The sequence below is a fragment of the Phocoena sinus genome, chromosome 12, assembly GCF_008692025.1.
Source record: "Phocoena sinus isolate mPhoSin1 chromosome 12, mPhoSin1.pri, whole genome shotgun sequence".
Taxonomy (NCBI): domain Eukaryota; kingdom Metazoa; phylum Chordata; class Mammalia; order Artiodactyla; family Phocoenidae; genus Phocoena; species Phocoena sinus.
Genome location: NC_045774.1, coordinates 71,062,837 through 71,351,194, shown reverse-complemented (window position 1 = coordinate 71,351,194; position 288,358 = coordinate 71,062,837). Strand labels below are relative to the sequence as shown.

Here is a 288,358-nt window from a genome sequence, read left to right as displayed (position 1 = left end):
CCATAAAAAAGAATGAAATAATGTCATTTGCAGCAACATGGATGGACCTAGTGATTATCATACTAAGTGAAGTAAGCCAGACAGAGAAAGACGAATATCATATGATATCACTTATATGTGGAACCTAAAAAAATGGTACAAATGAACTTATTTACAAAACAGAAATAGAGTCACAGACATAGAAAACAATCTTATAGTTATGAGGGGAAAGGGTGGGGAGGGATAAATTGGGAGTTTGGGATTGACATAAACTCACTACTATATTTAAAGTAGGTAACTAATGAGAATCTACTGTATAACACAGGGAACTCTACTCAACACTCTGTAATGACCTATATGGGAAAAAAATCTAAAAAAGAGCGAATGCACGAATATGTATAACTGATTCATTTTGCTGTACACCTGAAACTCACACAACATTGTAAATCAACTATACTCCAATACAAATCTTAAAAAATAAATAAATAAAAAATAAAAATTATTATAAGTGCTCTACAAATTTTATCTCATGCAAGGTCAAAACAATCCTGCACTTGTAGGTATTGTTTTGTCTCTGTCTTACAGACAGGAAACTAAGGCCCAGATGCTCAATATCTACTTATTTATATGCTTTTTAAAAAAAAAAAAGAAATACAGTTCACATTGATGTACAATACTATGTTCCTTTCAGGTGCACTACATAATAATTTGACATTTGCATACATTGTGAAATGATCACCATGATAAAGCTAGTAACTGTCTTCCCTGTACCAAGTTATTACTATTCCTTATGCTGTATATTACATCCTTGTGACTTAATTATTATATAACTCGACATTTATACCTCTTAATCTCCTTCATCTATTTTGCCCACCCCTTCACTCTCTCCCTTCTGGCAACCACCTGTTTGTTCTTTGTATCTACAAGTTGCTTTTGCTTGTTTATTTGTTTTGCTTTTATATTCCACATACAAGTGAGATAATCTGGCATCTGTTTGTCTCTGTCTGACTTATTTCACTTGGCATAATACCCTCTATATCCATTGATGTCATTGCAAATTGCAAGATTTCATGTTTCCATGGCTGAGTAACATTCCATCGTGTGTGTGTGTGTGTGTGTGTGTGTGTGTGTGTGTGTAAAACATTTTCTTTATCCATACTTCTATCAGTGGAAACTTAGGTGGCTTCCATATAGCGGCTATTGTAAAGAATGTTGCAATGAACACTGGAGTGCATATTAGTGTTTTGTTTTCTTTGGATAAATACCCACAAGTGAAATTCCTGGCTTATATGCCAGTTCTATTTTTAATTTTTTGAGGAAACTCCATACTGTCTTCCATAGTGGCTGCACCAATTTACATCCCACCGACAGTGCACAAGGACTCCCTTTCTCCACATCCTAGTCAATGTTTGTTAGTTGTTATCTTTTTGATATCCCAGATACACGTAACTCTTCTTTGAAAAAATATCTATTCATATCCTTTGCCTATTCTTTAATTGAGTTGTTTGTTTTTTCGATGTTGAGTTGTATGAGTTCTTTGCATATTTTGGATATTAATCCCTTATTGGATATATCATTTGCAAAAATCTTCTTCCATTCAGCAAGGTGCCTCTTCATTTTGTTGATAGTTTCCTTCACTATACAAAATCTTTTTAGTTTGATGCCGTCCAACTTGTTTATCTTTGCTTTTGTTTCTCGTGCCTGAGAAGACATATCCAAAAAATATTGCTAAGACCAGTGTTGAAAAGCATACTGCCTGTCTTTTCTTCTGGGAGTTTTATGGTTTCAGGTCTTACATTTAAGTCTTTGATCCATTTTGAGTTTATCTTTCTATATGTTGTGAGAAAGTTGTCGAATATGATTCTTTTGCATGTAGCCGTCCAGTTTTCCCAACATCATTTATTGAAGAGTCTGTCTTTTCCCCATTGTATAGTCTTACCTCCTTTGTCATAGATCAATTGACCATATAAGTGTGGGTTCAATTCTGTGCTATCTATTCTGTTACATTGACATATGTGTCTATTTTGGTGCTAGTACCATACTGTTTTGATAACTGTAACTTTGTATAGTTTAAAACCAGGGAGTGTGATACATCAGGCATTGTCCTTCCTACTCAAGATTGCTTTTTGCTATTAGGGGGTCTTTTGTGTTTCCAAACAAATTTTAGAGTTATTTGTTCTAGTTCTCTGAAAAGGCCATTGATATTTCAATTAGGACTGCATTAAATCTGTAGATTGCCTTGGTACTATGGTCATTTTAACACTATTAATTCTTTCAGTCCACAAGCACAATATATCTTTCCATTTATGTGTGTCATCTTCAATTTCTTTCATCGATGTCTTATAGTTTTCTGAGTACAAGTCTTTTACCTTCTTGGTTACATTTATTCCTTGGTATATTATTTTTGATGCAATTGTAAATGGGATTGCTTTCTTAATTTCTCTTTCTGCTGGTTCATTATTAGTGTATAGAAACACAACATACTTCTATATTTTAAGTTTGTATGCTGCAACTTTACTAAATTCATTTATTAGTTCTAATAGCTTTTTGGTGGCATCTATAGAATTTTCTATATATAGTATCACATCATCTGCAAACAGTGACAGTTTTGCTTCTTCCCTTCCAAAGTGTATTCTTTTTATTTCTTTTGCTTTGTCTAATTGCTGTGGCTAAGACTTCTAACACTATGTTGAATAAAATTGAGCATCCTTGTCTTGTTCCGGATCTTAGAGGAAAAGATTTTAGCTTTTCTCTGTTGAGTATGATGTTGGCTGTGGTTTTGTCATTATGGCCTTTACTATGTAGAGGTATAGTCTCTCTATACTCACTTTGTGGAAAGTTTTTATCATAAGTGGATTTTAAATTTTGTCAAAATGTTTTTCTGCATTTATTGTGATACTCATAGGATTTTTATTCTTCAGCCTGTTAGTGTGGTATGTCACATTGATTGATTTTCAGATACTGAACCATCCTTGCCTCCCTGGGATAAATCCCACTTCATTATGGTATATGATACTTTTAATGTATTGTTTAATTTGGTTTGCTAGCATTTTGTCGAGGATTTTTTCATCTGTGTTCATCAGTAATAGTGGCCTGTAATTTTCTTTTTCTGTGATACCTTGTCTGGTTTTGGTATCAGGGTGACGCTGGCTATAGTGCTCATCTCCACTTCACTTCATTCTTCTTCTAGGGGTTTGTCTTTTTCCTTCATTTGGAACATATTCCTCTGTCTCCTCATTTTGCCAAATTCTTTGTGTTTATTTCTATGTATTATGTAGGTCAGTTATATCTCCTGATCTTGGAGAAGCGGCCTTTACAGGAGATGTCCTATGGATCTTGGCAGTACACACCCCCCTTTTTGCCAGAGCTCTATGTCTAGGGGTGCAGCCTATGTGGGCTGCATGGGTCCTTCTGTGGTGATGGGATGGCTACTGTGGGTGTGCTTGTCAGCAGGGCTGACCCGTGGTCCCGTTGGTTGCCAGGCCTTTTCTCACGGAGTGGCTGCTAGCCTGCTGTGCGGTGCGGCAGTGTGCCGGTGCGGCTGGCTGTGGGGCCTGGCTTGCCGTGGGGTTGCTTTCAGCCCTGTGGTAGGGTGGGTAAGCCCCCAGCACTAGTAGGCTAGAGGGAGGACTCCAAAATGGCTCCTGCCAGCACCAGTGTCCTTGTGGTACGCGAGCTTCTACAAACTGCTGCTGTCTGCTTCTCTGTGCCCAGGAGGAGTCCTGGTTGCCTCCTGCTTCTCCAGGAGGCTCCCCAAGATCAGCAAGTGCAGCTGACCCAAGGTCTTTTCAGATTACTGTCTCTGTGTGAGGCCTTGGAGTATGTGAAGTCTGGGGCACACCCTTTAAGAGCGGAGCCTCTGTTTCCTGCAGCTCTCTGGCTCTCCCATATGCAAGCCCTTCTGGTGTACACAAAGGCAGACATGCCTTAAGCCAGATGCTCTGGGTACTTGTCTTTGCAGTGCAGGACTCCTGGGCTGGGGAGGCCAGTGTAGGTCTTGGAACACTTGCTCCTTGAGGAGAATATCTGCAGTTGTGGTTATATGTTTGTGAGTCATCTGTCTGTGCATGTGGGTCTTGACTATATTGTGTCTCTGTCCCTCTTACCCATCTCATAGTGGTTCCTTCTTTTCATCATGAGTTGTGGGAAATGTTTTCTGCCAGCTTTCAGATAGTTCTCATAGATGGTTGTTCTGTAAATAGTCGTAATTTTGGTGGACCCGTGGGAGGAGGTGAACCTGAGTTCTTCCTACTCTGCTACTTGGCCATATCCTACTCAATATTTATTTGTTGTAGGAATTAAGAAACTATGAAAGTAGTCTATAAAATGTAAAATGATTGGAATCTGTAAAATGATTGATGATTAGACTATAATGTAGTTTATTTTAAGAGAAAATCATGCTTGGGAGGTTTGAGTTTGTTTTATTTTTACATAATGGAGGGTAGTATATGTTTAACAAATAATAGCAAATCAAGAAGACTATGCAACATACATCTTTTAATAATAAAGTGAGGTTGAATAAATAATCAATGGAACAAATCCCAAATACTCTTGTGTGGATTTCAGATTATATCCATTATGACAAGCTACCCTCCCAAGGCTAACAAAGAGACTGAATCTTAGTTATGTTCGGCAGAAATGTAGAGTTGTAATCGCTCCCTGTTTCACTGTAATCTTCATTTTACCAAGTTCCTAATCCTTTGCCCTATGGAGATATGTAGAGATTTTTTGTTTCTGTTGCTGTTGTCATTGTTGGTGTTGATGGTGGAGGTGGTGGTATCTACTTTATCTCAAAAACCACTGCAAAGCTGTAAGAAAAGCCCCTGTGGACATTGATGTTCCGGAAGAAAAGTCAGCCCACTCCAAAGCTAAGACTTTTCATGCAAGGACTCACAAGAGCTTCACACAAGTTATGTTAATACTAGTGAGTCTTCCCAAATGCATGTCTGAAACAACCATTGTCCGCAACAATTAAGGAACTAGCACAAAATATACAAAATCCAACTTCTGGCTCCTTGAATAATGTTTACATTGTTGCCATCAACCAGGTGATAATTCTCAGCTCAGACCTCTTTGTCAGTTATCTTGCACTTTTAAATGATTTATTCACACTGAGATTAATTTATAAGCTCCATCTAGCTCATCAGGCGATAATAAAAATAGACTGTCTCAAAAGCAGTTTAAGTAAAGGTCAAGGAAATCTTAGAAATTTAGCTTTACTGAATCAAAGCAGCTGTACAAGCTTTTCCAATCAGGATGACAAAAGTGTTATCTGCAGTCCCGGGCCCCTCCCGGACCCTTTCTATTCTTATCTCCTGTGCCATTCACCACTGGGAGAAGCACAGGACCTGGTATAAATTCTATGGTGGAACATTGTTTTCAATTAAAGATAAACAAAAACATATTCCTTCCAGATGGGGATACTTGATTCTTCCTATTTTTCCATGTGAGAAATGCGGCAGAAAGATCCCGTAGTTCTTCTGAAATGTCATGAGTGTTTTACTGGGATTGGCAGGCCTCCACTCTAAAACAAGGACTGCCAGGGCCAGTGGCAATTCGCTGCCCTCCCTCTTTTCTGGCATCTAACTCACCAGCAGTCACATAAGGACACATTGATCTTTCTACAGCTTTCTGGGCAAGGTACGGCAGCGGCCTTACGAAGATAAAAGAGATTATCAACTTGCCAACATAGAATCTTCTGCCAACTTTTAAAGAGACATGGAGAGGAGGAAGAAAGAATAACAAATTATGAACTAATGGGAACCCACTTAATATAAAAAACATAGTGAACCCTCTTCCTCCACACAGATAGATGGTTTTGCCTTGGGGGCAGATTTAATATTCTGTGGTGCGTAAGACCTAATCGATTTGGATACTGTGGCTTCTCGGTGAACCCACTGTTTAGTGCTTGAAGTTGAGTGTCACAAATTGGCCAGCCTGAATTCATCTATATTTTGGCTTTAGCCAGTTTTTTTCAATAATTTCGCTGCTCTATGTATTTCCTTTGTGATGGAGACCCTTAGTGAAAACAGACAAAATGCACTTTAGATCAAATGTGACCCTCAGTCTTCATGTTAGCCTACATCCGAAACAGATCCCAGAACTTGGAATATTGGCACAACATTTCCTTCAGCTGCATAAAAGTGTAGTGGAGAGGAACAATCAAAAGACCAGCCTAGGTAATAGTGTGCAACAAGGGAGAAGATGGAAAAGGCTAGCAGAGGTTTGAGATATAAAAGCCCACATTGTCAGCAGAACACATTGAGACATATTTTCTGTCTGAAACAATAACAATCATAAATGAACTATTGTTAACACAAAAATACCAAATACTGGTAAGAGCTGTCATTTTGGTTTTCTTTACACATGATAAATTACATTTGCAAATTAGTGTCTGATCTGAGATGACATGGAACAAATGGTAATATTTACATTCTGCACATTATCCTTGTCAGATTAAGCTGCAGTTGGCCAGTGTGAATATAAAGAGGCCTTGGGAGGCTTGTCTGCTAAACCAGCATGTAAATTGTCTCTAAGCCATCCACCGTCTACATGTATTATCTCCTCAAACCAGTAACAGCCGTCCCATTTGCATGTCAGTTTTGCCAAGTTAGGGTAACTTTACCAGGTGAAGAGAAATCTCTCCAAGAAAGTACTTCAAAGCAGATTAAGGGCCACACGACACATTTTGTAAGAAGTTGTCAAAGGCTTCCTATTTCTTTAGTAGTTTAAGAGGAAAGGAGGCAGAGGAAGGAAGTCGCATTTAAGTGCCCACAATGCACTTATGCCTCAAGGTGAGTCAGGCTACCCCATTTTATCCTCACAAATTCACCTCTAATATAGGCATCATTATACCCATTTTACAGATATGAACATTGAAGTTCGAAGACATTTAGTTATTTGCTGGTACAGTTAGTGAGGACAGAGTATTTGAATCAGGGGTAGCTGATGCTGAAATCTTGTACCGTGTCATTCTGACGCTGGCCTTAACTAGAAATGTCTGAACAGGGTGGCAGGTCCCAAGGGGTTCGGGAGAGTGTAGCCTTAAAAAAAAGAACATCGGGTTCCTATTGCCCCATCGCTTTATATTGCAGAAATGTGGTTCAGGGGGAGGGGTATATAGAAACACTGCTAAGCTCCTTCACAGGATACAGAACTGACAACAAACTTCCCACCTATTTTCATCATAAATAACCGCAAGGGAGGCTCAGGGAGTCTGAAGGTAGTTTAATGTGACTTCATATTAATCCTGTCTTAAAGTTAAGCCTCACAGACAGGAAATGCAAGATGGCATGAGACAAGAGGTTGCGTTTCTTGATCCTAAAGTTTCTGGAGGAAAGAGGGTAGCAGAAAGAACCAATGCAGTATCTTGTGCTTGTTTCAGAAAAAAAACAAAACCAAAAGAAAGAAAGGAAAAAAACACATTATGATTAGATTGGCTGATTTCATAAACCCAACTCTAAAATGAAGTCATTAAAAGGTAGATCTCATTATGAAACCGATTTTAACCAACCAATTGCAAAAAGACATTTTGAGACATTTCGGGAATTTTAATTATGGATCAGGTACCAGATGATATCAATGAATTATTGTTGTTAAAAGAGATAATGGGGCTTCCCTGGTGGCGCAGTGGTTGAGAGTCCGCCTGCCGATGCAGGGGACGCGGGTTCGTGCCCCGGTCTGGGAGGATCCCACATGCCGCGGAGCGGCTGGGCCCGTGAGCCATGGCCGCTGAGCCTGCGCGTCCGGAGCCTGTCCTCCGCAACGGGAGAGGCCACAACAGTGAGAGGCCCGCGTAACGCATAAAAAAAAAAAAAAAAAAAAAAAAAAAAAAAAAAAAAAAGAGATAATGGCACTGTAGTTAGATAAGAAAATGCCCATTTTTAAAGAAATATGTTCAACATATGTAAGGATGAAGAAACACTGGATGGGATTTGTTTTCAAATATTTCAGTTTAAAAAAAAAAAGTAAGCCAAAAAACAGAAGTAAGATGGAAAAATCAGGATATTCCTTGATTTGGGGTGATGGAGCTCAGAGGGTCTATTATGTAATTCTCATTACATACATGCGTGTTTTAAAAAGGTCATAAAAAATAAAAAAAATAAAGTCTCTTGAAATACAGATCTGATTCATTCAAAACACATTTAAAATGCAGTATGTTTTAAAGTGTGTTTGAATTTTAGGCTTCACCAAGTTTACTCAGCCAGGCTAATTAGCGGACAGCCCTGGGAAGGCCCGCAGCGAGATTCTACAGTCTGTCAATAACTTCTGCTGGTTCCCGAACAAGAAACCTTAGAGAAGTTACTATTACGACATGAGGAAGGAAGTGCTAAAATTGCCAGTGTTAATAAGACATGTTTAACTCCCTGCTCAGGGAAAGAGGTCTGTAAACTACAGAAGAGAGTGGCGTAACTATAAATCATACTTTAGGGTCTACCCTTGCTGTGGGGAGCTACTGCTTCATAGTACGCCTTCCATTGCTCCAGTTTTCAATCAAAGCCAGGATGCTAGCCTACTTTGCTTACAGAGAGAGTTTCACATGCTCCGGAGGGGTCACAGAAGGTACTGGGGAAGAGGGGATATGAGCTGAGAAATAGACTCCTTGGGACAAAGGTCACATTTTCTATCCTGCCGATAGCATCCACGTTACCCAGCGAGCAGCTCACATCTGGGCTCCACGGAACCTGGTGTCTAGACCCTGCTCCCCAAGGACAGGAAAAGGCAGCAAAGACAGAGAGGGGTGTTAGCAGAGCTTCAGTCACCAATGCATCATGTTTCCAAAATGTTGAAGACTTTTTAAAAGAAAGCATCTTTTTAGAAGAAATTTACAAAATACCTGTTCACTTGAGTGCCAAGAAAGATGTGTAAATGTGATCACGGGGAAGATCCAGGTGAAGTGGGAAAGCAGAGGAGACCATATTGTGATGGGGACTTTTAACAACACAAGGTATTTTTCAAAGTGAGGTCAGAAGCCACCACCTGAATCAGAATCATTTGGGATGCTTCTTAGAAATGCAGCTTCGTTGGCATTGCCCCAAACCTACTGTATCAGAATTTGGGAGAGTAGGATCCAGGAAGCTGCATTTTAAGTGAGCTCCCCAGATTCTCCCGTGTAGTAAAGCTTGAGAACTGCCATTTCTCTTCTTTGTCTTCACCTATTTCTTCATCTTCAACGTCCATCCATTGTCTCCCTCCCTGGGCGTTCCCCTTGAGGCTTGGTCCCCGACCTTCATTTTTTTTTTTTAGCTTTGTAGTGCCCAATTCCTTCATTTTCCCATAAACTGGGCTCAGAAAGCCACTACTTGATGGCGTCTTTCATATCTTAGTTATGAGCACCTAGTCCCGCCCCTTCTCTGAGCCCCCATAGCACCTGTTTCTCCCCTAGTACAACTTACTATGTTGTACTGTAGCTGTCCATTTACTTCTTACACATCAGTTCCGCCCTGGATGAACTGCTTGGTACAGGGTAGGCATTCAATAATTGTTTGTGGAATGAGTAAATGGATGATTGTTTCAGACTCATAATTCTTACTACTTAACGTTAATTAAGTAAATTTTCTTTCTAATTGTCCAAAATGAATTTATGCATTCCAGCCATCTTACCTACCACCTTCCTACCCGGTCATCTTTGTAACTTGGCTAGTGTTTGAGCATACAGGGAAAACGTGTGATTGGTCTAGCTTGGACCTGTGACTACCTCTTGGTTGTGAGAGGATAGAGTATCTTGCTTTACTTCTGAACCGAGAGGACCCAGAGTGGGAGAGAAGTTATTCCTCAGAATGAAATCATCATGCTACTGGAAGGGCAGTAAATGTTTGGAGGCAAAAATACCAGTTAATGTTAATAAAATGTCTAATGAGTTCTTAACCTGGACTTCATGACTAAACTCATCTGGAAATTTCTGTAAATGTTTACATGGCTACAATTTTCTTTAGATTTTAAATAAAGTCCAAGACACAAAATAGTTAGAAGTACTACAAAGCCCTGTAGTACTTCTACAAGTACTACAAAGCCTTTTCACTGAAAAGTGAAAACACTTTTCTCCAAAATCCAAGTGTTTTGGAAATTAGTATTTTAAAACTCAGCAGTAAATCTTGGCTAAATTTACTTGTCCATTCCTCTGTATTTAGGAAAGAACATTTAAATTTTGTCCAGTGGTTAGAGAAAAAAGATGCTTCATTTTGAATTCAGTGTTTGTTGAGATATGAAGTCCTCAGAGCTGGGCAGATAAAGTTTATCTGGGATGTGGAGCAGGGCATACAACGATTCTTCATCCCCTTGTACCTGCTTGCCGGGCAGAGCTCAATCCTGCGTGAATCCAAACACCTGCCTTCTCCGGGCACCTGTGGACAGACATGGATTAGTTCCTAAGGAAGATGGATAAGTTTAAGACCACTGCCCTCCCCAGCCATCTTCCCATCACTATCCCTGGTCAGTTCACTCTCTCTTCTCCATAATGACTATTTCAAAACTTCTCTGCTCTCTTCAAACTTCCACAACTTCCTCCTGCTTCTCTGATAAAAATTTCTTCATATTCAGTTTATTGTTACATACTAGAGCCTGCAAGCAGGATAGAACCCTATCACCATTCCTGGACGAATTGATAAGCCCGCACACAGCACAATTTTCTTCTGTGATTCCCAGTTGAAGAGAGAGGTTGCGGGGAAAGGGCAGGGGGGAAGTCTGTTTCAAATGGCCCATCACATTTTTTAGATAAAAACAAATGCTTCTACAGTAAAGAAGTGTAATCCATCAATCTTGATACAAATATCTCTAAAGAATGTCCAACTACATTACTCTCATTTGAAGATCATTAAGAACCTTTAGATTTATAACTTAATATTGGGTTTATGAATCAATCTTTTATGTCTTTGGGACATAAATCAATTCCTTAGAGCCTGATCATTGGGATAGAAATAGCAAAACCAAGACTTTCAAATTGCAGTGCTGGGGACCAGATTCAGAATCCGAGATGGTCCCCAAATATTGCAACACCCTGTGAGTCTTGGCCTAAAAGGTTCAACCTGTCTTACCTATTTTTATTATCACCATTAGGCAATTTTTCTGTTTTTCACTTTTAGGAATGATCTGACTCAGAACACCAAGTTTGTTTTTTTTCTGCGGTACATGGGCCTCTCACTGCTGTGGCCTCTCCCGTTGCAGAGCGCAGGCTCCGGACGCGCAGGCTCAGGGGCCATGGCTCACGGGCCCAGCCGCTCCGCGGCATGTGGGATCTTCCTAGACCGGGCACGAACCTGTGTCCCCTGCATCGGCAGGCAGACTCAAAACCACTGCGCCACCAGGGAAGCCCCAGAACACCAAGTTTGACTTTCTAAAGGGTGATACATCAACCTCCTTTCTTTTCTAGTGATTAGTGACTGTAGAAAGCACAATGCTTTTCTTTTATTTTCTTTGCTGTTTCCAGTGGAGGAGATGAATGGCTCCCCTTCCTGAAAGTCATTCTGAGGTCAGGAAGAAGAGGTTAAAATGAGTGGGCGTTTCAAGTTTATTCACATTCACTGACTCGTCTTTCAGGTTCCTCTCAAAATAAAAATTCTGTTTCTCAACCAAGGCTGGATTTAAGTTCAGATTTGTCTCTCCAGAGAAGCTTTCCCAGACACCCCTATATCACCTGGTACTGCCCTTCAGGTTGAGGACATCTCAACCAGTGTTGTAATGACTAGCTGACCTGAGTCAGCTGTATTTTGATCTGTATTTTGACTGTATTTTGATCATCTTTTTAGCCTCAGAATGTGGATCAATGGTAGATCAATATGTGTTTGCTGAATAAATGAATGCAGTGTAATCTAGCTCAGTGCAGGTAATAAATGAGTGGCCAAGATGAATTTCTGAAGCCTCTTTAATAATTTGATTCTGAGAAAAAAATTGTGAATCTAAGGAACATTAGCTCTGGCTCATTTTGGAAGTGAATAGAATAGCGGTTTTTAAAATAAAATTATACCGTTAATATATGTCTACTCAAATCAGTTATTGTTTCACTGCGACTGACTCATTTAGTGAGAACAGCAAGTTAACATATTTATATGTGTGCCACCTAGCTTTGCCCTCTCTACCAAAAAATATAAAGTGAGTCACTGTGTCTTCCACACATCTGCTATGTTGGTTTTATATTAGGTCAACTTAGCCGAGTTGGAACAACATTTCCCCAAATTCCCATCCTCTACGGCCCCTAGTTAAGGAAGGGCCACAGGAAAAATTTGCACAAGATTTAGAAGACAAAAGTGATGTTGGTATTGTACCCTGAAGATTGGTACAAAGCATCAGGTGCTGATATCATATGGTATTTGTCTTTCTCTTTCTGACTTACTTCCCTTAGTATGATAATCTCTAGTTGCATCCATGTTGCTGCAAATGGCCTTATTTTGTTCTTTTCTATGGTTGAGTAGTATTTTATTGTATATATGTACCACATCTTCTTTATCCATTCATCCGTCGATGGACATTTAGGTCATTTCTATGTTTGGTCTGCAAGCAGAGATTGGTGCAACATTGTAAATCAACTATACTTCAATTAAAAAACAAACAAAAAAAGCACCAGGTTCTGTGGTAGTTTACACCTCTTGTCACCGGGGTGCTTGCTCATGGAGCAGCAGCCAGGTCCACAGCGCCTCCTGCTGGATCTCTTCCTCCAGTTTCTCCAAGCCCTGGGCCCATTGCATATACAGCTTCATGGCAAAGGTACTTACTTCTTCAAGTCTCCAAGGCATTGAGGTTGGAGATGGTGAGAGACAGAGGCAGGTTCCAATTTGCCTAGGTAGGTTCTGGTTTGTCCTCACAGGTTCCAGTATGACCATGCTCTCCTCCACTTCATGTCTAGTTTACTATCTTAACAGCTGTTCCTGCTGGCCTGCAATGACTTCAGGTCCACACCAGATATAGAGGCAATAGATTTCCATAGATTTCTTCACCACCTCCCATCCTTGTGTGAGATCTAATCTCTATAGCAGATCCCTTACTCTGTATCATTCAGAGTTGTCCTACTTCCCTGATCAAATCCTAACTGATATACCTGTACAGGGCATCACCTTGTCCTGCCTCAGTCATTCTGTATAACACAAATAGGTTAAAGCAGAAGAGAATCAGGAGTTAGACAATCTGGGAAGACCACACTACAGTTTATCATGATGTGTTTGCTAATTAGGAGTCAATAGAGCCATTTCAATTTCATGAATCACTTACAGGGCTGCAACATTGCACAATCCCCAGTGACGCTTGCGGAGCTGCCCAGTCTGTACCTTGTTGAGCTGTAGATGGCAACCCTGGCAGAGAAGAATATTGCAAAAGGTTCCTCTTTATAGAAAATAGTCATTTTCAATTTGTAACAAATAACTGATCCATTCATGTGGAACCATCCTTGACTCAGGCCAGATGGGATTTAAAGCAATCCAGTGTAGTATAGCATGTCACTGGGAAAACAAATAGAAAATACAGTGCATTTGAAGGATTTTTAAGCCATTAAAAGCAGAAGAAATTAATTGCATCAGCCAATTAACTTGAATATTCTAATAATATATTTGCTGCAAATTGTCAGGTGATTTGAGCTCTGTTCTATTTTCCTGTTCTAAAGCCACTCAACTGTGAATTGGCAAACCCAAAGAGTTACCAAGTAAATGGATCAATAAGCACCCTCTCTATCATCAGAGCCTACAGAGGAAATTTTTCTTAAAATTAAAGGCAAGACTAAAACAAATATCCAACACCATAAAACTTTTGTGGACACATTTAAACTCAAGTGCCCACTCTGTGCTTGAGAGAAACATATCTTCACATATTAAGAGGTCACTGATTCTCCTGCCTTGTCCAAACCCATCTTCCCTTCAAACTCCCACTGTTATTAGCCATCACCTTCTAGTCCTTCTTGCTGAGACCTGGGACTGGTTCTTGCAACTTTCTGTTAACAATGTGCCTTGCATATGGTAAGCACCTAATAAACAATTTCTGTGATGATGGAGATCTCATGTCTACCCAGGTCATAGTTCTACTCTCCACCCATGATAAAGATAATATGGATACTAGACCAAGAGCGCTGGAATTGGAGTTCCTTGTAGAACTAGGTCTTCCATTTGCATAAACTTCCACTTTCTCAGGACCTCTGTTTGTCCTTCCTCTGTAGATAATGCTTAATATTCTTTACATCACACAGAACAGAGTTCTCCTACGAAGAAATCTGCTACAGTAGACTTCTCAGCATGCAGCGCCAAAGAGAGCTGGCCCTGGGGTTTGTCTTGCCTGAGTGGATTAACAACCTGCCAGGACTGATCAGCTGAGATCTTCAAAGCAGTGCAACGGAGGTCAGATGCTCATCTGCTTCCTGCCGTCTTTTTCGGCCAATTAGCAGGTCTGATTCTGTCTCCAGTTAGAGACATAAAACCACAGCAATTGGCTTCTGAGAAGTATCTGGCTATGTCAACCAGGCACCTGCTAGCACTGATTTACTCACCCCTCTAGTATGTTTGATGAGATTTGTAAAGTTCATCACAAGACATTCTACTATTGGGCCTAAATTCTTAGGAAGAGTTGAAATAGTTTCAGAGAGAAGAATCGTTGTTTGTAGATCAGAACAACCAACAGATGGACCCCCGCTGGTCCAAGGGCCCCAAAGCAATCTTAGCCTAAGTGCCTGCCAAAGAGAAACCCTGAGAAAAATCATTTGCAGAAAGAGAAGAAGAATATCCAGTGTTTTGGAATAGTCCCAGGTAATTTCACACTCATATGAAGCCCTGAAATATTATTGTTAATCAGGCAAAACCCTTCCAGCTTGGAATTTGCTTATTTTCATACACAGTGATAACTCAGGGGATATTGTAGCAATAGAAGGTTTTGTATGTGAGTGGCAGCTGTCATCTCATCTCTGAAGATGTAAGACCATTAAAGTTGCTTGTTCGTCTCATCTTGGGTGGTGAAAGTCATTGTCAGTTGTGTCCAAAAGAGCTTTGAATACCAGAGTTTTATGAAAGAGATTAGTTCATTTTTCCCCTGATACTTTTTTTCCACATACAAAAAATACCTTAGTACGTAAGTTACAAGGACCTCTGACTGATAAGTGATTTATACTAAAAACACTGAACATAGTCAGGAGAAAGCAATCCCTGCTATTTCCCCAGCTTGGAATTTGGACCCATTCCAGGCATTTCTCTCTGAATCAGGCCCAAGGATCCCCATCTGGGGTACTTGCAAACTGATGAGATCTTCTGCTTCATAAAAATCTTATAACTTTACTGAAGCAGAAGTAGGCTGACCTTATTGTAAAGGTCTCTGAACAAATTACTCATCTTTTTTTCTAATTTAGTTGAAAATTTAAGGTTCCTTTTCCACTTTTACACATTTTGAAAGTGGTGGAGAATGTGTTTTCATATAACCTCTAGCATTAAACCTCACACATCACATCTACTTCTGCCAGAATCTAACTGGACTTTCTGAAATAGGCTGGTACCGTCTGATTAGATTCATGACTCTTTCGAGCCAGGCTGGCTGATGCAATCAGCAATCTATCCAGGATTGCTTACACATAGAAGCTGCTTTGTTAAACACTGTGCAGGAATCTGTCCATGAGTGGGAATCCACCCCAGCTCCAGATGCTCACGCACTTCCTTGAATAATCAGGAGTCACTATGGGTAACTTGAAACAAATGGAGAACATTTACTTGCGAAAACTCACATTCCTGGTTTATTTTCACAAAATCGCAAGGTTGGAGAGTTCAATAGGGCATTTTATCCGCCCCTCTGTCTCTGGCAGGCTCTTCATCTCAACAGTACCAAGTGGATGGTAGTCTAATCTAGGTTGAAAGGGATGCAGAAAAGGACATTTTTCAGTCCTACCTTGGCAATGCTCTTGAATCTGCCCTTCCCTCCCCCATTAAATGTTCTTTGCTATGACCCTTCTATCCCCAGGAAAACTCATTTCCCCTTTTTCCATTTTCATAAGAACTGGAGAACGCTACCAACCAGTGGACATATTTTCTTCTCACTTTCTCGCTGGGGTGGGTCTCATTCACTTCCACAGATAATTGCCAAATCGGAGAAGCTGTCCTTTGCAGTGTCTTCTCTGGTGAAATTAACTTGGACTGTGCATTTCATGTCTCAAATTAGACCTCCTCCAACCACACCCTAAGTTCAATAAATAGTAAGTAGTAAAGATAAAACCCAAAGGCATTAGTCATTTAAAATTATATATGCAATATTTTGGAACACACTACACAACTGAATCTAAGTTCAAAAAAAAAAACAAGTGAATAATATCTGTTGTGAGGGACAAAGGGTAGTCCCACTTTTAATATAATATGTATTCATGATTTTTTAATGGGAAAACAAAGGAAAGTGCACACATACAAAAGTTAAAAAGCATAAATAATCCTACTAAACACACATAACTACTGACATCTATTTCTTTCCAGATTTTATTTTTTTAATAACTTCATTCATTTGTGCAAACCCTGCTGCTAAGTGAAAAGTCATTAAATTACAAAACTGTTTCCATTAATTTTAATGGCAAAAATGACATGTTCCACCCCAATGTAAAGTATCAAACGATTTGTACAGATAGAAAAATATATCAAATTAATGATGAAATCAGTTTCTATAAATAGCAATCATTTAAAAGTAAATAAATACAATCTGATCATAAAATTTAATGTAATGAAGGTTTATTGTACTCACCAAAGGGAAAAAAAAAAAAGAAAAGAAAAGCCTTGATTATAGGTGGGTAGCCTGGAGCCAAAGTGTAAGCAAGTCATTTTCTGGAAAAGGTGGTGAGTCAGTGATCGACTTTCACACAGGCAACCTTTTTGAGCTCCTGGTTATCTTGCATATTTTAATGCAAGCTAAAACACTCTAAACTTGAATGGCTTAGAATAACAAACATTTATTATTTCTCATTATTCTGTGGGTTAACGGGGCCGTTTTTTTGGTCCCAGCCAGCTTGGCCGATCCCTGTTGTTAGCTAATGACTCAGCTGGAACTGGTTGGTTTAGGACAGCAGTGGACAAACTTGTTCTGTAAATATTTTTAGGCTTTGCAGGCTCTGTTGTCTCAGTTGTAACTACTCAACTCTGCTATTGTAGTGTGAAAACAGCCAGAACAGCATGTAAACAAATGGGTGTGGCTGTGTCCCTTGCTTACCCCTGGTGTAGGATGGCCTCATTCATGTGTTTGGCAGTTAGCAAGTTGGTTGGTCTAGGGGATGGTCCTCAAACTTGAGCATGTCTTAGGATAACGTACAGCATGAAAACACAAATCACTGGACCCCACCTCCAGAGTTTCTGAGTTAGTAGAACTGGGGTAAAGCTGGAGAACTTGCATTTATAACAAGTTCACAGGTGATGCTACTACTGTTGGCCTGGGGACCACATCTTGGGAACCACTGATCTACAACATCTTAGCTAGGATGGCTCATCTCTGCTCCATGTATCTTTCACTCTCCAGGAGGCTACCCGGGGCTTTTTCTGTGTGGTTTCAGGGTCCAAAGAGCAGCAGGAAAGGGCAAACACTAATGCACAGGTGCTTTCCAAATCTCTTGTTACATTACACTTGCCATTGTCCCATTGGCTAAAGCAAGTCATATGGCTGGGTTCTGTCATCGTGAAAGAAGAAAACCTAATGGTGGAAAGAAGTTTGAACAAATTGGATGTCGTTGCTGCAACAAACTACCACACAGTATAAAGTTAGAGAACAGAAACACATCTTTAGAACAAAATAAATGCTGAGCACAAGAGAGCTTTGAAGCACATGGAAAGAGCTCACATGCCCAATAGAAAGGAGAACCATAGAAGACACTACCTTTTTATCCCTTTCATTTGATATATATTTGTAAAGCAAAGCATCTTGGGTTCATCCACTCAGGGCACACAATTCAAATTTGTTCCATATGATATTCTCCAATTAGAAACTGCTGTTGTCAAGTAGTGGGTCTTTGCCTGAAATCACAATGTCAATACATGACTTCTGCTAGCATGTTTATTTAGTGGGCTTTGGGGTAAAAGAGTTGTTATATTGAGATAAAAAATGTGACTGCAAAGTAGAAAAGTAGTATAACCTTTCAGAAATTGTTTTAGCGAAAGGTTAACTAGCAGTTGTAATATGAGATGAGTTTGGGTATGTTAAATATTTTCATGATTTCTAATAAAGAAAAATGTAAGAAATTAGTTCTATTTCAATTAAACTCACACAAAATGCATGTTTTATGGATGACAAATGAAATTAATGGGTTCCACTTTGGTCCTAAAGCATTTTTCTGGTGGGGCCCCTGGTAGGGACACGGAATGGAACCCTAGGTACCCTCATTATGTTATGAAAGTCGGCATATGGCTCACCCCTTCCCATTGACCTCATAGTTTCGTGACAACATGGCTTTGATTTATAAAAGGTGTCTCGTCACGGTTCTATTTTTCAGGAATCTGTCTCTAAATGAAACACTAATGCTAAAATGAGTGATGCCAAATCCAAATGGCTTACAATATGTCTAGTGTTGTTTTTTTATGAGATGCAGAAGTATTTATATATTTCATTATAAACTGAAGCACATTGAACTTTTTTGTACTTCCCTTTATTGGAGATTAGAAACATTAGTTTTGTTTACATGACAGTGTGGCTCCAAAATTGATGACAGACCAAATGATTCTATGAAGAGTATTCTCTCTTAAACTAGGCATAGAATTAAAATACAAGTTGAAGAATAAAATATGCTACCTATATAGAAACCCTGAAAAGAGCTGTGAGATAAACTGATAGTAAGCCAATAATTATGGCTCTGAGCACTTGGTTAAATCCAGAACAGAAAAGACATTAACCCTAGCCTCAAGGGACTGGCATTATAGGTGAGGGTCAGACAGGCAAACATCATGTGGGCCAATAAACAAAATATTTACGAGACCAGAAGAGTAGCAGGTTGAGGGCTGTGCTGCAGATTGGAAAGTGAAAGGGATGAATTAGAAGTCTCCCCGTTTTCCCCCCTGGCTACAGATATGATATGTAGATGATCCCATCAAATGTGTGTGGTTACTGTAGTAGGTCTTATGAAAGCTACTACCTGGAGGTGCTAGCTGGTATAATGAAAAAGAAAAAAAGCAATTTAATCTTGTCCCTGGACCATAAGTCCTCTTCCTCCGTAATTTCCACCTTCAAATTCTCTCAGTTGTAGGTATGGCTATCATCTAGACTGTTTGGAGGTCCCCAGAGAGACTGCTGAAAAAGGGGTCCCAGCTGAGGAGCTTTGGATTCAGCTTCTGAGTCAAGGGCCAGAAAACAGCCTTGGTTTACCCAGTTTTCCTCCACCTACCAAGTGGCATAAATGAACTGTTAAAAGATAAACTGAGGCACATTAAAATTCTGAAGAGTTTACTTCATTCAAAAGTGATTCATAGGACTTCCCTGGTGGCGCAGTGGTTGAGAGTCCTCCTGCCGATTCAGGGGACACGGGTTCGTGCCCCGGTCCGGGAAGATCCCACATGTCCCGGACTGGCTGGGCCCGAGAGCCATGGCCGCTGGGCCTGCGCGGCCGGAGCCTGTGCTCCGCAACGGGAGAGGCCACAACAGTGAGAGGCCCATATACAGCAAAAAAGAAAAAAAAAAAAGTGATTCATAGGGCTTCCCTGGTGGCGCAGTGGTTAAGAATCCACCTGCCAATGCAGGGGACACAGGTTCAAGCCCTGATCCGGGAAGATCCCAAATGCTGCAGAGCAACTAAGCCCTGTGCGCCACAACTACTGAGCCTGTGCTCTAGAGTCTGCGAGCCACAACTACTGAGCCTGCGTACCAAACTACTGAAGCCCACCTGCCTAGAGCCCGTGCTCTGCAACAAGAGAAGGCGCCACCCGCCGCAACTAGAGAAAGCCCGCGCACAGCAACAAAGACCCAACGCAGCCAAAAATAAATAAATAAATAATTTTTTTTTTAAGTGATTCATATAAGGCAGCCCCAAACCGGAAGCGGCTAGGTGTGCTCCTCCTACAGAGACTATGGGGAAGATAAGGAAGCACAGCCTAGAAATTATTTGATTGGCTACAACTTAAACAGTTGCCTTATTTGGGAAAGCCTAGTTGGTTGTTTCTTATTGGTTGTTTTTAAGTTTCATTTTCTAAGGTTCCAGTGCACTGACTCGGGCTTAGGTTTTTGGTTTGCTTGCTAGGTTACCAAGGTATCCTCATAGATAACAAAAGCCACCGCAGCCTAATGGTCTCCTTGTTTAATTATATTAACAAAACTCATCCAAGCCATCAGTACTGTAACCCTACATCTTCTCCAAGCTACTACCTCTCTGTAATAACTGAGGACATCATGCAGAGTCATGACCCATTGTGGCTCAGCTTTTTGACAATCACATTTAAGAACAAGAACACTGACTTGCTGACACACTAAAATGCATGCTGGTGAGAGGGGTGTTACTTTATGAAACCCCCCATGCATTCTCTTAAAAATGGATTATGTTATAGGATTTAAAACAAAATGGTATCCCTTCACAGTCATAGATAAAAGGTATTGTCCCAATATTTCATTTTGTTATGCTGTGACCTTTCAATATTTGGCTTCTATGCTATCTTCTTGCAAAGTATTTCCTAACAGAGAGGGTATTTGTTGTACAAGGATAAATTAGGACATGGAACCCCACAATGGGAATTTCTGGGAGATTGAATCTTGCAACTTGTTTTTTCACAAAGTTCTAGAGACTTGTTAACTGCTTTGGGTGTCTCCAGGGTGTCATCAGTTAATTGAACTCTGGCCTTGTAGGAGTTGATTGATATGCAGGTGATTGAAGCAGTGGCAGTGTCTCTTCCTGAAAAACACCAGTTTTTCTCAGCTCCTCCAGAGAAACGTGCTGGTGAGAGAAATGAGTCTGCTCGTTCATAGATCATGTATTACCTACTCATCACTTGGGAGGCGGTGCTTGTCAGGGCCAAAATGCAAAAAGATGTAGGAAGAAAGACATTTTAACGCTACAGCACTGTTAGAACACTTGTCATTAACCCATTTCCCCCAAGACATTGCTTGCTTTTTTTTTTTTAAGGAAAACAAGCCGCATGGGGTTTAGCTGGAGCCTGCATATGTGGAGGTGTTGAGGTTTAAATGTGCTTTGGCCCCTAACTTCCTTAAAATAATGGACCATCATTCATTAAGTACTTTCTCTGTGCAGGGCCCACACATGTATAGGCTTTCTGTACATTTTCTTAAATTATTCCTCACCTCAGCCCCATTTAGCAAATAAGCAAAATGAGGTTCAGAAAATTTCCCATGATCTCAGAGCTAGGAAGGGCAGAGCTAGGATTCAAACTGATGTCTGCCTCACTTCAAAGCCAATGAGAAATTCTTGGGAGTTTATTTTATTGCTTCACTTCCTTACCTTTAAAATATATATATGGAAAGGGATAAGAGGAAGCAGTAGAAAAATGGGGGTAGGGTTAATATGTTAATATTCCTGACAAGATTGTCCTGAGCAAGAATTTTATAAGAAAGGTTAAACGTGGATTTGTGAGTGTGTATATACAGTCTCCGCACTTACAAACTGCAAAAATCCCTCAGGGTAAAGGGAAGATGTGTCTCGAAGCAAGAGTCTTTTATCATTTTTGACCAACTCTATGGAAAATACACAGCTATATTATGATCCAAACAAGGGGGGGGGGGTCCTAAGAAGCTAGGAAAAGTCTGCAGTTGCCTCTTTATTTAAATGAGAAATTTTAATTCTATGGCTTCAAGATTGCTAAAGTACTGTTTTTTATTAAAAAAGAATTTGCATCGCTTGAGATCTTATGTCTTTTCCACATGCCACGTGGCCTCTGTCCTTGGGGGGTGACACACGTATTTCTTTTGAGAGCTTTGGAGGTTATAGGCAACAACCACTCCACCCTTCTGATAGCCACTTTCAGAAGCAGAGATACTAGCTGTCCATCCAGAAGCCATCCTTTGTCCTACCCTGAGACATTAGGTGTAGCCCGAGAAGAGTGATTTTTGGATTTACCCCATATGTGGTATAAATGATCCTACTCAAGCAGCTGAGGAGTACTTCGCTAGTAGAGCATTTCTTTTAAGGAAGTTGACTTTCCTCTAAGGAATATTAGAGGAAGGTGGTGTCATGTAGTTGAGGGTGGAACCTCCATTGTTCAACCATGTCCATCCCCCATCTCCATCACTTGCTGGCTATGGAGCTGAGTCATGTAATGTCCTTATGCATTTTTATAAGAGATGATAATTAAAGAATTGTTGTGAGGATTAAATAAAATATCACTTGCAAAGCATTTAAACCAGTACCTGACCCTCAATAAATCTTATGTATTGTTAATATTGATAAAGAATTCAAGCCATGTGTAGTTTTCCTTTCCAATATTTTCCACTTAATTTCTCACGGTTGTTTTTTCTGTGTACTCTTCAATAATCACCCCCTAACTCTCCATTCACCTTCACATTCTGGATGGATATTTTTTGACTGTCATGATTTTTACTTATTCTTGGTCCCAAAAGAAGAATTCCCCAATATTAAATCCACACCAAACCAAATCATGTAAAGTATCACAATTCTTTAACCCAAATCAGAGCCAATATTTCTTTTTTTTTCCTGTTTCAAAAAAATAATCACATCATATTCCTCCTCTAAATCTGTACATTTGTCAAGAGTTTGACATATTAAAGTAACCAGATTATTTAAAGTGAATTGTCAAATGCCACCTTATACAAAACCTTTGTTATCTATTTTCCCCCAGCTCCACACCATATTCCAGAGTCTGGCAGTGCTCTGAAGGAGATGATACTGTGAAACACAACTGCTTACCCCCGTGATGGATGGGTAGGTGGTGGGAAACTTACTGAAGAGTTTACTTTTCCAAGTTTGAAATGTTCAAAGTAGACATGTGTTAAGTCATCCATCAGAAATGTGGAATGCAATGACAGAAATAACCAGATGCCCTGTAACAAGATGCCACAGGGCAAACATGGAAAAATGAAATAACTATACTTTTCTCTCTTTGTGTAATAAAATACTGCTTGTAACCTGAAGTTTTACTCACACTTGTGTACAATTATTACTTTCCAAAAGACATGGCAAGAATCCTAGGAAAAAATTCCATAACAACCTCAATGTTGACAAAGGAACTTAATAGTATTCTAGTTATTTTTTACTTTTTAGGCATTGATAAAAAGGAAGGGAAAAGGACTGCTTGGTAAGTCCACAAATATACTTTTGAAAGAAGAGTGGTTCTTTGTTGCCATGGTAACAAATAATGTTTTCTTGCTTATGGTGTTGCCCGGTGGATTTGTGGTGAAAAATTATTTTTTTAACACATAACTTTATATGAACACATACTGTTGGGCAAGGAGGAGAGTTACCAGAAGAACACAACATGGTGAAATCATAACACACAAGGGAGGATAGAAAGTTGAACAATAATTAAAATGAAAAAAAAAGCAACTTTTAAAATGACAAACTTTTTACAAATATAATGTACTTTTTGAAACTTCATAGCCATTGTCCCTATCATTAATACTTGTTGAGTAGCTAATATTTGTGAAAGTTCGCTGTAAAAGTGAGGTGATGCTGGGGGTCAGCAGTTAGTAGAAGGAGTTGTGTTGCCTGCTGGCCACACAACACTCCACCAGGATCCTTTTAGAACTTACGAGGCCCTGCATTTCAAAATTTAGTGGAACGAACACCTAAAATCCCTGAACCCTCAGGAAGAGCGACTTGAGTCTTGGAGAAAGACGAGTGGCTGAGAGGCCCACTGTTTGGGGTTGAGTAAGAATCCACAATTTCCTTCTTTTTGTGTTGGGAATAAAATCTTCTCTCCCTAACCTTCCCATCATAAACCCTCTGTGAGTTAAAAGCCCGTCTTCCCATATGCTCATGTTGTTTTTGACCGGAATACCCTACCCCTGCCTCATCTTCTTTTAGCTATTATGTGATTACTTAGTCATTCAGCAAACTGTTCCCATCCTCCTATTTATCAGCACTTACTCCTGAAAGCTATATGGAAGTGTGGTTCAAATTCCGTCTTTTCCCCAAACTTGAGATAGTTAATGACTCTACAGCAAAAGCTTCTGTTTCCTAATAATTAAAAGGGGATAAAAAGAGTGTCCATAGAGGAATATTATGGGAATTAAATGAAATCAGGCACGTTAAGGGCTTGATACAGTGTCTGGCACAAAATATGTTTTCAGTAAATGTTAGCTGCTAGTATTATTACTGTGTGCCATGTTCTATCCTGCAAGGTCAAGCCCATGTCCTGTCTCTTCCATGAAGCCTCTCCCATCATGGCAGCCCTCATAGAGCTTCTCTCCCCAAATCCCAAGCATAGGCATTACCACCCAGTTTTAATCACACATGATAACACTAATGATGGTGAAACAAAGATATAATTCTATACTGCCTCATGTTTTAGGATTTTCTCCTCCACTAGAAGGTAGAGTTCTTGAGGTTAAACACTAACTTTAGCTATTTATTCATCTTTAATTTTAAAAACATGTTCTCTGCACATTAATATGTTCCTGGAACTACAGAGGGTGATATAGGACATATGAAGATGATCGTGCCAAGGTGCCCATCACTGAGAGCTCTCAGTCTAGTAGAATTTAAGACAAGTCTGAGCAGACTGATGGGATAAGACCGTATAGAGAAATAGAAAGTGGCTTAGGTGATGCAAAGAGAGAGAAGTCAACCCTGGGCTTAAGGAAAGCTGGAAGGAGGAGGAAACTTCTCTCTTTCTATTTAAACTGAATAGGAGAAGATGTGCAGGGAGAAAGTTGGAAGATCTGACATGGAGAAGCAGTGAGTAAGGAAGAACTCCATACAGTAATGGGAACAACATGAGCTTGGTGAAGTGGGAGCTATCTAATTTTCCTGGGGTCCCCAACCCAGAAAAAAAGCAGTAAGAGAGGTGAATGGAAAGAAAGACTGAGATAAAACATACCTGTAGGCCTATTTTAAACGATGGTCTAGGGGGCTTCCCTGGTGGCGCAGTGGTTGAGAGTCCACCTGCTAATGCAGGGGACACGGGTTCGAGCCCTGGTCTGGGAGGATCCCACATGCCGTGGAGCAACTAAGCCCGTGAGCCACAACTACTGAGCCTGCGCGTCTGGAGCCTGTGCTCCGCAACAAGAGAGGCCGCGACGGTGAGAGGCCCGCGCACCGCGATGAAGAGTGGCCCCCGCTCGCCACAACTAGAGAAAGCCCTCGCGTAGAAACGAAGACCCAACACAGCCAAAAATAAATAAATAAATTTATAAAAAAAAAAAAAAAAAAAAAAACGATGGTCTAAAAGAGACCTCTGGAAAAAGATCTACAGAGGTCTTTCCATGTCTGATATGTTTATTCTAAGTAGCACAGCAAATCCAGTAGTTGACAAAGTTACAGAGTAGTATTACATTTGTCTCTGCATATCCATATCTTCTCTCTGTATCTTTTACCAAGACTTTGTAATACAGCCCCACCCCTTCCATTAAAAGTCACTCTCTCAGGGCTTTCCTGGTGGCGCAGTGGTTGGAAGTCCGCCTGCCGAAGCAGGGGACGCAGGTTCGTGCCCCAGTCCGGGAAGATCTCACATGTCGTGGAGCGGCTGGGCCCGTGAGGCATGGCCGCTGAGCCTGCACGTCCGGAGCCTGTGCTCCGCAACAGGAGAGGCCGCAACAGTGAGAGGCCCACATACAGCAAAAAAAAAAAAAAAAAAAAAAAAAAGTCACTCTCTCAAATCTGCCATTCATATTATAGTATAAATTAACTCCACAAAGTCTAAGACTTCCATGTCACTATGAAGGTGTACTTGTCAAGGTAGGAGGACAGAATATATTGTGCATTGGTTTCTTAGCTTTATATGTAAATATTTAGACCTCTATTTGTAGTCTTGCTAGGACCTCAGAAACATTAGGGGCAAGCGTAACACTGTGAACAGGTTTGCAAGTACTGATCCCAGGATCATGGCTCCCTGCCTTTTGCCTCAGTTTGGTGGCTGACCACTGTGTTTCAGCAAAGGAGAAGACAGCTTCACAGTGGCTGGTCACTTTGAGTTAGAGCAGAAATTACTGTTCATTCTTAGCTTCATCAGCTCAATATACACCAGGACTTCCATAAACCAAAAGTGAGTTGTAATTTTCACAGTCAAGCTGTGGTCCCAACAAGCATGACAACCATAATGGTTTTCTAGCAAATGTTGGCATTGCTGGTGCCTGTAACAGGGTAGAAAGGGAAGGAAAAGTTCCTGTGAGCCTGTTATCCACATATTTGCTGTTCTTAGTATGTCTTGCCTTACCACATATCTTTATTTTTATAGGAAAAGAATTATGTCGAAGCCTTGAGTTTTATGGTACCCAATAAGTGAAGTTTCTGGGATATCTCCTAAACAGCTACAAGGTGAAGTATAAGAATGCTGGTTCCTGGAAAATACTCAAATGGATTTGGCAGCTTACTGTCTGAAAAATGGTCCCAAAATAAAGAAATCACCTCCTCCTCCTTCCTACAAGACAGCCAGTTTCATGGGAAAAAAACAAAAAAAAAAGAAAGCACTGTTCCACTACAGAGCAGGAAATGAAGAATACTTTATAACAGAAATGATGTGGGAAATTCTTTATGTTGGCAACGTGCAATTTCCCAAAATAGAATCTGGCCAAAACCAGTTTAACTATTTGGGAATAAATATTGTGGCATTTTTACTTACCCAGAGTGGTCAGCGAAGACTCTTCAAGGCTGCAGAAGACAAATGCCATAGAGGTCTTGTCCAGGCTGTGGAGTCTGTTCTCACTGTGATGCCCCAGAGACAATGGAATTGCCATAGAATTACCGAAAGTTATTTGAAAAATTATTTTTTCAGATTACTAGAGAACTGAAAAGTATGTCTTCACAGGTGTTCAGAGTTTTACTTGAATGATTTGATTATCTCAATTATGTTGAAGTCTTTGTTAATATTCCAGATATCTGTAGAAACCTGATATATTTCATTTACTCCCTTTTATTTCTTTAAAACAATCCTTTTCTTAATGCTGACAGTGTCAACATTAACTCAGATTCTATATATGAAACAGAGAAACTATGGTAGTAATCAATCTCTCCTTTCCATTTTCAGTCTTATGTGAACTAATTCATTTAAAAAAGTAATATGCTGTCACTTTCTCTCAAAATAAGGCACATACTGAGTTCACAAAAAAAAACTGCTAATTTAATTTATAAAGTTTCATACACACACACACATACACACACACACACACACACACACCCCTTTCTGGGTTCTTTTGTGTCTAGGAGGGTATATTTGTGAGACTAGAGGGCCTGTCCTAGCAGTTTATGGACAAGCTAATTGCCTGAGGGAGCATCTAATACGTGGCCTGGTCTCCCAGACTCCTTGCTGGAACCACAGACCTCACTTGTCATTTATGCTGACATCAAGATGTTTATTCATTCATTACAAAGTGAGTGCTGGTGAACACCCAGTGGACGTTGATGATATAAGAAGCAAAACTCCTTACCTGAGGAGAAAATGAGCTCCGGACTCAAGGCATAAATCAGTACTGAGAATGAAAGGTGAGAATATGTCTTGAACGTTCACCCTGAAGATGGTTGTTTAATAAGGACTCTGTAAAGCAAAATAATACGTAAAAATATACGAAGCCAAAATGGTAGGACAAGTCACCTACTCTTCTGGCCTTTATCAAAAAATACCATTCTTGTCATTTCTAAAAGAAGCTTAAATTCAATTATCTTTGAGAATCTCTAACTGATATTGCTAGCAAACAAAGACAATACGAGGTGCCCATGTACATCTTTTTAATGGCAAGAGACAAAAAGTAACGACCTTGAGTTTGAACATTAAGGACAATCCCACTCCTGATATGCCAGCTTTTACCAGTTAATTTGGAAGTTTGGGAAGAAATCACCCTTTGATTTTTGGTGAAATGTTCACTCCCCAGCTTGTCAACAAACTCCTCTTGAGATAGTGTATTTTTTACTCACGCATTCAGCCCAGCTTGGTCTCAGCATGGAACATCTTGCACGGCCCAGGGTTTTGCAAGGAATCCAGGGAGCTGTGAATGTCAGGCATGTTTAAGTATGATCTTGAGCATAGGGGCTTTCAGCTTAGTCTTTTGTGCAGAGATAATGGTTTACGTTAGATTGATTATATGCAGACTGAGAAGTGTATCTTGTGCAACAACTCTGAGGCGTGCTGAAAGATAAAAATCCCATTTGCTGCATTTTATATTGGTGGTCTCTGACGTGGGTAACACAGGCCTGCATAGTCCTTGTAAATCACAGATATAATGAGGGCCAGATAGCAGCTCACTTAACTGTTGAATGAAGTAAGTGTTTCTTTACTTCAGACTGAAGGATGGCATATTTGCTATCTAAAGCCCTATGATATCACGTTGAAAGAAGTCTTTTATTTATATCTCTGAATGCAGACTAGATAGCTGGTTAGTTATGTGAACATTCCTGGTGTTGCACAGCAAGGTTTGAAAGGAAGTTGTATTTACTCAGTTTTATTTAAATTTTATAATGCTCTCCCTGGAGAGCCTTTAGTACTAGTGATGAGCTGCTTTCCAACTTCTTCCTCTTTCCTTTTTGCCACCAGCCCTCTGGGCAAAGAACAAAGGCAACCCTGTGGTTGCTCATCAACATTCGTCTTTAACTGGCTACTGGATTCTCAGACGAAAAGCAGTATAATTCCAGGAAGCAAGAACAATTCCAGACCCAATAGTCCTGCGTGAGTGGAACATAAACCTTGTGTGTGAAAACACCTTTGCTTCTAATGTTTCATTAATCCCAGTTTTATAGGCAGCAGTTTATTTTATGTCTAATAGAGCTATTTCCAAGTGTTTAATAATATGATGTATTTCTATATCTATGAGATGAATGGTAATTCCAGTGTTTCAAGTGGAGAAACAGGAGCACAGAAGGATTACAAGGACCTTGGTGCTAGAGTCACCAGCAGAGTTGTTTTCTATCTGTGCCATAAACACACACACACGTATATACACACAGATATACTCTCACACAGTCACAAACACACACATTGGCACACACATATGCTCACAGACATACACATACACTTTCACATGGAAATATCCATACTCACACTCACACACTCTCACACACATATATACACTCACACACTACACATTCACTCACACACATACATATACTTGCACACATACATGTACAATCACAAGCATGAAGACCTAAAGGGGAAGGCTCTCTGTATTACACTAGTTGGAAGAAAAATGACCTGATTTATGCCAGTTTTATAACATAATACCATTTAACTTTTTTATTTTCAAACACATTTAGTAACTTCAACAGTCCAAAAGAAGTCATTTGTTTAATATATCGATTGTTCAGCAGAAATACTTAGGGGATTTGTTTTAATGAAGACTGAAACATAGTGTAAACACTAAAAGTCCAAGAGGCAGCTCCCAAAGAAGAGTTTGGCACATAGTAGGCATTTAGTAAAAGTCCTGAATTTTAAAAAAATGTTTATTAAAAAGTATTGTAGACTTCAGGTTAAACATGACAGACCGAACAACTCTGTTTATCCTATTTCCTCCTGAAACTCCATTAAATGAGAATACAGCAAAAAAATAAATAAATAAAATAAGATATAGACCACAGGGACAAAGACACATCAGAGAAAATGAAAGCAAACAAATACATCAAAAGAAATTGAAGAAAGAAATCTAAAGAAAGACTGAAGGGCTTCCCTGGTGGCGCAGTGGTTGGGAGTCCGCCTGCCGATGCAGGGGACATGGGTTCGTGTCCCGGTCCGGGAGGATCCCACATGCCGCGGCAGCGGCTGGGCCCATGAGCCATGGCCGCTGGGCCTGCGCGTCCGGAGCCTGTGCTCCACAGCGGGAGAGGCCACAGCAGTGAGAGGCCCGCATATCGCAAAAAAAAAAAAAAAAAAAAAAAAAAAAAAAAAAAAAGAAAGACTGAAAATTGATTTCACAGTAGAGAACTCAGAATCATACATGCTTATAGGGGAGGAAGCCATCAAGTCATAAACAATTCACGCTACTGAACAGAGCCAGGCCCAGGAGTTGGGGGTTCAAGGTATTTATGGAAGCCAAGGTGGGGTGCAAAAATGAAAGCAGGACGATTGGTTGAAAGTCTGTATTGAGGCCCTCCCAAGTCCTCTCCCTGGTCCAGGAAAGTGGAAGTATACTCTCTGGAGAAGGCTTTCATTTGGAAGACAGAGATCTAAACAAACAAAAGTAAATGAAATTGGAGGAGACATAGCAATGGACAGAGCTGAGATGGTTGTAAAAGACCAATATTTGTTGATAAGATAAAATATTGCAGCCATGAAACAACAGAATGTTACTGAAAAATGATAATGGCTATTCAGGGAAGAATAAACTCACTGAAATCTAAAACATATTAAAATAAAGATTTCAATAGATGAGTTGGAGAGCAAAGTGGAGGAAATACCCTAAATTTAAAACAGAAGGACAAAGAGATGGAAAGAAGGGAGCAAAAGATATGAAAATTAGATGTTTTATTCCGGGGAGGGGTCAATATGTAACTAGTAAGAGTTCCAGGAAGAACAAACAGAACAACTAGAGGAAAGTAAATAATAAAAAAATAATACAAGAAAACTTCTCCAAACTGAATGATGTGATGTCCAGATTTAAAAAGATCCAACATATATCCCAAACAATTATGAGAAAGATCCATAATCAAGCATGTCATCATGAAATATTGCATCATCTAGGTATTGGGAGAGGTCACTAAAAATCCCAGAGAAACAAAACAAAGCAAAACTAACCAGTGAAAACAAACAAACAAATATAAACAAACATACCCAAAAAAGACATGAAATAACATTAGAATTCATAAAAAAAAGAGACTCCACTCATGAGAAGGCAATAGGGAAATGCTTTCAAATTCTGAGGGGGGAAAATGATTTTCAACCTAGTTCCTATACACAGGACTGTTAATCAAGTGAGGGTATAGAATAAAGACACAAGGTTGAGAAAATGACCTCACTTATGTCCTTTCTTGGGAGACTGTAATGACAAAAATAACAAACCTTACATAATATTCAGTGTGTGCCAGGCAGTGTTCTAAGAATTTGTTATATAGTAACTCACTCACTCCTTGTAGAATTCCTGTGAAGTCATAACTCTTATGAAGAAGTTGAGGCACAAAGAGGTTGAAAATCTTGCCCATGGTCACCCCAGTTAGTAAATGGCCAAGAAGGGGTATGGATTTCAGCAGCCTGGTCTCAAAGTTGCTGTTCTTACTGTCCTGCTACACTTTCCCTCAGGAACACTGGGGAGAGAAATTAGAGGCAATCGAAGTATACCGTGTAGCTCAGCTGTGAATAAAGTCACATGGTCATAATAATGAAAAACTTGAATACTGGTTTAACAAAAGCTACATAACTATTTTGAGATGTATGAAGAAGTGTGAGTCTGTGTGTGTGTGTGTGTGTGTGTGTGTGTGGTGTGGGTATATGGTGTGCATTGGGAGTAACTAGAGAGTTACTCTAGTTCTCATATTTCACATCTTTCATAGTACAAACTTCTCATCTTTCACAGTACAAAGTGAATGGATAATCTCGCAAACTGAAAAACTCGCAAACTGAAAAACAAACCTGGTTCATCTCTGCCTAGAATATATTAAAGACTCCATAAATGTTTGTAAGTGAATAAATGAATGTTCCAGTATACATTCATTTGTACCTTTATATAGTACTGTAATTGAAAGACGGGACGAATAGCTTTTATCTATCTCTGACATATTATGTGTGTCATGGACAAATTTTTCTGACAAATTTAAGTAAAAAATTGCAATTTTAAAAAGAATATGTATATGTGTATGTGTATAATTACAAATATATAGAATTATATACATAGAATAAAATCTTTGCCAGGATAAACTCTAAGGTTCTAGCAGTCGATTGGGAAGAAGAGAATTTTTTATTTTACATGCTGCTGTATTTTCTAAAACTTTGCAATGAGTATTTGTTATTTTATAATTAAAAATTAAAGATTTTAAATGTATTTAAATTGTCACCAACAATTAATTTTTTAAAAATTGAGTCTAAATTCTTAGGTTTTGTGTTTCAACACCTTGAGTGTTAACACCTTAGATAAAAAACACTGCTTCAGTCAAGTATAAAAGTAAGTCAATTTTGGCTGAGAATAGATTAAGGGACATCACTGTCATCAGAGACACCAATCACTTAGAGACTCTGACAGTTGTGGGTTGTGGCTAAACTACTGGAACTCTGGGCACAAAACCTGGAAAGCTGGGAAGCTGCTTTATGGACAGCTATGGACCCAATAAAATTTTGACAGCTCAACGTTTCCCCAGCTTCCAAGCCAATGGCAGTCATGTGAGAGCATGCCAACCTTAAAGGGCCATAAAACCTGAATAGATATCTTTGTATGTCATCTTCTGTTATCAGTGTCCAACACATAAGGCAACTGAAAAGTAGCAAACAGACTTTTTTATTCCCATCCAGAACCTTTCACAGAGACTCCTAGACACACACTCCCACTATATTGTCTGAAGTTCTGGGTGGGCTCCTTCATGAAAGAAACATATCACAGGGAAGGGTGAAGACTTGCCAAGACTCTAAAACTTTCACTTCCTGTATTTGTTTTTTAATGTATTTATTCCAGTTTCAAGGTAAGGTTTTGCTCATTTCTTCCCTATCCCCCAAAAATTTATGAAGGAAGAAAGGTAAAGCCAAGGAGACTTGCTCTTCATACAGACCTCATATTCGGGTGCGGGTGGAGGGTTGTTTGGGGTTTTGTTTAGGTAGTGTCTTGGACTAGGCATATGGTTGGTTATGTACACACAGAGTAGGGAAGTGAAGCATCACTGATCCTTTAATGGGAAAGCTTAAAGTAAACAGAGTTTTTCATCTACGTTATGCCAAGAGCTGGAATAATAAATACAGATAGGAGGTAGCCTCATACTCAGCCTGTTTCTATTTGTGCAGTTGTTAACCATAAGGACGGTCGTAACCCTTGCTGGGATTTGGAGCAAGTGCCTTGCCAGTCACCGCTCACATCATTCCAGCCTTGGAGACTAAAATTAGTTGACACTGCTCAAGTGTCCAAACTATGATCGATTGTCTCAACTTTCAAGGCAGACACTTGAGTTTGACTGGCAGATCAAAATGGCAACTATCTGGTTGGAGGGCCAAAGATCATGCTGTGTCTGTATCTTATTATATAAACAATGTTTCCAAGAAAAGAGCAGAGAAACCAGAATAAAGATAAACTGGAAAAGAATATCAGAATGACCAAAAAGTTCATCGCTTAAGTTTAAGTTTGAGACATATTTAATAAAACTGTTTTTCTAAAGTTTATGTACTAATAAGTCCTCATGTATTGTTCTGAGCAGAATAATTAAGAATGTCTTATAATTATGTTTGTGTCTTAAGCTTTTGTTGTCAGTTCTTTTGGAAAGGATCTAAGATGTGTAATCTACAAGGCTGGATCTGCCAACATCCAAGTTTTGTAGAAGTAAAATACTGAGTAAATCATGTTTGAAATAAATAATGACAAACTCTTACATACAGATTTGTGTGAATAGAAATGTTTTGACAGTAGATGGGACAGAGTTTATGAATGTGTTTTATACTTACTTAGTATTTTTCAAAAAACAAAAAGTTCTTTTTCTTTTCTCAGCAAAGCCCAGCTTCCTCATCTCCTGTCTTTTCCTTAACCCACTCCATTTGGACTTTTATTCCTAACTTGTCACTGAACATGCATTGATCAAGGTCACAAATATACTACACCATGCCAAAGTCAACATCACTTATCTTTCTTTAGCCTCTAGATAGTATTGACTATAGTCATGGCTCCATCCTACTTGAACTATTTTGTGCTATAGTCTTCCATAACACCGCAATTGCTGGCTTTTCCTTCTACCTCACTGGCCCTCCTTTTGGGACTTTTTTGCAGGATTTTTCTCCATTCTTATAACTCTTAATCTGGGAATGCCTCAGGGATCTACTCTCTTTCTCCTTCTCTGTAATTTTCCCTGGGTGTTCTCACCTAATCCATGCCTTTTAATAGTATCTCTACATGCATTCCAATGTTCTTGGCAGCACTATTTATAAATACCCAGGACAGGGAAGCAACCTAAGTGTCCATCAACAGATGAATGCATAAAGAAGATGTGTATATGGAGACCTTCAAGAAGGCGGAGAAGACATGGAGATCACCTTCCTCCCCACAAATACACCAGAAATACATCTACATGTGGAACAACTCCTACAGAACACCTACTGAACACTGGCAGAAGACCTCAGACTTCCCCAAATCCAGGAAACTCCCCCACGTACCTTGGTAGGGCAAAAGAAAAAAGAAAACACAGAGACAAAAGGATAGGGATGGGACCTGCACCAGTGGGAGGGAGCTGTGAAGGAGGAAAGGTTTCCACACACTAGAAGCCCCTTCGCGGGCCGAGATGGGGAGTGGCGGAGGGGGAAAGCTTTGGAGCCACGGAGGAGAGCACAGCAACAGGGATGCGGAGGGCAAAGCGGAGAGATTCCCGCACAAAGGATCGGTGCCGACCAGCACTCACCAGCCCGAGAGGTTTGTCTGCGGGTCGGGACGGGAGGGGCTGGGAGCTGAGGCTCGGGCTTCGGTCGGATCCCAGGGACAGGACTGGGGTTGGCTGCGTGAACACAGCCTGAAGGGGCCAGTGCACCACAGCTAGCTGGGAGGGAGTCCGGGAAAAAGTCTGGACCTGCTGAAGAGGCAAGAGACCATTGTTTCAGGATCCGCGAGGAGAGGAGATTCAGAGCACCACCTAAACGAGCTTCAGAGAAGGGCAGAAGCCCCAGCTATCAGTGCAGACACCAGAGAAAGGCATGAAATGCTAAGGATGCTGCTGCAGCCACCAAGAAGCCTCTGTGCAAGCACAGGTCACTATCCACACCTCCCCTCCAGGGAGCGTGTGCAGCCTGCCACTGCCAGGGTCCCGTGATCCAGGGAAAACTTCCCCAGGAGAACACACAGAGCACCTCAGGCTGGTGCAATGTCACGCCGCCCTCTGCCGCAGGTTCGCCCCACATTCCATACCCCTCCCTTCCCCTGGCCTGAGTGAGCCAGACTCAACAAGGAAAAAAGGGAGAAGACTCAAATCAATAGAATTAGAAATGAAAAAGGAGAAGTAACAACTGACACTGCAGAAATACAAAGGATCATGAGATTACTACAAGCAACTATATTCCATAAAACGGACAATCTGGAAGAAATCGACAAATTCTTAGAAAAGCACAACATTCTGAGACTGGACCAGGAAGAAATAGAAAATATAAACAGACCAATCACAAGCACTGAAATTGAGACTGTGATTAAAAATCTTCCAACCAAATAAAGCCCAGGACCAGATGGCTTCACAGGCGAATACTATCAAAAATTTAGAGAAGAACTAAAACCTATCTTTCTCAAACTCTTCCCAAAATATAGCAGAGGGAGGAACACTCCATAACTTATTCTACAAGGCCACCATCACCCTGCTACCAAAATCAGTCAAAAAGAAAACTACAGTCCAATATCACTGATGAACATAGATGCAAAAATCCTCAACAAAATACTAGCAAACCGAATCCAACAGCACATTAAAAGGAACATACACCATGATCAAGTGGGGTTTATCCCAGGAATGCAAGGATTCTTCAATATATGCAAATCAATCAATATGATACACCATATTAACAAACTGAAGGAGAAAAACCATATGATCATCCCAATAGATGCAGAAAAAGCTTTTGATGAAATTCAACACCCATTTATGATTAAAAAAAAAACTCTAGAAAGTAGGCATAGAGGGAACTTACTTCAACATAAAAATGGCCGTATATGACAAACCCACAGCCAACATCGTTCTCAATGGTGAAAAACTGAAACCATTTCCTCTAAGATCAGGAACAAAACAAGGTTGTACACTCTCACCACTATTTTTCAACATAGTTTTGGAATATTTAGACACAACAGTCAGAGAAGAAAAAGAAATAAAAGGAATCCAAATCAGAAAAGAAGAAGTGAAGCTGTCACTGTTTGCAGATGACATGATACTATACATACAGAATCCTAAAGATGCTACCAGAAAACTACTAGAGCTAATCAATGAATTTGGTAAAGTTGCAGGATACAAAATTAATGCACAGAAATCTCTGGCATTCCTATACACTAATGATGAAAAATCTGAAAAAGAAATTAAGGAACCATTCCCATTTACCATTGCAACAAAAAGAACAAAACACCTAGGAATAAACCTACCTAAGGAGACAAAAGACCTGTATGCAGAAAACTATAAGACACTGATGAAAGAAATTAAAGATGATACAAACAGATGGAGAGGTATACCATGTTCTTGGATTGGAAGAATCAACATTGTGAAAATGACTCTACTACCCAAAGCAATCTACAGATTCAATGCAATCCCTATCAAACTACCAATGGCATTTTTCACAGAACTAGAACAAAAACTTCCACAATTTGTATGGAAACACAAAAGACCCCGAATAGCCAAAGCAATCTGGAGAAAGAAAAACGGAGCTGGAGGAATCAGGCTCCCTTACTTTAGACTATACAACAAAGCTACAGTAATCAAGACAGTATGGTACTTGCACAAAAACAGAAATATAGATCAATGGAACAGGATAGAAAGCCCAGAGCTAAACCCGTGCACAAAAGGTCACCTTATTTTTGATAAAGGAGGCAGGAATATACAATGGAGAAAAGGCACCCTCTTCAATAAGTGGTGCTGGGAAAACTGGACAGCTACATGTAAAAGAATGAAATTAGAACACTCCCTAACACCATACACAAAAATAAACTCAAAATGGATTAAAGACCTAAATGTAAGGCCAGACACTCTTAAACTCTTAGAGGAAAACATAGGCAGAACACCCTATGTCATAAATCACAGCAAGATCCTTTTTGACCTACCTCCTAGGGAAGTGGAAATAAAAACAAAAATAAACAAATAGGACCTAATGAAACTTAAAAGCTTTTGCACAGCAAAGGAAACCATAAACAAGACAACCCTCAGAATGGGCGAAAATATTTGCAAATTAAACAGTTGACAAAGGATTAATCTCCAAAATTTACAAGCAGCTCATGCAGCTCAATATCAAAAAAACAAAAAACCCTGTCCAAAAATGGGCAGAAGACCTAAATAGACTTTTCTCCAAAGAAGATATACAGATTGCCAACAAACACATGAAAGGATGCTCAACGTTGCTAGTCATTAGAGAAATGCAAATCAAAACTACTATGAGGTATCACCTCACACCGGTCAAAATGGCCATCACCAAAAAATCTACAAACAATAAATGCTGGAGAGGGTGTGGAGAAAAGGGAACCCTCTTGCACTGTTGGTGGGAAGGTAAACTGATACAGCCACTATGGAGAACAGTATGGAGGTTCCTTACAAAACTAAGAATAGAACTACCATACATCCTAGCAATCCCCCTACTGGGTGTGTACCCTGAGAAAACCATAATTCATAAAGAGTCATGTACCACAATATTCATTGCAGCTCTCTTTACAATAGCCAGGACCCGGAAGCTACCTAAGTGTCCATCGACAGATGAATGGATAAAGAAGATGTGTCACATATATACAATGGAATATTACTCAGCCATAAAAAGAAATGCAATTGATTTATTTGTAGTGAGGTGGATGGACCTAGAGTCTGTCATACAGAGTGAAGTAAGTCAGAAAGAGAAAAACAAATACTGTATGCTAACACATATATATGGAATCTAAAAAAAAAGAAATGGTTCTGAAGATCCTAGGGGCAGGACAGGAAAGATGCAGACATAGAGAATGGACTTGAGGACATGGCGAGGGGGAAGGGTAAGCTGGGACGAAGTGAGAGAGTGGCATGGACATATATACACTACCAAATGTAAAGTAGATAGCTAGTGGGAAGCAGCTGCATAGCACAGGGAGATCAGCTCAGTGCTTTGTGACCACTTAGAGGGGTGGGATAGGGAGGGTGGGAGGGAGATGCAAGAGGGAGGAAATATGGGGATATATGTTATGTATAGCTGGTTCACTTTGTTATAAAGCAGAAACTAACACACCACTGTAAAGCAATTATACTCCAATAAAGATATTTAAAAAAAGATGTGTGTGTGTATATATATATATATATATATATACATATACATATATATATATGTATATATATATATATATATATATATACACACACAATGGAATATTACTCAGCTATAAAGAAAGAATGAAACATTGCCATTTGCAGTAACATGAATGGACCTATAAAATATCATACTAGGGCTTCGCTGGTGGCGCAGTGGTTGGGAGTCTGCCTGCCGATGCAGGGGACACGGGTTCGTGACCCAGTCCGGGAAGATCCCACATGCCGCGGAGCGGCTAGGCCTGTGAGCCATGGCCGCTGAGCCTGCACGTCCGGAGCCTGTGCTCCGCAACGGGAGAGGCCACAACAGTGAGAGGCCCGTGTACCGCAAAAAAAAAAAAAAAAAAAAAATCATATTAAGTGAAATAAGTCAGACCAAGACAAATGTTGTATGATACCACTTACATGTGGAATCTAAAAAATAATACAAATGAATTTATTGACAAAATGGAAACAGACTCACAGACATAGAAAACAAACTTATGGTTACCAAAGGGGAAAGGGGTCAGGGGAGGAATAAATTAAGAGTATGGAATTAACAGGTACATACTACTATATGTAAACTAGATAAACAACAAGGATTTACTGTATAGCACAGGGAACTATATTCAATACTTCATAATAACCTATAATGGAAAAGAATCTGAAAATATATATGTATATATAGCTGAAAAAAATAGTGTATCTAAACTGGTGATTTTGAAAATCTTATTTTTCAACTTGACCAATGTCTTAAGCTCTATGTTTATGTATCCAACTGCTCCTTCACAACTCTAGTTGTCTAATTTTCACTGCATACTTAACACAGACCAAACAGAATTATTAAATCTCATCCTCCTTCCCTAATTCACTGTCCCCAAGTCTTCTCCATCTTGATAAGTGGTACCACTATCCATCTAGTTGCTCAGACCAAAATCCCAGGAGTCATCCCTGATTCCCCTTTTCTTCTCACATCCTGTCTCCAATCCATCAGCCAATTGTTGGGTCTACTTCTAACATATAGTTTGAATCTGACCACTCTTGCCCTTTTCATTGCTACCACCTTTGCCCAAATTACTCCTATCTGTCACCACAAATCTTTGTACCCAGTCTTGTGTCTCCATCCTTGCCCCCTATAGTCCATCCTTCACCTAGAGGCCAAGAGAACTCTTAGAGTATAAGCCAGACCTTGAAACTCTCCAGTATTTCTTTGCTGATTATCATATGTCAAGCATTGTGCTAGAATCTGTGAAGAGGGGAATGTCACAATTCAATACAGGAAATATAGGCACACTGTACCTCTAACCATGATCAGAGTGACAGGTGCAAAACTACTGGTATAAACAAACATGAAGAAACTAATTTTGACTAGAGTGGTAATGGTTGCTATGGAGCAGGCTTAGAGAAGTTATTAGCTGGTCATTCACTCAACAATGATTTTTTGAGTGCATACTATACCCTACATTTCATAGGGGAAATTATATTTCAGTTTTGCAGCATAAGCAGAACTTGAGAGATATTCCCTGCTAAAGGACCAACATCCAAAAAGAAGTTACACATTCTTCTGAGACTCATGAGTGGTTCCGTATGCTGAAACTAAGGCTATGGTTAAGGAAACCACAGGGACACAGCCTAGGAAGGTTGGAAGGGTCCACATCATGTTGGACCTGGAAGGTCCAGCCAGGTCAGAGAGTCTAGGATTAGCCTGAGGGCCACGGCAATCATCAAACATGCTTTGTTCTGTTTTGTCTTTTTAACAGTGGAGTAATATGATCAACTGTGTGTTTTTAAATCTTCACTCAAGAGCCAGGATGAAGCATGATTAGTGGGAACATGACAGAAGTCAAGAACAGTGAGGACACTGCTGACAGAAGATGGTACAGGAGCAGTGAGAATGGAGAACAAGAATAGGGTTAGAGTATAGCTCCCTGTGCTACAGTAGGTCCTTGTTGTTTACCTATTTTATATATAGTAGTGTGTATCTCTTAATCCCCAACTCCTAATTTATCTCTGTATAGCATAGGGAACTATACACAATATCTTGTAATAACCTATAATGGAAAAGAATCTGAAAAAGTATATATATATACATATATATATGTAACTGAATCACTATGTTCTACATTTAAAACTAACACAACATTGCTAATTAACTATACTTCGATTTAAAAAAAAACTAAAAAAAAAGAATAGGGTTAGAAAAAACATCACAAACAGCTTGCAAATTCAACCTTGTCATAATGTTTTGTTTGAACTACATGCAATGTAAGCTTGTTTTGCCTGAATTCGTTGCCAAGATTTTAAAATCCAGAGACTGGTTTCACATAAAAATCGAAATTTCCAACTCCTCCTTAGAAATTCAAAATCTGTAGAGAGACAGAAAAAAAAAAAAGAAATTCAAATCTGCAGTACTGAGTCACATCCACACCACAGCACTCCACCTGGCAGTAAAGAGCCCTTGCTCTCTTCCTTAGACAGAGTCCCATCCCCATGGGGCCACATCCCCCTCAGGCAACATTTGACATTTAAGAGACATTTGAGATAATCCAAGAAAATCAACAGGTCCCAGTGGTTGGTGGGTGAGAGAGTGATGGGGGAGGGCAGAGTCACCTTCAGGGCAACTGAAGATGCAGAGATCTGAGACAGGGTGCACAGGAGCCAGAACAGGTTTGAGGAGTAAAGATAGTTCAGTTTGGGGCATGCTGCGTGAATATATTGTTAAATTACTCTGTCTTCCAGTGACGTGTTATTAAAGGAAAAACCATCTCCTGTTATAAGCTTTTAAAAACAGAGGACTAGGGGCTTCCCTGGTGGCGCAGTGGTTGAGAGTCTGCCTGCCGATGCAGGGAACATGGGTTCGTGCCCCGGTCCGGGAGGATCCCACATGCCGCAGAGCGTCTGGGCCTGTGAGCCGTGGCCGCTGAGCCTGCGCGTCCGGAGCCTGTGCTCAGCAACGGGAGAGGCCACACAGTGATGAGGCCCGCGTACCGAAAAAAAAAAAAAAAAAAAATCTTCAAACAACAACAAGAGGCAGCGGTAAAAGAAAAGAAAAAAATCTTAGGTTAGAAAGGACATTTCAAGGAAAACATGAAATACAGGGAACTGAAAGAAAAGAAAGCACTGCATATCAAAATTTGTGATAAACAGAAAATTTAAACATTCAAATGTTTTCATCCTAAAATAAGCTTGAAAACAGTAAGCTCAAGCTTCAACACAAAAGCTAGGAAAAGAATAGAGGCAACCGCCCCCCCCCAAAAGCCATTATCTCCCCAGCAAAAAACTAGAAGGAAGAACATGAAAAGGAAATAATACAAATCACTGACATAAGCAACAACAACAAAATATTAATCAAACTAAAACTGGTTCTCACAAAGATCAGTATGATAAACATCTGATAAGACTGACCAATAAAAGCACTAAAAAGTGTTTTAAAAATTAAATAAACCAATGCATAATAAAAATGGGAGATAACTATAAATAGAGTTTTGTTTACCATCACAAAAGAATGTTATAAATGGCCATATGTTAATAAATATGAGAGCCCAGGCAAAATGGGACACATTTATGAAAAAATATAAAATGTCATAATTTGCACAAGAAGAAATTTTAAAAATTGAATAGATCAATAAACAATCTCTACAGACATAAAATGGTTAAAAACTAATTTCCATTGCCATGTCCTATAGAGCCAAGCCCAGTTAGTTTAAAATGTGAGTTCTATTAAACTTTTAAGAAACAGAAAATCCCTATTTTATGCAAGTTGTTGTGGGGGGGAAAAAAAGGAAATCTGCCTGATTTGTCTTATGAAACTAGTATGAAATGTATTCCAAAACTAAATCTTTAATCCGAAACAAGATGAAAAGAAATGAAGAAGAGAAAACATAGGCCAAAGTTCCTTTTTGAACTTAGGCGTAAGGATTCTAAATAGAATATTAGGTAACTAAACCTAATAGGATGTTAAAAATAATTTTAAGAATTCAAGGCTTAACATGAGAAAATTTATCAAGATAGTTGGCACATTACTGGAAAAAATGAGGAAGTCATATTATTTTAATAGAGAAAAATATTCAATAAAGCTTAGCATACATTTATAGTTTTTTTTAAAAAATAAAAATAGGAATAGAAAGGAATATTTTTAACAAGACAAAGCCAATCTACCCAAAAAAGTAGATCAAACAACATAAGTAATAAGGAAGTTTTAGAAATATTTTCATTAAAGTTAAGAATAAGATAAGGATAGCCATTATTATTTTCTATAAAACATAGAAACAACAGAAGTCCTCACATAATATAATCAGAAAAGGAATAGTAGTTATTTGCAGATGTGTAGATATTAACTCTACACAGGGCTCCAAATAAAATCAACAGACATTAGATTTCAGTAATGTTGTCAGTTATAAGATCAATTTACAAAAATTTACTTTTATATCTAGGGAATTTAAAATGCTTTATTTATAGTAAAAAGTGTTACGTCTATTCAGGACGTAAAAGAAATCCAAGAGTAAAGAATTCAAAGTCACTCTCATACACTGCTGATATCATTGTAAAATGGTGCAACCCCTTTTCCATTAGTTTGGCAGTTTCAAAAAGTTACACATACATCTACCATATGACCTGGCCACTCCACTTCTAGTTATTTACCCAAGAGAAATAAAACATATGTCTATACAAAGACTTTATTTGTAAAAACCAAAAACTGAAACAACTCAGGTGTCTTTCAACAGGTGCTTGTTTTTAATCTACACAAATGAATACTACCCAGCAATAAAAAAGGAATGAGCTACTGATACACACAACAAAATGAAGGAATCCCAAAATATGCTCAGTGATTGAACACTTCAAAAAAAAAGAGTAGATATTGGATTTCTTTTCCATTTTTATAAAACTCTAGAAAACACAAACTAACCAATAGTGATAGAAGACAAATCAATTATCACATGGGAGTTGGAGGGGTAGCAGGAAGCAGTGGGAGAGAGTGATTATAATGGGGTGCAAGGAAACTTGGGGGAATGATGGATGCATTTATTTTGATTGGGATGATGATTTATAAAAATGACAAAATTATCAAATTGTGTACTTAAAATATGTGCAGATATTGTAGATCAATAATATCTCAATAAATCTGTAAAATAAGACATCATAGCTGGTTGTTTTTTATTTTTTCCCAGGGGAACATGACAAACTGATTCTAAAATTCATGGGAAATTTTTGAAGAAAAAGAAGAGATTCATTCAGCCAGATTATTAAGACACCTTCTGAAGTCATGGTAATAAATACAATATACTACTGGCACAAGAACAGATTAATACAAAATTAAACTCAATAAACAACTTATAAATATGTAATTCAACTTGTGGAATAATGGATGTAGCATCACAAAAAGTGGATGACTCAGTATAGATACTCTTATGAAAGCTAGATGAAGGAAAGTAAAATCAAATCTCTAGTTATTAATGGTGAGCTCAAACCAAATCAAAAAATAAATGTAAAATTTAAAAGCTATGAAGGTAATGGAAAAAACATAGAAAAATGCTTACTTTGGTAAGAAGAAGGTCTCTTAAGACAAAACCTTTGAAAACATGTCATTAGAGGAAAAATCAATGTAGTTTACATCAAATTTAAAACAAAGGTAACAAATCTTTAACAGACTGAGAGAATATACTTGTACCTTCTAAAATCCACTAGGATTGATTTTTAATATACAAGAAACATCTACCAGTTATTAAGAAAGCAAGAAATTATTTTAAAATGGCAGAAGTCTAATCTAACTGGCTAACAAATATAAGAACCTCATATTCAATCAGAGAAATTCACATCAGAAACAACAAAATTTATTTCTTCATACCCAACAGATTTGCAAAAGTCCGAAAGTCAATACCTATTGTTGGCAAGAGTATGGGGTACCAAGAAACCTTACGTTATGGTGAAATATAAACTAGAACAGCCATTCAGTTCTCAATGAAATTATTTCTGCAAATGTCCAGTGACTCAACAATCTCATTCCTGGATATACTCCTAAGAAACTCTCACAGATTCATAAGAAGACATTTATGAGGATGTACATATTATACTGTTGTTTGTGGTAACAAGTCAGTGGGAACAACCTCCACATTCATCAGTAGGTGAATTAATAAATAAAATGCATACTATGAAATACGATGTAGTGGTTAGGAGCACTGAATTCCATATATATACAACAACATGGGTAGATATTAAAAACATAGCCTTGATTATGAAAAGGAGAGGAAAAATATGTAGAATAACATCATGTATTAATTAAAATGATATACTCCCAGAAAACAGCATTATATATTTTTCAAGGATGCTTGCATGTCCAAGGATATATATGCTAAGGCATCTGTCAAGTAGAAAGATGGGACTAAGAGTGGATTTCATGAATGATGGGGGAAAGCTAAGATAATAAAATTAAACAAGAGAAAAGCTGTACACAGACCAATAGCAACAGTGTGCCATGAACTAAGGAGTAAGGTTAGCTCAGTTTTCTCTGCATCTGAAGTCCAAATAAATAAAATCTTTTCTATTCTGCACTGGTGAACATCATATGATGAGTAGAGCAACTAAAAATAATAGTCCTCACTATTTTTCTTCAGTTAATGTGTTAATTTGGGAAAGCAATATCTAGAAAATAGTCTTTTAAAAAATATTGATGATTCAGAAAGTCGTTCTTAAGAAGTCCCATGAAAGCAGGGACCATGGCTATTTTCTATGACTCTTTTTAACTGCTACCAGCACAATGACTGACACATAATAGGTCATCTATAAATATTTGGGAATGAGTAAACAGAACCAAAAGAAATGCACCTGAAGTGCTTTATGGGATATGTCATTATAGACACTGAAAGAACTCAGTCTGTTGAACATTGGAACTTGTGATGTTTGGATCACTTTTCTGTCCCCTGGGAGATTTAGGGAATAGGAGACAGTGTGGATCAAATTCTCTTTGAGATATCTCCTTACTAGACATAGTGGGATAAACTACATGCACACACACACACACACACACACACGCCCTTCTATGCCCCACTGCCCTATTTTTTGTTTGCTTGTTATTACTGTTGCTTTGGCATTTGTTTGTTTTCTCGAAAGGAGCTTAATCTAGATCATAATGTGAATGGTGTCATGCAAGTCCCACTTGAGTCTGGAGCGTGGTCTAACCAGGATAAATGGTGAGAAGTTGTTCTCTGTGACACTTCACTGCATGGAGCCTGGGAAGACCCTGCCTATGTGCTCTTTGAAACACAGGCCCAGCCTTATCATTTATTTTGTATCCTCTATTAAAGCACTTAACCCAGAGTTCTACACACAGCAGATACTCCGAAACCCTCTTTAACATTTTGAAGCATGAAGAACTGCAGCTGATTTTTACTACATGAACCTGATTCGGACTACAGAACTATTGTATCCACTTGACAAACTGCACACTGAAGATCCAATGAGCACAGACAGAGTCCAGCCTGCTTCTGGAAGATGGTGCCTGGAAGGACTGCTTTGTCAATTCAACAATGTATATGGATGTAAATAAGAAAGGAATACATGCATACTTTAATGAACCAGCAAAGATAAACAGAATGGGCTAGAGAGTCCTAAATGTTTAGAGAATGAAAATAGGAGTTGGAACACCTAGGCTCAAACCAACGGTACGACTTCAAACAGTGTGACCTGGAGCAGGCCACATCATGTGTCACAAGTTCAGTTTCATCTTTAAAATACATGTATAATACGCACATTTACACTAGTCATTCACTAGTGAATCATTCACTAGGGATTTTTTAAAAAACATAAAGCAATTTAGCACAATGTATAATGTTTAATTAAATCATAGAGCTTATGACCTGATCTGAAGTAAGCCACGTCTTTTCTCTAAGGCTGTTTCATCTTTAAAATAAGCATATAATATAAATATTCATATTCCCTCTCACTGGATTCTTAAAAGTACCATGCAATTTAATATATCTAGTACTTAATTTATGTTATAGAGCTTACAGAGCAGTTTCATATAAATTATTTCATTTTAACCCCAAAAACTTCACTGTGAGGTTCATATTATTATTTCCATTTTTCTGTTATTCACTTTCCACTAGATTGTAAGTTCCTTGGGAGCCTGGACTTTGTCCTGTGTATCACTGTACCCCCGTAATCTACTGTTCTACCTGAAGCATTGTGGGCACTTCCATTAAACAAAAATAAGTAAAAATTAAGGCTCAGAGATATCATGACTTGCTCAACCTGGGACCTACGGGAAGAGCTTTTTTATTGACATATCATAGTACAGAATAATATTATGGTCTAAAGCCTTTACTTCCTAAAGAAAGTAAAACCATCTTATTTATTCCATCCAAAACTGATTTGGATAATCAAACAGCAAGTAGATAATGCTAGAGGCTCTATTGATATTCTTTAATGAAATCACTTTGGGAATTATACAAGGAAACAGTAATGTTTATTCAGAGATTTCTTTTTCCTCTTTAAAATGTATTTGGAACACATAGTTCCCAGGCTTAACAAATGAAGGATATCATTTTTAACAGTGTTTTGAAAGTTTAGAGTATTATTGAAAACAAAAACTCTGGTGTTTCCCTTAGGAAAGAATGAACAGAGAGAAAGTAACAAAATCTGAAAACAGAGGCTGAGTCGGGGAATTTCCTTAAATAAGTAATTGGGAAGCAATAGATCTCATAACAAGCAGGGGAAAATTGCTGAGGGAATTTTAATTTTAAAGCTTGCAAAATAGCTTATGAATAATCTAAGAGTAACCTGTTTGTAGATAAGCCAAAGTTCGTACTTGTTTTGTAAGATGTCTTGCGAATAAAGGAGGAAACCAGAAAAAAGTTAGTGGTTATTGTGCAAACTGAGTAAGAGTGAACACACTATGCCTAAATACTATATCTAAAAAAAAATCTTGCTGTACACTTCCTTTGTTTATTTCATCTCTTACCAACTTATCTAATTTGTAAGAACATAGAAACGAGCAGTTAATTTTTCTAAAAAATAACAGGGTTCATTCATATTTTTATTTCCCTTCTTAGTTGCCTTAACCAAACTGCAGCAGCTCCTTTGTCCACCTGGTGGAAATGCCTGAAATTGCAGGAATAGTTTTCAGAAATGCAAACCTCTCCAGTACATAAAGGAAACCCGGATGTCCTTTCCTGTGTTCAACAAACAATTATTAGATACTAAAAAAAAATGAGATATTAGAGCATAATGATGAATGTCAGTGGCAACAAAGTTTTTAAAAGTTTAAAACTACATCATATACTGGTTAGCAAAGTTTAAATGCAACTGTGAAGTACCCAGCATATATAGCACTCAGTTATTGAATTTAAAATGCTACAGTCTAATGAATGTTTACTCTGGTTGCACATCTATCAGCATTCTAATTAAAACCATATGTCTTACAACAGGATTCCAGTTCCTGTGAGACAAATTCAGCCCAATATACATCTCACGAAGATCACTTGTCTACCTCCGATGGTATTGGGCCAGTTTGAGTACCTGTTGCAACTGAAAGTTGCCAAAAAAAAAAAAAGTAAAACTAAGAGAAAAGCAATTATGTGTTCTGATGAGTAATTTAATATAGGATGAGTATTATTCATTTTTCTTGGATGCTGCTCAATTTTCCCACTCCTCAGGGGGAAAGAAAAGCCTAAATTTGCTTTATTTTGCAACAAAATAATCTAAAACACTATGACCTGTGAGCTGAAGTGCCTCTTTAAAACATGTTGAAAACTATGACTTTGCTGACTAGTTCAAAACAGTTGCAAATACACAGTCTATAATTTAGGGCGCTGAGCAAATTAAAACTATTTTCTAGCCTGCCTAAGGCCACAGAACTTGCTGTAATAGGCTCTGGAGCCAGTTTGCAAGGGAACTAGTAGATACATGAAAGCCTTTAAAAAATACCCATTTTCTTTTGTTTCTCTCTATATCACTCAGGGATACAGAATGAGCCAAGAGCCCATACACTCCATCTCTTGATTAGGAGGCAAACACTTGATTCAGAGATGTTTTTCTGTCTTTGGACCCAACTCTGGTCTTGAAATAGGACATGCATGTCTAGGTGTAGACTGCCTCCTGACTAAAGTGATGAAATGACCACACTGGAAATTCATTTCTAAGCCGTCTGTTTGAACAGCTCCAGATAAACCCATCCATTATCCATATCAATTCAAAGGTTTTCATTTTTTATTCAAACATTTATTTACCAGGTACCGTATACTTTGTCGGTTTTGGGGATACAAGGAAGATGAAAATTGAGCTCAAAGAACTTACTGTCTAGTGGCCAAAAGCCTAAATTTTATTCTTGCTGAGCTTGTGAAAAATGTCCTCACTTCCCTCCAGGACTGCCCTCTGAAGCACACTTTTTAGTTAATAATTTGCTTGGTTTCCAAAGGGTATATAAAACTTAAACCTTTCAATCAGTGAGAGAAGCTTGCTCAGGGGAAGGATTTCATTCATTCCATCCTATTCCCTGTCCACCTTTATAGAATTAGAATAGAGGGGAGGTTTTATAAGGGAAGCGTGTTGACACCAGAATTGGGAATAGCATAGAGAAAACTCTATTCAACAAGTCATAAAGGGGAAGAATGGCTTTGCTGAATTTTTCTCCTCTCAGGGCAAAATGATCACACTTTAAGAGACAAATCTCTGGGCATCCATGCTCCAAGGTATCTCAGTACTCAGCAAACTTTTTAACTCTATAAACCACTTCCTTGGAGCTGAAGTAGGTCTCTGGGTAAAAATGATGGGTCTTAGCCAGTGGATGAGAAAGAAGGAGAAAAATCAAGAGAAAGGAAGTAGAAAGTAATGAAGTTAAAGAGGAAATGAGGAGCAGGGGTAAAGAAAAGGAAAAAAGAGCTCAAGACAAAAGACAATAGAGAGAATTCCAGTTTGGACAAAAAGAAAGAGCTTACATGTGAAAAAAATGTAAATATACTATTATATTAACAGTGACTGCCTTGGATGCACCACTCTGACACCCACATTCAGACCACTACCCTGTGATTTATTCTTTTCATAGTGTTGGCTTGCTCTTATTGAGATAGTCTAAACGTAATAGCAATTGTGATGCAAGTAGGGACTTTTGCCCAAAAGGCAAAAGGGTTTGCCTTTTCTTCTCGCTCTTAGAACCCATAAGAAGAAGCCTGAGCTAGCCTGCTGGATGATTAGGAAAACATGATCCAATCACTACTGTTGCCTCAACCAACAAAGAGCCAAGTGTCACACATGGGCAGGAGACCGTCCTATATCTACCAGCTGACTTCAGAGGCAGGAGTGAGTTGAGCCGAGATTAGTTAAGCTACCCAGATCAGAAAAGCTGTCAAGCTGACCCACAGAAAATTTTTAAAAATCCATTTGGGGCTTCCCTGGTGGCGCAGTGGTTGAGAGTCCGCCTGCCGATGCAGGGGACACGGGTTCGTGCCCCGGTCCGGGAAGATCCCACATGCCGTGGAGCGGCTGGGCCTGTGAGCCATGGCCGCTGAGCCTGCGCATCCAGAGCCTGTGCTCTGCATGGGGAGAGGCCACAACAGTGAGAGGCCCGCGTACCGCAAAAAAAAAAAAAAAAAAAAAAAAATACATTTGGAAGCATTTATGTATCTTCCCTAAAGTATTCATTGCTGAGGCAATAGGAGTTGGGAAGTGTTATATGGACACAGAAGGCCAATTGTTTTCTGTTATGTCCACAGAGGAAGATCTCTCTTTCAATGGAATATGCAGGAATTTGTCACCTTGGATGAATTCCGGATTCACTCCACCCTAGTTTTTGATTCCACTAAATAAATATATTTTGAAAGGGTAACAAAAACTTTAATAGCTATTTTTAGGAATCTCCTCTCTTTTTTGTGTGCATTTGGCTCTCAACTTCCTTTGGAACTGCCTTCTACACAATATACTTCCTATTTGTTACTTAAATGTTCTTGTTTCTTCAAACAAAATGTAAAAGTAAAGGAGTTTGATCAGCAGGGCAAAGTTGCTCTCTGCAAAAGGGCCCAAAACACACAGTCTTGAAATTGGAAACTTCCAAGTCTTTTCCTCCACTGGCCCTGGAGTTAACCATTTTTTGGACCCAGCTGCTTCGGGAGGAATGAGGACTTAAGGAGTCAGAGTTGGCAAGAAAAAATGTCTCTTCTCTGCTACTTACAGCTGCACATTCACTAAAGATGGGACATTTGAAGTAAGAGCATAATCTACCTGTCAGAAACACTTTGATTTTGCTTAAACACCAGGCAAACCGACAACCACTTTTCCCATAACTGAGAAGAATCTCCTAACATGAGAGGCACTTGAAGATGTGTTAAAAATTTTGCAGCTATTAACACATTCCTAAGAAAAATACTGCTGGAGACACAAGAAAGCCAAGGATAACAACCTCCTCTTTCCCATGAAAATGTTCTGTCTGTTTGATTAAGGGAGGATAAATGATGAAGGGGCTAGGCAAGCTCACCTCACGTTTTGTACTACAGTTTGGTTCGCCTTGAGACCAAGTGGCCTAGATTAGGAAACATACAGTCTGTCCTCACGTCCCTGCATTCCTGGAGTGGAGGATCTCACAAGGAGCCACTTACCTTCAGCAGAAGAGCCCAACATTCCCTGGCAACCTCTGCCAGGGGAGGCGGGAGAGAGAAGGCAGAGCAGAGCCGTAAGTGTATGTGTCCTTACATTCATCCCTGTTTCAAGGGATTCAAAGTGAGCCGCAAATTGTCCTAAGAGAACATGACCCTCTGGACCAAGAGAGCTGAGCTCTGACCCCAGCTCTGCAATAACAGTGACTTCGGACAACTCTTTTCTTGTCTCTGAGCTTCAGTGTTCTCTTCTAGTAAACAGAGGGGTTGTTCTAAAATAGTATTTTTCAAGCTGTGAGTTGTAGCCATTAGTGGGACATGAAATCAGTTTAGTGGATTGCAACAGGCAATTTTTAGGAAGAAAGGGATAGGATAGGATAGGATGGGATAAAAAAATTATACTGTATCACATATTGTTTCATTAGACTTTTGTTTCAGTTATTTGGTTGTGTGTGTTGTTAAATATAGTTCTCACTATGTATTGTGTTCTTTAAAAAGTTTTGACTGTTTTTTGTTGTATGCTCATCTTTATAATTGCTTCCTTTTTAAAAAAAAAAACATTTAAAGTTTAGTATTCCATGGAGGTCCAAATCTATTATTTGTTCTTTCTACCACCTCTGCTTCATCGTGGTCTTCCTTCTAGTGTGTTTGGTAATCCTTGCATGTGACTTTATGGCTTGATTGTATTCTGTGGAACTCCTACAGCCCTAATTTGGGGAAACATTCCTTCAGAGAAAGTTTGGTTCTGCCTCAACTGGTCATCAATGAGCACCTATGGCCTGGAACTACTTCAGCCTTTCTAAACAGTTTTAGCTCAGAGCCAGAGATCCAGTTCAACTTCTCCTCACTCCTATTCCAGTGTTCCTCATTACAGAGCTGCTGTAGTAACACAGCCTCAAAGGTATAGGGATTCTTCCCTCCAAGCTACTTGCAGGATCTGGTATACTCCCTACTATTCTGACACCCTGTTGTTCCAATGCCCCTATTGCTTTGGCCCAAGTCCCCACCTCTGCAGTGTTGGTCTTAGTCACCCGTGCTCAGCCCAGCTCACCAAGTCTTCTGGCTGCCTTGAGCCTAGATCAGGAATGCTCATGCCACATGTTTCAGGGAAGGCAGAGAAAGTAGCATACAAATAAAATGCACTCAATCGGGCAAAGGGCAACTCCCTCTGCCTGCAATGGTCTCCTGCCCCAGCTCCATGCCTGACTCTCATCTACTTGGAAGCTTTCAAAACTCAGCTTAAACTTCACTTTTAGAAAGACTTTGATGACCATATTCTATTTGTTCCCCTACCTACCCCAGTAGGATTTAGGATCGAATCCTTCCTTGCTCCCAGGTGGTATCCTTTCTGTTTTTGTTTGTCTGTTTGTTTAATTTTTAATTTGTTTTAGAAGAGGAAATGCTCACAAAATTATGGGCAACTATGCCTAAGATTAATAACAAATTTGAAAAACTGCTCCCATATGCAACAAAATTACCAATAACATAAAAAGAAGTAATTGGGAATCTTAACTTCTGACCAATTCATTATTTTACTAAATACACCCTTAATTTATTTCCTACCAAATTGTTTTGGATAGAATCATCACCTACTCTCTCGTGACTCTACTGGATCCCACATGTATTTTAATCATAGCACCTTCAACCTTTAATTTCTGTATTTGTTTCCTAAAATACGAAATTATAAATTTCTTGGAGGCAGTCACCATTTACCTCTATTCCCAACACATAGTAGAATGTTTAGTATTTATTTCTCACTTAATATGATTAAAGTAATGAATGAATTATGTCCAGAATGATCCCTTTCTCTCTAAATAAAGTATACTAACTCTGTAAGAAAATAGTATATACATTTTGTACACTCTGTTTATGACATAAATTTGGGTGCATGTATTAATGTTAAGTAATTGCTTATGTATAAAAGGTCTTTGGACTATTGTGAAATGATGATCTTGAAGCTTAGAATCGTGATCCTGTGTATAGTTCATAGATTTTACAAAACAGAGCATCCAAGGAAGAGAAAGCTGGTTTCCCTTCACCCAGATTTGCCCTCTTGAGGATCACAATTCTCTTAATTATTTATTATAAAAGTATCTATACCCTGCCAACTATCAGAACTTGTGAGATGAACCTAACAGTGACTGGTCAAGTTCCAAAAAGATGAAAATGAATTCTAAAGCTCAGAATTTATAGTATTTCACTTGCTTTGCTAAATCCTCCTTTAATTTATTTGTTGCCAATTTTCTTAATTGAATGCTTTTTTCAGATGGAGGGAATAGGGAAGGCTGTCATTTTTCCCAGAATGTACCTCAATAAATGTTTACTGAATTAATTATTATTCATCTTATTCATCTTCTTTCATATTGATTTTTTTTGAGCAACTGAATGGAACAATTTAACCTATGCATTCTATTAAAAGCCATTAAAAGCTGAACCTAATATACAGGACTCTCCAAGTATTGTCTATCACATTCTATAGTGATGGATTTCGACTTGTGATACTGCAAAGACTCTGTATTTGATTTCAACATCTTGATAAGCATGGTTCATGACTTTGTCTGGGTGTATTTCTTTAAAATATGTGTAACCCTTTCTACACTGAAATGTCCAACTCATTGAGCAGAGGAAACTTAATTTCATTATTATTGATCCCATTTTTAAAAATAAGTACGGTGGTCAAATAAATTTTGAAATAAAAACTGAAGCCGTCTTAGACTGTATACTAATGTTAGCAAACACGACAGAACATTCAGATACAAATCCATTTGGGAAGCAACTGCCAAACATTTTTTCAATTCATTGATTTTCTATTTTGAAAACACAGTTTCCATTTTGATGTTATATAGTGGGGAGCAGAGTGATAAATGGTGACAGGTCACCTTTCCTGGGGATTCTCAACTGGATTCAAGGGGAAGGGGTAGGAGATGATGAGGGAGGGGCTTATCAGGTTGATCTGTGGAGGATTTTTTCACAATATACCTGTTGGACCCCAGGAAAATCTGACTATGGGACATGTAAGAGAGATGGCTACCTGTGTGTTTATCTCCACCTCCCAAGTTTGAGAGCTGCCTATGTTCAAAATCTAAGCTATCCTGGGTAATATTTATGCACACTCCATATTTTAAAGGCCCTTTGGGAGATTGAGATTGACATATACACACTACTATATGTAAAATAGATAACTAATAAGGACCTACTGTATAGCACAGGGAACTCTACTCAATACTCTGTAATGACCTATATGAGAAAGGAATCTAAAAAAGAGTGGATATATGTATAACTGATTCACTTTGCTGTACAGCAGAAATTAACACAACATTGTAAATCAACTATACTACAAAAAAATTTTTAATATAAATAAAGGCCCAAAAGAAAATTTATATGCAAAGGAATACCCCTTTACAATGAAGATACAATGGTCTCAAACATAATAGTTTCCATACTGTATACTGTATAGTTGATATAATGTCAACTTTTCCCCCGACCAACTCTAGTTGGTCAAAAACAGCCTAGACACAGCAGAAACTAACACAACATTGTAAAGCAACCATACTCTAGTAAAAATTAATTTAAAAAATAGCCTAGGGCTTCCCTGGTGGCACAGTGGTTGAGAGTCCGCCTGCCGATGCAGGGGACACGGGTTCGTGCCCCGGTCCGGGAAGATCCCATATGCTGCGGAGTGGCTAGGCCCGTGAGCCATGGCCGCTGAGCCTGAGCGTCCGGAGCCTGTGCTCCGCAGCGGGAGAGGCCACAATAGTGAGAGGCCCGCGTACCGCAAAAAAAAAAAAAAAAAAAAAAAAAAATAGCCTAGAAAACTTGGTAGTCATTTTTCATGTCTAATGGCAACCAAACTTCTTTATAGAAATTCTGTTAGTTGGTAAATATACTTAAGTTAGTGATGCTGTGTTTACATAATGCTGATTTCGTACAGGCACTGTTCTAACTGCTTTACATATATGAGATGATTTTACCTCACAACATCTCAGTGAAGTAGACACTATTATTATCCTCTTTTTTTAAATAAATTTATTTATTTATGTATTTAGTTTTGGTTGCGTTGGGTCTTCGTTGTTGCGTGCGGGCTTTCTCTAGTTGTGGTGAGCAGGGGCTACTCTTTGTTGCCGTGCACGGGCTTCTCATTGTGGTGGCTTCTCTTGTTATGGAGCACAGGCACTAGGCACATGGGCTTCAGTAGTTGTGGCACTCGGGCTCAGTAGTTGTGGCTCATGGGCTCTAGAGCACAGGTTCAGTAGTTGTGGAGCACGGGCTTAGTTGCCCCACGGCATGTGGGATCTTCCTGGACCGGGGATGGAACCCGTGTCCTCTGCATTGGCAGGCGGATTCTCAACCACTACAACCAGGGAAGTCCCTATCTCCTTTTTTACAGATAAAGAAACTCAGAGGAGTTATGGAACCTGTGCAAGGTCTCAAAGGTAGAAAGTGTAAGGATCTGAACATGCACTTGCAAATTTAGCACAAAGTCCCTTTCATAAGAATGTGATACAGAAACCAAATGATTTTTTCTGTACCTATAGAACCCAAAGAACTATCCAAGAATGTCAGATGAAAAACATGATAATTGAGGTCATTTTAAAAACAGGTTAAGGAAGTCAAAGCTCAGGAGAATTTAAGTTATGTGGACTATCAACTTTCCTTGATTTTCTTTCTCTTACGGGGTCTTCCATTCTCTATTTATAAGAATAGGAAAGCTGAAAGTATCCATACAAAATTAAAAACAAAATACACATTCCTTGTTGAAAGTTGGGGTGAAATCAGGTATCTTATATCATCATTATTCTTCCCACAGAGCTATTTCAGGATGGGTCCTGAATAATTGCATGTGAATAGCATAGAGTAGTTCAGGAGCCATTAACCTAATTGTAGGTATACTTTAGGATTTTCAGAGATGAAACAATGTATCTCCATACAATTGGACAATAGCTTCCACATACCAGGTAAACCTCTGTCCCACAATAGTTTTATGCAAGAGGAAAGAGGCAGGGAGGGGATGCTTAAGAACAATTCAAATACCATCAAAATATGTTTTATATATATATATATATATATATATATATATATATATATATACATATACATATTTTTTAGCCAAATATTATCATTATTATTGCTAATGTTATATTGTCTTGCCCCCTTCTTTCCTCACCCAATGTGAACATGAAATCCTTGCCACCAAGAGGATTGGCTGGAAAGGAAAGCCTAGACTGATGACACAAAATCACTCATCTTCACAAGTGTGGACCTATTCTATAGAAGCATCATTGTTGGAATATGAGTACAAAAATCACCTTAGCGGCAACATGGGTGACAATGTCTGGTAAACAGCCTGCGATGCTGAATTTCTGTATCAGTCAAAGTGTATATTCAAGATGCCAAAGCTATAAAAGAAAACATGTTTTTGGATCTCAGCCACAGATTGATCATGAGGGAGAGAGGAAGGGCAAACACTCTTTAGACAAGACAAAAAGTAATGAAAAAGTATTTCTAGCTTAACAATATTTTGAGGGAATTGAGGTGGGAACTGGATTTCTGATGGACAAGCATTTGGGTCAGCCAAACAATCAACAAGACGTAATCCGGGGAGGCCACTTTGTCCTTCATTCCATTGGAGGCAAAACTGTGTTGATGTATAAATGTGTCTCCTGGCTTCCAACTGTTGTTCTCACTCAGCAGTGAGGCATGAAGCCTGGGAAACCACACATATTTGGATCTAAGAAGGTATTTTATTTCCCTTCTCCAGGGCTGTAGAGTGGAAAATACACAAGGGTACTTTATCTTAGTCCTGCGAGTTCTCATAGACCTATAGCTCTCTTCCTCTGAGCTTCAAGGTTATTAACTTGACCTGTATGTAATTTCATTATCAAGTGGGCTCCCTCATACACACATCCTGGGCCAGGAAGAAGATGAGTGAATTTCTTCCCTCGTCAAAGGCCACACACCTTATCCTTCTAGCTTTTCAGGTGCCAGAAACAAACCACCGTAAAGCAAAGCAGGAACAATCTCTTTGCCTAGTAATTTACCCTCCATAGGCTTTGTTTGAGTAAGCTTCTCACTGAAAAGGAGAAAAATGGTCCTCAGCCCTCCCAACACACACACACACACACACACACACACACACACACACACGTGCACACACGCACACTTCTTTTCCTGAAATCTCCATATCATCTTAATCCCTTCAGAACCTAGTCAATCCCAGTGTCTTCTATGGGGGAGTTGTGGGGGGTGGGCGGAGGGGAGACAGAGCAGTGGATTCAGGGCTTCCCAGCATAGTTTTTGTTTTCCTGAATCCATAGAGACTTCCCTCCACAACTTTTTCCCAGCTGTACTTGGAAGCAGTAACAGATCCAGAGACCATTTTAGAACCTCATTTGTATTATCCTGACACTTAGGAATCCAGTTTCTCTTACAGGGATGTCATCAAAGTTGGTGGGCTCAAAACATGACCTACTTTTTAAAGCCCATCTGTTAGGAGCCTATAGATTTTCTTGGTTTGTTTGTTTCTGACTGTCTACAGAAAGGGCAACAAAAATGTTCTCACTTTCCAAGCCCACCCCCAAATAGCAATCAACTAAATGCTCACCATGAAGGGGATGAATGCCTTCCAAATATGCAGCAGGCCAAAAAAAAATCCAGGAAACAGTGATTTTCCTTAATCTGGAGGGAAAAGGGTGAGGGCAGGAAGTAGTATTCAGTTTAATTTATGCACATGTAGGCTACTTCCCGTCAAAAATTCACTCCAGACCAAAGACCAGTATTTGAAAGTAGAGCACGAGATCTACCAGTTAGCTTGCCAAGCTTTCACCACCGTGGTGTCATGAGGTTATGGTTCCAGTTAACAGTGAAGTTCCGAACATCGTGGTGCCAAAGAAGGAAGATTTGGGGACTGTAAATTGATGTTAATGAATGTAACATAACATAAACCACTAATGGCCTTGGATAGTATCTCTTTGGTGTGTCCTATCAATCGATTTTTACCCTAGTTTGATGGCTAAATGTACGCATGTGTGAATACACACACACACATACACACACACACACACGCACGTGCATGCAATGAAATCTCTAAGTTCCCCAAAGTGATCATTCCTGGATTCAAATAAAGCTACAAATAAGGAGGGTAAAGAGGAAGTAGGGAGGGAGACAGAGAAGGAGAGGGAACACAAGAAGGAAAAACAGGACTTTCATATATAGTGACTATTCAGCTAAATTGTTCATCTCTACCTAAAAGTCAGGTTCCAGATTCTATTAATAATCAATTTTACATCAAGGGCACCCCAACCCAGTTTTAGTTAGTGATTCAGGCGTTCACCGTAATATGGTTCAGGATCCTAGTTTAGAGTCTTTTGATTAAAGCCCAGCCTCCTCACGTTCCTACCTCCGACCTGCAATTCTGTAGCATCTCGCCTCTCTACAGCTGACCGTACACGCCACTTTACCCTTACGACTCTTATGCTTAAAGCTGTCAGTTGTTCTGTCTGGCCCCCTGGGAAATGTCTGCAGTTCATGGTCTGACATACAAGACCTCTGCATCTTGCTCAGATCTTCCATTTTAAACTTATTTTTAGTATGCCTTGATTTTGATGTTCACAAAATGTCTCTTCCACCTCTGTGATTATATCTGTGTTTTAAGTGAGCAGAAGAATAAAAGTGGAAGGGAATAAGAAATCAAAGGTGGTACTTGTGGCACAAAGGAAAGCAAAACTTTTTCAAGTTTTTTCAAGCACATCAATTTATATCTTACTGGCTTAAAGTCTTCACATAGTCAGTAACAGCTGCAAAGGAGTCTGGCAAAGCAAATAATTCCCAAAAGAAAACTGAAGTTCTGATAGTGAGGAAGAAAGACAGAATGGTTACTGGGTAGGCAACTTGCAGTGTCTCCCAAAGAGCCCAAAGCCAATAGTGCAAAGAGGTTACAATATATTTTGGTAACAGAAATTAGACAAATACATCAATCGAGCAGGGATAAGCTCTGCATAGCAGCCTGCGAAGTGACATAGGATTTTGTTATAACCAGTCAACTCTAGACAGATGGGATGTAAAAAAAATTTTTACATCCAGATACAAATATTTTTACAATCTTTTTGTCCTCTTTTCTGAATTCTGAGACCAAATCATGAATTGCTAAGAAACAGAACGTGATATACCCAATGAGCTAAGTTACCAGAACATTGACTACTCAACTATTCTTTCTAATTAAAAGAAATTAGAATAAAATAAAAATGAATATCAAAATCACTCAGCATTGTAGCAAACTGCTTGAGCTCAGGCACATTGAGGTGATGGATATTTTTGCATTGAGCCAAGCAAAAATTGTATATTTACATAGCATCAGTCTGAAGGAAAAGAATCAGAACGACAATAAATCAGTTTCTATATGAGAATTTGCATTAAAATGGAAAATAAATGCAAGTGTGGTATTAAAAAAAAGTATCCTCCATCACTTTCAGGTAGGTCAACCCTAGATGTGACGATGGGCAGAAGCAATTGTTTTTGTGATCTGGCCTGCAAGCTCAAGTGAGTCACATTCTCTAAGAACTCTGGTAGACGATGCTGAAATGTGACCTGGAGGGAAAAAAAAAATGGAGTTTTTTCATGACCACCTTGAACGATGCGTAAGCATTTCTTAAAGGAACTCTGGAGAAGTCTTTCCTGGGTGTGGCAACAGCAGGAAACCTTCCCATCCTTCTTCCATTCTGTCACCAGTATCTGCTAATTTGGGCTGGGCTTTCTTGCTGGTACTCTTATTTTGGCCTCTGCACTATCTTCTCTTTAAAATATAAGCGCCCAGATGTCAGGGTTTTTTGCTTTGTTTTCATTTCAGCAAGCTTCTAAACCAACCCCAAAGATAAGTGTTCAATGCTCAGATCTGAAGAAACGCAGGCACAGCCCAGGGACTAAGCTTCCAAGCTGCACTTTGCGACTGACTCACCGTGTGGGCTTCAGGCAATTCATCTCTTTCCTTCCATTCACTCATCTTTGCAGTGGGAATAATAGCAGCCGTCCTCACTTACAGTGCTGTTTCCTTTGTCATTAAATATTTATTAAGCATCCACATGCGTGACACAAAGTTGGAGCTGTACAGGCTATACCAGACAGACCCCGTCCCTGGCTTTAAAGAGCTTTCGTGATGCAAAACACAGGCGGAATCTGAGCATTTAAGTACAGGGCAGGAGTGTGCAGATCTGTGTGTGTGTGTGTGTGTGCGTGCGCACGCGTACATGCTTGTGCACTAAAGAACAGTACCTTTAGCTATGTCTCATTGGCCATCTTTCTAAATCCATGTGCTTGCCTTGATTTTAGGTTATCTTTGACCATTAATATATGGAAATATATTTGAATTTCCAAAGCCCTGGAGTTCACAGGAGAGCATAACCAGATTCTGCTTCCTTTTCTATTTGCCCAAAGGGCATTCCCAAAGATGTTCCCAGAAGGTATTCACATAACAAGTTCGCAAGGTGACCCTCACAGAAGAATAAGGACAGACATTCACAGCACCAACGAGATTTCTCACGTGTTGGTGGCACCTAAGTGCCTATGACCACAAGGGCATTATTCTGTATGATAGATGTCAACATGAGACTGAACTATAACAGCTGTTTCTGCTAAGAAAATACTGTCTCTGGGCAGAAGTGGGCATTTAGGGGAGTGGAAACCAAGAGGGTGCAGAATGGTTGTTGCTATGTTAATATGTCTCTAGCTACGAAGCTCCAGTCCTTCCCATTAACCTTGGGTCCATCTGTGTTAGCAAGAGACAGTCAATTACACGAGGTGCGCTATCATTCTTTTTCTAAGCGAGTAGTTGGAAGTCTTCATCCGGGCCCTAGCTGCGTTTCCCCTGTTTGCTTAATCTAGGCTTCCGCTCTTCCCGAAAGATGAAAGCCTGCCATTTTAGCCTCCATGCCTCCTAATATGTGCGTTAAACCCAGCACCGCCTCATTATTTATTAATGTCAAGTTATGATACTTGAATGGAGGATGGGAGCTGAAGCCGCAATGGTGACAGATGTTCCAACAGATCAGCTTATATAATGAGAAGTTGGGCCAAATCTGAGGAAAGGGGTGTTTTTTAAAAAAACACACTGACTTCAAAGAAATGAGTTGTGGCATCTGTAACATCTAGGGCGCAGCGCCAGCGGAGGCGAACGGGGCTGCAGCCGGGGGGAGCAACTAGTGCGCTGATTGGAGCTTGCGGCGGGGTTGGAACAACATCTGGGCTGCAGCACGCCGGCCAGGACGTTTTAAAAGAGCTCCTGTGGTGCCTCAAACTTTGATTTTACAGAGCTGCCAGGAAAGAAACAGGCTGCGTTCAAGAGCTCGTGTGTTTTGGCTCACACGTTTGTCCTCGGACACTGGGACAGGCCAGTCCGCTGGGGAATCAGGGACGGGCTTGGACCGTCGTTCTCTGTCCACTCTGCTTGCTCTGCGGGTCTATGCCTGGGCCTGGGCAAGTGATCCCTGCAAAGGGTATAAAATAAGGACTACCTCTTGCCAATCCATGAAAATTACACTTATTCTTTCACAGCAAGAAACTGCTCAAGGGATGCATTTGTGCAGGAACTTGACACCTATAGCTGGTTTTGGGTAGTGCGCCAGTTGGCAACGAAATAGGGTATTGTCTGCTTGTGTGTGTAGTGAGGGAATGAGGACCGTGTCCTACAGCTGGGAATTAAGAATATCCATCCATTCCCACAGTATACCTGTATCTATTCCCAGCATCACAATGTTCAAAAAAACCTTTTTCCCTGCCTCCTTTCTAGAATATTCATTTATTCAACACATATTACTGTGAAAACAACCCAGTGTGACATAAAGTACTCAGAGTCCTGGACAGGGACAAGACCTGGGACTGAATCGCAGCCTTGCAGCACCCCCTGCTCTGTGAGCCTCAATCACTGCTCAGATGCTTTGGAAACCCTGACGTTCTCTAACACAGCACAGGTGGTGGGATAGCACGGTGATGAAAAGCATCATTTCTGGGCTTCCCTGGTGGCGCAGTGGTTGAGAGTCCGCCTGCCGATGCAGGGGACGTGGGTTCGTGCCCCGGTCCGGGAAGATCCCACATGCCGCGGAGCGGCTGGGTCCGTGAGCCATGGCCGCTGAGCCTGCACATCCGGAGCCTGTGCTCCGCAACGGGAGAGGCCACAACAGTGAGAGGCCCGCGTAACGCAAAAAAAAAAAAAAAAGCATCATTTCTGGAGCCAGAGTCCTTGGGTGCAAAACCTACAGGTTGTGTGACCTTGGGCACATTATTTGATCTCTCCTTGATACTCAGTGCACATCTATAAGATGAGGGTCATAGTGATAGTAATAGTAATAACAGTAACCTATTACAGAGGTTTATTCTTATGACCAAATGTGTTAATACATATGATGCATTTTACTTGGCACGTAGAAAGCCTTATATAAGTGATTGCTCCTTTAAAACACACATCTGCACGCTCCTGTGCGCACACACACATACATACACACGCAAAAGAGAGGTGTTATTTCAGAGCTGAAGCCATCAGTTGAGAACATCAAAACTTCCCTTTCTTGTTTCTGCATACTTCTCTTTTCACCCCTCACTTGGCCCAATTCTGTCCTGGATTTCCTGATTCCCTTGTTTTTACAACTTTGTGTGTGTGTCTTTTAATCAATAAGTTTCCTTTGCCAACTTTTTATGCATTATAAATTTTGGAAGCTTTCCATTCCCAAAACACAAGCAGGATCAGAACCCAAAGGGCAGGTTGTACGTATAAATTAGAGATGGAAAAGGAAGCACAGGAGCCTGGAGACAAGGCAGTAGGTAGAGGAAGGGGCTGGGGCCAAGGAGACTGAAGTTTAAGACTCTCACTTACTATTCCCTCCTACATTTAAGAACCCTTGATAAAGTGGGCTTTGGAAAGAATCAGACCTGGTATGAGTCTTGTCTTGAATAGTCACTAGCTATGTAAACTTGGTAAATTTTTTAATCTGGTTGAGTCTTAGTTTCCTCATCTGTAAAATGAGGGTAATGATATTTCCTCCCTCCTAGCACAGTTACATAGGTTATATGATATAAAGTAGTGGAAGGACTTAAGAGAGTATCTGAAACATAGAAAGTATACAATTAAGAGCAGCTATGACTATTGCCCCTGGCTACCCCTTAGTAAGGGAGGAGCTTAGGGTAGGAATTGCCTCCACCAGGAAGAAGAAAGAGAAAGGAAACCTCCCAGGTCTCTGCCTTTCTTCCTTTCAGATACTGTTAAGCATCTGAAAAAGCCTTCTCCTCATGCTTGATAGAAAAGAAATGGGCTAAGGAGAAACCCCAGGCTGTTTGCTCAGGAAAAGAGACTTACACGTTTAATAGAATCAACATGAAGACCAAATTTCAAAGAACTTAGGAAGAAAATCTTGTTTTGTAAAGGCCAGTGACCTCAGTTCTTTGTGCCTGAAACAAACAAGCAAGCAAAAAACCCAAGCCAAATAGCCAATAGAGCGGCAGAGCAGGGGGAATTAAAGAATGCCTTTAATAGGATCATAATCTTCACAAGCTATTGCATTTGTTCCATTCTCAAAAAGTGACACTCATCAGGGTTGAATGGTTCAGCTTCACATGCTTCAAGGACTTACAGAATCATCCCACTGTGGAAGCCCATACATGAGTCACTTTGGGAACAGCACATTTTTCTCTTCTTCCTACAAATTCAGCAACAGCAGAAAGAGATCATAGTCTCTAGAAGCTACAATGATAATCGTCCTTATCCAACCTATTTTCACTTCAGGAGGAAAGATGGTGTTGAGACCCAGCAGATTTTTCTTGAAGTTTATAATGGTTCAGCTAAACAGACATAAAGTCCAGCTTCCTCTATGATAGCTGCCTTTCCCCCCTTATCTAATGCCAACTCTACTTTTTATTGGATTTCCATTACTTCAGTGATCTTCATGGAGACTCAGCTCCTGTAACTGTTACAGCTGAGGGTATTTTAGGACTTTAAACATCATTAATTAACTCACTGCATCGTGCAGGCTGGACACATTTCCATCAAAAGTTATCATCTTGTCCTCCAGCCTTGTCTTGGCATGGTGCCCTCTCAGAAAGCCTGGATTACATCTAAAACCATGTGGCAGAGAGAGAAGCCAAAGATGGGCTATCCTGGGAAGATTCAGGCTGGGAACAAACCTCTACTGTCCAAACAATAGGGAATCAGAATCAACCACACTCAAAACAGCTCCACTGGCCAGCCCACAAATTTCCACATTTCTCTGAGCAATTTTACTTGCTTCCATACCAACTGCCCCATCGTGACCCCCTCCACTTCTATTATAGTGGCAAATAAATCCAAAATCCAGTTTCAACTATGTCTTCTTTCCAAAATACATACCACTTTAGCATACCAGGTATACCTAACACTTGTCATAAGCCAATAATCATTTTCATGGAGTATAAAAGAAATTCCTTTTTTCTGCAACAATCTTCCAATGGTTGTCTTTATGAGAATCTATCCTGAGTCACAGCCATTAGCCACCCATTGGGATAAATAAGCTTGTTTCTATCCTTTTACTGATTAAGTTATGCATGGCTACTACAATGGATATGAGAAAAGAAGTAAAGGGTATTAACACTTAGTAAGTACCTATTATGTGTCAGTCCCATTCTGTGACTTTAAGGATCTTACATTCATACTATTTATATAAGGCTAACAAATTCACAGCAATGGCTACTGCCTTTTTTTTTTTTTTTTTGCGGTACGCGGGCCTCTCACTGTTGTGGCCTCTCCCGTTGCGGAGCACAGGCTCCGGATGCGCAGGCTCAGCGGCCATGGCTCACGGGCCCAGCCGCTCCGCGGCATGTGGGATCTTCCTTGACCCGGGCACGAACCCGTGTCCCCTGCATCTACAGGCGGACTCTCAACCACTGCGCCACCAGGGAAGCCCGGCTACTGCTTTTTAAGCCATCACTTGCAGTGATCCTGTTGTCTGCTTCTATGAGTTTCTCTTTTCAGCCTTTATTTCCTAAGGAAAAGATGCCCTTTTAGCTCCAAGTCCCATTCAAGCCCTCCTGGGGATCACAATGCTCATACTTCTCATTTTTCCAATAACTTGGGTATAAGACTGCATATGTTCAAGTGTTTAACAGAATGAAATTAAATTCCCAAATCACAGAGATCTGGCTCTCACTGAAGCTTGAGGATTATGCTGTCCAATATGGTAGCCACTAAACGCTTGTGACTATTGAGCTCTTGAAATACTGCTCATGTAATTACAGAACTAGATTTTAAATTTTACTCAATCTTAATTAATTTAAGCTTCAATTTCAAAACAGAAGCAATGTAAAATATTTTTCCATTAAACAAAAATTTAGTTTTGGAAGGGCTACCCTGAAAATTTAGCATCCAAATTGAGATACACTGTTAGTGTAAAATAGATACTGGTGTTCAAAGACTTAGTCCAAAAAAAACAGAATGTAAAATATCCCATTAATTGTTTTTATATTAATTCCATTTTAAATGATAATATTTAGAATATATTGGGCTAAATAGAATACTTAATTAAAATTAATTTCACCTGTTGATTTTTTAATGTGTTCGCTAGAAAATTTAAATATACACATGTGGCTCGTTTTATATTTCTATTGGGTAGTGGTGCTCTGGAAAAGAATTATAAAGAGAATTGAAAGAGTAGTTTCTACACTGAAATGTAGGGGGAGAAAGATAGAGGAGGGAAAACTGAGTAACTATTAATTTAGCCCATCTAACTTTATGAAAGGAAAGTAATTTTATTTGAGACAACACCACTGGCTCATAATTCCCTGTAGGGTTAATTTTCCATTCCATGTTCCTAACCAAAACCCTTCACTGGCCACTTCTGAGTGGTGAGATTGTTCTGTGTGACACTGACTAAATGCCTGGACATGACATGTCCCCTCCTCTTATCAAAGTGCTTCAAATGGTATAATAAACACACAGCTTACAGTAATGGCATGAAATGTTTCCCTACAGGGTATCTGTGTGGAGCTTGATTAGATGGAAGGATTACAGGAAAAGTTTGTGTCATAACGATTCTTTAAAGTGAAACCGTAGATCAAAGTTCACCACTGCCAAATATACAACTTGAGAACAAACTCAAGAGCTGCTATTAATCATGGTTTCTGGGGATTTGATGACACAGATTAAACTGCTGTAAAGAATACTGCTGTGCATCACGTTCTTGCAACTGTCATCAACGCTTCTGCCAAGTGTTCACAGAGCAGGAAGATAAGCTGTTCAGCCTTTGCTGTAGGGGCCTCTCTCACTGAGATTAGTCAAAAATCGGCAGCAGGTTTAAGTTCATGACAACACCTCAAGGGTATCTGCAAAGCCTCTGCTTTCCTAGAAGGAGAGAAAAGTCTTGGACAGATTGAGAGACAAAGTGGAGGTGGAACATAGGGGGACAAGTCAACTGAGATCAGATAACACAGTTAATTTCACTTCCATTGAACTTCCAGTCGGATATAAGACTTTCCATAGAGATTCTATAACATGTTTTAAGTAACTTATAGTAGATCATATTTCAAAGATCTGAGGATATGTAACTTTTTTCCCCACATTTTGAACATCTTCCAAACAGAAATACTTCTTCGAATTGATGGCATCTTATAGTCGCTGTAGTCAGGCAGCAGCTACGATGAAATCATTGTTGCCTGCACGCTGTGGGCCCATTCAGTCATACTGGTCTTATTTTAATCACTTTCTTTGAGTTCTTTTTTTTTAAGAATTATTTTTTAAAATATTTATTTATTTATTTGGCTGCACCAGGTCTTTGTTGCGGCATGTGAGATGCTTCGTTGTGGCACACGGGATCTTGCAGTTGCGGCATGCAGGCTGTTAGTTCTAGCATGTGGGATCTAGTCCCCTGTCCAGGGATCGAACCCAGGCCCCCGGCATTGGGAGCACAGAGTCTTAACCACTGGACCACCAGGGAAGTCCCCCTTTGAGTTCTTTGCACTGTTGGTACAACAAGGGCTGAGTTTAACTGCAAAATAAAATGTCTCTAAGAAGACTACGTAAGGATACTGTGTTGAAACAAAAGGCTCTTGCCTTTTTGTTGCCTCGCATTATGTTTTGTAACACGGGGATTACTGCGAAAACAAATCTGGGATCAGATGAATTTGAGTTCAAATCCTGATTTTGTTCCTTTCCAGCTGGGTGGCCCTGACTAGGTGAGACCCTTATTTTGCTTCAGTTTGCTTATTTATAAAATTGTACTAAATAATACTTGTTATGATTTTAAAAATTAAAACACGTAAAGGAGCTTTGGGATCACAACTCATGTTAAAAGATTTTCAGGCAATGACACCAACCATCATAATATTTAAATTTGAAGCTGGTGCAGTTTTCCTTGAGCCAATACAGCAAGATCAGTGAACTTTGGCATGAGGTCAACTTTTCCATCAAGAAACAAATTGATACAATTCTCCTCCACTCTATCTTCACTATCTCCACATATTTGCTCCCTTTTTTAAGAGGCGTAGAAAAAAGACTTTTCTCAGATGAAGGCTTGACTTCAGAAATAATTTCCCATAGCATTTTGACATTTTGTACACATATTTCCAGGGGGATCATAAGAGGAAAAGCTGACCATTTCAGTTTTCCTCTTTTCAATCCCTTAAATTGAAGTAAACTTAAATTAATTACACGATGAGGCCATTAGACTGCTGTGGCTCTAAGTTCACCTATGTAAGCAAACCCAAATCTAAGCCTGCAAATGCTTCAAGGTTCCAAAATCAAATTCCTAGGGACAGCCAATCAAACAGCTGACTAGGCTAGGCTGTGAGCTAATAGTCAAGCCATAATTCCCTCCCTTTGCTTTGCTTTGGAGTTTATAAAAGTCTGACCCCAAGGTCCTGTCTGTGGAGTTCTCCTAACCACTTCGGTTTAGCACTGCCAGGTTAGAACTGATTTTCGCTCAGATAAACTCTTAAAACACTTAATATGCCTCAGTTTATCCTTTAACAACTCTAAATTTAACCAAGACTTTCCCACTGGCTTCGAGCCAGCTCTGAATCCCTTAGCTACCCATCCAAGGTAGGGGCTGTTCCCGGGAAGCTGGTGAAAAGAGGGAGGAAAGCTGTGGTGAAGGGTTTGTTTTGGGGATTATTCCTACCAACCAATTGCTTCCCCTGGCAGGAGTTTCCGTCATGAGGAATCAGCAAGGAGCACTTTCTTTCCCTTTTTTCTCTTCCCTTCCCTCCCAGTCAGGCTTTCCCCTCAGTCATTATTTTTGCCCCAATCTCCTTCCTTCCACACTGTCAGACGCTCTTTAGGCAACAGCAAACAGGCTGAACCCCAGTTTGTCACCTGATGGCCTAGTGATTGTGGGCAAGTCCTTAACTTTTGTGAGCTCCAGTTTCCTCACTTATAAATTGCGGATCGAAACATCTCACAGGAGTGTTGTAAAGACTAAATGGAATAATGTATGTGATTATGCAGTATGTTCTATAAAACGCTATGCAAACGCTAGTCATTTTTTAATATCTCCTATGAGGAACATTTTGCATTAATTTTTCCCCATCTTCCGCTAGGAGGAATTGTCTTCTTAATTCATTTAATGGGGGTAAGGCGAGAGAAAGTATCACATTCACTAATAAATGATTATCTGGGCTTTAATCAAGGGAAGAGGATGACAACCTTTCATCCTGTAATTCACCAGTGGGTACTGCACAGAGAGAGTAAAGAGCAGAGCAAGGAGAAAGGGGCCAGGGCATCCAAGTCTCCTCAGCCAGGAAGAGAACCACCGATACCAGAAACTGTCTTTCCTGCTTCAGAATTAATAACCGCTCTTCCCAAAACAAGCCTTGTCAAAGAGAATTACAATGTGTAAATGCCCCCAAAAGGACTCTCTTGGCTTCTTCCTGATAGAAGGGAAATGACCTGAGGCCTGGGTTGTCACCAAATGACTGTGCAACCAGTCCAGCCATGTGGAGGACAGAGAAGAACTGTATAGGTGCTCAATAAACATGTACATCATGGATGGGTTGCCAGGCAGAGTCTTGTAGCCTACTCAGTTTTCAGTGATCGTACAGTCACCACCTACTGGTAGTAACCCTCCAGAAGTATCATCCACACAGTGGGGTGAACTGCGTATTGAGGAAGATTTACTCTCTCCGTTGTCCAATATCCACACTTCTCTTAGGACATGCATTGCTTTCTGTTTCACAGAGTTTTCTAGAGCTTCGCTGTTCAATGTGGTAGCCACTAGCCACGTGTGGTTTTTTTTTAAATTTAAAATAACTAATATTCAATAAAGTTAAAAATTCATTCCTTGAATCACACTAACCTCATTTTGAAGTACTCAGTAGCCACAGGAGGCTACTGTATTGGTTGGTGCAGCCAGAGAATATTGTCACTGTTGCAGAAAGTTCTTTTGGACTATTGGAGTATTCTGTTCCAGAATACTCACTCCTCACTTCCACCACCCTTCCCTGGCCTTTATCAAATAGTGCCTCACCTTCACAGCTTTTCTTGATCACTTCCTTGTGCCCCGTATAACCTTAGCCAATGTTCCCACAGCTCTTGGTACTACCTCTATTTTAGCATTTACCACATTGTGTCAGGACTCTGTGTTTAACACGTGGGACCCTCTGATGAGGCTCTGAGCATTCCCCCAAAGAGCAAATTCTTCTTGCTAATCACATCTCCAGCAACAGAATCTGGCATGTGGCAAGTGTTCAACAAACACTAAATGCAGGGATGAATTAATGATTGAACCACATGTAAATAAGCAAACACATGTATTAGGAGGGCAGGGTGTCATTCACAGCCTTCTCCCTGGGGTTCTGACAGATGCATCACACACACAGGAAATTAGAAAAAACACAGAAACAAAGTACAATTTTATCAATCTGGGCAGATAGCTGGTACCCCCAAAGCACAGCTATGGTAGAAGTTACTTTGTGGACACAGTGGGGCTGCCTGCTTTATGGATGCTCCCTTCCCCTAGTCTCTGCTTATGTCACCCCCAACCTCTTAGATAGATCTTACTACTAGAATCAGAAGAAATACTAAGCCAAGTTCTCTCCTGTATACCAGAGAAAAAGGAACGGGCAGAGAGCAAGAAGGGGCATGTGTGCCCCGATATGCAGTGCCTCGCTCATCTAAGCTGTTCACCCCGAAGATGGCACCAGCTATTAGGTCAACAGTCATTGTTACAGGTTTCCTCACAGCAAAGAAGTTTTTCTCCAAGGTATCTTGGGTCTCCACCAACAGAGAAAACATTTTTATCCTGACAGAGCACCCCCTAATCCACGTGAGTTGGAGAGATCTCTAGGTACTCTTCTGTAATTTTATTTTTTAATCTTACAAAATAGGTGTTTTTCTAGATGAAATGATATTTATTGTAATACCAACTCACTTGCACAGATGTACAATTAATGACCTACAAGTAACTATGTTAATAACCTCATATGGCAATCCCTTTAGAGCCACTGGGCCTATAGCTCCCAGGATACAATACATCCATCACCTGTGAAGCTTGGACTTCTCTACCCATCTCACTTCAATCAACAACACATCTGTGTCCAGCTGGGTGTCCTAGGATGTAGAAAGCCCCACTTTCCTCCTCTTATTGCTAGACTAGACTCTAGGGATGCCTGCAACAGAAACAGTCAATTCCTGAAACTATAGCTTTGCCTGCTGAAGCTCCCTAGAATGAATGATCTCCATGCTGCATATAATACATTCTCCCCTTAGGAGTATTTCCCCTTTGAATTCATATAGTATCCTAATAGCTTTTGAAGACAGTCATGATAAAATACGTAGAATATGGGGAGGAGTATCTTATGTAGGTGTCAGCCACAATGCTAACAGGAAGGAAGGAACAAAGGAACGAAGAAACGAAGGAACAAAGGAAGGAACGAAGAAACGAAGGAATGAAGGAAGGAAAGAAGAGAGAAAGTCTTTCCTTTCCTGTCCTTTTGTGAGGAACTACTGACCTCTGTGTCTCTGCTGATAATGGCAAATTGGCAGCTCACTAAGCAAAACCTGCAGACCTATCAAATTTTAGGTTCCTTTGTAGGCCTACAAAATTTATTCAATTTTTTATTAATTTATTCACACATTTACTCATGTATCCACTCCTTCATTAATCACTTTTTTATCTTCACTGTACGCTGTGGCAAAAACAAACAAGATACAGCTCTCTCCCTTATGGATCTCCCATTGTAGCTGGGCTGGTTGGCCTACATGAAGAGCAGATACTGAGTTATTTTCTTTTAAGAGAGGTATGCATGGAGTGCTGTGGTAACATTCTAGAGGGCGAGTTTATTTCTCCTGGGGAAAGGAATATGGAAAGAATGGTAATTGGGAAAGGCTTCACTGAAGAAAGAGTAAGTAATTCCTTAAAAAATGAGCATGTAGGCTTGAAGGACATTCAGGGCTGAGGGAAAACCATGAAGAAAGACAAGGAAGCTTGAAAGTGTTTAATGTCATTGATGGAGGTTATCACTGAAATTTTATGAATATCTTGTCTGAAGCTTGTAGATGGTCAACATTGTTACCTCTGAAGGTCAGTTGCTTCTCCACATACAACTCTCTTACTTGACCACTCAGGCTCCCCATCGTGCCCTCCCAAGGTAAAATTGAGTGAACAGCAGACATTTAAACATAGGCAATTGCTATTTCCTCTCTTCTCCACACACCAAGGTCATCAAATTCAGAAAAAAAAAAAATGAGCAGAAGCTACAAGGGACCTGCCATGATGTTCATTCATTCCTTAGTCCCTAAAGCCAGGGACTACTGGAACTTTGTAACATTCCTTGGTAGAAATGACTTTTGAAACTGTCTTTATCATTGATGAGTAAGAGCGTCTATTCTCTTTGAAAAACATACGGTTCAACTAATTTTCCCTTGAAATTCATTTAGGCAAATTAAGAAAAAGAAATCTGCAAATCTCTGCAATCCATTTCACCAAACACCTTTAAGAACAATATGCAGGAGTTTTCCAAAATGCTAAACAAGTAAGGTTTCCCCTTCCTGTTATTAATAGGGAAATATTTACTACAGTTCTGTAAACAGAGCCAAACTGAAACAATTACATTTAAATGATGTTAGGGTTTCCAAAGAAAACCACGGAACAAACTCAGAATTAAGGCGATAATGCATCCCTGTTGTACCTTGGCATAGAAGCAAGCATTTTGCAGTGACCATCTGGGATATGTAATATCATGATAAGGGCGAGGGCACCAGCTCACAGAGAAGCCAAGAGGCAACATTTTTTTCCTGCCAACTGTGATATGTTACAGTATGAAGTTTTCTTCCATAGGAAACCAGCATTTCAACTTTTACAGGGCATTTGAAGACACCAAAATTTTTTTTCACTGCAATACCTCAAATGTCTAAAATAATGCCAATGTAGATGCTCAATAAATATTTATTGATTGAATAAATACTGAAAGTGCCAGTCTTTTTCTATGGTAATAAAAACTTCATGATGCTTTGGGATCTTTTCACTCTCCTTTTAAGGCACTTAAGGATGTAAAATTATTTACCCAACGACAACATTTCAGGTGTGTTGGGAGGAGGTGTAATTTATCGAGTACTATTAAGTTTATACACCCAAAAAGCACGCTAAAATGCACTTCTGTTACTACTACTTCTACTAAGAATGTGAAAAGGCAGATCTTAAAAGTTCATCAAAATGTCTTGGCCCACATAACAAAAGTACAAGCAACAAAAGAAAGGAATAGATAAATTGAGTCTCTTCAAAATTAACAACTTTTGTGAGGCAAAGGACATGAACAATAAAGTTAAAACACAGCCCACCAAATGGGAGAAAATATTTGCAAGAAATATATCTGATGAGACTTGTATCCAGAATATATAAAGAACTCTTACACCTCAATAATTAGAGGACAACCCAATTAAAGACGGGTGACGGATCTGAACAGACATTTCTGTAAGAAGATATACAGGAAAAGATGCTCAACATCTTCAGTCATCAGGGAAATGAAAATCAAAACCACAATGAGATATCACTCACACCCACAAGGATGGCTATACCCAAAAAGACTGATAATAACAACTGTTAGTAAGGATATGGAAAAATCAGAACCTTCACACATTGCTGGTAAAAATGTGCAATGGTGCAATGACTTGGGAAGACAGTCTGGAAGTTCCACAAAATATTACGACAGGATCCAGTAATTTCGTTCCTAGGCATATACTCAACAGAAATGAAAACATATGTCCACACAAAAACATGTACGCCAGTGTTTTTACCAACATTATTCCTAACAACCAAAAAATGAAAACAATCCAAATGTCCATCGATGAGTGGATAAATAAAATGTAGTGTATACCTACAATGGACTATTATTCAGAAAGAAAATGAAATTAAATACCGATACGTGCTACAACATGAATGAACCTTGAAAGCATTATGCTAAGTGAAAGAAGCCAGTCACAAATGACCACATATTGTATGATTCCACTTACATGAGAAACACAAATTAGGCAAATCTATAGACAGAAAGTAGATTAGTGGTTGCCTAGCACTTTGGGTTAAAGAAAGAGTAGAGGGAAAAGGGGTGACTTAATGGGCATGGAGTTTTCTGCAGGGTGATGAAAATACTCTAAAATTGATTGTGGTGATGGTTACACAACTCTTATTACACTAAAAGCCACTCAATTGTTCACCTTAAACAGGTGCATTGTATGGTTTGTGAATTATATCTCAATAAAGCTGTTATTTAGAAAAATGTTTTTGCTTTATTATTAAGTTATTCTAGTGACCTGATTCATATAATTTTAAAATTATCAAATATTTTAAAATTAATATAGTTTTAAAATATTATTTTAAAATTAATATAATTTTTTAAATGAACAAAGGATTGGTATGTTGATCCAGTCTTGTGCAAACTCAATGAATTGCAGAGGAATCAACTTTTTAATATTTTGTACCTGAGTCTCAGCATGAATCAAACCCTTCAAAAAGACAAATTCATGTTTTTTTCTCAGTGAAGATTTAAGTGAATTTTGAACGGCTTGGAATGATCTCTAAATATTTTACTAGATTCCATAATTATTTCACGTATTTCCAAAGTGAGACAATTTTATGCCATGCCACTAAGAGCATCATGAAAAGGAAATTTTATTAACATCTTTTTCTGTTCGCTATAAAGTAGCAAATACATAATTAAGCGCGGCTTCCTTCAAATACTAATATACAAAAGTATGTCTTATATATTTTAACTAAATAAAGCACAGTTCCATTTTTTAAAAACTCTAAGTAATCCAATAAATTTTAAATAATCCTGGTGATGTAATGTTCTTTATAAAGATAGATATATATCTAAAATAGTTTTATAAAAACATACCTTTTGGAAATATATATATCCAAATATATGTACATATCTCCCAAAGATATATTTTTATATAGCTATTTTCCTACTATCAAGCTGAATATTATTTATGCACTAAGGTCATATGAATTTGAAACTGAAAGGAATAGTACAGATTCTCATCCCAGACACTTCCTTCACATATAAAAAAACTGAGATCTAAAGTGGTTAACTTTTGTCCAAAATCATGATTGGGAAACCCACTGTTTGAAACCAAGTTCCCTATTCTCAAGGAAGTGATGATCTCACCATAGCAAAATTCCAAAAACAGAAAATTCACCATTTGAAAATCTATCAGCATGCAGATGGATACTAAGGTTATAAACATCTGTTGGACGTTTCTATACTTGAAAAATATATATACATACATATATTTGTCCATTTCCATCACTGATACTGTTTTCAAGTTTTAAGCTCCTAGAAGGCTGTAATCACATATGTCTACTTAACTGTTCACATGTTCAACCTCACCTACTGTTTATCTGAGCACATATTTTAAGGAATGATGATCAATGAAATTAAAACATAATATGGTAATAATTTAATAAAATGACTTAATTACCAATGGAAGGCTTAAGAAAATCTCCATGCAGATGAGTCAATAGACTCCCCATGAGGAAACCCAGCAGAGTTACACTTTGAAATAAAGGATTCTTTACAAACCTGTCTAATTAAAGACAGCATTGGCATAGCATCCACCAACTCTACCATGACCCCTGAAAGAAACTCATGAAATTAAATAATGGCTGGTACAATGGCTTTGCACCAGGCTTGGTTAGTGATCACTTTTCTTGCACCTTCTTCTTCACATTCATATTTTCCCAGAACTTCCCTACTCCAAAAATTACTCCTTTCTCTTAATCAAACCTCCAGCTATCTCTAAAACGTCTGTTTATCTATTTCATACTAAGGTGTGAGTTGCTAATAGGTTTAAATCTAGGGAGTGAGGTCTCAAGAGGAATTCACATTTTAAAAGTGAGGTGCATTTTGCTCAAAATTCCACTAATATAAAGAGTGAGTGTGATCCTTTGCTATATCAGCAACACTGTGCCCCAACCTCCTCTGGGGGCCACCAAAGTCTCCTGACCCCCTACATTCCAGAAATCAGGGGTCAGCAAGTGGGTGCCCTGCTTGTGAAAAGCTGGTGACCTCTGGGAGGGAGCTTGTATGGAAGCAAGTGTTAATTTTCAAAATGTGACTGGTTGTGATAGCAGCAACCTCACCTCATCACAATGTCCCTTGGAATGTTTTCTGAGTAAGGGGTCTAAAAGTGATCTGTCATCACTGGTCAGTGGTACAAGCAGCTCATTCTTATATCCTTGCCCTTCCCCCCCACCCCGGACCCGAAACAAAACATCCCACTCTGCCCTCCTCTTCTCACATGTGAATTTTCATGTGTTCAACATTTGTCAGGTCTTCACCTTCAATGAAATGGTCAAGGCACCAAGAAATTATATTGAACACATCAAAAATGAATACCAGGCCCATTTCCCCATGCTTTGTAATCATAAGCCACAAAATTTGTGTTTGGAGCATGCATGTGTGGGCCTGTTCTTGGAACAACATTTATAGACACTTCAAATGATTCCCCTCCAAAGCCATAAAAGGGTTTAGTAACACAATTTAATATATAATTTCTTAAGCATTTTTTAATAAAATACAGATATATAATTATAATTATCAATGCCTGTATGTCATTTAATATAATGATAAAAGGCTAGTCTTTGAAGTGACATGATGATTAATATTTACAGTAAAGCCTAAAGGAAACAGCATTTGTACAATATTGCTAAATCGAAAAGATTAATTAAAAATGCTACTTGTATTGTGGTGTCATCTCAAATCACAAAGAGCAAAAAGGAAAATTTTCATCTTATTAATGCATATAGGTATAGATCATTACTTTCTATGTTTTCTCCAGGTGGAAAACTCTCTTTTTCTCCTTAAATTATACCAAGCACTGAGGCTGGGATGTACTCATGATAAGGACGTTTCCCAAATCTTTGTCAAGTTATTAATACCATACACAAACATCTTATGTAGATCTACCTATTGGATATATGTCATGTGCTTTCATGCTAATTTTAAATTTAAAGATCAATACTAATTGGACAAACTGTTAGAGAACCCATGAGGAAATTTATCAGTATATATAAACAGAGTCACATTCTGTGCAAATACTGTTTAAATAGTAATCTCCCTTAATATGTAACAGCCATGCTGTTTTAAAGTAAAGAAGCAAACCAGGAGCTTCGCCCTAGCCCCATCTAACCTAGGGATCAGGTAAAGCCATTCTGTTTAGCACTGAAACACACTGCTTTTGCTTGGCAAATATATGAAATGTAGTGAGTCAATGAACAGACACATGATTTTATCCTCAATAGACATACGGTAATCCTCTTCACCGTGCATTCTTAGCCTTTCCTATTCATCTCATTATGTGCTATCAAAGTTACTACATGCTTCGAAACCCTGTATACATTGTTTTAGGGGTTTTTAAAAAATAATACTGCTTTCATTTTCTTTTTTTCAGTTTTGAGGTTAAAAATGATGCTGAGGTTAAAAGTTTTACAGCTCCTTTATCATAATTGGTATCTTCCTCCTTAGTCTTCCAAGAGGAACTTTATAGCAATGGGCTTTGGCCTTTGCACTGCAACCCCCAAAAGACAGATTGCTGGAGATAACCCCCTGAAATTCCTTACAGCGTTATTTAACACCATGAAGGCCTAGAATCTATCTGTTTTGAGAAAGACTTCAGACAAAGGGACAAGGTTCAGGAGGGGGGAAGGTTTCAATTTGTAGGAGTTATGAGATATAAATAAGTAGCATAAATGCCTTTTTCCCTTACTTATAGACCACGGGTCAGGAATCTCAAAGCAAGGTGGAAAAAAATCCTGAATTAAAAAAAAAACAAAACACTATAAAAACCTAAGGGATAGCTAACAATATTATTCTTCTTGATTTAAAAAGCTAGACATTTCTCATTGGAATCAAAGAATTTGAGGTGGATTTATTTTCTTTTTGCCATTCCAGTCATATCATATATTCCTTCCCTGGTGAAAACTGGAATTTAAAAATGTCTATAGGACATTCTTTAATAGTCTACTTGATACTAAATAAAATGAGCAAAAAATCCAAAATACTGGAAATTTATTCTCTGCAGATGAATAAATACCTCTTACATGTCCAACAGAAAGTGAAAAAAATCACAAGCCTTTCCATTTTCCTTAAGAAAGTAATTATTATGGATTATGAATTTTTATAGGACCAAAGTCACCTAATACCTGTGATAAATAAGAGCAAGTAGGAACACAAAAGCTAATCCTTCATGATTACAGATACCTCAGTACTATTACTAAGACTTCTACTGACTTAGGTTCTCACATTGTGCCCAAGAATAACAGAAATCACAAGACTCTGTGTGCTGGTTATCAACCCTCAAGTAGGAAACTGTGTAGAGCATTTTCCTGATAAATTAAGTTATATGTCTTAGTCTGGTTAGTGTCATTGCCAACTTTTAAGTTTGCTGTTTGGTTTTTTAAAAAGTATGAGAACTTTGGTTAAACATACTACATTTATGCCAATACTCTGTGTAACTGGGGGGAAAATAGAGGGAGGATGTGGTTTTGTAGGCTGCAAAACCCCACATGCCATATACAGTATACATATGTACCAAAGATAATTACAATCTCACCATGAGAAAGTCAAAAAAACTCAGTGAGCCTTCATTTTCTATTATATGTACATTTTACAAGCTACTGATAAGTTTCTTTTCATATTGCTTTCCAAAAAGAAAAGACAAGGAAAACGAAGAAAGAATATACATTAGCCAGATTCCAATGTAGTTTAACTTAAAGGCTTCATCAGACCATATGTGCAGACACTTGAGATGATGAGAGAGTTAAGCTTCCTAGGGTCCTAGAATCAAAGAAACTCTGCTGACCCCCACTGCTAAGCAGGTGCACTCCTTCCACGGGGGGCAACATCTGCCGATCCGTCATGGTCCCACTCGGTGAGGACCCCAAGAAACTTCCTTGGGAAGAAACAATTTTCTCAGGACTGGCAGCCAGTTTGGGGGATGTGGAGAAGTTATATCCGTACAAGGCACAGGGGCTGTGTAACCTGAACGTGTTATAGGAACCCTGGTGTGTCTGGTTAGCAGCAAAGGCGTTGCTGGGGGGTGAAGGCATGATGTACTGGAGCTGGGGGGACATCCCGGAAATCTGCATGGACAAGCTGGTCTGTGGGCAGCTGAAGGTGTCCCCATCCGTGCCGCCCATGGACATGTTCACCGAAGCGCTGCCGCTCACGCCCACGTAGGAAGGAGTCCTGGGCGGGGCGAAGGTCTCGCCCGTCTGATTGGTGAGCCTGTTGTAGGTCTCGGCCAAGGACGTGCTGTATCGGTTGAGGGTTAGGCTAGAGCGGGCGCATGCGGAGTAGTCAGCCGGGGCCAGACTACACAGCTGGCTGGTGTTGGGTCCCAGGTGGAAGGCTGGAGACGAGCAAGGGGAGCCGGACAGAAGATGAGGGTGGGTGGCCGCAACGCCATTCCCAGAACCTTGGAGTAAGGTGGAGGAACCTGCATTTCCTACAAAAGAAATTGAAATGTAAAGAGCATCTTTTCCTTTCAACTGTGTACACATGAGCTAGACGGACTTGTTACAAGGGGCGGGTACAAAGACGAAAAGGAGATGGTCTCCGCTCTCAGGAATTGTAATTTAATTGAATTCAGACTGAAATATTTTAAACATAGATCCTCTCAATATTTTCAAGGAAATTATCTCCCCAAGGAGTGACTTTTTTTTTCCCCAAAAGATATTAGGACACTATCATATAGAATTTTCACATTTTCTCCCTCAATTAGCTTTCTCAAACTTTTCTCATTTTTTAATAATAAACACTACAAATACTGACTTTCCTGGCAACTTTAGAAAATATAAATTTCATCTTACTCTGTATCTTGTTCCAAAAGTTCCATCACCTCACTTCTACCCAACCTTTTTTTTTTTCTTTTTTTGCTGTACGCGGGCCTCTCACCGTTGTGGCATCTCCCGTGGCGGAGCACAGGCTCTAGACATGCAGGCTCAGCGGCCATGGCTCACGGGCCCAGCCGCTCCGTGGCATGTGGGATCTTCCCGGACCGGGGCACGAACCCGTGTCCCCCGCATCGGCAGGCGGACTCTCAACCACTGCGCCACCAGGGAAGCCCCTATCCAACTTTTACTCTTTCTTTCAGCAGAGCTTCCTCTGGAGCAATATATTTTCTTGCCAAAAAAGAAGGAATTCAAAGAAAAGAGCCAAATTGGTCAAAGATACATCCTGCCTCAAACAAACTTGCAACTTCCCACTGCAAGCTTGTGTGCATCAAGGACTGTACCACTCAGGGCTACTGAAATAAGGCAACCGTCTAGAACTTTATTTTCTTTTTAATTGGAGTATAGTTGCTTTACAATGTTGTGTTAGTTTCTGCTGTACAACGAAGTGAATCAGCTACATGTATACATATCTCATTTCCAAACAGAAAATGGTTTGGTGAATCACATGCTAACACAAGAGCAGAGGTCCAGCAAGTAAACAGCCCTGTGAAATAGAGAGGGGGGTTAACCCTGCATCCAATCAATAACAGTGGTGGCGGCTGACTCCCCCCTCTGGATTTGCTGACAGATTGATGTTTGCAACTTGACGGAACTTAGGGAGAGAAGAGAATTCCAATGGGCTGGATAGGTTGTAAAACCTTCATTGCTCTAGTGACAGTGTTTTATACAGCTTCTTAAAATAATCTAAAAGCCCAATCTGCCCAATGATAATTATCTAAAACCCAGCAATGCTAAATTCTCAACGGGGTGCTGGGCAGGATCAGACGTAAAATGCCTGAGTGCAGGAGTGAGCCGTGAGTCCTACCTACCAAGTAGAGAAGGAAGTGTCATCCCTCTCCATGCGGCTCCCTCTGAGGAGACACCAGCCCTGGGCTCGTAGGAAATACTCAAAGGGGAGCTCAGGGAAGGTTGCCTCCGTGTGCCTGACCTTCTCATCATAAATACAAGAGAACCCTGCCTAGAGGCAATTCTGCTGAAGGAAGAGGAAGCTGGCAAGAAAGGGTAAACCGGGACCAGCATCGGCAGTTATCTGTGAAGTACCAACTAGAGTTGTACCACTCTACCAATTAGAGGCCAACTAGTCTACCTCTAATTTTAAGAAGAGATTTAGGGTAAAGTAAAGGTTATGAAATATATAAAGAGCCTAAAATATCCAAGACTTAACCTTTGACCACAACGGCCATTTTCCTGGCCCATCCCCATACCAGACAGAAAAGAGAGGGATCCTGTAATGGGAGGATGTTGGTAATGAGGTCGCCATTATAGCGGACAAGCAATGACTTGTGCAGTTTTCAGTGCCTGAGCATCTAGGCAGGACCTGGCTGTATACATGACCCAGGAGACTTTTGTTTTGTTTTTTGTTTTTAAGTCTTTTTTTTTGATGTGGACCATTTTTAAAGTCTTTATTGAATTTGTTACACTATTGCTTCTGTTTTATGTTTTGGTTTGTTGGCCGGGAGGCATGTGGGATCTTAGCTCCCAGACCAGGGATCGAACCTGCACCCCCTGCATTGGAAGGTGAAGTCTTAACCACTGGACCACCAGGGAAGTCCCTGACCCGGGACACTTTGTGATTTACCTTGCTTGGGAATTCCAGGGATATCTTCAAAGGTGAGGGTCCGTAGTGAAGGTCTCCAGAATGCATATGACTCCACAAGGGCTTCCAAACCCATTCTAAATGGAAGGGTCAGGATGGGGGTGAACACAAGAAGCTCGGTTAGGAGCAGTTGGAGTTTGCAGCCATAATAAGCAGCTCAGAAAACACGGCTGGTGTTGACAGTGGCCCCCCACATTGGCAGGTGAGGAGCTTGGCACGAACAGAAAAAGAGATGGTTCAGAGATGAGCTACCATTCTGTCACCAGGAGCACAAGAGGATGGAATCCACCCAGGTTGTCCTGTTAATGTTCTCAGAAAACTTAGCTGATCTCAGGGGATAAAAAGCTGTACCCTTGTACCAGGAAGTTGGGGTGGAGAGAGTCCATACTAGCTGCTGTGAGTCCAAGGCTTTGCTGTGATCTGGAGCTCATCCTCTCTCCCTGTTACACCACTCTCCCTCTGATGCGGAGAGCTCTGCCACAAAAGCACGCCCTGTAAAGAGGCATTCGGTGCCTCGGCAGCCAGCTGAGAAGAGCGCTCATCCTAAGAAAACTGACTTCTCTCTCAGAGGCATGATCACCACACGCAGGGCAGCCAGGGTGGGCTCTGGGGAAGAGGGGGCAGCCCTGGCTTCTCAGCCCAGCCTGTAGGATGATCACAGGAAGGTGATCTCACAGGGCACTACGGTATATGGAGCTAGTATCAGCACCAGACATTATTTTAAAGCCCCTACATACACTTAATGAATGGACACTTAGAGAGACAGGATAACTTCATTATGGGCTACTTACATGGATATATGTATGTTTTAAAACAAGGGTGACTACTCTAAATACATAATAAATGTATGTATCTCCTACCGTAAGTGATTCAGATATCACTTCCATACATCAGATAACTAAGTCCTCCAGGTTATAGAAATGAGGCCCTTCACTCAACTAGCACATTCTCAAGGCCTCACCACCATTTCCTCAACCATCTCAGTGCTAAGCAATTTGTCAATCTAGGTAACATTGTGCTTTTCATGAAATATATAGCTCCACTGTAGGAAATGTCTGATTCCTGAGTGTCAAACAGCACACGAACACCTCTTGTGATTGTCAGATACAGTTTTATTTAATACAGATAATCTGTATTTAATGCTTATATTAAAGACAGGGTCTATCTTTAATAGCTTAGACTCCACGTGCTACTTTCCCTCCATCCCCAGGTCATGAGCTATGAACTAAGACTACAGAAAACCCCCTCACAGAGTCACACCCCCTATACAACATGGCGAGAGCTCTCTAAAGACCCATGATAAGTGACCTGTGCATGCAGCTAAAACCATCTTTCGCTGCTTGCCCTGGGCTGCCCTGAGCATGAAGGACAGAGTCTGGCTTCGGATGGAATCGGTGTGCCCCAGAGAGAGGACTATTTTGTGGTAAGGACAGTGGATTGGAGATCAGGAGAACTGGGTTGTGACTACAACCCACTAACCTTGAGTAAATGTTTGAAGCTCCCTGGACTGCAGTTTCCCACAAAGTGAGGATTGGAATACAAAGCTTTAAACCCTCTCCTAGCTCTAAAGTTGTTTACCACGAAGTGATTTTTTTCCAAACGAGACATGCTATCTGTGGCTTACTACAAACCAGATCCAAGACCACTCTACTCAGCAATATTTTATGTACATTAAAGTATTGACTGGGGAGAAGGTTGGCAGCCTGGTCAGTCCCAAAGCCCCACATAACCTGCAGGTTTCATTTAATACTCAACTTATGAACGCTGGGTGCTGTTTAGCTGATTACTCTATTTTCAGCTTGTACTAATACTCAATTTTTATGACTTTCTAGAAACAAGCTTTTTTAAGCTAAAGAAGTTAGGACACAGCTTTGTATAAACTGCTTTGTTAAACCGCATAGATAAGTTTTCATAATTGTGGTTTTAAATATTCAGGATACCAAAGTAGTCCTGGAGTGATCTCAAGGGGAATTTACAAAGAGGTAAGTCCTGAGCATCTATGGGACCTAGAAATTTATTAGCTGTGGAGATGACCATCAGTGCATTATTTGCTTTAGCAGTGTAAACTGTATGATGCTTCAAATACAAACCCACAGACCAAATTTTTAGGGAGAAGTTATTGATCCTCACAAATATATAACCCTAAGCTTTAAAGGGATGCTCTGAAGGTGACAGATCTACATGTGATCTGATTTGGACCTATTGATATTTTTCTTGAAGCTGTTGTTTCACACTGCAAGTTCTAGAAAGGATTTCAGATATTTTGCAGGAAACAGTTATAAAATATTTATGAGCTGAATCTGGACTTTTTTTAAAAAAAGCCTTCATTTTCTCCAGTAATGGAGACTTTTTCCCATCTAGTTAAAGATAAAAGACACCTCCTGCAGGAGTGTAGCCAAGATGGTAATTTATACAAGATGCTTTTGAACAATTTCCACATTTTATCACCTCGCTAATTTATGCTATCAAATGGCCAAGTTTATTTAGTAAAATGGTTATGTTTTTCCTGAAGTATTTAAAGAGAAGAAATTTTTGTACCTTCCTGAGTAAAACATTTTATAGGGTCAACCGTAAGGCCTAACTGAAGAATGAAACTATTCTCAGCACATAAATTCTCCTTCACGTAACAAATGTCTTGCAGGAGAGCTTTTAAGGGCTGAAGCTACTGATTCCTATAAAATAGGCTGCAGAACCATAAATAGCCAGGAAGGTACAATTTTTAATTCAATTGTTTTATAAAGTTTAAAAAAATCACAAGTCCAAGTTTCTTTCTTGTCCTGCATAATTTGTTTATTTCATGTCTAGGGAAAAATAAAAACAGAATGTGTATTAAAAAGCAGTAACAACAGTGCAAGAAAACTGGGGGTATTAAAGAAATATTTTGAATTTTTTCTCATGGGATCTTTTCTCTATGAAAACATATCACCCCTCACCCAAGTCCTCAGCACCAACGCACCTTCCTGGTCTTACAGATAACTTTTTTTTTAAAGGAAAATAATACATAAGTTAGAAATCTTTAAAGCTGACCAAATTCTCTCTTTTCATTATAAGTGTCTTTTGCATTTATCAGTGGAAAATGTTAAAATCAGATTTTTTTAAAACTGGGAATACTGATTCATAGATATTTAACATTCCAAACTGGGCACTGAAGAGCTTTTCTATGATAAGCAGAAGTCATTTAAATGAGAAAAAAAGTGAAACTATTCATTTCACTAACAAGAAAGCTATGTATAAGTTCAACATGTTTTTCCTATACTAAGATATTGTTTAAACATTTGGAGTAAAATAAAAATTTAAAATTTTAACAACCTTTAAAAAGTGTTAAAACATAATTTATTATTTTTTGCATGTCCATTAAAAATTTTAAAAGGTTTAGAGTCAGGCAATAAACAGTAGCAAGCACCATGGATGCCATGCTTATATACTCCTGAAACAGCCAAAGGGAAGAAAAAATTTCTATCAAACCTAGCATTTGACCTCACGGTACCAAACAAGAGACTTAGTGGTTTATTTTCACCAATGCCTCTGAGTTTTTTTCACTGATCAAATTTTTAAAAACTAATGTCTTTTCATTGTGCTGACTTATCTAGAATTCTTCCTGAAACCTTGTAATATGTATCTTATCATCTCACTTCTACTTATAGGCTTATCCGCTATGACTACTACCCAAAATACACCTTTAAAAATATGTTTAAAGTTATTGCTTCAAAAATGAACTGACAGTAATGTGTAACATGATAAGTATAATGAACACTGCTGTATGTTATAGAGGAAAGCTATTAAGAGAGGAAATCTTAAGTGTTCTCACCACAAGGAAAAAAATTGTTTTTCTATTTCTTTAATTTTGTATCTATACGAGATGATGGATGTTCACTAAACTTATTGAGGTCATCATTTCATGAAGTTAAATCATTATGCAGTACACCTTAAACTTAGGCATGCTGTATGTCAATTTCATCTCAATAAAAGTGGAAGAAAAAAAAAGACGGCCATGTGAACCCCCAATGTCAACAGCAGTGAGGTCTTTGCTAGAGCCATCCTACAGGAGAGCCTGGACTTAGTTCCTGGATGTATGGCCTCAAGCCTAAATGCTGCCCTCCTGGAGTTTCAGTGAGTTTTAATAAATTTATTCTCTGCTTTAAAAAAAAAAATAAGAACTGAAAGAAATGCAAGAGTCATAAATAGATAAATACTCTTCGGCTATAGCCAAAACCACAAGAAGATTCCATCAAAATATTTGGCAAGGTAGAAGAGGAGTCATCCCAGGGGCTTCCTTCAGTCACCTTACCAGTGACCACCCCAGTTACTAGATTATTCAACTTTCAGAAACTCCTTTGAAAAGCAAAGTTAACCACAAGCTAATGCAGCATAACAAAAGCCAAGCAAAGTTTTTCTGCACATGGAAAGAGACATCTAAAATGACAGAATAATCTCAATACAGCAGATAATGTATAGTAGGAATACCTGCAAATCTTCCTACAGAGTGAAGCCCTGTTATTAGTCAGTCTTGTTGATCTGCCTGTGCTAAGTTTAAGGCTTAGGGCAGGTGTTTAAATGAATCATTGCATATGAAGATGAAATCAAGTCTTTCTGCAAGCATTTGAGTTTATTCTGAGAAAAGGTCTCTGTCTACACTACATTGCCCAGCTAATCAGCTGAAAGAACTAAAAGTCTGCACTACTGCTTGATTGTTTTCTCTCTACAATTTTAAGTGGAATTGTTCCTAAAATAAGATAATCGGGGATTCTGACCTCATGTAGACACTGCCTATCAATACCAAGTTTTCAAGAAGTATTTCTGGAGTAAAGTGATAAAAAATGTCTCAAATATTTTTTAAAAACAAAGTGCTTTTAAAAACATTTAAGTCAAAGTCTTACCCTGAAAGGGCATCTGGAGAACGTTAGTCTATTATTACTATCAACAGTTATTTTAGAAAACGTTGCACCGAACTGTATTGGGATAGAATCATATCAATAAATTCAAAAACTCTTGGCACACAGACTAGGGTGGTCTGCTTTTTGATAAAAAGTAATAGAGTGGAATTCATTATTGTAGCTCTCCCACTTAGTACAAACACCATAAAACACGAAACAGAAAAAATAAACAAGTGTGTGGCTGTCAGTAGAGCCAAGACAAATTTGGAAACCAAAGAACATCAGCTGTCTTGGCAGTGAGGAGTAGTCTCATATTCTAGTTGGAAATCTGAGTGAACAAGAGTCTCTGTCCTATTTTGAAGACAGATCAATACATAATTGTGACATCACTAAGCAAATTCTAAAACAAGAGCAGATGCAGAGAGTATTTTGATTTGGGATATTAAAGCCCCTGGATCTTGAGGGGCAGGTTTCCACAAGGCCCCTTCAGAGGCAGCATGCACTGTACACCCTGAGAACTTCCGTTTTCACCCCAGCATTTCACATCAACATTAACCTTAGAAATGGGCAAAATGCCACACCCAAAATAAGTTACATCCAAGGCTCAATGATATTAGTAAATTTAAATCCTCATCAGAAGTGATTTCAAAACCATGTCAGTAAATTTAACTGTTTACTTTGTAATGGAAAATTCACAATAAAAAATCAAATATATTTATCACAGTCAGAATGTTTTTCACTAAGGCTCACCTGTTACGCCCAGAGTCTCGGAAGCCTTTGGCAAAGGGATTCCTATCTATCTTCAGGCGAGTAATCTGCAGAGCAGAAAAAAAAAATCACATCAAGTCTTATTATAAATGACAAGGAAGGTTATTAAAAATGGAAATGATGGAAGAACTATAAGTAACTCCAAAATTAACTGCCAGAGGATGTACTGTGTTCTTCTTCCCTGTTTCTCAGGTATTTTATTATATTAGTAACAAAGCTACATGAAAATTTCAGAAATCATCTAGACATTCATTTGCTATGAAAAGGACATTCCCCCGCCTCTGTTCAAGCTCTGTAATAGATAAAGTTTGCTTTGCTTTTAATATCCCTGGAGAAGGAGATTCTGAATCATCTGTTGATAATTTGCCCTTTGTTTGACAATCTCTCTAAACTAAAGTTCTTCCCTTTATTAACGCTGTGACATGTGTCTGTTTCTCTTGCAGTAGTGGTGATGCGCAGCAGCTAATATCCAGCTTCTATTTAACAGCCATTTATACGCTCGAATGTTGTTAACCTTCTTCAGAAATAGGCAATATACATTCCTTTAATTTTGCCTCTCCTTGAATCATCTTTATGGCTCTCATCTCCTCTTTTATCTATGGATTCGTGACCTGGTCAGAGCACTACAGTGAATGTCTAACCAGAGGTAACCATGACTTGAAGGTTCTAATGGGATTCAATCTTATATATGTAAGAGAAATAAATAATGGCTTCATTTTAACTACAGTTGTAATTTGTTGACTCACAACCAGATTTTTGCCCAGGAAGACCCCAAGATTTGAGGGAAACATTTTTGCAAGTGGTCTAATCGTCTCCATTAAAAACAACTTTTTGTAGTCATACCATCCTGAAATTGACACTAATAAACAGTCCCATTTGTTTCTTACCAGATCTCCACTTTGCCCAAAGGAGTTAACAGCCTATTTTCTAAGCAGCACATCGTGCTTTGTTTTCTGTGTTCCCTGGTTTAGTGGAATCTCCAAAGTTAATGAACATCCTTCTTTCTTATTGTGCCATTTTGGCCAAGGACAAATGAACACTGCTGGACGACACTAAGGCAAAGAAAGGCACCCTTGGAAAGTCGTCTGCAATCCCCCTATATTATGCTGTGCATGCTCTCAACCATCTGCCAATCAGCCATGCAACACCTGAGGTAGGTGTACTCCATATGCTACTGTCTTAGTTTGTGGATAAAACTACATTATAAATGAGATAATGTAAGAGTCTGCTAAGTAATTCACCATGTCTGCCACTCTGCCATTGAAAGAATTCTTTATAATTCATTATAGCTCAATTATCTGTTCATTTAAATCATTTTTAAAGAACATTTAATAACTTAAGTGTTCATTTAAAATAGTATTTTAAAAAGGAGTACATATTTATATAATGGTGCCTTGTCTAAATATAGGTTTTTCACAATTACTATTATAATGATTTTTATTGCTGACATCACATCTGTTGAGTGCATACCATGTATGCTGTAATATGAGTTTTGTGCATATTATTTTATTGAATTCTCATAGCAACTTAGATGTAGTTATTATCCCAATTTTATGTTTCTTTTATACTGGGTTAAGTTTCCTATGATCATAAGGTTAACTGGCCGTAGAACTGGGCTATCACCCCAGGCTTTAGAGCCCACGCTGGTAGCCACCAAGCATGGGCTGCTTACCAATTTTCCAAAAGTTCTTCAAAATAGCAGCCAGGAAGTTTAAACAAATGAACATGGTTTTTCATCATCAATTTTCTTTCCTTCTAATTTTTCCATCCTCTTAATTGATTTGTCAACATTTGTGAATTGGTGTTAGTCACCAACATGTACCAAAAGCCCACTGCAGCTCGTTTATTGTATCACAGAGGCTAGTAGAAAATACACTTTTAACACAGTTAATTGGGTGCGTTGGAGAGAGACTGACAGAGAAAAAAGATGAACTGGGTAACAAATGCCTCTGCTCTTTTCTCCCCATGCATTATATTTTTCCTTTAATAAAAAACATTTTCTACACCTGACATATTTTAAGAATATCTTCCTAATTACCTCCAGCCCTTGCGGGCCTCTCACTGTTGCGGCCTCTCCTGTTGCGGAGCACAGGCTCCGGACGCACAGGCTCAGCGGCCATGGCTCACGGGCCCAGCTGCTCTGCGGCATGTGGGATCTTCCCGGACCGGGGCACGAACCCGTGTCCCCTGCATCGGCAGGCAGACTCTCAACCACTGCGCCACCAGGGAAGCCCTCTCCAGCCCTTTTAAAGGTTAATTTCATGTTCCCTCCCAAAAACCTGTATAGAAGTGTGACAACGTGAATATGAGAGGACAGGACAGCCTGGGCTGTGGGACAGGTGTCGCCACATGGACGAGAACAGATGAGCCTCTCAGCCCTAAAGGAGGACGCACAGGACAGGGTCCAAATCTCCTAAGAAGCTTTAAAACAACAGAAAACAGAACAGAGAGTTTATAAAGCCTAAAATTGTTAACTGAGATGTATATAAATGTAAAGAGAAGTGGAAACCTAAAATAATTCTGCTGACCATTGAAATTTTTAAAAAAATCTACCACAGACCACATCAGCCTCAACTCCATCGCTATTTCTTATGAAAACTGGCCAGAATTGCATGGATCAAATAATTGCCTCAATTCAGTTATCCACCTGCTTGACACAGCCTTAAAGAAGTACATATACTTACTCATATAGAAAAGAAGTATTTCACTTTTCAGATTATTTCCAATTTTATGAAAGGATTACTCCACAATCGCTCATCTCTCAGACTATATAAACATATGTATCACCCTCTATCACAATTAAAGCATATCTTGAAAGAAATAGCCCTTTTGTATATATATACTAAAATGACTGCATAGGATAAATGCTTCTGAAATATTTCCCATAATATATGGATGGTAGCTTTAAAATAAAGTGAGCTGTCAAATCCCATGCCCTGTGACGCAACTCACTTTCATATCCTACATGTCTATTTCCTAGTCAATACACATGCTTTCTAATTTTAATTATGACATCAGGATTCAATGTCTCAAAATGGAAAGTAAACCTACACTGCCAGTCATGAGACACACTCTGGTCTAAAGAAATCCTCACTAGAGTAGCTTTACATGGGGAATAATGGATAAATAATTGTTATTACAATACATATATATTCTGGATGGCAAATGCTTTATGACAATTCATAACATTTAGATACAGTGAAAAGAAGAGCTAGCTTTCAATCTGCACATGAAATTAAATGGGTAGAAAGATCCCAATTCTGAGAACAGTACCTGCTGGTTCTGATAGGCGGTGACAGTGGTGAAAACAGTTTCTGGAAAGGAGAATGCCTTCACTCCCTCCCCAGATGGAACAGGCTTGATGGGAGAAAGATCATCCCCACAGTCTTTACGGATGACATGGACTCGTGGTTGGTATTTGTGCATAGAATGAAGAATAATCTATGTCAAGGAAAGAGAAGCCAAATTTGTCAGCAACTTCTGCCTTGACTAAATATTTAACGTGCAAAACGAATCCCAGTTGGAAATAAAAATATCCAAGGCTCTGAAAGTGCCAATTTAATAAAGTATATCAAAATTGGACTGAGACTACTAGGAAGCTGTTTGCAAAGTGTGCATAAAAATACAAACGAATAAAAGTAATCACTATTTTGGCAGAACCCTGAGTATAACCATACGAATGTAACATCAAATTTTCTGTTTCTGAAAACACAAGAATAAATTCATAAGCCTTTTATTTATAATGAGCCTAATGGAACACAGAGTCCAAAACAATAAAACTAAGAGTGAGACTGAAATGATTATTTGAATTCTACCACACTCATCCCCTAAAAATAAGTATTTGCACACCAAGGTTTTCTTCAGAAACATTTTTTCCCTTGTTGGTGACCACAACATGTCTATTCAAGGGCAAAGGGATTTTAAGGATACCCCAGGGTGTGACTTATGCATGGCTCACAAAGTCTCTGGTTTGCCTGGAGAGCCCAGCGTCCGTGCTCCCATCATAACAAGGCTTCCAAAACCCAGATGCCTGGCGATGCAAAAGCTCTCAGACTCAGCTAGGGGAATCTGATGATATGGTTCAACTGCCTTCTGCCCAAAGACTCCACTTCTGAGAATTTATCCTAAGGAAATATTCCAAATCCAGAAAAGCGTTTCATATACAAAGATGTGCAGCACACCATTTGTAACAGTGGAAAAACTATAAACCACTGACATGAGTAGACTGGTTAGGTAAATGAAAGTCCACACAGTGGGATACAACATTATTCAGCCATTACTAACGCTTTTAGGACATTTTTAACCACATAATGAAACGCTTCTTTTTAAATCTTAAATTAGAATAAAGGATCCAAGTTGTTTTTCAACTTATCATAACTACATAAAAGTAGACAGTAAAAAGGACCCATACAAAGATATGAAGAGTGGTCACAGCTCTGGATGATGGAATTGTGTGTGAATGTTTTCTTCTTCTTTATACGTTTTATACTGTCAAGGTTGAGGAGGTGGGGTAAAGAAATAGCCCTAACCCTCTATGCCTACTTTCTGGAGATCAGCTTGGTGCTTTGTGACCACCTAGAGGGGTGTGATAGGGAGAGTGGGAGGGAGACACAAGAGGGAGGGGATATGGGTATATATGTATACATTTAGCTGATTCACTTTGTTATACAGCAGAAAGTAACACAACATTGTAAAGCAATTATACTCCAATAAAGACATTAATAAATAAATAAATAAATAAATGCAATGTGTGATTCTGGATTGGAACCCAGACAGGAAAAAACAGAGCAGACTAAAAATTGGGAAAAGCCACTTTACATTAAACAAACAAAAATACAGTGCATAGCCAAGAAGACGAGAGTGAACTGGCTTGTAGTGAAGGAAAAAAAATTCATTTGGGTTTCTGTTTACTAGTCAATGAAAAGTGGGTTCTTGTTTTATGAAGTCTTTGTTCTCTCAAGCAGATTTCTCTATATAGCTATATACATTTTAATTTCATTTATTTGTTTATATCCTTATGGAATCTCCAAAATGACTTAAGGTGGGGTATACTGGGGTAGGGTACAGAAATAGATGAGGCATGGCTATGTTTGCACATTAAAGGGTAACTGCCAATAGTAACCTGAAAATTATTCAAGAAAAATAATATACTTTCAATACGATTTATAGGAGTGTAGTATATCGCTGGAAATTTTAAGAGAATGCTAAACAAGCCTTAGTTATTCTCATAAAATAGCATTATTTGCTTTTTTTATCCATTATTTGCTTTTTAATGAACTATCAAAGTTATAATGACAAGTGTTCAAGAATATTTTTTTAACATCTTTATTGGAATATAATTGCTTTACAATGGTGTGTTAGTTTCTGCTTTATAACAAAATGAATCAGTTATACATATACATATGTTCCCATATCTCTTCCCTCTTGCGTCTCCCTCCCTCCCACCCTCCCTATCCCACCCCTCTAGGTGGCAAACCACCTAGCTGATCTCCCTGTGTTATGCGGCTGCTTCCCACTAGCTATCTATTTTATGTTTGGTAGTGTATATATGTCCATGCCTCTCTCTCGCTTTGTCACAGCTTACCCTTCCCCCTCCCCATATCCTCAAGTCCATGCTCTAGTAGGTCTGTGTCTTTATTCCTGTCTTACCCCTAGGTTCTTCATGACCTTTTTTTTTCCTTAGACTCCATATATATGCGTTAGCATATGGTATTTGTTTTTCTCTTTCTGACTGACTTCACTCTGTATGACAGACTCCAGGTCCATCCACCTCACTACAAATCACTCAATTTTGTTTCTTTTTATGGCTGAGTAATATTCCATTGTATATATGTGCCACATCTTCTTTATCCATTCATCAAGAATATTTTGCTTATTTAATAGAACAAGTAGAATAAGGAGAACCACTGGCCTTATAAACAAGGAGACCACAATGATAATGCCCATTTCTGAAACTCAAATAATTATATCTGATCTGCATGTTCCGTGCTCTCTGTTCTGTTCACATGGAGGATGTTTTTTCTTTGGGGCATTACCTAGTAGCATAGATAGTCACATGGACCTCTGTCCATAAACACGGGGTGCTTTCCCATGTGAAGGTTAATACAGTTTTTTCCCACATTAAAGGTACTAGGTTTGAGACAAAAGAAGCACAATGTTATGTATTTCTGATCTGATGGGTGTAAAGTGCCTGTAGTTTGACAGATACACCACCTGTCCCTTACAAAACAGCTCAATAGGGAAACACTACCTGCTGACTCTGGAAGTTTTCTACATGACCTATATGCCAGTGTTGGAACAAGTCAAGCAAAGGACCAAGAAGGAGCAGATAACAAAAGCCTGGCTCCCTGCATTTTTGGTGATACCAGATGCAGACTTGCTCTCAATGGTAGGGATCAGGGTAGTTACACAGGGTCACAAGCTCCATAGCAAAGTGGCCTGGGTTTTGTTTCAAGTGTGACGTTGTGTATGAAGCACCCCTTACAAATATGGACTTTCAAATTCATCAGCTCATTTGAGTCACTCAAAATTCTCTGGTTCCAATATAACCCATGAGAGAACCAAGGCCCAGAGAGTCAAAGTTTTTTGCTTACGAACCTTAGACCTCTAAGCCATGGCAAGTTCCTTCCATCAGGGAGATCTAGCAATCTCCCCTGTGACTTCTTGCTTCCCCATCTGATTCTCGAGCAGAAATGGGAAGAGGGTGAGGACAAACTCAGAGCTAGGGTGACTGTATCAGTGAATCCACAGCAGCTGGAAGAACAGACCCTCCGACAAGTTTCCTGGCTGTAGATGCCTGACTGTGCTTCCTTCCAAAGTACACCAGCACTGTGGGTACAAGTCCTGCCCTGGTTAAAGGTGCACCATCACCTTAGATATAGAATTACCTTAGATATAGAATTATCTAATTCTGCAGGGAAATGTTCACCTGAATGTTTCCCTCCAGACAGCAAATTCCAAGTGAAACATGCACATGGTGAGAAGGAAATACCCCACCCAAGCATGCTGACCATCTGCTCCCAGGTAATCCAAGGACCAGTCTTGGTTTGTATATAATCCAAGACAAAGCTGACTACGGTCTCCCCAAAGGGCAAGTAGGGATTATAAAGTCTTCACAACATTCAAGATTAGCTGTGGAGATTGAAGTAAGTCAGAAAGAGAAAAACAAATACCATATGTTAACACATATATATGGAATCTAAAAAAAAAAAAAGGTCTGAAGAACCTAGGGGCGGGACAGGAATAAAGACGCAGACCTACTAGAGAATGGACTTGAGAACACGGGGCAGGGGAAGGGTAAGCTAGGAAGAAGTGAGAGGGTGGCATGGACATATATACACTACCAAACGTAAAATAGATAACTAGTGGGAAGCAGCCACATAGCACAGGGAGATCAGCTCGGTGCTTTGTGACCACCTAGAGGGGTGGGATAGGGAGGGTGGGAGGGAGACGCAAGAGGGAGGAGATATGGGGATATATGTATATGAATAGCTGATTTACTTTGTCATAAAGCAGAAACTAACACATTGTAAAGCAATTATACTCCAATAAAGATGTTAAAAAATAAGACATACATGTGTAGTCCTAAAAATTATAAGATTAATTTTTCTTAACTTTAATAAAAAGTTGACACGCTAAACAGAAAAAAAAAAAAAAAAACAGATTAGCTGTGGACTGGTGGGACGTTTCTACATCTCTAAATTCTCACCAGTATTCCTCTCTAAACAATTCTTGGTGTTTGGAAAGATGAAAAATCACTTTGGGGAAAATCACAATGGCACATAATCTCATGTTTTGTGCAGCCCTAGGTCCACTCACAGCCCCGTGACAATTTGTTTCCTCCAATCTCTCTGTGTTTAATAAAAGTCCCAGGTCTACATGGAGTTCTCAAGTCACCATGTTGAACACTTGTACACCTTTAGCAGAGTAAAACTGGGAACTGACAGGACAAAAAGTAGGAAACTAATTTAGAAAGCAAATTAGAAAATTACCTTGCATTTGAATCTACAGCTTGATTGGTTAGAGATTAGTGTCACTTCCTTTAGAATTGGGGGGTGGGGAGGCTCAACTGTATGAGGGTAGAGAGGTGAGAGTCCCTGAGAGGTCTCTGCATCAGGAAAGGGACTGCTGAGTTAGTCCCATCACAATGGTACTGCTGTCTTCTCAGACGCTGAATCACATCAGCAATAGAATAAGAAATGACTTCCTAATCTCTAATCTAACCTTATTTAGGGTCACCAAACTGAGCAAAGAAACACAACAGACACCTTCTTCACAGAGCCTTCCCAATGTCTCCTGGCTGGAACAATATGGCAGCTGCACTGCTGTGCACTGACATGACGATCACCTGTGTGCCTGTCCTCTCCCCCCCATCTAGGCTAGAAGATCACTGAAGGCAGAGACTATGGCTTCTTATCTCTTACTTACTACATTTTACAAAGTCTTCAAAACTTTGTTTTTAAATAAAGAACAGAAAAGAGCATTTTCCCTCCTACCTTCTCCTCTAGTATCAAGCAATATGTACATTCTTACTATTTGCAAAAGCAATTTCCTCGCTTCCAAAATGCACAGGTACATATTATTCTCTCCCTATTCCCTGCGCACACTAATTACTTTCCTTTTTTAAAGTATTACATCCTGTCACAACCTTAAAAGAATTTTACTGGAAAATGACACACTTCTATAGATTGTGTCTGTTTTCTGCTATGTTTTTATTTTTTTTAAGAGTGAAATGTTATAATTATTTAGGTATAAACAATTGTGGCTCAAGTTGCAATCTATTCTTTTGTATTTAAAACAAATGCTGTGTGATAATTAACGTTATGTGTCAACTTGGCTAGACCATGGTACCTAGATGTTTGGCCAAACACCAGTCTTGATGTCGTTGTGAAGGTACTTTTCAGTTGAGATTAACATTTAAATCAGTAGAGTAAAGCAGATACCCTCCATAATGTGGGTGGGCCATACCCAATCAGTTGAAAGACTTAAGAGAAAAAAGGTGGAGGTCCCCTGAGGAAGACGAGATTCTGCTTCCAAACTGCCTCCAGGCTCAAGCTACAACATTAGCTCTTCCCTGGGCCTTCAGCCTGCCCACCCATCCTGCAGATTTCACACCTGCCAGCCACCACAATTGTGTGAGCCAGTTCCCTAAAATAAACCCCTCCCCTGTCTCTATCTCTATTTCTATCTATATCTATCTATATACCCATAACTATATCTATACGGTCTGTTGGTTCTGTTTCTCTAGAGAATGCTCTTTTAAATAAAGTCTAGTGAAATTATGAAGTTAAAATCAGATGGATAAATTACTAGATCTATATCTAATTTTGTAGATATTAGATATAAAGCCAGTAATTTGATCTGGAAGAATTTGAATTATAGAATGACTATATTTATTTAAATTATTTAAAGCAGTTTGTTCCTTATATATGACAGTGTATAGCTTTTAGACCCACCTATCTCTTTAAAAGATATATTCTCAAACTATAGAACTCAGAAAAGCAGGGTATGTTTAAGCGTTGAAAACAGGTAACACTTAGTGCCATTTATTTTTAAAATTTTTACTGTAAAAAAAATTAAAGACTCCTCAGTGGATGCACCGGCAAAATTTCACAGTTGGCTCCCTCAATGAGACAGAAGAAACTAGTGTTCTTTCATTGAAATCAAATGAAAAATAACTGTTACAACCTGACTATGTATATACAGAAAAAAAAGAAGAGAAGCAAAGTAATGCACTAAAGTACAGGGCATGAAGTGGGATTCAGAAATAAACTGTACACTGTTACTTTTCTGATTCTGGTTTAGAATATGAAAGGCAACAAATAAACAAAAGTACTGGCAGTTTGAGAGAGATGAGTCTTAAAACTCCAGACGCTGCATCTGTACCACAATGAAATTTGTACTTGAATGTCTTCATTAAGGTCAATTTGCTTAAGATATTATCTAGCAACTTACAAATCATATCCTGTCATCGCTGTATTACTAGCTTATGACAGTTTGCATTTTTGTTTGAAAAGATTGGCCCATAAATATGCTGTCTTCATGTCACCCCTTTGAGAAATGAACTAGTTGGTATTCCTTTTACATACCATATATGCTCTTAAAAAGGCATTTCAATCCTGCTTCAGTCAAAACCCTCTCAAATAACAGAAACCTAATAGAAATGCTAGCATTGAGTGGAAATCAGCATGTATCCAGAGTTACTTATTTATTAAAATAATAAGGGTAGTCTTGCCTAGGAACAATACTGTGTAAAAATTAATAAGGTGTTAAAAATGACTATATTATTGAAATGGCTGGCTTTAGCATATATATCATTTTTCAGCAGTTTTAAGACGAAAAGGAATTATTACAACGTATTTGACAACTTAGATGTCATTACAAAACAATTGGGAGCTTGCAGGTGGAACACGCAAACAGCATAACCCTGGGCTGTTATTGAGAAGCATGAGCTTCACTGGAGAAAGAACTGGATGCAGGCAGGACACAATAAATCATTATCACTGTTCACCCAAGTGCCAAGAATTCATATTCAGAGTATAATAATTGGCACCTCACGGGATTTCAAACAAATGTTTTGGCTAAAAATGGCTGCCTGAGGTTCTTTCATTCCAATACAAATGCAATATCTAGTTTTCCCTATTAAATGCTTCATAGAATACTCTGGCCACAGGCATAATCTCTGATGCAACTATAACCTAGATTTTGTGCAGACTGTGCACAGGCTAGTCAACCAGGAGAGGAATTTCATGATCTTAGAAAAGTTCATTTCCTTCAGGCAGGAACAGTACAGATACAGCCCACGCCATCCAATGGAGGCAAATTAGGGAGGCCATGTACTTACATGGCCTTGGTCATCCAGTTCGTTGTTGGTGAGCTTCAGCTTGTCGAAACTGATCACTTGTCTCATCCAAGTCTCCCCTGAGGCAGGCGAGTCTGGATGAATGTACACCCGGGGTGGCACAGGGGAATCAGCGTTGCCCGCCACCATCCATTTAGAGCTGTGGTAAACATACCTAGAAGGCAATGACAAGGCTCAGTTTGTGAACTGTTGCTTTCTTGGAATTTCCAACTCAGTAGACTCAGACAAAATCTGCACCCTTTAAAAAGTCTAAAATTTGACGATTTGCTCTTTACATTCAATGCATATAAAATAAGAATTCAAGCACTTTTTAAAAACTCTCTGAAGCAGTGGTAACCTACTGACCACTCAAAGTGGTATGTTAAGGATTTAGTGAAAAATATGCACACTATTCCCACCATAAATGCAAATGTTTTAATTTGGATGAATCACACTTAAACACATTAGACATTCTGTCTGTATTCTGATGTTTTCCATTTTTCATCTGGATGTTCAATTGACATGAAGAAACTAAGTTCTCAATCTCCCCTTTAACGAAATCTCAAAAATACTTGAGAGTTATACCTTAAAGTGTCCCACTTTCTTTATCACTTCCCATTTTACGCTTATGTTCAAACTGATGAGATAGATGGTAGAAAGGCAAGGGGAAATTGTCAGAACTTTCAGTAAATTTATTTTCATAGGGAAAAAAGTTCTATCTATTATCATTTATAATTATTTTTTCTAACTCTATTACACTATAAACTGAGGATATTCTGTTTAATTTTAAGTTTGTAAAATCATAAAACATAGGCCTTTATCTCCTATATTTCTCTTTGTTTTGACTATTGTAAGAAAATTCTTTAAATTTTTTATACCACTAATTAAAATACACATCAAACTTTAAAAATTATGATATATCTAATTAACATTACCTTTCTAACTAAGAGACAAAACATCTTATTCTATTTGTGTATGTCAACTATATTGACTCTATAAAAATAATCATTTAAATAACAATGTTTCAAGTAGTATATAAGACAATAATGTTTAATCTTATATTCAGACCATCATTTATTAATGTTAATTTAAAATACACTAATTCAAAAACTAGAAACTAGTATATGGATGATTGACTTAGAAAAGGGTAGAAAATGAAATTATATACTTCGATGTTTTTCTTCCATTTGTTTTAAAATATGGCATACAATTTAAAGCAACAATTTACAAATAGTCTCAGAGAATTCTACCAGTATATATGCAAATTTCTTTTTTAAATAGTATGAAACAGTTTCATAATATCTCTGGTGAGGCTCACTATTTCAATATGGTCACACATTTCATTCTCTTTTGAGTTCAATATGCCTTCTATTCTTTAACTCCTTTTCTTGGGAAAAAATACATTATCACAAAATAAAGAATAATAATAAAAACAATTCCCCTTAATTGATATAGTGCAATTTCAATAAATAAGCTCCTAAGTGCATGGCCTTTTGTGAATATTAATTTTACATTCTAATAAATCACAATCACTTTTCATTTCACTAAATACCATTCTTTGATAGCAGAGAATACACCAAAAATATTTGTTTCTACCATTGTTGAAAAAGTTGGAAAATAAAATGCAAATCTTAGAAATGCAAGAAAAGCAGCACAATGAATATAGAGCTATTGCCAAACTAAATAGAGTGATATGCTCTGTCAAAACCTTGAAAAATTATGCATATTGAATAGTTCAAAAATCCACACCCACTAAGAGAATAAATGCTACATGTTACATATTCTTTGTGAAACATTCTCAACACAAATGCTAAAAACAATTTTTTTCTTGAGAAGCAATATAAGTGAAAGCAAATTTATGTTTTATAATTTGATCTTTTATAATATGGCATCTTAATACTTGAAATTTTTCTTGCTTTATGTGTGAATAATAAGGATCAGTTAAGTAAAATAAACCATCCAAAATATATGGAAGAGATCTGGAGAAAGAAATAGAAGACAAACTTAGAAGAAAAAGGAATAATTTCTAAGCTCATTAGAATTACATTGTCTTCCTAAGGGCAAAACCCAAATTAGAATATGGATTTTAAACCAAGTAAACTTAAAGAATAAACTTCAATGCCTTCTAGCTTCTATCATGTAGTAGATAATTTTAGCAAAGCTCCCTAATGAATTATTTAATTAAAATAAGGGATACAACTTTAAAGAGTAATAAAAACCAAATCTGATTTCATTTAAAAACTTACTAAATGCTCTAGCTGTTTATTTAAAAGACAGAAACAAAGAAATTTAAAGCAGCATCTTCCGATTTTCCACTCAGAATTTCCTTTTTTAAATGTTAGCATTTTTTTTAAAACATCTTTATTGGAGTATAATTGCTTTACAATGGTGTGTTAGTTTCTGCTTTATAACAAAGTGAATCAGTTCAGCTCCTCAGTAAAATAAAAAGAATTGCCATTGACGACTGTTGATTTGCTTACTTGCAGAAGGGAAAGCAAAGGTTGGTTTGATACTGAAGAAAGTATCTTTTCCAACTTTACTTGATATCTAGATAAATATATTCTCTCAAAATCCAAACACTACAAAACTTTAAAAAAATTACTGTTAACTACCAGCCAAAAAAACAACAGTAAGGTAACAAATTCATTGTCAGCTTAAAGATGTCTTAATATAGTAATGAATTGAGAATTTTTTTTCTAAATTGTAAAATATCTTCAATAATTTTCTCAAATTAAAGGGAAAAAAGCCTGTGAAGAAGCCTATGATTTTGTAATGTAACACAATAAAGGGAAATTATTTAAATGTCCAAAAAACCACGAAGAAAATGAAACAATTTGTTAACTGTTATGTATATCTACAAACTTGACTCAACATTTTGTCTCAAAATCCTAATCAAAATGTGAATCAACATTAAAGTCACATTTAGTTTAGCAACACTAAACTGACCCCTTATTAAAATTCCTCAACACTTAAAGACATTTCTGTATCTACTAAAAGCAAAACAAAATTTTTTTTTCACATTTATTGTAAGAGAAGGCACCATCTAGACTACTGGAAGTGACAGGGTTTGGATTATGGATCTGATAATTCTACAGGCTTCTGGAAACAAATATCATAATCAGCACAGATTAAATAGGCGTATCCTGTAAAATCCCAGCGTTTTCTTATCCTCTGTATCCATCTGATCACTGTACCTGTATCTTTTGTTGTCCACTGGCACAATATCCATGGCAATGTAATATTGCTGGTGAGGATCTAATCCTGATATCTTCACTCTCATTGCTGGAAACATGCGCCTATGTATAAGGGAGGGGAGGAAAGTTGGTTTGGGTTCTGTTTTTGTTTATGATTACACTTGAAGAATGAGTAAGCAAAGAAAACTCTCGAATCTGTATTTTTCACATGGAAAAACTTATAACATTCACTTTGGTAATGTAATTCAAAGAATCTGAACACAGGATGTATCAAAACTGAATCATTTAAATGTAATTTGTCCCTGTACTTGCATTCCATGTTTACTGAAATGTCAGTATAGCTAAAAGCGAAAAAAAAAAAATTGTACACTGAAGAAATAATGGTACAGAAAGCACTTTATTTTTTAAACAAAATTTGGTAAGCAGATTAACTTTAATAATACAAATAATAAAGTGTTCCAAATGGTAGAAATAGAAATTTTGAATTTCTAAAAGTGATAAAATATATTATAATGTGAAATTTTAAAAGGGTTATAAAAAAAAAAAGCACAAGAAGCCAATGTGCCATGCCATAACCAAACAATATGTTCTTTATTGAGACAGGACTTCCTGTCTGCAGCATGGTAAAGGTGAAGTGCAAAAGTTGCTCTAAATTTGAAAGGTATAGTAAAACTTCTTTATTGAAAGCAGAAACTAAACACAATGTATATTTGCCAAATCATTCCTTCCCCCACCATACCCTGAAAATACTTTCTTATTTAACCACACTTACTCAAAATTTGCTAATTAAAATAAATGAAAATCCACATTTCTCTTGGCTTCCCAGAGATGCATATAAAGGAGATGCTAAAATAAATGCACCTATCTTTTAAAAAGGGCACAGCAGCAAGGAATACAGCAGCAAATTATTGTATATAAAAAAACAAATAAAGCAGTTCTCTTAAAAAAACCCAACAACTTTCATCTAATGATTTATGTCTAGGACCCTTCCGGTTAATCTAATTTTTGCTAATTTAACCCTATAACACAAATTTTAGTACTGTTATTTACCAGAAATGTTTCCTATAACAATAAAGCCATTAAAGACCACTTCCAGAGAAAAGAAAGTCCATTATTCCTAACTAGGCATGAGAACAGTTTAATACGCTGGCTGTTTTGGTGTTATTTCAGTGCACCTGTAAGATAAAGAGTAAAGGTCTTTAACTACATCCTTTATAAGACAACTGTTGCTTTGTGTTGTTGAAGACTGAATTTGGATCATTAATAAAAAGCTCTGTGAAAATGTAGAAGGTAGCATATGGATTCAATAAAATGTTTTTGTAATTTCTAATAAGTTTGGATACTTTTATGCTATCCAGGTTTTTGCCATGTGTACTCCCTGAAAGAGTTGTGTGTGCTTTTTAAAGTTTCTTTTAAGGAAGATAGTATTCACCGATTTCACCGCACTAAATGAACTGAAAACTCTAAAACGCAAATATTTCTGTCCCTCCCTCACATTAACATGATTTGTGCAACAAATCAATTTATTTTACTAACTGACGGATGTGCAAATTTCACACTTTCAAAAAAATAAATATAACTTACAAATTTTTTTGGTATTCCTCAGCAAATTTAGGCTAATTTGTTGGATTTCATTTAGAAAAAAAGTAATCACGTAACTGTGAATCTATAAAAAGAATGGTTTTTAAAAATCGGGGCAATTGTTTTTGCAGGGAATAAGCATGTATTACTGGTGATTCCACTAATTTTCATCCTAATCTAATATCAAAATAGCATAACACATCACGTTCTCATACTGCCAGCAAATCTTTTGATAAAGATCCAACTGGAAGTTTCGAATCTAAAAAAGCAAACGATAGTTTGCTAAAGAATAAACTGCGTTTTTTTAAAAACGGGGGGAGGGGTGGATAATCTGTTCCTTAATTTCAGAAACATAACTAAAGCCTAAATAAATACCTGAACAGATATGAAGTATGATCACGAATCTATAACTACCCTGCATGCGGATTATCAACAGTAACCGTTACCGCCTCCGCGGCGACAGCGATTTTCTCCTTAGCATCCAACGAGAGGACAGCCGGGCCGTGTCCCTCGCCGGCCGACTGCACTCCAGGTTAGGTAGGCAAAGCCAGTCTCAAAAATGAACCACTACCCGGGGCCTTGTCTGCAGAAACTGCTAACGAGAGACCCCACCGCTCTGGCAGGTCCTTCTTCCCAACCCACCAAGAGGTGGGGTGAGGCCAGAGCCGGGGCCGTTCGCGCCAGCGTGCCCTTTACCTGCCGGCCTTGGTGATGATCATCTCCGTGCCGATCTCGTGAAAGCGCTTCCAGAGCTCAGCTCCCTGCAGATCCACCCGCGGGGCCTGCGGCGAGGGCAGCGGGGTCCCGGGCCGGGCCAGGGCGGGCACCGGGGACCCCTTCGGGGAGTCTCCTGGGGATGCCAGTGGGGAAGCGCCCTGCAGGAAGCCGTCCTCACAGCCGCCTGGGCAGCAAAGGGCAGAGGGGGTAACCGGTGAGGGCTCGAAATGGGAAACCTGGTGGGGAGATGAACCCCCGAGGGCGGCTGGGGAGAGGAAAAGGACCGCGAGGAAAGGGGAAGCTTTCTTGCCATCCGGCCCTTACAACAAACAGGCCCATGGGTGGGTAAATACGCGCTCCGCCAGCCAAAGGGACGGACACTCGACTTTCAAGTAGGGCCCTCTCGGTCCCCAAGTCTCAAGTCCCGCAGAGGCGTGCGGCCAGCGTCCACCCCACCCTCCCTGCTTCCGCCCGGTCAAGGCCCCAAAATAAGTTTTGTGCCGCAGCCGGAGTCTGGGATGCATGCCCAACGGAGCCTGAGATGGGTTCCCGAGTCCAGATCCGCAGTGCAGGCCCCGACACACCCCACGCCATGGACAGCACGGAGCAAAAGCGCCTGGCGCCCCGGCTCCTGGTCCCAAGCGCTTGGGCCTCCCTTCGTAATAGGCGTCCGAGGCGCCTTGCTTCGGGCCCGGCCGGAGGCATCCTCTAGAAAGCTCTTCAAACACCGCTCTCGCCAAACTCCCCGGCCGCCCGGAGCTTCTTAGCAAAGCAGCAGCGGGAAGAGAAGAGCACGAAAAACAAGCCCAGGATCGCCGTCGGCCTTGGCAGAGGGAATCAAGAGAGGAAGGCAAGGGAACCGCTCAGCTACCCCTCGGGAAACCACGTTTGCAAATATGCCGCCCTCTTCCTGGTTTGCCCAAACCGTTTAGGCATTCGTTTCGGTTTCGGGGGTGTGGGTATGCCGTCGCTCCCCCCACTCCCATGCTTTTAAAAGTTAGGAAAGAAAAAAGAGCACCCAGGGGCTGGAAGCCCAAGGGAGGCAGATGCGGAAAGCACAGATCTGCGCCGCCGAGCGCCGCAAACTGCAGCTGCTGAGGGCGCGGCGTGAGTGGGCGGTGGTGGCAGCAGCAGCCTGAGAAACCAGGCTGAAAGTGGCATTTTACTGTCTGGAGGGTGACCCGAGTTGCGCGGCGAGAGCGTCCAGGGCAGCGCGAGCTTTGCGCCCTGACACCCAGGCTAGCGCTCTGATGGCTGAGTTGCCCCGGGCGCACAGGGACACCGCGCGCGCGCACGCCCACAACTCGCAGTAGTTCAGGTTCTCCGCGGCAGTACTGGCCCGTGGGACCGGGAGAGGACGTCTAAGGAAGAAGTTAGGCGGGAAGGGGCTGACTCACCCGCGGCTCCGCGGGAACCGCAGCTCCGCTCCAGGTCTGCACAGCTCCGGATGGGCCCGGATGCCGCCCCAGCCGGCGGCGAGAGCGCAGTGCCTTCGTCTCCCTCAGAGGAGCCCTTTTCTCCGGCGGCGCCGCCGCGGCTGCAGCCTCCGTCATCTAAGGCCCCGGCCGCCTCCTCTGCGCCCAGCTTTCGCCTCTTCTTCTGAAGCTGTTGCTGCTTCTCGGCGCCGATCAGTGCCTCCACGGAGAAGGCGTGCGCCTTAAGGCTTAGCATGCTGCACGGCGAGCCCCTCCGCTTCTCGGCCATCCCCGCCGCCCGGCGCCCGCCCCTCGCTCATATACACAAGCTCAGGCACACGCACACACTCGCTCTCCTTCCCCTACCAAAATCTGAACGACTCTCGGGGCCTCCCGCAGGCCCAGATCTGCCCTCTTCCCCGCCCGGGCAAAAACAAATTTGGCGTTTCCTCTCTCGCGCTTGTGTTGGGATCCCAGGAACCAGCGACGCGCCCGCCAAGTTTCCTTCCCTCGGTCTCTCGCGCGCTCTCTCAGTGATGGACTCTTTCGCTCCCACCCCCTCCACCTCTTCCTGCAGCTCCAAGATCTGCCTCGACTGATGCGCCAGAGAGGACTAACATGGGTAAAAAACACTCTGCGGACACAAATTAGGGATTGTAATTGAAATTTGTTGCCTTGATCTGTCAGCACTTCCAGGCAGGAGAGCGGTGGGAAGAACTTGCTCATTAGTGTCAATAAAGGGGCGGGGGCGGAGTCCGGGGCCCTGTCAATCACCGAGACGGCCAGCCAGTCAGGAGGCGCCGACTCCGCTCCGCCCGCGCCCACTTCCTTACAAGGTCGCAAAAAACCTAAAGTGGAAAGCGCCGCCGTCTGGCTTGGAAGTGCCAGCCCGGGCCCTGAACCGGGTCAGTCTCCCTGCCTCCCACAGCCAGTCCAGTCCGGGAGTCCCCAGCTTTCCCCACCGGGACCTGGAAAGGCTGAGGCTCCTGGCTTTAAACCGAAATGATCACCACATTAGAATATCAAGAATTTTTCAAGAAACCTTAAGTTCCAGTCCCATTCCCTTATCACTTAATATTGCTACAACTCAGAACATTTTGAGGAGTGGGGAGAATTCACATCCACCAGGCCCGTCTTGGACACATTCTGCATTTAGTAACACCCACTCTGCGCCGGGCGTGGCACTAGACTTATTTGTTTTACTCCGTGGATTTTTCTTGGGGAGGGAGGGGGAATTCAAGATACGTTTAAATCCTTTACATTTAGGAGAGCAAAATTTTACCCCATTATTGCTCAGTCCTTTATATGAACCAGTCAGAAAAAGCACGCTCTTTCCGGAGTCTCCCATTTCTTTCGAACAATGATCGCTAATTTAAACCTGGTATTTTAATTTTTATGTCTTTAATGATAAGGACTTAGCTTTAAGACCCCTAAACACTTCGCAGAGTGAAATAAGTTTTAAGATGCAATAAAATTTCCATTGCAGTTTTAGAAAACGTCTCTGATTTAACGTAACTTCATGTTTGCCCTGTTTTTGCCAGGTAGCTACTTCTTTTCTCAGGCTTTTAAAGAGCCAACATGTTTTTTTAAAACAATTTTTTTAAACCTCTTTTTAATTGAATAACACTTAACATGTATCTGTACAGTTTGTTTTGTAGTTTCAACTCGACTTTTGCTCTGGATTAACAAAAATAATGGATGTGTTGTAAATAGAGCAAGTCTCTTTGTAGAATAAAACTCATCATGGATATTACTATTAAATCTCTGGTATAAAATACACGACAAAGGATTGAGGGTTTTTTCGTTTGTTTTTTGTTTTCTCTCCCTCGCTCTGTTTAACCTCCACACTGTTGGCTGCCCCATTATCTCTTACTTCTCTCTTAGTTTCCAGTACAGTGATTCAGGCAGTAGCTTCGCCACTGCGATCTTTTTACCGTAGCTCCAGGGGGAACTCGCAGTTCCTCCAAGGAAACCAGAAGAGCGGGAACCAGAGCGGGCGGTGCTCAGAGGCGTCTCCGCACGCGCCGCCCGGCGGGCCCAGCAGCCTCAGGGTCAAACACGACTCCCTAACAACCTGAAGAGGAGGCCTCTTTTAAAAGATTGAGAATAAGACTCAACTAGGAGGAGGTGTTTTGCATTTGCAAGAAATGGCTTTGCGAACGGTCTGGAGCGGTCCGGACCTCGGTGGACCTCCAGAGTCCGCGGCGACCTAGGCGGGTAGTACAGCCTTAAAAGTAAGCGCAAACCTGGTTTCTGAAGCCTGCCCGAAGACGGGCGCAAGCCCGGCAGAGCGAAGAGGCCGCCTGTAGGGCTGGGGCAGGAAGTGGGGAGGGATGCGCTGGAGGGAGGGCCGCAGACCTGGCAGGAGGCTGCCCACCGAGCTCCGCGCGTCCGGGGCATCTGAAGCCAGCATCCGCAGCCTGCGGGGACCGAGCGCCCCGCTCCACGCCCAGGCTTTCAGTGGCCCCAAGGAGGAGCGACCCGAGGCTCCTCTGAGCTGCCCTTGCGGACTTGGAGAGGTGGAGGCGCTGAGGCCCAAGGGTGGAGTCGCCGGGGCCCTGAGGCCTACTCCGGGGGAACGGCTCCACTGGAGAAACCCCAGGCCGCCAGGGACGACCGCGGTTTTCCAGACGCGAAGCCTGCTTTGTAGACGGGTTCTTGTCCGTTTACAGGCCCCGCTGCTCAAAACTGATTTAGAAGGGACTACATGGGCCTGCAGGGCCCCAAGGCCTCCTATATCCCTACACCGCTTCTTTCTCCTTTACCCCAGGCAGCGAGGGGCGCAGCCCTCGGGACGCCGGGGACTTGCGCCCCACAGACAAGCTGGAAAGCCGGGCCTCACACACATCCACAATGTCAGATAGAACGTGGCCCTTAAAAATAATCCAGATGTGCCCTGGGCGCCCGGGACAGGACCAACTCTGGTCTCCTTAGTCCAAATCCAGGCTGGGCTTTGGGAACCACAGCGACAGAGCCGCACCGCCGCTCTCCACCTTGGGCTCGCATGGAATCCGGCTCAGACTCCGGGACCCAGCGGGACCAGCTGCCCCCGACCCCACGAAGCAGAAGGTCGCAGACCTCAGCTCACCCCCGACCTTCGCTCCCGAGAGAGGAAGCCGAGCTTCTCCAGGAGACTGAGGGAAGGAAGGCGGGTTTGGCAGGCTGGCGGAGTCTCGGCCTTCGAAGCGCTGGCGAAGCCACCACACTAATCGGGCGTTTTCTCAAAAGCATGGCACGCGCGTGCCAGAGTAGAGCCAGGGCCTTGCACTTTGCCAGTCAAGAGAGCAAAGGAAGCAGGGACAGGGCGCAAACTGGCGGGAGAAAAACTCGACAGGGTGCGCCCGTGCACGTGCCTGTATGTGCGTGGATGCGCGTGTGTGCACCTGTGAGGGTGGAAACATGGGTGGGCATGTGTACCGGGGAGCGTGTGCCTCTCGTCACTTTAAGAGAAAAAATGTCTGTTCCCAGTATGAGCTATGTTAAGGAAACGATTAAAACTGAATTAAACTGTCAGGCCTCTGGCATGACTAGCACGGCTCTATTTCAAATAAAAGTCATCCAGGGAAGAACGTTATCAGAGTGGGCTTCTCTCAGGAACTTGGGCGGGGAGAGAGGGAAGGACACAAGAGCCTTGCGAATGGTACCTAGTGGAATCTGTGTCCAGCCAGTTAGCAAAACTATCGCGGGAGGGGGGTGGGCATTGAAAAGCATAGTCAGTTCCTCTTCCTTATTTTTCTCTGTGCATTTTTAAATTAGACCGTTCCAAAAGATTTTTTTAAACGCATTCTGTCGGTTTCCGCTGTGCTTTCTCAGCCTAGAGCCTGTTCACACTATATATAGTGTAACATATATATGTTTGGAGAGAGCTTGCTATTTCCACTTACCTGACGTAGCTACTTGTATTTATAAACAGTTACTTATTTTTAAATTCTGAATTTAAAAATTCTATGCGTTAGGATTTCATTCTCTAGATAGACTTCTTTTTTCTTTTACACTTGACGGTGGCCATAAGAGTTTCTAACCATTACGATTAATTTCCCACACTCAAGACATGACACAGGAGGTGAGCCCTGGCACACAAGACAGTCTGTTCTTGGCCCTTGAATGGGAGTTGCTTCAGGTGGTCCCCAAGTTTCCGAACAGGCGGGATCCGGACTTCCTTCCCATGCGCTAAAAAAAAAAAAAAAAAAAAAAAAAAAAAACTTTATAATTAGCTAGAAGATTAACCTAGCGAGAAGTACAGAAATAGACGGGAGAGTGGGTGTGAGCAAGGGCCCAATCCTAGCACCAAGGGGGGTACTTATTTGGCTGCCTTAATTTGTAACAGTTTGGGAAGAAGGTACATCCTAATTGGGGGCGTGGACGTCAGAGCCGCCGAGTCACCAGGCAGCACCTTACTCGCTGGCTGGGGCTCCCTCTCTCCTCCCTTCCTTCCCTTACCGTCTTCCACTCTCTTCGTTATCTGCCCTGCTATTCTTCTCGCCTCTCCCTCTGATCTGGGTTAATAAAAACAATAAATTATAACCTGTATAAGTTTACAAAGAGTAATTTACGGGAGTAAATTCAGTCGGCCAGGGGCTGGACCGCTGCGCTCTCGAGGGCTTCCTTCCTGCCGGGTCTCCGGCTGCAGCTGCAAACCCAGGCCCCGTGGAGAAAGCGATCCCGAACCGCGATTCCTCGCGGCTTGCTTCTGTCGTGGATTTGCACACACATACACACACACAGCACTGTCCCACATGTTGGCGATTGTTTACCATTCTCCTCCTCCAACAAATCTCTTTAAGTACTCTCATCAACTGAGACCGAGTCTCGATAGCAAAGAAATCGCACAGCCCCCCGAAGTGCTCTTCGGGGCTCCCGAGCGCCCAAACTCAGTTTGGGGTCCGGAGAGATTCCTTTTAGTGCTGGTTTTTCAATCAATGCTCAATTCTCGGTGAGGTTTAGGGGAGGTGCGCTGTTTGGAGAGAGCAAAAGGCGTGTACTCTAATGGTAAGCTTGTCGTCATTACTCCCTCCCTCCCTCCACTTCCAGTTCTCCAGGGAAAGGTAAAGGAAGGGAGAAGTGAGACCCCTGACCCACCGAGTCGAGGGGCTGTGAGGACGTAATAAACCTGTAATGTATCCGGAAGAAAACTCACTCGGCTGGACGAATGAGCTTCGCCACTCATGTCCAATTTCCAGCAGTATCTGCTCTACCTCCAGAAGATGCGAATTATTTTTCACCCTGTGCATGAAAAACCGCCCCCTTCACTTCCTCATTCATTGACCTACACTCCTCTGACGACACTCCTACAGTAAGGGGTTAGTAACAGAAATGTCCAAGAAGGAAACACTTGTCTCTATCACTAATACCTGATCCAAATACAAGCTGGCTTCAAGGAGGTAATGAAATTAACACCTAGATGTAAATGGATACCCAAAGATGGGTAGATGGACATTACTGAATTGCAACAGGTCAATTTGGATATAAATCAAACTGAGATAATGAATGGGGAAATTAATATTCTCTAAATAGTTAATGGGCATTTTAATAGTTTATGCTTTATAAAATGATGTTTAAATTGATATTTAAGATATGCAGCTTCATATTCTTTGAATTAAATATTTAATGCTATTTTCCCCCATAAACAAAGATTTTCTTGAGTCTGCCGGTTTAATTAAATGAATTGAAAAGGGAACTGACTGCCTGTTTAGGCTCCAATAACTAGGTAGGATGTTTAGCTTTTTATACAAATTATTACACCCTCTAATTGGCTGTAAATTGGGCCCTGTTCTCCTATTTCACATCTGTAGATACCCACAGTTATTAAACAGTGAAAATTCTGTGGGCATTTATATAATCTGCTGAAAGTACGAACAATAAAGAATGTGGCTGAAATTTATTCATATTTTTGTACTGACAGATGAGGCATTTCAGTTTCAGCTGAATGAAAAGACTTTTAACAGATTAATTTAAGGCTAGCACTGGAACTGCACAAAAAGAAGTGAGCTATTGAAAAATTCTATTAAGAATGATCCCTGAATTTGAACACATGGGCAAAAAATTTGAGAACAAGCTTTGACTTTTCTACATTACTTTTGGTTTTGCTTTGTTTTCACTTTTAATTGTGTAAACTTCTCCATCCTTTAATGAGTGTAAGATGAACAATTAAGATAGCTGAAAAATGAACGAGTTTAAGGTTTTCCCCGTTTTTGATATAAAAATATTAAAATTTTTCTCAAACAAAATAATCTTACTGGAATACACTTCCAACCTGGGTTTTCAGGAAGAGCCAAATTAGAATCTTCAAGCAAAAGAACAGTAATAACAAGAGGATCTTTACCAAAACATTTAGAAATTTTGGAAATGTTGCTTGTAAAGAATTCTCAGCATAAATAACACTGCATTTCCAAATTCAGTCTCAAGAAGAAAGAGAGGAAAAAAGCTATCCAGGCCAAGCACAATAGGTGATGTAAATTTTGAATAACTAGCATTTCTAGAAAGACTTGTGCTTTTTTCTGTTAACCTTTACTCTTTGGTGCAGGTTCCTTCTCAAATTACATAAAATGTACTTTAAGAAGCACTCACTACCTGCTACAGATGTCCAGGAAAAACTGAATTATGGAAGTCGGAAACATATGGCAGTTGCCTATTGCAAAAGGAAGGTACATATGAAAGTTATAAATTTCTTTCTTTAAGTCCGCATTGTAAATGCATTTTATAGGGTTCACAGTATGTATTACACCTGTAGATTTAATTTTTGAAATATACATTTTTAGGAGAAATTTGTGGCTTGGGATTCTAAGAGAAAGAACTCGTCTTGATGTGTTAGAAATAAAGAAAAAACAACAAATAAAAATAAATATGCGGAGAGGCAAACATTTTTCTTTTAATTTCCCAGTTGGTTACAGTGAAAAGGACATCAGACCATCTACTGGCAAAGGATTACTCACAACACAGGAGTTGCCCGTCAGCAGAGCACACTGCATTTACTGAGTTCCAGCTCTGAAGAAGCAGAGATGTCAACCTGAGCAAAACCAGTTTGGGGTCGATATAAAAAACACCAGATTAAGAATTGGATCACACAAATATAAAAACCACACCAATATAATTTGTTTTTGAGAAAAATTTCCAACTACTTGCTGATCTTTTTCCCCATCAAAATATTAGATTTAATTTGTTTATTTAATGCCTTTGAAACATTTTTTTGAAGTCATAATTTAATATTATATATTCGGTATGGATACCAAGCACTATCAACTACCAAGATATCTTCTCTTAAACCTTCAAAGTTATTTGAAAATAATCCCTCCAACTTTCTACCTGAAGCCCCTTTTGGTATCTTTAAATTTAATTTTAATTTGTGGATCTTAAGAGTCACAGTCTCCTGTTTCATTTTATTTGGAGAAATGTTAGAAGCATGTTGTGTGAATGGTCTTGGTCAAAAAGAAGTTTAAACAAATATATACTTGTTTAATACCCTAAGACTGGGGCAGGTGCCTACATTTAGGGTCGCTGTGGGTTCACGCCAAGAAAACCGTCTTCAGATTCCCCTTGTGGAAGCTAGGGAAACGCTCCTGCCTGATCTCCGTTTTGCTGTGTCAGAATGAAATTTACTTGCTGGGGTGCAGGTTGTGTGAAATAATGCCAAAATAATAGCAGATGCTCTCCACCCTGGCAGAACTTTTATCTGGTTGCGTTTTGAATTCCCCTAAGTGATCAATTGTTGAGTGGTCGCCTGAGTGGGTTTTCTTTTTTCCAGATCCTGCCTTACTGAAGGCCAGTCCTGCCCAGGCTTTAGACCATTCGATCTATGTGCGGCGGTAAGATATCGAGCTTTCATTATTGGGGGCTTCCAGACAGGTGGAGGAGAAGAATGCCTGAGGCGCAAAAAAGACTATCAGATTCTTTTCTGCTTATTCACAGAAATTTGGGGACATGGAAAGTGCCAAGAAATTTCTGGTTTCCTTCTCCAAGTCTTAGGTCGTTTCCAGAGCTCCCACCCTGTCCTGCCCAGACGGTTCTCGTTAACTTTTACAATTGGAGCTCTTCAAGAGGACCCACCCCCCAAGATAGCATATATTGTTTAATAACAAAAACAGCAGTAACGGTAAAAAGAAATAAAGAAATCAGTCCAGTTTCCAGGGTACCCTAGAAACCCCAAGGCAGATCCGACTGGTAAAACATTTACGAATTCACATTCTCGATGAGGTTCCATGCCTAAAATTAAAATCCAGTCTGGGTGTCTGAAGCTCGTTTTGCTTTGGTCAATACCTGCGTTTTCTTTCATTTTGTTTCCGTTCCCTCCTGGGTTTCGTGCTTTTTTTTCCCCCCCATTTGCAAAGACAATCTGATTTACAGTTTGACTGAGAGTTGCATTTCTGTTTAGAAGGTGAAACGTCCAAGTCAGTTAGCCAAATTATTCCCCGACGGCTCCAATATTGCGCCAGAGTCCCAGAGTCAGTTATTTTTATGTCTGACTGTATTTCAAATGTGCAAGGTGATAAATAAAACACGCCTCAAGCTGCAAACTATCTCAGTGTGATGAGGAACAATTGACAAAAATTAACTCAGCCAAAGCGTTGGGGTTCTCGTGAGCGGCTGGAGCATAAATCAGTATCCTGGCAGCTTCGGGAAGCAGCGCGCTTGAAGCCGCGCGCCCGCTGCAGCCGCGATTTTCCAGCAGCCGCTGGGCTCGCCTGGCTTGAGTGAGCGAGGCTCGGCCACGGGGATCCGAGAGGGAATCGGATTCCACTCCGAGTTCAGAGTCATCCGAGGAAGGGACATGTTAGGGGAGAAAGGCATGGCCACGCCTAAGCGACTCCGTAATTTATCACTGAGACTTCTCCAGTGGGTTGTGTGCGAGTGAAATCAAGAGGACTAGGAAGGCAAACTCGGGGGTGGGGGGTTGAGCAGGGAGTAACAACCCCCAACTTTCTCTGGATCCCAGAGGAGCGTCTTTGATTGCTCAAGTCACTTCAAAAGGAGATTCGTCTCAGCTATTAATTAAACCTATTTTACGGAAAATCAAGGAAGGCGCCTGGAAAGCTCTCTGCGTTAGCGCTGTTACTGCTTGGAGTCCGGAGCCCGCCTGCATATTTACTCCCCAGTGCACACGCCGAGTCCTCGCCCCCTTCTCCAGAGCGAGGTGACTGGCCGCGACACCCAGGAGACATGGGTTAGGCAGGGCGGAAGGTGTTCGGGTCGGTTGCCGGCAGCTCTCGCCACCTGTTGGAGAGACCAAGCCTAAGATCCCGCGACCCCGGGCGGACTCGCGCTCAGCGGCCACAGGGAGTCAAGGCTGACGAGCCGGGGGTTTCTGTTGCTAAGAGCAAAGAACAGCCCTTTCGGTGCTAAGTGCACAGTAAGTGCGAAGAATAAATACATCATCTCCCGGGGCGGCTCTCTCGGAAAGGCCTCTCAAACCCCTGCAGTTCAGAGCCCGCTGAGGGTTATTGATTAGAGCCGGCGCCCGCGCCGCGCCGCGCCTGCGCCTCTGCTCGCTGGTTGAGAAGGGCGCGCTGCCCCGGCCACTGCGCACCATTCGCCTGGCGCGGCGCTAGCTCCTCCGAGGGGAACTAAAAATAAGGATCATCAAAACCCTCAGAGACGTCCCCAGACCCAGGAGACCGCACAACCACGCTGACGACGTCCCAGGCCTTGCCCCACCCTGCCTGGGAAGCCTGAGCTGCACCGCAGAGCCCGGACACAGCGTGCGCGGCGTGTGCGCATGTGTGCATGCGTGAGCGTGCGTGTGCGTGCGGATTCGCCGCGGGCCGTCAGTCCCAGTGGCCGCGGGAGAGGTGCAGTGTCTGGAGGAGGGGGGAGGAGGCCATTTTTGTCTTCTATCGCTTCGAATCAAGACTCTCCTTTTAAAAATGGGTTAAAGAACAAAGTGAGTGAAAACTTAAGCGCCCCCCCTCCCTCCGCAGGAAGCTCTAGTTCCGGGGCTGCGCGGGCCCCGTTTCTCCGGGGGTTAGCGCACGGGAGTTGGGCGCCCACCGCTTCCGCTGCTGAGGTCGGGCGGCCGCATCCCAGGGCACCTGGGCCTCTTCGTGGCTCCTGGACTCCACGGCGCAGGCCTCCTCTCGCGCTCGGCTCGGCAGTCCCGGGCCCCTGACCTCTGTAGCCGAGCCGCCCACCGCTTCCTCCCCCGAGGGCATAAACCCTAATCCACTCTGGCCTCGGGCCTCGGCCTGCGCCTTGGCCGGCGGACCGCCCGGCTCTGAGGATTCTGGGCGATGGGGAGGCGGGCTGAGCTCCCCTCCTGACGGGATTCCGCACGCATCTGTTTCGGGACCCTGGCCGTGTCCCGGCCTTAACCTCCTCAGCGTTACAACGGGGATGATAAACCTTGCTGGCTCGCCCGCCAGGTGGTGGCTGGATAATATATTCCGGTGGAGGACAGAGGAGGGTTGGCAAAGACTGTCAACTATTCCGCTGGGTGGCCGTTCACAGCCCTCCCAGATTGGAGGGTGGAGGGCGGGGGTAGTTCAGCCCCCGGCCTGCGACCTCCCGGAAGAAAGGGGCTCGTGGTCGTTTAGGTTGCGCAGAGCCCGCCACGCTTCCGGCTGGGGCACGTGGCGCCCTTGGGGACCTTCGGCCTCACTGTCCCGAGCTCGGCCTGGGGCGGAGCAGCCTTCTCGGCACCCTGTACTCGGCTCTGCGCGGACCCCACCGTCTCGCCGAGGGCAGCAGTCGTAGGAGACTCCGGAACTTCTGGCCAGAGCAGGAGCTGAGCGTCCCCGACTGAACCCAGGCAGAAAGGGAAGCCCTGTAGGTTGTCCTGATCTGCGGACGCAGTGGAGGCGACCCTGAGTCTTGCAGGAAAACCAACCCCAGAGAAGACATTGGCCTCTGATGGTCAGACCTCCGCGGAGAGTATCAAAGAAGGAAGTCCCACCAACTCTTCACAAAACTATAAAACCATCTAAAAAAAGTAAGCGTCCATATGGATTGAGGGAAACAGTTGAGAATTAAAAGGTAAATAGAAGGAGAAACTTGAATATTAATGTACATTTTCTTTGCACCTGAGTTCAGGTTAATCCTCAAACAAAAAAGGACTTAAATTTCCCCAGGCCCTGGGCCTGCTAGCGCGTAGTTGCCAGGCCAGTTCCCGTGACCTGTTACCATTATCAGTGCGCCAGATAGTGGGCCAGGAATGAGCTTCTCGTTGTCATTTCCATTTATAACTGCAGGGCACACTACTGATGAACTTTCTTGACTTTTCTCATTAGTGAGGTTCTCTTGGGTTTTTGTTGCTGTTTGTTTTGTTGTTTAGAAGGGCACATTTCACAAGTTTGTAAGTAGGTCAACTGTTGCAAACTGTCCCATCTTGAATCATATAGCAGAGGAAAAAATAAATACAAAATAACCTGTATATGGGGGTAGTGAGCTAAGATGGCTATGGGCTTTCAGTTGCATAGTTATTTCTAAGAAGACTTCATTTGAAAAAATGAAAAACATTTTGGGGCAGTTATGGTTACATTAGTACATGTTGTGGAAATAAGCTTGCAGTTAGAGAAAAATTATTAGAAACAGCTGTGATGTTAATGTTTCAAAACCCAAAGTGCTCAGTATGCTCAGTATCTACTTTTCATAATTTTTTCTTGTGCATCCAAATAGTGCACTACTCTGTGTGTAATATAAGACGCTTGTTTAATAAAGCAAATGATTGTCTGTGTCAGGGAGATTTGGTCCTCTTTCCCTCTCCCAGTCCATGTGCAGAGCAGATCAAAGACCTGATTACCACTGTCTTTCCAAAGGCACCAGATGGTATCTTGATTTTTTTTCAGATATTTTAGCAATATAATTCAAAGGACTAAAGAATGTGTGTGATGCTACAGATGAAAGCTGTACCCAGGTAAATTATTTTTTAAATTAATGTCGTGCCTACTAAATGTTATTCCACTAAAGTTTTGAGGAGTCTCATGAGAATATATATAATGAGTAAATATATAAATGGCAAGTAAAGGTTAGAACCAAGTAAAATAGAAATCACAATCCAGAATCAAGATAAGAAGACAATAACTCTGATATGCATGTGGAGTACTACACAGTTATTAAACAGGAACTTTGGATTTGTCTCCAAGCTTCCTAGCAGCAAGAGTAAAGAGCAAAACAAGATCCTTATAGTGCACAGGGAGAAATCTAATCAGTTCCTTATAGTAAGCAATAGTTCCCTAAAATGATAATGATGATAATAGTAACGATGCTAGCAGCAGCAGCTGTTCCATTTGGGAGATCAACTGCCCTTCCCCTCCCTGCCTCCCAAGTTCCAACACATTCAGATGCTCTTCTTGGGTTGTTTTTACTTTGTTACAGTTAGGCTAAAAGCTGCTTCTCTGCATAGAGGCAGTTTAGCATCTGGAAGGAACTTTGGAATCAGAGACAGCTGAATTCAGTACTGGCTTTTGCACTTAGGGTTCTGCTGTAACCCTTGGCAAGGCATTTAATGTCTCTCTCTGAGACCCAGTTTTCTTTATAAAGTGGAGACAGTTTATCCCATCGGCTTATAGGAGATAGTTTTCTACATCCTGACACTAAGAAATTCTTGGTGTGAGGCTGTTGCTGTTTTTATTTTCCTTCACATAACACAAATGTTAGTTTCCTTTCTCCTTTTCCACAGCTACACAGCATTCAATGCCACTTCTACCTTTGGGCCTCAGAGCAAATGAGAATGCCAGGCTTTAGACTTGAAGACCTGTCAGTACAGTTATATGAGCAAGGTCCCTGATGTCCTTTACTCTCCCTACTTACCTGTAGTATTTTTCTGGGGAGAGAAGGGGTTATTGGTAAGATGGACCTTGTCTTAAACCAGCAAGTGTAAAAGGGCGTCAGTCCCTGAGGCTGCAGGTCCCCAGGTGGGTTCTATTCAGCAGCGCCACTCCTAGTCACCAGTGGGGATGGCAACTGTCTGGATGACCTTGATAATGAGGTGAGTCATTCCATGAATGAGTTCCAGGAGAAGGCAGATAGATCTCTTGAGTATTTTTTTGGAGGGGAAAAGAGCACTACAGTTGTGCAGGCGACTATAGAAAGTCAGTAATCTCGTAAGTATTGAGGATTTGGGGCAGGAGCTAAATACAAGGTGAGCCTCCCCTTTCCCGCATTCTCCCTCACCCTGCCTCTTACTGTGTAGAGCTTCTAAACTGAGTACTTGCGAAGAATCCAGTAGTGGCTCTAGGTTTTATGGAGACAGGTTCTCTGTCCTGGATCCACCACCTAAGACTATCCAGGCAGTTGGAAACTCTCACCTTTCTCCTGCTAAAGCTTGCAGGTTGATAACGGGTTAAATATCAATCTAGTGTATCTAAGTCTTTGTATTTTCCAAGTTAGTTGTATCTTAGAAAAGAATGAAGGTGTATATGTGCATGTGTGACCTGTTCTACAAGATTGTAAGCCTCCCAAGGTCAAAAATGTCATGGTGTTTCTGCATTGACTGAATTTGGAACAGCAGATCATTTGTTTCAGGTTGAGGTGGCCCCAAGACTAAGATGCCAAGAAGCACATTTGTGCTTGTTGTTTGTGGTGTACAGGCCAAATGATCCAGAATAAATCTCTAGCTTCTCTCCTTAGCAAATGCACAGAATATGGCAGAAGGGAAGCAGCCTTTATGATGGCTTTTTGTGATGGATTTTTTCCCAGCTAATTAGGTGCATAGTGGGTATCGAGCAGTGTGGTGTGCAGCCAGCAGTGGGGTCCACCTGGCCCTGGGAAGGGGTTTAGAGAGGCCTACCTGTTCCTGTGGCATGGATTTTGTGGCCACGTTTGCCCACTCTCTGAAGCTCTCTCAGGGGAAGGGAAAGAAGGAGTGAGAAGGCAGCTATACTCTGTTAAAGTATATGAATCTGAATTCCTCTGCTGGTTTTAATGGATTCCAGAATTAAGGCTGAAGGCAGAACCAGTAGACTGTTTTCTAGAACAATGCTGTGAGAGAAGGATACAGTAAATTCTCACAATAAGGCATTTCCTTGCTTCCTCTATCAATTGGGTCACTGAGCCTACAGCCCAGCCCATCCCTCCGTCCTCTATGCTTACCTTTAACTGGAGCTCCTCCAAGCAGCCCTTCATGCTGTGGCCCACCCAGAGCCTCAGCCTGGGCCAGCTGGTACAGCACTCCTGCATTTCCTCCCTGGAAAACTGGTGCTTCTAGAGCTTGTGCTACTATTGCTTGCAGCCACCAAGTTGCTAAACTTGCCTGTTGCCTTGGTTACTGATACTATCTCCACAGTCACCCCAGCTTCCCATTGCTGGGCCTGCATACATGCTTGGGTGTTAGCTGTTGGAGGCCCTGCTAAAGTGCTTCCTTCTTGCCTGTGTCGGGTTGGGCTGGGATGGTCCAGATCACTTGTCTTTTCTTCCTGCTGTGGATTCTTCTGGTTCTTCCTTCGCTGCCTTCACCCACACAGCCGTAAAAGTGAGCTAATGCACTCTGGCCATTCCTTCTAAAAGTCCCCTCTTTGACTGGCAGGCCCAAAGGTATGGAATGGTACTTCCTGTGCACCTCTCCTTGTAGCTGCAGGAAGTACCCATGTACCCACATGTGAAGGCTGGTTGCTGGTCCCCTTCAGGCCAGTTAGGTTTCCTTGAGTTCACTTGAACGCACATTCATCCCCATCCGTTTGTGGTGCATTTATCATATAAGTTTCAGGCTTATTTATTTTAGAAAATTTCAACATTGTAGAAGTTACGTATTAGTCATGGAACGTAATGCTAACTGCTATATCATACAATCCTTGGAATAACAGTGGAATAACCCAATACTAGTTTACTTCTCACTTACTTAAGAGGCCCACGTGGGTCAGGTGGCATCTTTCCTCCAGTTGGTGACTCAGGCACCCAGGCTGACTCCTTGTAGCTATGCCATTTGGAACTTGACTTCTAAGTTTGCCGTGGAAACAGAAGAATATATGGGGGAAGCACACCTATTCTTAATGACCTCAGCTTTGAAGTGACACTTATGACCTCTGTTCACACCGGAAAGCAATCCCAAAGCCCCTTGTACCTGCAAAGGAATCTGGAGAATATAGTATTTTTTCCCCAGGAAAATAGAAGTAAATTTGATTTTCCTCTGTTACAAGTTTTGAAGGGAAACCCCACTCTTTTCTGTATAAGGGAATGTCCAAGGCTAGTATGCTCCAGACTCAAAAGGACAGAGAAAATAGAATGCACTGTTTAATCAGGTATAAAAACTAAGATGAGTACTATAGGCCAATATTTGGTTTTTGCTTTTACGGAGCTGATTCAAGGACAAAGTTCTCTTTGAGGTCAGGGAGAATTACATTCCATGGAATTGAAACAAGGTGTCTGGAGGAAAATGAGGATGTGACGAGCCAAAGGATCTCCACTTATTGTGGAAACAGCTGTATCAGTGTTAAAAGCCCTAAATCCATCTATTACAGATCTCCATAGTGTTTTTATTGCCAGAGTAGTTTCCAGTGACTTGGAACTTGGGAAGGTTTAGCCAACAAGCTATAGTGATATTCCAAAATCCAGGAATTAATCATGTCTTTTCTGGCCTTTTACTTTTAGTCCTAATAGATGCTATCAGCACTCTCCCTTCCTTCTCTGTCTTGGTTAACATTTTATTTGTACCTTTAATGATTTAACAGATGTCAAACTTTGTTATGGGTTTGACAAGGGTTGTGCTTGAACGTCCTTGCCCGGGGCCGGTTCGTTTATGAGGGGATAACAGACCACTGATGTCATTTTCATGTGCTTTGATGGAAGTTTTAGTGTCCCAACTCCCCTTTGGACAGAGTTTTACACTTCTAAAGTGGTTGCAGCCTTCTTGTTAAGTTCTTTTCCCAACACACTCTTGCATTTTACTTTCTCACTGAACAGTATATTGTAATACCATTTAGGATAGTTGGTTCAACACCAGTACGCTCAAATTTTCCAGATGAGAAGTATAGTTAAGAGAAGAAAACTCTAAATCTCCTCTTTTTTAAGAGAGATGATGGACATCACACATTGATCTGTAGTTCTGGTCTTCGAAGAGACTAGAAAAACCTTTGTGCTGTCTGTTCTTAGAATAGTTGCATTTATTGTTTAAAATAGCTTGGCTTACTATTTTCTTTCCTGAACTTATGTGTGAGGAGGTCTTAGAAGTCCTGCCAGAACTTTAGAAGCCACTTGATTGGTTAATGCTCACTGGACAGATTCAAAGCACCTAAGGAAGGCTCTGGCCAAAGAGAGAAGCTAAATGGGGATCCCTTGAGTGCCAGGAGACATATGTCATGAGCTATACTGATCGTGGAGAAGACCTGGCCTTTACCTTCAGTAGTTTATAGCTAAATGAACTGTGTGAAAAATCAAAAATAAATTAACTGTATTAATAGGGCAGGAAAAGCACGGTCAGAGGCAAACCAATGATAATACCTAAAGGAAATGAAGGTGAAAATATTTGGCTGGTATTCTTTCATGCAGAAGTTTTTTAGAAAAATGCCCAAATAGGAGTCAGGGTCAAGTGAAGGAATAAGAGTTGAGAGGTTGTTTCTGGTACAGATCCTTTAACTTACTGCCTATATGACTTTGAGGGAAGTTCTTTAACTTTTAGGCGCCTCTGTTTCCTCATCCAAGAAATAGAGTAATGTGGACCCTGGCAAACACATTAACTGATTGTGGATCAGATGAGACAGTATATTTGAAAGTGCTTTAAAATGGTAAAGTGCTGTGCAGGTAGCTTCCCAACCCCACATCCACACACAAACTGTTGTGGCTCTTCATTGTGGCACAAGGAAAGAATCCCACAGGAAACAGCATTTCTGGGTGGAGGTGATCGTTTTTTTGATGTTGTTTGGCACCATAAGTACATGTAAAAACAGTAATGTTGGTAGAGACCATTTTTTCCCCCAAAGTTCACTTACAGCTGCTAAAATCATCTGCTACGTGAATGGAAACATAAGTACGGTAGTATGTGGCACTTGGTGATGGCTCCAGATCAATTCTTTGACAATCAATTTGCCAAATTACCAATTGCAGGAAACCATCAGGTATATATCTTTTACCAGGGTGGAGAAGGTTTGTAAAGAGCCTTTTCACCAGCAGAAGTAGAGGCAGGGCCAGGGCATACACCTGCAGAAATAGAAAAGGCTGTAAAGTGTGTTTAAAGGAAAGCTCATCCATCCACATCTTAAATGCTGAGTGCTGGAGAATTGCTTCAGCATCTGAAATGTGAATCACATGGGAAATTGATAACTGAGCTGCCCTCTCCAGTCGTTTGTGAAAACTACTGGTGTGAACAATCACCAAAACTAATCTTTTTAAAAAATACAACAATAACTCAGTGAATCGGTCGTTCAGAAACTTTGTCAGACCAGTAAGGGGTGACCATTGATCACTGATTCAAATGAGAGTGGGTTGGATCTAAATTGCTTTCCGTATCTGTGTGTGTGTGTGTGTGTGTGTGTGTGTGTGTGTGTGTGTGTGTGTGTTGAGGAAGCGGGAGCACTGCAGTAGTGGCATTTAGGTAATGGAGATTTTCAGAGCTCGATGAGAGATAGACTCATAGTTTTCTATAGTTTATTCAGTTCGGAGCAGGGTCCAGAATAGTATTGAGGGTAAGGTAGGAGCGGAGGCAAATGCTGGGGGTGAAACGGCCCTTGGAACCCATGTGTACAGGGCCCGTCCCATGAACACTGGAGTTCAGACACAAAGAAGCCAATCAGATCTCAGAAGCACCTACAGTTGGTTTAGAGCTGTGGTTAGGGAATGGCTCTGGAGCCCTTCAGGTGGTCAGAGATGTGGGCTGGTGACATCAGTGTCAGCATCTGAGAGCAACAAAGGACCAAAGCAGCCAGTGCTGAGCCAGAGGTCAGGAACCCCAAGTTCTGGCCCCAGTGTTTCAAACTCTTTGTGCAAGATTATTCTTTTGAATGTCAACCCATTTCGGATTGACATATGGTCCTGGTGTACATGACATGCACTCAGCTTGTGCCACATGTGACTTACCAGGTGAATTAGATGACACCCAAACTGGTTTACACTCTGTTCAACGAGATGAGTATACTACTGATCGTGGGCTTACATGTCACAGAAATATCAAATTACTGTAAGTTTTTAAGTGTTTATTTTGTTTTTGATCTTATTTTTGTGAACTGATAACAGACTTTCAGTGGAGTGCATGGTCTCAAAGTTGTTGTCTATTTTGACACTTTGTAAATGCAGATGTGGGAGGGGCACTAATCTTTCAAATACAGTGATGCTTCCTTTATGGGTCATTATTGGAGAATGAGAATGTGAAACTTAATATAGGTGAATGCTTCAGAAAATAGAAGCTTAAAATACTGGTTAAAAGGAGACTGGTTGTTTTGCAACCTCCATTTCTTCTTCTCCTTAGTATTAGAACCCATAATCTTTGGTTGGAGTCATGACCCTTGGAATAAAAACTACATTTCTCAGCTTCCTTGTAGCAAGGTGTGGTCATTTGCTAAATTCTGGACAGTAGCATATAAGCAGAGGTGGTGTGGCAACTTCTGGGAAGCCTGAAAGGGAAAGCCCTGGAATGTGGACATAATTGCTGGGGCTCCAACACTGCTATGCTTGGCTGCTTTGGGAGTGCAGGCCCTGTAAAGCACAGCAACAGGACACATGGAGCCTCAGCCCCTCTCTCCGTGGACTCAGTGTGGCACATCAGCCCCATCTGCAGTGTCAGACGGATGTGAGACAAGGAAATTAGATCCCATAGTTTTCAGTGGTGTTTTATTTATTTGCTGAACCCAGTCCTTAATGATATAAGTATAATTTTAAAATCCTGATATTTGTATTAAAATATTTGTTTAACAAAACAGTTTATTTCCCTAATCCTTAAACAGTTCAAAATGTGATTTAATCTCTTTATGATTAACAGGCATCACGACACAGGGCTATGATTATATGTGCCATCATCCAGGAGACCACAACTACTTGCTTATGAGGACTGTGCTTATAAGATTGTTTTCCTTGTCAGCTCTACCACTTCTTACTTTCAGTGTGCCTGCATCTACAAGGTAGGACTATATTCCTTTAAATATTTTCTGCTTCCAGATGGCTGCGACATGGAAACCAAAAGTATTAAAGTTGGGTTAGATCAATTCCACCTCTATTTATTAAACACCTACTTACGTGCCAAGCACTGAACTGGATGCCAGGCATCCACATATGAACTAATATAATCCTCAGTCTGAAGTTGTTTAAAATCCAGTGGGGCATTATTAATGCCATCAACAAAGTATTCTAGGAGCATTAAGGAGGAAGCTATTACTTTTGTCTGGTTTGTGAGCAAGGTTGTTAGGAGGGGTGGGAAATGTGCCCAGAAAAGGTAACATTGGAGCTGCGTGCTGATGTGAGATGTTGCCCGAGGAAGAAGTTGATAAAGTCACTCCACAGAGGGACATAGCTCAGGAGAGCCATAGCAGAGTGACAGTGGATGCCACATTGGTGAAGTAGCCCAAGGAGGTGGAGGCACGTAGTTGGAAAGGGAAGTTGAAGGCACATTTAGATGGATTTTGAATGGTTTATTTAAGAGTTTGGTCTTTGTGGGCAATTGGAAGCCATTGAAGTGTGTTGTTTGTTATTTGTGTGTTTTTACGCAGGGCAAGGATGTGACAAAATATCTAATCTTAGGGAAATAATGTCAGACAACTCTGAAAGAAAAATTGAATGGGAAAAAGAATAGGGAAAAAAGGTAGGAATCTACTGCAGTATAATTTATACTACGATCTATTACATTATAGATCAGAACAGGACCCAAGACATTGGCTACGAGGAAGGGGGATGCTTGTGAGACATGTTTTTAAAGAAGCAAAAGACTTGCTGGGGGAAGGTTGGTTGTATCTATGTATGTGGGATAAGGAAAGGGAGTCAGTTACAGTTTCAGTGAGACTGATGACACTTTTAACTGCGATGAGACTCAAAAGGAAGATTAAGTTTAGCGAGGAAGGTGATTTTAATCAATCAGATTGTGTTGAGATAAAATCTAAAGAACATCAAGTTTTAATGTTCTACAGGCATTTACAAATTTTAATTATCTGCTCCCTAGGGCAAGGGCTGTGTTTATCTCTTTTCCTGTGGTATCCCCAACAAACGGTGTTTGACTATGACCACTGCACAGTATCAAATATATATTGAGATAATGACTAAATAATTCAACTAATGGAAAGGTCTAGGGAATAGAGGTCTAGGTATTTGGAAGTCAGCAGTATATGTGTGATGTTTGGGTCTGTGGGAAATGAAGAAATGAACAATCAAAAGCTTAAAGAGGTGAAAAGAGAATTTAGGAACCTTAGGAAATCTCATATAGGAATAAAGAGGAGAGGTAGTGAGGATATATCAGAATGGGTGATCAGATAACACCATGTTCTAGAAAACAATACAGTTTTAAGATTGAGACAGTGGTGAATTCTATTAAATGCCACCACAGAGTAAAGTTTCATGAGGACTAAGCTCACTGGTAGATTTGGAATTAAGAATGACAGACCATTTAGAGAGCAATTTCTGTAGAGTGACGATTCTCAAACTTCAGTGTGCATCAGAATCATCAGGAGGGCTTGTTTGGTAGGTCTGGGATATTTGCATTTTTAACAAGTTGCCTGGTAATTCTACACTGTTGCTGATCCAGGATCATGCTTGAAGAACTACTGCTATAGTACTTCAGAGAGAAAATGATCAGATTATTTGGGGATGAAAGAGACTTTCCTAAAGGAAGAATTCCTGGAAAGATGGGAAAAAAAAAAGCCCACTCTCCTCACTGATTAAGACTTTATCACCTCCTGGTGGAAAAGCAATAGAATAGATTTTTCTTAAATATTTAAAGCTGAAGAACTTTTGTCAAGACATGCAACCTCTTTGAACTTCTGTTTCCTATTCTATATAAATAGGAGTAATAATAAAACCTACCTCTATGCATTGTTATTAGGAATAAATGAAATATCAGTGTTGTGATAGCATTCACCTATGTTTAGTGCTCAAATAAATGTTGAATCTGAGCATATACACTGTTTATCAAAAGCCAAAAAGCCTATACATAAATGCATCTGTTAACAAAAACTGCCTTTACAAACTTCCAGCAGTCCTCCAAAATATTTTTTTATAATTGGCACTCCAGTGCCATCTATAAATTATAAATTGAGCAAATATAAAAGGCTTGATGACTGTTTTCAGGGACAGTGGAATTTAATACCACAAAGCTTTTTCCTTCTTTCTCTTTAAATATGTGCTGTTCCAAAATTTCCATCTCCCGAAATTTTTTCCTCTGGTCACTTTTAAAAATAAACATTTAAATTAACCATTCAACATTTCTTTCATTAATGTGATGAGTGAATATAAATCATTAAAACATGTTTGAGGAAAGACTACAAAAATCTATTCAAATAAAAATGTGAATGTTTGCTAAAGAATTTAATAGGAAGCCAAAACAAACTCTGTCAATATTCTTTATTAAACAAGTGAAGTATTCCTTTAAGTCACACTATATTTAAATAATGAATCCACAAGACTAGGTAAACAAACCGGGACTTTGAGAATTAAAATTTAAATTTGTCTTACAAATATTCTAATCCAGTAATTATACTTAGGTAGGCAATAGTTACCGAGTGTGGTGTTTTATGGCTATTAATAATAATATTTTAAGATTGTGTCTGCATATTAAGAAAAGGAAAATATTTATGATGATATCAACTTCATATAATTGTTCTGAGCATTAAATTAAATGATATACATAAAATCTTTAGATTACTTGGAACAGATTAAACACAATAATAACAACAATAATATACATAATAGCTACCACTATTTTTGTCTGAACTTATGGTCAAGTTGTTACCACATTAGCCTAGTTTAATCACTATTACATTATTATGTAGTATATATTATCATTAGCCTCATTTTACAGATGAGGAAATTAAACCTTAGTGAGGAAGTAATATCCCAAGTACCACAGCTAGTAAGTGGTGGAGGCAGTGTTAGAACCCAGGCTGTCTACCTCTAGAGCGCTCCCTCTCCCCTGCAAAACCACTACTATACAACACCTCCATGTGTTGGTGCATACAGTATTGTGAATCTAATAGAAATGTTGATGAGGGAAGGCGTGATACTGAATGTGTACCCAATGCATTTAATTTGAAGGATTTAATTATAAAGCATTTTGACGTTAACTTGAATGCAGGAAATGTGTCTAAAAGAAGACTGTGATCATGTAGAGAGTTACCAAAACATGCAAATAAAATGCTGTACATGTTTAGCAAATCACATATCTGATAAGGGGCTTGTATCTAGAATAGGTAAAGAACTCTTACTACTCAGTAACAAAAAGACAAATAACCCAATTAAAAACTGAGCAAATAATCTGAATAGACATTTCTCCAAAGAAGTTATATAAATGGCCAATAAGCACAAGAAACAGTGCTGGATATCATCGGCCATGAGGGAAATGCAAATCAAAAACACGAGATACCATTTCACACCTACTAGGATGGCTAGAATAAAGAAGTCAGATATACTCATACACTGCTAGTGGGAATGTAAAATAGTATGCAGCCATTTTGGAAAATAGTCTGGCAGTTCCTTAAATGAGTAAACATAGAGTTACCACATGACCCAGCAATTCCACTCCTAGATATATACCCAAGAGAAATGAAAACATGTGCCCATCCAGAAACTTGCATATGAATGTTTATAGCAGCATTATTGATAATAGCCAAAAGGTGAAAACAACCCAAATATTCATCAACTGATGAATAGATAAATAAAATATGGTATATCCATATAATGGAATGTTATTTGACCATAAAAAGGAATGAAGTATTGATATATGCTACAACATGAATGAACCTTAAAAACATTATGCCAAGTGAAAGAAGCCGTACAAAAATCAGTGGCATTTCTGTATGGTAACAACGAATTGTCTGAAAAAGAAGTAATGAAAACTATCTCACTTGCATAGCATCAAAAACAAGAAAATACTTAAGAATAAATTTAACAAAGGAGGTGAAAGATCTGTGTGCTGAAAACTATAAGACTGTGATGAAAGAAACTGAAGAAGATGCAAATAAATGGGAAGATATCCCATGTTTATGGATTGGAAGAATTAATATTGCTAAAATGTCCACAATACCCAAAGCCATCTATAGATTCAATGCAATCTCCATCAAAATTCCAATGGCATTTTTCACAGAAAGAGAAAAAAACTATCCTAAAATTTGTATGGAACCGTAAAAGACCCCAAAGAGCCAAAGCAATCTTGAGAAAGAAGAACATAGCTGGAGGCATCACATTTCCTGATTTCAAACTATATTACAGAGCTATAGTATTCAAAACAGTATAGTAGTGGCAAAAACAGGCATACAGACAAATGGAACAAAATCAAGAGCCCAGAAATAAACCCTCACATAAACAATCAACTAATATTTGACAAGAGAGCCAAGAATATCCAATGGAGAAATTAGTCTCTTTAGCAAATGGTGTTGAGAAAACTGGATATTCACTTGCAAAAAAAAAAAAAAAAAAAAAGAAATCGGACCCCTATCTTACACTACTCACAAAAAATAACTCGAATTAAAGGCTTAAATGCAATACCTGAAACCATAAAACTACTAGAAAAAAACATTGGAAAAATTCCTCAACATTGATCTTGGCAATGATTTTTTGGATATGACACAAAAAGCACAAGCAACAACAGCAAAAATGAGTGGCATTACATCAAACTAAAAAGTTTCTGCATAGCAAAAGAAGCAGTCAACAAAATGAAAAGGCAACCTATGTAATGGTAGAAAACATTTACGAACCATATAAATAATAAGGAGTTAATATACAAAACATATAAGGAACTCATACAATTCAGTACCAAAAAAACCTCCAAATAATCCAAATAAAAATGGACAAAGAACCTAAACAGACATTTTCCCAAAGAATACAAATGTTTAACAAGTAAATGAAAAGGTGCTCAACATCACTAATCATCAGGGAAATGCAAATCAAAATCACAATGAGATATCGCCTCACATCTATTAGAATGGCTCTTATCAGAAAGTTAAGTGTTGGAGGGGATATGGAGAAAAGGGAACCCTTGTGCACCATTTTTGGGAATATAAATTGATGCAGCCACTGTGGAAAACAGTATGGAGGTTCCTCAAAAAATTAAAAATAGAACTACCATATGATACAACAATCCCATTTCTGAGGGTATATCCAAAGGAAATGAAATCAGTACCTCAGAGAGATATTTGCACTTCCGTGTTCATTGTAGGATATTCGTAATAGCCAAGACATGGAAACAATCTTAAGTGTCAGCAGAGGAAAGGATAAAGAGGATGTGATATATATATATATATACATATCACATACATATACACACACACATACATGCACATACTGGAATATTATTCAGCCTATAAAAAAAGGAAATCCTGTCATTTGTGACAATGTGTGTATACCTTGAGGGCTTATGCTAAGAGAAATAAGTCAGAGAAGGACAAATACTGTATGATCTCACTTGTATGTGGAATCTAAGCCAAACTCATAGAAACAAAGAGTAGATTGGTGGTTGCAAGGGCAATATTTATTACTGAAATTTCTGAGAAAAACCTTAAACGGAGGCATGTAATTAAATTAGGGTACACAATTATCATAGAATAGTATTCACCTGTTAAATGAAAAGTACAGTGACTATTTAGCAACATGAACAGATTATTATAATGTCATATTAAGCAAAACAAATAAGTAAACTTCAGAAACAAAATCGCTACCAGAATGCAAACTTAAATCAACTGCCTAAAATTATTGTATATATATGAACAAGGGTTATGTGGAGACACAGAAAAATTGAAAGTTTGATTTGTTGGAAGAGAGGAACTGTAGGTAAATATTTTTATTTTCTTTCCATTTTATCAATATAATGGGCAAAAAATAGGAGATATATGGTGCAGTGGAGAAAAAGTGCTGTCAGTTGCACTTACCAAAGCTGACTGCTATGGCAATGGGTGAAGTAAAAATAAGAGTTAAGATATTAGGTGAATCATTAGAGATGTCTGATACAGTTTATCAAATATTAGTTTAAATTAAAACTTTTGCAAAAAATGTTCAAGGCACTTTAGGAAGGTTTTACCTTATTGTTCAACTCCTTGCCCCAAGTTTGGGAAAGGAATTGCTGTAGGAGATGCCATCCTGCCACTGTGTCCCCAGAGGTGGACACATAAGAACTAAGTGCTGAAATCAGGAGTTCTCGCATAAGACCAGAGGAAGATGGTACATAGAAACCAAGGAAGTGAATAAACCCATGCATGAATGCTGAGCCCATCAAGCTGGGAGATGGGACCAACGGACTGTAAAACCAAAGGTGCCAAAGTTGGATATGGAACCAGAAGTAAGAGTAAGTGCAAGAAAGCCAGAAACAGACATCCTGATGTTTCATAGTAATCTGAGATGATTTTTGAAATTTTCATGCTACTTAGTGTGTAGAAAACTGGAAAGAGCATCACTCTCAAACTTATAACAGAAACAATGACAATAACAAAAAGCCAGATAATCTGAAAAATCATGATTTTTCATGAAGCCGTCAGAAAGTTGAGATCACAGGGCAACCAACTAATCCAAAATCTTAGGAAGCACAGGTACCTCCAAGGAGAGACAAAACAGGAGCAATTAGGGCTTACCTGGGGCTGGTGCTACCAGACGCCACACAAACTGGTAGGAAAAATTCTGCTAAAAACTTTCACAAATTGCTTAAGGCCAAATAGGGGCCAGCATGAAAATATAGAATGCCTGCAAGTGGCAGACACAAGGAGAAATAGTGCCATTTTCAGGCTCTTCTCCACAGATCTCAAGGGGTGCTCACCAAAACCAGTGAAGGTAGGATGAGAGTACCAAGAAAGCCATCCTAGGATCTGGGAGAGGGGGAGAGCATCCACAGTAAGAAGGTCAAGAAGACCAGCCTGCGTCCTTCTCTCCTATTTTTTCCCTAAGAAACAAAAGTCCTAAGCTACTGGGGGAAGGGCAGTGACCCCTGTGGCACTTAGGGTATTGGTGAAGACACATGGAAGCTGGTGGTAGGGAACCGAGAAATCTTCTCTACCTCTGAGGGAGGTACAAGAACACTCCTGGTCCTAGACCATTAGAGGTCTTCTACAGCTGGGGACAGGGCAGGATCACAAGAGGGCCCCACCAGTACAACCCAGGGACATAATTCCTGCTTAAAACTAAAGCTTAATCAGAGCAACACAGTAAACATCCCACCTCCTCTTCCCAAAACAGAGACTAAGAATCTAAGCAATAGCTGATAGCAGTCTACTGCTGGAAGAGGGGCTGGACAGTGCAGGGACACCTGTCTGAGGCATAGGAACAAAGACCTAAAGCTGAGGAAAACTTTTTTTTCCTCGGATACTGAGGAAAACCCTCTGACAAACCAACCACTACAATAAGCACAAAGTAATTCTATGGGAATTTGAAATGTATGGTGCACTGAGAGTAACCTTAGCATCAGCATCCCCCGATCCATTTAAATTTCTGACTAGATTGAGTCAAACTCCCCTCCCCCACACTAAAGTCCTAACAGAAGAAGTGGTATGAATATTTTCATACATAAAATCTATTTACCTTGGTCTCTACTGCACAAGATGTAAGGCATACAAGGAAGCAAGAAAAAATATAACACAATTTCAAGAGACAAAGAAATTAATAGACTAGACTCAGATATAACACAGGTATTGGAACTATCAGACAGGAAATTTAAAATATCTATTGCTAATACATCAAAGGATCTAATGGAAAAGGTAGACAATATGCATGGTTAGATGGGTAATATCAGAAGAGAGATGGATGGGGCTTCCCTGGAAGCGCAGTGGTTGAGAGTCCGCCTGCTGATGCAGGGGACATGGGTTCGTGCCCCAGTCCGGGAAGATTCCACATGCCGCGGAGCGGCTAGGCCCGTGAGCCATGGCCGCTGAGCCTGCGCATCTGGAGCCTGTGCTCCGTGGCGGGAGAGGCCACAACAGTGAGAGGCCTGCGTACCGCAAAAAAATAAAAATAAATAAAATAAAAGCAGCATGATGTGATGGAAAGAGATAGAGTTTGGCAGAAAAATAGATCTGGATTTGATTCCTAGTCCTGTTACTTACTGCTGTGTAATTGTGCAGGTTTATTTCTCTGAGCCTCAACTTTCTCATTTGCTAAAGCGGGCCTTGTAACATTTCACAATTTTGTAATAATTAAATGAGATACTGAGATCATTTTTGCAAAATATTTGACATAGTATAAATGCTCCATGAATCAAAACAATTGTCTTATTTTATTTTTTCTGAACAGCACCTGGCATGTAACCCAGAACATTTTAGGTATTCAGTAAATGCTGGTTAAAGAAATAAAAGCTACAAAATCAGCAAACTGCTTTCTCCTCATGACGGGTTCCCTAAGTAGGCTTTCCTAACATCTTTCCTGTCCTTCGTATAAATGCACTGATTACCTGTGCGTAAGCAGTATACTGTACTTCTAATAGTAAATCACTGAATTAGGATTTTGCCGTAAATCAGTCTCATGACTTACAGTTATATGAGTTTTCCAAAAGTCTGATCACTAGAGAAGATCACTGATGTTTCCACTTGAAGCTCTGCCGATCAAATGTGTTAGAATATAAAGGCTGCCTGAAGCTCTTTCTTCTCCTCCAGGTCTTCTCTGAATTTGAGGGAGCCTGGGCTACTTTTGAGACTTGCAGTGTATAAACCAATAAAGTGCCAAATGGAGTTAAAATCGTGTGGTATATTTTAAATGTTTACATGAAGTAAAGTAGAGCTTTTAACCCTCAAAATAGAATGTATTATGTTCCCTTTTGACTGTAAGCTCTCAGAGGTCTGAACATGAGGCCCATCATGACTGTAAGGGCTGGGGCAAATGGACCTCGGGGTTCAACTCCTCTGAGCCTGACCCTGCTCAACTCATAAGACTTCTAACTTGTTGGCACTTTAAAGCATTTTTCAACAACTGTTTTATGCTTCTGAGAAGTAGTTCTACACTTCCATAAAGCGCACCTGGAAATACCGGTGCATTTTGGATAATAGCTCTCATATTTCAAAATTAGACCTGATAACTTACTCAGTGTGGAATGAGAAAAACAGACGCTCAGCCAGAAGAAATTCTGTAAAATGCAGTTTAGGTTGATATGCCTAAAACCATGCATAGGTAATAAGTAGTATCATCCAACTTGGGGGAATATGTTTTGGAACTAAATGCTATTCTTTTTTCTTAAGTTTAAAGAAATGATATACATAGGAGGCATTAAAAGTATATATATCAGTGGGAGCTTTTTATTATGGGTTGATATAAATTATCCTTGGAGTCCTCTAGAACTAAAATACTTTGAAATAATATTTATGAGAGTGCCCGTGGCCACAAAATTGTGTAATAAAGACTATAAGGGACCATAGGCACAGCATTTTGTTGTAGACGAGGGGTTTAGAATGTCTCCCTTCTGATTTTCTACAGTTGAGCATCCTTCTGGCTATCAGAATTCTATTTCTATTGACTGCTATTTATAGAGCAGTATATTGTGCTCTGCTATGAGCATTCACTTAAGACTCCTTAAGAATGGTTACCTGATAATTATTTGTGGAATGTTTTTGAATGGATACACTATCATATTTTATTCTCACTCTGACCCTGTGAGGTATGTATTATAAACTCAACTGTGTAGATGAGAAGCTGCAGTCAAGTAACTAGTGAGTAGTGGAGTTAAGATTTATTTTCGCATCATCTATGCTGAGATGTCTGGAGGGCCAACCGTATTCATTGTGCTATGGTCACTTTATATGAGGGATTTGAGCATCTGTGGATTTTGGTATCTGTAGGGGCTCCCAGAAGGGTGACTAAGTGGGCAGCTTTGATCCAGCTGAACTTAAGTGGTCAGGATATTGTTATTCCATAGTATCTGTTCTGTATCAGAGACTGAGGTAGACATTGGTTTATGTTGTTTCTAAATCTTAAACCAGTGATGTTTCCCTGGAAACCTGGGCCAAGCCTTCCATGAGGTGTTTAGATTGTATTTTAATTATTTGTTTTTCTGTTTTTAGCTATCCAAGGGCAAAGGTCATGTCTTATAATGGGAAGCAGCATGATATGATGAAAGGAGCTCAAGTTTTGCAGTTAAACAGACTGTCCCATTTTATGGGCAGTGAAACAGGATTAATAAGATGAAGTGACTTGTCCATAGTCACACTGCTGTGAAGTGGTAGAGCCTGCATGAGAATACAAGTTAGTATAGTTCAACAGCCACCTTCCTCCTTCTTTCCCTCCCACCCCTGAACAATGATGAAGGATGGAACAATGATGGTGCTGTTGTTTGGTCCTAATGTATAGTTGGATCCTTTCTGCACTGGTTAAGACATACATCTGGATTTATTGATGTCTCATATTTTTACACTTTGAACCTGGGCAGACTAAATCAGACAGTGGAAGCAGGTACAAAAGGGTAACCACCATATTCGTTGCTGTGTAGAGATGTTTGAAGGTTCAGTCACTTATATTAATTGTGCTGTGTAATGCATGGCTTTCTATAAGCAGGACACTTGGATCCTGGCTGTAGCTTTGATTGCAGCAGCTCCTTCCAGATGGCAAGACCAGGCTTGTGTGGCTTGAGAAGTAGTACAAGATCTGACCTAAGGTAGTTTCTGAGGTTGAGCTACAACTGACCACACTGCCATGTTAGAGCCTTCTTCTCTCTGGCACATGGTAGACATAATTCTGTGGAACCTGCTAAAGTGATGCTTTGAGTGAAGAGTAAAGAACCGTGTTACCTAAAGGGACCTTTGGCAGACTCGGCCCCTCTGTGGAAAGTGAGCCAGGTGCCAGGCTCCGGCCATACCCACAGTCAATAGTTCTGCTTTTGATAGGTCATCTGACCTTCTGTGGAGATGACTGTGCCGAGGATTCCATCCAGAATAGACTGAGAGCTGATGTTTCAGTCTGGTTACAGAGCAGTGACTGCACAGACTGGTTCTCGCTGGGTGGTCTGGAGCAGGGTATTGTTCCAGTTCAAAAAGATAAATTGGAAATGTGCCTACATACACATCCATGAAACAGTCTAATATGTTCTGGAAGAAATCGCTCATAGAGTGCTGCATTCTGAGGAACTGGTACTCAATCCAAACATCAACACAGAATATTTAAATTTATTAAATTATTTATTCTTTCATTCATCAAGTATTTATGGGCTGCCAACCGTGTGCCAAGCACTATTCTAAATTACAGAGGCTCAAAGATGAATGAGATACATACAATCCCTGCCCTTGAGGAACTCACAGCATAGTGGGGAGACAGATATAATAATGGGCAATGATAAAACAAGGTGAGAGATTATTGGCAAGTATAAAACTGCAGGAGATATTACTGGAGCAGCAAGAAAGGACCTCTAAACTAGCCTGGTGTGTGGATGGGGTTTCAGGGAGACTTCCTGGAAAAGGTAGCTCTTGTGTTGAGTCTTAAAATAGATGCTATAGTATACCTGGCAAAATATAGGGTGAGTAATAGTCCGTGTAGAGGAGCTTGGAGCAGTAAAGCACCAAGCAGCAATGTGCCTTTTTGGAGAATGTTGCGGAGTGTATTGCTGATGGAGCACAGTTAGGATGATTATAATATGTCCAGAAGGTAATCTTCTTTATCTAAAATCATACCCATATTGCTCTCTCTAGTTCTAATTTGGTATGATCTATAGGTTTCAATAACTTGAGTGATAAATTAGAGTTCAAATGATGAAATTTGAGTGCCCAATAATCATTACAACAAAATAACAACATGTGCTCTGTTTCTGTGTAAAGATGCCCAAGGCTTAGTGGGAGACATCTAGTTTCTGCAAGGACCAGACTGCCAAATTCAACAGAAGTATAACTGGGAACACCATCCCTGTATCTTTTAGGTTTTAATAGTGGCACTAATCTCCACCATCCCTCCTGGTATGTGATATTGTTTTTGATTTACTGTCTTGGTCTTTAGAGACAAGAGCAGTTTCAAAGGTTTCTATTTGGTCTTCCCTACTATGATAGGTCTTATTCCATAAGCTGAGGACCCAATATGGGGGTTACTTTAATTGCTTAACATGTCAATTCCAATTATAAGGTAGAGAATTAAGGAAATGACCACTGGGTAGGTCTCTAAAACTTGTAAGCCAGACTTTAGCCATAACTGCATTTATTACCTGTCGTCTATAAGCCCCCAGTCTAGCAGGGGTGCCATGATGATGCTTTGGGCCTCTGGGATTCACTGTCAATTCAGACTCTGAATCCAGTAGCCTCAATATGTCTGGGTATTCCCCTTTCCCCAGTATATCCAGTCACCCAAGTATATGCCCATAGATCCCATTGGGGAAGAACAGGGAGAATCATTACAATATGTCCTTATAGCAGTGTTGTAGTGTTCTTTCAAGGGACCCTTTCAAGTCAAGGGATTCTGGATCTGAAAACTGAGCAAGGGATTGGTACTTCTTTTCTGATTGTAGAAGTAAAGCAGCATCCTTGTCGCTCAGTGGTCTGTTTTGCCCCTACAGACGCCACCATGTTATGTTAACCATCTCTGCAATTCCCTGTGCGTCAAGACCTCTTGGCTACCCCTCTGGTCTTGCATGTAATAATTATGGTAACTGGCCTCTGGTGGGTAAGTACCCCCATGTGGCCTCTAGTACTTTGGGGCTGAATGTTATTGAGCTCAGCTCTCTGATTGCCTCCCCTACAGTGAGCCCAGCCTACAGAGAAGGGCCACCATGAATATTTACTGTTGCTCACGCCCCTTCCACCATTGCCATTTTAATGGCCTTAGTGAGTGATACGTTCTGTTCTCTCGACTTCACTGGAAAACATAATCTTCTGGCCTTTTAATATATTCATTCCACCATGTCCACTTCCCTTAGCCTCTTTATTTCTTCCTCTACCATCAGCCAAGGCAACCCAAGCATTTCCATTTCTCTCAGCATTGGCCATAGTTTTTTAGAAGCCTCTAAGAGCTACTCTAGCAGTGAGTTTGTTGCATCACCTGGGATCCTTACCATGATATTAAATGTAAATATACTGGCTTGGACAATAAATGTTTTTGCTCATTTAATCTTACATTCTGGATTATTTGATGTACATTCTGGATACTTGTATCAGTCTAGGTCTAGTCAGGAAACAGAAACTACAGTGTAATATGAACAAGGGATTTTTAATATAAATAATGATTAAACCATATAAGGGATGCAATAACTGTAGGGGTGCAAAAAGAACCCTAAAGGAACCCCTCGGCCTAAGGAAGCATACCCGTGGAAGGAACAGCTTGGAACGGAGGCTCCGTCCCCAAGGCTAGGCTTCAGACCTCACTGTGGTAGGTGTGGTTACAATTGATGGTTGAGATGTTTGCTGGGTTTCTTGGGTCAGAGTTGGTCTGCCATTGTCAGGCAGTAGGACGTAACTCTTTGGAGTGTAGGTAAGCTGAAGCTGGTGGGTAGGCACGAAGAAGGAGTTGGGGTGCCACTTCCAGTGCAAGTCCTGGCATGCACCAGTGTTGATGATAGGGCAACTGCAGCGAGGTGGTCACCAGGCCCAGGCAAGGGCTGTGGGGTCACCAGTGGAAGCTGTTCAGCTCCATATACACTCTTGTACACCCGTGAGAACTCCCATGCAACAACCGTACCACTCCCTATTTCTTCCTAACGAGATAGAGCTATCTTCCTCACAAGTAAAGAAATTCTCACCCTTCCCCCAAATGAGAAGACACACAGTTCCAACAGTCTGAAGGGGCTCTGCAGAACCAGCGTCTTTAGGGGCATCCATCCAGATGGCCTCGTGCCATATTTCAGGGGCTCAGTTTTTCCCAGCCAGGGTTCTTAGCCTAACAGAGTGAGCATTCAAGCATCTCTGGAGCTCTGACACTCAGCTGTCAGATCTCTAGATCTCTAGGATGTTGCTCTGCTGTGTCTGCTCTTCCATTCAGGGGTTAAGGACCTCTTAGTGAGCTACCAAAGATATGCTCTGGCTCTCACACTCAGCTCTTAACTGGCTGTTAATGGCTCAGTTTCTCATCATCCCTCTGTAGGAAATCAAAACAACTTATAAATAAGTAGTCACCTCCACTGTTCTTATTGTTACTTCACATCTTTCAAATGTCTGGATTCTTTAATCTGCAAAGATATTTCCTCCCACTCAGACATTTTCCCAGGTAACCACTAGTGAAATCTCTAGCAACTGAGCTGCCAACTTGTGTCAGGAACTATCTATGCTCCACTTACCATTCAGGATAGCATCGTTTTTGCCTTTCTGTGACGAGTAAGCCAGTCTCATGTTCCTATCTTACCACCTGTTTCTCAGACCACCTCCAGTATCACTTGCATTAGTTCATGCCTACTGAGAAGCAGATGCCAAGATGGAATTAGACATGTAGGAGATTTATTGGGAGAAGGAGCTGGAGGAGGTGGGGAGAGGCTTCAGGCCACACGTAGGTCTGACATCTATGGAATATGAGAGAGAAAGAAAGTGGATGGGAAACAGGAGTCTAATTTTGTACTGTGATGTGATTTCAAGAAAGGTTCATCCAGGCTAATGAGTCCGCAAACAACACCACGTATTAGAGAATCCCCACATCTTGGCAGAGCGCCTCTGCCATGCTCAGGCATTGCCTGGGAGTGGCCAGTGGGAAATGTGCACTTGGTGTGAAAATAGTCCAGAGTGGCAGCAGGGGGAGGAGAGGCAATAGTCAATTATTCTCCCCAAATCAGTAGAGTTGAACAGGCATTTTCATTGCTTGCTTGGGGAGTCTGCACCACAAAGCAAACTTTCCAGCACTCATCAAGGGGGCGGTTGATGGATCAGGGCACTGAGAGCTTCAGGAGACAGCACCTGTTTGCGTTTGAAGTAGCCTAAGTAGGAGGCATAATAGAGAAGGGACTGAGGCTTGGCAGGGTCAAGGGCTGATGGTATCCTAACTCACCCCAGCAGACCTAGAGCCAGGCCATGAGCTGCCTCAGACTTTTTTCTTTTTTAAAACTCTTTATTGGATTATAATTGCTTTACAATGGTGTGTTAGTTTCTGCTTTATAACAAAGTGAATCAGCTATACATATACATATGTCCCCATATCTCCTCTCTCTGGCGTCTCCCTACCACCCTCCCTATCCCACCGCTCTAGGTGGTCACAAAGCACCGAGCTGATCTCCCTGGGCTATGCAGCTGCTTCCCACTAGCTATTTGTTTTACGTTTGGTAGTGTATATATGTCCATGCCACTCTCTCACTTTCTCCCAGCTTACCCTTCCCCCTCCCCATATCCTCAAGTCCATTCTCTAGTAGGTCTGTGTCTTTATTCCCATCTTGCCCCTAGGTTCTTCATGACCATTTTGTTTTTTTGTTTTGTTTTGTTTTGTTTTAGATTCCATATATATGTGTAGCATACAGTATTTGTTTCTCTCTTTCTGACTTAATTCACTCTGTATGACAGACTCTAGGTCCATCCACCTCACTACAAATAACTCAATTTGTTTCTTTTTATGGCTGAGTAATATTCCATTGTTTATATGTGCCACATCTTCTTTATCCATTCATCTGTCGATGGACACTTAGGTTGCTTCCATGTCCTGGCTATTGTAAATAGAGCTGCAATGAACATTTTGGAACATGACACTTTTTGAATTATGGTTTTCTCAGGGTATATGCCCAGTAGTGGGATTGCTGGGTCGTATGGTAGTTCTCTTTCTAGTTTTTTAAGGAACCTCCATACTGTTCTCCACAGTGGCTGCTTCAATTTACATTCCCACCAACAGTGCAAGAGGGTTCCCTCTACACACCCTCTCCGGCATTTATTGTTTGTAGATTTTTTGATGATGGCCATTCTGACCGGTGTCAGATGATATCTCATTGTAGTTTTGATTTGCATTTCTCTAATGATTAATGATGTTGAGCATTCTTTCATGCGTTTGTTGGCAATCTGTATGTCTTCTTCGGAGAAATGTCTATTTAAGTCTTCTGCCCATTTTTGGATTGGGTTGTTTTTTTGATATTGAGCTGCATGTAAATTTTGGAGATTAATCCTTTGTCAGTTGCTTCATTTGAAAATATTTTCTTGCATTCTGAGGGTTGTATTTTTGTCTTGTTTATGGTTTCCTTTGCTGTGGAAAAGCTTTGAAGTTTCATTAGGTCCCATTTGTTTATTTTTGGTTTTATTTCCGTTTCTCTAGGAGGTGGGTCAAAAAGGATCTTGCTGTGATTTATGTCATAGAGTGTTCTGCCTATGTTTTCCTCTAAGAGTTTAAGAGTGTCTGGCCTTACATTTAGGTCTTTAATCCATTTTGAGTTTATTTTTGTATATGGTGTTAGGGAGTGTTCTAATTTAATTCTTTTACATGTAGCTGTCCAGTTTTCTCAGCACCACTTATTGAAGAGGCTGTCTTTTCTCCACTGTATATTCTTGCCTCCTTTATCAAAGATAAGTTGACCATATGTGCGTGGATTTATCTCTGCGCTTTCTATCCTGTTCCATTGATCTATATTTCTGTTTTTGTGCCAGTACCATACTGTCTGGATTACTGTAGCTTTGTAGTATAGTCTGAAGTCAGGGAGCCTGATTCCTCCAGCTCCGTTTTTCTTTCTCCAGATTGCTTTGGCTATTCGGGGTCTTTTGTGTTTCCATACAAATTGTGAACTTTTTTGTTCTAGTTCTGTGAAAAATGCCATTGGTAGTTTGATAGGGATTGCATTGAATCTGTAGATTGCTTTGGGTAGTATAGTCATTTTCACAATGTTGATTCATCCAATCCAAGAACATGGTATATCTCTCCATCTATTTGTATCATCTTTAATTTCTTTCATCAGTGTCTTAAAATTTTCTACACACAGGTCTTTGTCTCCTTAGGTAGGTTTATTCCTAGATATGTGATTCATTTTGTTGCAGTGGTAAATGGGAGTGTTTTCTTAATTTCACTTTCAGATTTTTCATCATTAGTGTATAGGAATGCCAGAGATTTCTGTGCGTTAAGTTTGTATCCTGCTACTTTACCAAATTCCCTCACTGCTTTTAATATTTTTTCTTTGTATTTAATTTTTGATAGTTTGATTAATATGTGTCTTGGCGTGTTTCTCCTTGGATTTATCCTGTATGGGACTGTCTGTGCTTCCTGGACTTGATTATTTCCTTTCCCATGTTAAGGAAGTTTTCAACTATAGTCTCTTCAAATATTTTCGCAGTGCCTTTCTTTTTCTCTTCTTTTTCTGGGACCCCTATAAATCGAATGTTGGTGTGTTTAATGTTGTCCCAGAGGTCCCTGAGACTATCTTCAATTCTTTTCATTCTTTTTTCTTTATTCTGCTCTGTGGTAGTTATTTCTACTATTTTTTCTTCCAGGTCACTTATCCGTTCTTCTGCCTCAGTTATTCTGCTATTGATCCCTTCTAGAGAATTTTAAATTTCATTTATTGTGTTGTTCATCTCTGTTTGTTTGCTCTTTAGTTCTTCTAGGTCCTTGTTAAACGTTTCTTGTATTTTCTCCATTCTGTTTCCAAGATTTTGGATCATCCTTACTATCATTATTCTGAATTCTTTTTCAGGTAGACTGCCTATTTCCTCTTCATTTGTTAGATCTGGTGAGTTTTTGCCTTTCTCTTTCATCTGCTGTGTGTTTTTCTGTCTTCTCATTTTGCTTAACTTACTGTGTTTGGGGTCTCCTTTTTGTAGGCTGCAGGTTCGTAGTTCCCGGTTTTTTTTGGTGTCTGTCCCCAGTGGCTAAGGTTGGTTCAGTGGGTTGTGTAGGCTTCCTGGTGGAGGGGACTAGTGCCTGTGTTCTGGTGGATGAGGCTGGATGTTGTCTTTCTGGTGGGTAGGTCCACGTCTGGTGGTATGTTTTGGGGTGTCTGTGGCCTTATTATGATTTTAGGCCGCCTCTCTGCTAATGGATGGGATTGTGTTCCTGTCTTGCTAGTTGTTTGGCATAGGGTGTCCAGCACTGTAGGTTGCTGGTCGTTGAGTGGAGGTGGGTCTTTGAGTTGTGATGGAGATCTCTGGGAGATTTTCACCATTTGATATTATGTGGAGCTGGGAGGTCTCTTGTAGACCAGTGTCCTGAACTTGGCTCTCCCACCTCAGAGGCACAGCCCTGATGCCTGGCTGGAGCACCAAGAGCCTGTCATCCACACGGCTCAGAATAAAAGGGAGAAAAGAAAGAAAGAAAGAAAGAAAGAGAGAGAGAGAGAGAGAGAGAGAGAGAGAGAGAGAGAGAGAAGATAAAATGAAATAATAAAGTTATTAAAATAAAAAATAAGTATTAAGAAAATTCTTTTAAGTAATAAAAAAAAAGAAGAGAGCAACCAAACCAAAAAACAAATCCACAAATGATAACAAGTGCTAAATACTATACTAAAAAAAAAAAAAACAAAAAAAACCGGACAGACAGAACTCTAGGACAGATGGTAAAAGCAAAGCTATACAGACAAAATCACACACAGAAGCATACACATACACACTCACAAGAAGAGAAAAAGGGAAAAAAATATGTATGTCGTTGCTCCCAAAGTCCACCTCCTCAATTTGGGATGATTGGTTGTCTATTCAGGTATTCCACAGATGCAGGTATATCAAATTGATTGTGGGGATTTAATCCGCTGCTCCTGAGGCTGCTGGCAGAGATTTCCTTTCTCTTCTTTGTTCTCATAGCTCCCAGGGGCTCAGCTTTGGATTTGGCCCCACCTCTGCGTGTAGGTCGCTGGAGGGCATCTGTTCTGCGCTCAGACAGGACAGGGTTAAAGAAGCTGCTGATTTCAGGGGCTCTGGCTCACTCAGGCCCGGGGGGAGAGAGGGGTATGGATGTGGGCGAGCCTGCGGCGGCAGAGGCCTGCAGGACGTTGCACCAGCCTGTGGCGCGCCGTGCATTCTCCCGGGGGAGTTGTCCCTGGATCCCGGGACCCTGGCAGTGGCTGGCTGCACAGGCTCCCTGGAAGCGGGGTGTGGACAGTGACCTGTGCTCGCACACAGGCTTCTTGGTGGCGGCAGCAGCAGCCTTAGCGTCTCATGCCTGTCTTTGGGGTCCCCTCTCCTCGCGCACCAGGAAACAAAGAGGGAAGAAAAAGTCTCTTGCCACTTCGGCAGGTCCAGACTTTTTCCCGGACTCCCTCCCGGCTAGCCGTGGTGCACTAACCCCTTCAGGCTGTGTTCACGCCGCCAACCCCAGTCCTCTCCCTGCGCTCCAACCGAAGCCCGAGCCTCAGCTCCCAACCCCGCCTGACCTGGCGGGTGAGCAGACAAGCCTCTCGGGCTGGTGAGTGCTGGTCGGCACCGATCCTCTGTGCGGGAACCTCTCCGCTTTGCCCTCTGCACCCCTGTTGCTGTGCTCTCCTCCGCGGTTCCGAAGCTTCCACCCTCCGCCACCCGCAGTCTCTGCCCGTGAAGGGGCTTCCCAGTGTGTGGAAACCTTTTCTCCTACACAGCTCCCTCCCACTAGTGCAGATCCCGTCCCTTTTCTTTTGTCTGTTTATTCTTTTTTCTTTTGCCCTACCCAGGTACGTGGGGAGTTTCTTGCCTTTTGGGAGGTCTGAGGTCTTCTGCCAGCATTCAGTAGGTGTTCTGTAGGAGTTGTTCCACGTGTAGATGTATTTCTGATGTATTTGTGGGGAGAAAGGTGATCTCCACGTCTTACTCTTCCGCCATCCTGAAGTTCCTCCCCCTGCCTCAGACTTTAGTGGTGGTTCATGAGCCATCAAAGGTGGGTGTGAGGGCCTAGTACCATCAAGGTCTGGGCCTCACCAACGCAGTTGTTACTTTTAAACAGTGATAGAGAAATAGTCAGAAAGGCAGAATGGGGTAAGTAGTTTAAAGTTCAGTGTTTGAAATAAGATATACCTGTGTTTGAGTCTCACTCTACTTCCTAGTAAAATGGGGATAATAATAGTGTTTATCTCAGAGGAATGTGATGATGAGGGTCAAGTAGGAAAATCTGCATAAAGCTCTTAGCACCAAACAGGACATGTTGCACTCATTAGATTTCCACTGTAAAAAATATTAAACAGTTAATCAAAGACTAGCGCCATTTCACAACCACACAAGAGAAAGAAACAGGGAAGCGGATACAAGAAAGATAAGCAGGGCGGTCAGAATGTTTCATTGATCACATTCTGTTGCTAGCAGGTTTCTTTTTGAAGTGGGCAGCTCAGCACCTCTTGTTCCAAAAGAGTTCTTGGAACCCAGTGATTGAATTTATAAGGATATAGCAGTGAACAAGCTGACTAAAATCTCTGTGTTAATAGAGCTTACATTTCAGTGGGAGAAGGCTGTGTGTACCCTCGTTTCTGCAGAAACCCTCTCTGTCTGCATCAGAGGAGCTCTCTGCAAAGACTAAGAGTTCAGCTGAAAAAGGGTAAAGGAGAGAAAAATCCTCTCACATCCTCCACTGGTTTCTGTATCACAATTTTCTTCCTCCTCTGTAGACAGTATAGTGGTTAAGTGCAGGAGCTCTACCCATATTAACATTTTGCCTTTACTCAACATTGAGTAGTTGTATGTCCTGGGTGTGTTACCATGCTGCCATTTGCCTCTCCAGATCTGTTCTCCACTCTTCTCCTCCTTGCTCTGTATTTGGGAGGCTGGCCTTTAGAGACTGCATCACCAAGTTCCCCTGTCCTGTGGTTTCTAGTTGAGTCAGCCAATGTGATATGGTTCAGGAGATCAGAGAGAGGGGAGACAGAGGTCAGGATATTTATTCTCCTGGCCACCTGCCTGCCAGGTCACAGTTAGGCAGTGGCTGTGTCCTTCTATCAAAAGCTGTTGGCTGGGCTTCCCTGGTGGCGCAGTGGTTGAGAGTCCGCCTACCGATGCAGGGGACACGGGTTCGTGCCCCGGTCCGGGAAGATCCCACATGCTGCGGAGCGGCTGGGCCCGTGAGCCATGGCCGCTGAGCCTGCGTGTCCAGAGCCTGTGCTCCGCAACGGGAGAGGCCACAGCAGTGAGAGGCCCGTGTACCGCAAAAAAAAAAAAAAAAAAAAAAAAAAAAGCTGTTGGCTGGTGTTATAGTGTTCCAGCCTGCGATAGTAAGAACTTCCTGATGGGGTTATCCTCTCACCATTGCTTGCTGGTTTCCCCTAATTTTACCCACAACTTTTTAAATAGTCACTTCATTTAACTCTCTTTATTTACCCCTTTTGGGGTGGTATCTCTCCCCTGCTGGGGTGGTTCTCAACAGGTACAATTGTTTTTCATCTCTAAATCTGTTCCCTCACTTATAGAATGGGGATAATAATGGTACCTATATCATAGAATTTTGGGGATGGTTAAATGAGGTAGAATTCTTAGCATGGTGTCTATAACATAGTAAATGTTCAGTGAATGTTAGCTGTCGCTCTTGGTACTGTTATCGTTATGATTATAATTTTTATTCAGGTCCTGGACATTGGGGCCGAGATAAGAATGCTGAGAATTGGGCTTTCATCCAAAACCTCCACTTCAGTCAGGATACTTGGGTCCCATTAGACCCCATTGCATGATAAATCCACTTTGCCAACATACAACTCACAGCGGGACAGTTCTGATCATTATTTCTGAGTGCATTTAAAGGCCGAAGGTTAGTGCCATTAATCCGTTTATATTTCCCTTGATGCAAATTAAATTAATTTAGAGAAGGAATTCTCAATCAGTAGCATGAGGTAGAGGATAAAACCCTCTAAGCACCTCAAAAGACATTACTACAACTTAGAGAAGCAAGACTTATTTCATCCTAAATGCTTTACAATTCCTGAATACATATTACAATGAAAAGAAACTAATACCTAAAAGAAATGCTGTAATTTAATCACATTATCTGTGTAATCATTCTAATTGTCTCATTGTGGCTTGCTTGGATCAGTTAGTATATTTTGTCATCGAGGAGATAATAGTCTTAATGAGGCTGGGTTGCAGATTTTATCTCCATGTAGTCCTCATAGCACAGAGGAATATTTTACTCCGTGATTGAAAACTGTACTCATAGTCTGATATTCCAGTTTGTAAATGCATGATGATGATCACAAGAGGAATGGAGAGGAAGTGGGAGAGGGTTTGCTACCTATTAATTTGTAGAAGTGGAAGAATACTCCAAGCCCATGTTTTTCTGGGAGCGGGTAAATCATATTATTTTCCTATGGAAAAGTCTAATTTTTTGGTATGTGAATAGAATAAATTGTCATGTAAAGAAAGAACAATGTAACTAATATACAAGTTTTAGTAATACACCCTTAGTGTCTGTATTAGTTTCCTTGAGCTGCCGTAACAGATTACCACAAACTGCTTGGTGTAAAACAGAAATTTATTCTCTCATAGTTTTGGAGGCTAGAAATCCAAAATCAAAGTGTCAGCAGGGCCGTACTCTCCCTGAGGGCTCTAGGGGAGGATCCTTCCTTGCCTCCTCCTAGCTTACCGTGGGTGCTGGCAATCCCCGGCTTTCCTTGGCTTGTGTGAGCATCAACTCCAATCTCTCTCTGTCTCCATCTTCACATGACCATCTTCTCTCTGTGCCTGTGTCCAGATTTCCTTCTTTCTGTAAGAATACCAGTCATATCGGACATGGGCCCCACTCTAATCCAGTTTGACTTCATTTTCACTTGATTATATCTGCAAAGACCCTATTTCCAAATAAGGTCATATTCACACGTTTTGGGGGGACATGAATTTGGGGAGAACATTATTCAATCCATTGTAACTACTCAAGGGTTGGTTCATTGCTTTGTGGCTCTTTCAGGCTTGTCTTTTTTCTTCTTCTCCTTTGATACTTGATTCACATCTTTTTAGCCATTTTTCTTTCTTTTTAAAAAAATTTGATTGGCTTATCCAGCAGAGAAAGATTTAAGTTACATCATTTTGGTGATTACACAGCAGACAGGCTCTGTTTGTGGGGCAAAGGCTTGTCTCATCCCCCTCCTTCCCCCTCATGGAGTGTATATTCATATTTCCACTGTCCCTTTGCTACCTGGAGGATTATTGGTTGGTGGGGGAAGGAGATTTCAGTGAATAATGAGCCATCGGCAGACTTCTCCATATGGTGTTTTACAGTCCATAGACTCTAATAAAATGCCTGCCAGATAATCCCGTTCTCTGTTGCCCACTCTACAACATCTTCCTTCCTCATGCTCTCTTTTCTGAAGCTACTCCCTAGAAAACACCCCTGACAAACAGAATTATATTACTTGAAAGAATCCCACAATTCTCTCCCATTTCCCAGCAGATGTATGTTTACAGTAATTAAACCTGTAGAATTTAAGGATTGCTGGGCAGAGAGGAAACATGGAAGGGAGAGATCTTCTGCCTTTCCAAGCCCTCTCTGCTCAAGCCTCTTCCTCACCCTTCCCCAAGTCGGAAGAGTTGCTAAGCTGACTGTTTAGAGTCCGGGAATATTGACAGGTGGTCTGATGATCAGGTTACTGTATTCATGCTCGTGCATCCAGGGGCTTTCTTCCGTGCCCCTCCATGGTGCTGCTGGTGCAGTGAGAAAGCCTGAAGCTGTCTTGTTGCTCCCCTCAAAGTATGCCTGCACTTGTTGGTCATCGCTCTGATTTCTGTGTCATATGACTGGCCAGAGGTGGTAAGAGCCTAATATGGGTTAGGAGTAGGGGTAAGAAGTGGCTCCACTTTGTAGTTTACACAGCCCAATCGAGTTTTCACCTTCATTTTGCACTGGAGATAATTGGACAGGGCTAAGCCAATAAAATCCAAGAAACAACCCCAGCACTTTGCACTTTGCTTCCCTTTACGTGTGTGTGCGCACACGGCACAGCAGGAACCTCTGAGGAGAGGTGATTGTTAGAGCAGAATATGTATTTTTTGGATCGTTTAGCCAAATATGTCAACATCCCAGCAACAGTTCTAACAAATATGTTACAAGCAATGTCTACAATAAGAGAACTGGGTTTATTTGCTGGCTTAACTTATTCAGGCCATTCATTAGTTCAAATAATTAGGAATTGTCCCCATTGTGGGAGCCCATAGTATGTCCTAGGCAGGTCAGTTCAGAAGTGAAGCTATGTTAGATTGTTATAAGAAGTATTAAGAATGTACTTCGACAGCAGTTTTGCACTTATTCATGGCGTTGATGTACAACGAAAGAGAATATCATTTCATAGTGGCTCTGACTAATGTGTTATTAGCTGGTCATTAGACCCTAGAGCTTGGATTTCTGTATAATACTTCAGTTTTACAGGACACAACACTCTAGGAATAGTGGTGTTATTGGAATATTTTTTATTAAACTATTCAGTGACTAGCTTTGAGGTTGTGGAAATATTTTAGATCCTAAGTCATTAACTGTAAATATATTGGACTCTAGTTCTTTGCCTTATCGTAGGGAAAGGTATTATAATTATGAAGGATCTAGTCTATGAACGGTCTATTGCAGGATCATTAGTTAAAAACGAATTTGGAAATGTGGCTTATTTCAAGTTAAACCAAAATATATATTAAAACCATTCAGATGCCATTAAAACCCTTTTAATGGATTGGCTAAAAAAAGCAGAATTTTAAAATCCAGATATATACAATTTTGATACGATAAAATAATTGATCTATTTCTTAAGAATAAGAGTTTAATATTTTTAAGGAATAATAATTTTACTTATATCCAATTTTAGTCATTTGGTTACCCATTTAACATTTTTATAGTTCCAAAAGAACCCAAGCCGATATAAATAAAGATTATTAGAAATATATAAAAATAAAACTATTAAAAATATTTTGTCACAGGGTACAATTATTACCTGTATATTAGTATAATTATGGCTGACGGATATGATATAGGTAAAATTTTTCTATAAATTGAGAAGAAAGAAACATGTTTTTGTGCTGTGTTCACTCCAGAACTTGAATGGATTCTAATGGGACAAACTCCTCCTTGTTTTTTCCCACAAGAACATGAATAATTTTTTGTTCCAGTACCATTAATTGGAGATCCTTAGTAGTGGCTTATCTCTAAGGCTATCTTTGCTGAAACTGATGTAAAGTTCGTATGTAACTTTTATTTCCAAATGTACATGTATGTCCTACGATGTGTGAAAGGTAGTCTTTCTAAATTATAATCTACCTCTTTATGGTATTGTCAATAAACTTCCAGGAAATGGCAGAGTAGCTCCATTTTGAGGCTGAGGAAGCAACATCTATAACCAGAGTCCAAGAGAGCTCACTGGAGGTAAACTAAAGCCCACGAAAATTAAATACTTATCCATGGTGACCCAGAAAATCATTAGGCTCAGATCCTCTGGCTCCTGAGACAAGCCCTCTTTTTGCTCTCACTTAAGATGTTATATGCTTCCCTGATACATGCCTTCTGAATGTACTTCTCAGTGTGTGCTTTGGCATGACTAAATTAATTGAGGCTGTTACCTGGACCTTGAAAGGTACGTTCCACTTTGTGGTGCTACACAGATTCAGATGTAAAATCTGAACTGGGTCCTTATGACCACATACTGACTTCAATCCTTTTGGGCAACTTCAACTTAATATCACTGGAAATAACTTGCACGGATCACGAGTAACATGTGACCCCCAAGCTCTCTAAGTTCATTATAATCTTTCATTTCTTCTAGAGCATGTGAACTGGATGTTTTTTTCCATTTATGCTGCCTTATCTTTTAATCATTTAAAGAAATATTTAATTGTATGAAAATGAAGGTTGCTACTGAAGGAGGAAGAGTATTCAGGGGGTGTTTGCACTGCTATTTCTTGGCTAACCTGCTCAAGGTGAGTTCACTGCAGCGTTACCAATTCACTGCTAATGAGATTGTCTGAAATCTGCCAGCCTACCCCATTCTTGCTTCAGGTCCTGTGCTACTGAAGTTTTTGCTCATGGCATCGGCATTGTTCTTCCTTGTATCCATGACTGGGTCTGTTAAGACCTTTCATACAATAGCCTCAGAACTCTGGTTGCAATTAGAGTTTTGATTAGCTGTCAGTGATGTCATAGCCATGGTTATTTTAAATCCACTGTGCTAAGTGTTTTCCTTTTCTTAATGTACTATAGAAATTCCATTTCTTGACAGCAGTAAGACACTTCAGGCAGTGTGTTTCAGGGCCAATATTGCACTTCTCATGGAGTTAAGACACTTGGCCTTCAGCCTCATGACTTATAACACAATCTGAGTTATGCTATAATCACCCAGATATATACATGGCCTGTTGTGTTTTATTGCTTAAATGGAACCTGTCCCAGTGCCTCATCAGCTGTCAAGGTGGGAATACAGCCCCAGATGACTGTTCAGATTCCCACCGGGGGTTGCATTTGGTCAGATCTCCTTCAGCCTTTCAGGGGTTGCGCTGAAACTGGAGGCCTTTGGTGCATTTACCACAAAACAGAAATCAAACCCTCCAGCGTCTCAGGTCTCACTGCCAGACTGCCCAACTTAGGTTGCCAAATATCTCCCCCTCAACACATTTATTGAACTTTAAAACAGCAGAACAGCATTGAATGAAGTCCAGTAATTTTTATAGGATATATGTTAGTCACTAGGCTTTGAAGACTATTCCAACATTAATTATAAAGTTTCTGTGTCTGGATAACCTATTGTTAACAGTTATTTTGCAAGCGCTAATGGCAGGATGGAAGATTTCCAATAGCTTTATTGAGGAAGTGGCAATTAAAATGTTGAGCACTACAGGGTACATACAAAATAAAGCTAATCTTGCAAATACGGCACTGTACTTCACGACAAAAATGGAGGTATACTCTATATTTTCAAATAGATATGATGATTTTGCACTTCCGCCTCTTTTGGTTGGAGGAGGATCAAGAAGTTTCTTGATCCTCCTTGTTGGTTTGTTCACCTTTAAAGGCGGCGTGAGATGCCTGTGCTCGGGGCTGGGCTGACATTATTTACCACAACGTCATGAAATGATTTTAAGACAAGTTGTCACCATACTTCTTTCAACAACAAATATCACTAAAATGAGATCATTGGCTTCGTGTGACAATTTATGACTCTGGAAATGCATGAGCTGTCTTTTCTAAAGACCCTCAAAGACCTCATCCAGCATGGTTTTCCCTCCAGAGCTCTCCGGTGTGACCACCCATCTTCCAAACTCACCCTGCCACAGTCAGCCAGCAGCTTGAGGTTGTTGTCCAGTCAGAATGCTGAGAGCAGCATGGTGGACAGCAGGAGGCAGCAGGCAGGATGGAGGACACTCCAGTACATACGGTGTCAGGGCAAGACATAGAGGGTTGAAGGGACTTGCCCAAGGTCACAAGGCTGGGAACCCGTAGATGGTGCATGTGGGCTCTGGGTCCAGATGTGTGTCATCTTCACCATATTGCTTCCAACAATTTTAAATTCAGAGTGCAAATTATTAATTGCGCAGTCAAGACCCCTGGAATCAAAACAAACTGATTTTCTGTCAACTTGGTGCAGTTACATTTCAAAAAGGATTTTAGACCAAGAATACATTTGCTTTCCAACTTTACTTGGCTCACCACTTTCTTTTTTTAGCATATCCTGATTGCTGTGTAACTTAGGCCTAGGTTTCCCTTATTAATTTGGTGAAATAATTTTTTACCTGAAGTGTAATCTATATTTTCCACTTTGGTTTAAAGTGGAATGTTTATCAGTATGGGCTAATGATATCAAACCATGCTATAATATCACTGTGTGAAGTTTCCTGCTAAAATATTTTCCTTAAGGTTATGCTTTCCTGGGATCAATATATACGTCCCCAGGTCTTCTTTTGTGGATTATATCTTAAAAACACCTTATCTCTGAAAGATCATAAAAGAGCATTGGGATCAGAAATTAGCTATTCTTTCCTCATGCAAGAACAATAGTGAACATAAGAAACTGAAGTTACCAGGAGTTTTCCACCCACTTTGCTAAATCAGAGGTATTTTAAAAGACATTTTTAAGGATCTATACTCAGAAAGGCAATAATTCTCATTAACGGGGTCTCTTCTTTTTTAACCCCTGCATTTGTGGAACTGATTCTTATATTTTCATATTACCTTATTTACTCATTCTTATGAATCCTAAATATTAAACCAGATTATTAGATTACTCTTTAGCTTTATTAACTATTTTGTTTAACAGCACATCAAGGGCATATTAATTTCAGTTAAATAATTCATTTCTAGAATTCCATGATCTAGCCTGAAAGCAAATACTTCTTTAGCCTGCCATCCTAGGAGAGGATTTTTCATTTGTTGACTTATTGTTCCTTATGAGAGGATTTATTATTTATTGTTTAGTGAATATCATTGATTCATATTGGGTAAATATATTACCTCTCCACCTTTGCCTCATAGGGGGCAAAACATGTCCATTTTTTCTTTTTATGTTCAATGTGTTATGATGTCTTCATCTAGTGGATGTTCAAAAAAATGTTCATAAATGTGTGGAAACTGAATATACGTATTTAATCCACGGCATATTTCTTTTCTCTAAGAAACATATTCTTAATTTGTGAGTCACAGAAGCCATGTGTTTAGCAAAGAAATTATTGATTATATATAAGTGACATTGGAAAAATTTTCTGATTTTCCAAGTGATTTTTAAGACTGATAAACTAACACAGCAGAGCACAGAAGAGGGCAAAGCTTCTGGATAAAAGCCAGTATCAGGGATTGGGATGGTAAACTGTCAGTGAATTTCAGCATAACATTGTCACTCTTCTATTTTGCTAGCATACCTCAAAGAATATTTACAAAATTGATTTTGAAATGCAAGGTTTTAAAGCTAGAAATAAAATTTATATGAATAGAATTTGGTTGCAAAGATGATCTTGGAAATTAGTTTTCCTGTTGGTGGTTGGGCCCCCTGGGAGCCAACTAGTGAATTCTTAATCTAAATTATATGTCAGGTCCTGAAACAGTTAACCTCCAGAAAGTGTACAATTTATCCCCAGGATGGATATAAGTACTCTGCGATTAGATGGGAGTTATTACAAAGAACTTGGAATAACTGTTACCTATATAGGAGTCCCTGGAAAGAGCAGTAATTACCTGTTACTGACACTGTAAGTTTTTATGACTAACACTCCAGAAATTTTTCTTCTTGATTTCATTCCATGTCCTCATGACTCTGTAGCTGTTCTACCAGATATTAAGAACCAAGGTTTGGACTAGACCCAGGGTAGCCAAGAAAGGCAGAATCTTCTAGCGTTTGATGGTTTGGGCTTTGACAACTGACAGATCTGAGTTTAATTGCTATGTCTGCCTTCATATCTTTGTGAATTTTGAAAATCCAGTTGTGTATGACTTTCTTTTACTATATTGCTTTCAGACAGAATGGTAAGACAATTACAGGGACTGAAAAGGCAAACTACATTTTCAAGATGTATTAAAAAGATGAGATATCTTTTCCCCCCTTTTTTGTGAAAACCACTCTTTATCCCAATAACCCATTTGTTTCATGATCTTGTCCAATTATCTATGAAGAAAAGTTTTGAAGGTGCTCCTATTGAAAATATGCCAGCTATGGAAAAGACTTCTAGATGATCAACGAAAGCTTTTCTTCCTCTTCCAGGCCATGCAGCCAGATAACATTTTATAAGACTGTATTATACTTAGATGTAGCCAGGTGACTGATGGAATGAGTTAGACGTGATGTGTAGCATTTCTGAGCCTGGTGTATAAAAACCTCCCCTGATAGATTCCCTAGGCTGTTTTCCTTCACGTGAATTGATGCCGAGGAATGTGGCAACAGCTTTGTGTTAAAGCTGATATAGAGCCACAGATGGGAGGAGGGAAGTACCCTGAATCAGTGGCCGGAGGTGAGCCCCATCAAATCAGGAACACTCATCTGGCCATCCATGAGTGAGAAATATGTGTTTGAACTGTTATACGCTTTGGATTTGTTTTTACAGCAGCAAGTATTACCTTAACTAATAATCTGTATAATTAGAATCTTATATAGAATTTATTTTCTTTCACAGTCTATTACTTATGAATATTAGAAGTGCTGTTGTCAGCTTTTAATGATGCCATTGCACATGAATGAAAGAGTTCACATTGAATAAGTGTTCCTCTGTTTGACCATATTGTCACTACCCTTATTTTTACTGTTTTCTGCCATCCCTGAATTTACTAATACACAAACAGGCTAGTCCAATTTCATTTTGTCTTTCACTGAGGCCACATATCCCCTCTATCCACCCCCTGCCTCTGGAATTCTGCCTAAAATGAAACAGCAACAGAAGAGAGGTCAAGAACTTGGAAGGATTCATATGGGAGAAACCAGGTACAGCTTGATTTAATATCAATATTTCATATGTTCAGAGCCTGGAGTTTCAGGCTACAAGATAACAGCCCATCATTTTTATGCCTTTCCATCTGTGAAAAGCTGTTCCTCAAAGCACAGTGTATGAACAACCTAGCAGCTTTTCATTTTAGGCACCATATTTTTTTGGGGAAAAAAAAAGAGATCTTTTGATGCATAACTAAACTCAGAGGATAATTGAAATCTATGGAGTTTTAGGGCCAGACTCATAAAGAATGCAGATTTCCTCCTGAAATGTATTGCTGGGGAAAGGTACAGAGCACAAATCTTTAACATAATGAAAACTTCACCTCCTGCATATATAAAACAAAGGTTACACCACCTACTATCTACCAGTGAAGAAACAAGTACTTTATACACGCTTAAGAGATAGTATCAATAGAATGGGAGGAGCTACAGGGATAGAGTAAAATTTTTAAAGAGGGTTTGGCAAGGGAATGGATGAAAAAGCAAAACATAGAGTATTTTTAGGGCAGTGAAAATATTCTGTATGATACTACAATGATGGATACACATCATTATACATTTGTCCAAGACCATAGAACGCCAAGAGTGAATCCTAACGTAAACTGCGGACTTTGGTGAATATGATGTGTCAATGTAGATTCATCAGTTGTAACAAATGTACCATCCTGGTGGTGAATTTGGTAATAGGGGAGGCCGTGCACATGTAGGGGCAGGGGGGTGGATGAGAAATCTCTGTACTTTCCTTTTAATTTTCCTGTAAATGTAAAACTGCTCTTTTAAAAGTCCTGAAAAGTTTTATAAGAAGTCAAATATATAATTCATTTAAATTTATAGGGTGAGGTTTTGTTTAAAAGGTATGAATAATAATAATAGTAATAATGATACAGATAAATCCCATGAAAAGCATTTTATAGCAAAGCATAAAATAGAAGTAGATTCATATTTTCTTATCTTTAGCAAAACTCCTGACATAATGAAAGACAGTAGAAGAATCTGGGACTTCTCTACCTTCCTGTCTTCCTATCGCTTCTGTGATAGGAGTGAAACCACCAATGCGAACCTTGGACCAGGCTTTTCAGGTACCATTCCAGGTCAGGAACTTGTTAGGCAGGTACCTCGCTTTCCATTAAGACAGGCAACTGTACCCACAACCTTTGAAACCCTGGGGAACACTGTGGCAACAGAAAGACCGATTAGGCCGAAGACGGTTCTTATAGTTCCAAGCTCAAAGATGGAGACTGTTGCCCCTTTTAGTGTACTTTTGCAATAACATTTTTCCATGGGAAAGGTCTTTCTTTGTGAAGTCAGTGTGAATAATTCATCTATTTCATGATTCACATAGGAGCGACTTTTCCGAAAAGTAGCACTTTTGTTGAGTTGCACCTAAATCATAACAACATAAAAATTCTAACAAGAGTACATGTTTAAGAGAATCATCTTTCTTTCATCACGTCTCTTCTGTCACATCTCTCACTGTATGAATTGTAAGCTACTTCAGTATGTTATTCAAGTGAATCATAGAATATCATTTTTTAAATACTTCTTACATGTAAGGAGCTAGATCTCTGAGATATTTTTAAAGTCACCATTCACTCATTCAACTTTAATCGAAGACTTAGTCTGTTCTCGGCTACAGCTGCAGTAAAGCCTCAAGGAATAAATAAGCAAAAAAACCCACAAATACATAAACCAGAGCAGCTGACAGTTATTAGATGTCATGAAATGGTGTGAAGTCTTGATTCCCCATCATTTCATTTAATCCTCACAATCACCCTATAAAGCAGGTATTAATAGGATCCTTATTTGCTACATGAGCAAACTGAGGTTCAGAGTGGTCAAGTCATCCACCCAAGCTGGTAAAGGGCAGAGAGCCCTGCTTGGTTCTACTCTAGAATGTGTGCTCTTAACCTCTGCACAATGTCTTCCATCGTCTTTACTCTAGGATACTACTAAAAGCTCTATTGGAGGGTACAAATGTGCTAGCAGGTAATTTTTGTTTTTGTTTGTTTGTTTTGTTATTAACGTTTTTATTCAATTTATTTAAACTAAAACATAACCAGGTCACCTATTTCTCCCACGCCCTACCCTTCGCTTCTTGCAACTGCCAACCTGTTCTCCATATCTATGAGCTTTTTGTTTTGTTTTGTTTTTAGATTCCACATATAAGAGAGCTCATATAATCATATGGTATTCATTTTTCTCTGTCTACTTTTTTCATTTAGCATGATGTCCTCAAGGTCCAGCCACATTGTTGTGAGTGGTGAGATTTCATTCTTTTTTATGGTTGAATAATAGTATAGTTAAACTAAAATTCCTTTTATTTGTGCATCGTTTTTATTGAAGTATAGTTGATATACAATATTATATATATTACAGGTGTACAGTATAGTAATTCACAATTTTTAAATATTATACTCTATTTATAATTATTATTGTAAAATATTGGCTATATTCCCTGTGTTCTACTATGTAACCTCATAGCTTATGTGGCTTCTTTTATACATAATAGTTTGTACCTCTTAATTCCCTACCCCTATATTGCCTCTCCCCCCTTCCCACTGCCCACAGGTAACCACTAGTCTTTTCTCTATATCTGGGTCTGTTTCTTGTTATATTCACTAGTTTGTTTTATTTTTTAGATGCCACATATAACTGGTATACAGTATTTGTCTTTCTCTGTCTGACTTCACTTAGTGTTATGCCCTCCAAGTCTATCAATGTTATTGCAAATGGCAAAATTTCATTCATTTTTATGGCTGAGTAGTATTCCATTTTATATAGATATAGATATATGTATTCCATTGTGTATATATACATACAACATCTTCCTTATCCATTCATCTGTTGATAGACATTTAGGATGCTTCCATTTCTTGGCAATTGTAAATAATGCTGCTATGAACGCTGGGGTGCATGTATCTTTTCGAATTAGTGTTTTCATTTTTTTTCTGGATATATACCTAAAATGTCCTTATCCATTTATCCATTGATGGACACTTAGGTTGTTTCCATATCTTGGCTACTGTAAATAATTCTGCAATGAACATAGGCATGAGCGTATCTTTTTGAATTAGTGTTTTTGTTTTCTTCAGATAAATACCCAGAAGTGGAATTGCTAGATCATATGGTAGTTCTAATTTTAATTTTTTGAGCAACCTCCATACTGTTTTCCACTGTGGTTGTACCAATTTATATTTTTGGTGGAGTCTTTAGGGTTTTCTGCGTATAATATCATGTCATCTGCAAATAGTGACAATTTTTACTTCTTCCCTTCTAATTTGGATGTTATTTATTTGTTTTTCTTGCCTAATTGCTCTGGCTACGACTTCCAATACTGTGTTGAATAAAAGTGGTGAGAGTGGACATCTTTGTCTTGTTCCTGATCTTAGAGGAGAAGCTTTCAGCTTTTCACTTTGAGTATTATGTTAGCTATGGGCTTATCATATATGGCCTTTATTATGTTGAAGTATGTTCCCTCGATTTCATAAGTGAATGTTGAATTTGGTCAAGTACTTTTTCTGCATCTATTGAGATGATCATATGATTTTTATCTTTCATTTTGTTAATGTGGTGTATCACATTGACTGATTTGTGGATGTTGAACCATCCCTGCATCCCTGGAATAAATCCCACTTGATCATGGTATATGATACTTTTAATGTATTGTTGAATTCAGTTTGCTAATACTTTGTTGCATCTTTTTGCATCTATGTTCAAATTATTCTGTGTTCATCTAGATTGTTCAAATCAAGCAAGTAATTTGAATGCATCAAGAATGTATAATGTGGGACTTCCCTGGAAGTCCAGTGGTTAAGACTCTGCACTTCACTGCAGGGGGCACGGGTTCAGTCCCTGGTTGGGGAACTAAGATCCCATATGCCACATGGTGTGTCCGGAAACCCTCCAAAAACCTAAAAAACAGCAAACAAACAACAGCAACAAAAAAGAATGTACAGTGTAATACTGGAGCACAGCAGAGGGAGAGAATAACTTGTGCTGCAGAAGTGAGGAAAAAAAGATGTTATTATATTGGGGCTGCTGGATAAAGAATGAAGGACAGACATTGCAAGCAGAGGGAAATTATTTTCAGAGCACAAAAGGCATGGTATTGTGCACTAGTGATGGGATTCAGTGTGGAGGTTATAATGAAAAGTAGGCAGAGGCCAGATTGTTAAGAAGTCTAAATGTGCAATATGTTGAAGAATTCCTTAAATAGAGATATTAAATGGATTTTTTCCCCCTGAACAAAGCTGTTTGTAATACAGTGAATGGACAGAAACAGTGATGGTTTGGCAGAATGATGACCTTTGTACCATCATTTATTTATTTATTTTGTTTTTGAGGATATTGTTTCAGAAGAAAGAATGAGATTTATGTCTTGTGGAAGGAGTTGTATATAAATAAAAGATAATGACATCTTCCATGTATTAAGAGCCTACTATGCGCTAGTTGCTGTTTGAAACTTTGCATATGTTATTTTACTTAATCCTCAAAAATAGTTTTGCAGTTTTGCTGCATTTGTATTCTGTTGATAGATGTCTATGGAAAAAATCCCCATTTTATTGATGAAGACTTGGAGGCTCTGAGAGTTTAAAACACTTGTCCAAGGTAATTCAATTCTAAGTAGCCAAAGAATGAGTTCTAATTGCTCTAATTCTGAACAAGGAAAATAGATGATATTTGCAACCTTTCAAATGGCTTTATTGAGATGTCTAAATTCTGGCATGTCTGGTTTTTAGAAAGTCTAAATACTTTTTCAGTCACACTTAATATTTGGTCAGTGTTGATCAGGATGGATTTTTAATCTTCTCATTTTTAAAAATAACCTTGCAATTAGAGTATATTCATATTACCCTGCACTCTAAGGGAAAATACCAATGACAAACACAGAACAACTCTCTTAGATTAATAGCAACCTACATAGCAAATCTAAAGAGATTGTGTAGTACTATCACACAAACACATCTTTGATATTGGTTTCTGGAAACAGGCACTGTCTGCTTGCCATTCTCTGCAGTGGGAGTTCAGGGAGCATCCAGCCAAACTAAAAGAGATTTTGTAGAATCAGATTGATTTGTTTTGGTATTTGCCCTCAGTGTAGCATCATTTCTCATATACTTGAGGCCGACCTAAGTTTGGGAAATTTGCCAATCAATTGTTCAGACTTCTTTCTTTATTTTATAACCCATAGTATACTATTGACCAACACAGGAAAACGTCTGTTATAAAGAAAGCCAAAAGCTACTAAGTACTTAATAATAGATGGTCACCTTGTCCTTTTTATAGGCACTCCAGAGTTGAATGTTAAATTCAATCAGTCCAGTTATCTTTAATTAATTACACTCTTCTGGAGGTTGATGCCTCACTTTGTCCAAAATTTTACAAGGTAAATAGGGTAATTTGCCTAACAATTCCAGGATTTGGAATAGAGCTGGGGAGAGGCGTGTTAACAGATACAGCACGACTCTTTTTCACTCCTTAGCAGAAGGTTGAAGTTCAGCCAGAGGTCTTGTTTAATAGGAGTTTTTAGAGGATATTTAGTGAGGTCCCTATTGGAATGTTATCTGTATCACAAACAACTGTACATCATTTGGTAATCATGGGCAAGTTTCAACTTGGGAAAGCCTTGTGTTGATTAGCTTTATGTAAAATGGAGAGGTCCCAATTTTGAGGATGCCAACATACTTCTATCAAATCCCTCATGTCAGGCGGGATTATCTGGTGGAGGAGTGGAGGTAGGGGAAAGGGAGAGAAGCTCTGGAGCCGTCCCTGGACACCAGGAGGTTTTCACACATCCTTCTTGGCTAGGATATAATATGAGGGGCTGGGCTTCATGGTCTCCAGAGTCTCTTAAAGCTTACAACACTCTGCTCCTAAGCTCTGTCACTTGCTCTCTCTGTGTGAACGCTGGCCAGCGAATGAATGGCCAGCGAGAGTTCCCAACAGGGCCATCTGCTGCTGTTGTCATGAAGGCAAGGCTGAATTCTCCAGCCCCAGCTCCTTACCTTCAGATGCAGCTGTACCACTCCTGACAGCTGATGGAAGCTCAGGAGGCAGCTCACCTGCTCTGCAGAAATGGCCCGGCCACCCAGGCTGGGCTGCAGCTCTTCATTTTTATTATTTTAGTTTATATAGCATATCTGCACTGGCCTGCTAATTCAGGGGCTTTCAAACATTTGGAGACACAACCCACAGTAAAACACAAGAATACATTTGATACATACCTAAACACTAACACACAACTCTTAAATATTTTCACAAAATAACATTTTGCCTTATTCCATGTGATGCCCTCTGATATTTTCATTTTTGATATCGTAACCCATGACAGATTATGACCTACAGTTTGACAAGCATTGTTCACACTATTTTAACTGGATTAGGCATTAGTTTTTATTTCATTTTCTCTTCTCAAAGAGAATGTAAACCCTCCAAGAGCAAGGACATTGCACAAGCGCGTCCTTGTATTAAATATGGCAAATAAATACAAATTCATGGTAGAAACTAGAGGCATTTCCTTATTGTCTGTATTACTGCAGCACTACAAAAAGCTAGCCTGCACCATTTTGAGGATCCTTACGTGTCATCCATATCCTGGAATCATACTTGAAATTCACAGACTTAGAGCATTTTCACCCAGAAGTCAGGTTTTATTTCCAGGAAATAGGCAGTAATGAAGTTTCTCACCATTCCTAGCATTCGCTCTCATTCCTGCTCAGTCATATTTATTGAACTTTAGCTTACAGCAGTTTTCCCAGGGTTAGGCATTTATTAGCATATAAATTTTCTATTTAAAAAAACTTAATTTGTGTACATACTTTGTTGACTGAATTGTATATACCTTTTTTTCATGCTTTTCAGAACTAAATATATTTTTAAAGGAAACCCAAAACATTTACTTATTTTTAATGATGATTATGATTGTTGGTGTGTACATTTATGGTACAGTTATATAAATTTAGTAGTTTCAGAGCAACCTCCCAATATTTTTTCATAAATCTTAACTATGAGTTACTCAAGAGTTTTATAGACAGGTAACAAAGGGCTCAGCGTGTTTAAATTCCTTGCACAATGTCAAACTAGGCATAGGAGAAAAATATCCAGGATTTCAGACTTCTAATAAAATTTTTTAAATAAATAAGCCTATTTTATATTAACGTGCTTGGTAAGGACTTGAATTAAATATATTATAATTTAAGCTTTACAGTGTTCTGAGAGTGTGACTGGCTATACTATGGTATTAAGGAGAGAAAATACACAGCATCCCTTCATAGACTGTTCCACAGCCACAGACTATATTTTTGTTTTCTTAATTCACCATTCACCCATCATTCATTCATTCCTTCATTAGGTTGTCCACAAACTTATGTCAGGTGTTGACAATGTTGGTTGGCACTTGGCAAAAAAAAAAAATTGGTTAAAGGCAACTAAAGATATACAAGACAAGGTCTTGGTCCTTAAGGAATTTAGAAGTCTACAAAGCCATAAATCACTATGGTAACAACTGCCAGTTGGTGGTACAGCCATTACCTGTGCCATGTGTGTCAGGAATTCAAATAACCAACTTAACAAAGTCAAATGGTTGTGGAAAAGACTAGGAAGATTCTGAAACCACTTTGAAAAAAGCAAAGGACCTTTGAAGGGAAAAGTCCAGCAACCTTCCGAACAGAACCATTAGTCTATAGGAATTTAATTTCTCTACTATAGATGATGACTACACAAGATGTATACTGAACATTACTAGGAAGAATGTGGGAAGCATATGATAAGAATGGAGGGCTAGGGTGAATATTATACTAGAGCCTTCATATAAGAATGGAAATCCTTTGTCTTGAAGTAGTTGTTAAATATCCATGAATTTTTGTTTTAATAAAAGTCAAGTAGGAAATGCAGACAATAAGTCTTGTCACAATTAATCTTACTGTAAGTCTGCATGAGAGGAATGATGTTAAATCTTTATTGACAGATGGCTTTGACCAATGAGAATGCATAGATACTGAAAGGATTTTGGAGAGAAGGACATTGGGAAACACAAGAGAAAACTGGATCCCAGTTCAGCTCACAGATTCTAATGACATCAACTGTGGAGAAGCAAATGCTGAGAAACAAGAGCTTCTGGAGGAGTACACTCAATAGGTTCAACCATTAAAACAAACTTCATTCTACTAATTGCTCTTAAGGCGTAGAAAACAAGAAGACAGAGGCCTTCTGGTATCTCATGCAAAGTTGCTGTCTGATCTCTCTGGTGCTATCTCAGTATGACAGTGAGAAGAGAGAAACAGAAAACAGTCACGCAGATACTGCTAGAAGGATGCTGACCCAGCTAGAAGGTTAATTCACTGGGAGCTCAAATAGCTCACCCAAGGTAGTATGCTAAATCAAGTCCCACATGGGGAAATGGAACCTGGCTATAAATTGCACTTACAATGTGCAATTCTGTCTTTTTTTGTTGGAAGAAACTCATGAAATCCAATTGCAAGTCTTGGAAATAATGATGTATTTTAGCTTAAAGCTTAATATCAATACCATGGAGAGTTATTAAAGAATGACCACCTTCCAAAGAAATAAATAGATAACTCAAAAACTAAATTCAAATGCCTAAACAATATAAAAAATCAAATTTCATAGTAATAAAAAATAACAAGAAGCTATTATTTAGTTTAATAGTATTATATCATCATCATCATTATTATTAACAGCCAGTTTGAATTGAGATTCAGGGACATGGGTGTTCAAACTTGCTGATTTCTGGATAAGTTGATGACCTGTATCTGAATAAAAATGTTTATTCCCTTTCTTTTAGAAGTTCTGCTTCTAAGAATTTATTTAGTCCAAGAATATAACCATAGATGTGCTCAAACATTGATCTATAAGAGTGTAGGATGGCTTATAATGGAAATAATACAAAAAGGGAACAGAACAAATGTCACTTAATAAGGGGCTGATTTGGCCTATCCTGGTACCTTTACATGCTGAATACCAGCCCACTGCCTCCACCTTAGACCCAAGATACTCCCCACTTGATGTCACCATCATCTCTTAACCGAACTACTACAATATATCCTAGCTGGTCTTGAGATCTTCACACTTGTCCTCCTCCAATACATTCCTCAACAGGAGCAACACTGATCTTAAACTATAAATCAGATCATGTCATTCCACTGCTGCAAACCATCCAAGGGCTTTCCACTGTGCTTGAAATAAAATCTAAACCCATACCACCACTTCAGAGTCCCTGCATGAAATGGCCCCAGCTACTCTTGTTTGTGTGTATGCGTCCTTTGTTGTTTGTTTTATATTGAATTATAATTTATAAGATATAAGTGTATAATGTGATGAGTTTTGACAAATGTATTTACCCATGTAACACACACCCCTATCAGGATATAAAACATTTCCATCACCCCAGAAAAATACCCTTCTCAGTTAATCCCTGCCCTACTCCCTAACTTAGGGACTATTGTTATGATTTCCATCATCAAAAATGAGTTTTTTGATGAAATCCTGTTCCAGGATTTCATATAAATGGAAGTACATGGTATCATCTCTTCTGTGTCTGGTTCCTTTTACTCCACACAGTGATTTTTTTAGATCATCTGTGTTGTTGCCCATAACAGGATTCTGTTTTATTGCTGAGTAGTAGTTCATTGTATACCCCAGGTATTAATCTCCTGCCTACCTTTAACTACATTTTATGATACTCTTCTCTGTACTCACTAAACTCCAGCCACACTGATCTTTGATTGGTTCCTTGGACAAGCTTCTTTTGAATCCTCAGGGTCCTTGCATCTGGTGTTCCCTCTGCATGGAATGCACTCCCTTCATTCTTTGCATGGCTGGTTTCTTCTCATCATTTTAGGTCTCAGCTAAAATTCCACCCCCCAGAGAAACCTTCTCTGACTAGGCTATATAAAGCACCTCCACGTAAGTTCTCTCTGTTACTCTTACTCTTTTCTTTCTGTTATAACACTGATCACACTTTGTAATTCTTTTATTTATTTTCCTGTTAACTTGTTCTATGCCTTCCTTTCCAGAATATAAGTTCCCTGAAGGCATATAAAATGCCTCTTATTCATTGATTTATCCCCAGCACCTAGTGGAGTGTTGGCATATAAAAGATGTTCAATCAATTTTGGGTAAGACTAACGCGATTCAAATAAATAATTACCTAAATGTGAATCATTATTTCAATAGCCATTAAAATATCCTTGAGGAAAAATATATAATGTCATAGAATATTTGGGTTAGAAGGCAGTTCAGTAGGTAGGTTACATAGCAGTATACATGGTATAAACTCATTTTTGTGAAAAGTTAAAATTACATATGTCTGTGTATAATTAACATATTGTTGAGTGGCATAATTTTTATCTTCTTCCTCACGTTTCTTTTTTTGATGTGGACCATTTTTAAAGTCTTTAGTGAATTTGTTACAATATCGCTTCTGTTTTATGTTTTGGTTTTTTGGCCGCGAGGCATGTGGGATTCTTGCTCCCTGACCAGGTATGGAACCTGCCCCTCGTGTATTAGAAGGCGAGGTCTTAACCACTGTACCGCCAGGGAAGTCCCCTTTACACTTTTTGTATTTTCCAAATTCTGTGCAGTGAATGTTAATAATTTTAATACTTGAATTAATAATTTATTTTTAATCAGTGCCTCCATCTGGAGCCCAGTGCCATGCTGACATCCATGTCTTCCCATGCCTAGATGGCATCAGGCAGGCATAGGCTGAGCCCAAATTCGAGGGAGTTCATTCTGTGTATTTTGTGGTGGTATCAGGTGGTCTTTTAAGAAGCAGAGAAGTCAGGAAGTGGCTCCAAGTAAAATCTCTTCTTCTATTACCAAACTTTTGTGTAAAAGGCCAGCTAGTAAATATTTTAAGCTTTGTGGGACATTTGGCCACTGATGCAACTACTCAATTCTGCCTTAGTGTGAAAGCAGCAAAATATAATCAAATGGGAGTGGCTGTGTTCCGATAAAGCTTTATTTACAAAAACAGGTGGTAAGCTGGATCTGGCCCAAGGGTCTGGTTTTCTGACACCCTGATTAGTGTAACATCTCAAATTTTATTTCCTATTTTTTTCTGACTATTTAATAGAGTCAAACCATCTGGCTTTACTATTCGCAGGCAGTGTGCTCTGTTGAGCATGTTATTTAACCGTTGTAAGCTTCCATCTTCATGCCTGTAAAACAAGGATAATAGAAGCTTTTTGACAATTAGATAAAATCGTCCATGTAAAGGCACCCAGCCCAGGGTCTGGCATAAGTGCTCGCTCTAGTTATCCTCTGTTTGCCCCACATCCATTCTCCGTCCTACTCTGCCTGGTGCCTGCAAGACTGGCCCCTGCAAGTGGCATCACCGTGTCCTTCTTGCTGGCTGGCTGCCGGTTGAGTTCACCCAGTAGCCCAGTAGGAGACACTGGCCAGAGACGACAGGCTGGCAAGAAAAAGCGGGTTTGAGGTATTTCTTCCTCCCTCCCTAGCTATTTCAGCACTGCCTGTCTGTCAGCAGCTGGGTGTCTCCCCAAGTGTATTCTGTCTTCGGCTGACACCCTGACTAAAACACTGCTTTTGTGTTAGGTGCGATGAGGATAATAGTAACTAATGATTATGGTGTCATTGTTGTAGTTACCAAGTGTTTCAAAAATTTTCAGGTCTAGGTTTTGAATTTTCTGTTTTTCAGTATACTATCCATTGTCCTGCTTCTATTTCTTTCCAATATAATTTCCATCAGCTAATGCTGTGATGTGTGGTAATTGGTTATGGTGGCTAGGAGGTCACCTTGGGAGGTCAACTAATTTATTGTCTTGCTTCAAGTGTGAAACAGAAGGACAGATAGGAATCTATACCACTGTGCCTTTCATCCCCTTCATGTAGGGAGAATTAAATATGGTAGTATAAGCCCATGGTAAATTTTCCAATAGTATGGAAATCACTCAGCACATAGAACAGTGTATATATTCTCATGTCATTCTTCTTCCTCGTGGTGGACAGGAATAGGGTGATGGGCAAGGACAGCGTAACAAAAGCATCATAACTCAAGACAGAGGGCTTCCCTGGTGGCGCAGTGGTTGAGAGTCCGCCTGCCGATGCGGGGGACGCTGGTTCGTGTCCCGGTCCGGGAGGATCCCACGTGCCGCGGAGCTGCTGGGCCCGTGCGCCGTGGCCGCTGGGCCTGCGCGTCCGGAGCCTGTGCTCCGCAGTGGGAGAGGCCACAGCAGTGAGAGGCCCGCATACCGCAAAAAAAAAAAAATAAATAAATAAATAACTCAAGACAGAGCTGGAAGTCCCTGACCAGGTATTTAGAGAAGTAGTCTCAGGTCCATGGCAGACAAGTGTGACAACGCTCCTATAGATTGGGCCCTGGTATAGGGGCTCTGAGCTAGGATCACCCAGTAGCCCTCTTCCTGCCACCTTCCTGAAGCTGAAACTGAGCTGACTACCATTCTGGTTCCTTGGGGCTATTCATATTTGAGCTCTCCTAATTAGCTCAAAATATTTGGATTAGGTGTATTAGCACTGTGCTACTTCCATTTTCCAAAAGAAGCCTAAGAGAAACTGTATTTTCAACACTCTCCATTTTAAATAACAAAGTACGGAACTGAGCTGAATTTGACTTTCATTTCAATTACATTGTTGAATATATCTGCAAACTGACCAGAAGGTCTCAAAAAAACATTGTATTTTGTCATTTATAAAATGAAACATTAAGTGATCATTTTTGTGTACACACATACACACACACACACGCAAATATATATAATACATATGTATTTATTTTGCCAGCTGAGTTTTCTCAGAAATGATTTTCCTTTACCTGAGATACTTTCAACCTTTTTGCATTAAAATAATCTTTCTTTTGAAATTAAAATAATGTGGATAATAACAGCATGTGCCAGGCATGGTGCTAGGTGCTTTGTCTGCATTTAGCAGGTAATTTATGTGTAATTCTCAGGAGAAGCCTAGGAAGTGAGTACATCTGTCATCACCATTGTAAAGAGACTAAAACTGAGGCACAGAGTAGTTAAGCATCTTCTTCAAGGGCTGGATACCAAGTAGATAGTCTGACTCTACAGCCTAAACTTTGTTTTCTTTTTTTTTTTTTTTTAACATCTTTATTGGAGTATAATTGCTTTACAATGGTGTGTTAGTTTCTGCTTTATAACAAAGTGAATCAACTATACATATGTTCCCATATCTCTTCCCTCTTGCATCTCCCTCCATCCCACCCTCCCTATCCCACCCCTCTAGATGGTCACAAAGCACTGAGCTGATCTCCCTGTGCTATGCGGCTGCTTACCACTAGCTATCTATTTTACGTTTGGTAGTGTATATATGTCCATGCCACTCTCTCACTTTGTCACAGCTTACCCTTCCCCCTTCCCATATCCTCAAGTCTGTGCTCTAGTAGGTCTGTGTCTTTATTACCGTCTTGCCCCTAGGTTCTTCATGACCTTTTTTTTTTTCTTAGATTCCATATATATGTGTTAGCATACAGTATTTGTTTTTCTCTTTCTGACTTACTTCACTCTTTATGACAGATTCTAGGTCCATCCACCTCACTACAAATAACTCAATTTCGTTTCTTTTTATGGCTGAGTAATATTCCATTGTATATATGTGCCACATCTTCTTTATCCATTCATCTGTCGATGGACACTTAGGTGGCTTCCATGTCCTGGCTATAGTAAATAGAGCTTCAATGAACATTGTGATACATGACTCTTTTTGAATTACAGTCTTCTCAGGGTATATGCCCAGTAATGGGATTGCTGGGTCATATGGTACTTATATTTGTAGTTTTTTAAGGAACCTCCATACTGTTCTCCACAGTGGCTGTATCGATTTACATTCCCACTAACAGTGCAAGAGGGTTCCCTTTTCTCCACACCCTCTCCAGCATTTATTGTTTGTAGATTTTTTGGTGATGGCCATTCTGACTGGTGTGAGATGATACCTCATTGTCGTTTTGATTTGCATTTCTCTAATGATTAATGATGTTGAGCATTCTTTCATGTGTTTGTTGGCAATCTGTATGTCTTCTTTGGAGAAATGTCTATTTAGGTCTTCTGCCCATTTTTTGATTGGGTTTTTTTTTTGATATTAAGCTGCATGTGTTCCTTGTATGTTTTGGAGATTAATCCTTTGTCAGTTGCTTCATTTGCAAATATTTTCTACCATTCTGAGGGTTGTCTTTTCGTCTTGTTTATGGTTTCGTTTGCTGTGCAAAAGCTTTTAAGTTTCATTAGGTCCCATTTGTTTATTTTTGGTTTTATTTCCATTTCTCTAAAAGGTGGGTCAGAAAGGATCTTGCTGTGATTTATGTCATAGAGTGTTCTGCCTATGTTTTCCTCTAAGAGCTTTATAGTGTCTGACCTTCCATTTAGGTCTTTAATCCATTTTGAGTTTATTTTTGTGTATGGTGTTAGGGAGTGTTCTAATTTCATCCTTTTACATGTAACTGTCCAGTTTTCCCAGCAGCACTTATTGAAGAGGCTGTCTTTTCTCCACTGTATATTCTTGGCACCTTTATCAAAGATAAGGTGACCATATGTGCATGGGTTTATCTATGGGCTTTCTGTCCTGTTCCACTTATCTATATTTCTGTTTTTGTGCCAGTACCATACTGTCTTGATTACTGTAGCTTTGTAGTATAGTCTGAAGTCAGGGAGCCTGATTCCTCCAGCTCCGTTTTTCTTTCTCCAGATTGCTTTGGCTATTCGGGGTCTTTTGTGTTTCCATACAAGTTGTGAACTTTTTTGTTCTAGTTCTGTGAAAAATGCCAGTGGTAGTTTGGTAGGGATTGCATTGAATCTGTAGATTGCTTTGGGTAATATAGTCAGTTTTACAATGTTGATTCTTCCAATCCAAGAACATGGTATATTTCTCCATCTGTTTGTATTGTCTTTAATTTCTTTCATCAGTGTCTTATAGTTTTCTGCATACAGGTCTTTTGTCTCCTTAGGTAGGTTTATTCCTAGATATTTTATTCTTTTTGTTGTAATGGTAAATGGGAGTGTTTTCTTAATTTTGCTTTCAAATTTTTCATCATTAGTGTATAGGAATGCAAGAGATTTCTGTGCATTAATCTTGTATCCTGCTACTTTATCAAATTCCCTTGCTGCTTTTAATATGTTTTCTTTGTATTTAATTTTTGATAGTTTGATTAATGTGTGTCTTCGTGTGTTTCTCCTTGGATTTATCCTGTATGGGACTCTCTGTGCTTCCTGAACTTGATTAACTATTTCCTTTCCCATATTAAGGAAGTTTTCAACTATAATCTCTTCAAATATTTTCACAGTGCCTTTCTTTTTCTCTTCTTCTTCTGGGACCCCTATAGTTCGAATGTTGGTGCATTTAATGTTGTCCCAGAGGTCTCTAAGACTGTCTTCAATTCTTTTCATTCTTTTTTCTTTATTCAGCTCTGTGGTAGTTATTTCCACTATTTTATCTTCGAGGTCACTTATCCGTTCTTCTTCCTCAGTTATTCTGCTATTGATCCCTTCTAGGAAACTTTAAATTTCATTTATTGTGTTGTTCATCTCTGTTTGTTTGCTCTTTAGTTCTTCTAGGTCCTTGTTAAATGTTTCTTGTACTTTCTCCATTCTGTTTCCAAGATTTTGGATCATCCTTACTATTATTATTCTGAATTCTTTTTCAGGTAGACTGCCTATTTCCTCTTCATTTGTTAGATCTGGTGAGTTTTTGCCTTTCTCTTTCATCTGCTGTGTATTTTTCTGTCTTCTCATTTTGCTTAACTTACTGTGTTTGGGGTCCCCTTTTTGCAGGCTGCACATTCATAGTTTCCGTTGTTTTTGGTGTCTGTCCCCAGTGGCTATGGTTTGTTCAGTGCGTTGTGTAGGCTTCCTGGTGGAGTGGACTAGTGCCTGTATTCTGGTGGATGAGGCTGGATGTTGTCTTTTTGGTGGGCTGGTCCACGTCTGGTGGTGTGTTTTGGGGTGTCTGTGGCCTTATTAGATTTTAGGCCACCTCTTGGCTAATGGATGGGATTGTGTTCCTGTCTTGCTAGTTGTTTGGCATAGGGTGTCCAGCACTGTAGCTTGCTGGTCGTTGAGTGGAGGTGGGTCTTTGAGTTGTGATGGAGATCTCTGGGAGATTTTCACCATTTGATATTACGTGGAGCTGGAAGGCCTCTTGTGGACCAGTGTCCTGAACTTGGCTCTCCCACCTCAGTGGCACAGCCCTGACATTTGGCTGTAGCACCAAGACCCTTTTGGGACATCTGAGGTCTTCTGCCAGCGTTCAGTAGGTGTTCTGTAGGAGTTTTTCCACATATAGATGTATTTCTGATGTATTTGTGGGGAGGAAGGTGATCTCCGTGTCTTACTCTTCCACCATCTTGAAGCTCCTCCCCCTAAACTTTGTTTTCTGATATTAGATTGCAGTTACTTTTCGTCAATGCTTTTAATTTGGAAAAATTTACTTGTCTTGAAATTCCAGCACCTGGGAACCAGTGGACTCTCCTTTTTGTTCGCCATATCTGCTCCTGTGTCGCACATAAGCCTGATAGAAGGGGATAGTGTGGGCTGGCTTAAGGAGCCCTGTCTGAACCACTGCATTTCCTGAGGGGTCAGCACAGTGAGGGACTGCATAGGCAGGTGAGATTGACATGACCACAGAGCTGTCCACAAAGTCATTGACCACAGGAACAAAAGGGCCAAGGAGTGGCATTGTGGCTCTCATGACACCACAGTGGGGTGTTATTTCATTGGTGCTATCGCCACCCCCATAGCAAATAACACCTCCCTCACCATAAGAAAGCAAACCTTCCTGAAGCAGCACATTCTGAGAAAATATGGCTGCAATCCAGGAAGCTGTTTCCAGAAACCACACCAAGCTGAGAGCCCTCACCCCAGCCGGAAAGTCTGGTTATTGTTTGGATCAGCTTGTAAGGTCCCCATGGGACTCCCCTGCTCCCTATGATAGTAGCAGTAGAACACAGGCTCTGGGAAGCAGCGTCTCTCGTGCTGCTACACCCCTCACCTAACATCGGGGCAATGTATTCTTGACAGGCATGATGGTGTGAGTATGAAAGTTGAGTTGTCTCAATTGGTCTCAATTGTATGCTCCAGAAATTTACCCTAAGAGAGTAAAGGTATTCTGGGTGAAGCTTTTCCTAGAGTCAGGGCTTGAGGGGAATTTGGAAGCCATCTACTTCATTCTGCCAGTACCAGAAGTACACTAAACCACAAATAAATAAACAAAACCAGGCAGAATATTGGTTCTCCAGTTATAGAGAAACATGAATCATCAAACCGGTGTGTGTGGTGTATGTGTGTGTGTATGTGTGTGTGCATGTATGTGTGTGTGTTTGTGTGTGTAAGATGTCAGAAAATCCTTCTATTCAGTCATCATCCACATGGGTTACCAAAAGGTCAAATCTATACATAAGCAAATGCCTACAAGGTATATATGTGAGGACAGTTCTGTGCTCTCTCCTGGGAATATACCTCTCTTTATTCAAATCTAGCCTTGCTGTTTTTCTTGCCAAACCAATGATGCACTGCTCAAACTGTTCTTTAGTGTTTGCTTTTAGTCCACACCAATAATGCATTGCTTGAAGTTGTTCTTTAATGTGTCTTTATTATTAATAGTAGCTACAATTGACCAAGCTCCTGCTATGTGCCAGCCATCATTCCAAGGAATTTACACATATTATCACATTAATTTATTATAACAATTCCATGATGAAGGAACTATATTCCCATTTTATAGATGAAGAAATGAAGAACTGAAAATTTGTAACTTCCCTAAGGTCAGGGCATTAGGAGCAGAATTGGGATTTAAACTAAGAAGGTTTTTCTGGTTCCAAGATTCACTCTCTTTCCATACACCAAGGCTCCCTCTTTTCAAGCAGGTGTTCTCGAATATGTGTGTAATTATTACACTTGTGCTTGCTACACAGCAGCTCTGGAGGTATCTTGCCACCTCCCCGCCCCACAGTCCTGTTCAGCATGGGGACCCAGTCAGAGGACCAAGCCGGGATGCTCGTTGCTCAGCAGAATTGATAAAGATTCTAGGTGCAAGGCCTTACATATCTGGTTCTGCCAGCTAGTGAATAAATAGGTGTTAACAAAATTTATTTTTAAAGTTGCTTAAAGAAACAAGTTTTCTCACTTTGCAACCGTAGAGAAAGTTAGTTGGTAGAATTTTAGTTTGAGAAATCCTGTGTCACAAGGAGAGCATCTTGATTTTGGTGCTTTAGTTTTCTGTCAGTTCCCTATTGGGCAGTCTGCTCTTATGGTAGAGAGTTGGGCTCCAGATCTGTAAAATCTAAGGAAAATTTGGATAAGTGGAGCGTTTCACTGAGTCGGGTTGATCTTGGCCTTCTCCTAGGCACAAAATGGATTTCCTAAAATGGCCCACACTTCTGGTCATAGAGCAAATAACCTGGAGAAGAGGCTTGAGAATTTTTGACGATGCTTATGTCATGCTTAAATGGAAGATTTTACTTTAAGTTTGGAAATATAACCTAAAAGCAGATTTCATGATGCCTCTTGAACTTTATTTCAGCAGACATCTGTTGAGCATGTACTATGTGTCAGACCTGTTGTAGGTGCTGGAGATAAAGCAGTGAACAAAGCTGATAAAAGTCCCTGTGCTCATGGAGATTATGTCTTGCTGCAGGAAGACGGACAATAAACAAATAAGTAGAACATATATCAGTTGGTATAAATACTAGGGAGAAAAGTAAAACAGCAAAGGCTGGTGAGGGGTGATGGGGTGGGAAGGATATTACAGTTTTTAATAGGGTGATCAGGGAAGGCTTCACTGAGAGAGTGACATTTGAGCAAAGACATGCAAAAGCTGGAGGAGTGGCCATGTGGATATTGGAGGGAAGGGTATTCCAGACAGAGGGACAAACCCCAGGGCCCAGAGAGGGTGCCAGGCATGTTGGAGAGTTGGCAGGGCAACAAGCATGGACAAATATAGCAGTGAGAGAGTGATAGGAGAGAGAGGCAGTGGGCACAAATGGCCTTGTGAGCCATGGTATAAACTTTGGCTTTTGCTCTGTATCGAACAAGACACTGGAGGGTTTTAAATAGAGAAAGTACTTCCAAATTAACAAGATTCTCTGGCTGTGGTGTTGAGAATAGATATTATTGGAAAGAGCTGCTAATATTCGTGTATTCATTTTCTATGCTGTGTAACATATTACCACAAAGTTAGCAGCTTAAAAAACATGTATTTCTGATCTCACAGTTTCTTTGAGTCAGGGGTGTGGGCACAGCTTAGCTGGGTCCCCTGCAGGCAGGAGTCATGATATCAGCCAGGGCTGAGGCCTCATCTGGAGGCTTGACTGGGGAAGGGTCCACTTGCAAGCTCCCTCAGGTTGTTGACAGAGTTCATTCCTTTGCAGCTGTAGGATTCATATAGATGTCTTCTTCAAAACTAGCCATGGTGAGAAAAAAGGGGGAGAGAAAGATTGTGAGAGAGAGAAAGGGAGAGATCCAGACTCTAGAGCAAGTCTATTAGCAATATAGAGTCTTATATAACAGAACAGGATTGTGGAGTGACATCCCAGTACTTTGCCAAAATGCATTGGTTACAAGTGAGTCATGGGCCCCATCTACACTCAAGGGAGGGAGAAGATTACACAAAGGTATGGGTACCAGGAGGTGGGGGAGCATGGAAGCTACCTTCCAGTCTATCAGCCACAGTTAAGAAAAAACAATTAGGAGGCTCTTCCAACAATCCAGGCAGGAACTATAAGACTCAGACTGGAATAAGTAAAGAATCCATTATATAAGATTTACTGGTTCCTTTGGTGCTGATGATGGCTTGGACTGGACATGACGAATTTGGAAATGATAAACCAGAGAACTTCATTGCCTTCTCTGGGCATCCTTTGGTCTCACTCAATCTCCCCTGTCTTCCCTGGTGCTTCGCCATCAGGTCTATAATGGCCTTGCCTGAATGATAATGCCCATCAGAGTTCTCCACGCCATCCTGTCTGAGCCAGAACCTACACTGCCCCAATCCCCCTTCTGTCTCAGAACCACTCCCAGCAGCCATTTGGGGCCAAGTATTCCTACGCGGCAGAGGTCAGGTCCCAGTGTGGGGCTCTGGAACTACTTGCTGAGTCTGATGGTAGGCCTTCTCTACTCATGATAACCTTCTCTGTGTGGCCTTGAGTCAGAGCTCACCCATCTTCAGGGTCTCCTCCTCCTGGTACCACCTCCCCTATGCCTGGATGCCTGTTCAGAGTTATTGTCTTAATGCCCTGCTCCTATAACTGGCATCTTCCTTAACCTCTTCAGGCAGGTTTCTTTCTGGTTTCCTGTACTATTTTCCAAGGATTCTCAAACTAGGGTCATACCACCACCCCACCTTAGGATCTGATTTCCTTCCCTAAGTTCCATTTGGTGTTCCTGCCTGTACCTCGGAGGACTGACAGCTTCCTGTTTGTTTTTCCCAAAGTGTGGCATTGTGGCCTCTTGCTGCCTCTCAGACCAGCTCCTCTAGCCTGTCTAGGACTCTTCTTCACAAGTGTTTTTACACTAAGAGTAAAACTGACTCATTGTTGAGAAACAGCAAGATAACCACACAATGAAAGTTGCCGCTTGAGGGTCTAGACTCAAGGTTTAGTGAGATACTATTGCAGAGTTGATAAATGAAATAAAGAGTCCTTTCCTGTTCTTTATGTTTTCTGAATCCACCATGATGCAAAATCACATCACTCTTCCACATTTTGCCCTCAAGTTCCATTGTAAATCTGAGGGTGCTTATTTTATAGGGTCACTCAATAGCTCAACACGAAAGCTTTGGGCTAAGATTTCTGGTCGAGGTGTAAAGTAACCTGAATATCTCTGTCCCTGCCTCAATCACGGCCAGAACTGTTATGAAGCCGTCTGGATTTTTTCCTGAAGCTTTGTGTCTTTCACATAAAACAAGTGGTGATTTTTGCATCTCTGGAATTTGGTGGCATTTCTGCAGTGTTCTCTTTGTTGAGGAAATATGCATGACTCTATTCATTTAGCACTTTTGGTCAAGAACTTTCAGTTACTCTGCCAGCAAGTCTGTCAGGTCAGCTTGCCCCCTCTCCTCTTCCATTTGTCTTCCCCAATTCTCCACACCTTAAAATTTCTTGGAAATATATTTTTATTAGTCTGTAGACTTAATTTCTTCATGCCCGCACACCCAGCCTAGCATCTCTGCATAGAGACTGCTCTATCTCATAAAAGCTTCCCACAAATTATAACTCCTTATCTTCTATAGTCAAGAAAATCTCTCTGACCCCACCCTTTATATTCCCCAGCTCCTCAATCTGTTATCTCCAATCACCAATCAAATGATTATTTAATATTTCCCATAAACATACAAGACTCAATAGAAACCACTGTGCCAAAACCACCAAAAGTGTATGTCCTGAAGAATTCACATTCTGATGTCACTCTGGTTGTTGTCAACACATTAGAGCCATAATATCATGTTGGTGCCACAGAAGAGTGCAGTCTAGGAGGGTAGCATGACTTCCAAAAATTTTAGAAAGGACCATTTAGTCAGAATTTGGATCCTTCATAGAACAGTCTGCACGAAACAGAAATGCCCCTGACACACTGCAGCTCCCTTTTAAGTCAGTGAGAGCCTCTGGGTTCTGTGAGTCATCCTATCCCAGGTTTTTAAGGCTTAGATAGAGTTTTGAGAAAAGACAGTCTAAGTTGTTGCAGCTAATTCACTTAACCCTTCCTTTGGAAACATATCACCCCAGAGTTTTCTAGTTCCTGCCATAAAGACTTCCTAATGAAGCTTATAGGAGTCCTACTGGATGTATAACTAGGCATTCAAATAGTATTGGATGATAAAAGGAAAATGTTATAATTGCCTCTTTAAGGAGTTGGAAGGAAATGAGTAAACTAAAGGATATCGACTTTCTAGTCTGTCAGACTGACATTTGAGTCACAGCTTACAGTGGGCAAGTTTCTTATTTTCTCTGAATCCTAGTTACCATTTCTGTAAAATGGGGATGATAATACACCACATACAATTCTTCATAGAATTAAATATGCAAAAATACCCTGTGGAGTCCAGGCACCTCATAAGCATTTCCCGCTTGTGCAGTGGAGATGATGCTCATACAGAATCCACCTGCAAGGTTGCTTATGCGAGCACTTCACATTTGAGAACAGCTAACAAGCTCGTCTCATTGGCCTTTCCCTGTGAACAATACAGATTCAGAATTTGTCCTGCTGTCCTCCTGCCTCACCCAGCCTTGGCTAAAGGAAATGCAATAAAGCAATAACACTTTTTAGATCACCTTCAAGCATGTTCACAAAGTATGGAACCATGCAGGAACCAGAAGATTCTTAAATCTGCCGGGTACTTGTATGGAGGCACCAAAGAGATTTCACAAAAATAAAATGTACAGCATAGCTCAGAAGCCACCAATATGGTCAAACCAGACTCTTTATTCATCTTTTTATGTGAGAAGCACCTTACAGGTGATGTCCAGGATGGCAGGGGAGGATTTCAGAGGTGGACGCTTCAGATTTTCTGGACCATGCCAAACTTCTCAGTTTCTTCTTCTATACCTTTGTGTGGTGGGAAGCCTAGTCTCTGCGTGTCAGAAAGGAGTGTGTTTGTGTGTGAGTATGTATGGGGCTGGCAGTGTATTTTATTTAAGAGTAAGATTTAAGAGTACACTAATTTTTTATTGCTGTGTATCCTATTAAATACATCAGCACTCCATATTTTCTACACGATTATACTTTCTTATGTTAGGTTGAAATTACAATCTAGAGAACTTGAGTTGTGCCCTATATATAATATCTTTACGTCACTGAATATTGTACAGCTCCATGAGCAATTTCCCAAATTTCTGTTTTTCTTTTGTTGATTTTATTTTAACCAAGAGGTAAACAAGCAATCTTTAAAAAAATTCAGAATTGTATGTGGGTATCACTTTGATATATAAGTATTATTTTTAATTTATTGTATTAACATCTTTATTGGAGTATGATTGCTTTACAATGTTGTTTTAGTTTCTTCTGTATAACAAAGTGAATCAGCTATATGTATACATATATCCCCATATTCCCTCCCTCTTGCGTCTCCCTTCCACCTTCCCTAACCCACCCACCTAGATGGTCACAAAGCAACGAGCTGATCTCCCTGTGCTATGCAACTATCTATCTGTTTTACATTTGGTAGTATATATATGTTGATGCTACTCTCTCACTTCGTCCCAGCTTACCTTTCCCCCTCCCCGTGTCCTCAAGTCCATTCTCTATGTCTGCATCTTTATTCCTGTCCTGCCCCTAGGTTTATCAGAAACTTTTTTTTTTTAGAGTCCATATATATGTGCTAGCATATGGTATTTGTTTTTCTCTTTCTGACTTCACTCTGTATGACAGACTCTAGGTCCATCCACCTCAGTACAAGTAATTCAATTTCATTTCTTTTTATGGCTGAGTAATATTCCATTGTATATATATGTGCCACATCTTCTTTATCCATTCATCTGTCGATGGACACTTAGGTTGCTACCACGTCCTGGCTATTGTAAATAGTGCTGCAATGAACATTGGGGTACATGACACTTTTTGAATTATGGTTTTCTCAGGGTATATGCCCAGTAGTGGGATTGCTGGGTCGTATGGTAGTTCTGTTTTTAGTTTTTTAAGGAACCTCCATACTGTTCTCCATAATGGCTGTATCAATTTACATTCCCACCAACAGTGCAAGAGGGTTCCCTTTTCTCCACACCCTCTCAAGCATTTATTGTTTGTAGATTTTTTGATGATGGCCATTCTGCCCGGTGTGAGGTGATACCTCATTGTAGTTTTGAGTTGCATTTCTCTAATGATTAGTGATGTTGAGCATCCTTTCATGTTTGTTGGCAATCTGTATGTCTTCTTTGGAGAAATGTCTATTTAGGTCTTCTGCCCATTTTTTGACAGGGTTGTTTGTTTTTTTTTGATATTGAGCTGCATGAGCAACTTGTATATTTTGGAGATCAATACTTTGTCAGTTGCTTCATTTGCAAATATTTTCTCCCATTCTGATGGTTGTCTTTTGGTCTTGTTTATGGTTTCCTTTGCTGTGCAAAAGCTTTTAAGTTTCATTAGGTCCCATTTTTTTAATTTTTGTTTTTATTTCCATTTCTCTAAAAGGTGGGTCAAAAAGGATCTTGCTGTGATTTATGTCATAGAGTGTTCTGCCTATGTTTTCCTCTAAGAGCTTTATAGTGTCTGACCTTCCATTTAGGTCTTTAATCCATTTTGAGTTTATGTTTGTGTATATAAAAATCCTGACCTGCTCACTTCTCTTCCCTTCCTATCTGATTACATGTGGATCTTTCTTACAGGCTTGCTTGTACAAGTGTCTTTCTGCCCGTCTCTAGTTAGTTTTCAGTGAGAATCTCCACATGTAGGTATATTTTTGATGTGTTCAAGGGGAGAGATGAGCTACACGTCCTCCAACACCATCTTGATCTGAATCCTTTAGTCCTATGTCTCAAGACCTAAGTGGGTCTATCACTTTGTGTACTTGTGTATAAGCCAGCTACTTTGAAGGCTGTGCATTAAGTGATACCTTCAAAGAATCCATTCAATCAATATGAACTTTTATGTATTTAATACCAATAACAAAATGAGAATGTCCAGCTGAAAACATGCGATTACTCTCATGCTCAACCCCCCACTATAAAAGAAATATGGAGTAAGCATGTGCTAACAGGGTGGGCTTGGGGTACATAAAAGTACCGAACTTTCTTTAACTTTCTTTAACTAACTTTAACTTTTTTTAACTTTTTCTTTAACCGGAAATAACATAAATCAGGGGGGAAAAATACTTATGTGTGGCATTGGGGTCCTGTGTTCTGGAGTGGCCTGGTCTATATGCTTACATTATACATGGATAAATGCTTTACATCTGCTACTACCTCATTGGCATAATCAGAGGAGGAACAGTACTGTCTGTAAAGTGTTTTAGTTCCCTCAGAAAACACCACATAAATATATGGTAATATACTATTATCATTATATAGAACAGAGGCCAAAAGCCTCTTGCCAAAGTGATTCTCTAAAATTTTACACCTATTTCATGCATTAAAAAAGGAATATGTAGCAGATGCTTTCATGTATTTTATGATTAGCTCATCAGATTTGCATCTGTGGGGACAGAAAGCCAAAAAGCCTGCGTCTCTCAGGACCCTTCCTCTGCCCCTATGCCTGCCTCCTCTTCCAGCATTGTCTTTAAAAGATCTGGTCTCACAGGTCCTCAGAAGTAAAATAATGCTCAAACTCAATAACTTGAATTTGTATTGGTCTTTTAAGTTCACAAAATGTTTTTATATAGTCTCATTTGATTCTCGGAACTACTCTATGGGGCTAGCAAGGCAGGGAATAATATTCCCATTTTACAGTTGTGGAAACTGAGACTGAGAGAAGAAAAGCTTCATGGCTTGTTTCACATTATCCAGTTATTAACTAGTAGAGCCTGTGACTTGAACCCAAGTCATCTGGCTCAATTCAGTACTGCTTTTTTCACTCTGCCCCAGCTGCCTGTGGGAGACTGAACTCTAACATAATGCCTAATGACCTAAATAATCTCCTCTTCCAAAGTGTTGGTGAAACCTGTAAATATAATGAGACATCTCCTTGATCACATCACTTTATATACAAAAGGAATTTTGCAATTGTAATTAAGGCCCCAGATCTGTTGACCTTAAGATAAGGAGATTGCCTGGGTGTGGCTGACCTAACCATAGGAGCCCTTAAAATATGGGTCTAGAGGTCAGAGATGGAGGAAGTCAGAGAGATTCAAAGCATATGAAGGATTCAATGCGAGGGCGATTCTCTGTTGCTGGCTTTGAAGTTTGGGAGGCATCCGTGGCAAGGACTCCCTGCAGCCTCTGGGAGCTGGGGGTGACCCTGCTGACAGCCAGCAAGAAAATGGGAACTTCAGCCTTAGAACTGCAAGAAACTGAATTTGGCCAATAGCCTAAATGAGCTTGGAGGCAAATTCTTTTCCAGAGCCTCTAGATGAGAACTCAGGCTGGCTAACAATGATTTTAGCCTTGAGATACTATGAACAGAGAACCTGGTCACACCATGCTGAACTTTCAAACTGCAGAACGGTGACATAATAAATGGTGTGGTTTTAAGTTGCCAAATTTGTGATAGTTTGCTATGCAGCGATAGACAAATAATAAACTGCCACTCATAAATATTTATTGAGTGCTCATTACATGAAAGACAGTAGTTTTTATTTCAGAGATGCTTTATTTTGTGCCTGTGTCTAGGACGGTTAGTTTAAAAAAAAAATCTGTAGACTTGTGGTAACATTAGTATTTCTCCTTACCTGTGGGAACATAGAGAATTCCAATCCTTATCTTCTTGAAGGTAAGCATGACTATGTCCCTTATTCTGACCAATGAAATGGAGGGAAGTGGCATATGTCTCTTCCAGGACAATGGCTCCCCAGTTCTCCCTATTCTTTTTCCCTCTTGCAGCAAACCCTGAAGCTCTGGATAAGAAGGGAGTTTCCCTTGGGACTTCCCCAGTGGTCCAGGGTTTGATCCCTGGTCGGGGAACTAGATCCCGCAGGCATGCTGCAACTAAGAGTCCGCATGCCACAACTAAAGATCCCACATGCTGCAACAAAGACCCGGCACAGGCTAAATAAATAAATATTTTTTTTTAAAAGAGAAGGGAGTTTCCCATGATGGGGATCACCTGTCAGCCTGGGTCTAGGGAGCAGAGCCTTCCACCCATCTGCTTTGGGTGTATAGTGTAAGCAAGGTATACACCTTTATTGCTTTCAGTCTCTGAGACTGTTGGGTAGTTTGTTTGCTCAACATAACCTGACTTATCCTGACTGACACGTTTGCCTTGAACATCCTGGAGCAGCATGTAGTACTGAGCTTCATAAACACCAATTGCCGTCCTGCTACAATAGCGAGGAAAGCCGGGTGATCTGTTCCTGGGACATTTGGCTGAACATCTTTTGGACAAGAAACATTATTTACCACCACTTTTCCCTCCATGTAATTGAGGAGTGGGGAAAGGGATGGAGGAAGTAGCATAAGACTGAGAAGATAAGGAAAACAGGAAACAGCCTGTGATTTTCTGACTGAGCAGCAATTACTGAGTGGCTACAACTAAGCTTTGTGAGTGCCCCAAATGTCGGTGGAGACAGGCCCACTTTCCGCAAGACTTTGATGACCACAGTCAGTCATTAGTGTACCAATGAGTTGAAGTGAAGAAATTGTGTACTTTAAGTACTTAAGGTGCTCTGTTCTCTAGGTTTACTGGAACAAATTACACTAACTCAGGAGAAGGAAATCAAGACTGTGAGCAAATTTTAAGGGGTTTCCACATTTCATGTTTCTCTGTGTTGTTTCTGTAGATGACCTAGAGGGTAGATCTAGATGGCGGCTAAGTTAAAAAGCAAGTTTTATATTCAGAAAAAAGTCACTAACAAACGTAACAACAAGTCTTACTATTTTGTTTGCAATGAACTATGCTTTCATTCATCAGCTATCTTTTTCAAAAAGCAACATTAGCTAAAACATTTCCTTCCTGTCAAGATAGTCATTAAGGTTTAGAATTTTAAGTGAGCCAAGCTGAAAAAGTTGGTCTCTTTAACCATACACAACAAACTTCTTTTGAAAATAAATTTTTTTTGGGGGGTGGTAAATTCCATATAACTGCTAACAAGTGGAGGTCAAAGTGAGCATCTGTTGAAAACATTATTTCAAGAAGTTTTGATACAAAGCAGGAAAACTCTATGTAATGTTTAAGCTCTTGGTTTCCAGGCACATCCCATCATCACTATTTTTCCGTTTATTCGCTAATCAGATTAATCAACTCTGTAAGGAGTTTCTTCCATCCATTTGTGAAGTTTTTCAAGTAGATCTTCTCAAACTAAACTAAAGCTAGAGGATTTCTTTAGAACTAAAGAAGATTTCTGGAAATCAAAACCAAACTGGACTTCTTCATTTTTTAGAAGATAATTTCAAAAATGTGGTTTGATTTTCCTCATTTCTTTGCAATTCTTTTCTTAAGTATATTTTAAGGTAATTCTAAGGGAATTAAAAGTTGAATGTCCTTCAAGATCACCTCTCTTTCTCTCTCTCCCTCTCTCTCCTATATTATCAAGTCAGCATCTTGGCATCTGGAATAGAAGGTATGACTTCCATGGTATAACAAATGGGTGTAGATTGTGAATTCTGAAGACACTCCCTAACTCTCACTGCAGTGACAATTTGGAGTTAAGAATGAGCTTTACCAAAGGTTTCTTGTGTCCTGGCCTGGGTAGGGGGAGATGGTACCTTGGGAGGATGAAGCAAGGCTGGACTACATAAAACTACTACCTGGTACCTCCTGAAATTTTCCATTCTTCCCCTACTGCCATATTCAGCTTCTTCATCAGCATGTTAATTTCAAACTAACAGATGATTTTTCTTTAAATGAGCGAATTTTCTCTTCAGAAAGTACATGCAACAACTAATTCCAATCTGGCCCTGAAACAAGAGTGTCATGGAAGGCATAAAAGGGCCAAGTTTTCAAGTGCGACTTTTTTCCTTTCCCCCCCATGCAAAAAACACACACATTTAGTATTTCTTTATTTAAAGACATGCCCGCCCACAAACATCTGAGAAACATCTGTAGACAAAACGTCAAAATGCATAGTCGAATTTTGACTTACACCTCACCACCCACCAAGACCCCGTCAACTCACAATAAACACCTTTCTAGCATCTGCCCCAGAGAAAGAAACGCCACATTACCCAAAGGTCAGAGCAAACAGATGTCACTTATTGCAGACCCTAATCATATCCATATCCAACCTTAGGAGGCCTGCGGTGAAAGCCGACTTCTGGAGTCGGGGTTCCTCCAGTTAGAGACGCTCACCCCAGTTAGAGACTCCCTCCCTCTCACTAGAGCCAGGGGACCTTAGGAGCAGCTATCTCTAGGGGCCACCCCTACACCCCGCTCACAGAGCCCATGACTGAACACGAGGGTTAGGGAAGCAGGGGGAAATTCTTCATGGTTGGCCAGCATCTGAGCAGTCCTCCTGCTTCTCATTCTGTCAGACAGACCTGGAATATTTTTCAAGAACATCTCCTGCCTCAACCTTCCTGATTCACTGTGGAAGACTTGAAAGTGCTCTTCTCTGTTCTCATAGCCCTTCGTGCATATCTCTGTACGTCCTTTTATAGCCTTCATCATAGTGAATAGCATCACCTTACATCTCTGAGCCCCATGAGACTGAATTTCAGTTGGAGGAAAGAAGGGAGGGAGGAAGGGGAGAGAGAGAAGAAAGAGAGAGAGAGAGAGAGAGAGAAAAGAAAAAGAAAGAAAGGAAGGAAGGAAACGGGGGGTGGGATATGGGATTTACAAAAAGAGGTTTAATGAAAAGACAATGTTGGCAATCGAATTTGGTGGGGTTTTTTTTGTTCTTGTCTTTATAAACTGATAAAGCATAATATTCAATTCAGTAACTGTATGTTCACTATCTATAAAAGATTTTTAGAAAGATAAATGTGTCAATATGTTCTGCTTGTTCCTGCAGACCTACCCTTTACCTTTCTCCTATTTTCTCCCCCCATTTCAGTCCTGGCGGGGGGGACAGGTCCAGTTCATTCAAGGAGAAATATAGTAAGAATCATAAATAATCTAGAATTTAGAAGATATAGAGGTGTAAATCTCATGATATTAGGCTATACATGTGAAGGATTCTTTCTCATGATTGCAAATAAGTTTGGGAAGGGTTGATAGTTGAATGTGATATAAAAATAAAAGCAAAAGAAATGAGGACTCTAGCTCACTTTCCATAACAGTATTCAGTCCCTGCCTGCCTCACACAGACACATACATTATATACCTACAGCCTGAAGGTTCAGCCTTATCCAGTTCTTGAGACAATCCTACCATGTCTGTCCATGTATTAGGAGCTCCATCCCCTCAGCAACCGAGCTCTGGATGCAGTTATGCTGTCATAAGCCTAGTACCTAGTGATCCTGGAGTGGCTCCATATGCTCCCTGAAATCTTCTCTCCATCCTCATGACTGAGCATCTGTTTTCCATATGTCTGTGTCCCAGTTCTTTCCCCTCTTGAACTGGAACCCTATTCTGACCCTTAGACCATAGCTGGGAGCCTTCTAGCCAAGTCTTGTCAACTTACCTCCATGGAGACTGAACTCTGCTTGATGACTGAACTGTGCTCCGACAACAGCCATCACTCTACTTGTTATCTGTGTCTGCCAGGGGCTCATTGTATATTACTGGAAATTCTCACCAAAACCATTCAAGGTAGATAACATTGTCCTCTTTTGCAGATAAACCACAACTCAGAATTAGAGATATCTAATGCCTTAACTACAGCTAAACAGTTACAAAGTAGAAGAGGCAGGTGCCTCTGATTCCAGAATTTATGAACTTCCAACCCCTCATCTCTGGAACTTTGACACTATTCATCCACCATCCTTAAAGACCCCGTCTTCCAGAGATGCCACCACACGGGACACTCAGATATCAATGCCAGACCAGATTGGACATGGATTTGGACAACTGTGGAAGGGGCAGCCTTTGCTCTACTGTCCCAACTCCACCCAGAACCGCCTTACTCTCCTTGCATACATTAAGAGTTAGTTATGAATTTTTTATGACAATCCTACAAAGCTTTAGCCTCATCTCAAAGGCTTCTTTAAATATTTTTTTCTCATATAAGAAAACACATGCACAAAAATGTAGGCCTTTAGGGATGTTTTTTCATACAAACATAACTACCCTGAAACCTCATCACATGAATGTTGATTCTTAAAGGAGTCCCATTTCATTCTCAATCACTAGAATTTACAGAAGTGAAATTTAATATCCCTAAGAGTTTGAAAATTCTACAGACTTGTAAGTGACTCTTGTTTGCTCTGAACCGAATTATCCCATTTAGGTATACTGAGTCTTCTTGCTTTTCTTTCCTCTTGCCTTCTGAGTTTTTCCAATAAAATCTATCAGATAAAAATGATTACTGAACATTTCTGTGTACATAGTACTGGTCTACAGTATATCTATTTTTCGAATATCCATTAGTGGATGGATTTTATATCTTTATGATTCTAAACCAGGTTCTTGAGACATTGTTGATAACTTAGAAAAATAAGAGATGCCCTTTCTAAATGATGATTTTTTTTTGAAAAAGTTGATGACTCTTAAAAGAGTCTCCTTATTTGTTCAGATCTTTCCAGATTCCTATTTAAAAATTATTTAAATAACTTTTATTAATAAACATTTGTCAGTATATATATCAATAGCTATCTTGCCCTTCTGTATAAGCTCCTCCAGGTCTTTTCAGTATGAAGAAAGACCTGTGTTATAATATACAGGTAACATATAGGCAAAGCAATGCCAGCTGCTGTAACAAAGCCCCAAATGTATAATGGTTCAAATACAATAGAAGTTTATTTCTCATTCACGTAAATTCCAAAATAGATGTGTCTGATTAGCAGATGACACTTTTGTCAAGCAGCAAAGCAGAGACCCAGCACCGTCCTTCCTGTGCTCCTGTCATATTTACCATATCCAAGGTGTCTATGCATATTTGCCTCAAGCCCGTGGAAGGAAAAATAGCATAAAGTAGCGTTCTGCATGAAGGATTTTATGGGCCAGTCCTGAAATGGTACACATCATTTCTATTTACATCCAGTATGTGGAACTTGGTCACATGACCAAATCTAACTACAAGCGACTACAAGGGGTCCAGGAAGAAGAGGAAATGAATTTAGTGAGCCCACAATGTGTGTTTAGAGTCAGGCAGATCTGGGTTCAAATTCTAGTTCTACAAAGAATTCTTATGTGAGTTTCAATGTCTCAATTTCCTTGCCTTTTAAGGGATAATAAAGCTGATTTCAGCAATTGTTGTTAAGCATAAAGGGAATAATAAATATACAATGATAAACACATAATATTGTTAGTTGAATCCGAAAGGCCAAGATATATTTTGTTTTATGGTTATACAGATTTGTATAATTTTAGATTTTGCCTGGTCCCTAGCAAGTTTTGTGATGTTAAAATGCCTCCTTGATATTTTGAATTTTCAGCAATATTTTACAAATGCACTCATGTTACCTAGCAACCTAATTGAACATGAAATAAAAAGAGTAAATTGGTATCATCTCATCTAATGATTATCCATGTTTTAAGTTACTTCTACCAAAATTTTGCAGATTACACTGAAAAAATAGATTTTTTTTCCATTTCACCATATTTAGTTTGGTGAATTGATACAATTTGGTGGAAATAAAAATAATGGGGCTTCCCTGGTGGTGCAGTGGTTGAGAGTCTGCCTGCTGATGCAGGGGACACGGGTTTGTGCCCCGGTCCGGGAAGATCCCACATGCCGCGGAGCGGCTGGGCCCGTGAACCCTGGCTGCGGAGCCTGCGCGTCCGGAGCCTGTGCTCCGCAACAGGAGAGGCCACAACAGTGAGAGGCCCGTGTACCGCAAAAAAAAAAAATAATAATAAATAATAATAATAATGACTACAATTGAATTCAACCATAATGATGGCTTTCAAATCCTGTGACCATAACAGTGGGATAAACTCTTAAAATTCTCTTCGAAGTTCAAAAGGTTGACCGTCTTAAGTGTTCAATCTTCATTCATAATCCAGGTTCATAAAAGCATGTGCCATTTCAAAATCAGAAGTCACCCAATAACCAAAACTTTAGAATAAATGGAAAGAATGATCAGGGTTATTTTTTGATAGGTTGTACAAGTCACATGCATTTACCTCCTTTTGATTCCCTAGATAAATTTTATCCTTTGTTATTTCTTTTTCTTTTCTTTCTTTCCTTTTTTTTTTTCTTTTGTACCAGCAGCAATGGGATTTCTGCCAGAACTGAACTCAGCCACTTCCCTGGGAATGTTGTCCAGTTGCTAATTTCACTACCGGAACTGTGTTCCCTCGCGTTCTGGCCTATTTCCATGCATGCCTCCACTGGAATAAAGGGTCTGACAGTTCTGTGGATAATGGTAAACATATGTAGCCAATGATGTGCAATTCTTTTAGAGCCAGAAAGCATTAGTAGGTATTTCAGTTGCTGGCAACAAAAAAATCAGTGTAAGGCACTTCAAACACCAGAACCCAAAGAAAACTACACATCAGTGATTTTAATGCACAGCAAAGTTCTTCTTTCATTCTTTCTTTTTTAAATCATTGACTAATTAAAAATGAAAGTCAGACTATTATGACAGCCTAATTCCAAACTTTAAAACTACAGGGGAAAAGGTTGGGTTTAGGGGGAAAGAGAACATTACAACTTGTTTATTTTGGATACTATTTCAATTTCAAGTTAGGCCTTTTGATTCTTTAAGTGTACAAGAGAACTATGACTTTCCCCAATACACAAGGGAAAAATTACATATTGTGATGTCATTGCCTTGTGGATTTCTCATACCACCAAACACATTAGTCACACTGTCAATGTCTAGGAGATAGAAAAGAAAAAGGAAAAAAACATATTATCTTCATATGAGACTCAGTAATGATTTCTCTTTGGAAGCATTTCTTCAAAATTGTTTCCCAAATTCCAGTGGAATCTAAGAGAGCTATTAAAAAATATGTAACAACATTTCCAACAGGTCAATTTGTAGTACTATATTACCAGCTTAATAAAAACATTAGCATGTAATGATAAACAAGAATACAATGAAGGATACTTTGGATAGTGTCTTATTGGCTGTATAACTTTGACCCAGTTAACGGTTTTATTATTCTATATTGTGTGTTGATGATTGCAGGGAGACATTTTTATCCAAATATACTGAGAAGTGATAATCCTCCAGGGTTCTTGTCTACGGTGTTAAACTGATAGAGGTGTCCCCAGGCTCCCGACTGTTTGCTCTTGCCAATCAGCATTGCAGCTGCCTCCTCATTTGCCTGGAAAACTGTCTGCCATCCCTTACTCGCTGCTTTGTTTCCTGCCCTCTGGCTGACTAGAATTCCTTCCAGTATAATGGAGGACGTGCCTGATTGAATGTCTTTAAGATATAGTAGAATCGTTCAATGCTAAGTAGGAGCTTCTCTACCTAAACTCAGAGCAAATGACCCAGAATTGGTTCCAAAGAGAGGAACCAATTGCAGAGACCCAATGTAGAGAAAATCAGAGATACTGATTAGACCAAGAAGAATTCGACTGCATTTGAATCCAATATCAAGATATTCAGTTGGCTCAATTCCCCAGAGGCTGTCTAATGAATTGTAAAGAGAGAGACGGACACACACCTATTCAAAGCCTCTTGATACAATGATGTAAGTGAGCCAAAGCAAGTAGGACCATTTGGAGTCCTTTCAAATCAGTTAGTTACTCTGGATGCACGAGCACTTGGACCATTTCTCAATTGTCCACTGTTTACTTAGATGCGGGTTTCTCAATCTTGGTATTATTGACATCCAGGGCTAGATAATTCTTTATTGTTGGGGGAGAATGGCTGTCCTGTGCATCACAGGATGTTTAGCAGCATCCCTGGCCTCTTCCCACTAGATGACAGTAGTGCCTCCATCCTACTTGTAACAACCAGAAATATCTCCAGACATTGTTATTTGTCCCTGGAACAAGGGGAGCAAAACTGGCCCTGGCTGAGGACATCTGAGTTAGACACATCTGTGCGTGGAGTCTTTGAGATGAGTGCCCAGACACTGGCCTTTAGCTTAAGCAAGAGTGTTCCAAGCCGTAGGGCTGGTGGTCAGAATGCTTGACCGTTGGGAAGAGAGACAGGAGTTGTGAGCTCTATAAATGGGGCCACCTACAAAACAAACAAGCAAACACACACTCCACAAACTGTTTCACTTGCCCTTTGTGACCCCCATGAAAATGAATAGCTTGCCTCAGAGTTGAAACATTCTGATCATAATAAGCCCATGAATTTAATTATTACACACTACGTCTCTGTAGAGCTATAGGTACATTCTTACATACAGGTATAGGTAAACAGACACAAATAGTTCCCAAAACACTTTTCTCAGACAGAACCTTAAGCAATTCTCTCAACTACCTGTAAGGTAAAATGGTCAAGGGTTTTGGTTACTCTCATTTCATGGTTGAGGAAACTAAATTTCAGAGAGTTGACGTGATTTTTTCCTAGATTATACAAGAAGTGTTCGTATCAAATCCAGGGTTTCTGTTGCTCAGACTTCTTTTAAAAACAAAGGTTAAATAGTGGCAGGTGGCATATGCTTATACCATAAAAATATCTAGTTATGCATCCCATAAACAGAGAAAGATTAAGTGTCTCCTTCCCTGTGATACAGGGAGAAATTCCAGTACATGTTGGCTAAGATGACCTCTGAATTGGGGGCTCCATGGCGTTCATATTGGATATTTATCAGTGGGGCTACAGCAGCCCGTTCGCACCAGGAATAAATAAAATAATCTTTAATTCTCTCTCCTTTAACATCCAGAATTTGGATCTAGTTCGAAGGAAAGGAATGATTTTCTCAACAGTGACAATGCTTTAAACAACTTCGTGAACTCATTTAGCTGCCACTGCCACTGATCCTATTGTTTTGTTTTTTTACATCATCAGATTTTGATCAAAGGGGTCACAAAAATTAGAAATATAAAGAGCAGAGCATGCTGTGCATCAGCTGCCAGTAGAGAACAGATTAAACAAATGCCAGGGTTTATCACAGGCCTGGGACTATCCAAGCCAGCAGTTTCAAATACAGCAAACTCTTAAATAATTTCAAATCCTTTTTTTTATTATCCTTTACAAAAATAAAGCTGGATACATACTAGATTCATAAGCATTCTCTGAGACACAGACAATCAAGGGAAGAACCCATATCATGCCAGATCAAATGCTGTTTCTCAAAATTAAATGTACAATAAATATAAACAACAAATAAGGAATGAACTTTTTCACGAGTTCTGAAAGGATTCTGCTTGTGTCACACTCTACCTTGATAATTAAGCAGTGTCATGTCATCTCATGTGTAAAGGTTTTTAAAACAATTTTTGTACAACTAATACATGTTCTTTTTTTATTTTGAAAACACGATACAGAGAAGAAACCAGAAACCATCAATAATCTTCACCTATAATACTGCTAATGTGGGGATATTTTATTCTAGTATTTTCACTGTGTATTACCATATATAGTTAATTTTAGAATCATGTACTATCTGATACACACAAAAAACATATAAGCCACGAGGCATAGTTATAAAATTACACCCCTGACTTACAACTCAAACTAGGAACTAGCGCATTATCAGTAACTTGCACCTTCCCTTGGGTTCCTCCTCTACAGTCCCCCTGCTTTGCTCTCTAGTCCCAACCCAGAGGCAACCTCTATTCCAGGGATTCTCATTTGGGGGCAACTTTATCTCCTGTGGGACATTCCACAATGTCTGGACACATTTTTGGTGGTCACAACTGGGATGGAGGTTGCAACTGGCATCTAGTGGATAGGGACCAGGCATGCTGCTAAACATCCAATAATGCATAGGACAGTCTCCCACCACCAAGAGTTATCTGCTTCCAATGCCAATAGTGCCAGGGTTGAGAAACTCTCTTCTATTCTGTGTGTTTGACTTATCATGACTATGCTTAAAACAATAGTTTTGTCATACATAAGATCTAAATAATAAGTAATTTCCCTTTGCTGGTTTTGGAATTCTATAAAAATATTATCATCCTGCATGTAGTATTCTGTGACCTCCTTTTTTCCTCAATAGTTTGTTTTAGTAGTCATTTATCATTTTGTCCATTTATTTTTACTGGTGTATATTATTTCATTGTGTGAATATACCCCAATGTAATTTTTATTCCATTGTCAATGAATATTTTGTTTGTTTACTGTTCTTTTTGTTGTTCTGGGGTTCTTTTTGCTAATATGAACAATGCTTCTAAGAACATTTTGTACAAGTCTACTAGTGCACATGTGCAAGAATTTCTGTGAAGTGTACATATAGAATTAAAATTGCTAGGTTGTAGGGGATGTGAGCCTTAAGTTTAAAAGATAATGCGAATTTCAGTATGACTGTACCAATTTGTATTCTTACCATCAAGATATAAGATTTTGCCTTGATCTACCTTTTCTCCAATTTCGGTATCTTGGCTAACTTTTGCCAATCTAGTGAGTATAAAAGATAAATCAATGTGGTCTTAATTTGCATCTCCTGAATTACTAGCAAGATTGAGCATTTTTATGTGTTTATTCACCATTTATGTTTCTTTTTCTCTGAGGATCTTGCTTTTCTCTGAAGTTTGTTAGTGTTCTCAATCTTATTTGTTAGATGAAAAAGCCTTCCCCATCAGTTTGTGACATTTCATTTATTACATAATATGTCTTCTACATACGAGAGTCTGTTTTAAAGTTATCCATTCCATCTCATTGATCTGTCAATTCTTTGCCAATACCATGTGGTTTTAATCACCAGAGTTCCATGTTACATTTTATTCTGTGGTAGTGTGAGTCTGACTTCAATATTTCCTTTGTTCTAGATTTTATAAGCCATTCTCATACCTCCACTTTTATGAGCTAGTTCAGTGTTAGAATCATTTCAATAAGCTAAAATTTAAAAAATAAATTTTGATTAGTAAATGAGTAATTTATCTTTAATATTTAGTGTCATTCAGAAACATGACATTTCTTTCTCTTCTTGCATATCTTTTGAATTACTGTTATGGTTTACTTCAGAAAAGTTTCTTCTGTGGTTCACTTCAAACAAAAGTCACACTTTCTTGTTAGTATTTTGTCTAGTTATTTTATGTTTTAGGTTACTATTGTGACTGGAATTCTCTAACTGGCTATTGCTTATATAAAGAAAAGTTATTTTGGATATTTATCTTGAACTTCATCATCATGCTGAAGTGTCTTTCTTATTTTAAGAATTTTTAGTTGTGTCTTTTTAGTTCTGAAAGAATCTCACATCCACATAATAATTTTTCTCTTCTCTTTAGGCATGCGTGATGTTTCTCTGTATCGTCTTACTTTGTTAACCAAAACCTGAAAACCAGTTGTACTAATAGTAATAGTGAGCAGGATCTTGTCTGTTTGGAGATTCTCAGAGTGTGACTTTGGAGGCACACTACTACTTCGCCATTAAGTATGGCTGTAGGTTTAATACAGTTAATTTTTCTCATGCTGATATTTCTAGTTCAGTCCTGGCTGTCTAATTAGGAATGTATGCAGAACATGATTACTTTTTCAACATAAATGATACTGATGAATTTTAGAAAGTTAAATGTCTCAACAACTCTACCATGGGTCAAGTAAGAGAATATTTAAGATGCCATGTGGCAAAAGCAAATATGTATATTTTCAACCATTATAAAGACACATGGATTGCTCTGGAAACTACTTGCAGTGCTTGCATCCTCCACTTTTCTAGCTTAGCTCTAACATGTCCTCATGACTTTTCAATATTGACTTTGGCTAGCCAACACCCGCTCACTCTTCTTCCAATCCTACCTCTCGGTTCCTTGACTGTCTTTGCTGTTGTCCAGGACTAATCCTGCATACTCATGGTTTCAGAAATCCTCATCTAGAAGCAGCATGGTGCAATAGTTCAAAACAACTCAAAGAGAGATCAAAAACTGATAAACATTATTTCTATAACATTGTTCCAATTTGAAGTGCTCAATCTACCTGGTTCGGTTAATCTACCATTTACTACTATTTTAGAAAATAAGATAAAACATAAACTCAGGTTTTCCTATTGTGCCCTTTTATATCATTATTATTACATGATACAATAAATTAATAGTATTTATTATATGTAAGGTTATTATATATAATACTCTGCTTGTACATCTTGGTTAAGTCTCATTCCATGCAACAATCTTATACCTATCAGAAACTGAATTACAGAAAAAAAATTGCTCATATTATGTTAGATACATTTAGTGAGTTGCTAATATCTGTCTTGTGATCATTCCTCTTCATTTAAGGAGTCATTATTTTTAGACAAGAAATAATTTTACTTGCAACATTCTTACTACATAAAGTCTCATTTTCTATGTCTAATGGGCTTCTAACTTTCTTCCTTAAATGAGGGAAGAAATTTTCAGCCTAGAAATTTACTGTTATCTGATGCTAACTTTATTCAACTTTTTTCCCGTTCTTAGAACTCAGCCTTTGTTTGTTCATCCATTTAAAATTTCTAACAGCCTCAGACCATGAACTAGATGTTCAAAATCTTTTCATTTTGCATTTTAGCAAGTGACATTTAAAAGAAAATTTCCCCTTGTTTACAATCTTCTACCCACCCCCAACAAAAATTCTTACCATCTATGCTCATTTCTTGTCTCTCTCTCCCTCTATCTCTCTCTGTGTCTCTGTCTCTGTCTCTCTCTCTCTCTCTCTCACACACACACACACACACACACACACACACCTGCATGTGTACAACTAAATGTTGTCAAGTCTTGTTGATCAGTGATTCCAAGTTGCTGAGAGGGCGGTTAAGGGGATGGCACATAGCAGTGTAAGGAAGGCTTTGGGGTAGGATGGCTGATTGCAAATCCTGGCTCCTACACTTACGGTGTTTCTTTCACTCTGTTTCATTTTTGTAAAATATTTATAAATGGGGCCTTGATTTTATATTATAATAACAGTCCCTTCCAATAATTTTTGTGAGGATTAAGTGGAATTATGTAAAATACTCAAAACATTGATCAGTGTGGCAAATGCTTAAGTGTGGTTTGTTTGTGTTATAACTTCATACTAAACAAATTGGCTTTGAAGAAAAGGAGGGTAAGGATAATTTCATCCTTCAAATGTCTTTAAGACAAGTGCAAGAGACTGAAACATTATCAAGCGTATATGCTAACTGTGCCAGAAATAAAGTGTTAACAGAAACAATCTTTTGAAACCGTGATTGCAAATGGTTACATATGCCTATACCCAGTAAAACAGGCAGCAGGTACGGAAAGAGACACAGTGTATTGAATAAATACCTAGGAGTGAAGTTGGTAGGTGACAGGATAAACGGAAATTTAACCTTCCAGTCCTTCTCCAAAGTGGTCATACTACTTTACATCTCCACCAACCGCAGATGAGAGTTCTGGTTATACAATACCCTCAGCAATATTTGGTTTTGCCAGTCTTTTAAAAATATTTTAACCATTCTCATGAGCATGAAGTGGTACTTATTAAAGGAATTAAAATTGTAATTAAAAACTTTAAAACTCCGAACTCAGACGGTTTCACTGGTAAACTACCAAGCACAGGAGGAACTGTTACAGGTTTAGGGAAATAGAGGGTGGGAGAACACTTTCTGGGGCCGGGTGAGATCCAAGAATCTGTCGCTCAAGGATTTCACCCACACTTCTCTCCCTCACTCCCAGGCCAGAGATTCCTGGCTGCACTGATTCCTGAGAATTGGACTTTGGTCCATTGGTGGGGTGGTGATGGGGGCTGGGGGAGGGTGTTAATTAGTTACAATTAGGCTCTCCGCTGGGAACTTAGGACTCAGTTTTCTTGGATGAGCTACTTAGTCCTTCCTCATCCTTCAGCTTTTCCAGCTTTCTAAATGTTGTTGCCGCCATCTCATCTCCTGTTTTCCCGTCTGTCTGAATTTGTCTTTAAAAGAAATCCCTTTCACTGGTGTTTTCACTGGGGCTGAGGGAAGGAGTGAAGTTAGATGGTGGTCCCGCAACGTTTTCTGCGGCCTCTCTCCAGTTCGTCTCCGTGGAGGGATTCTGATCTCTGGTGAGATGGGGCGGTGGTGGAGCACAGGGGCTTTGACTCCGGAGGCCCTGGAGGAAGAATGGGTTGGATTCGTCACTGACCCCTTGTTAGGGATTTGGGGTGAGTTACTTTTCTCGCCTACTGCATGTAGTTTGGAGGATTAAGTAACACATGTATCACACCCAGAACAGCGTCTGGAACGTAGTGAGGTTTTCATAGATATGAGACGTCACCACTTACTACTCATAGGAGGGCGTCAGAAGGTGAGTTTCCTTTGGAGGGTAAACAGGGGTAGTGGTGAATGCCACCCAAGGGTGTTTTTAAAAACTGTTTGCAGGTTTGTGTATGCGAATATATATTGCAACTTTTGCTTATTATTTCTATTTGTGTTTTTTTTTTTTTTTTTTTTTTTTTTTTTTATGCGTTACGCGGGCCTCTCACTGCTGTGGCCTCTCCCGTTGCGGAGGACAGGCTCCGGACGCGCAGGCTCAGCGGCCATGGCCCACAGGCCCAGCCGCTCCGCGGCACGTGGGATCCTCCCAGACCGGGGCACGAACCCGTGTCCCCTGCATCGGCAGGCGGACTCCCAACCACTGCGCCACCAGGGAAGCCCTATTTGTGTTTTTTTGATCCAAGTTTATCTTTGTGTCATGTATAAGATTCAGCAAACAGTATCACAAGACTTGCTTATTAATTCTATTTGTGCTTATTTCATCCAGGTTTAAGTTGGTCTTTATACCACTTCTAAGTAAATATTTAGCAAACTATTTAATGGTCTAAAAAAATATTTCAAGGGGCTTGTTTAGCTTGAAGAGAACATAGTGCTACTGATTTGCTTACTTTAGCACAGCAATCGTATAGAAACAGATAAATGAAATTTTTATTCACTAAAACGGAGACAGCAGTAAATACCGGTTAGTGTCAACAAGGAGAAATTCTTTAAACCATTTTTTCAGTAATAGAAAACAGCTTTCTTTTATATGTTAATTAGTGACATGGTAATTATATTCCTACAGTGTAACAGGCAGTGTACTCGCATGCATACATAATTTGAGGTTGAATTTACATAACTCCTAAATATCTTAAAATAGGATAAAGTATTAACACATTTACTAATTAAACTTCTATTTATTTAGTGTCTTGAACTGAACCTAGCTGCCTATTTTAGGTAGCTATGGCAAATGTCACCTCTTACTGTATGTGTGAGTGTGTGTGTGTTGGGCGAGGGGCTCAGCAAGTAGGATGTAGTGTGGCACGGACTAAAGTGAGCTGCCAGGTGAGAGGGATATGGGTGGTTGGAGAGGAACTGGGCAGCATTACCCTTGGGTTCAGGTAGAGGAAGAAGAGGTCAAGGGTCAACAACCACATGTCAGCAGGTGAGTAGCCAGGTCTGAGCAAGAAATGTACAAGAACCATTAAGCTGAAAGTAGGCTTAAAGGACTGACAAAGAGAGGGAAACTGGGAACCATGTGGGGGCAAGGAGGGCAAAAGCGTGCTCAGCTCTGTTCAGATGTGTTCTCAATTCCAGTGGCCTGGCTCTACGCTTGTTCTTCTGCCCATCTGGAAAGGGTAGCATGGCATCTAGTAGCAGAAACCTGATGTCACCCATATTGCCACATACAGTTATGTGTTCTTTTGGATGATGGTCATTCATGTGTGGCCACGAGAGGAAACAAGGAGAGGGTCAGGAAAACAAAATGTATTATACTCACAGGCCCTAGAGACAGGAGGCAGGCCAGACAGCAGCACATGTGGAAGCACCAGTGTCGTCAGGAGGTTACATGGACCGAGGTGAGGGGAGTTTCTTTGAGAAGGACAAGGCAATCAGTTTAGGATTGGCTAGTTCGAATAATTTTGGCAGACCCTAAGCAATGGGCGTGGTCCCTGGTTGCCTGGCACCTAACCCTGGGATGATAAAGGCAGAGGAATATTGCCTCCAGGGATGCTTGGGCCACATAAAGGAGGTGTGGCTTTGGATTGGTTAGTTTGTATGTGAAGTGCGCACTCCCAGCTGGGTGCTTAGCTATTTCTAAGAATTGAGGCTAGCCCCAGGAGGGGAGTCTCTCCCCAGCCAGGTTTTTCAGGTGTCAAAACATCATAATATACAAAAAATAAAAATATAAACAATACATATGTTAACTCGCTAATTAACACAGGATTATTCCCTTGCAAGAGAATTACATGAATAAATGTAGTGATTGTCACCCTCAACTAAAGAAATTAACTCCTGTTCTATAAAGAGTTAGGGCATCTATATAGTCATAAAAGGCACAGCTGGTTACAAACTTGCTTATATATCACCTCATTTTATCACTGTTTACTCATGTGTAAAATGGACTGATGACCATAAAATGTTATAAGATTACTTTCTTAGGAGATTTGGTCATTACCATTTTTGTAAGTTTCAAGCTGGTGTTTCCTGCCTCACCTCTCTAGAGATTATAGGGGGCTTTATATGTTCATCCTTTACTAAATTTTTTTTTTTTCAAAACTCAAAATACTCCAGTCTTATAAAATGTGTGGGGTTTTTTTTCTAAAGAAAAATAAATTGGCTGGGAAACAAATTAACTCTATAATAGATAAGTTCTATTTTTATAAAGATTTGTACCCCAGAGCTACTCTTGCATTCTATATGTGCAACTTGGATTTGACTTTCAGTAAAACTTTACCAAAACTAAGAAAGCATATGAACACAATCCCTAGATGATGAATCTGCACCCGGAGCCCAAGGTGCAGATGGGGTAGGATTGCTGGAGTCCCCTTAGACAGACAGTCTGTGACTGGGCTCCACAGTTAAGAACACACAGCTAGCCAAGTGCATGCAGCAAATCCCTAGTGTGATTAAAGCAAAGTAGAGGTGACAAATTCAGTTTGAATCTCATTAGGTTTTTGTTTTTTCTGGTTGTATCCCTTTTAGCAAAGTACGTAAAAACCCTTTGGTGTCCATGAAATGTCTTTTGTTTTCCATATCCTGTGACCATTCACCAACTCCTTTCTCCAAAACTCAGTGTTTCAAATGTTGAAAAGGTTAACATTCAAGTGATGAAATCCATGGCATATCTCTCAGTACTCAATGAACTACTTTTAGTATAATCAAATGCAGGGACCCCAGTTGTTCCATAATCCTTTACCCCAGATTCTGGCTCTGCCAACCTCTGCCCAACTGACTCGCCTAGGGAGAAAACATCACGGCTAGTACTCCTGAACATGATTGCATTTATTAATAGAAATTAAAAGTAACTGCCATTTCTTGAGGGCCCATGATGTGCCTGGAATTTTATTTTCATCATCTCTCCCTCTCCCAGTAACCCTATCAGGTAGGTAACAAGCATCACCCTTTTAGCAAGCACTGTACTAGAACTTCTAAATACACAATCCCAATATAACCTCACAAGGAGTTCATGAATTATTGTCTCCATTATACTAATGTTGAAACTGAAGTTTGGAGAGGTTAAGTAACTTGCCCATGGTCACAGCTTGTGGTCTAGCACAGCCAGGACTCCAATCCAGAGCAGTTGACTCAAGGCCTCAGTTGTTTCCAAGATAGCATTCTGGGTCATCTGGATCTGTCCTCCCATGAATAGGTAGAGCCACAGACCAGAGTTCCCAGCTAGAGCCTAAATACCACACACACAGATACACACAAATACACACACACACTATGCATGTGTGCTCTTAAACCTACTTCTAAAATAGAGGTTGTCCCTGTAGAAGCCAGTGCTTCCACACTTTTGAGGGTGGGCAACATCCCTTCCAGCTCCAGCTGAAGCCAATGCCATCCTCTTCTCCAACAGTGCTTCTACTGTTTCCTTTGGAAGGAAATCCAACAGGTTGGCCACCAGATGCTGGGTTGTGCCTGGAGCCATGTGAAAGGTTTTACACATTAAAAGCAAACCTAGCAAACCTAGTTTTTGACAGCTTTGTGGAGTGTGAAAACAATCATATTTCTCTGGCACCGTTTTATGAGTTTTTGTCTTCAGCAAGAGGGAAGCTTTGCCTTTGAAAATGGTAAAAGGGTCATGCAGATGACCTCAGCACTGGCAACCTGATTGGAGATCCAACGAATTCTGAAACTGAAAAATTTCACCAAAATCGTCCAATTTTCAGTGCAACTGCAGAATAGCTTTCCTTTGCATCCAGGGACCCTACCCCCAACCCCTTTGCTCTATCACCTGCAGCTGACAGGGCCCAGAAAGCCCAAGTCCAGAGATCTCCATCAAATGCCGCTGAAAAGAGTAACTGACCATGATTAATTACCACACAGGCAGGGTATTTGCAAAGATTCTTCCAGGAGGCACATTTGTACAAGAAGATTATTTGGTTGGACTGAAAACATAAACGTAAGAGCCTGGTGGAGGCTCATGAGAAAGAAACCCTCTCTACAAATCTACTGTCATGGAGCTAACAAGAGGATGGGAAGACAGAAAATCTAACCCTTGAGGTATCCAGTCTCTTCCCATCATTTCAAACAGGCAGTTCACCACACAGCTAACCTAGCGTGAGCCTCGGGGCCCTGCCCTGCACATCACTGGGGAGAGTCCTGCCACGTGATCGCATGATTGTGTCTTTATCAGGCCTTTGCAATTTTAAAATTTGTTGCATGTCCTCATGTGGTCTTTCCTCTACGTGTGCACAGGTCTGTGTCTTAATCTCCTCTTACAAGGAGACTCCAGTCATATCAGGTGAGAGCCCACCAAATGACCTCGTTTTACCTTCATTACCTCTGAAAGGCCCTATCTCTAAATACAGTCACATTCTGAGGTGCTCAGGGTTAGGACTTCAACATATGAAATTTGGGGGGAGACAGTTCAGCCCGTAACCCACCACCCTCTTGTTTGCCATAAATCACGTAGTTCTCACATGCAGATACGTTCATCCCAGCCCAGAAGTCTTAACCCATTCACGAATCAACTCTTAAGTCCCCAATTCTCATTTGTCTTGTCACTATCACTTCAGTTTTGCCTTTTGGGTTGTTGAAATTCTAGGCAAAAGGCTTTATTACTCCTAGCACCCAGACACCTAAGCCTGGAGCTGCCCTTAGCTGTTGGCATAACATAGGAAGAGGTGGGCTCAGACGCTGGGCAGTTAAAAGAACAGCTCACTGTTGAACAGTTCAACTCAACATTTGAAGTTGACACAATTGTATTTTCCTCTAAGAATTTAATTGGCCTGGTGTATGACTCTATGCCAGCCCCAGAAGGCTGATTTCACAAGCTGGGTCATTACTTAGCCCCTTCCCTACATCAGCAGGAATTTTAGACATGCCAATTCATTTTCCACCAGAGGATCTCCAAATGCCCAAGGACCCTGAGGGTCCTTCATGTTTATCCAGCTTAGTTTCTACTTCCAACATTGCTACTTTTAATGTCCAACACCCCAAACCCACAAACTACCCCCAAAAGAGACTTACTGGTGAGGCAATTAAAATGGCAAATCTCACTTTGAGTTGGCTGGATGAGTCGCCAAAAAGTGGCGGGGTGGAGATCCTGATGTTTCCATATTTCTGTATTTTATCTCCCGTAGGAGAGACCTGAGGAGTGTGTGTGTGTGTGTGGCAGCAAATGGATATGGTAAGAGAATAGAAAATTGTGAGGGGGTAGAATAAAGGCAGAAAAATAAGACTTAACTCTAGGGTTTGTAGGTGACGGTGAAGGCTACAAACACATATTTATACACACACACACATATACACATTTGCTGCTGCAAGGCCAAAAAAAACGCAACAAACAAACAAAACCCAAAATCCTTCACTTTAAGTGTCATAGACCCACGATGACTGGTGAATCCTAAGGAACAAAATTGGAACCCATGGTTGCTGTTAGGCTATTTTTCTTCTTTAGGTGCATAGTGAGTACTAGGGCCTTATTAGTCTGCTCATTCATTCAACAAACATGTACTGAGCAACAGTCACAGTGTCAAGAACCTTCCTAAGTGCCGGAGATTCAAAATGAGCAACAATGTAAGGTGGCTACAACAATGTAACAGGCTCCATCGCCAGCCACTCACCTCCTGCTGTGTGGCCCCGTCTGCAGGCCGGGGCTTGGGGACCCCTGGTTCAGGGTACGGGAAGGACAGAAGGCACCCTGGCCGGGTGGTGGAATCAGGAAAATGGGATGACTTAGTGCTGGATGCTGGAGCGGGGATTCTGGAGAGAACAGCCAAGGGGATGGTCCTAATGCAGGGAGGCTGTGTTCAAAGATGCCAAGTCATAGAATGGAAGTTAGAGAAGAAGCAACTCAGGCTTATAGAGTGGAAGTTGAGTACAGCATACAGAGGAAACCTGGACTCACAATCCTTCAAGGTTTAATGTTTCCCTTTCATTTTTGTCATTTTTCTAAAGGGAATGAAAAGCCTTTGGGTTAACCTAAGAATGGTTCACCCTAAATATAAGATCAGTAGCCACAAACAACTTGGGGACTATTTCTGACAGAAATGCATTTGAAAGGAAATTCTTCCGGGAAATTCATATTTTGGATGTGGCTTATTTCACCAACTGGAGGTGAATAAACTTGGATACAGACTGTGTCTATATCTGTTTATGCTTAGAAAACAATTTACAGTGCTGATGCCAGCTACAGTCAGCAGTCTGCATTTTTTTATTCCATCTAGGTAATTTAGGTAATGTGTAGAGTAGGTGCATAGGAAATATAGACTAGGGAGGGCCCCCAAAGCAGGATACGGCACCAAGGGTATTCGTGGATGCCCCTCACACCAGCGCATATTTTTAGTATCCTGTATCCAGCATCACTTCAGCAGCAGAGTTCTGGGTAGTCCGGTATGATGAGTAGTCTAGATTTTGGAGTATGGGCTGAAAAGAGTTCCATAAGGCCACCCAAAGCCTAGCACATGGTCTAGCTGGGACTTAATAAATGTGTTGAGTGAATGAATGAATTCCAGGTACTAATTGAGTTTAGATCATTAAAGCATTTTAATACTAGATCACTCTAGATGTATAATACTGAAAGAAAATTTTTTTTAAAAAACCATGGCCATATTGTTTACATAAGCTCCTTACTTCGTCTCATGATTTATGCAAAAAAGTGTTTCTTGGTGCTTAAATCTATAAAACCAAAGCCTTGGAATAAAATTGATGTTGAATTTTATCTGATTTGGCAATGACTAATTGAAAAGGAACAACTAAATGAAAAAAAGAGTTCCATGTGTTTCATTAAATGATGCATGTCTAATAAATGTTCATTTTTATGTTTATAAAACATTGAGTGTATATTAATGTTGCTTTTGATCAGCCGTGTGCTAATTATAATAATAATCCAATATAGAATACATGGTTTAATATTTAGAGCCTTATGTCATATAATAAAAAATATTTAAATTTATATACACATTTTTGTTGCAAAGAAATATCGGATCCTCAACAGAAGACAATCCTGAAAATATACTCCAGTAGGATGGGATTCTACAGGGGAAGTAGGATGGAAATACAGGTCAAAGGAGGGGGAAAAAAACAATGTAAAATTTCCAACTTGTTTGTGTATTTTTTACAACTTTTTTGAGGTATAATTTGCATATCGTAAAATGTACCCCTTGTAACAGTGCAACTGCGCGATTTTTAGTAAATGTATACAGTAGTGCAGCGTTCCCACATTCCCACTTGGGACCATCTCCATTATCCCAGAAATACCCTTGAGCCCACTGGCAGTCAATCTGCATATTCTAAAAATAGAAAACAATGGGTATCAAATAGCTATGTTATTTAGATTTCACTGAAAACATTTAAAAGAGTGAAAATGTTGATATTTACAATGCACTGGAGATTGTATCTGATGTATCTATATAAAACTATAATAAACATTTTCAGATATCAACCTAAGAATAAGAGAAGGGAGCTCCTAGCTAATAAAAGAATGTAAGGGTTACCCAAGCACAAATGACTGAAAACCAATAGCCTACCTCTTATCATTGATCATTAATTATATAATAGTTTACTCTGTAGTGTTTTCTTTCTATTTTATTTGATAAAATAGGGAAAAGTCTGGTCAATTCTGTACTTGTTTGGTTGGTTGATTGAAGTAGTTTATGATATTACTGACTTTGATCCAAACCGGGGGGTTCAAAATGCCTTTTTCTTTCAAAAAAGTTGCTGTACCCTAGTCTGTATCACGGGAAGAGCAATAAAATACTTCTTCCTCATTTAGAATGACACAGGACAGATTTTCAAAGTCAGAAGACAATGTAATTATATTCTTGGATGACAGCTAATGTCATGTTTATGCTCTGAATCTTTGGCAATATTTCTGTTGACTTAGGCCCCCTGGGATTCTCTTGGGCTTTCTTTTTTTTTGTCCCTTCATTTTTCTTTTGATCTGGTTATTCTGGTGGTAACAATTTTCATTCGATAAAACTCTTAGACCTTACTGCCATGAGGTAAACAATATACATTTACATTTTGTAGATGCAATAAGACTCCAAATCTCATTTTTAAATTAAGTTCCATAAAAATGTTTTGTATATATGTATACACACACACACATACATATATTCTCATGGATATATATGTATGTCTAAAAAATAGATTTTAAAGGATAATCTTGGACTCCATCCTCACATATAACCTTCTCTAAGACCATGAAAGGATACACAATTTTTTAAAAAAATCAGGAATAAAACTTGCTTCTGATGCATAAAAATAAAAGGTGGGTTTGTTTTATTTCTCATTGACTTGCATACTCCATATTCTTAATAAAAAAAATAGAAAATCCCCCCAATTACTAGAGATTAAACTGTAAGGGTCTACATCAGCATGATAAAGGTTTCAAACTGTGATTAAGGTTCCAATCTCATGACATGTGGAATAACCTATGTAATTATATTCCCCTTAGTGCTACAGAAAAGTCCAAGTGACTGTAATACATGCTAACTTAATCTTAGCCACAGAAAATGTGTTTCTAATTTTCAAATTCGGCAATTTTTCAATAAAAGTTGTTGCACTTCGTCTGATCTATTCTCAAAATACGGAAGTGCTTGAAGCCCGACCACCTGCAATAACAGATCACTGCTCTCTAAAATATTACCATACACCTACAATGTGGACGCACAAAGCTTTGCTAAAAAAGATCTTTGTTGTTTTTTCTAAAAGAAAGAAGTGATCCCAAAGTAAAGCTGGTTTTCAGCAGCCTCTCTGCTCCAAATGTGACTGGCATCAAAGTCTAATGAAAACCTGTTTGCGGACACTGGACCCATTCCAAGGTACACCATTGGCATATTCTAGACCCCTTGAGACATGACTCATATAAAAAACACAGGGCTGTCATCGGACGGCTGGTGGCTCAAATAAATCAAATTTACTTTCAAAACTGAGGCATACCAAAATTTTATTAGGTGAAACTTGGGCATTTCTTATAGCCAACTTGCACGTATATTTTTTTTATTACTTACAGCAGTTAAAAGGTATGCTACCAATCACATGCAAAACAAGAAAAGATTGCAGAGTACATTTTTTACTGGGTGGTAATAGGAACTACCTTTTTTTTTTTTTTTTTTAAGAAAAAGAGCAATTCCAAATAAGTTAATAATAGGTGGCATCAAAGAATTCAGCTCAGTGTTTATGTAATTCATAAGCCCTCTGGTGCATATTTCTCCATTGCACCTCTATTTAGCAGACCCCATCACTAGTCTTAAAAACTGACTTTTGCCCCAAAGTGATTTCTTGCTCACTAAAACTATCAACTGTACCACACTTCATGGGATGATGACATATAGTGTTTATAATGTGCATTTATGAGAAACAGACATGAACATACTCAAGTTCTTGATGATCTAAAAGGGATTAAACTTTAAGCTTCAAAGACCTACTACTGCTTATACTCTAACCCGCACATTAAGTCAGTTTCAAATTCCGGATTAGGAAAGTTCAGTCTTCTCTTTAGTTAAATATTAGAAATTTCTCTATTTTTAAGTCTAATATGTTAGACCTTTTAAATATGTTAATCGGTCATCAGAGGCATAGCACAAAACAGGCCCTTGCCCAGTGAATAGCATATTTGCAAATTAATATTCACTTTTTAAGGCCACGTCTGTCACATTTCAAAAGTGGTGGCAGCTTATTTTCCTTCAGTGGCAACTCCTTCAACAGTCTTACCTGGTGAGGCGTGTACTATTGTGTATATGTTTTAGTACACACACAAATCTTAGCGGATGGTACATAGATTTCAATTGTCTTTGTCAATAGAGTTAAATATTTTTTCATATTGTAATTGGCCAGTCGTATCTCTTTTATTTTTTTGGTAAATTTTTTTTTTTTTTTTTTTGCGGTACGCGGGCCTCTCACTGTTGTGGCCTCTCCCGCTGTGGAGCACAGGCTCCGGACGCGCAGGCTCAGCGGCCATGGCTCACGGGCCCAGCTCCGCGGCATGTGGGATCTTCCCGGACCGGGGCACAAACCCACTTCCCCTGCATCGGCAGGCAGACTCCCAACCACTGTGCCACCAGGGAAGCCCCGTATCGCTTTTGACTGTTGCCTGCTTATGGTCTTTAGCTCATGTTTGGTTTTTTCTGTTGGTGTGTTTGCTGACCTTACTGATTGGTAATTGCTCTTAGAATATTAACCCTTTGTCAAAGATGTGGCAAATCTTTTTCCCAGTTTCATAATCTGCCTTTAATTTTGTCTTTTTTTTCCCCCTAAACAAAATTTTAAAATAAATGATAAAGTCAAAGCTAGTAATCTGTTCAGAGGGAGAAGACTATTCAGGTTGAGGGAGAAAAAGGAAACAAACACAGGCAGCCGGGAGTGAGGCCAGTTCCTGCACGGCTGCTCTCAGCCACTGTTGTCTTCTCTTCCCATCACAGTCCTGTCCTTCCAAAACCCTGAATTGAGCTCACTCCCGTAAAATACGCGGTACTGCGTCATTTGGCATGGATGGACTTACTGTCCTGTATTGCTCCTAGGATAATTCTTGTAATCATTCATGAATTCTCAACCAGATTGTAAACAATTTGAGGACAGAAACACTTTTCTATATTTCTTTCATAATTTTCGTACTTCTAGCACCATGCTCTGCAGGTAATAAGCCTTGAACAATTACTTGTTCATTGATTACAGATGTGTTTCCTCCCTTGCATTCCATGGCCAAATGATTCCATTTTTCCTTTCTTGAATATTTTGTGGAGGCTAAGTTTATGTATGAAAATCACTGAGCCATTTTAAATGAAGTGATTTCTGTTCTGACAAATTACTAGTCAAAGTTCTATTCAGAGTAAGTGACTTCCTTAAGTGATGGGTAAATTCAGTCAAAATAGTTGATTTGAGCCTTTGAGTTGACCCAGCTTGCTCTCAGTCAGTAAGAACACATAGAAAGTTGGGTTTCCCTGGATGCCTCCACTGCTTGCCCAGTGAATTGTGGGGAATTCCTAGAATGATACTAAAATAGAGAAGCTATACTGGTGGTATAGCTGGTGGTCTTTCCTAGAATGATACTAAAATACAGAAGGTATACAAGAATATATGTGAAAGTATTTCTAGGAGATCTTTAAAAAATACGTATGATAATATAATTTTAATAGATTATTGGTTTAGTTTTGGGGTAAAAGCCATTCTTTAAGACCAGTGATGGGGCCTGCTAAATGGAGGTGCAATGGAGAAATCTGCACCATAGGGCTTGTGAATTACGAAAACACTGGGTTGCATTCTTTGACATCACCTATTACTAACTTATTTGAAGCTCCTTTAAAAAAAAAGGTTCAGTTAAAGCCATTCAAGCTAAGCCCATAAAGGAATGCAATTTTTACCAACCTAATTGCCAAAGAATGATTAAAAATTATAACACTTGAGGTTGTTAAAGATTGAGAGGTGGAAACATTTGTTCACAGATCCTGGGAGGATAAATTGTATCGATTTTGGAAGGCACTTTGGCAATATGTATTAAAAGTCTTAAAATATATACTAATCTTTGACCCAGAAATTCTATTTGTAGGACATATTCTTAAGGGAATAATTATGGATGTGTTCAAAGGCTTAAAGATAAGAAGGATTACAGCATTGTTTAAGATAACAAAAACTTGGAAATGATGCAAAGATCCAATAACAGAAGATTAAATAAAGTTTAAAATTAATAACTTATTAAATAATATTAGTGATATGGAAGTATGTCCTGTACACTAAGATACAGAGTAGGTTACAAACACTATATGGAATACATTTTATATTTTAGTAAGCGTATACAGAAAATAAATTAGAGATACATTAATATGTAACCAGTGTAATAGTAATTCTCTGGGTGCTGGGAATACAGGTTACTTTTCTTTATTTTAGTGTTTTTTTAATTAAAAAAATATACTATTTTTTGTTATTTAAAGAAGTCTATTCATAAAACAAGCTGCAGAAAAGAGTTTGAGGCTAAAGTGGGTTGTACATATTTAAGGTGGTTTTCTTAGCCTGCAGCACCAATGGTTGCTATGGATCGCTTAGAAATTCTTCTGGACTTTCTAACAATATGCATTTCCAACAGGGATTTATGATAATGTCCTTTTCTTTTCACCGTAGCTTCAGCAAGAGGCTAAATAATAATGTTATAGAGTTTAATAATGTTATAGAGTTCTGTTAATTTACTTTTTAAACCATCTTTTGCAGTTTCTTTTTTAAAGGGCTGCATTTAAACTTGTTTCATCAAGGTGACAGCTAGCAGCTTAATTTTTTAAATTTCAAGTAATAGGTGTAAAAGTGAAACAGTTAAAATATGTATAATTGTACAGAATTTTATCGGTGTTTTTTGATAGATTTAAGAGACCTTTTCCTAAAATGTTCTTGTGTGTGGAGAGAAATGGGTTCTGGAAGAAATATGCTTCGTGTTCTTCCTGTATGACTTACCTCAGGAGAATTTAAGGGGCAGCACGAACCAAAATCTCCAAGTTGTAACCAGGCTTTGCTTCATGGCTTTAAAGACAACTCTTCCTTGACTGTCTTAACTAACGGAAGAAATAGTGGGGATGATCATAATAAATAACCAAAAGCTTTTGATTATTGTCTTTGCAACAAATGATATAATTTTTCAACAAATATTATACTAAATATAATTGCCATTGATTATTGAAAGGATGAGTTTGGGAAACACATAGAAACATCTGAGGGAAGCTGGTTTAAATTTTAAATAATTGCAGAGAGAAACAAGATAGACTATGGATTTAAAAAGTTAGTTGTGCCATGTTTCTTTGCCAGGTTGGCTCCAAATTCTATCTTGAAACATAAGGATATGATTAACTTGCAGAAATTATTTCTTCTGGAAAAGTGTAAGTTTATTCTCACCCATACTCTGAAAATGAAAACGTTTCCCAGACTGTTCCAGTATGATGGTTTTTCTTTAGGTCGAATCAGACCTTTGGGCCAAAGCCCTTTATCAACCAGTCAACAGGAAATCTTTTCTCAGTCATGAAAAATGATTTTTTTTTCTTTATAAACATTCCTGAGAAAGGGGGAAGTTTTCTTCAGATTGAATTTATAAGTTAGAGGGGGATTTCTTCCATGAATAGAATGATTTTGTTCCCATATTTGAAAAAATAACATGGGTAGTGTCTGAGGTTTTGATGAAGGGACTGAGGAAGAATAACCTGAGTTGTGCTTCTGCAAGTGACGGAACCCAGCGGCGATAGAAATACGATCCTTTGCGGAGGGAGTTCTCTTTTGTAAACTGGATTCTATGTCAAGTGATTCCAAATCCCCATCTGACCTTGTCACCAACCTGACCCTATTCCAACTCATTAGGAGCAAAACTAGTGACCATTTGGAACGAAGTACCTTCGTGGTCAGATAGGAGAGCTAGACAGTAGGAGCATTTTACTCTGTAACCTGAGTTGCAACCACAATCCTCTGAAAACCTCCCACAGTCTCCTTCTCAGATAGTTCTCCTGCAATTATCTTTGCCCCTCCTTCCCCAGCTGCTTTCCCCTCCTCATTAAAGGTATAAGAGCAGCTAACTGGAGAGGTGTTCATCTGGCTGAAGTTTTCTTAGTTTTGTAAAAGACAGTGTGGCATACTCATGCTCCCAAGCCTTACAGATAAAACTAGAATGTCATTAGCAGAAGTAAAGTGAGAACAGTAGGGAGAACACTGCACCAGGACTCAAGACACCTACATTCTTACATCTCTCTCTCTCATGCATGAGGCTTGTCGTTAAAATAGTCATTTGGTGAAACTTCTTTGTGCCTCATTTCCTTCTCTGAAAGAAATGAGGAGTTATGCTACCTAGGTCCTTTCCAGCTTTCATGGTCTGTGAATCTAAATCTTTTACAAACTATCCTTAAAAATGATTTTTATTTCCCTTCTTCAATAAGACAAACCTTTTTTTCAGTCCAGTGATATCAAAGGATTACAGCCTGATTTGCCACAAAACTTCTCAACAAGTCTGATCATACAAATATTCTTGGAGATTATTTTAGGAAGCCTATATGCTAGTACTTTTGACTGCAGGAAGGGAAACAAAGTTTCTCCGAAGGTAAGTGTGTGTTTATTTTATCTTGTCTTATTTTACTTTTATTCTATTTATTTTATTTTCCAGGGGGCTCATATGATAGAACAAAGTACAATATTAAGTGGTTAACTCATTTATAAACATCCTAATAAAGTAAAAAAAATTGAAACCATAAATATAGCATCATTACTGCAAAACAATACAAACTTGCTCCATCTACTTGGCTTTCCTACTCCTTATGATAAGTAACTAATTAGATATGATTGTGCAAGTCAAAAATGTTATTTGCAACCATTGTATTTATATGTATTCAAAATCAGTATTAAATATCAGGAATAAAACAATTATTAATTTCTAGTAAAATCCAGAGTGCACTTTTTTACCTTCTTCATAGAAGATTGTTGAGCATTTTTATTGTGATTCAGAATGTACCTTTGATAACTGACTACTTCACACGTTTTCCTGCACTTGATCCATATAAAACTGGTTTGCCTGCAAACTCTGATCTCTTTTTGAATTTTGTAGTAGAGAATTATCAGTCATTAAATATATTCACACTCTTATTTTGAGATTAAAGGAGTTGCTGTTCTCTCTCTAAATATTATCATTATTGTTATTAAACTTACGGAATACCAGATATTTTCTCCAAAAAAGAAGGAGGTGGTGACTTTACCCTCTTATGGCTTCTAAGAAACCCCAGTCACTTTAAATACCATCTTCTTGACAGATAAACTGCCTCAGATGAGTTGTATTAATAAAATATATCAACATTTGAATAGGTTTTATAAACACATTTGTTTTGATTCAGTAAGTATTGATAAAGCTCCTTTTATGAAAAAGATTATTTCAGGGACCATGTGACATACATAAAGCAATACATTAAGGGTTCTACCTTGGTATAGCAAAAATATATAGTTGGAGATAAACCAAGAAAACCAAAACAGCTATAGCAGAGTTCAGTAAATGGCAGAATACATTGTTCTATGAAGCAAAGAAAAAGTGTGGTGCCTGGGTGGTTGATCAGATGGGACTACCTGGAAGAAGTTATTTGAAATTAGCTGTTAGTACATCCCTTCAGAGATTGCTATGGGGACAAAGTATTCCAAGTGGCTCCAGACTGGCTAGGTAAGGACATGTTAGAAACACTGAAATTGGCCCAAGTTCTCCTGGTGTTAGTACCTCCACTTAGAACTAGTTCCCCATATCACTTGCTAGTTATTGGTTGCACTCTTCCTACAAGGATTCTAACAAAGGCCACTGAGCTTAACTGTGTAGAATGCAGAAGTGGAGGAACAACAAGAAGCCAGATTAGAAAGGCAAACTGGACCCACGCTGTGGAGGGTCCTGAATGCCACACTGAGTGTGGAGCTGGCTCTAGGGACAACCGGAAGCCATTCAACCTTCTGGGCAGAGTTGCCCCATAATCAGATTTCACACCAAACTGCTAGCTGTGCATAGGACTGCTTGGCCCAGGGAGTGTCCTTGGATTCAGAAACAACAATGTGGAAGTTTTTGAATACTTGACCCTGGGTGATGGCAGTGAGAAGAGGGAAGGAAGTGGAGTGGTTAAAGAAACAAACAAGGAGAAAATTGGTAATCTCAATTATGTAAGAAATAATTCTCAATTATTTAATACCATGATGGTTCCCAAAAGGGATTTTAGAATTTTCTACTTAATGAAAAATAGAACCAACAAAATTCTCTGTAGCTCAGGGTAACTAAGCAGAAGGTCAAGGAAGGGATGAAGTAATTTTGTTAATTTTCTTAATTCTTTTTTAAAATATTTTCATTAGCTTTTGGTGTTAACAATTGGCTGAGACCTGATTTTCAAATGGATTTCACAATGAATTATTTTCTGCTTTAGAAATTTAGAAAAAAAAACAATGTTTAAAAAAATAATCGTTAAAAGTAATTCTATCAAATCAATTTTTAAGGGGACTCTAAAATTTACAGCTTCAGAAAATCAAACTAAAAAATATTTTGTCATATTAGAGTAAGTGATATTTGTACTTTTCAATTTTTAGAATTTTAATTATTGAATTAAATAGAAATGAGTGTCTCACTACTTGAAATTGACTCAGTTTTCATGGGTTATTTTAAAAATTTCCTGAAAATGTAGACAACCTAAAAATGCATTTGGAAAAAAAATTAAACATGAATCATAAAGGCCTACAGTCAAGAACTTTATATTTAAATAGAATTACTTTTTACAGGTATTTATTTTATAGCAAATACACGACAAAGTACATATACCTTCATATATATACAAGACAACCCCAGTAGTCCAAATAAAAAGTGTAAGTTACAAAATCAATAATAAAATGATTATTTCAGATACAGATTCATATGCTTTCATAAGTTTTCTCTTTCTCAGCCTAAATATCTTATTTACATAGAAAAATTATCAAATGAAATAATGATGTCAATAAAACAAAACACTGACATCTCACAATAAAAGAGTCATTGGACACAGAAAACAATTTGAACTTTTTAAGGTACAAAATAAGAAACATGATTTTTACAAAGAGATTAATTCTAAAAATGGCAGCATGTTGAACTCAAAAAACCTCCTTCCAAGGTGGCATAATTAACAACCAAAGTCAACTTTCTCACATTATCACAGAATTGTTCTTTTCACCACACTGCATGAGACATATTCGTACATCAAGTAGAGCTAGCTGGAAAAGGAATCCAAACGGGCCTATTTTTAAATGATAATATTTGTAGATTCATTGATAACATGTCAGGTGACAGAGAAAACATTGACCCAGAAGATTATAAGTCAAAAAACGTTTTCATTGCTGAGTAATACTAATAGTAATAATGCTTGTCACAGCCTTGAAGAAAAATACTTGGGAGAACCATATTTACTCTGCCAGAAAATTTCCTAACAAATTACTAGAGTTGCAACAGTCGTTAGAAATAAGTAATATGGGCTTCCCTGGAGGCGCAGTGGTTCAGAATCCGCCTGCCAATGCAGGGGACACAGGTTCGAGCCCTGTTGCAGGAAGATCCCACATGCCGCGGAGCAACTAAGCCCGTGCGCCACAACTACTGAGCCTGCGCTCTAGAGCCCACGAGCCACAACTACTGAGCCCATGTGCCTAGAGCCCGTGCTCGGCAACAATAAGATTTGAATGGCCGTAATGAAAACCTACACACCGCAACGAAGAGTAGCCCCCGCTCACCGCAACTAGAGAAAGCCCGTGCACAGCAACGAAGACCCAACACAGCCAAAAAACAAACAAATAAATAAAATAAATCTATATTTTAAAAAAAGAATATATTATGGTAGCACCGCAAGAAGGCTTTACATCAAGAATTCCTTCTAAACATCCAGAGACTAAGTAATATATTGTCTTATTTATACAGGTGCTCTCAGATATAAATGTCAGTCTATAGATCTGAATTACACATATTATCAAAATGATAATCTAATAAAATCCAAGCATCCACAGTCCTATCTATTTTCAGATTTTTGCAAAAAATACTATCAGAATACCACTTTCCGTTGGTTCGTATTTATTTGCATTGGCTGTCCAAAGGAAAAGTTTTGTCAACAGTTTATAAACTAAAAGAGAAATTGAAAAAAAATTGGACATTTTTCACTTTGCAGATTTGCTGAAGTATAGGTTTTGGCTTCAAAATAGCTTATTTGATGGAAATTTGCAAAGATTATGGAAAATGTATTCATATGTAATGACAAAGCCAAAATTTCAACTTTAGTAAATTGAGATTAAAATAATTGGCAAGGGATGTGTAGTCAATACAATAATTTGAGTATTTACAAAAACTTATTAAGACCAAGTAACATTTGTGTATTGTTGAGGAAAATCTTCATCAGTATTTGAAATACTTGATTTTTAAAAATACCAATTGGATTTGAAATTTGTTTTTGTATAACAAGAAATTCAAATATATTTATCAATGAAGGAAAAAGAAGAGTTGTTATATTTAAAACATCGATATACCATTGGTGTTTAAAGAGTTTGCATTGTTCGAATTGTGCTCAATGGTATGAAGGAGTCTGTCAAAAAGAGAAAAAGTAATAAATATGTTTTTGCTATTTGCTACCTCCTACTCCTGTGAACAAAGTTTCTCACAGATGATTTCTATCAAGAATGTGAAGAGACCATCATTAAAGAAATCTTGATTAGGATGTATGTGTGGCCAGCAAGCCATAAAACTATCATAAAATGCTATTATGCTAAAGCAAGCTCCAATTTCTCATTTTAAAATGTGAAAAGATTTTATTTGGAAATTGTATACAAACTCAGCATGTAATATTCTCCCTAGCATTTGTGGTTTGCTTTTCTTAGCATATCTATATAAGGTAAAGAAAATACCATATTTTTTTTTGTATATAAGTGCCAAGTGCCATGTAGAAACCTCCAAAATCCTCCCCAGTTTACTCTGATGTGCTGTACAAATACAAACGTTTTATATGTGACTTGATATGAAAAAGCTTGGGAATAACTGCCCTAGGGGAATGAATTTAACTGATTGTTAGGCAAAGTACAGTAGAGCAATGAAAAGCCCAAGATAACCCAAAAGTCAAAAATATTACCAAGGAGAAAAGTGTGACTTGACATTAGCTCAAATGTGACTTTAGCTCAAGTTGTTTCTTAGGAGATTTAAAGGAGCGTGTGCTCTCCTCAGACATCAGAGTGTAAAGACACTCCAGAAAGCAGCACACCCATCCTCTGCCACATTTCCCTAATGGGGCTCCCAGTGCGCTAATGGTGGAAACCTGTATGGGCATTAGTTGTGGTTTCTTATAAAGACCACGTACAGAAGTTGTCTGAAGTTGTAGTCAATGACTGAATCTTACAGAACTTGAGAGAGTTTGGTATTTGGGAAAATCGCTTCAAAGCTTCACTCTTCTGGCGACTATCTGGGAACAGGAAGGGAAGAAGCATGAATATACTCTTAAAATAACGTACATCAATAAATCAACATTCATACTAAATTCTTTAACTGAGTGGTGATACAGATCAGAATTTCTGTTAACTGTGGAGACACAAAGAATCTTTTAAAAAATATGCCATTTTAAAATCCCATCCAGGAATAGGTCTGAAGTTTTAAATATGTATTCCAATAACTCGTATTTCTTAGGACTTCTGTACTTTTTATCTCATCTACTATTTGAGGATTTTCCAGGTTCAATATTGTGTGCATCAAGTTACCCCATATTCTTGTATTTTTCAGAGAGTCTGAAGAGACAAAATAAAATACTTTCCTTTTGATCTAAAATGGCATTTCCTATTTAAGAACAAAAAACCACAAGAAAGTTTTAAGGCTCCTACAACTAATATATTCAAAACCTGTGCAGCTTAAGACTGAACATAAAAAAATTAAAAAAAACTGAACATGATTTCCAGTGAAAGGTTTCCAAACCTACTGGAAAAGGCTGTGTCAAGAGGAATGCCTGTGTGCTTACAAATAACAGCAAAACTCTGGGCTGCGAATAATAACCTATGAGTTATTGAAGGCATGAGAACTTGTAAAAAGCAACTGTAAAGCATTTTGTAAAATATTATTGCCATTCAAATGTTAAATGATGACAACAGAAGCTCTTCAGGGACTGGTAAAAAGCAAACACTGTTGGAAGAGGAACTATAAGGAAAAAGGAAAGAAAACAGAGTGGATATAAAGACCTCATAAATTTAGGAGAGAAAAAAAGACAATTGTGAGTGACAAACGGAGAAGGCTTACCAATTTTATGTCCTATTCCATCAAAATAAATAGCACATTTTTAATTTCAGGGGACTTGAAGCCAAATGGGAGAGTCAAAGTTAATCTCTTAAATGTTTATAGAGACATTTTTCACACATATAAGCAAATATAGAAGAAATATATACTAAGTGATTCTACTATTTTATAAGATTTATAGTACAATTGAATTCTTCTTAGGGAAACAAAGTAGGAAGGATGCATCTTTCTGCATTGTACTAATAAACAATGGAGCAGTCTATATGAAAGATAGAAAGACAAGATGTTCAGCAATCTTCCTTACTCACTCCTCAAAATCAAGGTCTTTGGAAAAGAGCCTTGATAATCGTCTTGTTTCCTAAGAACCAAACCTTCATATAATTATTATTATTATTATAACAATAAATACCCAACAGAGTACATTTAATTCTTCTACTTCTCTTTTGGAGTGGCAAAATCGATGTCATGGGGAACGCTTTCTGAAACTGGTATATTTAACTAAAATGAAGAAAAAAGAAAGGGTCCTTATGTAAATCAAATACAGGTTTTTCCAGTTCTGCAGAAAGGATTCCTTATTCTTTGCCCTATTTGGCACTTGTATGTTCTTAATTATTGCTGTTTGGCCTCTTAGAAAGAGAAAGTGGGATAAAACGTGAATCACGCTAGAATGTTTTCTGACTTAACAATAATGAATAGCTTTTTTTTTCTTTTTTAAAGATTAAAATAATAGGAGTAGGGTCAAAAGATTAACTTGATTATCTCTGTTTCACGGGTGTGTTTTTATCCATTTTACAGTGGTCATTTCCAGGAAGCAAGACTTACCGCTCATAGCTAAAGAAGACCAGTTTCTGGAGAAACAAGGTTTGTTCTGTGTTTATGTTGCATATTCCATTTCTTCATGTTTTATAGAGCTCACTTTTGTTTCCTCTGTAGGGCCTGGGTTATCTTGTTTAGATTTTATATTGTCTACATTAAAGGGTGACTGCTGAGTCCTCATTTCCCATACGCTGTGAAGAAAAGGTGAGAAGAAACAGGAGAGGGTATGAAAGAAGCAGAAGAGGGTAAGAGAGAGAAAGAGAGAGAAAAGAATCAAAGAGATTTCCTCCTACGCTGTCTGCCCCTGAAGGAAACATCTGCCTGAATGCTTTACTCTGGGAATGACCTGTTCACATAGTCCAAACTTAGAGGGAAGAAATACAAACTTTCTGAAAATTGAGAAACAAAAGTGAATGGGTAATATTATTTTGCTTCTTCAATATTATGTAAATGTTATAGCTAGAAAAACACATGTGCATATATTTAGGCAGAATTTATAAAGATCAGTGTTCAAATTTCAAGAAATGTGTACTAACTGAAAAGCCACCAATCCACATTGGGGAGCCATGGCGAAGAGGCAGGGACAACGTAGAACAAGGAGAGCATGATGTTTCAGCATCTTTGTCCAGTGGAGTCAATTTGTTTGACTCAGCTTGGGTTTAATCTCACCCTGTGTTCCTGGACTTACTATTGCAAAGCTTTGTAGAATTCTAAGTGAAGTCTTGCCTTCGTACTCATGGTCCCTTTCTAGCCCTGAAGTTACTCATCTCTAGAGTGAGCTCTGAGGCCCTGAAGCTTGGACACCACTGCTCACGAAGGCCCTGCCTAACCCTGCCTTGTGACAGGACTCTGTAAGTCACCCCATGTATGGCTCTGGGACCTGAGGACTTTCTCTGGAGCAAAAGCCATACCTTCCCTTGGCAGGTGCTTCAGTGTTTAACGATCAATGGCCCTTTCATCTGGATGACTGTTTTTTACAACAGAAAAATATGAATCTGATTTCTTTGAGGAGATAAAATGGATCCTTCTGATGAATGACTACTAAGGAGAGCATGGATTCACAAGTTAGGGAGATTCATGATGTACAGAAAGGGGCCAAATAAATGCCAGATTAGCAGAGGAGATTCATACATCAGAGGGGACTTCAGGCTGGCTTTAGGCCGGGTAACGGGGGCAGTGACCACAAGAGTTTAACTCACATCACAAGGTGTCAATGCCTCCTGAATTCCAGCTATCAAAAAAAGATGACTTTATTTGACAACAGACAGATTAAAGGGGAAAGGGGGATGGGTAGCAAATTATTGTCCAAAACAACCAAACATCTTTGTTGAATCAAAGGAAAACCATTTCAAAAGCCCCTGACTGAGCCCACTAAAGGTCTCCAGAGGAGAGAGGCTACCCTGGTCACCTTAGAAATCTGCTTTAAACCTTACGGTTTAAGTTTAATTTATTATTGGGTTTTTAAACCTTACGGTTTACGTTTAATTTATTATTGGGTTGGCCAAAAAGTTCGTTTGGGTTCTTCCATAAGATGGTATGAAAAACTCAAACGAACTTTTTGGCCAAGCCAATATATCCAAACCCACCTCCTCTGCTATCTTTTATCTTGCCATTCTTAATGAAGACAGAACTGCTGCTTCACCAAACCTTTAGTGACAACACATCTTACCCAGAACCACCAAATCAGACATTTGTCTAAAAACATATTGTCTTAGTTCCCAGTTTTACAAGAACAATAGTATTTCAGGAGACAATGGCCTCCTTAAACTAGGAAATTAGTTTACTTCTTCCACAGTGATTTATTGACCCAAGCACATTCATTCAAGGAGGCTACTCACTGGTCTCAGATATCACAAATCCTGGGGGCACCTAAGCTCAAACATTGGTGCTCGAAGAGCAGACCACCCCTTCTGTTCTCAATGAGCTGGCGTTCTAGCCTGCTTTTGAAGATTTTAAAAACACAACAGTAGCTGTTGGTTTCTTTAACTTCCAGGTAAAGAAAGTGGGAACTGAAACCAAAGGGTCAGAAGAGTCTACAAATAGGGGGTTAGTGCATTGCTGGAGGAGGAGGATGGCCAGTGAGTTCATACAAGGTTGAAAGGAAACATTGGGGCTAAATTGATAATAAAGTTAATCTTTCAATTCACTTTTTATTTTCCAAGTTAATAGGACTGATATATGGAAACAATCTAACAAAGTTGTAAGAGTAATCCATTTGTTTTTTTATTTATTAACCCAACCCACTTTTTGTGTCACCCAGAAATTTATGACCCAGACTTGACACCCAAGGAGCTTATATTCTTGTTGGGGAGACTGGACTTAGGCTTGAGATACAATGAAAGAGGATTCCAGAGATGGAATTTAATCAGACAAGTGCTGATGACATTGTTTTATTGTGTGCGATCTCCCTATGCTTTCTTATCCAGAAAGGAACTCCTTTAGCATTTCCTCTTAGATCAAAATTTATATGCCCAGAAGTATTTTTTAGGTGCTTGTGTTCCTCTTTTCATTTCCATCACATTTAGACTATACTGATTTACACTAATACAGTCCAGTGTAAATGAGTGCTCCCTTGTGTTCCATCACAGACCTTCCATACCAATAATTGCTGTTAGTATACATTGAACAAGTACTACGTGCAAGGCACTGTCCTGAAAAATGCGCATCTAATTGCAATCCTGTCATTTTGGTATTAGGATCATTCCCGTTTTGTAAACAGAAGATTTGAGGCAATTTAGTCATCTTTTCAAGTTCACAGAGCAAGTAAGTGGTAGAGCTGGGAATCCAATCTAGACAGACTACTTCCCAAGCCCACTAGTTTAATCACAACACTGTATTGTTGACTTTTGTGTAATGATGTTTAGGTTAGTCATTTGACATGATTTGTACAGAATAAAGGAGATTGATATGGAATGAGCTTTACCATATCTGATTGATCATTTCAACTCAAATGTCAATTAGGTGCCAAGCACTGGATCAGACACTGGAGATTCAGAAAAGAACCAAATCCAGTCACTGTGTTCATGAATCTCAAAGTGTGGTAGGATCCTCGCAGCTGGAGTGAGAGCGTTAAGGAGTGTAGGTGCAGCACTGTAGGACAGGGAGGGTTGCAGCAGTGAACTCCTCAAATGCCCAACAACGAACTGTCTGAATGAGCATCTGTCTCAGAAACTACAACCCGAGGAAAAGTGGAACAGCCTTCTTCCCCTGCAAGTAGACATACTAAATCTTGCAAAAATGTAGGTACTCCTGGCAAATCAGAACTACCCATCTGTCTATGAGCTTGCTAATCATTCCAAAGGTAAAATATAACCTCTCAAGAATGTCTCGGATTTATTCATAGGCCAATTTGGTGAGTCATAAAAAAGAAGCAGCATCTGTATTCAGTCAACCTAGTTGGAATTCACTGAAAGTCTGAAAATACTAGGAAAACTTTCTATCAATGATGAACAATCATGCTCAACATAATAAAAACTCATTACAGAGGAACTGGGGGGGGATGGGAATAAGAAAGGAAGGTGAAGATTAAAGCCAAACCAAAATATGGATAGATTGCTACAAGATTAAGAGGATCTTTGTATTAGAAGTAAAGAAAATTAGTGCAAGTTTGTCCATGGAAAGACAGTGAAAACAAAATTGTCCCTTATGTCAGCCAGTTTTGGATTTTCTATTATTTATTACCACTTGGTGATTTATAACAAGAGAAAGGCAATGGAGAAATTGAGAATCATTAGAATGTAATGATGAGTTTCAAAGTCAGCCCCTAATGAAAAGCAGAAATTTTAGAAAATAAAAAAACCCAAATCATATTTGTTTAAAATCTGTAATGACTTCTTTTGAAGTCCACTGAGCTACAGTATGTGCTTACATTGGCTGTTGAGTTATGATTTAAATTTATGCTGTATTTAGGAGGTTAATATTTGTTGACTTATATGGAAGAAATTTAATTGTGGAAAGTTGAGGAAAGAAAAAATGAAAACAATATAGTACTCATTAAAGTTTACTGTATTGTTTTATAAGAAAAGAAATAGGCACATAGTTTCATATATTCAACTTGGGTAAAATGTATGTGAGCAAAATACACTAAAATGTTAAGAGAGTTATCTCTGCAATGTATCATAACTGCAGGCATTCTTTTTCTTTTTTCTTTGTATTTCACCTGACTTTTCAAAGTTTGTACAATGAGCTAGTACCACTTTTATAATTAAAAACGTCATGTTATTTTAAAATAGACTTGCATCCATGTTCTAGAAGGAATAGATTATATGATGGTAAATTGAACAACTATTAGAATACAAGTGATTAGCAGTATATAACCAGTGTTTACAAAAAGCAAATCAAACTATACAAGCTTAATAACTTCTTTTTGGCTTGCACTGTAAGATTCAGCAGATGTTATATTGGAATTTTAGTAAAGGACATAATGTGGTCTCCTGAGATTTACTGACAAAAAGAATTTATTTTCTGTTAGGAACAGAGAAGCTGCACTTAGCTGGAAAACAGGGCTGAAATTCTGTAAACAAAAGGAAATAATGACATGATCCAGGGAAGGTGCTAATGAAAGCTGTAGCATCAATCAACAGAAGCCTTAGGGATAAGGGCAGAGCGTAGGTAGCTCATGGGGTATCTAAGGAAGAAAAAGGCACTGGTGGGAAGTAGAACTGGGAATGATGGGAGGAAAAGAAAGCTAATAATTACGTATCTACTTTGTGCAAAGTATGGCACCAGGCTCTTCTCTCCAATTAACAGGTGAGGAAATTAAGAATAACAGAAGCCATTAAATAGGAATACTGATGGATACGTTGACTTATTTCTTTGGTTAAATGTGATCTGAAGAATAAAACCTATTACTAGTTGGAATCTAATTTATAGGAAAAAACACATAGAAATTAGTGGGCTAAACATTGACAGAAGTGTACTAGGTGATGTGAAAGGAAAAACTCTTTTTTTTTTTTTTTTAGCAGAGGCGCCTCATATTACACTTAATAACAAAGACACAAGGACAGTTAGCCCCTCTCTCTACAAGTGTGGTGATATTCCCGGGGCTTTGTATCTCATTACGAGAGATTTATTCTAGTAAAGAGAGTAGGGTCCGTAACAACACTAAAGCAATGCACATGGAGAGCCCGACTAAATGATAATTTGGATGAGTCATAACATATATGAAAAGCATAAGCACTTGGGGAAGATGATGTGGCCTGATCTAAACAGGATAAGTAGGATAAGTGGGATAAAAGTATGGGAAAAAAATAGGTCAAATATCAATAAAAAACTTTTCAATAGTGGGAACTATCAAAACCAGAAGATTTGTTCCCAAAGGAAATTCATGATTGTGGAAGATTTAATACTTGAGTGAGTAAACATGAAAGAATAACTAATCGAGAACAGTTCTAAATTTTATGCTTCTATAGATTCATTTGTAAATAAACTATGAACAATGAGGCCTCATTTATTCATCAGCATCAGGGAACACATTGTTCCAGAGAAGTCAGTTCCCCAGATACTGCAAGCCTCACAACAGGAACAGATTTTTCTTTAATTTCAACCTCTCCAGTGGAGATTTATTTAAATGGAATGACTCAGATCCTTGGCTTCTTAAATATTCCAATCCAGAATTAGGATATGAGATGCCAGAAGTGTGTATGGAAAGGCCTCTGGAACACAGGGTCAGGACAACCAGAGATCCAGTCTTGGTTCACAGAAAGGTGATCTGGAGGTCTTTTACCACTCTGGTCCTTAATTTTATGTATATATATATATATATATATTTGTAAATAAAAGCACAGGAGAAGATGATCTTTAAAATTTCTTCATCTAAATTCTCTAATTCTGAACATCTGCTACCTAATTGCACTATACAGGCAGACCTCACTTCCTTGTGCTTCGCAGATTCTATGTTTTCCACAAATTGAAGGTTTGTGGCAACCCTGCTTCCATTTTTCCAGCAGCATTTGCGCACTTCATGTCTCTGTGTCACATTTTGATAATTCCTGCAATATTTCAAACCTTTTCATTATTATTGTATTTGTTATCATAATCTGTGATCTTTGATGTTACTATTTTGACACTTTTTAGCAATACCGTATGTTTTAATTAAGATACGAACGTTTTTTAGATGTAATGCTATTGCACACTTGATAGACTACAGGATAGCATAAATGTAACTTTTATACACACTGGGAAACCAAAAAATTCATGTGACTCGCTTTATTGCGAGGTTCACTTTATTGCAGTGGTCTGGAACTGAACCTGCAGTATCTCCAAGGTATGTCTGTAATATTTGTCTCTACATTAAATATTTTAGACACTCTTTTCTGCTAGTGGGCCTTAGCTAAGGCTTTATGTAAGGTGCTACACTCCATCAATGAATAAAAGGCATGTGCTTGATAGTAACTCTTTTCCTTGGTACTCCAGAGCTTCTCACGTGGTTTTTAAAATTATTTTCAGGTTCACAGGTAAATACCTAATATTGAGGCTGCTGGAAGTCTGATTACCAGGTACATGGGTCAAGACTGTATTCCTATTTGGGGAAGGTCAAGTCAGAGGTGAGAATAACTGTTGTTATGCTAACTGTCACTTCTAAGCAGAAGTTTTCAGAGTCAGCCTACTGTTTGCCATGCCCTCGTTTGCTTCTGTCACAATGACTGCACTGCCCCACATGGAGGTGGCTCCTTCAACTGAGGCCTCTCTCCGGGCTTGCAGATGGCTGCCTTCTCAGTCGTGTCCTCACATGGTCTTCCCTGTGTGTGTGTGTGTGTGTGTGTGTGTGTGTGTGTGTGTGTGTGTATCCCTGATGTCTCTCTGTGTGTACAAATTTCCTCTTCTTTTAAAGACACCAGTCAGATTGGATTACAGCCCCCCCGAGGGCCTCATTTCAACCTCCTTAATGGTCCTGTCTCCAAATGCAGTCATATTCTGAAATACTGGGAATTAGGCCTTTAACATATAAATTTGGTGGACACAATTCAGCCCATAACATAATGGAGTCTTGACTTGCTATGAAAAGGAGTTCTAGGCAGAGGAAGCCAAGATAGCAGAGACAGTGGAGAAGGGTCACTCTATACAGCTGTGTATAGAATGAATAGAGGCAGAAAATATGAAAATGGAGCAAGAAGTAGGGCTTTGGGGTTTATTCTGTAGGATCATTGCTCTTCGGTTTTATAGTGGAATCACTTGGGACTTTTAAAAAATGCCATCATCCCAATTCTGTTCACAACCAGTTCTCTCTGAATCTGTAGGAGTGATATTTTAGAAATATCTCACTAGGCAATGTTAACGTGCAACCACATGTAGAAGCCACAGCTATAGAAAGTTGAGATCTAGGAGCCTAATGAGATGAGATTTGTGTTTAGGAAGCTCCCTCTGACTGCAATGAGAAAAATGGGCTGAAAGACCGTGAGGCTGTGGGTAGAGAGGTCAGCTTGGAGGGACTGTTGTAAGAGATGGTGGGGTGTGAACAACACACAGTGGTGGGAATGGATAAGGGACAATATGAGACGTGAATAAGGTAGGAGAGAAAGAACTTGATTCCTATTTTAATGTGGGGAATGAGAAAACCAAGAGATTTGTTTATTTTTGGCTTGAGTTAGTGAGTGGAGAGAAATTGAGTTTATTAATAACAAAAATTCAAGAGGAAGATAACATTTTAGGGCAGTGACCACAGGCTCAATTTTGGATTTCTTGGGCTTGAGTTTCTTGTGATGAAGTTCATGGGGCACTGGTATATAGGAGAGAAAGCTGAGCTAAAGGCAGAGAGTTTGGGGTCATCAGTATATGAATCATAGTTGAAGCCATGGGAGTGTGGAAATGGCCTGCAAGAGAGGAGGGCTAAAGACTGCCCCCTGGAACAATAAATGCATAAAGAAGACTGGGAAGACAAACCAGATAGACCAGGGGATGACAGTGACAAAGAAACCAAGAAAGGAATAAGTGGAGGCAAATGCCATGGAAAGATGAAGAAATACCAGCATTGACATGAGTCCATTGGATTTGTTAATCAAGAGGGGATTAGTGATCTTTGCTCCACGATTTTAGTGAAACCTAGTCTTCATTAAAAGACTAGGGGGGCCTAGTCTTAATTGCAAACTGATGAATTTGTGTTGTGTTGGAGTAGATTGAATGAGTGTAAAATATTCTTTGGTGGAGGAGCATGCAAAGTCAGAATGTGCGTAGACTGTTAGAAAAGTTGCAGCCAAAGTAAGAGCGGTCATGAAGATGTAATGAGAAGAAGGGAGTGAAAGGCGCAAAGGCATTGAAGGTTTTACTTGGAGACTGATATAATAAAGTTTAAGATTTCAGAGTGGGGTGAGGTCCAGGCAATGATCATATTTTAAAAAAAATGTTTGGAATGAGCTGCTAAAACAGAGTGGAAGAGGTCAATGAATTTTGAAGCTAAGTTATTGAATTGATCAACACAGAGTCATTGTGATAAAAGGACAGTCTGGGCTAGGGGCAGCAGAAGACTGAAAATCAGGTGCTAATGTCATCTATGGAGATACAGATAATATTAATGGTTAGGGGCGAGGTAGACGTGGGCCAAGGTTACTGTGTGGGCCTAACCCGACCAAAGATGAGGGCTGGAGGGGAGGTCCTGGAAGTCCAAGGTAATGTAATAGTGATCAGCCAGGTGCAGACATGGTGATGGGCTTTCAGGATGAAAACCAACAACTGCAACAAAAAGGCAGGCACAAATACATTCAGAGACTAGACTCTCATGTACCTGAGCAGCCTTGAGTTGCTACAGTGAGCAGGTGGAAAATGCAGGTGGAGAGCTGGAAAATGGTAAGGTTTTGCAGGGCCTTATAGGCTAAGCCAAGATTATAGTTTTTCACCTGAGATCAGGGGGGACCATTGCCTGGTTCAAGCAGGAAGGTGACATGGTCAGATCTGAGTTATAAAAAGCTCTTCTGGGGACCATGTGGAGGACGTATTGTTAGGAGTCAGGTTGTAGAGACCAGTTTAGGAACAAATTGTACAAATTCATTTAGAGTCTAGAATAAAACAGGGGTGGTGGAGCTGGGGAAGAGGCAACAGCCTTAGCAGCCAAAATGTAATTGACTTGGTTATGTGGAGAGAGAGGTCGAAGACAGAAGCCAAGCTTCCTCCTATGTCTGTCGTCATCAACTCTGTTTACTTAGGTAAGAAATCTTACTCAGAGAACAGACAGACATGGAACTTACACTTGAGTACCAAACTAGAATGTAGAAGGGCTCAAGGGTAAGCTGGGAGGAAGTGAGAGAGTGACATGGACATGTATACACTACCAAATGTAAAATAGATAGCTAGTAGGAAGCAACCACATAGCACAGGGAGATCAGCTCCGTGCTTTGTGACCACCTAGAGGGGTGGGATAGGGAGGGTGGGAGGGAGGGAGACGCAAGAAGAGATATGGGGATATATGTATATGTATAGCTGATTCACTTTGTTATAAAGCAGAAACTAACCCACCATTGTAAAGCAATTATACTCCAATAAAGATGTTAAAAAAAAAAAAAGAAACATACGGAGAGAGGAGAAGAAAAGGGAGATGAAGAAGTCCTTGTTCTCAAGAAACACATGATGTATATAACTGTCTGGATTTGATGCCCTGTATTCTGATATATATAGTAAAATGTGACATTATTGTTAAAAGTCTCTGTCTTTCAGATATTCTTCAAATTTCATAAATCAGTTTAAAGTAAGTGCTTAGATAATCTTTGGCTGACAAATTTCAGTGATTAATTTATCCCTGCCATTATCACTTGCATTGCTGTTGTTTACTATGTAGTTAGTCAAATGGAAATATAATCATAAACAATAGGAAAAGCAGAATAAAATGTTATATAGAGTTTCTTTTTAAGGGCTTAACTTACACTGAGGAAACCAGAAAGTTGAGTGTGATCTATTGGTATTGTTAATAATCCTGATTCTGTCCCTACTTGAGGAAATAAAACATAGAGTATCTGATTGATTTCATGAAAGATTAAGCACAACCCAAGCATTGACCAGGACATTGATCAGGCTTGAAGGGAATTTATTCAACTGTGTAAAAGAATAAAGGAGATAGGAAATATATAAAATTAATGATTTTTTATGTAGGCTTCCTTAGAAATACAGAAATCTATTACTGAAAAAAATATGATTACGACTTGCAAATTCTTTACAAGAGGAAAGCAATTTGAAACAGAGTCCTTCTTTCAGGACTGCAGATATTCCGACTCAGAAACAAAACTGAAACTTTAGCAAAATATTATTTGTTTGAGGAAATTTTCTCCCTTCTACACTAGAGCCCTTTCCACACATTAAAACTATGAAGGATCATTTCTAATAATCTGGGAAACTTACATAGTATTCTGTTGTTTTTGTTTTTGTTTTGCGGTATGCGGGCCTCTCACTGTTGTGGCCTCTACCGTTGCGGAGCAACAGGCTCCGGATGCGCAGGCTCAGCGGCCATGGCTCACGGGCACAGCCGCTCCGCGGCATGTGGGATCTTCCCGGACCGGGGCACGAACCCGCGTCCCCTGCATCGGCAGGCGGACTCGCAACCACTGCGCCACCAGGGAAGCCCAGTTACATAGTATTCTTACATCTTTTTTACAGTATGGACTCATGGTACTTTAGATGCCTCGTGAAGTGATGTGTTCCTGTATTGGAGATGTTCCTACAAAGGCCAGAGCTCCAGGTAGCACAAGCATCATATGGGAGGCTCTCAAGCTGGGCTGCAAATTAGGGCAGAAGGATCTTCAAGGTAATTTTTATCATTAAAAAACTTATTATGTCATACTTTATAATTTCTCAGTATTTTTGATCCAGCATGTACCTCATAATATTTTTGAAAACAGAAAGCAATCAGATTTAGTAACTATAACATGGATGAAGCTATCAAACACTGTTTAGTGAAAGAAGCCAGACAAAAAGGAATGAATACTGTATGATTCCATTTATATGAAGCCCAAACTGGGCAAAACTAACCTAAACTGTTAGCAATTGGAAAGTGGTTGCTTGAAGTGGAAATTTACTGGAATGGGCCACATGGGAATGTTTTATAGGGTACTGGGAATGTTTTATAACTTGTTTTGGGTGGTGGTTACACAGGTGGATACAATTGTCTTCAAACTGGAAACAAATTCCCTACATTTTATTGTACGTAAATTATGCCTAATTCTAAAAAGTAAGTGCTCAGAGACTCACCTTAGGGTGAGAGACACACACAGACTGAAAGTAAGGAGATGGAAAAAGATATTTCAGGCAAATGTAAATGATGAGAAAGTGGGGGTAGCAATACTCATGTGAGAAAAAGTAGACTTTAAAACAGAGGCCATAAAGAAAGACAAAGAAGAGCATTATATAATGATAAAGGGATCAATAGAAGAAGAGGATATTATACTCATTAACATATACACACCCAATATTGGAGCACCTAAATATATCAAGCAAATACTAACAGACATAAAAGGAGAAATTGATAATAATACAATAGTAGTAGGAGACTTTAACACCCCACTGACATCAATGGACAGACTATCTAGATAGAAAATCAGTAAGGCAACAGAGGTCCTAAATAACACAGTAAACCAGTTTGACTAAATTGATATCTACAGGACACTATATCCAAAAAAAAAAAACCCAGAATGCACATTCTTTTCAAAGGCACATGGAACATTCTCTAGGTTAAACCACATACTAGGTCACAAACCAAGCCTCAACAAATTTAAGAGGATAGAAATTATTTTGTGCATCTCTTCTGACCATAACAGTATGAAACTAGAAATCAACTACAAAAAGAAAAATGGGGGAAAAAAGAACATATGGAGACTAAACAACAGGCTACTAAGAAAAACCAATGGGTCACTGATGCAATCAAAGAAGAAATCAAAAAATACCTTAAGACAACTTCACAGATGTCTGTGGGAGGCAGCAAAAGCAGTTCTAAGAGAGAAGTTCATAGCAATACAGGCCTTCCTCAAGAAATAAAAATAATTTGAAATAAACAACCTAACCTACCACCTAAAAGAATTAGAAAATGAAGAACAAAGCCCAAAGTCAACAGAAGGAAGGAAATAATAAAGGTAAGAAAGAAAATAATTTAATAGAGATAAAAAACAATAGAAAAGATCAATGAAATCAAGACATGTTTTTTTGAAAAGATAAACAAAATTGGCAGACCTCCAGCCAGGCTCACCAAGAAGAAAAGAGAGAGGACCCAAATAAACAAACTAAGAAATCAAAGAGGAGAAATAATAACCAATACCATATAAATACAAAAAATTATAAGAGAATATTATGAACAGTTATATGCCAACAGACTGGACAACCTGGAAGAAAGGGACAAGTTTCTAAAAACATACAGCCTGCCAAGACTGAGTCAAAAAGAAACAGATAATTTGATCAAACTGATCAATAGACAGGAAATAGAATATGTAATTTTAAAAACTCTCTGCAGGGCTTCCCTGGTGGCGCAGTGGTTGGGGGTCCACCTGCCAATGCAGGGGACATGGGTTCATGCCCCGGTCCGGGAGGATCCTGCATGCTGCAGGGCAGCTGGGCCCATGGGCCATAGCTGCTGGGCCTGTGCGTCCAGAGCCTGTGCTCCGCCACAGGAGGGGCCGTGACAGTGAGAGGCCTGCATACCGCAAAAAAAAAAAAAAAAAAAAAAAACTCTCTGCAAACAGAAGTCCAGGGCCAGATGGCTTCACTGGGGAATTCTATCTAACATATAAAGAAGAAATTATACCTTGCTTCTCAAACTACTCCAAAAATTTGAAGAGGAGAGACCACTCCAAAATTCATTCTATGAGGTCACCATCACCCTGATACCAAAACCAGACAAAGACACTACAAAAAAAGAAAATTACAAGCCTATATCTTTGGTGAATATAGATGCAAAAGTCCTCAACAAAATATTAACAAACGGAATCCAACAATATATAAAAAGGATCATACACCATGATCAAGTTGGATTTATTCCAGGGTCACAATGATGATTCAACACATGCAAATCAACGTGACACACCACATTAACAAAAGGAAAGACAAAAACCAAGTGATCATCTCAATAGATGCAGAAAAAGCATTTGACAAAATTCAACACCCATTCATGATAAAATACTCCCACCAAAGTGGGTATAGAGGGAATATATCTCAACATAATAAAAGCTGTGTACAACAAACCCACAGCCAACATAATACTCAACAGTGAAAAGCTTCCTTCTAAATTCAGGAACAAGACAAGTATGCCCACTCTCACCACTTCTAATCATTGGAAGTCTTAGCCACAGCAATCAGACAATAAAAAGAAATAAAGGTATCCAAATTGGAAGGCAAGTGGTAAAACTCTCACTATTTACAGATGACATGATACTCTATAAAGAGAACGCTAAAGTCTCCACACAAAAACTATTAGAACTAATGAATTCAATAAAGTTGCAGGATACAAGATTAATGTACAGAAATCTGTTGCTTTTCTTTAATAATGAACTATCAGAAAGGGAAATTAAGAGAGCAATCCTGAGAGAAAAGAAAGCAGAGGTATAACCCTCCCAGACCTCAGATTATACACATAGCTACAGTAATCAAAACAGCATGGTATTGGCACAAAAACAGACATATAGACCAGGGGAACAGAATAGAGAGTTCAGAAATGAACCCATGCACCTATGGTCAATTAATCTACAACAAGGGAGGTAAGACTATACAATGGAGAAAACACAGTCTCTTCAAGAAATGGTGTTGGGAAAGCTGGGCAGCTACATGTAAAAATAAATAAATAAATAAAATTAGAACCTTTCGTCACACCATGTACAAAATAAACTCAAAATGGATTAAAGACCCAAATGTAAGACGTGACACCATTAAACTCCTAGATGAGAACATAGGCAAAATGTTCTTGGACATAAATCATAGCAATATTATCTTAGATCAGTCTCCCAAGACAAAAGAAATAAAAGCAAAAATAAACAAATGAGACAATCAAACTTAAAAGCTTTTGCACAGCAAAGGAAACCACCAATAAAATGAAAAGACATTATACAGAATGGGAGAAAGTATTTGAAAATAACAAGGGGGTAATATCCAAAATATAAAAACAGCTCATACAAATCAATGTCAAAAAAACAAACAACCTGATCATAAAATGGGCAGAAAACCTAAATGACATTTCTCCAAAGAAGACATACAGATGACCAACAGGCACATGAAAAGATGCTCAACACTGCTAATTATTAGAGAAATGCAAATCAAAACCACAATGAGGTATCACGTCACACCTGTCAGAATGGCTGTCTACAAAAATTCTACAAATAATAAATGTTGGAGAGGGTGTGGAGAAAAGGGAACCCTTGTACACTGCCACTGAGAATGAAAACTGGTACAGCTGCTATGGAAAACAGTATGGAGGTTCCTTAAAAAACTAAAAATAGAGCTACAATATGATCCAGCAATTCCACTCTGGGGTATATATCTGGAAAAAAACGAAAACTCTTAATTTGAAAAGATACATGCACCCCAGTGTTCATAGCAGCACTATTTATAGTATCAAAGACACGGAGGCAACCCAAGTGCCCATGAACAGATGAATGGATAGAGAAGATGTGGTATATGTATATACAGTGGAATATTACTCAGCCAGAAAAAAGAATGAAATTTGCCATTTGCAGCAACATGGATGGACTCAGAGAACATTATGCTTAGTGAAGTAATTCAGACAGACAAAGACAAATACTATGTGATATCACTTATAATTATACAAATGAATGTATATAAAAAACAGAAACAGACTGACAGACATAGAAAACAAACTTACGGTTGCCAAGGTGGAAAGGGAGAGTGAGAGGGACAAATTAGGAGTATGGAATTAACAGATACAAACTATTATACATAAAATAGATAAGCAATAAAGATTTACTGTACAGCACAGGAAATTATACTCAGTATCTTATAATAACCTATAATGGAATATAATATGCAAAAAAAAGCTGAATCACTATGTCGTACAGCTGAAACTAACACAATATTGTAAATCAACTATACTTCAAATTAAAAAAAATATGCTCATAAAAAATCATCAATCTTAAAACATCTTTAAAATATTTTATCTCATGTTAACATACAGCATAGGATCAAAGCAGGTTAAACATAACACATAAATGCCTATTTTCTAAAATTCTAAGAAGTTATTTGCTAAAATTATTTTTTTTCTTATATCCAAAATCCAGGAACATATAACTGCTGACTGCCCACTGATATATTATAAATACAAAAAAATTAAGAAAGGGTTTATTTTTTGGTATCTAGCTTTGTATCAGCTTGCGTACTCAGGAGATATTTTTTATGCTGTGAGAATCACCTGTTTTTACTTTGAAGGAATCTGTCTTGTCAGTTTGCAAATCCTAAGCGTGAACATAAGCAAAATACTGGTTCCTCCCTGATAGGCCCAGTGTCAATCCAGGGCAGAGAGTTTTTTTGTTACAGGTATTTTTGTAACAAGAAAAGAGTAACAGCCAAAGAGGCATAGGCCTTGAGGTAATGGGACAGAGTTTTTCAGGCGCTTCCTAATCCAGAATGTATTCTAATTCCATCCAGAATCAGAGAGGTACAGGAAACTCCTCCTGGCACAGTGCAGATGAAAGATCATTTCACAGAGCACAGGGGAGAGGGTGATGGGATGCTCATAACGCCTGCACTGGATCCATTGCCTGTACTCAGTGATAGCAGCTGGGCCCCAAAATAAAAATGACAAAACTGCAGAGCAGAACCCTGTGTATTTGTGGTAGAAGGCCTATTCTTTAAACCCTGAACATGAAGAAATTGCAGTCCGAGGGACTTTCTGTATAATCAGAAACAATTCTGCTACCAGATGGAACACAGAATGGACCAGAACGGGATACACAGGTGCACAGCACATATAGAAGACCCAAAGGTGGGACAATCGAAGAATGCAAAGGTATAAATTAGGGCAGACAGGAAATTTGCTTCTAAGAACCTTACCCTAGGTTTTCATAGACCAGTTGGTCACTAACACCAGACCAACACCATAGTTTACACTGAAGATTATTTGTTACTATACATAATTTATTCCATAGGTGGAACATCATTCTCTTGCTTAATTATTTTCTTATCCTTGTAATATGCCTTGAACTAATATAACCACTATAGCAACAATCAGGAAGGTGACCTGCTTTGATAGTACTTTGCATTTACCATTTTGAAGCCCTGAGTCAGAATCCCTTAAAATGAGAATATAGGACGAAATCAGACCATGTGAGGCTCTGTTAGTAGCAGTATGTTTGTTCAATATGTTTTTGACTTTCTGAGCAGAGGCATAAGGATACTGAAAGGTAAGTTCCTAAACATTTCCACCAGCAGATTTTTGACCATTTTTATATTCTTACCTTTGTCAGTAAAGTAAACATACTTCATAAGTGCATGATTGTCATTTTCCTAACACTTAATGTTGTTTTGCTAAATATACATCTATAAATGACTGTTTATATTAGCCCTTAAGTATATGTAAAGACTCATACAGGACTACCTGTCTTTCCAAGTAGAGGCTAACAGTCTTGAATTAAATCAGGACAGTGTAAACAGGATGGCATATAAAGTGTGAGCCAATATACGGAGGACAAAATATGTATGAAGGATAACTGATTAATAAAACATGGCTGGCCTTGATTTCGTTTATAAGAAACTTAAGACATTTATCAACATCTGTCTGAACCCAGCTCCAGTCTCTTGGACTCTGTTGTGGATAAGCTGATTAATAAAAGATGATGCCTTAGGAAGGAAGCTTAGATCTTTGTAAGCAATGACAAAGGAAAAGGCAAGGCTGAATCTACATATGAAAGGAAATTGTGAAAGTAAACTAGTTTACCACTAAATGCCTGGCTGCCACTTCCCTATAACATTTCATTTCCCTCATATTGTCTCAAGTCTGGAGAAATAGGAAGGAATTTCAAAAATTAAGTGTGGAATTAATTTACAAGACAGATTATAGGTTTTTTGTGCTTTTTTTTTTTTTTTTTTTTTAAACTCTGAAATATAATCTGGTTCCCTTGTGGCTTCCCCCTCTTGGTGTTCTTAACTTTGCAGCTTTCCATGTTTGTTTTTCATTTGTATACTTGATCTTTTAGGCTTTCCTTTCCTCTTGGCTAGAATAAAGCACCAGGACTGAACAAGTGCCTCCCTTTACCAGCTGGCAGACTGTTGCCCAATAAATGTTGCCCTTAGGAAACCATAAGCCCTGTGTTCCATCTTCCAGCTAGCCATTCCTCGAATCATCTCCTATCCAGCACATTTAATTCACATCTGGTCACTTTGGGATTTCTTCATTCAACATCCATGACCCCGGACTTGGAGGTCAAACAGAATAGTAAATGCAATAGTGCCTGGAAATAAACATCTCTGCCAAAACATCGCATTATCTCCTAAATGTCCAGGAAAAATCACTACATAACACAGGAGGAAGGGGTCTAAAATTTTAGAAGAAGGTACCGTGGGTTACAGAGGGAATTAGAATCATCACATTTTTTAATGCTCTCTATGAAAATAAATGCCTTCCTCAATACTTAAGGAAGCACAAAAAGTAAAGTTACGTGATCAGCACATTTCATTAATAATGGTCAAACAATAAACTTGAGAAAATTATAAACTCTTTTGATCTCACGTCGTTACAGGACATCAAAGCACTGGTTGCTCTGACAGCAGACTTCAATGTCTGAAACTCAGTTTTATGGCTGTGTCTAGAGTCTAGGTTGGATATTCAGAGTCCAAACAGATAATCTGAAGATGAAAAGTGGAGGAGATGGGGGTTAATGCTGAGGGTGGGTCCACTGAAGACTTGGTGGTCATACATCACCTGGGCCATTCATATTCACCTACCTAACTGGATAGTCCCACAATTACAACTCTTCTTTGCGCTGTATAAAATTACTTGGGTCAAAGTAACTGTATATCAGTAAAAACAGAAGCAAAGGACTGGAAGAACACAAAGAAAAATATTCTGATCTACTCTTAGAAACAGAGGTCTGAGAACATCTTGATGTTCTGCTGATCAGGTTGTAGGACTTATCCCCCAACACCGAAGACTCTAATTTATATATACAGCTTTCACTTATATATAAATTTAAAAGACATGAAGAAGAAGCAGCCAAAAATCTCACCAGGGGGATTATAGGAATCACTGTTGCAAAACTGATTTATAAATCAATCTAAGGAGTCAAACAACCCCAGCGCAAGAGGAGGGCCGGAAGCCTGGCTGCCAGTGTCCGCTGTGGGGAGGTTTTGCTATTTTTGATATCCTTATTCCCTGGTTAACTGCAAGTTGTCCAAGAATTCTTTTTCTAAGACTGTTTTTGTAATCTAAAACAGTCCTTCACACAAATCAGTAACTTGCCATGCCAATCCTGAGAACATGATAAATGTTAAACAATTAAAACTAAATAAATGATTTGTTTAGCCATTTGAGTATGTGTATATGCATGTGTATGCACTTGTATATGTGTATACAGTCCATATGTATATATGTGCATGTATATATACTCATATATTTGAGAAACTACAATGATAGTTCATATGTATGTTACCTGAAATTAACAGCATTCAGTGACAGTTGTGAAGGAGCCTGTATACTTTTGCTTTTTCTTTTGGAGGGGTGTGTGTGTGTTCCTGTTTGAGCAGTTGCTGACAGGAGCTGGGGAACTGAGACTGATAAAGCTGCAGGAGGGCTGTGCAGGCATAACCTTTACTTCAAGCAGGAAAACCACCATAAAAAAAAGAAATTGGGCCGGGCTGGGCAAAGCTGGAAGCAGGACTGTCCGGGAATGTCAGACATGTGGTATTATTTAAGGCTGAATCCCCCAGGGCTGGGAACGGTACTGCTGTTGGGATATTGTGCTCTGCAGCGATCGCCCTGGTGGGGAATGGGGTCGGAGCTGAGACCGCACTCTTGTGGGTGAGAGGTCAGATTTCCCTTGAAGGGAGGGGTGTTTGCGCTCCCAGGCATCGTGGGAAGAGTCGGATCCTGGGTCAGGAAATAGGGACTCAGAAAAGTCTTAAACAGCATATTCCTTGCAGACCGAGATGGGTCCCCTCTGTGTCTGTCAGTGTTGTTCATGCTGGATCAGAAGCAATAGTGAACGTTCTGTGATTCTGACGGATGCTCAATTCCAGGGCTCCTGCCCACAAACTGCACACGGTGAACACCTAAGTCACTTGCTGCTTTGCTTATTCCTGAAGGTCTGTGAGAGGCCCTGCAGCATGTCTGGCTTCCTCAAGGTATCTAGGGGGTAGTGGGTGGACAAGCATTAACTTGGGTTGACTTGGGTTCAAGTTCTCCAGAAACCACTTATTTGCATTTCTTCACCAAACCACTACTGTGCCCTCCATCTATTCATTGGTAAAAGGGAAAAAATAATAACTTGTCTTCTCTATTTTCCAAGGATCTGATGAGGATGAAATAAAAGAAAGAATGTGAAAGTGATCCATACACCATGAAGCATTATTTATCCCCATACACTCCTGCCTCAGGCCCTTTGCACTAGTGGTTTCTCTGCCTGAAATCCTCTTATATCCTAATGGTTGTACCCTTACTTTCTTCAAGTGTCTGCCAACTGTCATTTCATCAGAGAGCACTTCTCTGGCTGCTTTGTATAAGATAGTGATCTTTCTGACTCCACTGCTTTTGACACTTGTCCTAACCCTGCTTTATTTTTCTCCAGAGCCCTTGCCACCATCTGACATATATTTTTGTATATTCTTCAATTGACTCCATAAAGAGGAGGATTTGGGGCTGTTTATTCACTGCTATCTCCCTAGGGTCTAAAACAGTGCCTGACACATAGTAAGCACTTAATAAATATTGTTGAATGAATGAATGAAATGATTCATTGCAAGATATTATTAGAGTTGCCCAAGTCTCCACAATATAAATATACCCCAAAGTTACAGAGGAATCATTTCCCATCATTCTTGTCCAAATGCTGTTGCATTGCACAAACTGCTGAGAGGCCTGGGATGAAACTCAAAATTGTCTCCAAGCTCTTAGATATTTTTCCTGGCCTGGCTCATTTTGAAGTATGACTGTGAAAGCCTCAAATTTATGTGTGGCTTTTTCCTTTTTTTTTTTTTTTTTTTGCGGTACACGGGCCTCTCACCACTGTGGCCTCTCCTGTTGCGGAGCACAGGCTCTGGACGCGCAGGCTCAGCGGCCATGGCTCACGGGCCCAGCCGCTCCGTGGCATGTGGGATCTTCCCGGACCAGGGCATGAACCCGTATCCCCTGCATCGGCAGGCAGACTCTCAACCACTGCGCCACCAGGGAAGCCCCATAATTTACTTTTTATTTGCATGTATTGTTTGTTGTCTGACTCCCTCCTGCTAGAACAATAGCTCCATGAGAGTAGAGATTGCTTTTTTTTTTTTTTCTCATTTCTGCACTCCAAGGATCAAGGGCAGGACTAGGCCCAGAGAAAGTGGTCAATAAATAGTGTTGAAGAAACAAATTGACTTTAAAGATGAGTGAGGTGATTTGCATATTGCTGGCTTTCCTTGTCCTGACTAGTAATGGTAGGCTTTCTGAAATCCTAATTCTTTGTAAAATGTATGGCATCTAATTTGCTTCTCTTTCCTTCACAGAAACATGATGCTACTGAATAATACTTCAATTCCAGGAGCATGAACTGAAAACCTCCTAGGAATCAGGCAGTCCTACATAGTCCCTGACTTTAAGAACACAGACAGAAATGTAAGCAAATAAATTATAATTCAGTATCATAACAACAATAGTGGAAGCATACTCAAAGTAAAGAGACAGCCCAGGGGGAAGAGATCTGGAATCTTCACGTGAGATGGGAGAAGGTTTTCAAGGAAGCCTTCCCAGAAGAGGTGCTATTAAAGCTGAACAGGGGTTTCTCAAGATGAATCAGACTTGGAAATAGACAAGCAAAGTAAGGAAAGTCATTCCAGGCAGAGGGAACAGCATGAATGAAGCCGTCAAGCAGTGTGGTACCTATGGGGATCTATAAGTTCAGTATTGCTGTTCCACAAAATGCAAGGTAATTGGTTCCTTTTGGGAAAATAACAATAACGATAGCCTATACACAGGGTGCTTTCCACATGCCAGGCAGTGTTCTAAGTCTTTATACATTAGCACGTTCAATCTTCCCAGCAACCCTGGAACATAGGCACTATTATTATTCCTATTTTGTAGATGGAAAAACTGAGGCACAGAGAGATGACTATATAAGATGATAATACTGCACAGGTTCTAAGGAAATAGTATATATTTTTTCTTTTTATTAAATCATTTTTTGTTTTTTTTTTAATTTTATTTTTTTTTATACAGCAGGTTCTTATTAGTTATCCATTTTATACATATTAGTGTATATATGTCAATCCCAATCTCCCCATTTTTTGTTTTCTTAAAGCAACTATTTTAAAAAGTCTGGTCTAGCTGTCCAGGACTGATATACTCAGAGGAGAGCAAGAAAGAGTAATTGGTGATTAAAGGAAGAGAGAGGTTTTTTTAAAAAAAATCTTTGAAAATAGTGTCATTTAAAGTAAAACAATTGTGGTAGTGATGTTGTCTTAGTTCCTTAAGGATTTTTAGTGCACATAAATAGAAAGGATAAATATTTCTTATGTGATTAGTAAGCAAAAAAGAGTATGAAAAGCGGAAATAAGTATGTATGCTTTTCAATACTTTACAGAAATATTAAAACTTTATAAAGGCCCACTGGATATTTATTTTCCCTCCTCCAGTAACAGTCTTAAATAAATATAATTACTTTTGGACAATAAAGTGCTTCAAAGTCGTATACTGAAAACCAATAAAAAATACCAGTCACTTGGAAGAGGTCCTGTTTGGAGGCTGACCTGGCCCTTACACAGCAGAGTCAGAAGGTGAAAGGTTAAAAGTGCATACTTGATCTTAGACTGAACATAAAGTGTAAACTCCGGGTTTGTTTTTTTTTAAGCCAAAAGTAGTTTTATTTCCTTCTCTCTTTTTTTTTTTTAAAGTTAATTAGCCACTAATGTGGACAGTCTTAAGGATCTAAGTCAATTAGGACACTTCGTACATAACTTTTCCAAGCTGAAGCCGCACGCCCTTTGCATTTATAGCTGATGTACTCTGGATAAAATCTCTTTGCAAGGAACAATAAAAGGCTGAATGATGGAGACCATGAGCTTAGGGTTGATGTCATAAAAGAAGTTCTCAATATTTTGGCACTTCCCTTCTGATGTGAAGTGTGTTATTCTCATTTGGCAGGCGGTGGCCAAGTGGAATAAGAAAGCGCGTGCTAAGCCACCGCAGCTCTAAAGTGACAGCAAAAGGCATCTGCTGCATTTCCCATTTGGATTCTGCAGCCCCTTTGATTCACACCCAGTTTTTTCAGATTAGATCTCTGCCATTTTACTTATATATGTCACTACCACATTCAATTCACACATTATAACCTGCCACACAGCGTAGCTTTTCTTATCCTTATGGATACAAATGACAGTATTTGACCGTTTTATCTTTAGAATTATTTAGTATCTCCCAACTATCAGGATCATTTCTTTTCTTATACTTTGTTGAAGTATGATTGACATGAAAAGTTGTACAAATGAACTTACTTACAAAACAGAAATAGAGCCACAGATGTACAAAATAAACTTATGGTTACCAAGGGGGAAGTGGTGGGGGAGGGATAAATTGGGAGATTGGGATTGACATATATACACTACTGTATATAAAATAGATAACTAATAAGAACCTACTGTATAGCAGGGTGAACTCTACTCAGTACTCTGTAATGACCTATATGGGAAAAGAATCTAAAAAAGAGTAGGTATATGTTTATGTATAACTGATTCACTTAGCTGTGAATCAGTTGTGTGTTAACAAAATCAGCTGTTGTGTTAGCAGAAACTAACACAACACTGTAAATCAACTATACTCCAATAAAAATTAATTTAAAAAATAAATAAAATGACCTATGTGGTGTTCTAACTCTCCAAAAAAAAAAAGTTATACATACTTAATGTGTACAACCTGATGAGTTTGGAAATAAGTATACACCCATGAAACCAGCACCACAATCTGTGCTATACATGTCACCTCCAAAAGTTTACTCCTGTCCTCTTTATTAATTATTATTATTATTTAGTGCTAAGACAATTAACATAAGATCTACTCTCAGCAAATTTTCAAGTATACAATATGGTGGTGTTATACCATATTGTATATGTATACGTATACACTCTATGCTGTGCAGTAGATCTCTAGGACCTTATTCATCTTGTATAACTGAAACTTGCTGCTTTTTGACTAATACCTCCTCTCTCCGCTCTCCCAACCCCTGGTAACCACAGGATCTTTTCATAATGAGCGCTTGCTGCTCTATTTTTAATACTACCAACATTTCCATTTAAAGGGGGAGACAAGCTTCTCTTATAGCACAGAGTCCTACATTTCTAAGTTTAATTTATATTTACGAATATAGATTTACATATACATGTGTATTTTGAGAGCTATTTCAGAGGAAGAGTTGACAAGTCTTAATGACTAATTGGGAGGTGAGGGAAAAGGGGAGAATTCGAAAACAGTCCTGAGGTTTCTGGCTTGAGCAAATCTGTGAATGGTGATGCTTTTCAAAGCCCAAATGGACCAGGGCCCATTTGAATACACTGGGCTTGAGGTGTCTGTGGGATGTCCAGGGGGAAAGGGCCAGTGGGTGGTTGGATGTTTGGTTTTGAAGCTCAGGATGGGTTTGGGCTGAAGATAAGGCACAGGGATCGTCAGCATCAAGGAGGCAATGGAAGACAAAGATGTAGGTGAGCTCATCAATCAGAACAAGTAGAATTTGAAGAGAAGACAACATCCTAAGGAAGCCCAATGTTTGAGGAGCTCTAGTGGAAGAGAAGTCACAGATGGACTGAGAAGGAACATCCAGAGGGGACAAGAGGAAAATAAGGAGAGTACAGGGCCCTAGAAGCAAAAGAAAGGCCACAGCTCAAGGAGCCAAGGGGGCTCAACAGCCACGGGGTCACAAAAGATCATAACTGCAAAGTCCCCTTTGGATTTAGCAATGATGACATCAGCGACCTTGATAGGATCACTTGCAGTTGATAAGTTGGGGATCATCCCATTATAATAATAGAAACAATCATCTTAAATTGATGACATGGATCTTTAGAAATTTGCAAAGAACATTTACACGCCTCATTTCATGCTCATAATCCTCTTGTTAATTAGATGTGACTGCTTCCATTACATAAATGAGGAGAGAATTAGAAAGTCAAGTAATTATATAATATAACAATAATAATAATTAAAATGGTCTTTCTAAAACATTTACTGTGTGCAAAACATTGTGCTAAACATTTACTTTGCATAAAAAGATTGCAATGTAGATTTTGTTAACTCAATTTAAGGAAGATCCAGAGAAGTGTGGTAACTTTTCCAGGCTCACACAGCTAGGAAATGGCAGAATGGGGCTTTGAACTCAGATCTGTGGGGTGCTGAAGTACAAATTCTTTCCACTATTAAAGACTGCCTCACCAGATGTTCAGGTTTTCAGGCAAATATCACTTAAAAATTTTTCTTGAGGGCTCCCCTGGTGGTGCAGTGGTTGAGAGTCCGCCTGCCGATGCAGGGGACATGGGTTCGTGCCCCGGTCTGGGAAGATCCCACATGACGCGGAGCGGCTGGGCCCGTGAGCCATGGCTGCTGAGTCTGCACATCTGGAGCCTGTGCTCCGCAACGGGAGAGGCCACAACAGTGAGAGGCCCGCATACCGCAAAAAAAAAAAAAAAAAAAATTTCTTGAACATCGATATGTATTCTTGAAAACACTGACAGAAATCCAACTTTGCAAACTGAATTATTTCCCTTCTTGTTTATGTTATAATTTAAAAGATGTGTCTTCCATGGGAGGAAAATTCACTTTAAACATAGTATTTGGCTGCACAGAAATCATACATTGAAGATAAAATGTTAACCTCTGTAATAAAATATTAACCACAGGATTCCATAATGCAAATACTATACAGAAGACAGTGCCGGATTCCACAAGTAGAGAGGAGCCCTTTGAGGTAAGGAAGGAAAGAATGCTGCCCTGTTGGAGAAAATTCTGAGGGAAAATTTGCTTCCAAGGTGGTAGCTCAGACAAACCTTCTATATCTTTTTCTTCCACTTGACAAATATCTGACATTTTTTGTTTTAGTAGTGAAGCTGCAAGTGCCTAGCATTTAATTTCTACCACATTAATGATAAAACATGAACTATATTTTAGATTTTAGAAACAAATATATATATTGTATATATATGATTTTTTCTTCTAATAAACTAATCAGTTGGTGAGAAATTAAAGCTAAGTTTGGACCTATGTGGTGTGTGTATGTGATTCATTCCATAATTCTTCAACTTTTCTGTATGTTTTTAAAATTTTCCTAATAGAATGTTATTAAAAAAAATTAAAAGGAAGAAAAGAAAAAACACCAAAGCACCAGGAATGTAATAAGCTGTAGGTCCAGGAAAGAAAGTTTACTCTATGAATATAACTGAGTTGTCTCTCCAAATTACTCAATTGTCTTCATTTCAGCAATATTGAGTTATTTTATGAGAAAGTTTAGATCCAAATAGAACTAAAATAAAGCTGATCTGTCAACTAATTTGTCTCCATAACAAAGTTACCAAAGCTTTCACATTTCTCTCGTTTTATTTCCATTTCCAGGAAATCATGAAAAGTATGGCACTGGTTCATAGAAGTTTTAGAATATAAATTGAATTTATAGTTAGTAAATGAGTTATGATATAAGCTAATTTTAAAGCAAACTGACTTTATAATTTTATTTTTAATCAGGAAGTAAGGTAATCTTATGACCTAAAGTTCGGAGAAAAGAGAAAAAAATAAAATAAAATCCTCCTCCTTAAATACAATGGTTATAATTTTTATATATTTTTTCTGGTCCTTTATTTCCTAAAGATGCTTTTAAATAGTTGCAAACATACAGGTTTAGACCCTGCTTTTTTCACTTAGTGTTATATAATAAGTGTTTTTCTATGTCAACATATTTAACATATTAAAGGTTGCATAACCCTTTACTATTATAAACAGTGCTGTGATGAATCTTCAACTGTATGGCTTGTTTTACATTTTGGATTAGATTGCTGGAAGTGGAATTACTGGGTCAAAGAGCAAGAAATTTTAATAGCTCTGTATATTAATAAATTGCTTTCCAAAAGTGTTGTACTAATTTATATTGTAAATGTAATGTAGAAAGTCATCTTTGCCAGCAGTGAGTATTATAACTCCTCAAAGTTTGCAAAGGACTGGCCCTTATTGTTTGCATTTGTATTTCTATAAAATATTTTAAAACAGACTCCTTCTGCCTACCATGTGAGTTGACAAGCAGGAAGTATGACAGTCAGTGGATTTCATGATCCTTCTGGTTATAATTAAGTGTTTCCCTATTGCCCACCACAGCAAATTCAAATTCCGAGCTCTTGTCTTCAAAGTCCTGGACCCATTCTCCACCTCCTGTCCTGTCTTGACAGCTCCCTCCCAATGTGTCTCAAAGTTCGCTGAGAATGATCACCTGGGCTGCTTGGTAAACACACACATGAAGGCTCTGAGCCCCACTGGATGCCCCTGAGGGTGGGGAACCCGTATATTACCCTCTGCATTTGTTTCTTCATGAATCTCCTTGGCTTCCTTTCTTTTATAGATTTTTATGCCAGGAATAGTCAGATTAAATTCAAAACTCATTTAGGAGACTATTTTCCCCAGGAAGTCTGCATAGATTAGGCAAGAAACGAATTCAATATTAGTACTAAAGTGATGAAATACAGCTAAAAGTGAATGATGATGGTCTTTGCCATCTGAAAACATACTTCGTTCTTAACTATGGAAGAAATAGAGCTATTCCAGTGGGGGACCCAGGTGGCTGGATGGTCCTGCTCTAAGCAGATTGACTCACCACCCCTAGAGGGAGAAACAGAAAAGTCCATGTGAAGAGAGGGTTAGATATGCTGGAGACCACTGGTGAAGGCGGGGTGGGCTGGAGTGTGAGGGTCAACCTTTGAGAAAGTCAAGGCAGCTTGAATGGGAAAGTAGGGACTTACCAGGTCTAGGAGGGTCCCCAGTTCTTCAGATCAACGTAGGGAAATATTTTCTTCATTTCTGTTGTTATGACTATTTCAGTCTCAGGCTGATGAAGCCAAGAAAAAGACCTGTCATGTAGCATAATAACTACAATGTTCACGATGTCACAGATAATATTTTTAAGTACGCATAGTGTGCCTGGCATGGTGCTAAGTTCTTTTCGTATGATACCCTCGTGCCACCACCTCGCACGTGAAGTAGGCCCTGATATGATCCTTGCCGGGTTACAGAATAATAAATGATCCTGAAGTCACCTTGCAAACATCCAAACATCTTGGTCCTTTTGTTGGCTGTTTTCTTATATGGGATTGTAAATTCCCCAAGGTTGTCAACCATGTCTTCTATGGTTGACATCGATAGACGTGTCTTCCATGTCTTCAAGTACTCACAGGAGGCAGGGCTGGAGGCACAGCCCAATCAGGTAGCTGCTCGACATATGAACTGAACTATAATGAAAGAAAAAGAATGCTTAAAAGATCTCTTGGGATTTTCTATTAAAAGATTTTTCTTAACAAATTACAAAATAGGTTTCTTCAATAACCACCATAATTATCTGGGCCGTCTTCCTGCCCCCTCCTCCCACCCCTTGCCCAGCAAACCCTTGGAAGTTCCTTTTCCTTTTGGGTCCAGGTTAAAACGGAGCAATTCAAATTATCAACCACTAGGCTTTTATTTTTCCAGACAATTGGCAAAGGCCTCAGAGTCAGTAAACAATATTGTTTCTATTCCCTTGAAGTAAGCACATATTTTAAAATGCAAACTTGGATGCATTTTATGTAGGTCAAATCTTGGTCAAAATGATTGAATGGCTTGATTCCCACCTCTCATGTTGATGAGTGGAGGCCCATCATTGAGCTAAAACATCACACATGCTCAGGTCTTAGAAGGCCCCCAGGAGGCCCAAGTCGGTGTCGGCACAACACATTTTTTTCAGCTTGAATTACGTGTTTGGGCTTAGATTCGTATTTCCTATTAAAGCTACTGGAGGAGAGCAAATGAGTAAGAACTCTGACAAACCCACTTCGCCCCAGCTGGGTGCTGGCAGCCCTTCTCCAGCTCCCAAAGACAAGGAATGGCTCTCTGCACCTCCCACCCTCCAAGGCAGAACAGCACTCTGTGCCTGCTGTTCAAAGCCTCCATTTCGCAGGTCCAAAATCAGGCTATGGAATAAAACTAGGAAGGTTTTCATGGCTCTGCTGTGGATGTCAGAAACTTGGGTAAAAGACTAAGAAAGCCCACACTACATCCATTCCTAAAGGCTTGAAGGCATCACCCACTTGAAAGGCAGCCAAGGAGACCCTGTCCAGGGTTTGAGGCTGATTCTCTTCCTTCTCACTGGACTGGGATGCCGAATGAAGGCTTAAAACGCAAAGGAGCCTGCGTTTCCTTCCGTGGACCACAAAAAAGACCTGTGCCTTAAAAGAAAAATGTAAATGAAGCAAGAGGAAGTTTTAGCCCAGCAAGATGATGTAAAGGCTCCCTTTTCCAGCTCCCAGGAAACCCTGTAAAGGTATCAGAGAGGCTCCCTCCTGTGCATTTCTTAAAAGTTGTTGTTCTCCCAGATTCTCCCTCTTAGAGCTTGAAACTGAAATGTCTTCCGCCGATGATGACATAACATTGAGCTTCTATTTCTAAAGAAATCCAAAGTGAGCTTGTTACGAATCAGGGTATGGTGCTTAGGTAACGCTGCTGACATTTCCTGCCAAGTCTACCTTAAACCGTATTTTAAGGGCAATTGATTCTAAGGGCATTGATAATGATAAAGGAAAAAAAAGCTATTTTTTAATTGAAGAAGAGGTCCATTATTTTGGGAGCTAGTCAAGTTCTTGGAAGACTTACACCTACACACCTAGGAGCGGCTCTGACTCCTTCTACTTGGCTCTCTCCTTGTTCCTCCTGGCTCCTTATCAATCTTTATCCACTCCCAGTTTGCGGTTGTTTTATCCCCAGCTAAGAAACGATGCACTTCCATGTGCCACACTCCCCAACCCCAGCTCTGACCTTAGAAATGACCCAAAGTTGATCCTGATACTCCACATACAACCGATGAGAGAGAGTGGCTTTCTAGAGATTGGAATATCCATAGTAGAATGAGACAACAGTGCCAGAAAAGTTGAATCCTATGTACAAATCTGTCAGCCTGTCCCCTGTAGCACCACGCTGGCCATGCAGTGTGTCAAGGGCACCTGTCAGCAACTGCTAGAAATGCTTTTCAAACCTCCTATAAATTTCAATAAGAGAAAAATAAACTAACAAACTCCAAACATTAATTTTAATTTAAAAATTTGTTTCTACTTCACTGTTTGGCTCTGTTTTATTTCGTTGAATTTTGGTGTTGAAAGGACGCTAAGAGGACAACTGATGTCCTCTTCCACTTTGTGAACCAGGAAACCAAGCCACCAAGCACTGTCCTATCCTATGGTGGCCACAGAACTTATTCATGTCAGAGTTACAACTTGAAGGTCCCATGCTTTGCTAATTTCTATTTTTTACTTTTTAAACAACACCAGAATAGGAGTAAAAGCTCTCTTTTACTCCCATTACAAAACATATGTTTAATTTTTAAGATAAATTTATATTTCTGAGTTTGTATTTCTAAGCCCCCTCTTCCCCCAGATATCTTTTTTCTTCAACATTTTTCTCTGTCTCCTAATACTCTTGGTATCTTCAGCCTTTTAATTTTTCTGATTTTTCCCCCTGCATTTGATCTTTAATCCCCTTGGTTTTCTCTCTCTCTCTCTCTCATCTACTTCTATAATCCATTTGTGTGCATCACTTTCCTTCCTCAACATTTTATTATATCTCATTCGTATTTTCTCTATATTCTTTTTAAACTTCTTTCCGGAACCTCTACCTCTCCCCCTGCATTCCTTTTCATCTTGTTTCTATCTGTATTCCTTCCTTCTTGAATGCTGTTCTATTAGACCATTTTTAACCCTTTCTTCATTTTTTATCTCCTCCTTTTTTGTCCTGTTTCAACATGACCTCTTTGTTTCACTGCCCTTTCCGCACAGCAATGAAGGATATGTGACTGAGTGTGAGTGCACGCATGCACACATGCATTTAGAATTACTTGGGGTGGGGTGGAGAAAAGGGGAGAAGAGATTGAGGGAGACACCAAAGAATGTGTTCATAGAAGGAGAAATGCTTTGCTTATTCTCTCCCTGGGGACGTTAATCAGAGAGTTTCGTTTCTAATGCCCGTTTAATAAATACAAGTTATGTACATATGTTTCCTATATAAAAGTATCCTGAATCAGTACTGTATGTGTGAAATGTTTCAATTTTCCTAAAACATTCTAAAACTTATTCCAGATCCATTGTACAAATAGTTAAGGAGGAACGGGATTGCTTTCTGAGTTTCATTTGGACCTATTTCAAGTGTAATAAACACATGTTAAGATTATGTTTTGAACATCACAGAAATGTTTATCAACTATTTTGAGACAACTATGAAATTACCATGGTAGCATTGAGTAAAGTTACTTGCTACTTTCTATACAAGAAAAATCTAGATATTTAAGCACAGTATTACTTTAAAAATTAATTTTTTCTGAGCTCTAGACTTTTGAGTGAATTTGGTTAATGTATGTTATTTAAGAGTACTGCTTTTTAACAAAAGAAATTTGTTTTATTAGAGTACAGTAATAAAAATGACTGTGTGTGCGCCTTAAGGATTGATGTCTTAAATATTTATAAAGGTTTATCCTGTCTATACCATTAGGCACAAAATGTTTTCCTTTGTTCCATAATCACAGTTCCTTACCCAGCTCCATGACTGAGTAATTCTGAGTTGGAAATGAGCCCATGTATAACTGCATACGTCTAAGAACCAAATCTTAACAATGACAGGACAATCATGGCACAAAAAGAACTTAAATCAGAAATAATTCAGATAACTCCCATTCATTTCTTAAGTCTGAAAATTATAAAGCATCCTTAAATACTAATGAATGAAAAAATAAATACATGAACAATAGTAATTACCTTTTAATTACAAGACCTCTGCTTAAAATTTTGTAAAAGGATCTTTCCTCACAGACTGCTTTTCGGTCATCTTATATTGGTGAGTTTGCCTGGTGTTCTCCCAGATGACCTGGGTTCAACATCTGCTCCGAGGAAAGATTCTCCTGGCTCAGTAATTAAAATGCAATGATCTTATTACAGTTGGAAAAATGATTTATTCATCTTTATTATACATTGATTTTTGGCATGGCAGAAAATAGGGGAGAGATATTATATGTAATTCCATGGGGCCAGAGATGGGTCTAATATTACCTAATACCTTCAGAACTGACCAGATCAAATTAGACAGTCATCCAGAGTTAGAGAGGCTGACTCACACTTTGAAGAGACGGAACACCGCGAGGCCACTGAGCATTTGATGAATCAGTGGGATCAGATGGCTTGAAGGAGGGACACTGTTACATAGACCTGGAGAGCAAGAATAAAATATATGAATGGTGGGGGAGAAATCCACAGAAACTGACAAAGAAGAAAGATGATCAATGAAATGACACATATGCAAAAAGAACAGAACTGACCTGAAATGCAAAAATAGAATGAATGACCATGTGAGGTAACTATTCTTTCTCTTCTTAGACACAACTGTCTAAGGGGAGACACTATTGTTAAATCATAGTTTGGAAAACTAAACAGTCTGATTTTCTCCTGGCAGAAAGAATATGGGAATGCTGTGCCGCATTTAATTCAACATTACTCTTTCTTAACGAATGAATTTGCTTCTCAATTCCCCACTTTCTTCTAATGCCAAATTCTAAATTAATGCATTTAATTGCCACCCCATCTTAACCTTTTACCTGTATGTAATCAGGTGTATTTATTTTCTAAAATGATTCAGTATTTCTGACCATGGTCTGAATGTCTATCTTAGTGTTAACAGTACAGAAAATAACATGGCAAGAGATTAACAATGTTTTTAATACATATAAGAAAAGATGACATTAAAAAATCAGCAATAACTGGGTAGACTGTTCACTTTCATTAAAATGCCTTGAGTCTGTCTGAAAAAAATCAGCTATAATAAATACTCATTAGGTAAATGGAAAGGTCTGTCTCTATAAAATGTTGTGACTCATCATTCTGTTAATCCTTGTTATTCATAATTCTTCTGTTTAAAATAAAATCACATAGAATAAGTCACTAAATTTTCTCTTTTTGAGAATTATTTTGCATATCCTAGGTTTTTTGCTTTTCATACAAATTTTAGAAATAACATCAGTTTCTATAAGAACTCCTGCTGGGGCTTTTTATTGGAAGTATCACCAATTTAAGTGATAGTTTTACAATAATGAACCTTCTGACCCACCGGTATGGTGCAGGTCTTGGGCATATTTTGTTAAATATATCCCTAAGTATTTAATATTGTCAATGCTGTTATAATTGGTATTTTGTAAATCTCAATTTTCAATTATTTATTGCTAATACATACAAATACAATTGATTGTGTATGTTGACCTGTTATCCTGTGGCTTTGATAAACTCATTTAATTCTAGAATATTTATGGATTCCTAAGCATTTTCTATATGGACCATTATGTCATCCGCAAATAAAGATAGTATTATGTTTTCCTTTCCCAAAATAAAGGAGAAAAGTTGACACTGATCATTTAAAAAAATTGATTGGAGAATGACATTCTTGACAGACACAGTGTTTACATGTTTAAAAAACAACTCTATTTATAATGGGACATTTTTGGAGAATAGTGACTGGAAGAAAAACTATCCATCTTTGTTTAACAATGAAGTTTTAAATTTTTTCCTGTGGAATGGTTTTGCGTCTTAGAAAACCACAATGGCTCCTGCTGCTAACAAACATGAGGAGACGAGTGTGTTAAGAAAAAAATAAAAAGAGGTCCATTTATTTTTGGAGATTTATAAATCATGAAAACAAGGTCATAACAATTAAGGAAAACATAAGAGGGGAAAAGTCAAGACACAGAAAGAATGAAAAAGAATGTGAGGAATTGCCTTTGGAAATCAGTATATCAATAACTTATTATGTGAAAGAATTTCTTGGTTCTTTCCAGAAATACAGGTCTTATGAAACCAAAACCGAATTCATCAACTTCCCCTCCAAAACCAGGGTTTTGGTTTTTGTTTTTTTCCATTTCTCCATTCTCTTTCATCAGAACCACATTTCCCAGTATCCCAAGTGGAAACCAGTTAGTTATCTTTGGTCCCTCTTCTCCTTCGCGTTTGACATTCTACCCAAGCGCCAAGCCCCATGCATTCTGCCTAAAAAAATCTCCCGGCACCCACTGCCCCGCATTTTCCCTTCATGCGGGGCATGGCCGCCTACTTTCCATTCCTCCCAGGGTCACCTGAATGTCAATTATTTATCCCACGGGCAGAGGGGCAGAGCGTGCCTCGCACAGTTGCTGGTCAATGGCTCATTCCTTCTCTTTCGTCTCTTCATCTTCTCCAGTTCATCTTAGACCAAGAACCAGGAACACATTCTGCAGACAACTCAAGGACACCATGCCTGTGCTAAACATCCCACTCCAGGCCCAAGCAGGCTGGTGCTCACAGCCGGGGTCCCTCTGTCTCTCATGCCTCTCTGCCTGCTCACTCCCAAGACCTGCAGTCCCTGGCTCGCCCCTCTTGGGAGGCAGCCCCCAGAAGCCCAGCGTTCCCTCCCTGACTCCCCTTCTTCCCCTGGGTTTCTTCATCCATTCCCATCAGTACCTTTCCTGTTAGCATGTAAATTTCCATTGCTATGTATAACTTTAGAAGTTTCATGGGTATAAGTCGGAGACTACTAGTTAACCATAATCCTTTCCATCTCCCAAAGCATCTAGCAGGCCTCATTAAATGCTTATTGAGTGAATAAGTCAGGAGATCAGTAAACACAGTTTCTTTAACACACATCAGGCCTTTTTTTTTTTCCTAGGCTTTTGGTATTCGCCAAATCAGGATTCTATTAAAATGAAAGGATTTAATTTTTTATTTGCCAAGGCAGGATTCTATTAAAATTAAAGAAACAATTTATGGTTTCAGATTTTTTTGGAGGAGGAAAAAAGGCTTTTGTAACATTTTCAGATAATAAATGACAACGATAATTGTTGACTACTGATCACTATATGTCAGTCACAGTAAGTATATCAGTTTATTTAATCTTTACAACATTCCTGTAAAAGATTCATATTACTCTCACTTTGCAGATGAAAAAACTAAGGATCAGAGAGGGGAAGCAACTTGCCTAGTGTCACACAGCTAGCCTGTTTCAGGACTAGAATTTAGATTTAGGTAACCCTGGCTCTGTCTTCGTCAGACCAGGTTACCTTAACAAAATACCACAGGCTGCATAGTGTAAACAACAGAAATTTATTATCTCACAGTTCTGGAGGCTGGAAGTCTAAGATTAAGGTATCAGCATGGTAGGGTGCTGTTGAGATCTCTCTCTTTGGCTTACAGACAACCCCCTTCTCTCTGTGTCCTCATGTTCCTATTTTATTTATTTATTTATTTATTTTTGGCTGCATTGGGTCTTCATTACTGCGCGTGGGCTTTTCTCTAGTTGCAGCGAGCGGGGGCTACTCTTCGTTGTGGTGCGTGGGCTTCTCATTGTGGTGGCTTCTCCTGTTGCGGAGCACAGGCTCCAGGCGCTCGGGCTTCTGTAGCTGTGGCTCGCAGGCTCTAGGGCACAGGCTCAGTAGTTGCGGCGCATGGGCTTAGTTGCTCAACGGCATGTTGGATCTTCCCAGACCAGGGCTCGAACCCGGGTCCCCTGCATTGGCAGGCGGATTCTTAACCACTGCGCCACCAGTGGAGCTCTCATATTCCTCTTCTTATAAGGCTACCAATCCTATCAGATTAGAACCCCAATTTATGACTTCATTTAACCTTAATTACTTCTTAAAAAGCTCTATCTCCAAATACAATCACATTATGGGCTAGAGCTCCCATATAGGCACTTGGAAGGGACATAAACATTCAGTCCATAATAGGCTCTAAAGAGATGTGGGGATATGGATTGGGCATTACAAAATGAAATCCAAGAAACTGGCTCCCAGAGATAGATGGTCCAACCACCAATTCGTCACAACTTTCAAACTCCCAGACTTAGTTTCCATTAATTCAGCATGCCAGCTCACACTAACACCCCAATCCTACCTTCTCAACAGCCAGGGGATTTCAATTTTTAAAAACAGAGTAACAACTCTTAAAAATTTCCAGCCTGTACTGTTCTGGATTTCATGCATATTTCAGGATGTGAATTTAGGGGATATGTTTGACATTGAGGGCCATAGTTAGGAGAGGCTGCACAGAGGCTGGGATGCCCGTGTTCTGTGGGTGGTGACAACACACACCCACCAGTGCTGGCTGGACTCTGCTCTGGTGATACAAAGGCAGTGGAGAAGCAACCCATAAGGTTGTATCTAGTTCTAGGTGGCTCCACTCATAAAACTCCAAAATGCACAAGCAGAGTAATTTTCTGTAAGGCAGGTGAAAGTTGAACTCCTTGGCTGCTGGAATGGGCACCAGGCTTCCCAGGAAAACAAATCCAGTGTTCAGATTCTTCATGAAAACAGTACTGGCATTTCTGCCTTAGAGAACTGATACCCTGTGCCAAGCAGGATCCAGACATTCCTGTATGTCTCCCCTCCCGTGCGGTCATCTCTCAATGATTATTGATATTTCAGAAAAGAGAGGCATTTCGGCAATTTCTGTTTTCATTAAAAACACATCTCACAATAGTTTTGTCCTTATAAAATTTCTCTTCTTTATTTCATCATCATTTTTGTTTTTAAACTTTTCCTACTGTAATTTCTTTGGCTGTTGTGAGGCTTTGGTTTACTTATTTCTTTTTCAACGGGAGCACAAGCTCCGGACGCGCAGGCTCAGCGGCCATGGCCCACGGACCCAGCTGCCCCGTGGCATGTGGGATCTCCCCGGACCGGGGCACGAACCCATGTCCCCTGCATCGGCAGGCGGACTCTCAACCACTGCGCCACCAGGGAAGCCCTACTTATTTCTTTATCATTATCTTTACTCGGGTGGAAATCACGTACAGTGGTGGTGTTTTCCTAATGTGTTTGCCTCCAAATTCTCTTCTCTCTGCTTCTCTCTAAGACCCTTTCCTGCCCTGCTGCTCTGCATGAAATCTAACAGTATATGAACCCAGCATAAAGGTTTTATCCTAACAACTTTTTCTGTTGATTTTTTTTAAGTGGATTATAGAGAGGCAAAAGGTAAATCTCTTTCCCTCTGTGAGAAATGGCATGGACATTATTTGATCTAAATTGGAGGATGCTGTAATTCTTCTCCTATAGTGATTAATTCAGTCCATCCAGAGAGAAAATGGGGAGGTGATGTTTCCCAAGCATGCATTACTTAAGTATTCACAGTAAAAATAATTGTATAAAAATGACATTTAAATGCTACCTGATAGTTAAGAAAGTACATCTGAAGTTGAAATTACCAAAACTTGTACTCTGCTCCAATTTTTGTAGCGGGTAAGATTACTGAGACTCATAAATGAACTGATAGTAATAAGTTCACAGGTATTATATGAAAATGGATGTATTATGCATTTTCCACTGTTTTATTGCTGACTGAGCAGGGCTGTGAGAGGCAGCCTGTTTATACTAAGACCCCCCCCCCCCCACGAATGTCACACATTCTTACATCTCTGCCAGGAAACTTTTCTTCACCAGCTTAAAATCCTCTTGAAATAACATCAGTTCACTTGGTTTTATTTCCAACTTCTACGGCAATGGAGAACAGCTAGTCATGAAGGAAAGCTTCTATATTCCTACATTCTAGACTAACCCAGAAGTCCTTTTACATTGTCATCCTAGAAGAGCTACAGTATTCTTATCGTTCTATGGTCTTTTTGTGTTTGCTGAGCTACTTTCCAAGCTCTCCTGAAGTAGTGGTTTCAGACTTGTATACAGTTCCAGTTTCTTCTCTGTAAAGCCTCCTTGAGGACAGGGACTATTCTGGCATCCTTTTGGTGCACAAAGAGTGGTTTAAACCTTGGAGAAACAAATATATGTGGAGTGTATGTATTTAATTGAACACTGGTTGTATAGCGCTCACTGGGTGCTTTACAAATATTAACTCCATTAAACCTTATAACAACTCAATGACATAAATATTATTTTCATCTCCATTCCACAAATGAGGAAATCAAGGCGCAGAGAGGTTAAGAAATCAGCCAAAGGTCACACAAGTTATAAATACCTGAGCCAGGATTCAAACTTTAAAATAAGGAAGTTGCAGACAACAGGGCAGCGTATAAATTCTTTAAGTATATTATGTTTCCTTGCATGCGTTGTGCACCAAGTGTATAATTTAGATATTACTTAATTTTTTAAATTACTGATTTTGACATATGCAATCATCTGTAAGCACTTAGCTTTGTTGTTTCAAACCCTGATATAGATGAGGCCAGAGTCAACTTTACTATGACCAACATCAGACACAGAAAAATAGACAAAGCAGCTACCTACTGTACCAATTAAATAACGGGTACGACTTGTTTATCATTACATTTTGTAATTATAGCATTTCTGGTATCAAAATGAGTTTATAAGATGGAATATTAAAAAAGTATACATGCAAAAAGAGAGAGAGAGAGAGAGAGAGAGAGCTGTCTGTGTGAGGACCACCCTCTATGTAATCCCTCTCTGAGTGAATAAATACACAAAGGCATGGATAGGTCATCCTTTGGTAAACTGTTCATAATATTGTACCTGCTTTGATCACAGTAGTTACTCATTGTGAATTTGTCGTGACAAATTGTTTTCTGCCCTAACTATACGGAATCAAGTGTTGCCCATTTTCTGCTTACAATGTGCACTCTTAACAATTTTTGCTTTTAATCTCACTCCCTTTTCCTTCTACACTGATCGTCTCTCACACCCAGTTAGTTTCAGGGCCTTGGCACTCCTTTTCCAGTTTATCACAGTTGTAATATATTTTGGTGTTATATATTTTTTTTACCAGATGCTACTTTCTAAAATTACATCATCTGCCACTTTAACGTGCGCACACAATTTCACCATCCAAGCGAATGACAAAAATTCTTCTTCAGGGAATATCGATCAGGCTAATTCTTGGCTATGTCATGCAATTTTCTACTTGGAGAGGAGATTAGGAAATTAGTGTTGTGCCCTTTAAAAATAAACCCCTTCCCAATGCGTGTATTCCACCGGTAATGTTTCTAGGATTCAAAGCCCACCTTCTAGGAATTTATCTAACTACAAAAATTCCTATATAGCAGGGAGAATGTTATTATAGCAACACAAGTGTGACTGAGAAATGTTGTATTTCTCTATTTTAAAAAAAATTAACTAATATGAGGTCCCCATCTGGCCCATTTTTTATTTATAATCTGTATAGCACAGGGAGCTCAGCTCGGTGCTCTGTGACCACCTAGATGGGTGGGATGGGGGTGGGTGGGAGGGAGGCTCAAGAGGGAGGGGATATATGTATACATAGAGCTGATTCACTTCATTGTACAGCAGCAACTAACATAACATTGTGAAGCAATTATACTCCAATTAAAAAATCCTCTATTTCCAAAAAATAATAATAAAATCTGTACTCTTAAAGATTCTTGCTTTCAATCTCTCACTCCCTTTTTCTTCTACACTGATTCTCTTTCACATCCAGTTAATTTCAGGGACTTGGCACTCCTTTTCCAGTTTATCACCATTGTAATGTATTTTGATGTTATATTTGGGAATATAAGCTAGTGGGAAGTTAAGTCTTGGTCACTGTTGGGGCTCCTTCCTTTTCCTTGATAGCCTCATGAGAATCTGGAGGCTTAAGTGGTACCCAGCAGATAGGGGAGGTTGCCTAGTCTTTACTCTATTGTCATCATGGATATCCTCAGCCGTCCATGCCTGTACGCTCCCCCGCAGTCCAGGGAAAATTTGCTGATGGGCTACGTGTAGAGCACAGGAATGTCTGCCAAGGCTGTTCCTTGGTCCACGCAGGGGATCCAGCCTCCCTAGGTGTGCCTGGCCTTTCCCTCTGAGCTTCTGCCACTTCCCCAGAGACTGATCAGGGTCAAATACGCCCACTAGTTGAAGTATCTGCACACCTTTCTACCTTTCCCAAGCTGGGGAATATCTTCCTCTTTCCTGTCTTCCTATCCTTGGGCACATCCCTCCCTTGCCTTCTAGAAACATTCCGTTTCTTCTGTGAGTTCAGGTGTTTACAAAAGACAGGGAGAGCCCAAGACTGTAGGCATAGTTTCTCTTAGCAACCAAACTTTCTTTGGACAAAGGGCTGGGGGAGGGAGAATATATGTAGGAAAAGAACTAAATTACCATCTGAATCAATTCCTCTGACATACTTGGTGATAGAGTTCTTGCTGTTAGTTTGCTTCCACCTTTAAGCCAAGGAGAAGAGACATGTTTGCCATGCAGAGATATCAACATGTGATCTCGCTAGGTGACCAAAAAAGCCTAAGAAACTCAGAGGGCAGGAGTTCAGGTACACAGAACTCCTCTCTGGGACTAGCTAGAAAGAGAACTGGCTAATGGGAAAACTTGTTCAGCGAAAAAAATGAGACAGGTTTGAACCAGGAAAGTAAAAGTGTTCAGCCATTTCATTAACGACTCATGGCAGGAAAAAGCAGTAGGAAGGCAGGGGGTGAAAAATCAGACATCATCTCAAAATTGGTGCTTTTGTCCACGCTTGGGGTAGAAAAGGAAGTAACACTAAAGTGTAATGAAAGTATGTAGTGTAGGCGTAGTCTCTGTATGGTAAGTGTTGGTGTGTTGGCTGTGCTGCTTTACAGTATAAGCTCCAGGTGGGAGACATCTAGTAGATGCTAATCCACGAAGCTGTTCAGCCTTGGCCTTGAACCATGAAAAGAAGCGGTAACATTTTAATTCCTCAAACTAACTGGTACCCAGCTTTTTATCATACCACGAATCACCCCACTAAATCGCATGTTCTTACTTATCCTCACCCACTTAAAAATGGAACAATCTTAATCCAGGAGGAAAGGGGTGGTGGTCTGGAGGTGGGTATGTTGTATGACACACCACGATGGGGGTAGGAAGGGGAGACCTAGAGCTACCTGGTGAGAGAGGGTATTTTTATGGGCTATACAAAATCCAGTACTGTGATCTGAAAGAAACAGTAATGGGATGTTGAGGTTACTTTTTCCATCAAAGTTTTCAAGGACTTCAAGCCAATTTCTGTGAAAAATAAGGTATAGATTTTTGTTGTCTACTTCCTTCACCTAAAAGGTTAGTGGAAAGACACATGTAGCATTACTGCTATATTCCATTAAATTTAAGTTAAATCATTATTCTATGTTCCACTAAAGAGAAAAAATACCATCAATTAAACTGACACACTATTTTCTAATCATTTAACATTTGTATATTATTGAAAACTATTTTGAGACTCATCTGAGGTATAGATTTCATTATATATCATATTTTTCTGTTCCTGTGTCTTTCTATGTGCATACTAAAACTTCAGTGCCGATTCATGGTGTAATTTTTTTGAAGACATTTTAAAAAACAACTAAACTCAACCTTTTTTAGCATCACCCATACACATAACTCCAGGAAATTATAGCAACATGAACAGCTATGACCAAGTATGAACACGCACAGGCTGAGCAATTATGTCAAAACCACGGCCTGATTAACAGCGATTGTAAGGTGCATCCCAGTTAAAAAGGTGAAAAGTTTGCATCTCAGAATCAGTGAAATACAGCATTTGGGGATGAATAAAGCTTCCCTTTGCAGACAGTTTGGGTGTGTTTGCATAACTCTCCATTTTTCCCCTAAGGATATGCTGCCCTTTGAATAAGATCTTGTGCCAGACCTTCATGTTTAAGATGATGCTATCATCCATCATGAACTTGGAGTTGCTTTTCTAGTTGGGGGAGTGCAATAGTGATTCATGGACACTCTATACTCAGCCTCCTTGCCTAGAAATGACCTTGGCTCAGTAAGTGTATTTTATTCCACACAATTCCAAATGCAGAACTTGGATGTGTCCTTGAAACCTGAGAAACCTTTACCCAGCTCCACGCCTAAGTCACAATCTGAAGATGAAGTTGGCTCCTTGACTTAAGATTTCTGATCCGATCTTTCAAGCAGTTCTTAAAAGCTTCCACAGTTTGGCTATCTCAAAGGAGCCAAGTTTGGAGATGGGGTTTAAATGCTAAGGAGAGCCTAATTGGTATCAATCAAAAACATAGAAATTTGGTTATTGCCAAGAGGAATCAAAGAGAGAGAAGGTAGAGAGGAGAGAGAGGTATTCTGTGAGGTGGCACAGTCAGTGGGAGAGTCCTAGTGATGCGACAGCTAAGAGGATTTGGGGAACGAGAATACCAGCTCCATTTGTCCACACTCTCTGTACCACCTGCTACGCACACAACGATCTCATAAAGGTGATGTGTGTGATACGGAAAAGAAAACAAAACATTGTCTGGTTTCCATAGTTAAGAAAACCTAGTACCTAATAGTATGAAGGAAAACCCCTAACCTGAATTGACTCTGTGGAACCAAGAGCTCAGAGTCAAGAGTGAGCATGAAAACAGAAGTCTTACATAGTCTCAACAATCCTGGGGAAGGCCTTACGGATTCCCTCTAAGTCATAGAATGAAGGTGTAGAAAGAAAACTACATTCTTTTCCTTAGTTTACATGCCAGCTTGTGCCCAGGTGGCATCTAGGTCCCACGCAGTACAACTCTGATGCCTGGCCAGGCAGGCGGACAGGTGAGGAAAGCAAAGGAAGGCAACGGGTCTGAGTCCAACCAAGAAGTCGGCTACCAAAGGACTTACATGGGTCTGAGGGTCTGGTTGCTCCTCGGGAACCAACTATGAACAAGGAAGAGTGAAAAACAGAGGACTCAGATGGTAAAAATAAAAAGAATGTGTGTTGTTAGGAAAAATAATCAGATCCTGGATAGCTACCCTCTTAGTATTCTCTTTGTAGGCTCCAGCCTCCTGGCCCCTGGCCTCTGGGTTACCCTACCTTCACTTCTTTCTTCCAGTTTTACTCGGTCGACCATAGATACTCTGCAGGCACCAGATCCTGGGGTGACCCGGCCAACGTTTGATACGACACTTGGGCTTCCTTTCAAGGTACCTCACTCTGTGTTTTAATCAAGGATCCACTCTTATTTTCACTAGAGCAAGACCTTTCACTAGATCTCGGCCATTGTCTTTCTTCCTGAAACATCTGGCTGTAATCCTCCATTTTCATGATCAACAAAGCTAACTTGTGACCAGAGTTATGAGTCCTCTCACTGCCAGGTCTCGATAGCCTCCAGCAAAGAACGCAAAAGCAGCGTGCCACCAGCTACCTGGCCAGGGAATGCTGGAGCTGAGCCATTCAGGCTCCAAAGGATACTACTCTTGGCTAGAGAACAAAGTAAGCACCGAGGAAAACAAACAGACAGAAACAAGTGTAAGTCCTACACCTGCTCTAGTCAGGAGCGCTCGGGAGCACGTCCTAGAGGAGGCTTGAAGGGCTCCCCGGGTAAGACTAGCTCTTCGTCAATAGACGGGAGTCATGAAGACAAAAATGCTCAGGGGGGGAAAGTGAACCTGGTGTGGGGAGAAGCATAACCAAGCCTTGTTCCCATTCACACCATCCTCCAGCCACTTCTTCTTTTTTTTTTTTTTTTTTTTTTTTTTGCGGTACGCGGGCCTCTCACTGTTGTGGCTTCTCCCGTTGCAGAACACAGGCTCCGGACGCGCAGGCTCAGCGGCCATGGCTCACGGGCCCAGCCACTCTGCGGCATGTGGGATCTTCCCGGACCGGGGCACGAACCCATGTCCCCTGCATCGGCAGGCGGACTCTCAACCACTGCGCCACCAGGGAAGCCTTTCCTTACCTTTTTGAGCAGGCATCCTAAGGCAATTTCTGAGCACAGGCTTCACATATAAATGTTTACTTGTTTATCATATATGTGTGTGAGTGTGCATGAGACAGAGAGAGAGATGAAAGACATAGGGGTTAATATAGCATGAAGAAAATAATAAACAATTAAAACATCTTGATAATCAGGATGGCTTCATACTTTAAGCTAATACCTCAAGACACAATATACGCTCGTGGCAGGGATCATCATTAATGTGAACGCCTATAAATCCAGGTTTCAGATAGTCTTCTTGGTAATTTTACATTTCTTCACCTTCCTGTCAGATCTGATTAGCTAATTCGTTCTTCGCTTTCCTTCCTGAAAGGACTGATGCAGAACTGGAGCAGGGTGCTAAGCATGGGGTAAGGGACAGCTCTGCTGTCTTCTTGTGGTCTGCTTGCATATTACACTATGATTGCATTCATCTTACCGTTTCTTCCCAAGAATCTTTTTCAGCCTCTTGACCATTTTGTGAGAATTGGTTGGGTTCAAACTTTATAATAAAAGTGCACACCTGCCTTTCCTAGGAAACCCTGCTCACAGCAGCATGGCAGACTGAGCATGGAAGCAATGCCAATACATGCACTAAACACTAACAGTACTTAATTACTTTCCTCATTTTTAGATTAAAACAACAGATGAGTAGCGGTCCTAACCCTTTCTTCCTGCGCCCTCTGGATTGTTTATTTAACCCACTGGCATGTTACATCCGAATTTGGAGACTACCATCTAAACGACTGAATTAATCTAATATGTAAACATTTGAGGAGTTGAAAAAAACTCAAGAGTTGGACCCATTTTTTTTTACTTTCGATTTAATGTAAATGTGAGGCAGGGTAGGGTGGATTTTTGGGGGGGAAAAAACCTAAAATTATGCCCTTATATATTTTTAAATCTTTAAGAATGTACTATTAAATCATTCCAGTAATTCTGTGATGCCAGCTTTAGACTGAAGACAATGAAAACTCTTCCAAAAGGAACAAAACAATAATTGCTAGCCGCACACAACGAGGCAGTCAGTGGCTATGTGATCCATCATAAATCCCGAAGCCAAAAAATGTGCCTGATGTTGGATAATGATGATGAAGTGTATCCAAGAACATAAATAAAATGGACTGTGTTATTTTAAGGGAAAGACAGTCATTCCCTCCTCTCAAAAGTGGGAAAAGTTGTATTTCTTAATATAGTGAAACATTCAGAAACCTTCCAGTTTACGTAACCACTCAGAAAATAGGCTGGACGACTTCTCACCTGTGACCATACACCTCCTTACTCCTAATATCTTGATTCATACTAGAATAAAGACCCTGTCTCTCTAAAGAGTACACTGCTAAGACAGAGCATTATAAATATAATATTTTTATTAAAGTTCAAGTCAGATTCCCTCTACTTGTTGGCTTCTGTGGAAGGCTGAAAACCACTACTCTGACGACCCAGAGTGACAACCTCAGATAGTTACAGTATAGCCCTTTCCTGAAAGCAGAAATTCACTACTTCTGTTTAGCTCTGAATCTTTGTACAATTCGATGAAGACTTCCTTAGCTGGATGAAACCTTCATAAATAAGACATTTTCCCATATACTTCATGTGTCAAGTTTTGGCTGGGACTTCATAAGGCAAGGGCTCCATGGTGTTACTTTATCAGGTCCCTCAACCTCTGAGTTGCAATGATTGTGATGTCTGCTAATAGCACATTCCTTAAGTCAAGAATGAGAATGGATTTCCACTGCCCCCAAACATACCCCTCCTGGTTGTGTAAGGAGGAAAGAGAAAAGGGCAGAGTGAGAATAACAAGTTTGAGACTCCCTCAGAAAATAATACATGTTAATAGTAATCACACTGCCACCCACATTCAGTTGGCCAGGACTCATTCGTGGGAATACAACCTAACTGCAATGGAAGCTGTTAAGTGCAACCTTCCCCTATGTCTAGAAAAGGAACTGTGTAGCGGACACAGCATGGTCTCGGTCAAGTATGTAACAGCTCCTCGACCTCAAGAGTAATCAGAGGATGCACATCCAAACAACAGCAAGAAACCATTTCCTCTCATCAGATTGTCAAGAATTAGAGAGTCAAAGAATACAAAGGTGAATGAAAATAGGAACCATCACAGACCACGGGTGGATGTCTGCACTCATTCCGGCAGAGACTCTCAGAGCAATAAGTGCATGTGAATACACACGTATCCTAGGACCCAGCGATTCTATTCTTGAGCACATGCCCTGTGATAACTTTCACGCAGATGCCCATGGAGACTTGTATAAAGATGTTCTCTGCAGAGTTACGGATGAAAATCATGGCAATCAAAAACTCCATCAATAAGGAAACGAATAAAGTGGAGCATGTTTTCAATCAACAGAATACTATGCAGTGATCAGAAGCACTGATAAATACAAATTTTCCTTTTACTCTTTTTATTTTGCACTACAGAAAACAACAACAGCCAGTAACATACTGCTTTTCTTCACATTCATATGGAGAAATAACCTAAAGACAAAAAGTAGTACCACCACATTGTGAAACCTGCAAATTCCAGAAGTGGACAGCTTGAAGACCACACCCTGGGGGTGGGGAAGAAAATAAATGTCACAAGAGAGAAGACGTGCATATTAAAGATGGCAGGCTGGGGAGATGACCACTGTCAGTGCAACTGACCCAGATTGTAGGCACTCTTTTTCTCCTGGCATCCACGGCCACCACCTCAAAGGGATGGTTTTCCGTCTGAAGAACTCTTTTCAAATGCCACAAGAGTTGCTCTGAGCAGCAATGCAAAGATGTAGATATCTTTGAGAGATTGAAGATGAACAGATCTCAAAAATATAAGTGAAAGAAGTAAAACTGAATGAGATTTGTAGCAAATATTCTTTATGTAAAATTTTAAAAACATAATCACACTATGTTGTTCAAGGATACACATTTTACAGAAATAAATGGAATTTGCAAGGACATACACAAGAATGGGTGCTTATGAGGTTGGAGGGGAATAGGATGAGGACAGAAAATAATATAATCCAAAAAAAGAGAAGGGCACACACGATTCAGTACTTATTAGTGTGGCACCAGCTGAAGAATCTCATCAACCAAATTCTGGTCCTCTGGGGCGTGGCTCCATCGCCTCTGTGTAAGCGTCCCGGGAACCACGGGAGAAATTTGGATTAGGGGTAGTATTTTATGATCATTTCTTCTACTTCTGAATCACGTTTAAATCACATGTGTTTGGCCTTAGCTTCCTCACACTCTTTGAATACGAGAGCTGAGGGGACCACCGGGTCATCTGGTCCGATCTTCATTTCACAGATAAGGAAACTGAGACTACAAGCAGTCAGGGAATCTTCAAGACCTCCTTTCAGTTTCTTGGTTTCTCTTTATATGTGAATTTTGCTTAAATTCATTTGAGGAATTTGTTTCCTTTTCTAAATACTATCTTTCCTTGCTGCAGGGTTGCTCCAAATTCAGAAAAACAAACAAACAAACAAAACCAGGGGGCTGAAGAAGATTCAAACCAAAACTATTTTAAGTGTAAGAATCTAGGCAGATAATAAAACCATGTTTTTTAACTCATTTAAATTGTGCGCGTCTGCATCTATTTGTTCTCAGATTTTGTACATTCCGTGGGTGGTAGCCCAGGAAAAAACACACGGAGACATTTGCTTGGGGACTGTACCACATAAAGAGCATTACCACGGTGGACAGGAATGTGCAAGCCAAAACCCAGCACAGGTCAGAATCCGGATCCACAGTCAGTTGATGCCCTGGAAGCGTCCACGGCTTGCCTGTATCCTTTCCCTGTTGAAGGTCACGTGCTTCCTCACAGATGCAAAGATCTTTAGTAATACTTTCAATTAACTACTGCTCTGTGTCCTGGTTACAATCACGTACTGCCAAGTTACTGTTTGGGCAACAGTTAATTATCAGCTGTCTCTACTAGCTCACGGTAAACATATTACAGTGTTCCATCACTCATGCTTTATTTAATTTCACTTGTCATCAAGGTCCTTGATTGGAGCTCGGTGATTTGGTCTGAGAGAGATGATTTCTATTCCTGTTGAAAACTGCTTGTCATTCATTTCGTGCCCTGCTCCCAAGGCAAGGATGCTCCTCTCACCCCCATGAGGCCAGGTCTGGCGCTCCCTCTGGCAACTCCCAGAAGGAGCTGGGGCCATGGATTGTAATTGCGATGGGATGGCAAGAGGCTAAATGAGAGACACATGGCGTTGCGGGTGGTATCATCTGTCTTCAGTTTATAATGACATTTCCAGTGTGGATTACTAACAAGAAGACCCCAGGACCACTGCCCAAACTTCATATGTGAAGAATTAGTGAGCTCCCACATAGGTTTTGTGAACAATGAAGAAAACTTTAATGATGAGATACAGTTTTTCATGGAGATGTTTGTGTTGTGCCGGATGCTCTGGCGATGATACAGAGCCCCCATCTTCAACACACAGGAACACACGCGAGCACATACACACACTGAGACGTGCCGGCTGATTTTCTCAGCACACTGATCGCAAGGCTCCGGGTCAGCCCCGTAGTGAAGCCAGTGGAAAACCTGGAATCAGCCCCAGCTCTGACACTCAGGTGAGTGGAGAGCTGTAAGAACCATCCTCCGCTGTGAAATGTGTCAGGCAGACAAACACACCCCTGCATGCCCCGTTCCTCTCTAACATGGACAAGGCACAGGCAAAATACGCTTCCTCCAAAGGAAAACCACCCCTCCAATGGGTGGAGTGTGGCCTGTGGGCTGGGTTCCCAGCCAGAAAGGGCAGAGTTTACCCCTGACTGTAGAAGGAGCTCAGAAAGGAACTTCCCATCCAAAGAACTTGCCTGACCCATGAGGTTCTTCAGTACAATTTGAGGGCTTCCATTTTTGGTGGGAGCAAGTAAATAAATAAATAAAAATAAACAATGGGACAAGAATGTCATAAAGTCAGTAAGTACAGCATGTCCTTAAAACATTGATTTGCCCCAAATCTCTACGTCTATTATTTTCCCCCCTCTCAAATATTAGACATCAGTAGCCAGCGTTATTTGGAGCTGATTCTAATTTTCTAAGAGTATTGGAAACAAACCTCAGCTACTTAGCCCAGGATTATCTGCTTTGGCACATAAGAGAGAAAGAAAGAACTCCAGTTGCAAAACAGTTAATAAGGGGACTTCTTGTTATTAAAGAAACAACACACTAATAATAACCATATCTTTCATTTGTAAATGTCTAATTTTGTAATGAATAATCTATAAAATAAATGATCACATTGATCAGCACGGGGCACCAGTCATTCTAGGTGCCCTGAGCAACTCTCAGTACCAGGTGAAGCTGGGGAAGGAAAAGGAGGTGCGTTACACATGGCTCTTGCCCTTGAGATGCTCACAGCATACTTTAGGAACAGATACACACCGAAATATTGGCATAGTAACAAAAGCACCATAAATGGCAAAATGATCAGAGGACTACAGAAGCCCAGACAAGGGAATATATAGTCTCATGTACGTATATACCTGTCCCAAATATGTGTGTTAGAATCATTGCAAAAACTTAGTGGAAGAAGCATAGTTTTTATAATCAAATTCTTTTTTATCTCTTATTAAATGGCTTTGAGCAAATTGTTTGGGTGAGCAGTCAACGTGAATGTGGACACTGACATTGACCATAAACTTCATGAGGGCACGAATGAGGCAGTCTTACCACTGCAAGCACTCTGAGCTTCTGCTGAAGCTGTGCTACCGGAGTTGTGCCATTTACTAGCAGTGTGCCACCGGGCAAGCCACATGGGAGTGAAGGGTCTGAGACTTCTCGTCAGGTGCTCTCCCAGGACCCTCACAGCTCTAAGGATGCTATGACACGCATAGAGGCATTTCCTCCCTCACAAGGAAAGGCTGAACGGGCTCCAAGCACCCAAAGGCCCCTCCCTTACGTTTGTCCTTTCACTTTTGTCACTCTCTCCCTTTGGTCTAGAGGTCAGTTCTTACCACAGCTGGCATTCCATGAGTGAATGTCCAAGACTGGAAACACATCCCGAAGCACCATTTTCCACAAACTGTTCCTTGAAACACAGGTGATCCCTTGAAAAAAGATCAAATAAGACTAGGAGATGCAACAGCCACTCACAGGCACAATAACGTATCAAAGGATTGGAGAAATTCTTCTGCAACACCCACCCCCCCTTTTCTTAACATATTTTTTCCTAATCCATTAATATCGCTTAGAGATGACGGTCCATACATATTAAGGTAGATCCAGGTGATTCTCAGAGAAATCCTGATTCTCTGGCAAGGTTCATAAAATTCAATAAGGTATAAAGATGTGACAGGTTACTCTCAGGACCATTTCTAAAGAATAAGAAGGATGTGTTTGCAAAAACAGCCCCAATTCTTCACTCTGCCCTGAATCCAAACTCTTTACAGTGTGACTTTCCAGCTCCTCCTATTTAAAGGGTAGAGTCTACTTCCCCACCTTTGGAGACTGGAATGGCTTTATGACTTGCTCTGGCCAATTAAACAGAGGAGAAGGGACCTTGTACCATTTACAAGCCTAGGCTTTAAAAAAACCTTGCATGCCATCGCTGGCTTCCTTGGAAACCTGTCATCACTCTTCAAATGACCCTGGGCTAGCCTTCTGGGTGATGAAAGATAAGGCGGCCCGGTCACCCCCATCACTCCAACCAAGAGCCAGCCAATCACTGGACATATAAATGAGACCATCCTAGACTAAGCCAATCCCCACTGAGGTACCGGCTGACCACAGATGACTGAGTAAGCCCTGCTTCCTGGGTCACTTGAACTGGCCCAGTTTAGCAGAACGACCCAGCTTGTGAGCTGGGTGAGCATTAAAAAATGGTAGTGGTTTTAAGCCATTGTTTTGAGGTGCTCCACTACATAGCAATTCAATAATTGATACACAAGGTGAAACCCCTGTTTACTCCCATGGACAAAAATGGAACGCTGATGGAGGGGTGGGATAGGGAGGGTGGGAGGGAGGGAGACGCAAGAGGGAAGAGATATGGGAACATATGTATATGTATAACTGATTCACTTTGTTATAAAGCAGAAACTAACACACCATTGTAAAGCAATTATACTCTAATAAAGAAGTAAAAAAAAAAATGGAACATTGAAAAACACAGGATGATGATACATTATAAAATACCACTGAAGCGGAGGAGGAAAACTGATTCTAACAGAAATCATAAGCATTTCCAAGGCAGGGGTTAGGTCTTATTCACATTTGTATCCCTTATACCAAACACAATGCTGTGCACATACAGTGATCAATAAATGATTTTGAGGAATAAGGGCTTGGTAAGTCGTCCGTGTACCTGACAGCCAACTCTATACCAGGACCAGTGAATTATGTATCACAGTTTGAGAAATAATATAAGACAGAAGCATACCTAAAAACAAGGAGGAATGACACTGATGGCAGACAGTTGGAAATTAATAGTTTTCCTGATCTGAACTCCTGTTTCTCATGCTCCTGGGATTATAGGCAGGCGGCCCTTCCAGCGTTTGCACCCCAGGATTAACATCTGTGCAAATGTGGCAAAAGAAAAAGGCAGAGTGGATGAATTCCTGAATTGTTCTCCCTGACATTCACGACATTCACAGATATGTTTTCTTGGATGATCCCAGTTCACAGGTGCACTGGCCACACACTAATTGAAAGAATTATTTTCTTAACATTCAGTGTCAACTGCAAAGGCTTTTGTGAAGAGCAGAATTGTTTCAACCAGCTGCTAGGAGCTGTTTTTATTAATTTTTTAAAAAATCAAACAATGCCAAAGCAGGGGATGTTTGTAATATTCCCACCCCGTCACATTCCTTCGGGGGAAATCAGTGAAAGACAACAACCTACAGCTCCATGAGGCTAAGACCTTTGAAGACCAAAGAGTTGGGTTCTGTAAACAGCAACAACAAAAATGTGTCCTTTTTCTCTCTATTTTTATCCTCACCCCATGACAGACTGTCTGCATACGGCGTGTCTGGGAGACGCCTGCTGGCATTTGTGGAGCCCAGAGCAGGTCCATCAAGGGCCGGTGCACTCGTTCTGCCTGATAGACTTAATCCCATATTTCCACCGTGTCTGCGCCCTTAAACTAGAGAAGATGCCTCAAGTTCAACGACTTCTGCTCTCTGGGTGGCTGCCAGACCCATCTCCAAGAGACTGGTCCTAATAGCTGAAAAAAATCTCCTTATGGAGTCAAATCTCCAATGTATAATAATTCCCAAATTCTCCCAAAGGCAGACAAACTGTAAATGTTTCTAAGTCTAAATGTCACTGCAGCATTAGACTACTTTCTTCTAATTATTTGCTTTCCCTCCCTTTTTGATTTTAAGATCCTGAAAGTGGCAAGTTAAAAAAAAAAAAAAAAAAGGAAAACATCCAGGAAAGAGATGAGTGGGAAACTAAAGGAAAAAGCATGCATGCTGTCACTCGCATCACATGGGGAAACCAGCAGTGACCTAGAACAGGATTGTGACAATCAGGGCTGAAAGTGATAGTCCTTTTGAGTAATGAAATAAGACACAAATCAAGATAAACTATTATTTTATAAGGCAGAATTGGGCTCTTTGACTACTTGGAATCTTTGGAAATACTTCTTTTAGGTCAAAATAGATGCTCTGTTGTAATAACCTATAATGGAAAAGAATCTGAAAAGGAACATATATATATATATATATATATATATATATATATATATATGTAAAACTGAATCACACCTGAAAATAACACAACATTGTAAATCAACTATGCTTCGATAAAAAGTTGTTCGTTTTGAAAAAAAAAAAAAAATAGGTGCTCTGAGAGGAGTTTTGCACACACTTCCATCAGATTACGGTATCATTACAACATGCAACAGAAAATGTTAGCATCATCCTCAAAGCGTAATGCATTCATTCTGGAGCATGATTTCCTTACCTTTAAATTTTTTCTTTTTCACATAACAATCAGCAGCAAATTAAATGCAAACATCTAGAGAAATGAACCACTTGCACTACAAATTTACACACAGCAAATCAGAAAAAGAGAAAGTTACAGTGCTCTGGCCGATTGTAAATCCCCAGAGTTCTAAATACATACACTCAATGCATTAAAGAGCAACTTAACCTTGCTTGGAGGACTTTGACTTTTGCAATTCCCAACATATGTTTATTCTTCAAACTAAAAATTGCATTTCCATTGGGTTTAATATTAATATGCCAGTTTCTGCTAGCGCTTAAGCTACTTGTTAGAAACAAGTCTGGCAGTTTTAAAAAATTACCTAGAGCTTTTTAGATAGCTGGAATCCCACATAGAAGAAATGTCATCAAAGGGAAATGCCAAATTGTAGTTAAGTACCAGACTGTTTTAAAAGACAAAACATAAGAAGCAATCACATATTCAAAGTCACATGGGGACAAACTCCACCATCAAATGCCAACGGGTTTTGCCATCACTTATAGACACATCTCCTGGCAGGCAATGTTTGCAGTGAGGTTATTGCAGCATTAGTGTGACATTTTCTCAAATTTAATGCATCACCCAAAGTCACCACCCCCACTGTACCACATCCACCGAGCTTCATGTCATCCTTTCCCAGATGTTGGATGTATTAGATAAAATGTTGGAAATGGTATTAGATGTTGGATGTATTAGATAAAATGGGGAAATGGTACACTTCCACTTTTTAACATTTCTCTGTAATTGCTTCACCTAACGTAGCTCTCAATCACCCTCGTCCTTACTGATCTTCTCAGACCAGAAACAGATGTGCAGTGTCATTGTATACTCACCACTTAATGATTAAAAACAAGGGAACTGCATAGGGCAGGACAGGGTTGAAAGTCACCATGTAGATATTGGGTTTCCCTCTGAATTCAGAGGAACTGTGCTGAAAACCCACAGAGGGAAGGTAGAATTAGAGTGAGAATCAAAGCCGCCTTTTGCCGAAGTTACTCATATAACAAGAGAACCCAAAAGATGTCTTTAGTTCTCCCAACACCCCCTGCTATGTATTCTTCATTTAAAAATACTTTATAAGGACTACAATCCAAGAGCCACTTATTCACATACAAGGAAATGAGGACGATTCCATCGACCAAAGAGGAGTATGTGTAGTTTACGGGTCAACCTGAACAGTACAGAATATTTTACTCAACAGTTAAAACTCTCATGCTGAAAGATTCAGTTACTGTGGAGAGGAAGCCACCCTCTTGTCCTGTCATGTGGAAGCTAAAGCCACAGGAGACCTGGGAGCCGATGGGCTGGCCGCAGGTGATCCAGATGTGCACATCTGCTGCAGCTGCCCCCTCCCCCGGGCCATGGCTGGGCTGCAGTCCCTCACTGGGGACAGCCAGCTCAATGGGGAGGCAGAAGAAAAAGGTAAAATGACACTTGGAGGGTTTTCTGAGTTATGATGATAGTCTTTGAAATTCCCGAGCGTTGTGAAGGGTCTTCAAAGGGATTCTCAGCTCCAGGATTTAGTGCTCTGGGCAGCCACCCAGGTACCACAAAATCCCCATGTGTGCACGTCTCCTTTGTTACCCGTGTACAGGCTCCCTCCCTGACGTCAAAGCCATGTTTGCTCAGCTTGTAGAAAATGTGTTCTTCGCTGGCCACATTTTTCCCTTTTCTGAGTCAGTGAGGCTTCCACAGAGCTATGGCACTGAAGCTGCTCCCGCCATAGATGGGTCGGGGAGGGAGGACAGTTGTTTCTGTGTCGAGCCATATGCTAACCAGACAGGGCTTGTTTGCCTAAGAACCCTTGTGTTTATTCTTGTTTCTGTTTGTTTTTGGCATCTCACCAGCATTGTAGTAAAACGTCTGTCTCTTAGCTTTGTGAATGGAGGACTTGTGTAAGAGGGGCCTCCTCTCTATTCCTTGGTCCCTCGGTGGAGAATTGTTCTAAGAATGGTACTGGACCTAGCTTAGCCCAGCATGTGGCCAACTTCTCTATCTTGAGGAAGAATAAATGTAGCATTGGTGGAAGATGGTCGCTTACTGCCAGTGTGCAAGAGATGGTGATTGCCATTGGCTCTTCTGAGCATAAAACATCTGAACACTTGCCAAAGTTCTGATTGAACTGTAGTCCGAGGAGTTTAAAAAAAAAAAAAAGCAAAAAGCAGCTTGATTATTCAATGAGCTTATTTTACCTATTTTGGAGACTTAGTCATTTACAGCTACTCCAAGTGGGATGGCAAAACCTTCATCATCTCCTTTGAAGGTATTGGTCTTAGCTTAGAGCCTAGAAAGAAGGATTTGTGACCAATCGCCTGGCCTGTTGCATGTAATTTATTGGTAAGAATGGGGAAAGGGCCCAATATTTGTTACGTGTCTCTGATGTGACAGACTTTCAGCATGTATTATCTGACTTTAAATCTACCAGATAGTTAGTCCCATTTTACAGCTGGGAGACTGAGGTAGAGAGAGCTTATAGAACTCATTCACATTCACATAACTGGTAACTGATGAGATCAGAACTTAATCCTGTACCAGAATGACATCAGAATGCTGAAAAAAGGCTCTGACACTGTACTCTTGATGGAAAGACCTGATAACTTCATGGCTGGCCCCAGGGTGCTGCTGTCATGACAACAGATGTCAACGGAAAGCAGAGAGCACTGAGGCTTCTGACGATCCCCCGACTATTCCACCCAGTGTCCTGCCCACCTTGTCACCGCATCCCACCCCTCTTACTCCTCAACATTCATTTCTCATATTGCAAAAGGGTCTACTCCACACCAGCTACTCTTCAGGGCCCTTGGTTTCCATGGTAAATGGTCTCCCCCAGAGAGGAACTTACATCCGAGTAACATTTTCTCCTCACCTCTAGGATAGAGGTAACTCAAAATGCACTTATTTTCGGAACAGAGACTTTAAAGAAACTCTGCACTCATTGACATAGGCTCACACTTTTCTACCTAGCTCGGCCATTCTCAATTTGGAGCCCCTGAAAATAGGGGCATCTATAAGCTGTTTAGTTATCTGAATGTTATTCTTTGAGAGTTATTAAAATATTTAATCAGGGGAATTCCCTGGTGGTCCAGTGGTTAGAACTCTGCACTTTCACTGCTGAGGACACGGGCTCGATCCCTGGTTGGGGAACTAAGATACCGAAAGCCCTGCGGTGTGGCCAAAAATAAAAATAAATATAAAGTATTGAATCAGATTAAATGGAAATCATACCTTTACTTGAGAAATATGGCACAGGCTAATTCAAGCAACAAAGTCCTTTGTGTTTTTACTGAAATTACAGTGAAATAGGCTTTCGACTCATTAAAATGGGAAAACTATTAGTTTATAAAATAGTGTATAGGGTAGGGGCGATAGCACTGGTGATATCAAGGGAGGAGCTAATAAAATAACTTTACGGTGGCAAAAAATTGAATGCTATTGACCCACTGCTTCAACTCAACACTGACAGGAAGGCATTTTAGAAATTATACATCATACTTTGAAAACAGGAGATGAAAGTGATTAACTCAAGATTACCTCAAATAGTTGCCAGCCTAAGGAACAGAGCCCAGATCTTCTGATTCCAAGCCCATGATACCGTCTAGGACACGCTAATTCAATCAACGTGTGCGTGGAATGCCTGCTTTCTAGAAAATTATTTGAAGTTCTGAGAATGTGGTTAAATTTCTAACACTTCTGCAATTAGATGAGCATGTATTATACTCTAGGTTTTTAAAGATAATAGTAAAGTGCCAAGAGAGACAAAACTCATCAAATTAATTGTATATTGCAGGAAAATGTGTATATCTAGACCACCTATGCACTTGGTTAGCCACAGAAATTAGACCAGTGGATAGGTAGAAACACAGCCCCAAAGAGATTTGTCAATGAGTAGTTAAGAAATAGCAACAACATCTCACTTTCAACTAAAATTACCACCCACAAATAATTTATAACTTCAAACACAGTTTATTTGGTGTCCCATTTTCCCCGTCCATAACTCCCATATTGAAGGGTAGGATCTCACGTAGGGTCTGCTACATGGAATTTTCACCACATTTTTGATGAAGGAAGAGTGCCAAAACACCATAAAGAAAATTGGGTCCATGGGCCAAAACAGCAATTATAGCTAAATGAAACACAAAAATTGAAGGGTGAATACTTTATTCTGTTCAGCTGTTAAGTCTTAATGCAAAGAAATAGCTTTCCACAAATCTGTAATGGACACCAATTTAATCTCCTCCGTTATTAGCTTTTGAAACTCTTATCATGATGTATTTTGGCAGCCAACCAAACCCAGGATGTTCAGCTTAATAGATTTAGCCTGAATTTTTAGGGTTTCCCCTCTTCTGCCATTCAAAGCATACAATTAAACCTCTTGGTGAACTGCCGATAACATTCCTCTAAGCTAAATTTGCTTTTGGATACAAAAGACACATTCCTGAAGACTGACATAACATTGCCACTGGGCCAAAAGGCAAACGTGCTGTGGAACTTTTTTTCAAATGACAAAGTATATTGTTTCAGGATTATATGCAGAAACGGCACTATATCACTAACCAGATATCAGGCTGCTGGGACTGAAATAACATCCTTTGTGGCCAGAGGGGGTGTGTAGTTAACAGGGATGTCTCTATGAGATCAGTTGTCTGGACATCAGCATACATAAACTCTATTGTTGTAGAGGGTACAGTGAGAAATAGAACTCGAATGAAAAGGGTACAAGCTAACACGTGCTATTAAAGCTACCTTCTGACAGTTACAGAGAAATAGTAACACTGCCTGGCCCAATACCAGCCTGAAATATTGGATCAAACAAAGCAATGCATTCATTCAACAAGTGCTTACTGATTATCTAAACTGCATCTGGCTCTGTATCAGGAGTACAGATATAGTGATCTTACTGAGTTTACAATCTGCTGGATTACAGGCACATTAATCAACAACTCATGCAAATGAACATCGAACTGCACCTGGGATAAGAAAATAAGAAGTCTGAAGAGGATGCATGGTTGATAACTTAGTGTACTTCAGCTCTGTTAGCTTGGATACACTGCCTAATTTCCCTGAGCTTCTTTTTCTTATTTTTTTTCATGTTTTAATTGAAGTATAGTTGATTTACAATGTTTCAGGTATACAGCAAAGTGATTCAGTTATATATATATATTTTTCAGAGTCTTTTCCATTATAGGCTATGACAAGATGCTGAATATAGGTCCCTGTACTATACAGTAAGTCCTTGTTGTTTATGTATTTTATATACAGTCCTGTGTATCTATTAATCCCAAACTCCTAATTTATCCCTCCCTGCCCTTCCCCCTTTGGTAATTATAAATTTATTTTCTATATCTGTGAGTCTATTTCTGTTTTGTAAATAAGTTCATTTGTACCATTTTTTTAGGTTCCACATATAAGTGATATCAAATGATATTTGTCTTTGTCTGACTTACTTAGTATGATAATCTCTAGGTCCATCCATATTGCTGCAAATGGCATTATTTCCTTCTTTTTTATGGCTGAGTAATATTCCATTGTGTGTGTGTATACATATATACATGTATATATATATGTACACACTGTGTACATATATATACATACCACATCTTCTTTATCCATTCATCTGTTGATGGACATTTAGGAGAACAGTATGGAGGTTCCTTTAAAACCTAAAAATAGAGTTACCATATGATCCAGCAATCCCACTCCTGGGCATATATCTGGAGAACTCTAATTTGAAGATACATGCACCCCAATGTTCATAGCAGCACTAACTGCAATAGCGAAGACATGGAAGCAACCTAAATGTCCATTGACAGATGAATCTTTTACTTATTTTTTTTTTAATTGAAGTATAGTTGATTTACAATGTTGTGTTACTTTTTCTTATTTTTAAATGAGGTTAATGATGGTCCCTGTCTCAGAGGGTTGTTATGGGGGATTATATGAGATGATCAATGTAAGTATTCATAACAGTGTCTGTCCTATAGGATGCTCTCAGTAAATGCTAGCTACTATGATTGCCACTCACTGTTATTTTCATTACTATTAGTAAAGGGGGTCAGAAAAGCCTTCCCTGGGGAAATGAGTACTGGCTGGGGGTTCTTAGGATTAGTGAGAGTTAAAATAGTAAGGAAGAAAGCGATGAGACTTCTAGATGGGGGACCAGCAGGTTCACATGCTCGGTGGAAGCATGGCATGGAGGAAGAACCAGAGCAAGCTGGCACGGAAATACTGAGAAGATGGAAAATGAGGCTGGAGAGGTGGACAGTACTGAATACCTTTGTGGATGTATTTAGCTTATCTCAAATATTTATTGTGGATTTTTAAAAGCACAAAAAATGGTGTTTCCATTAAAGTAGAAATCCTAATTTTACAATACTTTGCAGAGCAAACATAGCATAATTCTGTTCCTGTAACATTATAGTGGACCATGTATTTATTTATTCTTTTTTATCCATCTTCCAACCATTCAACATTTATTGAATGTCTACTGTGGGTGGAGCACGGAGTCCATGCTGAAATTACAAAGGTGAATCAAGCACCTTCACTTCCATGGTGAGGGAACTAGAAATATGAACAAATAAAATAACTCCCCAAATTACTAAGAGAGAAGAACCAGTGTCTACAAGGACAGAGGAAGTATCCACTGATTGTGTGGAGAACAGGGGGAAACATTAAGGTAGAGATTTGGAAACTTGAAGAATAAATAGAAGGGAAAAAAAGAGGAAGGAGGGGAGCAGGTCATGAAGAGGATACAGCGCAGGAGTGAGGCCAGGGAGGGCAGGCAAAGTGATGCAGGGAGAAGCCGCAGGGAGATGCGCGGGGACGGCTGGGGAAGTCTCGGGATGCGGGCTTTGTACGATTTTATTTGTTGGGAGCCTGGAACCAAAAGATTGAAGCAGAAGCCTCATCACTGGGACAAACCAGGATCCTTCCATGTTCGGACTGCAAGGTCCTTGGGGTAAAGCAGTGTGAAGCACCAACACATACCATGCTTTGGAACTGCTTTTTACTCTGTTTGACCATCCAAGCGGCTTCTTTCCAAGCTGAGGCAGAAGGTCAGAGAAGGACAAAATTTTATCCCAGAGTTGTCACCTAGAGTGAGACTCGGAATCACTGCGGGTTGATAGTGCAAACCTGAAGGCAGGACATGTGTAGCCTTAAAAATCGTGTCTTTGACAAGTATTTTATATCACCAAATTCTCACCGTATAATGCTAACTGAACAAAAACAGGGGACAGAGCCATACGTAAGTGAGAGACTCCAATTTGGTTGCGAGCGTGGGGTGTATGAAAGAAACGTTCAAAGGAAAAACACCAAAATGTTCAAGGGTATTATCTATGAGATTATGAGTGATATTATTTACTTCTCTTTACTTTGGGTGACTTTCCAAATTTTCTTCAAAAAAATATATTGATTCTGTAGTCGGAATAATAACGTGTTAATTGAAAGTCATATTTAATGAACATCATCAATAGTCAAGCTAACATGGAGAGAATGTAATAAGGAAACCCTGGACCCACCAGCATACGACCCTTTGACACCAATTATTTAATAGCTTGTAAAAAACTCTAATTCATGCCACCACTTCACCCCTCAACGTTATGTCAAATATAAGGTAGATGATTAAGGGAGATAGAAACCATAAAGCTGAATTCGAAGATAATTTATATAAAGCACCTACTAGAGGGTCAACACACCATAAATGACAGATTTAGCCCTTTTCCCTGAAACTTACAGACTTTAGCTCTCACAGAGGAGCAGACACTAGTGGCAAAAGAGTGAAACAACTTAGCCATGAGAGGCCTAAAGGAATATGGAGCTTTCCTACTGAGTACAGAGCAAGAAAAGGTATCTTACAAATAAGCCCTGAGGCAAAATACAAGCATGTCAATTATGGCCAGTTGCAGATTATACAGCACTAAAGCAAAAGGGATTTATGTGGCCAAGAATGGGAATGTGGGTATGTCTAAATCCCCAACCTATGGCCTGATTGTTAATCCTTGAATATAACATGTAGCATCATGCTCCCCTGAATACCTTGTAAACCCAACTGTGCATAAATTATCATTATTATTTTGAAGAGGTGAGTCATTTGGGATAAAATAAAAAGGAAGGCCAAACCAAAAAAAAAAAAAAAAAAAAAAAGAAAGAAAGGAAGGAAGGAGAAAGGGAAGGAGGGAGGGAGGGAAAGAAGGAAGAACGAAAGAAAGGAAAAACTTGAGCACATATAATTGCAACCATTTATTCAAGACTGGGAACATGAATTGGAAAAAATTGGGTACCCCATCTTCTTTATCCATTCATCTACTGATGGGCACTTAGGTTGCTTACATATCTTGGCTATTGTAAATAATGCTGCAATGAACATAAGGGTGCATATATCTTTCCTAATTAGTGTTTTTGTTTTCTTCTGATAAATATCCAGGAGTGGTATTTCTAGATCATATGCCAGTGCTATTTTTAATTTTTTGAGGAACCTCTATACTGTCTTCCATAACGGCTTCACCAATTTACATTCTGACCAATAGTGCACGAGGGTTCCCTTTGCTCCACACCCTTGCCAACACTTGTTATGTGTTATCTTTTTTTTTTTTTTTTTTTCTTAACATCTTTATTGGGGTATAATTGCTTTACAATGGTGTGTTAGTTTCTGCTTTATAACAAAGTGAATCAGCTATACATATACATATGTTCCCATATGTCTTCCCTCTTGCGTCTCCCTCCCTCCCACTCTCCCCATCCCACCCTTCCAGGCTGTCACAAAGCACCGAGCTAATATCCCTGTGCCTTGCGGCTGCTTCCCCCCAGCTATCTACCTTACTACGTTTGTTAGTGTGTATATGTCCATGACTCTCTCTCGCCCTGTCAAAACTCACCCCTCCCCCTCCCCATACCCTCAAGTCCGTTCTCCAGTAGGTCTGCGTCTTTATTCCTATCTTACCCCTAGGTTCTTCATGACATTTTTTTCCCTTAAATTCCATATATATGTGTTAGCATACGGTATTCGTCTTTTTCTTTCTGACTTACTTCACTCTGTATGACAGACTCTAGGTCTATCCATCTCATTACAAATAGCTCAATTTCATTTCTTTTTAAGGCTGAGTAATATTCCATTGTGTATATGTGCCACATCTTCTTTATCCATTCATCCGATGATGGGCGCTTAGGTTGTTTCCATGTCCTGGCTATTGTAAATAGAGCTGCAATGAACATTTTGGTACATGACTCTTTTTGAATTTTGGTTTTCTCAGGGTATATTCCAAGTAGTGGGATTGCTGGGTCATATGGTAATTCTATTTGTAGTTTTTTAAGGAACCTCCATACTGTTCTCCACAGTGGCTGAACCAATTCACATTCCCACCAGCAGTGCAAGAGTGTCCCCTTTTCTCCACACCCTCTCCAGCATTTATTGGTTCTAGATTTTTTGATGATGGCCATTCTGACTGGTGTGAGATGATATCTCATTGTAGTTTTGATTTGCATTTCTCTAATGATTAATGATGTTGAGCATTCTTTCATGTGTTTGTTGGCATTCTGTATATCTTCTTTGGAGAAATGTCTATTTAGGTCTTCTGCCCATTTTTGGATGGGGTTGTTTGTTTTTTTGTTATTGAGCTGCATGAGCTGCTTGTAAATTTTGGAGATTAATCCTTTGTCAGTTGCTTCATTTGCAAATGTTTTCTCCCATTCTGAGGGTTGTCTTTTGGTCTTGGTTATGGTTTCCTTTGCTGTGCAAAAGCTTTGAAGTTTCATTAGGTCCCATTTGTTTATTTTTGTTTTTATTTCCATTACTCTAGGAGGTGGGTCAGAAAGGATCTTGCTGTGATTTATGTCATAGAGTGTTCTTCCTATGTTTTCTTCTAAGAGTTTGATAGTTTCTGGCCTTACATTTAGGTCTTTAATCCATTTTGAGCTTATTTTTGTGTATGGTGTTAGGGAGTGATCTAATCTCATACTTTTACATGTACCTGTCCAGTTTTCCCAGCACCATTTATTGAAGAGGCTGTCCTTTCTCCACTGTACATTCCTGCCTCCTTTATCAAAGATAAGGTGTCCATATGTGCGTGGGTTTATCTCTGGGCTTTCTATCCTGTTCCACTGATCTATCTTTCTGTTTTTGTGCCAGTACCATACTGTCTTGATTACTGTTGCTTTGTAATATAGTCTGAAGTCAGGGAGCCTTATTCCTCCAGCTCCTTTTTTCGTTCTCAAGATTGCTTTGGCTATTCGGGGTCTTTTGTGTTTCCATACAAATTGCGAAATTTTTTGTTCTAGTTCTGTGAAAAATGCCATTGGTAGTTTGATAGGGATTGCATTGAATCTGTAGATTGCTTTGGGTAGTAGAGTCATTTTCACAATGTTGATTCTTCCCATCCAAGAACATGGTATATCTCTCCATCTATTTGTATCATCTTTAATTTCTTTCATCAGTGTCTTATAATTTTCTGCATACAGGTCTTTCGTATCCTTAGGTAGGTTTATTCCTAGATATTTTATTCTTTTTGTTGCAATGGTAAATGGGAGTGTTTTCTTTCAGATTTTTCATCATTAGTATATAGGAATGCCAGAGATTTCTGTGCATTAATTTTGTATCCTGCTACTTTACCAAATTCATTGATTAGCTCTAGTAGTTTTCTGGTAGCATCTTTAGGATTCTCTATGTATAGTATCATGTCATCTGCAAACAGTGACAGCTTTACTTCTTCTTTTCCGATTTGGATTCCTTTTATTTCCTTTTCTTCTCTGATTGCTGTGGCTAAAACTTCCAAAACTATGTTGAATAAGAGTGGTGAGAGTGGGCAACCTTGTCTTGTTCCTGATCTTAGTGGAAATGCTTTCAGTTTTTCACCATTGAGGATGATGTTTGCTGTGGGCTTGTCATATATGGCTTTTATTATGTTTAGGAAAGTTCCCTCTATGCCTACTTTCTGGAGGGTTTTTATCATAAATGGGTGTTGAATTTTGTCGAAAGCTTTCTCTGCATCTATTGAGATGATCATATGGTTTTTCTCCTTCAATTTGTTAATATGGTTTATCACATTGATAGATTTGCGTATATTGAAGAATCCTTGCATTCCTGGAATAAACCCCACTTGATCATGGTGTATGATCCTTTTAATGTGCTGTTGGATTCTGTTTGCTAGTATTTTGTTGAGGATTTTTGCATCTATGTTCATCAGTGATATTGGCCTGTAGTTTTCTTTCTTTGTGACATCCTTGTCTGGTTTTGGTATCAAGGTGATGGTGGCTTCGTAGAAGGAATTTGGGAGTGTTCCTCCCTCTGCTATATTTTGGAAGAGTTTGAGAAGGATAGGTGTTAGCTCTTCTCTAAACGTTTGATAGAAGTCACCTGTGAAGCCATCTGGTCCTGGGCTTTTGTTTGTTGGAAGGTTTTTAATCACAGTTTCAATTTCAGTGCTTGTGATTGGTCTGTTCATATTTTCTATTTCTTCCTGATTCAGTCTTGGCAGGTTGTGCATTTCTAAGAATTTGTCCATTTCTTCCAGATTGTCCATTTTATTGGCATAGAGTTGCTTGTAGTAATCTCTCATGATTTTTTTTATTTCTGCAGTGTCAGTTGTTACTTCTCCTTTTTCATTTCTAATTCTATTGATTTGAGTCTTCTCCCTTTTTTTCTTGATGAGTCTGGCTAGTGGTTTATCTATTTTGTTTATCTTCTCAAAGAACCAGCTTTTAGTTTTATTGATCTTTGCTATCGTTTCCTTCATTTCTTTTTCATTTATTTCTGATCTGATTTTTATGATTTCTTTCCTTCTGCTAGCTTTGGGGTTTTTTTGTTCTTCTTTCTCTAATTGCTTGAGGTGCAAGGTTAGGTTGTTTATTCGAGATGTTTCCTGCTTCTTAAGGTGGGCTTGTATTGCTATAAACTTCCCCCTTAGAACTGCTTTTGCTGCATCCCATAGGTTTTGGGTCGTTGTGTCTCCATTGTCATTTGTTTCTAGGTATTTTTTTATTTCCCCTTTGATTTCTTCAGTGATCACTTCATTATTAAGTAGTGTATTGTTTAGCCTCCATGTGTTTGTATTTTTTAAAGATCTTTTCCTGTAATTGATATCTAGTCTCATGGCGTTGTGGTCGGAAAAGATACTTGATACAATTTCAGTTTTCTTAAATTTACCAAGGCTTGATTTGTGAGCCAAGATATGATCTATCCTGGAGAATGTTCCATGAGGACTTGAGAAAAATGTGTATTCTGTTGTTTTTGGATGGAGTGTCCTATAAATATCAATTAAGTCCATCTTGTTTAATGTATCATTTAAAGCTTGTGTTTCCTTATTTATTTTCATTTTGGATGGTCTGTCCATGGGTGAAAGTGGGGTGTTAAAGTCCCCTACTATGAATGTGTTACTGTTGATCTCCCCTTTTATGGTTGTTAGTATTTGCCTTATGTATTGAGGTGCTCCTATGTTGGGTGCATAAATATTTACAATTGTTATATCTTCTTCTTGGATCGATCCCTTGATCATTATGTAGTGTCCTTCTTTGTCCCTTTTAATAGTCCTTATTTTAAAGTCTATTTTGTCTGATATGAGAATTGCTACTCCAGCTTTCTTTTGGTTTCCATTTGCATGGAATATCTTTTTCCATCCCCTTACTTTCAGTCTGTATGTGTCTCTAGTTCTGAAGTGGGTCTCTTGTAGACAGCATATATAAGGGTCTTGTTTTTGTATCCATTCAGCCAATCTGTGTCTTTTGGTGGGAGCATTTAGTCCATTTACATTTAAGGTAATTATCGATATGTATGTTCCTATTTCCATTTTATATATTGTTTTGGGTTCGCTACTATAGGTCATTTCCTTCTCTTGTGTTTCGTGTCTAGAGAAGTTCCTTTAGCATTTGTTGTAAAGCTGGTTTGGTGGTGCTGAACTCTCTCAGCTTTTGCTTGTCTGTAAAGGTTTTAATTTCTCCATCAAATGTGAATGAGATCCTTGCTGGGTAGAGTAGTCTTGGTTGCAGGCTATTCTCCTTCATCACTTTCAGTATGTCCTGCCACTCCCTTCTGGCTTGTAGGGTTTCTGCTGAGAGATCAGCTGTTAACCTTATGGGGATTCCCTTGTGTGTTATTTGTTGTTTTTCCCTTGCTGCTTTTAATATGCTTTCTTTGTATTTAATTTTTGACAGTTTGATTAATATGTGTCTTGGCGTGTTTCTCCTTGTATTTATCCTGTATGGGACCCTCTGTGCTTCCTGGACTTGATTAACTATTTCCTTTCCCATATTAGGGAAGTTTTCAACTATAATCTCTTCAAATATTTTCTCAGTCCCTTTCTTTCTTTCTTCTTCTTCTGGAACCCCTATAATTCGAATGTTGGTGCGTTTCATGTTGTCCCAGAGGTCTCTGAGACTGTCCTCAGTTCTTTTCATTCTTTTTTCTTTATTCTGCTCTGCAGTAGTTATTTCCACTACTTTATCTTCCAGGTCACTTATCCGTTCTTCTGCCTCAGTTATTCTGCTATTGATCCTATCTAGAGTGATTTTAATTTCATTTATTGCATTGTTCATCGTTGCTTGTTTCATCTTTAGTTCTTGTAGGTCCTTGTTAACTGTTTCTTGCATTTTGTCCATTCTACTTCCAAGATTTCGGATCATCCTTACTATCATTATTCTGAATTCTTTTTCAGGTAGATTGCCTATTTCCTCTTCATTTGTTAGGTCTGGTGGGTTTTTATCTTGCTCCTTCATCTGCTGTGTGTTTTTCTGTCTTCTCATTTTGCTTATCTTACTGTGTTTGGGGTCTCCTTTTTGCAGGCTGCACGTTCGTAGTTCCCGTTGTTTTTGATGTCTGTCTCCAGTGGCTAAGGTTGTTTCAGTGGGTTGTGTAGGCTTCCTGGTGGAGGGGACTAGTGCCTGTGTTGTGCTGGATGAGGCTGGATCTTGTCTCTCTAGTGGGCAGGTTCACGTCTGGTGGTGTGTTTTGGGGTGTCTGTGGCCTTATTATGATTTTAGGCAGCCTCTCTGCTAATGGGTGGGGTTGTGTTCCTGTTTTGCTAGTTGTTTGGCATAGGTTGTCCAGCACTGTGGCTTGCTGGTCGTTGAGTGAAGCTGGGTGCTGGTGTTAAGATGGAGGTCTCTGGGATATTTCCACCGTTTAATATTATGTGGAGCTGGGAGGTCTCTTGTTGACCAGTGTCCTGAAGTTGGCTCTCCTACCTCAGAGGCAGAGCCCTGACTCCTGGCTGGAGCACCAAGAGCCTTTCATCCACACAGCTCAGAATAAAAGGGAGAAAAAGTAGGGAGAATTAGTAGAAGTATGAGTAAAGAAAGACGGAAAGGAGGAAAGGAAGGAAGGAAGAAAGAAGCAAAGAAGGAAAGAAAGGAGGGAGGGAGGGAGGGAGGAAGGAAGGAAGGAGGGAAAGAAGGAAAAAAGACAGAAAGAAAGATGATACAGTAAAAATAAAGTATAATATAGTTATTGAATTAAAAAATATTTAGAAAAAAAAAAAAAAGGGACGGATAGAACCTTAGGACAAATGTTGGAAGCAAAGCTATACAGAGAAAATCTTACACAGAAGCATACACATACACCTTCACAAAAAGAGGTAAAGGGGGAAAAATCATAAATCCTGCTCCCTGAGACCACCTCCTCAATTTGGGGTGATTCGTTGTCTAAAGGAGGGAAGGAAGGAAGGAAAGAAAGAAAGAACGAAGGTAAAGTATAATAAAGTTATCACAATTAAACTTAATTATTAAGAAAAAGAATTTTTTAAAAAAAAGTCATGGACGGATAGAGCCCTAGGACAAATGGTGGAAGCAAGAGTATACAGACAGGATCTCACACAGAAGCATACACGTACACATTCACAAAAAGAGGAAAAGGGAAAAAAATCATAGATCTCGCTCCTAAATTCCACCTCTTCAATTTGGGATCATTCCTTGTCTATTCAGGTATTCCACAGATGCAGGGTATATCAAGTTGATTGTGGAGCTTTAATCCGCTGCTTCTGTGGCTGCTGGGAGAGATTTCCCTTTCTCTTCTTTGTTCTCACAGCTCACAGGAGCTCAGCTTTGGATTTGGCCCTGCCTCTGCGTGTAGGTCGCTGGAGGGCGTCTGTTTTTTGCTAAGACAGGATGGGGTTAAAGGAGCCGCTGATTCGGGGCCTCCGGCTCACTCAGGCCGGGGGTTGGGGGATGGGGGAAGGAGGGGCACTACGTGCGGGGCGGGCCTGCAGCTGCAGAGGCAGCGTGACGTTGCGGCAGAGGCCGGCGTGATGTTGCACCAGCCTGAGACCCGCCGTGCGTACTCCCGGGGAAGTTGTCCCTGGATCCCGGGAACCTGGCAGTGGCGGGCTGCACAGGCTCCGCGGAAGAGGGGTGTGGAGAGTGACCTGTGCTCGCACACAGGCCCCTTGGTGGCGGCAGCAGCAGCCTTAGCGTCTCCCGCCTGTCTCTGGGGTCCGCGGTTTTAGCCGCGGCTCGCGCCCGTCTCTGGGGTTTGCGCTTTCAGCCGCGGCTCGCGCCCGTCTCGGGTGCTCGCGCCCTCAGCCGCGGCTCGCGCCCGTCTCTGGGGTTCGCGCTTTTAGCCGCGGCTCGCGCCCTTCTCTGGAGATCCTTTAAGCAGCGCTCTTAAACCCCTCTCCTCGCGCACCAGGAAACAAAGAGGGAAGAAAAAGTCTCTTGCCTCTTCGGCAGGTGCAGGCTTTTCCCCGAACTCCCTCCCGGCTAGTCGTGGTGCACTAACCCCTTCAGGCTATGTTCAAGCCGCCAACCCCAGTCCTCTCCCTGAGCTCCGTCCAAAACCAAAACCCGAGCCTCAGCTCGCAGCCCCGCCCGCCCCGGCGGGTGAGCAGACAAGCCTCTCGGGTTGGTGAGTGCTGGTCGGCACCGATCGTCTGTGCAGGAATCTCCCCGCTTTGCCCTCCGCACCCGTCGCTGTGCACTACTCCGCGGTCCCGAAACTCCCCCCTCCGCCTCCCGCACTCTCCGCCCGCGGAGGGGCTTCCTAGTGTGTGGAAACGTTTCCTCCTTCACAGCTCCCTCCCACTGGTGCAGGTGCCGTCCTTATTCTTTTGTCTCTGTTTTTTCTTTTGCCCTACCCAGTTACGTGGGGAGTTTCTTGCCTTTTGGGAGGTCTGAGGTCTTCTGCCAGCCTTCAGTAGGAGTTCTGTAGGAGTTGTTCCACGTGTGGATGTATTTCTGGTGTATCCATGGGGAGGAAGGCGATCTCCGCGTCTTACTCTTCCGCCATCTTCAAGGTCCCTCTCGTGTTATCTTTTTGATAACGGCCACTCTGACAGGCGTGAGGTGATATCTCATTGTGGTTTTGATTTGCATTTCTTTGATGCTTAGTGATGTTGAGTATCTCTTCATGTGCCTGTTGGCCATCTGTATGTCTTCCTTGGGAAAATGTCTATTCAGATCCTCTGCCCATTTTTTAATTGGGTTGTTTGGTTTTTTGATGTTGAGTTGTATGTGGTCTTTGTATATTTTGGATATTAACTCCTTATCAGATATATCATTTGCAGATATCGTCTCCTATTCAGTAGGTGGCCTTTTTGTTTTGTTGATAGTTTCCTTTGCTGTGCAAAAGGTTTTTAGTTTGATGTAGTCCCATTTGTTTATTTTTGCTTTTGTTTCTCTTGCCTGAGGAGACATATCCAAAAAAATATTATGAAGTCCGATGTCAAAGAGCATACTGTCTGTGTTTTCTTCAAGAAGTTTTACGGTTTCAGTTCTTACATTTAAGTCTTTAATACATTTTGAATTTTGATGTGATAGAAAGATAGGGAGAGAGCAAGGATGTGGAAAGACATACAGAGATAGAGTAGGGAAGCAGCTCGAGGTCCACGCCAAGCTTCCAACACTGAAGGAAGTCTCCTCTCTAGGAAACGAGGCAGGATTGATGGCCATAGAAATCGCTGCCCAGTTCTGGCATCCAGATGTTACATGTTTGTGGAAGTACATCTACTTTCAAGAGAGAAGGTTAGGGCTTCCCTGGGGGCGCAGTGGTTGAGAATCTGCCTGCCAATGCAGGGGACACGGGTTCGAGCCCTGGTCTGGGAGGATCCCACATGCCGCGGAGCAACTAGGCCCGTGAGCCACAACTACTGAGCCTGCGTGTCTGGAGCCTGTGCTCTGCAACAAGAGAGGCCACGGTAGTGAGAGGCCTGCGCACCGCGATAAAGAGTGGCCCCCGCTCGCCGCAACTGGAGAAAGCCCTCGCACAGAAACGAAGACCCAACACAGCCAAAAATAAAAATTAATTAATTAATTAATTTAAAAAATAAAAGAGAGGAGGTTACTTTACCGGTATTTTTTCCCTCTGCCCTTCTCCAGGCGGAATTTAGACAGTATTACTTGTACCTTTTCTCCTCACAGACCCAAGCTGACTCAGATGAAGGCAGCACCCAGAGCAGCACTATCAATGAGAGCTGTGATTCAGGTGAATCAAATGCATTCTGGGGTAGCAGCAGGCAGGTGGCTGTTATTGCTTCCCAGGGGATTTTTTCCCTTGATTCTGTTTTATGTAGCAGAGTTCTATTTCCGCTTCATCTCTGTCTTTTTCTGACTATCTTCTTCCCACGCATCACATTCTATCTGGTATCTAAAGAGTCTACACATTGTAGTGCACACACTGAAAATAAGAAATAAACTAAGAATACATGAGGAATCAACACAGAGCCTGCAAACGTAACCAGACTGTCCAATAAACTCCATATTAAAAACCAGAGCATAAAAGATTGGATTCTTCATCAGATTTTCCTCTTCTGAAAGCTGGCACATTCATTCTGAGAAATTAGAATCACAGCATGTGGAATACAATTTTTTTTCTCTCCTTGTTCCAGTTCTCATCTTCCTTTGATCTTTCATGAATGAATACTCGTAGCATTCTTGTACTTTCTTTGATGAATTACTGAGAATTATCTGATGAATTACTGCTTCCTTTCTCTAGCCTTATAGCCAATCAAGGGTTCTGGGCAAAAGTGAATCATTGCAGATTCGTGTTTGAGATCAATCCCTTCAGCTCTGAAGAACAGATTCAAGGTGGGTAAGGTTGGGAACAGGAAGGCCAGTTAACAGGCTGTGGTGGCCCAGGTAGAAGGTGTTAAGTCACTAAGCCAGGACAGTAGAGTAGGGATGGGGAAGCTAGGAAAGATTTTAAAAATTAGATTGAGTGGTTGAATATGTGCTTAAAAGCGACAGGGAATTTGGAGAAAGAGCCGGTTTGGGAGCAGAAATAAACATTTCATTCTCAAACAAGTTGAGTTTGCGGTCCTTGTGTATGAATCAGATGAAAAGGTCCAGTAGAGAGCTGTACAAACATGAAACTCATGGAGAAATCCCTGGAGTTATAGACTAAGGCATCAGCAGCCTGCAGGTGACTGGAATGATGAGAGTAGTTGTGATAACTCAAGGGGAGTTTGCAGTGTAAGCAAGTATTAGCGCAAGGACAGAACTCTTAGCAAAAAGACTCCACGGGGAGAGAACAAAGTGCCTGTGAGACCGTGTATTCACATTCAAGACTAGTCTCACCCTTCTGAGCTCTTCCTTGTACGGCAGGGGCTGAAAGCCTAGAAAATATATCTCTCCAACTCCCTTGATGGGAATGTCTCCATTCAACTCTGTAAATAGAAGGTGCTTACATGAGAATTCGAAGGCAGGAGAGAAGAAGATGTGACTCTCTGAAGGCTTGTGCTTGAGCTTGGTGGCCTTGAATGTTTAACAGAAGCTTCTGGGCATCTTCCTGAAATCATCCACTTCAGTGCCGCAAGCAGCAGAGTTTTGGGCTGTATTTTACTATGATTCCGTGGAGCTAACAGCAGCTTCCTTAAACTTTGCTACCTGAAGCAAAAGCTTCTAATTTCCCATTTTCAATCCCTTCTTACCCACAGCTATATGGGTGATTAATCTACAATAAAGGGGCCAAGAATATAAATGGGGAAAAGAAAGTCTCTTCAAACAAATAGTGTTGGGACAACTGGACAGCTACATGCAAAAGAATCAAACTTGACTACTCTCTCATACCATGCATAAAAATAAATTCAAAATTTATTAAAGACTTAAATGTAAGAACTGAAACCATAAAACTTGAAGAAAACACAGACAGTATGCTCTTTGACATTGGACTTCATAATATATTTTTGGATATGTCTCCTCAGGTAAGAGAAACAAAAGCAAAAATAAACAAATGGGACTACATCAAACTAAAAACCTTTTGCACAGCAAAGGAAGCTATCAGCAAAACAAAAAGGCCACCTACTGAATGGGAGACGATATCTGCAAATGATATATCTGATAAGGAGTTAATATCCAAAATATACAAAGACCACATACAGCTCAACATCAAAAAAACAAACAACCCAATTAAAAAAATGGGCAGAGGATCTGAATAGACATTTTTCCAAGGAAGACATACAGATGGCCAACAGGCACATGAAGAGATGCTCAACATCACTAATCATCAAAGAAATGCAAATCAAAACCACAATGAGATATCACCTCACGCCTGTCAGAGTGGCCGTTATCAAAAAGATAACACATAACAAGTGTTGGCAAGGGTGTGGAGCAAAGGGAACCCTCGTGCACTATTGGTCAGAATGTGAATTGGTGAAGCTGCTATGGAAGACAGTATAGAGGTTCCTCAAAAAATTAAAAATAGCACTGGCATATGATCTAGAAATACCACTCCTGGATATTTATCAGAAGAAAACAAAAACACTAATTAGGAAAGATATATGCACCCTTATGTTCATTGCAGCATTATTTACAATAGCCAAGATATGTAAGCAACCTAAGTGCCCATCAGTAGATGAATGGATAAAGAAAATGGGGTATGTGTGTGTACATATATATATATATACACACACACACACACACACACACATTCACACACCACACTGGGATATATATACTATATATACACACCCACACACACACACACACACACACACACACACACACAGAATGGAATGCTACTCAGCCATAAAAAATATGAAATGTTGCCATTTGCGACAACATGGATAGACCTAGAGGGTATTCTGCTAAACGAAACAAGTCAGACAGAGAAAGATAAACACCATAAGAGCTCCCTTATATGTGGAATCTATAAAACAAAACAAGGCAGCTGCTCACCTGCATCAACCCACTGTCGCCCGAGAGTGAACTCCCACTCAATAAATCCTCACTGTGTTTTCTCTGAAACAACAGCAAACAAACAAAAACCAAAAAAACAAGTGAACAAACATAGCAAAACAGAAAGAGTCATAGATACAGAAAACAAACTGGTGACTGCCAGAGGGGAGGGTGTGGGAGAGGAGAGAAATAGGTGAAGGAGATGAAGAGGTACACATTTCCAGTTGCAAAAGAAATGAGCCACGGGTATGAAATGTACAGTGTGGGGAACACAGTCCATGACTACGTAGTATCTTTGTATGGCGACATATCATAAGTAGACATACCATGGTGATCATTTTAATGCATAGAAACATGCAATTGCTATGTTGTGTAACAGGAACTAACTATGTTGTAGGTCAATTATATTCCAAACAAACTCATGGAAAAAAGAGATCAGATCTGTGTTTATCAGAGGCTGGGGGTGGGGGAGGAAGGGAAGGGAACTGGATGACAGCAGTCAAAAGGTACAAACTTCCAGTTATAAGTACTAAGGATGTAATGTACACGATAAGGATAACACTGCCGTAGGTTATATATGAAAGTTAATGTTAAGAGAATAAACCCTAAGAGTTCTCATCACAGGAAAAGATTTTTTCTATTTCTTTAATTTTGTTCCTATATGAGATGATGGATGTTCACTGAAATTATTGTGATAATCACTTCATGGTGAATGTAAATCAAATCATTATGCTGGACACCTTAAATTTACACAGTGCTGTGGCATGGACATATATACACTACCACACATAAAATAGATAGCTAGTGGGAAGCAGCCGCATAGCACAGGGAGATCAGCTCAGTGTTTTGTGACCACCTAGAGGGGTGGGATAGGGAGGGTGGGAGGGAGGGAGATGCAAGAGGGAGGAGATATGGGAACATATGTATACGAATAGCTGATTCACTTTGTTATAAAGCAGAAACTAACACACCATTGTAAAGCAATTATACTCCAATAAAGATGTTAAAAAAAAACCATAAGAAAAAAAATCTCTTCCTTAAAATACAATAGGGTCTGTCTTCACGAACAAACCTTTATTAATATAGAAAGTATGGTGTCATAGAGGTGTAATGACAGCAGGTTGAGAGTGAGTGATACATGAAAAAAGTAGAGACAGGGAGCATAGACAAACTTTTAGGGGGAAAACCCTTATGAGAAGGAGAGGCAACATATTAGACAGCAGCTGAAAGGGGAGATGGGGCAAAATACTGGAGTGTGTGTGTGTGTGTGTTATGAGATAGACCTGAGCAGGTTTATACACTAAGGCAGGAGCGAGTAGAAAGGAAGAAGGTGAAGACACATGAAATAGTAACCATGACTGATAAAGTCAGATCCTGGACCAGATGTAAGGAGTCAGGGCTACTGGTGGATAGGTTGGCCGTGAACAGGAGGAGGGGGAATCTATTCTTCTAAGACCATGGCAAGAAAGAGGATGTGAACTGGGAAGTTGAAAAGGGTCCACTTGTCTTGATGAA

At 39.8% G+C, this 288,358-nt stretch overlaps 1 protein-coding gene and 1 long non-coding RNA gene across 2 annotated transcripts; one reads left to right on the top strand and one right to left on the bottom strand.

Moving 5' to 3' along the window:
* Window positions 1–75,712: 75,712 nt before the first annotated feature.
* On the bottom strand, window positions 75,713–104,724 carry TBX18 (T-box transcription factor 18). The gene is made up of 8 exons (XM_032650625.1): window positions 104,075–104,724; window positions 102,657–102,861; window positions 100,380–100,481; window positions 97,189–97,360; window positions 89,619–89,786; window positions 86,328–86,392; window positions 80,686–80,780; window positions 75,713–78,598 (listed from the first exon to the last, which is right to left on the bottom strand). Exons 1-8 carry the CDS (start codon window positions 104,379–104,381, stop codon window positions 77,874–77,876), a joined length of 1,839 nt encoding a protein of 612 aa, XP_032506516.1. The 5' UTR covers window positions 104,382–104,724; the 3' UTR covers window positions 75,713–77,873.
* A 10,064-nt stretch (window positions 104,725–114,788) lies between these two features.
* Window positions 114,789–237,747, top strand: LOC116763188. The gene is made up of 7 exons (XR_004352443.1): window positions 114,789–115,054; window positions 122,925–123,063; window positions 208,176–208,319; window positions 214,803–214,868; window positions 221,271–221,368; window positions 225,402–225,549; window positions 235,431–237,747. It is a non-coding gene; the product is annotated as an uncharacterized LOC116763188 (long non-coding RNA).
* The last annotated feature ends 50,611 nt before the right edge of the window (window positions 237,748–288,358 follow it).

What these genes read in the sequence shown, in the direction of transcription:
- TBX18 (XM_032650625.1), bottom strand. Translation starts at nt 104,381, where the DNA reads ATGGCCGAGAAGCGGAGGGGCTCGCCGTGCAGCATGCTAAGCCTTAAG. An exon ending in CGGTTCCCGCGGAGCCGCGG is followed by an intron (nt 102,862 to 104,074) that starts GTGAGTCAGCCC and finishes TTTGCTGCCCAG; the next exon opens with GCGGCTGTGAGGACGGCTTC. An exon ending in CCCTGGAATTCCCAAGCAAG is followed by an intron (nt 78,599 to 80,685) that starts GTAAATCACAAA and finishes TTTCTTTTGTAG; the next exon opens with GAAATGCAGGTTCCTCCACC.